We start from the raw sequence: 217,230 nt of genomic DNA, 5'->3' as shown, positions 1-217,230 counted from the left end.
TGTGTGTGTCAGAGGCTGGGGCATCCTTGGGGCTGCGTGGAGTGGGCCAGTAGGTTGGAGATCCCACTTCCAACCCTGCCTTTGGCCCACCTCCACTCCTACCTTCTGCCGGAACAGATGCCTCTGAGTCCTCGTGGTCCTGCCTTCTCAGCTCTGCCACCTCCTTCCTCTGCTTCCCATCTTCCAAAACGTCAACCTCTCTTCCCTCCATTGTTGCTGCTCCCGACCTCTTTATCCTTCCTATTTCATCAATATCTTATTTCTCTCCTGTCTTTTTAGCGGGGCTTTGAGAACAAACAGCTGAATGCATGTGCTCCATCCTCCAGGTTTAGCTGGCAGACCGGAGTCTACCGTGCAGGAGCAGAGGGCAGGGTGAAGTCAGAGTGTGGGCTCCAGAGCCAGGCACGTCTGTGACTGAGCTCTGGCTTCACGTCTCCATACCCCTGTGTGACCTTGGGCAAGATGATCAGCCTCTCTGAGCCTTGGATTGCTTATCAGTAAAATGAGCCGAAAATGACCTGTTAACTCACAGAGGTGTTGTGAGCACTAACTCTGATGAGGCTGGATTTTCATCCCAGGCCTGTTGGAGCGCAAGGCTACACTCTGAGCCATCACACTGGCCTGCTTCCCTAGAGAATGGCACAAGTCAGAGATGGACTTCTTGGCCAGCCAGGGCTCCGGGATGAAGACGCATGGAACAGAACAACCCCCAAGCTGACTGACAAAATTTTTAATTGTGAATGGCCTATATAAGAAAAAAAGTTCTTTAACAAATTGAAATGACAAAATTAATCTATTATCGCTCCAAATTGCATGTTTGTTAGAGAGTTCACAGCAATGCCAAATCCCATATAAACTTTGTGTTCACACTATGTACTTGTCATGGTAACAACTATTGGGTTAAAAATGTATTTAGTTAGCATTTTTTTAAAAAAGATATATTTATTTATTTATTTTTTTGGCTGTGGTAGGCCTTCGTGCTGACAAGGGCTTTCTCTAGTCGCAGCTGCCGGGGGCTACTCTCTAGTTGCGGTGCGCTGGCTTCTCATTGCAGTGGTTTCTCTTGTGGTGGAGCAGGGGCTCTAGGCTCGCGGACTTCCGTAGTTGCAGCATGTGGGCTCAATAGTTGTGGCAAATGGGGGCTCGAGAGCACAGGCTCAATAGTTGTGCTGCACGGGCTCACTCGCTTCAAGGCGCGAGGATAGCCGAGTGGCTGATTCCGAAGACTCGACTGGAAGAAAGGGAGGAGGGTTTCTTGGTGGAGGAACAGCAAGGGGCGTCCCTGGGTCTGTTTTGTCCACACCCTGTTGAAGCAAGAGATGGATTCTCAGGACTGTGGAGTGTGCTGCCTGAGACTGAATGTCTTACCAGTTCAGTGGGATAGTGACTTTGAGTCAGATTTAAATTGAATTAGAAAAAAAAAAAAAGAAATAGGCCAGACCACTGCTGATGGTGATTGCAGCCATGAAATTAAAAGACGCTTACTCCTTGGAAGGAAGGTTATGACCAACCTAGATAGCATATTTAAAAGCAGAGACATTACTTTGCCAGCAAAGGTCCGTCTAGTCAAGGCTATGGTTTTTCCAGTGGTCATGTATGGATGTGAGAGTTGGACGGTGAAGAAAGCTGAGCGCCGAAGAATTGATGCTTTTGCACTGTGGTGTTGGAGAAGACTCTTGAGAGTCCCTTGGACTGCAAGGAGATCCAGCCAGTCCATCCTAAAGGACGTCAGTCCTGGGTGTTCATTGGAAGGACTGACGTTGAAGCTGAAACTCCAATACTTTGGCCACCTCATGTGAAGAGTTGACTCATTGGAAAAGACCCTAATGCTGGGAAGGATTGGGGGCAGGAGGAGAAGGGGACGACAGAGGATGAGATGGTTGTATGGCATCACCGACTTGATGGACATGGGTTTGGGTAAACTCCGGGAGTTGGTGATGGACAGGGAGGCCTGGCGTGCTGCGATTCGTGGGGTCACAAAGAGTGGGACACGACTGAACGACTGAACTGAACTGAACTGAACTGCAAGTTTGCAGTCCCTAACCCTGGTGCTTGCTCTCATGCCCACCAGCAAGCCCATGGCTCCCTTGTGGCCCTCCCTGCAGGAGTATTGTATTGATTGTATGCTCCCGAGCAGGGCCCCCCAAAGCCTCCATCCTGAGGTCCTGCTAGAATGGCCTGTCAGAACACCTCCTGACCAGAGGGATGGGGGGAAGCAGGGCCCAGCTCTGGAAGCAGGGGAGAGGCCACCGAACCCAATGGTGGGCAGGGGGTGGGACACCTGTCACCTCGTGAGTGGCAGCGGGCAGGGCTAGTTCATCTTCAACACTGGCCTGCCCTGGATACCTTCCTGGGGTTCCTGCTACATCTCATCTTCTACCATCTGCCACTGCCCACCAGGCCAGTTCATGACAGCACTGACTCAGGACAAGCCGTGGACGACAGCTGAGTGGTACACAGGTAACTGGGTGGTTAAGAGGCAGGAGGTCCAGGTATCCTTTCGGGCAGTGTCAGCTCCTCATCGTGGCTCATGAAGACTGTTGTGATCCAGCTCCTGATGACCCCCGTCATTCCATCTCTAGCCACTTCCCAGCACAGTTTCATAGACGCAGCCATGCAAAGGAGTGAAGCTCTGACACGGGCTACAATGTGGATGAACTTGGACACACGATACTCAGTGAGAAGGAGGCACTGTCTTAGTCTGCTTGGGCTGCCATAGCAAAATAGAAGGCTGGGGGCTTCAGCAACAGGAATGCATTTCCTACAACTCTGGAGGCCAGACGTCTGAGATCGGCATCAGGATGGTCAGATACTGGTGAAGCTCTGTTCTTGGTGGGGGCCGGGGTCTTCACTGTGTCCTCATGTGGAGGAAGGGCTGAGGAGGCTCCTTGGGGGTCTCTTTCATAAGAGCACTAATCCCATTCATGGGGTCTCTACTCTCATGACCTCATCACCTCCTCAAGGCCCCCCCTCCTCACACCATCACCTTGGGGGTTAGGTTTCAACATGTGAATTTGCAGGGAGGACACCAACATCCAGCCCAGAATAACCACAAACTATATGGTTCCATTTATAAGAAACATCCAGAACAGGCAAATCCAGAGACAGGGAGTCAGTGAGTGGTGCCAAGCGCTGGGGGAGGGGAAGGGCAATGGAAGGACCTAAATAAACCCTGCACCTTAGGATGTTCAGGAATAAGCCAGTTCTGACTCCAGAACTGTTGGAACTGTGTCTTTGACTTGCTCTCTGTTACTTTTGTTACTATAATCACACATAACGGCCTGCCTCAGAGAATTCTGCCTCTGTGCCTGGCTGCTAAACTAAAGTGCCTTTGTTCAGAACCCTGTCAGCCTGTAGATGGCAGGAAGGGAGAAATTAACACATCCCCTGCCTGAGGCTTGCTGTTCTACAAGATATTTGCAAGATTAATGGCCTTTTTAGTTTGTTTCTTCACCTCCTCCTTCTCTAATTTATAAAAGAAACTGGCATCCAGACCCCGACAAGATGCTTCTTTGGAGACATTAATTGGCCATCTTCTTGGTCAGCCAGCCCTTAGGATACAGTCATATTCCCTGCCTCAACACCCCGTGTCATACAGGGAGCATAGCAAGCTTGGACTTCTGCATGTCCACACCTGAGGGACCCCAACCCTGCGCCTGACCTCTATCCTTGGCTGATTTTAATCTGCATCCTAAGCAGCTCTGTGCCAGCTGCAAAGAGAGGGAGCCTGTTCACACGTCCCTCTTAGGGCAGGCAGGGGGCCCCTCTGCTAACGAGGGCAGAGCCCTCCCAGGGCAGGGGGCCCGTCTGGGCAGGGCTCAGCGCACAGGAATTGTGCACAGAGCCCTCATTGCAGAGCACCTCCCAGCCCTCTTCCTGAGGTCAGGAAGAGCTAGCCCTGAGCACCTCAGAGCAGGACCTGGACTAACAAACAGCTAGCTGCTCCTGGGCAGGTCAGTAACCCTGGACTTCACTCTGTGCGCCCTCCTTCCAGCGGGTCTTAGAGGCTTCCACTGCACCCTGTCTGCACCTACCACCCCTCCTCTCCCTGACTCCTGGGTTCCTCTCCTTAGGAGAAGGTCTTCTTGAAATTTTCTCCCACTCCTGGGCCAGATACAATGATTAGAAATTAAGTCAGAGCTGCAGCGCCATGTCTATCCCAACCCTCAGACCCACACTTGTTCCTTGCACCTGGCCGGCACAACCATACCCATTTTCTGCAATTGTGAGCCCCTGATGGGTGAGGATTGGCTGCCCTGGATGAGTCGGCCAGCCCTTCCCAGCAACGCCTGGGTTGAGGTCTTTATAAACAAGCCCCGTCCAGGCAACAGGGCTTCCCTGGTGGCTCAGTTGGTAAATGAATCTACCTGCAATGCAGGAGACGCAGGCTCGACCCCTGGGTCAGGAAGATCCCTTGGAGAAGGGAATGGCAATCTACTCCAGTATTCTTGCCTGAGAAATCCCATGCACAGAGGAGCCTGGTGGGCTATAGTCCCTGGGGTCACGAGTCAGACACGACTTGGTGACTGAACCACCACCACCATTCCCTCCAGGCAGCAAGAGTGCCTTCAGCTGCACCTCACACCATCTTATCTGTCCCTTAGGAGCATAGCTGGGCTGGTGACAAGTGGTGAGAGACCTCACCTTATGAGCTGATTTCTTATTTTTGGTTTATTTTTCATTGTTCTAAGAGGTAGATCCCAAAAGAACTTGCTGCAGTGAATGTCACAGCTTCTCCTGCCTATATTTTTTCCTCAAGAAATTTCATAGTATCCAACCTTACATTTAGATCTTTATCTTGAAAGTCTGTCACTAAGTTGTGTCCGACTCTTTTGCGATCCCATGAACTGTAGCCCTCCAGGTTCCTCTGTCCATGGGATTTCCCAGGCAAGAATACTGGAGTAGACTGCCATTCCCTTCTCCAGGGAATCCTCATGACCCAAGGATCCAAACCTGAGTCTGTTGCATTGGTAGGCGGGTTCTTTACCACTGAGCCATACTAAGGTGGGATCTTTATCTTTGTTGTTCAGTCGCTCAGTCATGTCTGACTCTTTGCCATCCCATGGACTGCACGTCAGGCTTCTCTGTCCTTCACCATCTCCCAGAGTTTGCTCAAACTCATGTCCATTGAGTCAGTGATGCTGACCAACCATCTCGTCCTCTGTTGTCCCCTTCTCCTCTGCCTTCAATCTTTCCCAGCATCAAGGTCTTTTCCAGTGAGTCGGCTCTTCGCATTGAATAGCCAAAGTGTTAGAGCTTCAGCTTCAGCATCAGTCCTTCCAATGAATATTCAGGGTTGATTTCCTTTAGGATTGACTGGTTTGATCTCCTTGCAGTCCCAGGGACTCTGCAGAGTCTTCTGCAGCACCACAGTTCAAAGGCATCAATTCTTCAGTGCTCAGCCTTTTTTATTGTCCAGCTCTCACATCTATACATGACTACTAGAAAACCCATAGCTTTGACTAGGAGGACCTTTGTAGGCATAGTAATGTCTCTGCTTTTTAATACAGTGTCTAGGTTTGTCATTGCTTTTTTTCCGAGGAGCAAGTATATTTTAATTTTATGGCTTCAGTCACCATCCACAGTGATTTTGGGGCCCCAAGAAAATAAAGTCTGTCACTGTTTCCATTGTTTCCCCATCTATTTGTCTTGAAGTGATTGGACTGGAAGCCATGATCTTATTTTTTTGAAAGTTGAGTTTTAAGCCAGCTTTTTCACTCTCCTCTCACTTTCATCAAGAGGCTCTTTAGTTTCTCTTTGCTTTCTGCCATAATGAGTGGTATCATATGCTTGTCTGAGGTTATTGATATTTCTCCTGGCAGTCTTGGTTCCAATTTGTGCTTCATCCAGCCCAATATTTTGCATGATATACTCTGCATATAAGTTAAATAAGCAGGGTGACAATATACAGCCTTGACGTAATCCTTTCCCAATTTTAAACCAATCCGTGTTCCATATCCTGTTCTAACTGTTGCTTCTTGACCTGCATACAGGTTTCGCAGGAGGCAGATAAGGTGGTCTGGTATTCCCATCTCTTTAAGAATTTTCCACAGTTTGTTGTGATCGACACAGTCAAAGGCTTTAGCATATCAGTGAAGTAGAAGTAGAGGTTTTTCTGGAACTCTCTATCTTTATCTTATTTGGAGTTTATTCTTGTGTGTGGTGTTTGGGAATATTCTAATTTCATTCTCGTTTCCACTGTTGAAGGAACCAGTGAGGTAGGAGATAGATGGGCTCCAGGTTGGAAATTCTTAATCAGCCAGCCTCTTCTTTTCATTTCCTGAGGCAACATAGGTAGGTTCCAGTTGAGAAATATACAACCAACCCGTTTGTGCTTAGAAATTGAAGTAACAACAGAAAGAGGTAAACAGCCAGTCTTTGTCTCTTGTAAACACCTCAAGGGAATAATCTTGGCAAAGACAAAGAGAGGCAAAACCCTGTCTGAGTAAAGGATAAGGGAGAACGCTACATATGCGCAGAAAGGCTCCTTGGAGTCAAAAGTCAGAGGATAATTCCAGGCCATAATGAGTCTTGCTCCTCCCAGAAGCCTTCACTTTGAGATCCATCTTGGCTAAGGTTCTTGTGTGCACCCCAGGGGAGGGTCCTGAGACACAGTAACTGGATGGGTAGTGGGGGGAGACAAAGCAAGTAATTGGTCTGAGGGAAGACAAAGACCCAGAGAACTGGCCCCTGCTAAAGAATATTACCTTCCAAAGGCACGACTCTGTCTCTGAGCTCGCCCGTGCACCTTTCCGCATATCCTTTTCTTTTCAGTAAGCTTTTTACTTTACTCTTCACCTTCTGCCTCCTCACCTGAATTCGTTCTTGACTAGGCAGGCAAGACTAGGGACCTTAGCCCTGACTGGTGGCTCTGTGGTCCAGTGGTTAGGACTTGGTCTGGGAAACTAAGGCCCTGTTTCCAGGTACCCCTTGCTGCCGCTTACTGCTGGGCACATCGGAAATGACCAGCGCACTGTCCTCCAGACTGGCTGTCACCAATTTGTATTTCCAGCAGCAGAGGAGGAGGGTTCCCTTTCCTCCACAGCGTCTGCAGCATTTTACCTTTGTGGAGTGTTTAACAGGGGCCGCTCTGACCGGTGTGAAGTGATAGCTCATTGTAGAATTGACAGGACTCCCTCAGCGATGTTGACATCATGTCATGTGACTTTTTTCTTAAAGGATGTGAGTTAAAGGTGAAATCGGCTCCCTGAACATCGGCCCAGTTTTGAATTCTTTTCGTTGACCACCCCTGGGGGACTTCTGGAGAGCAGTTGTTTACCTCCAGGCCCAGGAACCTTGGGAATAAGAAGTGCCAATCAGCACAGTTGCTGTTACAAAAAATGTCCACAAGGAGGCAGGATTCCTTCGCGTCCCGCTTCCTTTTTCCTTTTTCTGGACATTCATTGAGTTGCTTTCTGATATTGTTTGTTTCAGGCATATGGGAGCTTGATTCACTTATACACAGACGTTTATCAGTTCCTTTTGGGGTTCTCTTTCCCATATAGATAATTAAAATGTATTCCATAGATTACTCTGTACTTTTCAATGTATTTATTTTGATCAACTGTCCGATATATATTAATGAGCGTGTGGTATTAGCAAAATCTTAATTTATCCCTCAATCCTAAGATCTTTTTGGATAATCATGTTTGTTTTCTAAGTTTGTGAGTCTGTTTCTATTGCATAATATCCGACACTTGCATTCATTTCAAAAATATACCTGTCCGTGATACCTTGTGATACTTGTCTTTCTCTCTCTGACTTCCTTTACTTAGTAAGGTAATCGCTCTGTCCTTCCACGCTGCTTTCAATGGCGTTATTCTGCCCTGATTCACGGCTGAGTAGTGTCCAGTGGAGAGGTACACCACTCGGTCCTCACTTTTCTGTTGATGGATATCTTGGTTGAATTTGTTGCAGTGAAAAGAGAAAAAAGAGTTTTTTCTTTCACTTTCCTGAGAACAAAGACGATAAAGAGAACAGTGAGCAGGACTGAACGTTCCTAGTTTTTAACTTTAACTGCTCTTAACTCTGCATGTATGTGACTAAGTTTGCTTTTCTGTCCCCTAACTCTGCAGGAGATACACTTTGCACCTATTTTCCTTTGACTCTATGGTAAATACATCCACTATCTGGTGTTTACTCTTAAAAACACCCTTCCCCTTGTAGTTGCACGTCAGAAAGCAGGCCGCAGAGCCACTGAACTGCCAGACTCAATTACTGGGTTACTGATGTCAGTCTATGACTGTCTTTGAAACAAGGCAAGAGGAAGAAATCAAGATCCTATCAGCTTTTCTCATGACTGATTCCCGACTGAAGCCCTCATCTTATATAAGCCCCTAAACTCCTCATATTGGGGAGGTCGTACAGTTCTCGAGGCAGGAACCTCCTGTATTCCTCTCTCCGCTGGCTAAGAATTAAAGTCACTTTCTGTTTCCTCCAACTCTGTCTCCATATATTTTATTTGGCTTCAATGGGCAGAGAAAGCCATTATTTTGTCCAGTAGCAATTCTAGTTCTTGGCCATTGTTAACCATGCTGCCCTGAAAAGAAGGGTGCATGGGTCATTGTGAATTCTGATTTTTCTCTGGGTCTAAGTCCATACATGGGATTGTCAGACCATGTGGTTTCTAGATGTTAAGTTTATAAGGAACCTCCTTGCTGGTTTTTATAGTTCCTGCACCCGTTTACATCCGCACCAAGACTGTAGTAGTTTCCCTTTTGCCTCCATGCTCTGCAGCACGGATTCTTTGTAGATGTTTTAGGTACTGGCCATTCTGACCAGTGTGAGGTGACTTTTCATAGTAGTTTTGATTTTGTTGTCATTGTTCAGTCACTCAGTTGTGTCCGACTCTTTGCAACCCCATGGCCTGCAGCACGCCAGGTTTCCCTGTCGTTCACCATCTCCTGGAGTTTGCTCAGACTCACGTCCACTGAGTCAGTGATGCCATCCAACCATCTCATCCTCTGTTGTCCTCTTCTCCTCCTGCCTTCAATCTTTCCCAGCATCAGGGTCTTTTCCAATGAGTCAGTTCTTCACATCAGGTGGTGAAAGTATTGAAGATTCAGCTTCAGCTTCAGCATCAGTCCTTCCAATGAATATTCAGGACTGATTTCCTTTAGGATTGACTGGTTTGATCTCCTCGAAGTCCAAGGGACTCTCAAGAGTCTTCTCCAATACCATAGTTCAAAAGCATCAATTCTGCAGCGCTCAGCCTTCTTTATGGTCCAACTCTCACATCCATACATGACTACTGGAAAAACCATAGCTTTGACTAGACAGTCCTTTGTTGGCAAAGTAATGTCTCTACTTTTTAATATACTATCTAGGTTTGTCATTGTTTTTCTTCCAAGGAACAAGCATCTTTTAATTTCATGGCTGCATCCACCATCCGTAGTGAATTTGGAGCCCAAGAAATTATTATATTGTCCTCATTATACTGCTGCCTGATTCATTTATGACATACACATACAGCATATCTCTTTTTTTGGATTCTTTTACCATAGAGGAATTGCGGAAGGTCTAGCAAAGTTCCCTGTGATGAACATCAGATCTTTGTGGAATATTTATTAGAGATACAGATTTCTGTGTATATGTTAAAGATACAGATTTTGGTAATATATGTTAGACATACAGATTTTTGTTTATATCTGGAGGAAGGAAGCAAGGAAGGAGATAATCTTGCAGATTATCTCTTACAGATATAGATTTCTGTGTATATGTTAGTGATACAGATTTCTGTGTATTTACAGAGATTCTGAGATTTCTCTATTTGTGGGAGGAAAGTGAAAAAAAAAAGTGAAAGTGTTAGTCACTCTGTCATGTCCAACTCTTTGCTACCCCATGGACTGTGGGATTCTCCAGGCAAAAATACTGGAGTGAGTAGCCATTTCCTTCTCCAGGGGATCTTCCCAATCCAAGGATGGAACCTGAGTCTCCTGCGGCTCCTGCATTGGCAGGAACAGCCGCAGAGCCCTTGTTAATTGGAGGTGCTGGTAAACACACGGTGGGCAAGTTACAGTCACAGAAAATGTCCACAAGGCGGCAGCACTTCTTCTTGCCAAACTCTGGTTCCACCTGCAACCAGAGCCTTAGGGCAAGTGGGCTTCCTGGTCTATGAATGGGTGAAATGTGCCTGAGCAAACATCCAAAGGCTTGTGTCTCACTGCTGCTTCCCCCTAAACCTGCACCCCTTCCCTCCAGCCTCATGTGAGGCTGGGGCACTGCTCCCTGCTGAGGCTGCACTCTTAGGCAGGAGGCTTCAGCTGGGACTCCAGCACCAGTGAACCTGGATTCTTGGTGACTTGACCCTGGTCCTCAAGGCCAGAGGGTCAGGCCCCCATCGTTAGGGGGCACTAGGGATTCTGGTTGCAGCCAGGGCAAGCCAGACAGTGCAGGTTAAACAGGGCTGTCAGTGAAGGGCGCCTCCTGGCCGGTCTCGACCCCACCCCAGTCCAGCCCTGCACTCAAATCCACTCAGGTTCCAGGAATGAGATATCACCCCGAGTTAAGGAGGTAGCAGGGTATAAACTAGTAATTCCTTTTCTTTAATCTCATGGGATGCTGTGCTGGGATGATTTTCAGTTTTGTGCTTATTGGCAGTGTACAGCCACCTGAGTCAGTTGTGACATATGCAGACAGCGTATCTGGTTTTTTTTTTTCAATTCTTTTTCCATAGAGAATATTGCACAAACTCAAGTAAAATTCAGTGAGATGATCCTCAGGTCCTTGTGGAGTGTCTGTTAGAGATAGAGATTTTCTGCACATTTGGAAAGAAGGAAGGAGATAAAGCCTTTATTTATTCATTTCTTTTGGCTTATTTCGTTTGTGTTGGAAATCTCAAAGTCTCTTTTTGTCTTGTAAGTTAGTTCCCTGTATCTGCCTTTTTAAATTTTCCAGAATGGACTCATCTGCTGTGGCCTTTCTCTGTCTGGCTGACTTCACTTAGTGTGTGATCTTCCAAGGCCCGTCCCTGGGGCTAGAGTGGTGTTATCTCAGTTTCAGTGGCAGTTTCTCTTGGGTGAGTTACAGTCAATTATCTACATGTACGGCACCTTCTATAAGTTTTAGCCTGTGGGTGACCATCTTGCTGGTTCTGTGTCTTGGCTATTGTAAGGAGAGCTGCAGTGAAGGTTGGGGTGCACATGCCTTTTTGAATGTTGGTTTCTCAGGACATCAGCCCAGGTGTGGGAAGGTCAGACCAGAGGGTCAGCCGTCTGAAGCAGCTATCTCTACCCCAGCCCAGCCCTTCTTTCCTTGTTTATCTTTTTTGGCCAGGTGTGTGTTTCAGTCCTTACCAAATTTTATTCGGGTTGTTTGGTATCATTTGAGTACAGATCCTTTACTGATATGTGGTTTGAAAATAGTCTCTTCCAGTTTGTGGTTCATTTTTTGATTTTCTGAATGAGGTGTTTTCATAGAGTAGAAGTTTTTAATTTTATAAATAATTTTATAATTTTTATTTTTCTGAGGAACTTTTTAATTTTCTGAGGAAGGTTTTAATTTTCTAAAGAAGTTTATTTTAATTGTATGAAAGTGAGTAATTGTATGGAAGTGAGTAATTCTATGAATATTATTAATGTATGAAAGTTATTTATTTTAGGAAAGTTAATAATTTTGTGAAAGTTATTCAATATGTGATAGTTATTCAATTTATGAGAGGTATTCATTTTATGGAAGTTTTAATTTTATGGAAATTTTCAATTTTATGAAGGTTATTAATTTTATGGAAGTTATTAATTTTATAGAATATCTATCTGTATAGCAATGTAAATATTTATCTACTGAGAGATATAAATATATATCTACCTAAACATGTAAACATCTATCTACAGAGAGATACAAATAATTCTCTATATATTGATATAAATTTCTATGTACATGTCTGTTTATATTCTTTGGTGAGGTATGTATTTCAATCTTTATCAAGTTTTAAGGAGCTGTTTGCTATAATGTGAGTCCAGATCCTTTCTCTGATATGTGTTTGGAAATAGTGTCTCCCAGTCTGTGGTTCCTCTTTTGGTGTTCTGAACAAGCTGTTTCATTTCATGGCTACAGTCACCATTGCAGTGGTTTTGGAGCCTGTTTCCATTTCTTCCCCATCTATTTGCCATAAAGTGATTGGACCAGATACCATGATCTTAGTTTTTGAATTTTGAATTTTATTCCAGTTTTCTCACTCTCCTCTTTCACCTTCATCAAGAGGCTCTTTAGTTCCTCTTCACTTTCTGCCATTAGGGTGGTATCATCTGCGTATCATTATGGAGTAGAAAAGATGGCAGAGTAGAAGGACGGGTGCTCATCTCCTGTGAGAACCCCAAAATCGCAACATGTTGCTGAACAACCATCAACACAGAATGTTGGATCCCACCAAAAAAAGATAGCCCATGTCCAAGGGCAAAGGAGAAGCCCCAGCAAGATGGTAGGAGGGGTGCGATCGCATTTAGAATCAAACCCCATACCTGCTAGAGACGCTCAGAGGGCTCAAACAAAACCTTGTGTGCACCTGGACCCAGAGACCCGAAAGAGACTGAGCCAGACCTGCCTTTGACCTGAGGAGACACAGGTCAGCAGTGGCCGCATGGGGACAGGAGCTCTGGCTGCACCAATCCTGGGAGGCGCGGCGTGTGGCATAAGTCCTCTTGGAGGAAGTCACCATTAGCCCCACCATAGAGCAACTGAGCAGACGACCCATAAATTGGAGAACAATTATATCAAAGAAGTTCTCGCACTGTTGCAAAAGTTCTAGGGCCCACAACAGATTTCCCAACCTGGGAATCTGGCAAAGGGACTGAGAACCCCCAGGGGATTTGACTTTGAAGGCCAGTGGGATTTGATTACAGAACTTTTACAGGACTGGGGAGACAGACTCTTGGAGGGCATAGTCCAAACCTTGTGCACACCAGGACCCTGGAGAAAGAAACAGTGACCTCACAAGAGACTGACCCAGGGTTGCCTGCGAGTGTCCAGGAGTCTCTGGTGGAGGCCTGGGTTAACAGTGACCAGGGACACTGAATACGACAGTCCTGGGAGATGCAGGGCGTGCTGGCATAAATCCTTTTGAGGGAGTTTGCCATTACCCCTACCATAGTTTGGCCTTCGGGCACAGCCCCACTCATCAACAGAAAATTGGATTAAAGATTTACTGAGCTTGGGCCCACCCATCAGAGCAAGACCCAGATTCCCCTACAGCCAGTCCCTCCCATCAGGAAGCTTCCACAAGCTCTTATCCTTATTCATCAGAGAGCAGACAGAATGAAAACCACAATCATAGATAACTAACCAAACTGATCACATGGACCACAGCCTTGTATAACTCAATGAAAGTATGAGCCATGCCCTGTAGGGCCACCCAAGACGGGGGTCATGGTGGAGAGTTCTGACAAAACATGATCCATTTGAGAAGGGAATGCAAGCCGCTTCAGTATTCTTGCCTTGAGAACCCCATGAACAGTATGAAAAGGCAAAAAGATAGGATACTGAAAGATGAACTCCCCAGGTCAGTAGGTGCCCAATATGCTACTGGAGAAGAGTGGAGAAATAGCTCCAGAAAGAATGAAGAGGCTGAGCCAAAGCGAAAACAACACCCATATGGATGTGACTGGTGATGGAAGTGAAGTCCGATGTTGTAAAGAACAACACTGTACAGGAACCTGGAATGTTAGGTCCATGAATCAAGGTAAATTGAAAGTGGTCAAACAGGAGATGTCAAGAGTGAACGTTGACATTTTAGGAATAAGTGAATTAAAACGGACTAGAATGGGAAAATTTAATTCAGATGACCATTACATCTACTACTGTGGGCAAGAATCCCTCAGAAGAAAAGCAGTAGCCCTCATAGTCAACAAAAGAGTCCTAAATGCAGTACTTGGGTGCAGTCTCAAAAATGACAAAATGGTCTCTGTTCATTTCCAAGGCAAACCATTCAGTATCACAGTAATCCAAGTCTATGCCCCAACCACTAATGCCGAAGAAGCTGAACAGTTCTGTGAAGACCTATAAGACCTTCTAGAACTAACACCAAGAAAAGATGTCCTTTTCATCATAGGGGACTGGATTGCAAAAGTAGGAAGTCAAGGGATACCTGGAGTAACAGGCAAGTTTGGCCTTGGAGTAAAAAATGAACCAGGGCAAAGGCTAACAGAGTTTTGCCAAGAGAATGCACTGGTCATAGCAAATACCCTGTTCCAACAACACAAGAGATGACTCTTCACATGGACATCACCAGATGGTCAATACTGAAATCAGATTGATTATATTCTTTGCAGCCAAAGATGGAGAAGCTCTATACAATCAGCAAAAACAAGACCGGGAGCTGACTGTGGCTCAGATCATGAACTCCTTATTGCAAAATTCAGACTTAAGTCAAAGAAAGTAGGGAAAACCACTAGACCATTCAGGTATGACCTAAATCAAATCCCTTACGATTATGCAATGGAAGTGACGGATTCAAGGGACTAGGTCTGATAGACAGAGTGCCTGAAGAACTATGGACAGAGGTTCATGACATTGTACAGAAGGCCATGATCAAAACCATCCCCAAGAAAAAGAAATGCAAAAGGGCAAAATGGTTGTCTGAGGAGGTCTTACAAATAGCTGAGAAAAGAAGCAGAAGGCAAAGGAGAAAAGGAAAGATATACCCATCTGAATGCAGAGTTCCAAAGAATAGCAAGGAGAGATAAGAAAGCCTTCCTCAGCGATCAGTGCAAAGAAACAGAGGAAAACAATAGAATGGGAAAGACTAAAGATCTCTTTAAGAAAATTAGAGATACCAAGGGAACATTTCATGCAAAGATGGGCACAATAAAGGACAGAAACAGTATGGACCTAACAGTAGCAGAAGATATTAAGAGGTGTCAAGAACACACAGAACTGTGCAAAAAAGACCTTAATGACCCAGGTAATCACAATGGTGTGATCACTCACCTAGTCAGACATCCTGGAATGCAAAGTCAAGAGGGCCTTAGGAAGTATCACAATGAACAAAGCTAGTGGAGATGATGGAATTCCAGCTGAGCTATTTCAAATCCCAAAAGATGATTCTGTTAAAGTGCTACACTCAAAATGCCAGCAAATCTGGAAAACTGAGCAGTGGCCACAGGACTGAAGAAGGTCAATTTTCATTCCAATCCCAAAGAAAGGTAATGCCAAAGAATGTTCATACTATCGCACAATTGCACTCATCTCACACACTAGCAAAGTAATCCTCAAAATTCTCCAAGCTAGGCTTCAACAGTACATGAACCAAGAACTTCCAGATGTTCAAGGTGGATTTAGAAAAGGCAGAGGAACCAGAGATCAAATTGCCAACATCCGTTGGATCATAGGAAAAGCAAGAGACTTACAGAAAAACATCTACTTCTGTTTCATTGATATGCTAAAGCCTCTGACTGTGTTGATCACAACAAACTGTGGAAAATTCTTAAAGAGATGGGAATACCAGACCACCTTACCTGCCTCCTGAGAAATCTGTATGCAGGTCAAGAAGCAATATTCAGAGCAGTACATGGGACAACGGAATGGTTCAAAATTGGGAAAGGACTACATCAAGGCTGTATATTGTCACCCTGCTTATTTAACTTATATGCAGAGTATATCATGCAAAATATTGGACCGGATGAAGCACAAACTGGAACCAAGACTGCTGGGAGAAATATCAATAACCTCAGATAAGCAGATGACACCACCCTTATGGCAGAAAGCGAAGAGGAACTAAAGAGCCTCTTGAAGGTGAAAGAGGAGAATGAAAGAGCTGGCTTAAAACTCAACGTTAAAAACATGAAGATCATGGCATCCAGTCCTATCACTTCATGGCAAATAGATGGGGAAAAAATGGAAACAGTGACAGACTTTACTTTCTTTGGCTCCAAAATCACTTCAGAAGGTGACTGCAGCCATGAAATTAAAAGACACTTGCTCCTTGGAAGAAAAGCTATGACCAACCTAGACAGCATATTAAAAAGCAGAGACATTACTTTGCCAACAAATGTCTGTCTAGTCAAAGCTATGGTTTTTCCAGTAGTCATGTATGGATGTGAGAGTTGGACTATAAAGAAAGCTGAGAGTCGAAGAACTGATGCTTTTAAACTGCGGTGTTGGAAAAGACTCCTGAGAATTCCTTGGATTGCAAGGAGATCCAACCAGTCCATCCTAAAAGAAATCAGCCCTGAATATTCATTGGAAGGACTGATGCTGAAGCTGAAGCTCCAGTACTCTGGCCACCTGATGCAAAGTGCTGACTCATTTGAAAAGACCCTGATGCTGGAAAAGATTGAAGGCAGGAGGAGAAGGGGATGACAGAGGATGAGATGGTTAGATGGCATCACCGACTTGATGGACATGAGTTTGAGCGAGCTCTGGGAGCTGGTGATGGACAGGGAAGCCTGGGTGCCGTAGTCCATGGGGTCACAAAGAGTTTGACATGACCAGGCAACTGAACTGAATAGTTACTCCACAGGAACTGATGTTTGGTACAGAGAACTTTACTCGACCTTGTTCAATAACTTCTATTGGCAAAAGAATCAATAGAAAGTAATAAAAGCTGTATGTATCTGACATAACTGAATCAGTCCATTGTATACTGAGGACAAGCACAAAACTGCAATTGACTAGACTTCAACATAGCATCAGCATGAGATGAAAGGAAAGAAAAGTAATTCCCTCCGACCTCCTTGACTTGAGATGCTATCCGATCCCTGGAGCCTGAGAAGGCATGAGACCCAGGGCTGGACTGATGTGGAGTCAAGGTGAATGGTGTCCTTCATAGAGGCCCCCCTTAGACCTGTGCTGTCTGGTCTTCTCTGGCTGGGACTAGAGTCCCCAGTGCACCCCAAAGATGGTGGCCTGACCCTCTGGCCTCGAGGACCAGGGTAAAGGCACCACCAGGTGTTGGGGTACCCAGATGCAGCCTCCTTCCTGAGAGTGAAGCTTACTAGGAACCACAGCAGGGAGCTCTGTCCCAGGTGCAGAATAGCCTAGCAGGGAGGGGTGAAACTTCAGAGGGAAGAAGTAGTGGGACTCAAGCCCTCAGGTGTTTGCTCAGGCACATGTCACTCTTAATTGACAGCCCAAGGAGCCAACTTTCCCTAAGACTCTGGTAGCAGGTGGAACCAGAGTTGGGCATGAAGAAGTGCTGCCGCCTTGTGTACATTTCCTGTAACTACAACTTGACCACCAGCACTTCAGTTCAGTTCAGTCTCAGTTGTATCGGATTCTTTGCGACCCCATGGACTGCAGCACGCCAGGGCTCCCGGTCCATCACCAACTCCCAGAGTTTACCCAAATTCATGTCCATTGAGTCGGTGATGCCATCCAACCATCTCATCCTCTGTCGTCCCCTTCTCCTCCCGCCCCCAAACTTTCCCAGCCTCAGGGTCTTTTCAAATGAGTCAGCTCTTTGCATCAGATGTTCAAAGTACTGGAGTCTCAGCTTCAACATCAGTCCTTCCAATGAACATCCAGGACTGATCTCCTTTAGGATGGACTGGTTGGATCTCCTTGCAGTCCAAGGGACTCTCAAGAGTCTTCTCCAACACCACGGTTCAAAAGCAACGATTCTTCAGCGCTCAGCTTTCTTTATAGTCCAACTCTCACATCCCTACACGACTACTGGAAAAACCATAACCTTGACTAGACAGACCTTTGTTGACAAAGTAATGTCTCTGCTTTTTAATACGCTATCTAGGTTGGTCATAACTTTCCTTCCAAGGAGTAAGCGTCTTTTAATTTCATGGCTGCAGTCACCATCCACAGTGATTTTGGAGCCCCTACTTCTATTTGCCATGAAGTGATGGGACTGGATGCCATGATCTTAGTTTTCTGAATGTTGAGTTTTAAGCCAACTTTTTCACTCTCCTCTTTCACTTTCATCAAAAGCCTCTTTAGTTCCTCTTCACTTTCTGCCATAAGGGTGGTGTCATCCGCATATCTGAGGTTATTGATATTTCTCATGGCAATCTTCATTGCAGCTTGTGCTTCGCCCAGCCCAGCATTTCTCATGATGTACTCTGCATATAAGTTAAATAAGCAGGGTGACAATATACAGCCTTGACATACTCCTTTTTCTCTTTGGAACCAGTCTGTTGTTCCATGTCCAGTTCTAACTGTTGCTTCCTGACCTGCATACAGGTTTCTCAAGAGGTAGGTCAGGTGGTCTGGTATTCCCATCTTTTTCAAAAATTTCCACAGTTTATTGTGATCCACACAGTCAAAGTCTTTGGCATAGTCAATAAAGCAGAAATAGATGTTTTTCTGGAACTCTCTTGCTTTTTCGATGATCCAGCAGATATTGGCAATTTGATCTCTGGTTCGTCTGCCTTTTCTAAAACCAGCTTGAACATCTGGAAGTTCACGGTTCACGTATTGCTGAAGCCTGGCTTGGAGAATTTTGAGCCTTACTTTACTAGCGTGTGAGACCAGTGCTCACTGGTACCTCCAATTCACAAGGCCTGTGGGCAGTTAATGACAGCTGTCCTCAGGAAAGGTCCTACGGTGGGTATTGCAGAGATAAATTCCAAACACAACCGACTTTCAAGAAGCCAATTGTAACAGGTAAATTTTCCTCACATCCTTTAAGGAAAAAAAAAAAGAGAAAAAAGGCCCAATAGGCCAGAGGACAAGATGCTCTGCATCCCTAATTATGACAGAAGGAATGCCAACTAAAATGACAAGAAATCAATTCCCAAGGAATAGCCAACCTGACTCTGCAAACAACAAATGGGGCAGAGAGCTGGGAGATGACAGAACCCCTCTTCACATTCTGTGGGAATGGTCATGGGCAACAGCTCCTAGAAAGGTTAGCCTCCACAGGCCAGGAAAAAAAAAAAAAAAAACTTCAAGAGAACTAAGCCTAGGATTTTAATACCCATGCTGCTGCTGCTGCTAAGTCACTTCAGTCGTGTCCGACTCTGAGCAACCCCATAGACAGCAGCCCATCAGGCTCCCCTGTCCCTGGGATTCTTCAGACAAGAATACTGGAGTGGGTTGCCATTTCCTTCTCCATACCTGGGTCTATATTACGAAAAATCATCCTCAAAATGACACATGCACAACTGCGTTCACTGCAGGGGTACTTCCGGTTGCCAAGACACAGACCAAAGAGTTGGGCATGGAGAAGTGCTGCCGCCTTGTGGACAGGTCCTATAACTACAACTTGACCACCAGCGCTAAGGGCACCTCCAATTCACAAGGCCTGTGGATCCGCTAACCGCAGTTGCCCTCAGGAAAGGTCCTGTGGTGGGTATTGCAGAAATAAATTCCAAACACAACCGACTTACGAGAAGTCAATTGAAACAGGCAAATTTCCCCTCATCTTTCAAGGGAAAAGAAAAGAAAAAACCCAAAAACCAAACAGCCATAAGACAAGATGCTCAACATCCCTAGTTACTACAGGAGGAATGTCAATCAAAACGACAACAAGAAACCAAATGCCGTCTGACAGAACAGCCATCCTGACTGCAAACAGTAAATGGTGGAGAGAGCAGAGAGATGATGGAAGCCCCCTACACGTTCCGTGGGAATGGACATAGGCAACAGTCCCTAGAAAGGATAGCCTTCATAGTCCAGAAAGAAAATTTCAAGAGAGCTAAGCCTAGGATTTGCATACCCACAGCTGGGCCTGTATTACAAAAAAGCCATCATTCAAAATGACACATGCAAACCAACGTTCGCTGCAGTGCAACTTCCAATAGCCAAGAAACAGACCCAAAACATTGTCCATGAAGAGGTTAAATCTTAAAGAAATGTGGTACTTATATACAATGGGCTTTACTGAGACATGAAAAACCACCAGTGAAATTATGAAATTCTGCCAATGGTCCCCACAAGGATGGAATTTGGAGGATCACACACTTAAGTAAATTCTGCAACAGATGAAGAAAATAGAAGATGATGTCTCTTCTAGGCAAAATTTAAAAAAGAAATACAGGGTAAATAATTTATAAGAAGAGACTCTGAGAATTAAAACACAAAGTTTTAAAAAAAAAAAAAAAAGGAAAAGCCAGGGATGAATTGGGAAGTTGATACTAAGATATACCCAAAAAGCTGTATCTGTAATAGGTGGTCGGTCCACAAGGATTATCTCCTTCTTTCATTCTTCCACATTTACACAGAAATCTGTATATCTAACAGACACTGCACAAACACCTGATGTTCACCACAGGGAACTTTGTTTGAAATTCTGCAAACAATCCAAAAAAGAACAGATATGATGTAAGTTAATATATGTCTTACTGAATCAGGCGGCTGTATAATGACCACAGGCACCAAATGGCAAATCAACTATTTTCCCATATAGCATCACCATTAGATTAAAGGAAAACAAAGAAAATCAAAGCGTAGTTAATTTCCTCCCACCTCCCTGACTCGGGCTGCTATCGCATCCCTGGAGTCTGGGCAGCCTTGGATTCTAAGACTGGCCTGGAGTGGGACTGGACAGCTGTGCTGGCTGTCCTGAATTGAGCCTGCTCTTTAACCTGTGCTGTCTGTCTTGCTCTGGCTGCGACCAGACATCCTAGCTCAACTAAAGGATGGTTGCCCGACCCTCTGGCCTTGAGTTTTAAAAAGTAACCTAGACTGCAGGTCTATTGGTGCTGGGGTCCCCAAATCAATCCTCTTTCCTAAGAGAGGAGCCTCTTAGCCACCTCAGTAGGGTTCTGTGGGCAAGGTAGGGATGAGTCAGGAGGTGAAGAGTGAAGTGAAACTTTAGGGGGAAGAGGTAGTGGGACACAAGCCCTTGGGTGTTTGTTGTTGTTCAGTTGCCCAGTCGTGTCTGCACTGGGATATCCCCATATCATTGGGGATCTTCCCGACCCAGGGATCGAACTCACATCTCCTGCACTGCAGGCATATCCTTTACCACCTGAGCCACTCTTTGGCTTCCTAAGGGTTTTCTGAACATTTCCTAGGAAAGCACGTCACTTCAGAGATAACGTCCAGCCATCTCCAAAGGTCTCGGCATTTCCTTTTTTCCAGGGCATACGTGACCTTCCAGAGCCCCTCTGGGGAGGAGTCAGGAAGATGTAGATAGCCTATATTTGCAGCAGTGTTGCAGGACTCTTCCTCAGGACACCAGGCCTGCCCATTCATCAAAGGCCTCTGGGTCTGGGAACTGACTGCAGTCTGGAAATGTGGCAGCTGAGCCACCTGGGAAGCCCAGTGGTGAGTTAATTTGCCTGGTCCCCGGAATGTCTAGTACAGGGGTAGGAAAGTATTTTCACTTCAGCTATCCAAGCTGAGTGCAGAGGACAACTCAGCCATACTGGAGCAAGTCAAGAGGCTTTTGGAGGGACACTTAAAAAGAAATGAAAATGACAGCATCCCTTGAGAAATACCTTAGGGATGTCTCAACTTCTTAAGAGAGGTTAAGATAGTTGAAAGTTTGGGATCCTATATAAATAAGTAAGCAAGTAGAGAGACAAAAGTCAATTATTTACTCAAGGGAAAAACAAAGCATTTTGCAAGGATGGAAATCATAGTATACTATATGACTCTGCCATGATTATGCATAACTGTAAAAATGGAGTGTAGGAAATTCCCTGGGTAAGGAATTAAGGTTTTATTTTAAGGTTTTATCAAGGCCTCAGAAAGAGGAAGAGAATCAGAGCTACTCAACTCTGAGATTCTGACCTGCAGGCAATGATTAAAAAAACAGTAATTCCGCAACATTAACACACTCAAAAGAACATCCCCCAAAGGATGGTCAGAAACAAGGTAGCTCTCACTGCTAAGGGCACAGGTTTGATTCCTGGGTGGGAATTAAATCCCACAAGCTACACAGTGTGGCCAAAAAAAAAAGGAGTGTAATAATAGTTATAATATAAATACCTAATAATGTTAAAACTAAAATTATGTTGGGGTGTGTAGGGATTGGATTATCAAGGAGAAAAGCTGAAAAATGGAAGGAACAGTGAATACGTAAGGAGGGTCAGCAGCTCACGAGACAACCCCAGCTGCCTGGTTCTAGACTCACACGTTCGGCCCTGGAGGGACCTGTGACTCTTTCCATGAGTGTTATAAGCAGACTGTCTGCTGAAACTTGAAGATGAGCATCAGCATAAAGGGTTGTGAACATGAAAACATGTGACGGAACTAAAGGCTTAGGGTTGGCTAACGTGGAGTACGTTTTTGAAACCTTGGTATTATTTATTGCATGTTGCAATGACTCAGAAGGATTTTGTTGTTTTCACTGGAGTCAACCTGTCTTCTCCAGAGACACCAGGGAATGCCTCTTGTTTATTGGCAGCCTTCTTGTTTGTTTATTGGCAGCCTCGGCCATAAACAATAGAATTGCTCTCTCCAAGCCTTGCATGTGTTGTGAGAGATGCTTTTAGAAAAACTAGTTAGCTGTCCACCAGAACTGAGGGCCGGGAGCAATATAATGCATTGTTTTCTACTTGCAGAAAAATTAGACACTATGTGTCCATTATCAGAGTGTGCAATGGCAACAATAAGGTATGTAGGGGGAGCCCTGGGGACCCTGGGGGCCCAGCAAGATTTCCGTTACTGCGTCACTAGGCACTCAGAACGAATGGCTTCTGCTATTCGTTTCTAGGCGGAGAAGATAGCCGAATGTGTTCAGACTGACAGTTACGCAGGTACGGTGCCCTGTATTCATCCCTGGGGTTCACTGAGCTTTTGAAACACTGAAACAGGCCCGGCCTCCGATGAGCTCACCTGGTGCGAAGGGGGGCTGTGTTTTCCTAGCGCCGCAGCAGCATCTCTTTTCCCGACTCCTGGGCCCTGAGCACAGGGGGCGTTCGGACAGGTGTCCTGGGCAGGTCTCACCTCCAGTGCGTGCACGTCCGTGAAGCTGTGTTGAGCGGAGTGTGGTCTGTCAGCCTGATGCCTGAAGAGGCAGTGGTGTTGGTGTCGGACCACATGTCTCCAGCGGGGACACCCCATCAGACCGGCCGCACCTCAGGGCTGTCTCAGGAGGACTTAAGTGGGGGAGACACCTTACAGACCAGGTCCCCTTTTTATAGACAAGGGGGTGAAAAGCCCCATGATTTGCTCCGGAACATCCAGCTAGGAAGCGGTCAGCTGGCACTCAAGCCCAGACGGCCAGCTCCAGGAATCTGAGGCATGTGCTGGGACAGTTCCCCTGGGTGCCCCGGGAGTGATCGGGCTTTAACCTGAAAAGAGGAGGGACAGATGGACAACAGGGGCACCCAGCACGTGATCAAGAATGAGGGGAGGGAGGCAGGGGAGCGAGGCGAGTTCCAGACAGGGAGAGGCAGACTGGAGTGAGCAGACGGGTGAGAGGAAAAGCGATCTAGATGTGAGAACAGTGACCAAAGGGGGAGAGTGCAGAGTGTGTTCCAGACAGAGCTGGGCAACATTCCGACCGGTACAGAAGGTCAGTGTGGGAAGAAGATGGCATTGTGCACGGTCCTTCGGTGTTGAGGGGAAATTAGGATCTCCATCTGGAGGCAGCAGCCTCAGTCGTCTTCACATCCCTGATGCCTGCCTTAGAGCCTGACCTGCCCCAGGCGCTCAGCGAATGTTTGCTGAGTGGCAGAAAGGGAGACGCAGGAGGGAACTGCAGGAGGTCACAGTGCAGCTTCTCAGCCCGCTGTTTGGACACCGATCTCCTTGGAGCTCAGAGCCAGGAGACTCTGCAGTCTGAGTGGTTAGAGTAGGTGTGGCTGGACAGGGTAAATGGGCGGGGCAGCGTGTCCCTGGTTGGAGGCGGAGGAGCGGAGTCAAGGCTGTTCCTGAGACAGGAAAGCTGTGCCCATGCAGCCCATGTGTGGGCAAGACTGGGAGAGATGAGCGGCCCACTCCAGTATTGTTGCCTGGAAAATCCCATGCACAGAGGAGCCTGGTGAACTACGGTTCACGGGGTCTCAAGAGTCAGACATGACTGAGCACACACATACATCTGGTCTGTCACCCTCTGTATCATTTCTGCACAGAACTATCAAATTAGATAAGGTATTTTAAATACTGTCATTTATAGAAACTCATTATGAAACATATGTGACCACAGACTGGAAGGCAGTGTATATCAGGAGCCTAAAAGTGTCACAGTTTGTCTCGGAATCTATGTTAAATAATACAGTGGAAAATTATGAGTGTGAATTTCAGTACACTCAATAAAATCTAGATCATCTAAATCAGCAACAGGTCAAAACCTTAGGGCAAAATTCCTTTGCATCTGTGAATCAGTGAAACATGACATCAACAGGGCTCTTGCTTCCAAAATGCAGCGATGGGATAGGCATATTGTCAGGCGAGTGTATGCTCCTCGGTTCTGTCTCGTCACAATAAAGATTTGGAGTGACGGACATTGAAACCCTCCGCGCGTCACAGCTCCCAGGTCTTGGACAGACCGTGTTATAGCTCTTAGGTCTCGAATGGACTGTGTTATAGCTCTCAGGTCTCGAACGGACCGTGTTATAGCTCTTAGACAAATCAGTGTTACAGCTCTATTTATTTAGAAAATAGCAGGAAAATCCATCCTCCACGCGTGAGGGCATGTCGACCCAAAGACGCGAAGAGAAGAGTGCCCTAGACCCTAGAGCGTGGGGGGGAGAGAGAGAGAGAGAGAGCGAGGGCTCACGCTCCCTTTGGGTCCTCTTTTTATGTTTTTTCTCCCCCCTGGGCCTGCCCTATGTAAATTGGGCTAGCCAGGAGTGTTGTTTGTTCTACCTGAGGTCCTCACTCCGGTCCTGGACCTTCCTTTGTTCTATTTTCGCGGGCTTTTCCCTTCCTTGTCTTTCAGCCACCACCATTCTGGACTCCTGTTTCCTATTCTAACTACCTAACATTCCCCCCTCAAGAGATGGAGGCCCAATTCTTTGGGAATAGGGGCGTCGAGGTCTTTCTGGCCACTTCCTGCTGAATTGGGATGGCGAGGGGTATTGGATCTCCCCCTCTTGCTAGTCTCAGGCCTCAGAGTCCTTATAGTGGTGTCCATCTAAGGGTGAGTGATATTTTCTGTGGTTAGCTGAAGTTTTATATCTTTGTTAAACTGGCACTGGATGTTGTAGCTTGTTGACCTGGGCAGAGACAAAACAAGTTAGACAATTGATAATACACTGAGCAATCATAAGCAGCATCAATATGGCATAACAAGGACTAGTAGGGGCATTAACCAACTCCAAATTCCCATCGCCAGGATGGCTCAAGTCCCTCCCTGTTCAGGGATCAGAATATCCATCTCCTGTCTGTTTTGGAGTACAATCCCTGCCAAGCTGCATTGGCTCTTTAGAGCTGTCCTGAGAAATCTTATCCCCAGAAACCAGATTTGGGGATGTTCACTAGAATGGCACTCATTTGTGGTTCTGAACAGGTATCTGAGATCTCCCAGTGGCTCACAGGTGTATTGAGTGTCCTCTTTTGTTTTCTTCCACAGCTTGACTCGTGAGTAGTGAATCCAGGAGTCGTGTCCTGGTACCTTGACTGCTGTGGGGGTAGAAAGTATTACAGGGTAGGGGCCTTCCATGTGGGCTGGAGTTGAGCCTTTGGGGACTCATCTTTCCAGGCTTTAATTAGGACTCGAGTCCCTGGAGCATATAGTGGTGACTCCTTAGAATCTTTTGGGTCCTGGTTCATACCCTACAAGCGTATATCCTGTTGGAATTGCCCAATGGCCATGGTATAAGACCAGAGGGTCTGAGCCTCTGGATCTAGGGAGAGGTCATTGACATAAACAAAAGGTCTCCCATATAGCATCTCATAAAGATTAAGACCAACCTGTTCCTTAGGGGCAATACGGATGTGGAGTAGAGCTATTGGTAAAGCCTCCTTCCATCCCAGGGAGGTCTCCTGGGTTATCTTTTTTATCGCTGATTTTAAGAATTGGTTGGCTCTTTCTACTTTTCCTGAAGACTGAGGCCTCCAGGCACAATGGAGATAATAAATAATGCCCAATGCTTTAGAGACCCCTTTGGTGACCTTAGAAGTAAATGATGTCCCATTGTGACTTTGTAATGACCTGGGCAGACCAAATCTTGGAATGATTTCATGGAGCAGTTTTTTTACCACCTCCTCAGCCTTCTCAGTCCGGGTGGGAAAGCCTTCAATCCATCCTGTGAATGTATCTATCATGACTAATAAGTATTTATACCCTTGAGAAACTGGTATCTGGGTGAAGTCCATCTGCCAGTCCTCTCCTGGGTAGGCCCCATGTCGTTGGACAGGCTGGGCCAGCTGGGGTCTTCGAGCTCCTTGGGGGTTGTTTAACTGGCAAGTGGGACAAGAGGAGACCACTTGCCTTATAGTTGTTTGGAGGCCTGTTCCTCTGAAGGACCTTTCTAGTAATCTTTGGAGGGCCTTTTCTCCTAAATGAGTCGTGGCATGTAAGGAGTTAACCAACTTCCATTGGAGGTTCCCAGACAGAGGTTCCTCCTTTTGGAACCACCCTCATATGATCTTCTTGAAAGCCCTCACTCTTAGCTTTAATAAGAGTCTCACCTTCAGTATATGAAGGAGTTTCTGGCAAATTAATCTGTGGAACTAAGGTGGCAGCCCCTATTAGGTCATTGTTCTGTAACGCTGCTCTCTTAGCTGCCTGATTGGCTGTTTGGTTCCCTTGTGCCACTTCCGTGATCCCTTTTTGGTGTCCTTTACAGTGGGAGACTGAAACCTCAGTGGGCAGATGGACTGCCTCCAAGAGTCTAAGAATTTGATCACTATGTTTGACTGGGGACCCTCGGGTGGTCAAGTGGCCCCTTTCTTTCCAAATAGCAGCATGTGCATGTAGCACCAGAAAGGCAAACTTGCAGTCAGTGTAAATGGCTCGTCTTTTTCCTTTTCCCAGCTCTAAAGCTTGAGTCAGGGCTATGAGCTCAGCTAATTGGGGTGAAGTACCTGGTGGCAGAGGCTTAGCCTCTATGATCTCAAAATTGGAGACTACTGCATATCCGGCTCTTCTTTTTCCATCCAAGACAAAGCTGCTTCCATCAGTGTACCAGATTTCCTCAGGATTGGTCAGAGGATCTTCCGACAGTCCCTCTCGGGGTTTTGTCCAGTGGTCCAAGGTTTCTAGACAAGAGTGAAAGGGGAGAGAGCCCTCGGGGGTAGGCAGGAGGGTGGCTGGGTTAAGAACCTCACAAGGGGATATAGTGAGGCCTGGATTTTCCATCAGCATTACTTGATATCTGAGGATTCTTTGATCAGACATCTATAAATGGCCTCTCCCATTTAGGAGTTGTTTTACTTGGTGGCTGGCAAAAACAGTTAGTTTGACCCCAAAGGAGAGTTTTAAAGCATCTTCTATCATGATTGCAATAGCTGCAAGATTTCGAAGGCAGGGGGGCCAGCCTCGGGTGGTTGGGTCAAGCCTCTTGGATAAGTAAGCTACAGGCTGGGGCTCAGATCCCAACCTGAGTTAACACTCCCAAGGCTATTCCCTCTCTTTCATGGACATAAAGTTGGAATGCTTTTTCTGGGTCTGGCAACCTCAAGGCAGGTGCCTGAGTTAAGTCTTGTTTTAGTATAGCCTCTGCCTTCTTTTGAGGAGTTCCCCATATCAGTGGGATTGAATTATCCCGTCCCTTTAAGCTTTCATATAAGGGCTGGGCAATTAGATCATAGTTGGGCATCCAGATTCTACAATACCCAGTTAGCCCCAGGAAAGCTCACAATTGTTTTTGAGTCATGGGGGAGGGCAACTGGAGGATTCCTTGTACCCGATCAGAGGACAGCCTCCTGGACCCGTGTGTTATCTGAACTCCCAGGTAAGAGACCTTTGTCTTGACCATCTGTGCCTTAGCATGGGAGACTTTATATCCCCTTTCTGCCAAAAAGTTTAGAACCTGAATTGCATGTTGTTGGGCATTTTTCTCATCTGGAGAGCAGATTAGTAGGTCACCCATTATTATGTATTATAATATTTTCCCATTAGGTCCCAGGTCCAGATCTAGGAGATCCCAGCTAAGGGCCTGTCCAAACAACTGGGGGGCTATCTCTGAACCCCTGAGGTAATACTGTCCAAGTCATCCGTTGGTGTTTTTCTCCTGGAGCCTCCCACCAAAGGCAAAAAGATATTGGGATTCTTTAGCCAGTGGTATGCAAAAAAATGCATCTTTGAGATCCAAGACTGTAAACCACTTGGCACTGGGTGGAATTTTCCCCAAGATTACATAGGGATTGGGTACTGTGGGATGGAGGGGGACTACAGCTTCATTTATGATCTGGAGATCTTGAACCATTCACCAGGTTCTGTCTTTTTTCTTTACTGAGAGGATTGGGATGTTACATGGCAAACTGGTGGGGACCAACAGCTCACAAGCAAGGAATTTATTAAAGGCTGTAGTCCCTCCCAATCCTCTCTTTTGAGGGGATATTGTTTCCGGTTAGGAAACCTGGTGGGATCTCGGAGGACAATGATGACCGGTTTAGCTTGGTGGACTCGTCCAGGAACCCCCTGGTCCCACACCTAGGGGTTAATTTTGTCCTCCCATAGTTTTTGGTCCCTCTTTATTGGAGAGGGTGTAATGCGTTCCTCAGTAGTAACTAGAAGCTGTAGGGCTCTAGGGGCTGAAAAGCTTCCCATCACAAGGGTGGTCCCCAGTTTAGTGAGTATATCTCTTCCCAATAAGGGAGTAGGACACTCAGGGACCACCAAAAATTGGTGGGAAAATATTTGTCCATCCCAGCAACAAAGAAGTGCTTGGGTGAATCTTTTAGTAGTTGCTTTTCCTGTAGCACCCAAAATGGTACAGGTTTGAGAGGAGAAGGCTCCCGAGTAGGAGATCAAGACAGAGTAGGTAGCCCCCATGTCAACCAAGAAAGTCTAGGACCTACCTGCCACATCCAGCTGCACCCTTGGCTCCAGCCCTGTGATGGTTATCTGTGACAGGCGGGCTGGCTGGAGCGGGTCGCTTCAGTCCTGTTGAACCATCGTGAGGGAAGGCTTGGCGCTTGACCTTGAGGCTCTTGGGTCCCCAGGACAGAGTGCCGCCCAATGTCCCAGTTGATGGCATTTGTAGCAAGCTATTTTAGGAGACTTGTCATGGTTTGAACACTCTTTGGTCCAATGCCCCGCCTGTCTACAGATTAGGCATTTGCCTCATGCCTTGTCCTTCAGGGACTCGGGGTTTGCCATAGGGCTTCCCTGGAGGGTGGCCAGCATCTGGGCATGCCTTGTCTCTTTCCTTCTTTCCCTCTCCTGGGCCTTGGCCTCCTTCTCCTGTTCTCTGTTATAAAAGGTATTGGTGGCTGTCTGGACCATCTCATCTAAAGAGGCAGCAGGGTCCTGCTGCTGTAGCTGTTCTAACTTAATTCTGATATCTGATGTACACTGGGACAGGAATTTGTCCTTTAAAATCACCTGTTCCTCGTAAGAGTCTAAGTCCAGATTGGTAAACTTTTGGAAGGCCTCTTTTAGGCTTTCCAGAAAGGCAGTGGGGTTCTCAATGGGCTCCTGAGTTATTGCTGAGACCCGGGCATAGCTAATTACTTTTTGTTGGGCTGCTTTCAGTCCTTCCCTCACACAGATTAGAAAATGATCCCTTTCCCAGATGTGCTCAGGGTTATTATAATTCCAGTTAGGATTGGAGGAGGGGACTGCAGTTTCCCCTACTGTGTATTTATCGCTTGACATGTGAAGCCCTGTTGCATACCTTCGGGCTTCTTTTAAGACCCTAGTATGTTCAGGGTCAGATAAAGTTTGACTAAATATGACCATGATGTCCTTCCACGCCAAGTCAAAGGCCAAGGTAATATGTTGGAATGTATCTACATATTTGCCTGGGTCATCTGTATAGCTTCCCAAGTCTTGTTTGATCTGTCTTAGTTCTAAGAGAGAGAAGGGCTTATGGACCCAGGTTGGTCTGAATTCTCCTCCAGTTTCAGCTAAGGGACATACTCGAGCTGGCTTTTGTGGAGGGGGTGCTCCCGGATATGCAGGCACTTTTGGATACAAGAAAGGAGCACCAGGCAACTCGGGAGCTATTGAAGGCTCTAGTCTCTTTGGGGGCATGGGAGGTGAGCCTTTACAGGGGGGTTCCTTCTCCTGGTTGCCTGTGCCTAACACCATTTGCCTAGTAGACTCACTTTTAGGGCAAGACAGTGGCATAAAAGAATTTTAAGCGACTTCTCCCTTAGAGTTAGAGGATTGAACAGCTTCCAGTTATCAAGGATGCATCTTAAGGGTGTCTTCCAGGAAGTGGATTGGTTATTTCCCATCTGAAAGACAGTCATGACAGGGAGGAAAAGAAAAAGAAAAAAACTAATAGGCCTCCTTCAATTTCCATGGGTGGACTTCCTTAGGGGTGAGTTTTTTTGAAGCTTATCCTACCCAGTACTGTTGCCACCTGAGAGCCTGGGAGATCCCCAGGCAGGCTGAGGTGTGACAGCCTCCTAGAGATGGAATCCCCAGGCAGGTCGAGGCAAGTCGGCCTCCCGAGAATTGGGTCCCTGGGCAGGTCGAGGCATGACGACCTTCTGGAACCCCTGGATTGGCGGATCCTCAAGCAGGTTGAGGCATGACAACCTTTCAAGGACCAGATCCCTAGGCAGGTCAAGGCGGGTTGACCACCTGGGACCCCTGGACTGGAGTTGGGCGTCCCCAAGGTCTCCAGCATGACCAGTGCTGGGTAGGATTAAGGGGTTGTAATCTTAACTCATTGCTGGTTTGTCCACCATGGATGGGAATAGATATCATGATGTAAAGCAATCCAAGCCTGTGCCCTGAGACTGGGCAACAGTGAAACAGTCATAAGCCTTGTCCTCTTACTCTAAGGGATTGTAAGTCACTGATTTCTTCCCCTAGTCCTCCTTAAGAGCAGGTTAGGATGTCTCCCCTGGTAAGCATTTGGTTCTCATAGACCCACTTTAGGTAATGACGGAAGTAGTGACAAAGGAGTGGGTTATCTGGCCTTGTTGGGGACATTAAGGTATTTTAATAATAGGCTGGGTGGAGCAATGTTGCCTACAAGGGGGTCCTGATTGTAGGAGTTAGTAATTGGCTTAAGAACAAATTTGTTAAGAGGCAACAGACCAGATGTTCCATAAAAGTGGAGTGGAGATTTGATTCAAGGGTATGTTTGTAACTTTAGGAGAAGGGTGGTAAGGGTTTGGGCCCAAATGGCCTGAGGGGCTAACTCCCAAAGTGGCAAACATTATCCCTGGAAGCCCAATCGCCTTTGAAAGGATGCCAACTGATGGACTTCTAGCAGGCATTGTGTGCCTGTCGCCCGCCCTAGGGGGTTCACTGAAGGATGCTGGTGTTGCACATGTTGTAGGAAACATGGAAGATGAAGGGCTGAATATCTAGAGGGGTTGGATATTATACAGTATTTCCCTCCCAAGAGCCAGCTATTTTCTGACTGTTCCTCCAGAAGATTGTAGAGGCGACATTGTGGGCCTGGATGGGGCTCAGGGAAAGAGCATGAAACAGGAGGGAGGGGGCAGGGCACAATCTTTGAAGGAATGACATAGCACAAGGGCATAACGTAAACCAATTAAAATCAGCTGGGTCCAAGATGACAAGTCAAATTCAAGTAAACCTTAATCCCCAATCTATAAGCCAAAAGACACACCCAGAGGTGGCAGGACAGCTCTAAGGCACCATCAAAAGACAGAGGAGTGGGTGGTTCCCCAATGGTTGGGATGATCCTCCTACTCATTAGCATATTAATTCACCGCTGGCAAAACCTAGCCCGGCCTCATTCCATGGCCTGCACCCTACAGAGTGCGCTTCTCTCTGAATCCTAACCAATCTACCTCTTACATATCGCTTTGTCTCTCACTGAATTTTTGCAATGAGACATCAGAGCCTGACCTTCATGGGTTTTGGCCTGGCTCGAGTCTCGCGAGAGAGAGCTGAAGGACAGGAGGAAAAAGCAGTGGGAAAAACGTGCCAAGGAATCCCCTTCCTAGCCTGCCGGAAAATCTGCTAAATATCTGATCGGTGCTCACCGTTTTCATTGGTCTGATCTTTGACACAAAGAAGAGTAAGGACAGAAGAACCCCCACTGGCTTGGGTAACAGCTACTGGGGCTCAGCAGATAGTGCCTTTGAAACATACCAAAGAGTAGCCTCTCCAGAGTCCCTCAGTTGCACCCACTGTAGCCCGCCTGTTCGCGGGGGTTCGAGGAAACAAGAAACGAGAGATTGTAAAGGAATTAAGATTTCGTTAGGCATATGTCCCTCCAGCCACAGGAGCGAGGACCTCCTACCTTAACCGGAGGTCTTCTGGAATCTGAGACTGAGCTGCGTGAGCTTTCTGCTGAGTTCGTTTTTCGGTGTCCCGGTTTCCAGCACGATGGGCCTCTTGTCACTTCCTTTGCGCTGGGTTTTCTTTGCGTTCCACTTCTACCGCGGGAGCTTTTGCTGAGTTGGACTCCTGCTGTGCTTGGCCTCCTCCTTGGGGGCTGTGCCGAGGTTGTTTCAGCCAGGTTAAATGCAGTCACGGCAGCATGGATGTCAGGCGAGTGTATGCTCCTCGGTTCTGTCTCCTCACAACAAAGATTTGGAGTGACGGACATTAAAGTCCTTGGCGGGTCACAGCTCTCTGATCTTGGACAGACCGTATTATAGCTCTCAGGTCTCGAACGGACCGTGTTATAGCTCTTAGACAAATCAGTGTTACAGCTCTGTGTTACAGCTCTATTTTATTTAGAAAATAGCAGGAAAATCCATCCTCGAGGCGTGAGGGCATGTCGACCCAAAGACACAAAGAGAAGAGCACCCCAGCGCGTGGGAGAGAGAGAGAGAGAGAGAGAGAGAAATAGCCCTTCGGCTCCTCTTTTCATATGTTTTTTTTCTCCCCCTGGGCCGACCCTGTGTAAATTGGGCTAGCCGGGAGTGTTGTTTTTTCTACCTGAGGTCCTCAGTCTGGTCCTCGGACCTTCCTTTGTTCTATTTTCGCGGGCTTTTCCCTTCCTTGTCTTTTAGCCACCACCATTTTGGACTCCTATTTCCTATTCTAAATACCTAACACATATGATAATAATTATAGACATTCCTATTCCAGGAAGGAAGAAAATGGAACAGACATAGAAAGGAGTTCCTTGTCCTGATGAGTTTCAGAATTTGGCCTGGCAGAATCCCTTTCCCTGGTGGCTCAGATGGTAAATGTGGGAGACCTGGGTTAGGAAGGTTGATCCCCGGTTGGGAAGATCTTCTGGAGGAGGGCATGGCAACCCACTCCAGTATTCCTGCTGGGAGAATCCCATGGACAGAGGAGCCTGGAGGGCTACAGTCCATGGGGTCACCAAGAGTTGGAAATGACTGAGCGACTAAGCACACAGCACACAATAAAATACACCACCATTAGAAATGATGATCATAGAGAATTAAATCACAGGGGAGGAGGAGCACTTTCATGATGTAATCAAATCCCACCCCTGCAGAGGTTCTCCTACAGGAGTGAGTTCTGAGCCCATGTTAGGCTCCCAGCCTGAGGGTCTGGCATTGGGGGGAGGAGCCCCCAGAGAATTTGGCTTTGATGGCCAGCTGGGCTTGAGTGCAGGACCTCCACAGGACTGGGGGAGACAGATTCCACTCTTGAGGGCATGCACAAGATTCATGAGCCCTGGGGCCCAGGCCAGAGGAGTGACTCCACCAGAGCATGAACCAGACCTACCTGTAGGTTTTGGAGGGTCTCCTGGAGGTGGCGGTCAACTGTGGCCCACTGTAGGGGCAGGAACACCAGTGGTGGAGGCCCTGTGGTATATTCCTCAGCTGAGCTCTCCTGGAGATCACCTCTTTGGCATTGAGACCTGTCCCCACCCAGCGGCCTGCAGGCTCCATATCTGGGATGCCTCTGGCCTTCTTGGATTGGAAGAATCAGTATTGTCAAAATGACTATACTGCCCAAGGCAATCAAATTCAATTCAACCTCTATCAAATTACCAACGGCATGTTTTACATGACTATAGTGTTTTTTTTTTTAATTTGTATGAAAACACAAAAGACTCCAAATAGCCAAAGCAATTCCAAGAGAGAAAAACAGAGCTGGAGGAATCAGTCTCCCTGACATCAGGCTATACTGTGAACCTATAGTCATCAAAACAGTGTAGTATTGGCACAAAAATAGAAATGCAGATCCATGGAACAAGATAGAAAGCCCAGAAATAAACCCATGTACAGTGTGCGTATGTGTGTTTGTGCGCTCAGTCATGTCTGACCCCTTGGACTGTAACCTGCCAGGCTCCTCTGTCCATGGAATTCTCCAGACAAGAATACTGGAGTAGGCTGCCATTTCCTTCTCCAGGAGATCTTCCCAACCCAGGGACCGAACCCGTGTCTCTTGTGTCTCCTCTACTGGCAAGCAGATTCTTTACCACTGCTTGTGGAAAATAATAACACTAGTGCATGGGTATTGTGAGGCTGAGATGCAAAAATTCAGTCCGAGGCCCGTCTCTGTGTGGCTAAGCTGGTGGTTCAGGCCTGGATCTCTCACGAGGTTGTGGTCAGACTGTTGGTTGGGGCTGCCGACCCTTGAAGGCCTGATGAGGCCTGGAGCGTCCACTTCCAAGATGGCACCCTCCTAGGCTGTTGGTTAGAGGCCCCAGTTCCTGTGTACGTGGGCGTCTCCTAGAGCTGCCTGAGTCTTCATCCCACCACAGGCTTCCCTGGTGGCTCAGGTGGTAAGTCTGCCTGCAATACAGGAGACTCTGGTTTGATCCTTGGGTCTGGAAGATCCCCTGGAAAAGGGAATGGCTACCCACCCCAGTATTCTTGCCTCAAGAATTCCATGGACAGTGGAGCCTGGGGGGGCTACACCCCACAGGGTCACAAAGTGCTGGACACAGCTGAATAACACTTTCACCCCACCTCAGCTGGCTTCCTCCAGAGCGAGCCATCCAAGGGACAGAGCGAGGTGGAAACCACAGTGACTTTTATCTCGTAGCTTAGAAGTCACCTGCTGGCATTTCTGCAGTGTCCTGTTGTCTTCACATCACAGCAGTACTTAACATGAGAGGAATCACACAAGGGTGCAGGTACAAGGAGGTGGGGGTCATCGGGTCATGTTGGAGGCTGGGAACCACGTGACCCCTCTGAGCCACCAAGCCAGTCCTGGAGCACCCGTTGCCTGGCTTCTTGTTATTCAACATGAGAAGTCCTGTTATTATTGTGCTATTTAGAGCCCGAAGCATCCCGATAGCCTTTCTCCCAAATTCCTTTTTTGCTTCAAACAGCCAGTGTTGGATTCTGTGACTCACAACCTAAGCCTTTGACAGATACAAGAGAGGAAGCCTAGATTACCAGCCTTGTTTGGAGAAGAGGGAGAGGTGGGCTCCTAGGCTGCAGGCCCCCATGTGGCCATCACTCCAAACCTCACAAATCTGACCTGATCATCCAGGGTCTAAGAACAAGCACTGTGAGGGGAAAGAAAACTTGGCTTTTGCATGCCTAAATAGTCACAGTTAGGTGAGAATACAAAAGAAAGGGGCTTCCTTGGCAGTCCAGCAGTTAAGGGGCTTCCCAGGTGGCTCAGTGGTAAAGAACCTGCCTGCAATGCAGGAGATGTAGATTTGATCTTTGGGTTGGAAAGATCCCCTGGAGAAGGGAATGGCAACCCACTCCAGTATTCTTGCCTGGAGAATACCTAGGACAGAGGAGCTTGGTGGGCTGCATTCCATGGGGTCGCAAAAGAGACGGCCACGACTAAGCAAGTAAGCAACAATGCCACCCAGTGGTTAAGACTCCGAGCTTCCACTGCAGGGGCCACAGGTTAGTTCCTTGGTTGGGGAATTAAGATCCCACGTGCCGTGTGGCACAGCCCCCCAAAAAAGAAAACTGCTTGCTGTAATGATATGACTTTGGTGCTGCCTGCTTCTCCAGCTAGGTCTGTGACTAAGTCTCTGTGGAGGGGTGGAATCCTTCCCCTCCTTCTCAGCTGTCTGAGATTCCCTGCTCAACTTTGGAATGGAGCTGATTCCAGCAGACTTGCAGCTTCTGTCCTTTGGATGGCCAGAAACCAAGAGGATCTCAGAATTTGTCACCAAGAGCCAGGAGAATGGTAAATTTCCACAATTCTGGTCTCCTGGGCTTCCCTGGTGGCTTAGAGGGTAAAGAATCTGCCTGCAATGCAGGAGACCAGGTTTGATCCTGGGTCAGGACGATCCCCTGGAGAAGGGAATGGCAGCCCACTCCAGTATTCTTGCCTGGAGAATTCCATGGGCTGAGGAGCCTGGCGGTCTACAGTCTACAGGGTCAAAAAGAGTCGGACACGAATGAAAGACTAACACGAGGTTCTCCTCCCAAAGGTGGGCCAGAAATCAGGATTCCCTGAGCTCTCTGTGTCATTCATGTGGGTGCTGGCAGGCTCTCACATTTCAGAAGGAAAAGAACTCTTTTTGAACTCTGATCCTCTGGATTAGCTGCAGCTGGGAGCATAGTCATCAGGTGGTCCATGGAGGCCGGCAGCACCATCACTGCCAAGGTTACTAATTAAGAGCTGGGAAAATGTCCTGGCCCCACCCAGACTTCTGTACATGTTCTTCTGGGTCTCAAGGGCACACATGCAGAGGAGCAGGCTGCAGGGCGGGAGATTATCCAGGATCATCTTTATCCAATCTTGTACTCCCCTCCCACTCAGAAAAGTTGTGAGTGACATGATGAAGCATTTCTTAGAAACAAGAACCGACCTCCATCATTGTAGTAAGGCTCAGACAAAGTGGGTAAGGTGGGGGAGGCTGCAGCCGCCTGGCGTCCGAGTTCTGTCACACACCAAGTGTGGCCTTGGACAGGTTCCCTTTTGCCAAGCCTGCTTCCTTCTTTGAAAAGAGAAGCCAAGTCACAGAATGTTAGATCTAAAAAGGACAGGGAGAACTTCCCTGGTGGTCCAGTGATTAAGAATCCCCCTGCCAGTGCAGGGTACACGGGTTCAATCCCTGGTCCAGGGAAGATCCCACATCCCCCCAGAGCACCCCAGACATCGCAGGACAACTAAGCTTGTGGGCCACAACTACTGAGTCTGCACGCCCAGAGTCTGGGGGAGAATGGATACGTGTCTGTGTACGGCTGAGTCCCTTAGCTGTTCACCTGAAACTATCCCAGCATTGTTAATTGATTATACCTCAATACAAAATAAAAAGTTTGAAAAAAGAAAGAAAGAGGGATTTCCCTGGTGCTTCAGTGGCTAAGACTCCGCGTTCCCAATGCAGGGGGCCTGGGTTTGATCCCTTCTCAGGGAATTAGATCCAACATGCTACTGCTAAGACCCAGAGCAGCCAAATAAATAAATATTTTTTTTAAAAAGCCTGCACAGCACCTCTAGAGAGTGGCCCCCACTCACTGCAACTAGAGAAAGATCGCATGCAGCAACAAAGACCCAGCGCACTCATGAATAAATAAATAAATACTTTTTAAATTAAAAAAAAAGTAAAAGGACTGGAAATTCAACTGGTGGCCTCATATGTCAGGTAGAGGGCTTTGGGCTGCAGATGAGACGAGACCTAACTAAAAGTAGCTCACACAGTGAAACTGTTTTACACCACATAACAAGGAGTTCAGATGCTGGGCAGGTCTATGATGCCCTGGGAACAGTGATGACACAGTTTTGGTCCATCTTTCCACGCTGCCCTTCTCAGGTGTTGGTGGCTCTCCCGCTCATGGTGGCCGGACCGCTGAAATGGCTCCAAGCATCCTTTTCTCACCCAGTCATTCCAGAGGCAGAAAGCGTCCAATCTCTCTTTCTCTCTCTTGTTTTTTGGATATGGATCATTTTTAAAGTCTTTATTGAATTTGTTACAGTATTGCTTCTATTTTATGTTTTGGTTTTTTGGCCTCGAGGCATGTGGGATCTTAGCTGCCTGACCAGGGACCAAACTTGTACCCCGTACATTGGAAGGTGAAGTCTTAACCACTAGACCACCCAGGAAGTTCCCATACGTCTTTTTTGTGTTCCTTTTTCAAAGTGAGCACACCTTCCAGGAGAACCCTCTCCACACCACCCCCCAGAGCACCCCAGACATCGCATGGGCCAGGAGTGTGTCACATGCTCATGACCAAACCAATCCCAGATATAGGGAAAGGCATGACCACGATTGGCTGGAACCAATCAAGCATCACCCCACGGACTGGGAAGGACCGGGAAGCAGGTGAGAGGAGGACAGCTACCTGTTGGGGAGGAAACAAACCGTGTCTGCCATGGCTGGGCTCCTCCTTTTGTAGATGGGGACCTGAGAGTGAGGGGCCCTTTCTCTAGTCAGTGGCCTTTCTCCACCAGGAGTTGGTGGCGGTCACAGGTGAATGTAATTCTGACTCTCAGACAAACTATTTCATCACAAGCTGTTGGTTCTGGCCTGGGTGATCTCAAGTCTGAAACTACAAATCTGATTCTCATGAAAATATTTTTTCTCTAGAGTCACCATAAGTCCATGGTCATCCTGGGACATAATTCTTCCACGTTAACTCAAGCCCCTGAAATGTGTCTGCCTTCAAATTCAGTAGAACCTTAATGAGAATTTGCTGTAGCACAATGTTTAAAAGCTCCTAAGGCAGACCAAGCAAGATCAAACCCTATCTTCCTCTGCCTTATCTGCTGTTTGCTAAGCCCAGCGGACTACCCTGGCAGCTGCTGGGAGTAACACCTTCTGCCAATGAGAGCATAATAGTCACCCCATCGGTGATTACATCCATCAGTGGCCAATAAGGAAATTACAGACCTCTTGAGATATCTCAGGCAAAGATAACGATTTAATGAGGGGAACTGGCCAACAGGTGTTGGAGGAGCTGGAGACACAAGCGTGACAAGGGTGTTTCCCAGGGGTCAGGAAGCTGCTTGGCTCCAGGAGGACACACACTTCGCTGCTGAGCTGCTAGAAGTCCTGCCCCCGTGCTCACCCCGCCCCCCCCACTACTGCTGCCACCAACCCAGCCACAGCCACTGCCACGATGCTGCCAGAGCCAGACCGGCTTTTCCCTTCCTCCTGCCTGCTAATCCCTTCCCTGGTGTCTCTGATGGTAAAGAATCTGCCTGCAGTGCAGGAGACCCGGGTTCGATCTCTGGGTCAGGAAGATCCCCTGGAGAAGGGAATGGCAATCCACTCCAGTATTCTTGCCTGGAGAATCCCATGGACAGACGAGCCTGGTATACTACAGTCCATGGGGTCTCAAAGCGTCGGACACGACTGAGCACCTAACACTTTCACTTGCCTTCTAACTTCTTTCATGCATCCACTGGTTGAACCCAACTATCAATACAAATCAGCTGGTCAGAGGAGTGGGATGGAAGGGGAGGGATGGAGGTCTTAATAGACCATATGTGGGACAGAAACCTGTCAGATGAAGATCAACAGTATAGATCTCAGAGTCAGAGAGATCTGGGTTTGTGTCCTTAGTCTGTGACCTTCAGCAAGTCACCTCTTGTGCATGAGTTTTAGTTTCCTCACCTGTAAAATAGAAATGATGATACTCATCTCAGTGTTGCTGTGAAGGCTTGAAAGAGAATGATCATAAAGAGCTTCAGACCAGCTGCCAGCAGCTTAGAGGGGCTCAGTTCCTAAAAGTATGCTTCTCCTTCCTTTCACTTCAGGGCCTTTGTACTCTGTGCTTTCTCTTACCTCTGTCTGGACTGTTCCTTCCTATATATTTCATATATATGCTGCTGCTACTGCTAAGTCACTGCTACTGCTAAGTCGTGTCTGACTCTGTGCGACCCCATAGACGGCAGCCCACCAGGCTCCGCCGTCCCTGGGATTCTCCAGGCAAGAATACTGGAGTGGGTTGCAATTTCCTTCTCCAGTGCATGAAAGGGAAAAGTGAAAGTGAAGTTGCTCAGTCGTGTCCGACTCTTAGCGACCCCATGGACTGTAGCCTACCAGGCTCCTCCGTCCATGGGATTTTCCAGGCAAGAGTACTGGAGTGGGATGCCATTGCCTTCTCCAATTTCATATATATAGATATATAATTAATGTTCCTTCGTATGGGTTTCCTTTGTCGCTCAGCTGGTAAAGAATCTGCCTGCAATGTGAGAGACCTGAGCTCAATCCCTGGGTTGGGAAGATCCCCTGGAGAAGGGAACAGCTACCCACTCCAGTGTTCTGGCCTGGAGAATTCCATGGACTGTATAGCCCATGGGGTTGCAAAGAGTCGGACACGACTGAGAGACTTTCACTCACTCACTCACTCCTATATATCCTATATATGACATTCTGACTCATCCTCCTAGCTGAGATAGGACATTTTTAGTTGCAAGAGACCAAAATTTTAGACCCACAAAGAGGCTTAATCAAAAGCAGAAGTTGTTAAAGCTGACAAGTCCAAACGTAGTTTTAACTTTAGGTACGGCTTGATCAGGGGTTCAACCGATAACACCGACACTCATTAACTCTGGATTGGATCATGTGCCTATTTCTAGATTAATTTCTATAGCCAGGTATGTGGTGCATTCTAAATATTCCACCCAAATAGCTTGAGGTGATACTAGGAGTGACCATGGGTTCCCAGAGGAAAATGAGGTAGCTTTAAGGACGAATGCTGGAGAAGACACTTGAGAGTCCCTTGGACTGCAAGGAGATCCAACCAGTCAATCCAAAAGGATATCAACCCTGAATATTCATTGGAAGGATTGATGCTGAAGCAAACTCCAATACTTTGGCCACCTGATATGAAGAACTGACTCATTGGAAGAGACCCTGATGCTGGGAAAGATTGAAGGCAGGAGGAGAAGGGGATGACAGAGGATGAGATGGTTGGATGGCATCACTGACTCGATGGACATGAGTTTGCTCAAGCTCTGGGAGACGGTGAAGGACAGGGAAGCCTGGCGTGCTGCAGTCCATGGGGTCGCAAAGAGTTGGACAGCTGAGCGACTGAACAACAATAAGGAGGAATGGGTGCTGGGCATGAAGAACAGCTATCTAGTTATATTTCAGCTTAGGGAAAACATCCTGGTGCTCACCCTCCTCTATCCGAGGTTAAGTCATTTCCTGCTGTGATACACACTCAGAGCTCCTTGTGCGTCACAGCACTCGTCAACTTATAATTATACTCTTATGAAGTTGAACGATGCCTGCCTTCAACCTCAGCTTATGAGCTCCATTAATAGGCAGGGGCTATGTTGCCATCACTGAGTCCCCAGTATCCAGCCCAATGCCTACACATGCTAGACGTTCAAGAGAGTCTGTGCATGAAGGGATAAATCTGGGACCCTGGTTATGACAATGAGACTCTGCCTGTCACCTTGACTTTTTCCAGTTGCACTTGCCTGTTAGGCTGGAATCTTCCCCCTCCGAAGCCTTCTCTCCCCGGCAAGCAGGCCTGGGAATGCTTACACAGTACACATCTCCCCAGAGAAGCGAATGACAATTTTCCCATGGAACCTGGGAGGCCTGAGAACCAGAACTCTGGGCCGGTGATTCAGGCCTGCAGAGGCAACTCGATGAATCAGGAGAGGAGCCAGCGGAAAAAGGAGGGTTCCTCTGGATTAAGGGCTTCAAGAGGAGTGATTCACGATCATCGCGGCTGACATTTCAAAAGCCCCAAATACTTTTGGTAAACAGTGTGCCGCTTGGCATTTCATCTCCCATTTATCCTGGGAGTGAAGCAGCCTGCATTTGCTCTGGGGTGTGTCATATTTCACTTTCTGCTTCTCGAGTATCCATGATGTTCGGCTCCTCAGTTTCCCACATGTAGCTTATTTATCAGGGCTGCCTTGGTGGCTCAGCAGTAGAGAATCTGCCTGCTAATGCAGGAGATGTGGGTTCCATCCCTGGGTCTGAAACATCCCTTGGAGAAGGAAATGTCAACCACTCCAGTATTCTTCCCTGGGAAAGCCCATGGACAGAGGAGCCTGGTGGGCTACAGTTCATGGGCCTGGACATGACTTAGCAACTAAATAACAAGAATGACAACTTATTAAAAATAAGCCAAAGCTTATTTTTGTGGAAGTTCTGACACAGTAGAGACAGGTTGGGATTTGGCATCAGCTCAGGCACAGTGTGCAGCCTGGTTCTGCTGTCAGGTGTCTGTGTGACCTAGGGTAGGTTATTTAACCTCTCTGAGCCTCCCTTTTCCCTCCAATGGATAACATTAACCTCATGGGGCTTTGGGGAGATGTAGATGGTAATGCTTCTGTGTAGGGCAGGCTCCAGGTTTAGCTGATGCTGTGGCAGGTTGCTGGAAGGGGTGGGAAGGGGCATGTTTGTCCTTGAGGGAGGAGAACAGGGAAAGTCACCAGGCTCTGGGATCTCCCTACACGACCCAGGCGTGGGTGTGAGTCTGAGTCCCCAAGAGAAAGTCTGTGGACTGACGCTGGAAGGATTGCAAAAGTAGCCATAGATATTTTGCCCAAAGTTTTCACTTTCGTCTCAGGTTGTTCAAAGGATTTGTTAACAAAAGAAGTCACTTGTTATATACAAATAAATAATACATATATTTATTAGAGAATTATCTAACACTTTCAATATACTAACATTAAAAGAAAAGAGAAATATAAAGAGCAGAGGGCACATCACCAAATTGGGTTTTGACCAACATCCAGACTTAAAGTGTTAACAAAAGAAGTCACTTGTTATATACAAATAAATAATACATATATTTATTAGAGAATTATCTAACACTTTCAATATACTAACATTAAAAGAAAAGAGAAATATAAAGAGCAGAGGGCACATCACCAAATTGGGTTTTGACCAACATCCAGACTTAAAGAGCACTGGCAAGTCCCTTGTCACAGCACATCTGGAGCCCAGGTCCCAGGCAGCACGTCTGCTCTTTGGGTAAGACTTCAAAGATTGCAGTTCTGGGTTCCTGCTTATAATCCCAGGACTCAAACTGATATCATCATCAGTGACCAAATTGCAAGCCTGGTTTCATTTTAATGCTGTTTGTTTTGTCCTATAAAACTTGGAATGTTGTTAAGCCTGGGGCTTGGTTGGCCAGGTCCCCTCCAGGGGCTCAATAATCTCAAAATGCTTCCCCCATGTCATCTAAGGTGCTGCAAGTCTTACGCTCACAGCAGGCGGTCACTCACAGTCAGGGCAGTGTCCAGGCAGGTTAGAAGCGAGGTCAGAGGCCTGCTCTGCTTTGTTTCCTAAGCCTAAACAAGATGATTTATTTAATTTCCCTAACAATAGACAATGTGTAAACAAATGGGTGTGACTGTGTGCCAATAAGACTTCATATATGGATGCAGATAGTTGAATGTCATAGAATTTTTACATGTTAATATATATGTGTGTGTATGTGTGTGTGTGTGTTTAGTCATGTCTGACTCTTTGTGACCCCATGGAGCCCACCAGGGTTCTCTGTCCATGGGATTTTCCAGGCAAGAATACTGGAGCAAGTTGCCATTTCATTCTCTAGGGGATCTTCCCCACCCAGGGATTGAACCCCAATCTCCTGCATTCCAGGCAGATTCTTTACTGCTGAGCCACCAAGGAAGCCTGGAAGAGCTCTTTGCTCAGATATAAACTCTTCAAGACACAGGGCACAAACAGCATGGCTTTAGGGCCTAGGAGACAATGTGAGATATTGTGTGTGCGTTTATATGCACATGTGTGTGAGTGCACACGTGTGTATGAAGGAGGTGTAGGATGATCAACCAGCCTGGTTTGCCTGGATTGCGGGTTTCCAGGGTGCAGGACTTTCAGTGTTAAAACCAGCAGAGTCTTGGGCAAACTGATACAGGGTTGGTGACCCTGTAAGTGTTTCCTTTTTCCACATTGTGTGCCTGGAGCCCAGAGGAGCTTCAGTGCCCTCAGGACCCCAGAGCCTCAGCTTTCACAGCATCAGGGGTCTGTGCCAGAGGCCCTGCAGTTAACATGGCACAGGGGTACCAGCAACAGAGAGAATGGGGGAGTGATCTCACTCCCTTCCCTCAGACCTCCCCTCAGACACTCCCAGGAGTAACGGGGGCGGGGAGACGTGGCTGGAGGCCTGGCTTAGCAGAGGGGAAAGAGCCAGCAACACGTGGGTTGTGACCACCATGGTGAGCCAGGTGAAGTCTGGGGAGACCTGGGTTCCATTTTGTCATTGTATTTTCTGACGGGCCATTGATAGTCTAGAGTATCACTCTGCTACTTAATTAAGTGATGTATTTATTTGTGGCTGTGCTGGTTCTTTGCTGCTTTGCTTGGGCTTTCTCTAGTTGTGGTGATGGAGGGTTACTCTTTGTTTTGGCATGTGGGCTTCTCTTGCTGCGGGCAGGCTTCAGAGGCCGCGGCACGCTGGCTCGGTAGTTGCGGCGCTAGGGCTTAGTTGCTCTGCAGCATGTGGAATCTTCCCGACCATGGATCGAGCAGGGGTCTGCTGCGCTGGCAGGTGGATTCTAATCACTGCACCACCAGGGAAGTCTTCCTGGTCCCTTTTAGATCTAACATTTTGTGATTCAGCTTCTCTTTTCAAAGAAGGGAAGTCTCACTTATTTACTTCTAATCTGGTCACTTTAATCTTTCATCTTAATAACTCTTGCATTGATTACTGAGTATCTTAGATATAAAGCTATATTCCCCACCATTAATGATCAATTTTCTCTCCAGTCCCAATATCTGTGCTGTCATTTCTAAGCCGTACCTCATTGCATTTCTCAGACCATCTAGACAACACTAGGTAACAGCAGCGAGGGTGATTGCCCTTTGTTTTATTTCTGAATCCATTAATAAAGCTCCAGTCAAGTGGTTTTTGGTCTTGGGACTTTCTTTAGAGTAGACCTGCTGTATCCCAGCCCTGGGGAGTGTTCTAGGGCTTCACTATTAAATATCTTGAAAGCTCTTAGCTGGAAATAAAGACACTTAATTGTATTAAAGAAGCATCCTTCTGTTTTTCAGAGCCCTTATAGAGGATAGGTATTGGGTTATTAAAGACCTGCATCAGCCCTCATTCTAAAAAACCTCAGTGCCTTTGGAATAAATGAGGTCACACACGTGGAGTGCTTGGCAGAAATCCTAACACTGGCTGGCTGGCTAGTATCATCAGGGTCCCATCTCAGGGCTCTCTGGACACACTGCTCTCCTCCTCTAGGCCGGGGGACCCTGTGTTGCTCCCCCACTCCTGCTCTCATGGAGGGGAAGCCAACAGTTATCCACCCCCTGTGGCCTGCTTCTTGAGGTGGCCATACCTGAGGAAACCTGAGGCCTGTCCCACCTGCCAGGGAGGTAGGGTGAGGCCAGGGGCTGAGCCGGGCTGGGGTGCTGGGTCCAGGGCAGACGGAGGCAAGGACTGTTGTTGTAAAATAACAACAGGACCTTCAGGGAAGGCCTTGTGAATTTTTCCTGAGACACCACCTTCCTTCTCTCCCTTGCACACACCTGAACAAAGCACTTCTCAGAGAGGGAGGCAGAACCAGCAGCAGAACTTGTGGGGCCCAGTGCAACCTGAAAATATGGGGCTTCTTGTTCAACACTTGTTAGGAATTTCAAGATGGTCACAGCCGAACATCAACCAAGACTGGGGCCTCTCTAAGCATGGGGTCCTGGGGGTAGGGACACTCCAAATTAGGAACCTCGGACAAAGAACTTTCTCTGCAGTGGAAACTGACAGTGTCGTTGTGGGGCTGGGAAGGTAGAGATGGGAGCTCCCAAAGGTCATGTTTTCAGCATCGCAAGAAATTATATCTGGAGAATTGAGCAGTCAGGACTGTGAGATGGTCCTAGTGGCATCTGAGGCCCTGATCTGAGCTCCCTTTCCCTTCCTGTATTCTGGGGAAATGAAGCAAGAAGTACCTGGGTTCGATCCCTGGGTTGGGAAGATCCCCTGGAGGAGGGAATGGCAGCGCACTCCAGAAGTCTGGCCTGGAGAATTCCATGGACAGAGGAGCCTGGCGGGTTACAGTCTATGGGCTCACAAAGAGTCGGACACACCTGAGCAACTAACACCGGCTGAACTGGCAGAGTGCGGCTCTGACCTTTACAACCAAATACAGCAGTGTTTGGAATCTGAGACTGTCTCTAGTAGGTGGGAGAGGGTGTGACCCCCTGACCTGGTGGGAAAGTGTGGTTGGAGTTGAGGGTAGCGGGGAGCCAGCACTGGAGGCCGAGCCCCCTTGTTGGGAGTGGAGGAGTCAAATGGCAGGAGCGAATAGGGTCATTTTGGGAAAGAGGGTGCATAGTGGGTGGTCAGTTCTAAGCTGGAGGAGAATCCTAAGTACCAAGGTCCAGAGCCAAACAGAGGAGAGAAGTGCTGGGGTGCACCTGGGTTGTGGAGTCAGAGGACAGCATCTGGGGGCTTCTCTCTGCCGTCCTCACCTGTGGGAACTGCTGCTCCTCCCTCCTTACGGTTCTGGCCTTCCGGGCGGATCATCCAGTCCCTCACCTGAGAAAGGCAGGAGTATTCAAACACTGTACTCAGGGCTTGGGAGTCCAGAGAGAAATGAAGGTAAGCCGGCCAGGGGCCTGGAAAGGATGATCAACAGAGGTTTTGTATCTGGGGTGGCTGGATCCTCCCTATCCAGGAGCAGAGGGCGTGGCTAAAGGGTTCCGCCTTTCAATTGCTCAGCTCAGCCTGGCTCTATGTTTTCATTTCCTTTCACCCCTTCTGGAGCTGGGATGGGATGAGAAGGTACATACCTTTTCACCAAACAATTCAACTTTTAGGAGTCCATCTTAAGAGAAAAAGATGCAATCAAGGATGTTCACTGCAGCCCTGCTTGTGATATTCTAATAGCTATGTGTGTGTGTGTGTGTGTGTGTGTGTGTGTGTGATTATTTAACATAGAAACAGGTCTGGTAGCATATGGTCCAAACTGTTAACAATACTTACCTCTACGGAAGGAAGGGAGTGGGGAAGGAAGAAAGGCTTTCCTTTGCCTCTGCACATTTTATATGGTTCTGCTAAGTTTAATTTTTTTTTTTTTACTATTTTTCTAGCACATATTAATGTGATTTAAAAAGATTTAAAAATTATGTTGTACAAAATCTTGCAATTTAGAGAAATGAACTGATGTCTGATGCCACAGATTTGTAGTGGTATGGATCCTCAGGGTAATTTTATTTCCTCCAGCAGTTTTTGGCAGTCTGGGGGCAGGCCTGCAGGAAGATGGTGTTGAAAGGACCCAGGAGAAGTTGGCAAGCTAAGACACAGGCGCTCAGTAATTATTCTGGGCATCTGACATCAGTTAGCCTATTTAATCCCTGAGGGGTAGATATCATTAATCCTAGATTTACAGTGAAGGAAAGTGGCTTGGAGAGAGGGCATGTGGCAGGACTGGGATTCACACCTCAGGGTGTGGGATCTCTCCCGCTTATGGCTGCTTCCAGCCCAGTTCAGTGGGGAAAACTGGGTGCCAGTAGCAGCCTTTGAATGCTGACTCCCAGGTGGAGGAGGAAAGAAAGCCAGGAGGGAGCACCAGTTGTAAAAAAAGGATTGGCTTAGGTGTAAGAGGCATGGAAACTAAGTCGGTTTGGGTTTTACATAGAATAAAGCTGTGTGGAACGCTGCATCTTCATGTCTCTCATGAACTGGGGAGGGGGTCAGAGGACTGATGAGTCTCCTGGAAATGGCCTGTGGGGGGTGGGGTGGGGAGGCCAGGCTGGCCTCTGTCCCTTGGCTGAGTCCTTTCCTAGTCCCATTGACCTTGTGCAGATTAAGAACTGAAGTTGACATTCAGTGACAAGTTTGAGCCTGGTGGAGGGTCAAGCAGTCCTGTTTGGGGGTCCCTGCTGTTGGGGGGAGAATGGATTGGGGTGGTGAGAGAGTATGTTCTCTTGCGTGCCACCAACTTCCAGGTACCCACAGGGCTGGGGTTGCCTCTCCTGCAGCAGGAGTGGTGGTGTGTGTGAGCTCTCTCCACACACATCCACGTGGAGGGATTCTTCACAGGGGCTCAGGAGTCCTGGGTGAGCCAGTGAGTGGCACATGCCAGTGAGGTTTGGGTTAGTTCTGTCACTGTGACTCCTTTTGTGTCCCTTGTCACTGAGGTCTGGGGAAACTGGTTAGAGAAGTGTTCAGGGACTTTTGAGGTTCAGATGATGGCCAGGGAAGGAGGGCTGTGGTGGAATTGGTGCTAGGCAGTCGAAGCTGAGGTGAGGGGGGGAAGCTGTGACTTCCTGGGGTGTTCCAGGCTGAGTTCCAGAGTATGGATGAAAGTGAGGGGGGGGTTACTTCTTGTGACCCCAGAAGTAGGCAAATGACTCCACCATTCCTGCCTGCTCCTACTTCATTCTTGGTTTTAGGTCTCTTAAGTTTAGTGTTCCTAAATTGCAGACCTGGAAATCAGTTAATGTGGCTGTGCAATGGTTCTCTGAGAACAGAGGGTAAGTGACCAGCTCAGGACAGCTCAGGGCAGCACAGGAGGCCAGCGAGGGGATAAGGGGATCAGGGTCAGCTGGGGGTGAGGGTCCTCACCCCTAATTAGAGCAGGGCTCAAGGATTTCCAGAGAGAGGCCAGGACAACAATGTTCTGCATTCGAAGGTGGGTCCAGGAGGCACCCTGGAGTGCCAGGAGGAGGCAAGGTCAGTGCTGGGAGTCCTCAAGGCCAGACTTCTCAGTGAGGCAGGGCAGGGAGGACAGAGGGTCTGAGACAGACTTTCAAACTCTCTGATGGCTCAAAGCATTTTCTTCACCAATTACTCTTTATTTAGAAGAGTCAAGGTTCTGCCTGGAAAAATTACCTTCTAAATCCAGCAGCACAGAGGCAGAAAACACTTAAGTTTTGGTAGAATTACTGGTGATAGTAAAAATCTTCCTTTGTGTCTTTTAAGACATCGTCATTGAGCCGTTGGTACTTTCATAAGGCAGGGAGGCGTATTATGATTATTACTAAATGTGCTTGAACTTGATCATGTAAGTCATGTGCCAGTGGCTTGGGCCAGCTAGGCTAGTAATGAGGGCCAGTAGCGCGAAGCTGCCCCCCGGTTACCGGGCCTTTCTGCTAGGCTGCCTCGGTGAACTGTCCGGTGCCCACCTCGGGCCCTAAAGATCCCTGCTGCAGGGGGCGCGGGGGCTGTGGATCTTAGGTTCCCTGGCACCCTGAAGCCTAAGCCGCCGCAGGGAACCCGGTGCTGGAGCCCCTGCGGCAGTGCCAGCACCGCAGCAGGGACTCCAGCCCGGAATACGCCTCCAGGTCTTCACAGTAGCCGGGACCAAGGCGGGAGCGGGCGGCACCACAGGGTCTTTCCAGGGCCGAGCTAGGAAAGGTGTGGAAGGCGGCAGAGGAAAGGGACCCGCCGCTCTGGGTCTCGGCTGACCGCGAGCCGCCGGGGATGGAGGGGCGGGAGTGAGGGTGGGTCCGAGGTGGGCAGCTCCAGGGTACGTGATGCACACCCAGGGGTGCCACCCTCCAGTTGATCGTGGGAGGAGACCCAGGTACAGAGAGGCTAAGTGGTTCGCCCAGGGTCACACAGCGAGCGGGTGGCGATGTGTGTGGGGTGCCCTTCTGCCCATGCGTCTGGCGTCATCACAGGCCACCCTCAGGTTAAGACGAGTAGGAGGGCATCCCTAGCCTGCCACGAAATGTGGCTTCTTGTCATCCCAGCCTCCCAGTCGCCGGTGTAGGTGGGCCTAAGGCTCCAGATCTGGACAGGGACTGAGCCCAAGTCAGTAACACCCGGCACCCTGCACCCCACCTCCTGGCTCTTGAATGGCTCAGAGACAGGGCCCTGATCGAAGTCACACAGCTGCTAAGTTCCGGAGCCGGGATTCGAACCCTGCGGTATGGGTTTTAGTGGCCACAGGCTGGAGATCAGAGACCAGTGGCTCGGGGGTGACCACGTGCGGCCTTGGGTAAGTCGTTCTCCCTGCGGCAGCCTGGCCGCGCGCCCCTCCCGTCGTGGCCGCGCATGCTCCGTGGCGGGCGGAGCCGGGAGGCGGCGGCGGGCGCCCCAGCTGCTTTGCATTGACGCCAGCACCCGCTGGAGGTCACCGCTGGGGGCTGGGCGCGGCGTGCTGCCGGCAAGACCCGGCCTGGAATACAGAGCCGGAGCCGCGCCGCCCGCATCTCCCGGGCAAGCGCCACCACTTCAGCGGTTCTCGACGGCGCGGCCTCAGGTCCGCATCCCTTCGTCCCTCCCGGGGTGGACGCGGCCTTGCTGTCCCGACGGGATTCCTCCAGCTCGCACCGCTCAACCGCCAGAGATTTATTCTAGCTTTCTCCGCCACCAGCCCTCGGACCAGGGGCATTTATCCGTGGGGCGGCCGGCGGAGCGACGTGAGAGCCGGTGCCTCTGGAGGCGGCGGCCACAGCGCCTCCGGAGCCGGAGCGGGCGTAACCGGGAGCGCACTTCCCCCCGGGGGGTCGCGCCGCCTCACGGCGAGGGCGGTGTCGCTCGCGCGGCGGGGACTTGTCGGCTCTCGGGCCGGGAGAGCGCAAATCTCCTCCCCCGAAATTCCCCGGAAGCGCGGCGCGGCCGAGGCGAGCGCGGCGATGTGAGGGGAAGCGGCCGGCGGCTCCCTCCTCAGGAAGGGCATGTTCGGAGGAGCGGCCGCGGTGCGCAGCCCGCCCCACCGCCCCCTCCCCACCGCCACCGCCGCCGCCACCGCCGCCGCCACCGCCGCCGCCGCCGCCGCCGCCGCCGCCGCCGCCGCCGCCGCGCCCGCACCGCGATAAAAGGGGCGGCCGCACTTCCTGACGGGAGACCCGCGCTCGCCGCCGCCCGCTCAGGCGGCGATGACACGGCGCCCGTGGCGGCCTCGAGGCGCCGGGCGGGCCGTTTACTGACTGGATCGCGGCTCCCCGCCAGCGTGTCCGCGGCGCTGCCGCCAGCATGGGCTGTGCCCCGAGCATCCACATTTCCGAGAGCCGGGGGGTGTACCCCGGCAGCAAGGAGGCCGAGGACGTGCCGGGCCCCGCGGCGCCGCCGCTCTCGCCCGGCGGGCCGAGCCTCCCACCCGGCCAGAAGACGGCCGCCTCGACCCGGCCTCGCGGCTCCAGCCTCGCAGAGTCCGAGCCTCGCGGAGGCAGCGGCGGCAAGGTAAAGGGGCGCTGGTAGGGCGGGCGGCTCTGGGGCTGCGGTCCGCGGTGAAACTCGGGCCCCGCGGGGCGGCAGCCTTCCCGCAGGGCCGGGCGGGGCTCCGTCCCCGGCCGCGGTGCCCTCTCGCCCGGCTTTGACGGACGCCCGCGGACCGTCGTGGCCGGGGCGGCGCCGGGAGGAGGACTGACCCTGGTCCTGCGGGCCCCGCTTAGCCGAGTTGTGAGGAGGACGCTCCCCGAACCGCGGCGTCGGTTCCCGGGGCACATCTGTCGCGCCGTCTGGGGCAGGAGGGACCGCCGTGAACTTGACTGAGGCGCTTGAATCCATTCCCTACCGGACGGCGGGTGCGGGGGACACCCTCCTCCCCCCCCGCCCCCCAGGATATTGTAGCGCGACCCTGGTCGTTCAGTGTGAACTTTGTTCTTCTGGTTCTCGTGGTGGAAAGGGAAGGGCGGTCAGCCTGTGAAGCCGGGTTACTGGACCCTACCGCCCCGTTGTGTTTTCCCTGTTTGGGCTTTGCACAAGCCTGCAGTTGCAGTTTTCCATTTTCTTTGGACTATTTAAAATGTAATCTTGAATATCAGCTTTGCTTCATTGCACATGTATTTGAGGTCCCCGTTTGTTAGCATGCATGTTGTTCTTAAAGCCTGTGTAATTAGAAAATACTATCAGACACGCAGTTTTTGAAGCATTCAGCAGAACGAAGTTAATTTATCAACCAGTCTTACTGGGACATTTTGTAAATTTTAAAAATTGCGTGTCTTCTCCAGAGCCTGTTTCCTAGGCTGTGTTTTGCCAAAGTTTCTGGGCTTCGTCTTTGTTAAGGTTTTCTAAAGGAAAGGTGTTTTTCCTTTTTTAAAAAAGGAAAAAAAAGTTCTTGAAGATAAACTGCAGACGCTTTCAGGTTCTCTGATTTGAAATTTTAGAGCTGGAATTCACGCGTTTGTTTATGTATTAATCTAGGGGGAAATATTCCTGTGTGTACGGCTATATAGATTGTTGAGGCTCATCAGTCTCTTTGCTGCTGTGTTTTAAGAGTCATTTGTAGAATTGTCTTGATTTTCTTGCTTACTGCTAGCCCTTCCAGTTAGAGGGTTAGAAATTGGTTCATTTTCTCTCTCAACTTTCCAGCAGTTATCATGCCTTTTCTACATGAAAGTGAAAAGTCTTTAAAAGTCTTTTTCAGTGTTGCATAAGGTAGATGCAGCACTCTCCCCCTCTCATACGCGCTCTGAAAATTCAGGTTCACTCTGTTCATCAGATTTGGGAGTCCTTTACGGAGTCATTGAAGAACCTTGTGATCGTTTTGAACTACTTACCTAAGCTGCTCTTAATACCGTTGTAATGCTTGTGGGTTAAGCTACCTAACTGGCTTTTTTTTTTTAAGTGTTACACAGGTGAAGTTGAATAGCGCAGCTTTAACAGCTTTCAAGTTTTTGACCCAAATCTGATATTGGTTATCTTGCATTGAGTAATATTAAGTTTTCAGTTAACATGAGTAGCTTTTCAAGAAGTCTTGTGCCTTATTGGCCCACTGGGGGCAGTTGTGGATGTCCTAAATTCACCCAGGTGTCTTGTAAGAATCCCCAGTGCAGCAGTTTGCTCTCTGCCACCTACATTGCCAGGAGGACCCCTGAGTTTCTAAGAGTCTTGTCAGACCATTGTCTTGAGTGGGGACCCAGAAAAATACGTTCATCGTTACAGTGCTTAATCCAGTGGTATGCATATAATAGGTGCTAAATAAATGTTGAGTTTGATTTTTGTTAATGGAATGATGCAACTTTTTCAGCCACTGGAATTGGATTCCATAAAACCTCTGGTGCAGGATTTAAGGTTAGTTTTTCAAGAGGAGGAGCCAAATTATAAATAACACCACAGCCACAGAATTAATAGTCCCATGCTTGTTATTCATGAACTACAACATGTTGATACTACATCTCAGTTACAGATATTTGTAATTAGGCCTGTCAAGTGAGCCACCAGGGAAGCCCATATCAAGTGATGGTGGTGGTTTAGTTACTAAGTCGTGCCCTGTCAAGTGATAGGCAGAGGTAAATATCAGTATATTTTTAATTCACTATTTTTCTCTTTAAGGGAATGAATCTTCTGAAATTAAGATACTCAGTATGTTCTGGAAATTTAAAAACCCATGTTTAGAGAAGATAAGCTTTCAGCAGTTTAGCAAAGTCAAATTATTACACAATGAATTTAAATTCCCTTATATAAACATACCAAGATCCAATTTTAGCTCATTAAAAAATACTTCTTATTAAAATATAGTAAGTCAGCTTATTGAGTGAATTCCAGTCAGAAATTCACTGGGGAAGTTTTTGTATTTCTATACCATATAGTAAACACCAGTTTATCGGAATGCTTGGGAAATTGATAATCAATTGCATTTTCAGATAAATTAAGCAGTGCATCCCCTACACCTGTAGTGTATCCCACATGTGTTCTATGAAGCAATTTGTGGACCGTTAATAAGTATTAAATGAATAAAGTGTTTGTGGTCAAGTTAGTTTGGGAAATACTGGCTCAGGCTAAATTTGTCAGATTTCTTTAATACAGGATTTGTCAGAAAACTTAATTTCCTAAAACACATTGTGAACCTCCAAGCCGTGTTTAGAATGTGCAACACTTCCCAAACGCGCTTGATTATGGAGCCCATTTGTTGAGGTATATCTTAGGCAGGCCGCATGTTAAATCATGATTCCTAACATGAGATAACCAGTATTCAAAGTGCAAGAAATATACTGAACAGTACAACTCAATAAATATAATTTGCTTCTTAATGATTCCAAAGGTACTTCAGAATCTCGTAATACACGAGGCTGGCTCATCTTTATGAACTCATTTAAGTTACTAAAAAAACGCTGGCTGTTTATTCATTTCAGGAGTTATAGTCTCTGTGGTTACAGATAATGAATGCTGTGTTCAGTTTGAACACTTCCAGTTTTGTTTTGTTTTGAATCAGGGTGCACTTTAACTGTAACATTTAATATTTTCTTGTCAGTCTTCAGATTTACTCCATTTTCCTTTTCCTTGGCTAGGACTCTGAGTTGCCCTTGAAAGGTCTGAGTGTGGGGGTGGGAGTGTCCAAGGAGACCTTCTGGCCCCCCCCCCCCCTTTTTGGAGACTCACAGGGAACAGCTGAAGGTGGGTCCACCCTCTCCCACGTGTCCCTCCTCAGCCTGTGGAGGGGCGGCCCCTCTGTTTGGTTCACTGCTGTATCCACCCCCCCCCCAACACACAGTAGGCCTTCCACAGACATTGGTTGAATTGGAGAATTGTGTGAACTAGGCTGTTAGAAGTGGAAAATCCAGCCAGCCCTAGTAAAGGAGAAATAGAAACCAGTTTTAACTAGAGTGGAGGCTGTAGAATTTAGACTTGAGTTTTTGGAAGTGTCTGGTGTTCCTCTTTCAGCGCTTTTGTACCCAGGAAATAATCCATCTTTGCTCTGGTGAGCCCAGATTTCCCCGTGAAAACTTAAGGATTAGTGTGTCTGGGTGGGCAGTACACAGAGGTGACCGGTAACAGCGTGGCCAGCGCTGACCTCTAACCAGGGGTCACTGCCGTCAGCTTTCAGGCCGACTCTCCGTTTGTCCTTCTCTAGTATTTGCTGTGTCATTTTCTTTCCCTCTACCTAGTTTTCTCTTATTTTTCTCCACCTTCCCCTTCTTCCCAGTCTTTTCTCCCTCCTTTTCCCCGCCAGCCCACCATCCTCCATAAAACTGCTGATATGAATCACCCTAGGCCATCAAAATTTGCTGGTTTCTTAGTGTTTCCTAGCTCTGGAATAAAATTTGTTGCCTATTGCTAATATACAGAGTGGATTGATCCAACTCTTATATTTCCCTAAAAGGAAGTGAAGTTTTCTTTTTGTGTGACCTGAGTGACCACTCCCCCCACCCAAGTAGGGTCACTGACCCTTGAATTATAGATTATATAAATTACTGAAAGTTTCCCTGTAAAGTGTAGTTGAGAAAATGAGACCCAACTTTCTGTTCTGAAGTGACTAGAATTTTATCTTGAGCTCATGGGCTCTGAGTTCTCTGATCCTTGTGTTCTTATGCCTTTTGGTGTATAGAATCTCATTATCTGGCCAAGTCTAGCTATAAAGGTAACTGCTTTTTAAATTTTTTTGAATGCCTATTATATACATAAAATATTTTGTATTATACACTTTTTTTTTTTTTTTTTTTTTAGTGCTTAATGTCATTACCACCATGACTGTAAGTGTGGTTCTTAAGAGTGATGTTATGAAGGTCACAGCTCTGTCAGCTCAGACCTGCCCTCGGCCGGCCTTGACCTCCTCCTTGCTGAAGTGAGTGTTCGGTCCCTTCTGGCACAAACGTTTCCTGTCAAGTGTCTTGTGATGCTGGTGACCCCTTGGACTGCTTGCCTGTTTGGTTGGATTGGGTTCCTCCGTAGGGGATGGTTTGGGATGTGAGGCCATGGGGTGAGGCAGTCATCTCAGAATTACCTAAAATGCCTTAAAGGACAGAGTATTTTTAACAATTAAAAAGAAATCAGAGAACCGAGGGAGAAGTTGACTGGTACATGGGTAAGTCCTTGGGTGTGTCCACCGTTGGTGGCTCCCGCCTGGTTTCTCTGCACACAGGGGTGAGTGGTAGGAGGCCTCAGACTCGGAGGTTCTCGGAGTGCAAGCTCTTCGTCCGAGTTGCACCTGGCTTTCGTCGATGCCTCCTGTGTTGTGAGCACTTTGCTGGATGCCTTGCGCACCTTATCTCTCTTCAACCCTGTGAGGTGGCTGGTGTCCTTTCTCTTCTGCAGATAAGGTGCCAGAGGTTAGAAACTCACCCAGGGCCAGACAGTTAAGCAGGGATGCAAATCCATTGTTCCTGGCGCTTATCTTCTGGCTGGTTGCTCTGATAACCAACCACCTGTCCCAGTGTTATATCCACCATTCTCTGGCCTACCACTCAGCTATGAGCGTTGTGGGTCCACCTGGGCTTTTAGCAGGCATCCCGAATCTATTATTAAAATTTCAAGTCTTGATTTACTGGCAAGATTGGTTCCAGCCCTAGCTTAGGTTCCCACGTCTGCGGAAGTTGTAGCTGTATTCGGCCCTGTCCCAGGTAATGCCTCCAATGAGGCATTCCGTGAGGCCCTCTAATCTCCCCTCTTAACTCTCTATAGTGAACCAGCAGGCATCCCTCAGGGCTACTTTCTCCTCCTTTTCCTGCTCAGGCTGCAGGTAGCCTTCCTTAGCTAGGACCTCCATAGGAGCTAGCCTGGAGGGCAACCCTTCACCCCTTCTTCTGCCCCCAGTTCCACACATACACATCCTCCCTTGAGGCCTCGGTTGTACTTGCACTCTCCTCTGCTCTTGGGACCTCCCCTATATCTCTTGAGGGCTCAGATTTCTCTCCCAAGTCTGCTGCTTGATTATAGGCCTCTAGAGGGCAAGGGCTGTGTCCTGGTTTCAGTACAGTTCCCAAAGCGTTTGGCACACTGAGTAGGTGTTTGGATAAATACACCAGTCTCTAAGGCTGAAAAGGCTTTTATTTCTATTCCATGGGTCTATCTCACCTGTTTAAATTTAACAGAAATTATTGGAGTGTGTTATGCTTTAACAAAAAGCCAAAATACCCCGAAGCCAGTGATTAATCCGCAGGGTGATCAGTGAAGCTTTAGCCTCTCATTTTGGCCGTGTCAGGCTTGAGCAACGTGCCTGGGTCCTGTCCCTCTGCTCTGCTTTTGTTCTGCTCTATAAGATGAGTGCTGGAGTATCTTGTGAGAGAGCTGTTTTGACAAGTCTTGTGCTGCAGTTTCTTTGCTACAGGCCTCATCTGCACAGACGGGAAGGCAAGCTCAGCTTTCCCCACACTTTCTGGATGGCCTCAAAGAACACCAGGACTTCCCTGGTGGCTAAGACAGTAAAGAGTCTGCCTGTAATGCAGGAGAACTAGGTTCAGTCTCTGGGTCGGGAAGATCCCTAGAGAAGGGCATGGCAACCCACTCCAGTATTCTTGCCTGGAGAACCCCCTTGGACAGAGCGGGGATGGCCAGCTTTTATTCTGTGTGGGTTGAAAATTCACCTTTGATCTATTGAGACTGTGCTCATCGCCTGTCAGTGCGCATCTCCTTTTCATGTCCTGCTTGTCAGTGCAGCACTGCTTCAGCCTTGTCCTTTGCTCCTGGGACAAGCAAAGGGCCGGAGGCCCATGGGCAGTTTCCACACGGTCTTCACATGTTTGAGGTTTACAGCAGCTCCCAAGTGAGGTGTGTTGAATAGAAGTGGAGGAAACACAGGTGTTTGTTTTTAAAGCCAGCACCGTGAGGTACCAGCTGTGTGATATTTAGCAAGTTCTGACCTACGTTTTCTCAAGCATAAAATGAGACTAGAATACGTGGATTTTGGTGAAGATCATTTAAAATAGTCTGTGTGCATATGTTTTGTTAATTCCAAAGTACCAGTACATGTAAGGATTGATCTTTTTCTTTCAGTTACCTTTCTCAAGGACAAACTTTGCTTAAATATATTTGCTTATATTTTAATTTTTTTTTTTGACTGTGCCGCACAGCATGGGAGATCTTAGTTCCCTGACCAGGGATCGAACCCAAGCCGCCTACGTTGGCAGTGTGGACTAGACTGCCAGGGAAACCTTCTATCTGCTTGTTTTTTAAAGCAAATCTCTTCCTTTTAAAAATATATTATCTTTCCCCAAATATTAGTTTGAAAAATTTCAAACATGTAGCAAAGCTGAAAAAATTCTCACATGTGTACCCACCATGAAGATTCTGTAGGTAACACTTGCCTTTGTTTGCTTTCTCCTTTCTGTTTATCCACCCAGAAATCTGTTTTATTTTTGGAGCCATTTCCAAGTAAGTTGCACACATCAATATACTTAACTCCTAAACACTTCAGTATGCATATCACCTAGAGTTCAAAATGTGTCTTTTTTTTTTTGACAAATGTGTATGCCTGTGTAATGCAGAATTTCTGTCAGGATACAGAATATTACCATCACCCCAGAAAGTTCTGTGTGCTCCTTCTCCATTCCTAACCCTACCCATCAACAACCACAGTTCTTATATTTTTTTCCATTATAAATTATTTTTGCCTATTCTAGGCTTCAGAGAAATAGAATCTTGAATGTATTCTTTTGTCTAAGGCTTCAGCATAGTATTTTTGAGATTCGTCTATGTCACATGAGTCAGTAGGTGGCTCTTTCTTGCTGAGTCATATTCTGTTGTGTGACTAGATCACAGTTCACTTATTCTCTTGTCAATGGATGCTAGGCATTTCATTTTCGGCTATTAAGAGTACAGCTGCTATGAATATTTTGGTAAATTATTACGTGGGCATGTACTTTCATCTTTCTTGGGTTAATACCAAGAAGTGGAATTGCTGGGTCATAGGGTAGCTATTATCTATTATGTTTAGCTTTCTAAGAAACTGCTTGACCTTTCTTCAGAGTTCCAGTTTCACCTTCCCGCCAACAGTGTATAATGAAAGTTTGGTTGGTCTGCATCCTTGCCCCAGTTTGGTGTTGCTGCTAAGTCACTTCAGTCGTGTCTGACTCTGTGCGACCCCATAGACGGCAGCCCACCAGGCTCCCCTGTCCCTGGGATTCTCCAGGCAAGAACACTGGAGTGGGTTGCCATTTCCTTCTCCAATGCATGAAAGTGAAAAGTGAAGACGCTCAGTTGTGCCCAACTTTTAGCGACCCCGTGGACTGCAGCCTACCAGGCTCCTCCGTCCATGGGATTGTCCAGGCAAGAGTTCTGGAGTGGGTTGCCATTGCCTTCTCTGCCAGTTCAGTGTTATCAATCTTTTAATTTTAGCCATTCTGGTGGGTGTGTAGTGATATGTCCTTTTGGTTTTGATTTTCATTTCCCTGATGGCTAATCATTTTGAGAATGTTTTCATGTGTTAATTGTTTATATAACTTCCTTTTTGAAGTTTTCATTTTAATAGTTTATTAAAAGGAAATATAAATGTGTCATCGTGGTCTCTGGGTTCTGTTGTTCAGTCACTAAGTCACCTCCGACTCTTTGGCCACCTCATGGACTGTAGCCCGCCAGGCTCCTCTGTCCATACGGTTTCGCAGGCAAGAATAGTAGAATGGGTTGCCATTTCCTTCTCCAAGGGATCTTCCCATCCCAGGGATTGAACCCAATGCTTCTTGCATTGGCAGGCGGATTCTTTACCGTTGAGCCACCAGGGAAACCCAAATGAAAAACAATCTCCTGTTTGTGCTAAATAAGTTACGCAAAGCATTTACCATGAAGGAAAATTGATAAATTCAACTAGGTTAAAATAAAGAACTTCTCAACAAAAGAGAGTGAAAACGAAGGAAATCATAAACTGAAAGACGATATTTGCAGCACCTAATACCAATGCTCTTCACGACCCAGATAATCACGATGGTGTGATCACTCACACTCACCTAGAGCCAGACATGGAGTGTGAAGTCAAGTGGGCCTTAGGAAGCATCACTACAAATAAAACTAGTGGAGGTGATGGAATTCCAGTTGAGCTATTTCAAGTCCTGAAAGATGATGCTGTGAAAGTGCTGCACTCAGTATGCCAGCAAATTTGGAAAACTCAGCAGTGGCCACAGGACTGGAAAAGGTCAGTTTTCATTCCAATCCCAAAGAAAGACAATGTCAAAGAGTGCTCGAACTACCGCACAATTGCACTCATCTCAATCGCTAGTAAAGTAATGCTCAAAGTTCTCCAAGCCAGGCTTCAGCAATACGTGAACCGTGAACTTCCAGATGTTCAAGCTGGTTTTAGAAAAGGCAGACGAACCAGAGATCAAATTGCCAACATCCGCTGGATCATCGAAAAAGCAATAGAGTTCCAGAAAAACATTTATTTCTTCTTTATTGACTATGCCAAAGCCTTGGACTGTTTGGATCACAATAAAGTGGAAAATTCTGAAAGAGATGGGAATACCAGACCACCTGACCTGCCTCTTGAGAAACCTATATGCAGGTCAGGAAGCAACAGTTAGAACTGTTGCAGCAATATGGAACAACAGACTGGTTCCAAATAGGAATAGGAGTACGTCAAGGCTGTATATTGTCACCCTGCTTATTTAACTTACATGCAGAATACATCATGAGAAACGCTGGGCTGGAGGAAGCACAAGCTGGAATCAAAATTGTTTGGAGAATATCAATAACCTCAGATATGCGGATGACACCACCCTTATGGCAGAAAGTGAAGAAGAACTAAAGAGCCTCTTGATGAAGGTGAAAGAGGAGAGGGAAAAAGTTGGCTTAAAGCTCAACATTCAGAAAACTAAGATCATTGCATCTGGTCCCATCACTTCATGGGAAATAGATGGGAAAACAGTGGAAACAGTGTCAGACTTTATTTTTTTGGGCTCCAGAATCACTGCTGATAGTGACTGCAGCCATGAAATTAAAAGACGCTTACTCCTTGGAAGGAAGGTTATGGCCAACCTAGATAGCATATTTAAAAGCAGAGACATTACTTTGCCAACAAAAGTCCATCTAGTCAAGGCTATGGTTTTTCCAGTGGTCATGTATGGATGTGAGAGTTGGACGGTGAAGAAAGCTGAGCACCGCAGAATTGATGCTTTTGAACTGTGGTGTTGGAGAAGACTCTTGAGAGTCCCTTGGACTGCAAGGAGATCCAATCAATCCATCCTAAAGAAGATCAGTCCTGGGTGTTCATTGGAAGGACTGATGTTGAAGCTGAGACTCCAGTACTTTGGCCACTTGATGCAAAGAGGTGACTCATTTGAAAAGACCTGATGCTGGGAAAGATTGAGGGCAGGAAGAGAAGGGGACGACAGAGGATGAGATGGCTGGATGGCATCGCCGACTCAGTGGACATGGGTTTGGGTGGACTCCGGGAGTTGGTGATGGACAGAGAGGCCTGGTGTGCTGCGATCCACGGGGTCACAAAGAGTCGGACACGACTGAGCAACTGAACTGAATACCAATGAAGGATTAGTATTCAGAATATATCTAGAACTCCTACAGTAGGTAAGAAAATGTTTAATTGAAAAATAAGCAAAGACTTGGACAAGGAGCTCATTAAAGAGGAAACCAAATGGCCAATAAATGTGTGAAATGATGTCAGCCTCATTGGAGAAATGCGAATTAAAACCACAATAAAATAACAGTTTATACCCACCAAATGGCAAATGTTCAAAAGCCTGACAGTATTTTAACTTTTTATTTTGTGTTGAGGTATAGCTGATTAACAATGTTGTGACAGTTTCAAGTGAACAGTGAAGTGACCTAGCCATACATACACATGTATTCATTCTCCGCCAAATCTCCCTCCCATCCAGGCCACCACACAACCCTGAGCAGAGTTCCATGTGCTATACAATAGGTCCTTGTTGGCTGTCCATTTCAAACATAGCAGTGTGTGTGTGTCTGTCCCAAACTCCCCAACTATCCCTTTCCCCCTTGCCTCCCCCCACCCCCGCAACCATAAGTTTGTTCTCCAAGTCTGTGGGTCTTGTGCTGTTTTTTAAGTTTATTTGTATCATTTCTTTTTAGGTTACACACGTAAGGGATGTCATAGGATATTTCTCCTTCTCTGTCTGACTTATTTCACTCAGTATGATGGTCTCTAGATGCAATCCATATTGGTACAAATGGCATTATTCCATTCTTTTTAATGGCTGAGTAATACTCCATTGTATATATGTACCACATCTTGTTTATCCATCCCTCTGATGTTTAGGTTGCTTCCATGTCTTGTAAAAGCCTGACACTATTTTTGAGGAATTCTTCAACAGTGTAAGTAAAAGTGTAAATCAGTTCAGCTGCTTGGAAAACCATTGTCATTACCAAGGAGGGCTAAACATGTGACCCTGTGACCTAGCAGTTTCAACCCTAGAAATACATGTGTACATATGTGTGCTGAAATATGTATAAGAATGTTCATAGGAGCATTGCTTTTATTGATAATAGCAACCTTTTTGACAAAACTCAAGTATCCCTCGGCAACATAATGGATGAATAAGTTGTACTATGCAAAAGAATGCTTTTCAGCTTTGAAAATGAATGGCTTAACGTGGAACTCAAGGTTATGTGCCAGCCTGGATGGCAGTGGGGTTTGGGGGAGAATGGATACATGTATATGTGTGGCTGAGTCCCTTTGCTGTTCACCTGAAACCATCACAACATTGTTAATTGGCTACACCCTAATACAAAAGAAAAAGTTTAAAGTTCAGGGAAAACAAGCAAAAAAATGAATGGCTTATAGGTGTCAACATAGATCAGTCTTAAAACAATGTTGAAAGAAAACTTAGAGAATAATTTATAAAGTGTGACCCTTTTAAAGTTTAATAGCTAAGCAATATATTATGTAGGAATGTATGTGATATACACATGCATATAGATATGAAAACTATAAAGAAAAACCAAAGAAATAATTCCTATAAAATACAGTTAGGCAGAGAAAGTTTATTTTACAGACTGAAATGATTGGCAGGTTGATTTGATCTGGAGCCAGCCGGGAGGCCCTGCCCTCAGGACAGAAGTAGTCTTCTCTGGAAAGGTGGGGCCTCTGACCTGGAAGTGAGGTGGTGCCTGAGGGGTGGAGTGGGTGTTCAGGGAACAGGCGGGATCTTGGTCTGGACCCATCATTGGTGCGGAGGGCGGAAGGCGGGAAGGGCTTGGCCTGCGCTCAGAAGACCCGAGGACTTGGGTGGGTAGAGAGTTGGCCATTCCACAGACAGTGAGGAGTTGACCAGGGGCCGGAGGGGAGGCTTGAAAGCCAGGTTGAGGCGTTCGGAGCCCATCCTCCGAACCTCAGCATTTTCATTTTCAACACTAGTTGCGGGATGAACATATTTTATGAAGTTTTAGGAGGAAGATGCACTGAGTGGAGTGAGGAGAAGCTGGAGGTGGGCCTGACTCCGGGGGCTGCGGTGGGTCAGGTGCAAGGTGTGACCAGGTGGGACTGCACGGTGCCGTGGTTTGGGAGGGGAGGGAAGGCCGGCGGACGGGCTGGGGAGTGGAGTGGATTCGGGGAGTGAGGGGTGAGGTGGGGGTGACAGAACGGCGTCTACGGCTCAGGACTGATAACATGCCTCCGTTTGTACTGTGCTGTCCAGGTGACTGGGTGCTGTTTTTTTTAAAATTGAAATATAGTTGGTTTGCACTTTGTGTTGCTTTACACTGTATTAGTTTCTGGTGTACAGCAAAGTGAATAAGTTTATATATATCCTTTTTCATTGTAGTTTATTACAAGTTAGTGGATATAGTTCCCTGTACTATACAGTAGTAGGACCTTGTTGTTTATTTTATATATAGTAGTTTTGTATCTGCTAATCCCAAACTCCTGATTTATCCCTCCCCTTTTTCCCTTTTGGTAACAAGAAGTTTGTTCTCTTTGACTGTGAGTCTCAGAATTGTTTACACGGAAATCTTCATTAAAAAGGGAAAGATTTATTTGATCTGAAGAGAAATCAGATTATACTGAGTGCAGTTTTTATCCATTCTCTCATTTGATGTTCTCCAAACTCCTGTGAAGTAGAAAGGACAGTTAATTTTCCCTGTTGAAGACCTAAAAGAAGCAGAACTTGAGAGAGATCAAATGACTTGCCCAAGTTTGTGGTAACTTCTTTCAGCAACAGGTTCACTATAATAGCATAGGGTAGAAGCCAGAGGAAAGAGAGGTTGGGGAGTTTTTTAGAAAAGCCTTTCTTGTCTCTTGATTCTGGATTTATTTCATAAAAGTAAGTTTTTACATATATATTATCATATGTAAAATAGATAGCTAATAGGAAGTTGCTATATAACACAGGGAGCTCAACCCAGTGCTCTGTGACAGCATGGAGGGGTGGGAGGGAGGTTCAAGAGGGAGGGAATGTGTGTATACTTAACGGCTGATTGACATGGCTGTACGGCAGAAACCAACACAATATTGTAAAGCAATTGCCCTCCAATTAAAAATGAAATAGAAAACAAAAAACCCCACAAACCAAAACAAAAAAAGTAAGCTTTTATTACTTTTTCTCATTACAAAAGTAATACTCTTTTTAGAAAACTTGATACAGGACAGGATCACTTAAATTGCATAATCAGGAGATAGCTACACGTGAAATGCTGGTGTATGTTTCCTTGCATTCATGTAGATTACTTTAAATAACTAATTAAAAAATATTTCTTAAAATAGTTTTATCCTTTCTTTGTTCTTTCTTTATTCTTTATTAGTTCTAGGAGAAACATTTATCTGTTATTCTTTGAATTGTCACTCTTCCATTTCCTCACTTCCCTTCCGCAGCTTGCTCCAAACGATGGGAGTTAGGCACATCTTTGTGCTGTATTTCTTTACTACTTGTACTTTCCCATCTCTGTGCTCTCATCTGTAAAAGCTTTTGAACTCTCTTAGCTCACTGATTCATCCCTCAGGGTCTACTCAGCTATCTAGCCCATTGAGTTTTTAAATGGAGCAGTTTCTGGGTTCAAGATTTATGGTGTGTGCTTTTTATAACTGCTAATTCATGGTTTTCTTTCTTTTTTGGTTAGAGCATACTCTGTTATCTTTTTGAGTATATTAATTACATATGCTTTAAAGTCCTATTCTGAATGCTGTTTATTTAAAACATTTTTTGAGGTATAAATTCAGTTAGCAAAGTATATAGAATCTTAAACAGTATAGCTTCATTGAATTGTACCCATATATGCTACATGTAATGACCACCCAGACCAGGAGAGAATATTCCAGCACTCCGGAGGACTGCCTTGTGGCTGTTGACTATTTTTTAGTATTTCTAACATTTCATTAGACAATATCTTAAAATTCTTGAAGGAATTTTGCAGTGAACACTTGTATACCCCAAACTCCTGTATTTTATGGTAGCATTTTACTCTACTTGCATATCATGTATGTTCTTTACTTTATCATATATGCTCAGCCATCTGTTTCCATGAATTCTACCTTTGGGGATTCAACCAATGAGGGTGTGAGAGGGGGTGATGGGGAAATACAGAAAGTTCCAAAAAGCAAAACTTGAATTTGCCTTGTGCTAACAATTTACATAGCCTTTACATTGTGTTTCCAGCAATTTAGGTAACACTTACATAGTATTAGGTAGTGTAAGTAATCTAGAAACCATTCAAAGTACAAGTATACAGAAGGATGTACTTAGGTTATGTGTAACTTCTGTGCCTTTCATATAAGGGACTTTTGCATCTGTGGATTTGGTATCTGAGGGAGTCTTGAAAGCAGTGCCCTGCAGAAACCAAGAGACAACTGTGTGTCAGTCTCTCTGTCATCTCTATCTCCTTTTCCTTTGATGCATTTTAAAGTAATTGCAGAGATCTGTACTTTGCCTAAAATATTGCAGCATGTATATAATTAATTAGAGTCCAGTATTTAGATTTTTCTTTTGAGATAAAATTTATATGCAGTCAAATGCATAAACATTTATTGTGCATTTGCCAAGTTTTGACCAATGCATACATGTATCTGTGTAATTCAAACCTCTGTCAAGGTTAGAATATTGTCTTTCCAAAAAGTTCACTCTTGCTCCTTCCCAGGCTCTTTTCCTGCCATCCCTGCAACCACCTTTTCATTTTTTTTCCCACCATAGGTGAGCTTTGTCTGTTTCAGAATTTCACAGTAAGTGGAATTATGTAGTATACACTCTTTTATATAATACTTCTTTCACTTAGCATTATGTTTTTGAGATTCATGTGTTTCATGTATGAGTGATTCATAGTACTGTGACTATTAACTTTTTTGTTTCTGTTTTCTTGGTTATGCTGGGTCTTCGTTGCTGCGCCTGTGCAGGGAGCCAGGGCTACTCTTGGCCGTGGTGTGTGGGCTTCTCATTGAGGAGGCTTCTCTTGTTGCGAGCACAGGCTCTAGGTGCGTGGGCTCAGTATTTGTGGCACACAGGCATTGTTGCCCTAAGGCATGTGGAATCTTTCTGGATCAGGGATGGAACCCATGTCCCCTGCATTGGCAGGCGGATTCTTATCTATTACACACCAGGGAAGTCCCATGACTGTTAAGTTTTAAAGGCTCACGATCCACATTGTTAAATTGCCCTCTAGAAAGATGTGATCAAATTTTAATATCACAGGAGCATATGATCTTTTTATGTGAATGATTATTTTTATTCCCAGTTAATTTATACTCTCACCTTTATCATAGCTTTGCACTGTTTTTGATTATCTATCCTTACTTGCCCTGTTACAGCACTGACTTCATTTTTATAGCTTTATATGTTTTAATAGTATCTGATAAGGTTAATCCTTTTTCTCATTATGCCCTATTAAAGAAAACTTCCTTAACCCATTCTTCTCTATCCTTCCATGTCAATTTTAGAATGATTTTGTTCTACTCTCAAATTTGGGGGAGATTTTGTTTGTATTGCAGTTAGTGAGTGCAAGTCACTCAGTCGTGTCTGATTCTTTGCGACACCATGGATTGTAGCTCACCAGGTTCCTCTGTCGATGGAGTTTTCCAGGCAAGAATACTGGAATTTTTTGCCATTCCCTTCTCCAGGGGATCTTCCTAACACAGGGATTGAACCCAGGTCTCCTGCATTGTAGGCAGACTCTTTTACCATCTGAGCCAATGGGGAAGCCTGTCTTGGAGTTAAATCCACTATAATTTGGGAAGAATTGGTAGCTTTATAGGATTCTTCTGTCATAAGTATGTATTTATTATCCATTTATCTTTAAGTATTTTCATATGGGTCTCATTCTTTTTTATTAATAGGAAAATTCTGTTGTAGCCAGAATTTCATTAAATCTTCTGTTTCAATTAGATGAAATATATTGATGTTATCTAATTTAGTAAACAATCATGTAGTTTCTCAGTTGATTGTCTTTTTTTGTTGTTGTGAAATATATGAATTTTAAGTGTATAGTGTCTTGGGTTTTTGAGGTAAATGTTCACGTTATTAGCTGACTGATGGTTTTGGGTTTTCCTTTCCGAAAGTAATACTTCATCTCTTGTTTTCTTATTGGCTTGGAGTTTCAGAACTTTGTTAAATAATAATGGTGTTAATGTGCATCTTTGATTTATCCTGATGCTAATAGCAACATGTCTCGTTCTTTACCCTGAGGTGTAATATTGGCTTTTGGTTTTAAGACAATATGCTTCAAGATATCTGTACATAATATATTAATAACTCCTTGCATTCTTTTTTCCTATGCATGCATAGGAAATTTTAAATTAAAAAAATTGTTTTTTGCTATTTTTTTTAAAATTGAAGTATAGTTGATCTAATCTTCCCTGGTGGCTCAGACAGTAAAGAATCCACCTGCAATGCAGGAGACTGGGTTTGATCCCTGGGTCAGGAAGCTCCCTTGGAGTAGGGAATGGCAACCCACTCCAGTGTTCTTGCCTGGAGAATTCCATGGACAGAAGAGCCTGGTGGTCTACAGTACAGTCCATGGGGTTGCAAAGAGTCAGACACAACTGAGCAACTAACACACACACACAGACAAACACACAGTTGATTTACAGAGTTTCAGGTGTACACCAAAGTGATTCAGTTATATATATGTATACATATATACATGCGTATATATTTATGTGTATATATATGTATACATATATAGCCTTTTCCAAATAGTTTTCCATAATAGGGTATTATGGGATATTGCATATAGTTCCCTATGCTATACAGTAGGTCCTCATTGTTTATAATTTTATATATAGTAGTGTGTATCCATTGAATCAAAATTTTTAAATGTTAATTTTAAGCAGGTACTTTGTACAGTTTTATATCCTGACTTTTAAATTTAAAGTTGATCCTTGGTTATCTTTTTTTTTTAAAGATCCGTGGTGTCTGCAGGAGATTGATCCCAGGACCCCAGTGGGTGCCAAACTCCGTGGACGCTCTAGCCCCTTGTATACAGTGGTGCAGTGCAGTGGGCCCTGTGTATCTGGGGGTTCTCCATCTGTGGATACAGAGAGCTAACTGTATTTTCCCATGTCATTAAAATTTATTCAAAACATAATTTACATGACAGTACTATGTTGCCATGTCCATCTTAAGTTTTTGTGCATATCTGTGATCATTTTATTAGGGTTTATTTTTAGATGGAGAATCTATTATTTTTGAGTCTTGATTTAAAAACAATTCTGGTACAGCAAGTTTTAAGACATTTTGGGCAGTCTATAATGAAAAAGCATTATGTTTTTTGTAAAATTTTTATTTATGAACTTGGCCAGATAAATTACATTTACGTATGGTTTTAGAAAAGGCAGAGGAACCAGAGATCAAATTGCCAATATCCGCTGGATCTTCGAAAAAGCAAGAGAGTTCCAGAAAAACATCTATTTCTGCTTTATTGACTATGCCAAAGCCTTTGACTGTGTGGATCACAATAAACTGTGGAAAATTCTGAAAGAGATGGGAATACCAGACCATCTGATCTGTCTCTTGAGAAACCTGTATGCAGGTCAGGAAGCAACAGTTAGAACTGGACATGGAACAACAGACTGGTTCCAAAGAGAAAAAGGAGTATGTCAAGGCTGTATATTGTCACCCTGCTTATTTAACTTCTATGCAGAGTACATCATGAGAAACGCTGGGCTGGAAGAAACACAAGCTGGAATCAAGATTGCCATGAGAAATATCAATAACCTCAGATATGCGGATGACACCACCCTTATGGCAGAAAGTGAAGAAGAACTAAAGAGCCTCTTGATGAAGGTGAAAGAGGAGAGTGAAAAAGTTGGCTTAAAGCTCAACATTCAGAAAACTAAGATCATGGCATCTGATCCCATCACTTCATGGGAAATAGATGGGGAAACAGTGGGAACAGTGTCAGACTTTATTTTTTTGGGCTCCAGAATCACTGCTGATGGTGATTACAGCCATGAAATTAAAAGACGCTTACTCCTTGGAAGGAAGGTTATGACCAACCTAGACAGCATATTAAAAAGCAGAGACATTACTTTGCCAACAAAGGTCCATCTAGTCAAGGCTATGGTTTTTCCAGTGGTCATGTATGGATGTGAGAGTTGGACGGTGAAGAAAGCTGAGCGCCGCAGAATTGATGCTTTTGAAGTGTGGTGTTGGAGAAGACTCTTGAGAGTCCCTTGGACTGCAAGGAGATCCAATCAATCCATCCTAAAAGAGATCAATCCTGGGTGTTCATTGGAAAGTCTGATGTTGAAGCTGAAACTCCAATGCTTTGGGCACCTCATGAGAAGGGTTGACTCATTGGAAAAGACCCTGATGCTGGGTAGGATTGGGGGAGGGAGGAGAAGGGGACGACAGAGGATGAGATGGTTGGATGACATCACCGACTCGATGGACATGGGTTTGGGTAGACTCCGGGAGTTGGTGATGGACAGAGAGGCCTGGCGTGCTGCAATTCATGGGGTCGCAAAGAGTCGGACACGACTGAGCGACTGAACTGAACTGATCAAAATCTTTCTTTCTGTTAGAATTTTATTATTTTGTGAGATGTTTAACTTTACCCTTCCCAAGTTTCCATTTTATGGAGGAGGAAGTGGCATAGTGTACTCTTGTCTAGCGGTTTTATTGTATCAGAAGCAAAAAAGAAATCAAACACTTGGAATTTCTGATATCATTTGGGTGTCAGAATTTGGATATTGTTAGTGGAGTTGCTTGATTATTGCGAAATGGTTCTGTTTTCATTTTAATGTCATGTACAGATATCTGTCTCTCTCTTTTTTGATTTTTAAATCGAAGGATAATTGCTTTACAGATACCTGTGTCTTTATTCTCAGTTTGTAACTCATACATTTGGACTTGGAGTTGGCATGCAGGGAACCTACAGTATTTATGTAGTCATTCACTACATACTTGACCAGCTTTCTTTACTGCCCTGACATTTGTGGATAAAAACAGGAGGTTTTGTTTCTTTTTCTTCCCGAAGCACTGAAGTCATGTCTGTTTGTTATTCTAGCTTTAAGAAATAGTCTTTAAAAGCCAGAGATTCCAAGTGAGGTGAGCTGCAGTGAAGCCTTGCCTGGGATGAAGGTGTGCATGAGGTTTGGTCAGCCTGGCAGTGAGTCGAGCAGTGTTATCAGAGGCTCAGAACACTCTTATGGGGACAGCTGGTAGGTGATAGTATGAGCCAACATACTCAGTTTTAATACTCAAAAAAATCAGTCAGTACTTCTATGAGACTCTGATCTCTACAGTGAGATTAGTTTTCAGAGGCTGATTTGGAAGTGTTTTAGAGGTCTTCTGATCTCACTTTTCCCCAGTGTAGGAATTCCTGCCTCAACTTTCCATCTCCATGGAGAACTCTGGTTTGGTGAGTTGGCATGATAGTCCCTGATTCTTCATTGGACCACAAGGTATTGAATCATAACAAAGTCTGCCTTCCTTCATTCAGGCCACATTTACGTAGAGCTCCCTGTGCGCCAGGGTCTGCAGTAGGCATTTGCAGGTAATGCGAGACGAGTGCTTGTAGCCCCCCACTTTAGGGTACACATGTCAGGGAGCGGGCTTGCCTCTGTTTGTCTTCCCAACCCTTGATTCTCCAATGCTTGTCCAGAAATCTGAACATACCCCTTGCAGTCAAAGAGGAGAGGGAACTGGCATCAGACTTGGGTTTGCATTCTGGTGTTGGTACTCAGCTGGGATAAGCCGTGTCACTTGTCCGTGAGCCACAGTTCCTCATATATGAAACAAGTGTTGGAGAGAAGACATGGAAAGATACTTGTCAGGCACCATAAATGTGACAGACTTTTCTGATGTCTGTTTGCTTATGGATCAGAGTTGCATTTTCTCACCAGTGGGTAGGAGAGTAGGAAGCTCAGTTATAGTCATTTCGGTGCTGCTGAATATACAGATAATGGAAAAATAAACAGAGATGCCCTGGTTTGCTGGCCTGTAAAACCAAAAAACAGTTTTCAGTGCCAAAACCTGTGTGTGTTTTGAGAGGCCAAGGATATTTATGCCTCAGATCCCAAATGAATCTCCCGGGTAATCACACAATTTTGGTTTGGGGTCACTTGTTTATATGGCTAGCTTTGCTACAGTGTAAAGCTTGCTTAGCTGTGCTCAGTTTCTGCTGGAGTAGAATCATGTAGGCTGGCTAGAGGGCTTTGACCTTACTCTTCTAGTGGGCAGGCACTGGCCAGTTGCAGCAGCACTCCTGACACCTGGCTAGGCTCTAGAAAGCCCTGTAGGCATGACACTCTCGTTGGGCCCCTGTTCTTCCCCACCAGGTTGCTTTGGAGTCGGGGGTTTTTGATGGGTGTCCTGAGGGCTTTCGGGGGTTTTTGATGGGTGTCCTGAGGGCTTTGCCCCCTCCCAGTGTTCTTAGCCTTCTCCACTTCTCCAAGTTTCCAGAGAAGCAGGCCCCACGTGCAGACGTCTGGAGGCCTGCTGCCCTGCAGGCAGAAGTTCAGAGGAGGTGCAGAGGGGTCGTGCCATTCCCTGCCTCAGACCCTCTGTGGCTGCCCACTCCTTTCCATGACCTCAACACCCAGGCACGTGTGCCTTCCACCCCCTCCTCTAGCTTCACCCCATGCCTTTACAGACCGAACCCTTCAAGCCCTTCCTTATATTTCCAGGGAGTTAATAAACTGTGCAGTTTCCAGAAAAGCACTCTGCTGAGAATTTCTCCCCAACTTAATCAGCAGAGAGAGCAAAAATAACTTTGAAGGCAGAGCTTTATGAAGGAAGTAGGTGATTGTCGTAGGAAGCATCTTTTGTCTGGAACAAGTACCCTCAAATTTTTGTGTTTGTGAAATTCCCTTGTGGGGAGGGGAAGATAAGCCTAAGATGGGATGAAGGGTTCAAACTGTCAAGACCACACACGCTCAGAAGATGGATGAGGTCCCTGTGGGCAGGTCTGGGGCTGCGTTTGTGTCCCTGCCGCAACCCCCCCCCCCCGCCCCGCTGTCTCACTGTGGCTCCTGGGGGCCCAGGGAGTTGAAGCAGGTCGGAGAGAACAGATACCCTAGGGGACAGCGGGGCATGCTAGTGTCTGATACAGTGCATCCTTGCTCACCTACCGGAGGGTCTGAGGTGGTTGCCATCTAGTGGGCACCTGAAGTTGTCCCTTCATTACAGATGAAAAGAGCGTCAGGATTTGATGGTGTGCTGTGACGGTCAGGTTGTGTGGGACCAGACATGTTTTCTTCTATGGTCAGTGTGGTGCCTGTTTTCACCTGGCTTGATCCACCTTGACTTGCTAAAAATGGGGGTCACTAACCCAGACATCAACTAAGGTTGATAAAATGTAACAATAAAGCACATATTGACTGTTTACTACATACCAGGTATTGTTCAAAGTACTTTATGTGTATTAACTAATTTAATCCTCAAGAAAACCCAGTGGGCTTGGTATTATGCTGAAGGCTCCCCTGTAGGAATAAGAAAACGGAGGCAAGTGGGAGGTTTAAAGCACTTTCCCCAAGGTTTCCTGGTTGGGAGCTGGCAGCACTCAGATTAAATACCAGTGCCCTGGTTTCTGAGTCCACACTTGACATTGCTGTACTTCTGTGCTTTTCATTTTACTGTAGGATATCTGTGAGATGTTGTGAAATTTTTTGCCTTTTGAGGCAGTTTTCCTGATTGTATTAGTCAGGTTGTTTTGATTGCAAATGACATCAACCTGATCTAAACTAGCTGAGGCCACAAGCGAAACGTGTGGGCCCTGAGAGCCTGGCTGACGTGACCAGGCCATGAGGACAGGGCCGCACCAGCCTCTGAACCAGATGAAACCAGGACTCTTCTCCGTCGTTCCCTCTCATGTGGTGCCATTTTCATTTTCTTGGGCTGCTTGTTTTTTTTCTTTTTAACGTTTTATTTTGTATTGCGGGATGGCCGATTAACAATGTTGTGATAGTTTCAGGTGAACAGCGAAGGGAGTGAGCCATACACATATGTGTATCCATTGTCCCCCAAACTCCCCTCCCATCCAGGCTGCCACATAACACTGAGCAGAGTTCCCTGTGCTGTACAGTAGGTCCTTGTTGGTTATCCATTTTAAATATAGCAGTCTGCACATGTCCATCCCAAACTCCCTAACTAGCCCTTTCCCCTGTCCTTCCCTCCTGGAAACAGTTAGTTTGTTCTCTAAGCCTGTGAGTCTCTTTCTGTTTTGTAAGTAAGTTCATTGTATCATATCTTTTTTAATTCCACATATAAGAGATGTCATACTATATTTCTCCTTCTCTGACTTACTTCATTCAGTATGACACTCTCTAGGTCCATCCATGTTGTTGCAAATGGCTTTATTTCATTCTTTTTAATAGCTGAGTAATAGTCCATTTATAGATGTACCATATCTTCTTTATCCCTCCTTCCGTAGATATACATTTAGGTTGCTTCCATGTCTTGGCTCTTGTAAATAGTGCTGCAGTGAACACTGGGGTGCATGCATCCTTTCAGATCATGTTTTTCTCCAGATATATGTCTTGGGCTGCTTTTTTCTGCTTAGCAAGAGGCAGTGCCCACCGTTAGCTCCTGGCTTTAAATTTCACAGCTTCGTCAGTGAAGTGGGACTGAGTCTCTTCCAGTAGAGACTAGACTCTCTACTTAAGAGTCCATAGGAAGAACCAAGACGAGCCTAGCTTGGGACACCTGCCTGCCCAGTGGCCAGCAGTGGCTTCTCTGATGAGCAGAGGCTTTCACCGAAGTAGAAAGTTGGATGGGAGCAGCTCTCACAGGAGGAGAGGGGTGTTGGTCAGACAGTAGCCGCCCCTGCACTGGGGTCCAGCCCAAATCCCCAAATGCTTTTCAGCTTGAGAATTAATCCCACTTTTATGTGTAATGAGAGTTATTGTTCCTAGTTGTGACTCAGAGGCAGTTTGCATTCTCACTTACCAGAGAAACTTTCCAGTAATTCTGTTCGGTAGGAGAAAAATGGATGACTTGTGGGGAAATTTCCGCTAGTTTTGACATAGAAAGGGCTTCCCAGTTGACCTGCTTCCTTACTTGTGCATTCTGCCTCAAAGTGATGCTGTGTTGCTCATCACTTCTCTCTTTACCCGGTGCTTTCATATCTGTCACTTGCCTTATGTTCTCTTTTTGCATTCTTGTGGCAAGATCATGGCATCCTGTGTTTTTGTGTTTGTTTTGTCAGTTAAGTGTATCTTGGGCGAGTCATTCAAACTTGCAGACCTTAATTTCTTCACCTATTAGGATAGGCTGAATGTTGTAACAAACCCCCAAATAAACAAAAGTCTTAACCTCGAAAGAAGTTGCTCAGTCACGTAAAATTTAAAATTGTTGTTGTTCAGTCACTAAGTCATGTCCAATTCTGTAACCCCATGGACTACAGTCCACCAGGCTCCTTTGTCCATGGGATTTTCCAAGCAAGAACACTGGAGTGGGTTGCCATTTCCTTCTCCAGGGTATCTTTCCAACCCAGGGATCAAACCTGTGTCTCCTGCACTGCAAGTGGATTCTTTACCACCGAGCACCAGGGAAGCCCAAAGTTTAAAATAGGTGTTCCCAATCAGTGGAGAACTCTTCTCTAAGTGGCAACTTGGAGACCAAGGCTCATTCCATCTTGTGGCTCTGCCATCTTCAACACATGGCTCCCTGAGATCACCTTGCCTGTCTGCAGACAGCTTGTAGAAGGGGAAAGAGCATGAAAGATTGTGGGTGAGAGGTTTTGAGGGACCAGACCTGGAAATAGTTCATGTCTGTCTGTTCTGTTGCCACACCTCCCTGCCCTGGAGGCTGGGGAATATGATCTGTCTACGCCTGTTTGTGCCCAGCAAGGAGAGGAACTGGCTTTCAACAGCCAGCCAGTCTCCACCACACCTCTTTGGAAACATTTGTAATTCTTCCCCTTTCCCTTCTCTTGTGCAGAGCAGTAGTAAAGTTTGGGTGGGATTGAGTCCACCCCCAGCTCTGGGGGAGTCCCTAATGTCCTTCTTGCCACAGTCATTTGTTCAGTAGTGGACGCATCACCCAGGCTGAAGTCAGGCAGGACGTGGATCCTCTGGTCCCAGTCACTAGTTCAGAGGCAGCCACGTGACATAAACTGTCTCAGTCAGACTGCAGAGGCTGGAGAATGGATGTGCCCACCTCCACCTCCCAGTGAGGACCCTGCCAGCTCGTGCAGGAACAGGCTTGGGGAATTGCAGTCACAGAGCCAGAGCCTTATGGAACTGATCCTGAGGCTCGGAAGATCTCACCCTGCCCTTCGCATTTGCATGAGTCCATAAATCCACTTTATCACAAAGTATTTGAGGTTAATTTTCTTTACCTGCAGCCAGCCGCGTCCTGACTGATAGGACTTATGAAAGATCTTATGAAAGGGAGGGGGAACAGGGAGAGAAAAAGGATCGAGTCTGGACCTCTAAGTTCTGCTTTGTTTCATTGCTACCATATCTGTGATGTTTCCCCGAATACTTGAACACCCAAGCAGAACCTCAATGGACGTTATCCTAGTTTGACTTCTCAGTTACCTGGAATTACAGCTGAAATAAGTATTTTTTAACATTCTTCTTCTTCTTTTTTTTAACCCTTTAGACAATGATTTCTCTCTGAATTGAAAGATAGTTTCATTGAAGAGTAAATTCAGATTTTTTATTTGTCTTCTACCAAAGTGAACAGAACATAGTTCATATGCTTTCTTTTCCCGTGTTTTATTTAGCAACTTCTCTAAAGTTTTCTTTTTCATCAGGAAAATATTACAGAATAAATATATTGTACACATTGCAGGATACATTTGGTTTATATAGCTGAGTATTATCTCTATAGTATATATAGGCCTTCTTTATTTCTTGAGTTGAAGTGTTTAAGCCTTTTTGAAATTTGAACAATTTGTCAAATTTGTTGATTTTATGGTAGCTCTATCTTGAAAAAAAAATTGCCACGTGGTGTTCTTTAAAGAACAATTTGGGAGAATTATGTAGTACTCACTAAGGCAATTGAAAATAATCTGGTATTTAGGAATTGTTCAAGAAGCTAATTTGCCCAGCCAGAAGCCATCAGCTCAGCCCACAGACATCTCCTGCCACTGTTGTGTCAAAATGTGAACCATGAAGGTCCCTCCTGACTCACTCAGTCTGGAGAACAGCAGAGGGCTGACAGCCCCATCATTAGAGCTGCCCTCCTGTGCTTATTTCAAAAGAGATTTGAGGTAAAGAACACTTACTGTAGGCTTAAAAAGCAAACAGATAGGGCTGGGCCGAGGGAGCACAGGGGTAGGCAGGTCAGTTGAGTCGGGAGTCAGATCGTGTGTGGCAGTGCCTGCCAGGAGCTCTTGGACGGTTACCAGGGCGTTGGGTCACACGTCTGGCACGGAGCTTCTGCAGCCTCAACAAATGGGAAAACAGCCCCAGAGTTCCTGAGAAGTCACAGGAGCTCGTGACTCAGGAGAACGTGGTTTTTGAGCTGAAGCTGGAAGAACCCCCCATCCTGGGCCTTTTCTTAGGGTCAAGGCTCTCAACAATGTTCGCGTAATAAATACAGTGGAGAGGACCCCTCAGTGCAAGCTGAGGGCATCGTGCTCCACATGGGCTCCAGGTCAGACCAGAGTCTGTGGGTCCAGGCCCCCTGCTAAGTGGATTCAGCATTAAAATTCATTCTCTGTGAGAACGATATTATCACTTTTTTTTTAACAGAAGAAATTTATTTTTAAATGAAACAAAGAAGGATATTTTTATTGATAAAAGGTACATCACTTTCTAATCTTGGCCAATTTTATTTACATTTCTTTGATTATATGGCTTTTTCCAGATATTTATAATTTCTATCTTGTATATTGTCTGTTACTTTCGCCATTTCCTATTGGAGAACCTGGAAGGAGCTCTTTTCTAATTTGCATGAAATTTCTTAAAAGTTAAGAATCTCATTGGTCCATTTGTTTTTTATGGTTAATAACTTTTTTTTTTAGTTTGCCTTTGAAATTTGCTTATGGGAAACGTTTCTAGGATTGCCTACTGGAATGAGATAAGCGATCGTGCTGGGGTGGGGAGGATGGGGTTAGGGCAGCTGGCCTGAGAAGGGGGAATGTAGGGAGCTGCCTCTCCGAGGAGGGGAGAAGGAGTGTGCAGGGATGTACAGAAAGCGCCGTGGGCAGCACGTGGCCCCCAGCCATCCCTTGATACCGTGCTGCAAGGTCACGTGACTCTAGCAGTGCTCGGCCAGTCGTGTGTGTGTGGGCCTGAGCTGGGCATTTGGGCTCATCTGGAATTAGAATTTGGCATTTCTCAGAATGTCCACTAGCTATTGACAAGGCAGACGAGAGGGCAAGAGTAAGGGCTGTGAGTTTGGGTTTAACAGGAGTAGCTGACCGAAGAAGAGGCTTGGGCATCTAGGAGAACAGGTGGGCTGAGAGCTGGTCATCGCCGTGAAGGGAACACGAGCCTAGTGCTGAGCACAGCATCTGCCATGTAGCACCCTCAGCACTGCTGACTGTCCACAGCCGCTTGCGCCGGCAGTGAACAGCGAGGACAGCAGCGAGGCTCGGAGATGGTAAACGAATCCTGCTGTTAGAGGCCACCCAGTGGCACTGGGAGGGGAGCCCGAGGGGCCTCCAGGACACTAGGAGTGTGGCTTCTTCATCTGGGTGCTGGTTGTGCAAGGGTGTTCAGTTTGTGAAAATTCATCTACTAGTGCTCTTACGGTACATGTACTTTTCTCTGTGCATGGTCAATAGAATGTAAAGAAATGAGAGAGCGAGAGCACACTTTGGTGCCAGACCACCTGTTTTCAAACCCCAGCTCTCTGTAGCCACTTACAGCTGTGAGACCTTGGGAAAGTTATTCACCTTCTGCACCTCAAGTTTCAAGTCATGTCATGTGAGAGAATACCCGCACTCATACTCCAGGAGAACTGTGAGGGTTACGTGGGTCAGTACACGTCAAGCGCTCTGAAGAGCGCCTAACACATAGTAAACACTCCTTAGTATTTCTTACTTTTGTTAACTGGTTATTGCTAGTAGAAACTGAAAGGATACCAGACAGAAGTGATGAATTGAGAGTTTGTGGTCAGAGAAAGCTGGTGGACACTCTGTCAGTTGTTGTCTTGAGTGGGGTGGGGTGGACCTGGGAGCAGTCAGAATTAAATGGAAGGAACCCTGGTGTGCTGGCATGGCCACATGGACCATGACCTTGTCTAGGACTTGCAGTGGAGAAGGCTGAGGTTGAGAGGCCAAGGCCCTTAATGAGTGTGAGTGGCCCATGGCTTCTCAGGGTGATGCAAATCTCAGACGGTCAGAGCTGGGGGCTGACTGGGCTGGTGCGGGGGGATCAAGAGTGGCCTCCCTCTGACGGCATGGTCTGGAGGAGAGCAGCTGTGGCCTTCACGGAGTTTTATTCCAGGGCTTTCCCAGCAGTCTCTCTGTCGTGTAGCTAGCTGGTGGCCCAGAGAGATGTCAGAAGCCAGGTGACGTATGCTGGGTTGTGGCAGTGAAATATAGGTTAGTGGCATCTGCTTTAGTGTTTTTTCTGAATTCCATTCCCAGTCTGCCGACACTTGTGGACCTGGTCTGCCTGGCTCCTTGTCAGTGCCTTTCTCCTTGGACCTTGGCTAGATTTGTTTGGCCCCACCTGACCCTTCCTTCTCAATGTGTAACTCCTCCCCCGCAATTTGTGTGTGTGCACGCTGTTGCTTCAGTCGTATCTGACCCTTTGCGACCCTAGATTGGGACCCACCAGGCTCTTCTGTCCATGGGATTCTCCAGGCAAGAATACTAGAGTGGAATTTAGTTGGTGGAAATTAAAGTCATCCAAGTTCCACGCTCTGGGACAGTCTCATTTCTGGCAACTGGCCCTTGTCTCCACAGACATACTCCCATCTTTAATTCCACTGCCAGGTGTGGGTCTGGCTCTGACATTCTCTCCTAGATTCCTGCCAGTGCCCTGGCTTCCCCTGAACAGCTGAGGCCTCTGTTGAATTTGGGCCCAGCCCCCTTTTCTGCCTGCAGCCACAAGGGTGAGGTCCTAGCACCCGACAGACGCCCACCCTCGCCCACCCTCTCCCTGAACCTTCTGCTGCCACCTCCACCCTGCCCCATCCTGCCCCGATGCTGAGCCATCGCCTTTCAGTGAGTCTCCTTCATGCGGGATCTGCCAGCATTGTGTGCCGGGTTTCAGTCTCTTCCTGCCTGAGGGAGCCTCCCTCTCCCAGTGTCTGAGGAGCCAGGCACCTACTCCACCTTTGTGAGCCTGTGAGGCAGGCCGCCCGCTCATCCGTCCGCCTGGCCACCTCCCAGGCCAGCCCATCCTTTGTCTTCAGGGCTCCTGTGCTGACAATGGGCACGTGGGAGGGACAGATTTTGAGTCCTGAAAAAAGAAAAAGGAAGGAAGTGCCCTTCACAGGACTTCTGCGCGTTTTTCCTCGTTCTTCCTGGGATGTTTTTTGTGTGTGTGTGTGAGAGAGAGGGAGAGGGAGAGATGTTTTGTTGTTTCAGGGCGGGGGATATTGAAAATGGAGAAGGGTAGGTGGGCAAGTGGAAGAGGAATTTTTACTTTGTGAGTAGGCAGAGGAAGTCTTGTAGAAAGTTAACCTGAGACCATCTTAGCTCCCTTCTACCTTTTGATAGAATACTGGAAGACCTTTCAGCAGTATTTACTCTCGTCCATCAGCTCCACTCCTACATATATACCCTGCAGAGATATGTGCACATGTTCACCAAAAGTCACATACTAGAATGTTCATAGACATATTATTTATAATAGCTTAAAACTAAAAATAACCCCAAGGTCTATCAAAAGGAGGATAAATTGTGATATTAGAGTACAAGGAAATACTCTGCAGCACTGGAAATGAAAGAACCATGCCACATGCGACAGCGTGGATGAATTTCACAAGCCAAGTGTTGAGTGATAGAAGCCAGACAAAGAAAGATTCCATGCCATGTGGCTTAACTTAGACAAAGTTCAAGTTCAGGCAGAGCTATGGTGTCAGGAGTCAACATGGTGCTGACCTTTGGGGAAGAAGGGGGATAGTGACTTGGAGAAGGTGTGAAGGCTTCGGAGTGTGGTGACGTTCGGTTTCTTCCCCTGAACAGTAGCTCTGAGGGCGAGTTCGTTTTATGATAATTCAGCAAGCTCCACACTTAGGATTCATATTATTTTCTGTAAATATGTTAGTCTTCAATAAAAATTTGTATTAAGAGCCTCAGCTGTGTATCATAGTTGAGTCAGAGTTTTCACGGATGTACAGCATCTGTCCGTCTGGTCTCCAGGACTTGCTTGGCATGTGCCTTTGCCCCAGTCTAAACTGTGACATAGTCTTCACCCCCCCACCCCGCCCTCCATCCCTTCTCACCCTCTGCGTCTCCCATGAGGAGCCGCTTGCCTCCCTTCCCCGGTCGCGCAGGGCCCAGTTTTCCCGTCACAGGCTCTGTTGGCGCCGTGTCCTGGAGCGCAGCTTTGACTCCACAGGTCTGTGTGAGTATTTGTGGCCTCTTCTCATCCTGGGGGCTTCCCAGATGGCTCAGAGGTAAAGAATCCGCCTGCCAGTGCAGGAGACTCGGGTTCAATCCCTGGGTCAAGAAGATCCCAAGAGGAGGAAATGGCAGCCCACTCCATATTCTTGCCTGGGAACTCTCATGGATAGAGAGGAACCTGGTGGGCTACACCCCATGGTGTTGCAAAGAGTCGGACCCAACTGAGTGACTGAACACGCACGCTCGCCTCCTGATCTTGAGCTCCAGGAGGGCAGAGGCCAGGCCTGGCTCCACCAGCCACGGTGCCTCCAGGGCCGCCCCAGTGCTCACATCCATTGCTAGTTGTCAAATGAGTAAACTGAGTGTACCGACTTTAAAGGGAGCAGCCTTTTTTCTCCACCCTTTTCTACTTTTAGGTGGGGGAAGTGCAAGATTGAAGGAGCCATGAGCTTGAACTTCCCTCATGAGATTGTGTGGAACGTTTTGAGATTATGGTGACTTTAATTGCCTTCAAGTGTAACCTGTAGAGGAGTGGAAAGAATGATGCAGAGCTGGCTAACCAGCCACTGTTCCATAACCTAGTTTTGAGCTCTGTGCCCACTAGTCATGTTATTGAGGACAAACAGTTTATATATGATGACTTCATTTGTCCTGGCTTTTCTCATGACAGTCCTAAGGTCAAGCCTATTTTAAGCCTGAGAAATATGTCCTGGAAGTTCGTTCCAGGGTCCCTATTTCCTTTTTCTTTCCTTAGTATTGAAATCTTGGCCGTCTTCCCTACCCCTCCCCTCCTAAATTGTTCTCTGAAGCAACTTTGAAAGTAACGTAAATATCTTCTATGTTGATCTTCTCTGAACTAAAGTTGTCCCTTTCAACTTGATGTGGGAAAATGGAGTGTTCTCATATACTGTTCTAACCGGCAGCATTAAGCCAAGAGCTTTGCTCTCATTGACCCAGAAAGAAGCATTTAAGACAGTGCATTTACACTTATGTTTGTTTGTTGGATGATTTTTGTAGATTTTTTTTCCTCGTGTAAAGTGGTCAGGAGCCAAGTTGCAGAGCCAGGCGGTACTTGTCTGAATCCCAGCCCTGCCTCTCCCTGCCTTTTGACCTTTAGCAAGTCACATAACCTCTCTGGGCCCAAGTGTTTTATTTTTAAAGTAAGGGTAGTCATCCCAACTTGATTACATGATGACTATAAAACAATCTGCCTAATGCCTAAAAAATTATAAACACTCAACAAACAGCAGTTGCCTAAAATGAAAGATTCAGCTTTGTCATTAGAAAAATGATAGTTTTACCATATAGTATCTATTAGAGTCTAAAAAATAGATTAGGGCCTTTTGTTTGTTCCTTCTTTTTATTGGCTTGTGGGATCTTAGTTCCCTGACCAAATATTGAGCCTGGGCTCCAGCAGTGAAAGCCCGGAGTCCTAACCGCTGGTGTGCGTGTGCGTGTGTGCTCGGTCGCGTCTGACTGTGCGGACTGTAGCCTGCCAGGCTCCTCCGTCCATGGACCACCAGAGAAGACCCTCAGGAATGCTTTTATACTTCTCTGCGTAGAGGGTCTTCTTAAGCTTAAGTTTAAATTTTTTTTTGCTTTTATAAGTAGTGTTTTCTTTTTGATTGTATTTTATAACTGAATTTCCTGTAAATGAAGCCTATTGGTTTTTGGTATGTTTATTGTATAACCTGCTAAATTTTCTGATTTATAATATTTTTTTCCATCAAGTCTTTGATAATACTGTGGTATTATGTGTACTGTTCTACCTCTTCTTTGCCAATTCTTAGATCACTAATTGCAGTCTCTTACCTGGTTACATTAGGTAGTATCTCCAGTGCAGTGAAAATAGAAAAGAGAGTGTTTTGTTTTTATTATAAAATAGTATCTTATGTCTAGTTTTTCAGGAAATTTCTAGTTTTTCCTCCATTTTCTTCCTTAAACTTTAGCAGACTTTTACATTGAGAAAAGGAACAGTGGAAGGAAATTACATGGAGAAATTTGTTTTTCCTTTCAAAGTGTGGTAAGAATATACTCAAAGATGGTTGCGATAAATGTGATCATCTCTGCTGCTCTCAACTTTATAGCATAGTATCTAATCATTTTCTCAATAGTTGATGACATTTCAATGGCTATTTTCAAGTATGTGAAAATATATACTATATTTAAGTGATTTTAAAAATAGTAGAGGCTTTCCTGGTGACTCAGTGGTAAAGAATCTGCCTGCCAGTGCAGGAGACATGGGTTCGATCCTTGATCCAGGAAGATCCCACGTGCCTTGGCACATCGAAGCCTGTGCACCACAGCTGCAGAGCCTGTGCTTTAGAGTCTGTGTTTCGCAAGAAGAGAAGCCACTGCAATGAGAAGCCTGCACACCGCAACTAGAGAATAGCCCCTGCTCGCCACAATTAGAGAAAAGCCTGAGCAGCCATGAAGACCCAGCACAGCCAAAATAAATAAAATTATTTTTAAAAAATAGTAGATACTTTTACTGTATAATTCTAATTTTAAAAACAATTGTATAGGAAAAAAGATGAATGAAGGTTTAAAAATGAAACCTCAGGGGCTCTCCCATCTTACATCATTGCCATCTCAGCAACTCGTTCAGGGCTTTCTGTGGTAGGTGCAGAAGACACTGGTGAGTTGCACACCATCCAGTACATGCCTCACTGACGTGCGTCACTTAGTGCGCAGTTTTTGGGGTAGAACTAGCTTAATGGCCTCATTGCATGGGGTGGGAAGAGTAATCCTTGTGTGTGCCAAGAGGGAGAACCAGATATGGGTGAGTGTGAGATGTCCCTGCCACACTCTAGAACCTTTGCTAGTGCTAGTTCTACAACCTTTTCAGTTTTTCCTATGGTTATTGTCCTATTCCGGTTTTGTCTACTTTTATAAATTTCCATTTGTTTCTAGAAAAAATTTTTTTTTCAAGATTTTTAAATGTATTTGCAAAAAAAAAAATGTATTTGCAGTGTATCTTGAATAAGCATGGTTTGATGGGCATTTCAAAATGATCATTTTGATTCTGTCTGAATGAAGCTGGGGAAAAAAAGCCCCAATTACTTTGCCTGCTGAGTGGAAAATGGATTATAGGGAACACATAAGTAGCAGAAGGCTAAGTCCAGTCACAGAGGTAGTTTGGGTTTGGTGGTAGCAGTAGATACGGACAGATGTGGGCAACCTTGAAATATGATTTTGGGAGGGTGAGTCTGTAGTGGTGCTGTTCAGGTAGTCACGTAGGCAGACCGTCTCTAACAGTCTCGGGACAAGATCAAGAGTTTGTGCCAGGTGTAAATCAACACTCTGATTTCTTCATTGAGAATATCCTGCTGTTAAAAATTTTTTGTGGTTGATTCACACTCTGGCTCAAAGTCTTTATTTCATTGTGAGCTAGTAGCAGCGGGTCCATGGGCCACTCTTTGAGCACCACCAATCTCTAGTGCTTTTGTTTTAATGCCACAATTTAATTAGTTAACCAGTCTCTTCCTATTGGACATTGAGATGTTTCAGCACCTCTTCCCCACGTCTTCTTTTTGGTGTTAGAAATAAGTAATACTGCTTTTTATTGATATAGTTAGGTGTACATTTCTTATGATTCCTTTTATTAAAAATGTATTGATTATTTTTGGCTGCCCTGGGTCTTTGTTGCTGCGCCTGGGCTTTCTCTAGTTGCGGTGAACGGGGGCTCCCCTTCATTCCAGTGCACAGGCTTCTCTCATTGTGGTGGCTTCTCTCGTTGTGGAGCACGGGTGGGAGGGCTTCAGTAGCTGAGGCACTTGGGCTTAGTTGCTCAGTGGCATGTGGGATCTTTCTGGACCAGGGATTGAACCTGCGTTGCAAGGTGAATTCTTACCCCCTGGACCTCCAGGGAAGTCTCCTTCTTGTGATTGCTTTAGCACAGTTCCTGGAAATCGAATAAGAGTTTTGGAACATTTGAAAAACTTGTTCTCCAGAAAGATTGTACCCACTTACAGAGCCATATTTTTGCTATCACTGAATTTTTTTTCAAGAAATTTTTGCTAATTTAGATGACACATAACAAGTCATTATTTTAATATGCATTCTTTTGATTACTATAAGACTGAATAGTTTTCATGTATCTTTTTGAGAATTGATAGTTCTTTGCTAATTTTTTACGTTCTTTGATCATTCTCATTTTGGGACATAAGCACCCTTTACATTAAGGATGTTTACTCTTTGACTCTACAGTGAAAATATTTTCCCCCGCTTAAAAACAGATTTTCATTCAGCAAATTTTTTTTTTGCCCATGCTGCACGAAAGTGGGATCTTAGTTCTGCGATCAGGGATCAAACGCAGGCCCCCTCCATTGGAAGCACAGAGACTTAACCAATGGACCGCCAGGAAAGTGCCCTCAATAATTTTTTTTAATAAATAAATAAAATTAGATTTTCATGCTTTTGTGTTACTTAGAAATTGTTCTGTTTAAGAGTCTCAGCAGCATAGTTAGTTGGGTGGGAGTGGTCCGGGCTCTGTGAGTTTTTGTCTAAAGAGGCTGTCCTCTGAAGCAGTCATTTCACTGTTGGTCCACCATTCTGGGCTGAAGGTCTTGGTGTGAGAAACTTAGGAGTTAAAAGCTCTTGTGTCAGGGACATGTGAATGGATGACAGATACTAATAGATTATTTTTAATTTTGTTAGACGTAATAATGGAATTTTGGGGTAGAAAAGTAGACACACAAATCTTTAGGGGTGAAAAATTTCAGAGATTTGCCTTAAAATACCATAACAGAAAAGGCATAGATATAGCAGGTGTGTCCAAATTATGATAATTATTGAGTCTGAGTGATGTGGAGGTTCTTTATACCATTCTTTATTTTTGTGTATGTTTGAAAGTTTTCATAATGAAAAGTTTTTAAAAGGCTCTTCTTGGATCTTTACAAGGCTGCTGGGGGGTTTTCTCTGGAGTGTCTAGAAGTCTTCCTGAGCCCCTTTCTCTTGGCACTCTGTAGGTGATGACCCACACCGCAGATGGAGCTACCGCTGAAGTCAGTTATGAGTCAAGGAAGGAGACTCATTATTGTCCCTTTATTTAAATGTCCATGGTCATTTGCGAATAATGTATGTTCTCTCTTAGGTACAAAGTTCTAAGTATGTCAGTTAAATCAAGGGGTTATTAATCTTCTGAATCCTATGTCTGTGTTTATTTTGTACGTGCCTAATCTGCCAAACAAGGGTGGCATTTTGAAGTCCTTCACTATGGTTGTGGTTTTGGCCAGTTTTTCCTATACTTCTCACACCTCGGGAGAAGTATTTTTTTTTAAGAAAAAAAAAAAAACCCAATTTTTAAAATAACAAATAATTTCAGATTTACAGAAAGGTTGTAAAAAATATAGTACAAAGAATTTCTGCATATTCTTCATTCAGATGCCCTAAATGTTGACATTTTAGCATGTGTTTTTATCCTTTATTCTCTGCACTCATATTGCTGTTATTTTCAGAACCAGTTGAAAGTAAGTTGTAGATATGACACCCTTTTACCCCAGAATACTTCAGTGTGTTTCCTAAAAGCAAAGACATTTTCTTTTTCTCCCTTAACTTTTTAAATTATATTTTTAATTGGCAGATAATTGCTTTACAGTAGCGTTAGTTTCTGTCCTAGATGAACACGAATCAGCCATAGGTGTCTGTGTGTGTGTGTGTGTGTGTGTCTGTGTGTCTGTGTATCCCCTCCCTGTTGAACCTCCCTCCAACTTCCACCCTATCCCATCCCTTTAGGTTGTCACAGAGCACCAGGTTTGAGCTCCCTGTGTCATATGCAAATTCCCACTGGCTTATCTATTTTGCATATGGTAGGGTATGTTTCAGTGTTACTCTTTCAATTAGTTCCTCCCTCTACTTTCCCTATGGTGTCCACAAGTCGGTTCTCTATGTCTGCATCTCCATTGCTGCCCTTCATATAGGTTCGTCAGTACCATTTTTCTAGATTGCATATATATGCGTTAATATGCGGCTTGTTTTTCTCTTTCTGAAAGATATTTTCTATAATCAATCCAGTTATTAAAGCCATGAGATTAATGTTGTTACAATACTGTTATCTAATCCATAGATGTTATTCAGATTTCATCAGTTTTCTCACTAATTTCCTTTGCAGCCAAAGAGAAAGTTGTTACTATATTTTCTGATCTAGGATCCAGCCCAGGATCATACATATAGTTGTCATGTCTCTTTAGCCTTCAGTCTGAGACAGTCCCTTGGTAATTGTCTATTGGGATCTAGGCATTTTTGAAGAGTACAGCAACTTATTTTGTAGAATTGTTCTTACTTTAGGTTTGTCTGATGTTTTCTCACGGTAGATCCAGATCATGCATTTTTGTTGGAGTGCCACCACAAGTGATGTGGCCTCCTCGGTGCATCGTATCAGAGGGCACATTATACTGTTGTTCCATTATGGAAGCTGCTCACTGTGCTTCCTTGATTAACATGGTGTCTGCTGGGTCCCCAACTAATTTCTGCCTTTGAAATTAACGGATAACTTCTGGGCAAGTATTTTGAAGCTATGTAAATATCCTTTTTTTTAATTGAACTTTCACAACTTTCAGTTGTATTACCAGTTAATAATTTTTGCCTGAGAGAGTTACCATGAGGATTACCAAGTGGTAAGTGTAAATGCTGGGCAGCATATTTGGATGTTTTGTTTTTCAGCCACTCCAGGTCTGTCTCATGCCTTTCCAGTTGAGATGTACAGCAGCTTTATGGAAAAAAGCAGGTAGATCTCAACAGTGGTCCAGGCACATGGGTACTTGGTGGTTCTGTTATACTTCCTTAGAGAGGACTTTGTTGTTGTTCAGTCGCTCAATTGTGGCCGACTTTTCGCAACCCTACGGACTCTAGCATGTCAGACCCCTCTGTCCTTGGAATTCTCCAGAAAGAATGCTGGAGTGGGTTGCCCTTTCCTTCTCCGGGGGATTTTCCCCACCCAGGGATTGAACCCACATCTCCTGCATTGCAGGTGGATTCTTTACTGCTGAGGCACCAGGGAAGCCCATAGAGAGGACTGGTTGGGTCTATTTCTCCCCGCTGCTGCATGGGTGGGCACTGAGCTGCCTCTGCCTGTCTGCTGTCCTCTGAGCTCTAGCACCAGTTGATGGTCCAGACAGCCATGTCTGCTTACTGGGAGCTGTGTCTAGTTGGTTTGCTCTGTGTCATGTAGATTAAGCTAGTTGAGGTTGCTTCATTCAGAAGGGTGTATGGGATGGTAGCATGTCGTGGAATTGCAGCTAAGGGCTCAAAGGAAGATTTGTTCTTTTTTTTTTTCTTTTTAAAGTGAGAGCTGTTTATGAGCATGTTAACATGCAAAAGGGAATAAGTTAGTAGAGGGGAGATTAATGATTAAGGCAGAGAATCCTCTGGTTGGGCTCTGAGCAGGAGGACGGCATTTAGGAAGGCATCGGAAGGAACAATGTGAGTGTGGAAGTGAACATCATTTTTTTGTATAGATTAGGAGTAGGCACAGATATGAAGGAGTTGTTGCCTGATTGCCTCATTTTTCTTACGAAATAGGAGCACGGTCATATCTTGAGAGTGAAGAAGACATATCCTGAGAGAGAGGGTACAGACCTTGAAGACATCCCTGAATAGGGAAAGTGTTGGGAGGAATAAGAGCTGGCTGGGCTCGCAGAAATGCTTCCAGGCATCTGGGAGTACAGATCTTGCATTTCTGGTGCTCACTCTGGAAGGCTGTGTGGTTTTCTCCAGCAGTGTCCAGCAGCCCAGGTGTAGCAGTAGAGGAAATGAGCAGTTGCACTGACTGAGGCGTGTGGCTTTGCCACGTACTGTGTTGGAAAGGCAGGAGGAGGTGGGAGACCAGAAGGTGGGTTGGCAGTGTAGAACTTTGGAGCGGTGGTCTGTGTAATGGACCCTGTGGTCTGTACAGGATGGGAGGTGGTGAACTGGGAAGGAAGAGTGACAGGAGTAGAAGTCAGAGAATTATAAGAGGAGGAATACGTGTTCCAGAGAGCTGGCAGGGTAGGCATATGTCAGAGAAAATGGATATTGGAGTTTAGCATTTCACCGTGGGACAGTCCTGGGTGATGAGAGGCCGGCGTGGAGTAGGGTGGAGGTCGAGGTCAGGGGGTTGTCAGGGAGCTTGGAGCTGCTGGAAGGGCTGTTTACCTGGGTGTTGACATCACCAGGTGACAGTAGGACATAGTTGGTGGAGGGGAGGGCTGCCTGTGTCCCAGTCCTTCAGGGAAGGAGGGCGAGTTTAGCAGGGATGAAGCCGGGCAGCAGGAGTGCATGGACAGCCTTCAGGGACGGTGACATATCGTCTGCCAAGGTTGACTGTGGATATGTGCTGGAACTGGCTGGCCACAGCTTACATAGATGCCTGGAGGCTATTGGAGAGTGGCGTTTGCTCAGGCTTCCAAAGGGTGGTCAGTAAGTCTTTGCTGACATCGTTTCTTCTTCCTGCAGCCCCCTTTCCTGCACACCGTGTATCATCATTGTGTGTTTGTCGTTCTCTCCGGGACCCTGTAACCTCCTGGATGGAGGGAGGGACAGTGTCTTTGCATCCTGGGCACAATGCCTGGCACACATTTGGTTGAACTGTATGGAATTGCCATCTCCTGAGTGAGTTTGCTCTAGTTTGTGATTTCTTCCCTAACAGATGACTTTCCTTTGTTAGCCCATGTTGAATCTTTTTCTGATGTCACAAGACCCTTTCTTAGTTTGGACTTAGCCAAGTTCCTTGGGCTGAGGAAGTGTCTCGGTAAATAACCCGCCTGCCAATGCAGGAGACATAAGAGACATGGGTTCGATCCCTGGATTGGGAAGATTTCCTGGAGGAGGGCATGGCAACCCACTCCAGTGTTCTTGCCTGGAGAATCCCATGGACAGAGGAGCATGGTGGGCTACAGTCTATGGGGTCACCAAGAGGCAGACAAGACTTAGTGACTAAGTAGCAGTAGCAGCCAAGTTCCATGCAGGTGAACGAGTTGTTTCTTAGTGACCAGCTAATGTCTGTGCAGGCCACAGTCCGTCTCCTCATCCTGCTCAGGCTTCTGTTTTTGTTTTGTTAACTTCCCTTTTGCTCCCTTCTACACGTAGTAGAAGAGGTTAAAATAAACTAGTTTGTCCTCATTCTTTCCCAGTTTCCCCAAATTTCCCAGCCTCTTTGTCCATGTATTTCATTCTCCTATGGATTCTTACTGAGTACCTACACACCAAGCAAAAAGCAGGCCTTTTTCTGTACTTTCTGTCCGTCTCATTCTGGTGCTCACTGGCTTACATGTGTGAATGGGCCTGCTGCTGCTGTTGTGGTTGATCCCTGCTCTCGTCAACAGTGGCTTCAGTTTATTTACCAGTTGCCCCAGACAGTTTTTCAGATACCTAGTGACCTGTACGCATTACACATTAAAGAATTAATCAAACAGTACATCTAGATTAAAAAAAAAAAAAAAGGACTCAAACCAGATTTATCTCAGGTAATAACAGTACAACATTTTCCTTTAGAGGTTAAGGGAGGACATGTATAAATCAGTTAAGTTAGTTTAGGTTTCTTCACTGGTTTCCAGTTTACCTCTCTGGTTGATCTTCCACTGTCTCATGCTCAGACGTGTGTGTTCTTGGTTTTGCGGTCACTGAGAATGTAATATAGATAGACTCTTCATATCCCAAGGGCACCATAAGTCCTGCATCAGACCTGGTCCCCTTGAAGTCACCTGAATTGTGACTTGAGAGCCCCTCAGCCCCTACTCCCACCATTTCTCTGATCTGGACCTTTCCTTTCAAGGAGCACTCCCTCGAGGCCAGTCCCTTGAGAGGACCTGCTTCCATGAGGAGGGTGTGCTTAACTCACTGCCCCTCCCCGGGGGGGTTTCCTCACAGTTCCCATCTCAGGCTGTCCTTCCTGGCAGTCCTATGCTACTCAGGAATTTCCTGCTTTTTTCCTCAGAGGCAGTACTGTAATATTAGTATAACATTTAAAGAAAGAAAAGCCCAATTAAAGAAAAGCCCAGTGACAGTTAAAATTTCTGGCCTCAGACCTGCTAGACACTCGCCATTCACCAGAAATGCTTTCATTCCCACCCCCTCTTTTGAAGAATCTGCTAATCCTTAACAGATTGATCTGAGTTTATATTTAGATAGAAGTTATCCATTGACAGAAGAGTCTGAAACCATAGTGCTGACAGCATTGAAAAGTGGATATAAGTAAATAGGCAGCTTTCGGACCAAACCGTTTGGTCCGAAACGGATACCCATAAGTATCCGTTCTGGCAGCTGTTAGGCAGTGGCACTGCGCCATCCCTCAGAAGCTGGGAACACCTGGAGACTCAGACGAGAACAACGTGATCCAGGTTTCAGCGTCATTCACCATGTTTCAGAGTTTGGCCTCAGTGAATCGGAAACCTTTCTGATGCTGGCACATTTATATGGGCTCAAGCACTCCACTGTCTACCTTACCCCCTACTCCATCCACCCCATTTGCCCCCAGTTGTAAAAATTTCAGCCTGTCTGGGTGTGCACAGACTCAGCGGGAACTTTGTCTGGTTGCCTGCCAGGCTTCCGGTACTGAGTCAGTGTCCTCTGAACCAGTGATCGTCAGTCTGCCCGGATGGATCGTGACATTGAGTTTGCAGATTATGCCCAGCACTGTTGTTCTAGTTATTATGGCTGTGACCAACCCAACCCAAACTTAGTGGCATTCAACGACAGTCATTTTCTTATACTTATGGATTCTGGGAACAGGTATTCAGACAGGCATGATAGGGAGTAGATTGTCTCTATTCCAGGAGGCCTGGGACCTCAGATGGCAGGGAGTGATTCAAATGACTGGAATTTAGAATGCTTTGAAGTCTCTTTCACCCGCATATCTGATCTTGGGGCTGGGATGCCGTGAAGGCCGATGGGGGCCCCACTGGGGTTGACCAGAGCACCAGAGCTCCTGCATGTAGCCTCTGCATGTGGTTGGGACTTCTCACAGCATGGTGGCTGGTTTTCCAAGCGAGAAGGTTGCTAAAGGGAGTGTCCAGAGAGCGTATATTCTCTGTTGTTTGAAACAGTCTTGACCCTGCACAGATTCAGAGGGAGAGGTCAGCATCAAAAAGTGTGTGATTGTCTTAAAAACCGTTATAGGTTATTTTATTTTTTGTTTTGTTGAAGTCTTTATTGAATTTGTTACAGCACTGCTCCTGGTTTATGTTTTGGTTTTTGGCCTCAAGGCATGTGGAATCTTAGCCTCCCGCAACCAGGGGTCGAACCTGTACCCCCTGTAGTGGAAGGCGAAATCTTAACCGCTGGACCACCAGGGAGATCCCTGGGTTATTTTTAAGTGAAATGGAATATAAAATAAAGAAGTGCCCCCTGTAGGAAGAATAAATACTGTGAAACTGGTGCTTCAGTTATGTGTTTCTGCATATTCTGGTTCATGATGTAACGTGTTTTCCTCACATTTCTACAAAATGTTTTTTTAAAACACTGCTTAACTGTAGTAACATCTAATTTGGCTTATGAACACCACATTTTATCTCTTAACACCTCGACTAATAGGTTACCATGATGTAGTTCTTAGTCACTTGTAAAGATGAAGACCTAAGGAATTGATGGTTATTTGCCTCTGAGGCCTTTCCTGTTTGGGTCTGTCATCACTCACCAGGAGAACCTTGAGGCCCCGTTGGAGAGTCAGTGCACTTCAGAATGGGCTGTGGGCTGGACTGGCAGCCTGAACTTCCCCTGAATTCATTTTGTTTCAATATTTATTTATTTGGCTGCTCTGGGTCATAGTTGCAACACGTGGGGTCCTTGTTGCGTCATGTAGGGTTGTGGGGTCTTGTGTCGTGGTGCAGAGAATCTAGTCGTGTCACATGGGCTTCAGTAGTTGCTCCTTGACCCCCGACCAGGGATCAAACCCACACCCCCTGCATTGTAAGTGTGAAGTCTTAACCCCTCGACCAACAGGGAAGTCCCCTCCTTGGAAGTTTAATCTAAGCTTTGCCTGTCAGTTTGCTAAAAGGGCAGGCAAGTGGTGTGAAATGAAGAGGGCATACTTCTCCTTGTGGATGATCAGGAAATATTTAAACATCTGTTGGCTGAAGAATGACCCCTCTGTGAGGAAAGGGGTGTTTGCAGTAAAACAGTCTCAGGAGAGGTGTCCCCCCCTCGGTGTTGAAACCACAGTGAAGTATTGATATTGGACTCTGCTAGGACAGTCTGCTTTCTTCTCTTCCTCTCTGCAGTTACTTCTGCCCTTTCAAGGAAATGTGTAAAGTTGACTGAGCAGTGACATTCACTGTCATCTCACAAAACGTATTGTACTGTATTTGAGGAGTAAAGTGAGGTGAAGTGAAAGTCACTCAGTCGTGTCCGACCCTTTTCAACCTCATGGGCTACACAGTTCATGGGATTCTCCAGGCCAGAATACCGGAGTGGGTAGCCTTTCCCTTCTCCAAGGGATCTTCCAAACCCAGGGATTGAACCCAGGTCTCCTCCATTGCAGGCGGATTCTTTACCTACTGAGCTATCAGGGATAGTACCATAAAAAAGACAACATTATGACTCAAGTATCTTAGAAAATTTACATAATTCTATGTTTTCCTCAGTGTGAAAATGATACAGGTTCACTTTAGAAAGCTAGAAAATACAAATAAGTCAAAGTAAAAATCATCTTTTATTTTACCACTCAGAGAAAATAACTGAATTTTTTTCTTGCATATTCTTCTTGTCATTTTTCTGTGGCTATATATACATTAAAAAACAAGTGATGGACTCTTATAGTACATTTTTCTGAAACCTTTTTTAAAACTTACGTTAACACATTCCATGTCAACTAATGTACTTCTCTTATTTTAAACACTTCATAGCATTACATCGTATAGAGATAGAGCTTAACTACTTGCTGACAGTATTTGACTGTTACAAACAAAGATGTGGGGACCCTCCATGTAATTAAATGTTTTTTGCCACACCATCATTATTCTTAAATTTTTTTGAGAATGTAATATATACACTTGATAGAAAATACTATGATTTCTCTTTAGGAGAAATGTATGTAACTTGAACTGCTAAATCAAAGAGTGTGAACATTTAGAGATAATTTATACTGCTAAATTGTCTTTTACCAGTTTATACTCCTACCAAAAGTGTTGTCTGTTGCTAGTATTTGACAGTTTGATAGGGAAAAAGCTCGTTTCTTGCTTGCTTGTGTGACTTGAGTTGTAGCCTCCTCTGCCCTTTTGGCGTCTGAAAATCCTGCTTGTCCTTCAAGGCTCATCTGCAGCCCCATCTCCTACTTGACCCCTCCCACACCTGCTCACCGCACAACATTCTGCTCTGCCCTGTGGGCTTGTCCGGTCCTTTTCAAACACCTGTAGTTTGCTTGAGAGCATCAGACACTGTCTTTCTTATTTGATTTTTAAAAAGATTTATTTATTTACTTATGGCTGTGTTGCGTCTTCATTGCTGCCTGGGCTCTTCTCACTGCGGCAAGTGGGGGCTGCTCTGTAGTTGCAGTGCGTGGGCTTCTTGCATTCCTTTTTCTTTGGGATGGTTTTGGTCACCGCCTCCTGTACGATGTTGTGAACCTCCATCCATGGTTCTTCAGGCACTTTGTCTACCAGATCTAATCCCTTGAATCTCTTCATCACCTCCACTGTATAATCATGTGGGATTTGATTTAGGTCATACCTGAATCATCTAGTGGTTTTCCCTAATTTCTTCAATTCAAGCCTGAATTTTGCAAAAAGGAGCTCATGATCAGAGCCACAGTCAGCTCCAGGTCTTTTTGATGACCGTATAGAGCTTCATCTTTGGCTGCAAAGAATATAATCAATCTGATTTCAATATTGACTACCTGGTGATGTCCATGTGTAGAGTCGTCTCTTATGTTGTGGGAAGTGGGTGCTTGCTATGACCAGTGTGTTCTCTTGGCTTGTAATTGCAGTGACTTTTGTTGTGGAACACAGCTCTAGGGCGTGTGGGCTTCAGTAGCTGCAGCATGTGGGCTCAGTTGCGGCTCCCAGACTCTAGAGCGCAGGCTCAGTAGTTGTGGTGCACCGGATCCGTTGCTCTGTGGCTGCTGCTGCCGCTGCTAAGTCGCTTTAGTCGTGTCCGACTCTGTGCGACCCCATAAACGGAAGCCCACGAGGCTCCCCCATCCCTGGGATTCTCCAGGCAAGAACACTGGAGTGAGGTGCCATTGCCTTCTCCAAATGCATGAAAGTGAAAAGCAAAAGTGAAGTTGCTCAGTCATTTCCAACTCTTAGCAGCTCCATGGACTGCAGCCCACCAGGCTCCTCCGTCCATGGGATTTTCCAGGCAAGAGTACTGGAGTGAGGTGCCATTGCCTTCTCCGTGCCATGTGGCATCTTCCCAGACCAGGGACGGAAGCCGTGTCCCCTGAATTGGCAGACAGATTCTTTACCGCTGAGCCACCAGAGAAGCCCTGTCTTTCTTATTTTTTAAAATCTTCTTCTGCGTGCAGCATATTTCAGTGTGGGTGTTTAGGACTTAGTAAATACAGAGTTAAATTGGAGTCCACCAAAAAACGATTGATGGCCGCAGAAAGTAGGCTCTTAGGAGAGAGAGAGATAAAGAATAAAAACGCCCATCAATTAAAGACCATGCAGAGCCCTCTGGAGAATGAATGGTATTTCATTTAGGCAGCCAGCCTTGAAATGCTTTGTTAATAATAACTGACATATTTTGTCAGTTTCTTATTTTAACCATAGGTAGTAGGGTCTCCTTAAGCCAGAATTTTCTTTTAAATGACCCAACTTTCCATTAAAAGTTCTTTCTTAATAAATTGGGGAAGGGAGCCCAGTCTGGTGCTTTTGATGACCTAGAGGAGTGGGATGGGAGAGGGAAGGGAGGTGAGCTGAAGAGGGAAGGGGTCTATATATATGATTATGACTGATTTGTGTTGTTGTACAGCAGAAAACAACACAAAATCGTAAACCAATTTCCTCCAATGTAAAAATAAATGAAATTTAAAAAATAAGTAATTTGGTGTTGGCTACAGTCAGGAAGTTAACGTTTCTTATTTTTACTGCTTTTCCCTTCCCTCCACACCTTGTATTTGCCTCGGACTCCTTCAGATCTAGTCTGTCCTCATGGGTGTTTTATTATTATTAATATTTTAATTGTAGCATAATTGCTTTACAATGTTGTGTTAGTTTCTACCATATAGCATCATGAATCAGTCATAACTATAAATATATATATCCCCTCGCTCTTGAGCCTCTCTCCCATCTCTCACTCCTCATCCTGCCCCTTTAGGTCATCACAGAGCATCCAGGCTGAGCTCCCTGTGCTTGCTATACAGCAGGTTCCTACTAGCTCTCTATTTTACACATGATAGTGTATATATGTCAATGCTACTTTCTCAATTCGTCCCACCCTCTCCTTCCCCAGCTGTGTCCACAAGTTTGTTCTCTATCTCTGTGTCTCCATTCCTTCCCTGCAATTAGTTTCATCTGTAAAATTTTTCTAGATTCCGTATATATGCTTTAATATACTAACTTTGTTTTTCTCTTTCTGACCTACTTGACTCTGTAACAGGCTCAAGGTTCATCTACCTCAGTTCACCTGACTCAAATTCGTCCCATTTTTATGGCCAAGTAATATTCCATTGTATATGTGTACCACAACTTCTTTATCCATTCATCTGTCAGTGGACATTTAGGTTGCTTCCATGTCCTGGCTGTTGTGAATAGTGCCGCAGTGAACATTGGAGTACATGTGTCTTTTTTGATTGTGGTTTTCTCAGGGCATTTATATGGCTAGTAGTGAGATTGCTGGGTCATATAGTAGTTTTATCCCTAATTTTTAAAGAAATCTCCATACTGTTCTCCACAGTGGCTGTATCAGTTTACATTGCCACCAGTAGTGCAAGAGGGTTCTCTCTTCTCTACATCCTCTCCAGCATTTATTGTTTGTAGACTTTTTAATGATGGCCATTCTGACTAGTATAAAGTAATACCTTATTGTAGTTTGGATTTGCATTTCTCTAATAATGAGAGATGTTGAACATCTTTTCATGTGCTTATTGGCCATCCATATGTCTTCTTTAGAGAACTCATGGGTCTTTTTTAAACTTTCTTTAAACTTCAGCACATCATTCACAAATTTGCAGAGATATTTTTTAAACCAAAGGCTCTTTTCTGTACTTAAAATGTCTGTTGAATTTACCTTCTATCCTACTTCTTCCCAAGTATACAGCATTCTATTTCCACTTATGTTTTTTTCCTACTGGGATATTTTTGGTGATGCCGAATAAAACTATGAGAAGGTCCAATAGTGATACCTTGGGGAAGATACATTTTCTGTGCCAGACTCTGCTTTACAGTTTTCCTTCCAGGCCTCAGCCAAGACCTTTCTTTGAAGCTGCCCCTTCTGGTCTGTCCTTCTGAGTCTTGGACTGTCTGCGCTGCAGCTAACAGCATTCACAACTACAAAGCTATTACTTTTCTTGCGTAACATCAAGTCTGGAGGAGGGGTCCTGGGATGGTTAATTCAGTATTCCTGAGGCAGTCCCTGAAGGCGTGTGCCTTCAACCTCAGGACAGCAGCTCTGTCCTCAGCACCATGCACTCACACGATATGGTCTCAGGCAGGAAAGTTCACTCTTTTCTTTTTCGTTTGTTTGGCCATGCTGAGTCTTCACTGCTGTGTGGGCTTCTCATTGCTGTGGCTTCTCTAGAAGCGTTTGGGCTTCAGTAATTGCGGCCCCCCGGGCTCTAAAGCTCAGGCTCAGTAGTTGTGGTGCATGGGCTTAGTTGCTCCACAGCAGGTGGGATCTTCCTGACCCAGGGATTGAACCCGTGTCTCCTGCAGTGGCAGGCGGATTCTTTGCCACTGAGTCACCAGTGGGAAGTCCAGAAAGCTTCATTCACTCTTTCAACAGGGAGGAAGTCGTTTCTCACCAGACTCTGTCCCATTGGGGCTTCCCACGTGGTGCTAGTGGTAAAGAACCCACCTGACAATGCAGGAGATGCAAGAAACTTGGGTTCAACCCCTGGGTCAGGAAGATCCCCTGGAGGAGGTCATGGCGACACACTCCAGTATTCTTGCCTGGAGAATCCCGTGGACAGAGGAGACTGGCGGGCCACAGTCACGCCTTCCCGATCAGCAGGCTGCCCCTCGGGTCCCGTCGGCCCGGGGCTCTGGGTGCCTGTGCTCCACAGACGGCCGCAGCATGAAGCACCCGCGGGGAGTAGGTGGGGCGGTGCTGTGGGGAAGGCGTCCTGCAGAGGCCGTCTCAGGTGTTCTCCTCTCTTACCTTCAGCTCACACCTCTCTGTCACCCTCCATGGGCTGGGCCTACTAGGCGAAGCCCCACAGCCATTTCAGCTTTTCTCTGCATGTATGAAGTCCTTGAGAAGTCGGACAGTGACTGTCACTGCTTTTCCTGAGTTGTGTCTTCCTGCCTGTGAAGTATCTTGAGTTCCCTGAACCTCAGCCTCCACTGAACCCGACCCAGTTTGCCTTGATCTCCCAGCTGCTGCCCCGACCAGTCCCCCAGCCTCACTGGTCTCCTCCTCCTGTGGGACTTAGTCACTCACTTCCAGTTCTGGCTGTGATCAGAGTCAGGGATGTGGGATCAGCTTGAACCTGCTGCTGGGGTTTGGGAGCCATTTTATTATTTTTACCTGGAATTTGTGCTTGGGCCCTTGAGTACTCACCTGACTGGGGCACTGCTAACTGCTGCGGCCTGCTAGTGAACCCGGCCGTCTGCCCTCTGACCCGACCCCCTCGGCAGCCTCACGTACCAGAGAATCTTCTGTGTCAACCACACTGAGCCACTGGCTGTTTCTGAACAGGCTCCAGCCTGCCTTGGAACATAATGTTTTCTCTTTCTAGAATGCTCCTTTCCTCCTCCTTACCTGGCACAGCCGTGCACTTCCTTGAGGATTTACCTGAGCAGGCATCACTCTCCTGAACACATTCAAGAATTCGCGTCCCCCTCCTGCTCCCCCGCTGGCAGGTTAATCAGTCACTTCTCAACCATGCTCTGTACAAGTTTTTGTTGTTAAACATTCACAAAGTGTTGTAATTATTTGTTTATCTTTTCCTGCCCTTCTGTATTTATTCTATGTTTAGCTTCTGGAAGATAAAATCCATATTTTTATTTCTATAACCTCAGTACTCAGTAAGGTTTAGCCCATAAAAAGTGGCTCTATAAATATTTGTTGGAATGAAGGAATGACAATTTCACATCCAAACCTGCTGATTAAATAGCTAATTTCATATCCTTTTTACAAAAGGAAATCTATATATCCTAGAAGATTATAAAATACATGAGATACCCTTATGTTACCTGAACGTGATTGCCCATTACGTTCCTTCTTGACTGACTAGACCGAGAACCAGAGATGTGAGTGACTAACCCAAGGCCACATAATGATGAGAGGCAGAACTGGGACCGGACTCCTATCTTTGTCTCTCACATGTCTCATCCTCCAGTTTCTAGAACTGGAGTTTGCCAGATAGATGGGATGTGGGAGGGGGCGGGGGAGGGGGAGGAGAGCGTGTAATTAGCATCACCCACATGGCTGTCAAAGACTGCCTCTGCCTTCCTTTCCTGTATGCTTTTGCTTATAAGAACTTTGCCCTTTCTCTGTCTCTCTGCTCGCCCAAGTCCAGCCTGCCTCTCCAGACCCAGCCTGATTCTTGCCTCTTCTGCCTTTTTTGATCAAAGGCACTTTTCCCCTTTTCTGAGTTCCCTTAGCTGTTCAGCTCGTGAGGCAGTGTGGTGCAAGGCAGGTGTGGGTCTCAGGGTGTTACTCAGCTCAGGTTCCAGGTTCCATTCCCCTACTTACAGGTTAACCTTGTTGAGTCTGTTTCCAGTCTGTAATCAGGAATAATGATAACAGTTCCTATTTCATAGGGTTGATGAGAGTATTGAATTAGAAATTCCTTGGTATGTAGTAAACACCCAGATGTTACAGGCTGTTATTGGTGGTGGTAGCTTGATGATAGTAAACCACTGGAGGCAGATCACTACGCTTCTTGAGCTCCAGGTCTTCTTGGGCCTGACTGCTTTACTGCTGAATCAGGTGCTGCCCAGTTTTGTAAGGGACAGGTGGCAAGAATACACAGAAGAACTGTACAAAAAAGATCTTCATGACCCAGATAATCAAGATGATGTGATCACTCACCTAGAGCCAGACATCCGGGAATGTGAAGTCCCGTGGGCCTTAGAAAGCATCACTGCGAACAAAGCTAGTGGAGGTGATGAAATTCCAGTTGAGCTATTTCAAATCCTGAAAGACGATGCTGTGAAAGTGCTGCACTCAATATGCCAGAAAATTTGGAAAACTCAGCAGTGGCCACAGAACTGGAAAAGGTCAGTTTTCATTCCAATCCCAAACAAAGGCAATGCCAAAGAATGCTCAGACTACCGCACAATTGTACTCATCTCACACGCTAGTAAAGTAATGTTCAAAATTCTCCAAGCCAGGCTTCAGCAATACGTGAACCGTGAACTTCCAGATGTTCAAGCTGGTTTTAGAAAAGGCAGAGGAACCAGAGATCAAATTGCCAATATCCACTGGATCATCGAAAAAGCAAGAAGAGAGTTCCAGAAAAACATCTATTTCTGCTTTATTGACTATGCCAAAGCCTTTGACTGTTTGGATCACAATGAATTGGAAAATTCTGAAAGAGATGGGAATACCAGACCATCTGACCTGTTTCTTGAGAAACCTGTATGCAGGTCAGGAAGCAACAGTTAGAAATGGACATGGAACAACAGACTGGTTCCAAGTAGGAAAAGGAGTACATCAACGCTGTATATTGTCACCCTGCTTATTTAACTTATATGCAGAGTACATCATGAGAAACGCTGGGCTGGATGAAGCACAAGCTGGAATCAAGATTGCTGGGAGAAATATCAATAACCTCAGATATGCAGATGACACCACCCTTATGGCAGAAAGCGAAGAAGAACTAAAGAGCCTCTTGATGAAAGTGAAAGAGGAGAGTGAAAAAGTTGGCTTAAAGCTCAGCATTCAGAAAACTAAGATCGTGGCGTCTGGTCCCATCACTTCATGGGAAATAGATGGGGAAACAGTGGCAGACTGTATTTTCTTGGGCTCCAAAATCATTGCAGATGGTGTGACTGCAGCCATGAAATTAAAAGACGCTTACTCCTTGGAAGGAAAGTTGTGACCAACCTAGATAGCATATTTAAAAGCAGAGACATTACTTTGCCAGCAAAGGTCCGTCTAGTCAAGGCTATGGTTTTTCCAGTGGTCATGTATGGATGTGAGAGTTGGACGGTGAAGAAAGCTGAGTGCCGAAAGAATTGATGCTTTTGAACTGTGGTGTTGGAGAAGACTCTTGAGAGTCCCTTGGACTGCAAGGAGATCCAACCAGTCCATCCTAAAGGAGATCAGGCCTGGGTGTTCATTGGAAGGACTGATGTTGAAGCTGAAAGTCCAATACTTTGGCCACCTCATGGGAAGAGTCAACTCATTGGAAAAGACCCTAATGCTGGGAAGGATTCGGGGCAGGAGGAGAAGGGGACGACAGAGGATGAGATGGCTGGATGGCATCACCGACTGGATGGGCATGGGCTTGGGTAGACTCCGGGAGTTGGTAATGGACAGGGAGGCCTGGTGTGCTGCGATTCATGGGGTCGCAAAGAGTCGGACATGACTGAGCGACTGAACTGAACTTAACCTAACCTCCAGGATACGCTCAAGTACTGGTTGGAGTATTTTTGTGAATAATATTCACTTACAACTGTTGTTCCTTGGTGCCTGCCAGTGCTCTGCCATTTGGAGGTTTGCTTATTTGTGTCGGGGATGTTTCATAGAAAGAAAAAAATGTCTCTGTGGTCTGCTAAGCGTAAGAACAGAATGTTTTCTCTTTATTGAACAGCTCCAACGAGCTTTGAGGGTCAGTGTTTATATAGCTCTAAGTCTCTATTATCAATAATTAAGCAAATGGATTAGAAAAGGCAATTTAATGAAAACTCAGACTGCAGGCAATTTGTACACATTCCCTGGTTTGACACCATGGTGCAGGCTCACCTCGGGTTGTGAAAGGAGCACCCTGAAATTCTCTAGACTTTCTTCTTGATTAATAACCTGTAGAGACTGTCCTTAGTATAAAACTTGGATAATTTTGTTGTTTGGATTTTCTCCCTCTTGTAAATGAGAAACCAGGGAAATACAGTGTATTTCTTATATACAGGGAACAAAGGTCATGGAGACAGTAACTTTTAAAAAGAACCCTTAGTGACCTAGCCTTTAAAGACCTAGGCCTCCTTGTTTTATTTCTAAAAGCCAGTGGAATACGTCCCTCATTTTCTCAGATTTATATGGAAACTAAAATGTGGAAAATTTGGTTTTTAAAGAAGCACAACTTCTGGTTTTATTGGATTGTTTTATTTTAAAGTTTAAACATTTCAGTGTCTCATGATACTCTCAGTTAAAAGGAAGTTCTTACGAATATCATGTAGCTATTAAAAATTGTAACTTAGATTCATATTTGCAAGAAAATTCTCAGTTTTAAGGAAAACAAAGTGTGGGAAAAGTTGATTTATGTGTGCATCAGGATATGTGCTCATTTGCTAACATGGAGTAAGTACTACTTTAGGTTAATGAGACAGATTTCAGGTCATAGCTCTTTTTCCCTTTGCATCCCTTTTGTACTGTCTGGATTTTGGAGTAACCATGCATTACTTTAGATTCAAAGAAACTATAAAAGCGTTTTCTTTTTGGAGGAAAAAAAAGGAAAACTTAAGATTTGAATGTGGTAAAGTTAGCTTTTCTTCATACTCCCCTTGAAAAATATCCCAAGCAACTAGGAGGGGGTTGGAAAAAACCCTAGAAATGAAAACTCTGTCTTTGGAGAAATTAGGAGATGTCTGCAACCCCAAACCAGAAAACAAGTGGGAAAAGTTCTTGAAAGATTGGACCAGGGATAGAGAGGAAGTAGAAAACACTCGTAGCTGCAGACCCCCAGAAAAGAAAACTCAACTAGCAAATAGCACTTTCCAAGGTGAGGGATACACCCTGGGGTTCAGAACCGAAATGTCTGGTTTGAAAGAGTGGAAGCAACTGTGCAGGCTGGTGGCAGTAGCTTTACCAGATCCAGTTTGATTCCAAGACGTAGAGGAGGGTGCACCGAACGAGGACTTACACAAGCAGTGTTTGTGGGGAGCAGGCTGAGCTGTGGGGGCAGGAAGGACAGGGCTCTGCTGTGAACAACGCCCACAGCCACCTGGGTGGAGGGCGAGAAGCTCAAGAGTATCTCCCCCCACCCTGAGTGCCCACATACACCAGAAAAAGAAAGAGCACTCCACCCCCTGGACGTGGCTCTGGCTCCTCTCTCAAGTGAGCCTTCTTCAAATAACTGATCCAAGATAGATAAAAAATGGACCAGGTCAGGATCTTGTCAAACATAATTAGTTTTTTAAAATGATGAGGAAACATGAAAACAACTGACAAGGAACAGCACTCACTAGAAAAACAGGGGCACAGAACAAGTGAAAATTTGACCAAATATTTCACAAGTTAAAGAAAAAAGTCAGCTCACTGCTGTGAAGAGTTGGAGCACAAATCAGAAATACAGGAACTCTGGGAAGAGGTGGCAAGTCAGCAGGCAAAGAAATATAAATTCAGGAATGTGAAGGAAAAAATGAAAGCCATCTAAGAAATGAAGGCAGAGTTAAAAGTGACATAAGACAATGTATATAAAATAGAAGTGAAGTAAATAAGTGAAGTGAAAATAGTTTATAAATCTGAGAGTTATGAATGAAAAGTACAGAAATTTGCTGAAGGAGGAAAAAAAATAGTAGACAAAATAAAAATTTGGAGATAAATCGTCAAAAGTGCCCAGGAGGAAAAAAAATAGTAGACAAAATAAAAATTTGGAGATAAATCATCAAAAGTGCCCAGAAAGGAGAATTTGAATCTGTAGTTTGAAAGGACACACCATACCCAGGAAAAATTAGCAATGAACTGCCAGCCTTGCAGTGCATCCCAGTAAAGGTACTGAGCTTTACATTCCAAGTCCAACTTGGGGGCTTTCCTGGTGGCTGAGTGGTAAAGAATCCACCTGCTAGTGCAGGAGACGTGGGTTCGATCCCTGCTCCGGAAAGATCCTATATACTGCAGAGCAACTAAACTCATATACCACAGATATTGAGCCTGTGCTCTAGAGCCCGGGAGCGGCAACTGTTGAGCCTGTTCACCCTAGGGCCCATGCTCGGCAACAAGAGAAGCCACTACAATGAGAAGCCCATACATCGCAATTACAGAGTAGCGCCCACTTGTCGCAACTAGAGAAAAGCCTGTGCAGCAATCAAGATCTAGCATAGTCAAAAAAAAAAAAAAAGAAAAAGTTATTTGGACAACTGGGCCAAAAGATGGACTAACGTATAAAAGGGGAAATTTTGGCTGCTCCTTATAATCAGTCAATCGGGGAGAAGACTGACAAAATCCTTAAGAAGGTAAGTTTGACTCAAGAATTTTATATTCACTGAAATTGTATTTTTTAAGAAGATGAGTTTTTAAATAGATGAAATTGAGAAAGAATATTCCCGTGAATTCTTCTTGAGGAATCTAGTCAAAGATAAACTTCAGTCCACCAAGTGGTAACTGGAAAAACTCCAGCAAAACAACTGCTACGAGCTCTGTTTACCTGTAGGTTAAAACAAATTTGAAGATCAGTGCAATAGAACAGAAAGTAAAGGTTATATGACCTGACGATATGAAATTCCCTATCTAACCAAATTTGAGAGAAGGGGAAAGAAGATAGTGGTAAGTTTAGAATCTTTTCCCCTCATCTCTAATAGCTGAGGTTCAAAGGGTATCGTTTAAAGCTAACAGACAAACTAATAAAGGTGTAGGTATATATTTGTGTACAAAGTTAAACATGCTATAGTATGATGGACTAAAATAGGACAATGGAGGGATGGTGCAAGAGAAGAAAATACCTTAATTGCATCATTCCTCATGGGGATACCCTCCAGAGAAAGACGTTTTCCAGCTATTAATAAAAGTAACTGCTGCTGCTGCTAAGTCGCTTCAGTCGTGTCCGACTCTGTGCGACCCCATAGACGGCAGCCCACCAGGCTCCGCCGTCCCTGGGATTCTCCAGGCAAGAATACTGGAGTGGGTTGCCATTTCCTTCTCCAGTGCATGAAAGGGAAAAGTGAAAGTGAAGTAGCTCAGTCATGTCCGACTCTTAGCGACCCCATGGACTGCAGCCTACCAGGCTCCTCCATCCATGGGATTTTCCAGGCAAGAGTACTGGAGTGGGGTGCCATTGCCTTCTCCGAATAAAAGTAACTACTAGATTATAAACCTAAATATCAAAATATACACACAAAGGAAAATAAACATTCTCTACAAAGTGTAATGGAACTAACTGATGAAACTAAGGCCACAGACTATCATGTCAGTAAATATAAGTGGAAACTGGAGGTCATCAGTCAAATCACATACTCCACTGATATGGATCCATAACAGCAGAGGCACTGCGGTGGGAGGGACACAGCCAGACACCCCAGAGAAACCACAAAACTCTCCCTCCTTGAGAGAAAAACCTTTAAAACTCAGCAGGCTCCTAAAGTGAGAGATGGGCGAATAGTACCAGTCAGGTGAGACCTCCTCTCTGGTCCTACGCTCCCTGCCTCAAAGCAGCAGCTGGCTGGGGGGAGAGGAGTGACACTCCTTCCCTAGAGGCATGCCCCCACCCTGGCCCAGCTGGTGGAGAGAGAATCTTCCTCAGCTGAAAACTGAAGAGCTGTTAAGCTGCTGGACTGATGGTTTTCTTGTTAAAGTACCTAAACTCTTTTTGAAAGTTAATGCAGTTAATGCATAACTCAGAAGTGTACAACCTGATTAATTTGGTAAATGTAATAACCGGCATCCCGATCAAGAGCTAGAACATTCCAGAAACCTATGAGGCTTCCTGGTATTCTCTTTCAATCACCCACTGCCTCCCCCCTCCCCCCTGCAACTACCTCCCTGCCAAAATATACTATAGATTAATTTTGCCCGATTTGAGCTTTTTGTGGATGAAGTAGACTGGCCATTTTTAATTACTAAATTGAGGCTATATGAGTGACTTAGTCAGTGTACTGGATTGAGTAGTGTCCTCAGAATGAATGTCCGCTGGAACCTCAGACTGTGGCTGACTTGAAAATCGTCTTTGCAGGTGTAATTAGTTCATTAAGGTCATACTGGATTATGTTTGCTCAGTCATTTCAGTCATGTATGGACTGTAGCCTGCCAGGCTCCTCTGTCCATGGGATTTCCCAGGCAAGAGTCCTGGACTGGATTGCCATTTCTTCCTCCAGGGGATCTTCCCCACCCAGGGATCAAACCCAGGTCTCTCATGTCTCCTGCATTGGCAGATGGGTTTTTTTAACACTAGCACCACCTGAGACGCCCCATATTGGATTTGGGTGGGCCCTAAATCCAGTGACTGTTGTCCTTACAAGAAGGCCTTGCCATGGCCAAGGCAGAGATGGGAGCGACACAGCCACAAGCGAAGGACTTCTGGCCACCACCAGAAACTAGGAGAGAGGCATGAGATGGCTTCTTCCTTAGATCCTGCAGAAGGAACCAACCCTGCCCACACCTTGATTTTGGACTTGTAGTCTCCTGAACCATGACAGACTACCTTGCTGTTGTTTTAAGCCACCTAGTTTGTGGTCATTTGTTACGGCAGCCCTAGGAAGCTAACAAAATGCAACTCGAGGATTAAGATAGAAAGGGCAGATCCGGTTCTCCCACGGCCCCCACCACAGGTCCTAGCAGGTTTGGCAGGGGGGAGGAGAGGCAGCGGTCAGGCTACTCTGCTTTGCAAAAGCTCTCGGTGAGCCGCGGCCTTCAGGCACCTGCCCTGCGCCATGATGCCCGCGAGGAAGGAGGAGCCCAAGAGGAGATCGGCGAGGTTGTCAGCTAAACCGGCTCCTGCAAAAGTGGAAACGAAGCCAAAAAAGGCGATGGGAAAAGATAACTCTTCAGACAGAAAAGTGGAAACAAAAGGAAAAAGAGAAGCAAAGGGAAAACAGGCAGAAGTGGCCAACCAAGAGACTAATTAAGAAGACTTACCTGCAGAAAATGGAGAGACCAAAAATGAGGAGAGCCCAGCCTCTGATGAAGCAGAAGAAGCCAAGTCTGACTAATAACAGACACCCGGTCCTCTCAGTGGTCCCTGTTTCCCTTCTTGTATCCAGAGGAATATTTTTATCAACTATTTTGTAGATGCAGGTTTTTTTTAGTAGCTCTAGAAACATTTTTAAAAAGGAGGGAATCCTACCTTATCCTATTTTTTAAGTGTAAATGCTTTTTTTTAGAGGTGAAATCACTTGCTGGTTGCTTATTTTTTGGTACAACCAGAAAATAGCGGGATATTGAATACGGGAGGCTTTGATTGTCTTGGGTGTTAGCTTAACATTCCATAGATGGGGGGGTAGCATTTATATCCTATAATACAAAGCATACTAAATGGCAGTTTGGAGTCAGTTGTGCATTTAATGTCGTGAACACTTTCAGTTACTTCTCTTCCCATATTGTTTTGGTAGTATTATTTCCTACAGCAAACCACTTACTCCTTGATCTTGGCTCTCCTGGTCAGAATTTTGTGCACCCTATAACATCTTTGGTCATGGTGGTCCAGTTTTCCTAGTTACTTCGTTAATGTGCTGTGAACGATTGACAGTTTGAGTATGTAGTGTATATGATATTAGAATGTGAATCAGTGGGACTTATGATGTAACAGCGTATCAATATTTGAAGGTATTGGTACTTAATATCCTGTTGAGGAAAATTTGTTCCAAATTTTAAGCTGGAAAGTCCTGGAATAGCTGTTAAGAAATACAGCTACATGATTTTTTAGATTTTTGGTACGTATGTGAAGAATTGCATACAAATTGAAATGTCTGTGTATTGATCCTCAAAACAACCAATAAAATCTCAATTATGAAAGAAAAAAAAGGGCAGAAAATTTTACAAGACTTATCTTTGTTTTGGGCTTCCCTGGTGGCTCGGTGGTAAAGAACCCGTCTGCCAATGCAGGAGACAAAAAAGATGGGAGTTCGATCCCTGGTTCGGGAAGATCCCCTGGAGGAGGACATGGCAATCCACTCCAGTATTCTCGCCTGGGAAATCCCATGGATAAAGGAGCCTGGCAGGCTACAGTCCGTAGAGTTGGAAAGAGTCGGTCACAACTGAGTGACTGAACAGCAAAATTTACAGATACAGACACAGACATTTTCGTTTCAGGAGTAGAGGAAGTACTCTTTCCATTAACAGGTTTAAAGTGGGAAAAAGATTTTAAAGTCACTTTTGGTTACCCTGCACAAGAGCCTGGGATATTCAACATACCAGTTGTAGACGCAAACTGTTGGCTCACTGGAATATCAGACTCGCCAATGTTCACCTCCAGAAGGGCCATAGAGATAAAACTTTTCCCACATTTCTTTCATGTATTTCATTCACTACCAGCTCTTTCTTCTGAATCCCCTATCCCCAAGCACATTCACCTCTGTGAGCAGATCTTCAGTAATTCCTGTGGGGCTCTGACCTCAGGCCTACCACAGTTCAGATGCCCCGAAGTGATTGCTCTGCCTGGCAGTGCGTAGAGCTAATCCAAGTTAAATGGCCATGAAAACAAAACCACATATTCAGACTTTTTGTTCTTTTCTATTGAAAGTCCTTTTTCAGACTACCTATGGTATGGTATATTAAGCTAGCCCCATGGATCACACGGTGTGTTTCTCTGAAAAAGTCTTCAGTGTGCTAGGAATCTGTGTGTTTCCCCGAATCCTTCAGCCATCTGTTTACTGAAAACTGTTTGTGAAAAATTAATGTAGAATAAATGAAAGTAGCTACTTAGAGAAGTGGTCTGCCCTCATTTATTTTCTGAGGCTGATTTATGAATATAACTTCATGTTTTAGATTTATTCCTTATCACTGCCATGTATGTTTGATATTTTAATACTTTTTCATTTTTAAAAAATATTTTCTATTTATTTGGCTGCACCAGGTCTCAGTTGTGGCATGTGGGATCTAGTGCCCTGATCAGGGATAGAACCCAGGCCCTCTGCGGTGGGAGTGCTTAGCCACTGGACCACCCAGGAAATCCCCTCTAATACTTTTTCTAATAAGTCTTTTTATTGGAAAAGTTTTCTACACTATTAAAGTAGTATGATAAAATTCAAGTTTCATTTACTTTGATATGTAAAGATAATTTGAGTGTATATAGGTACACATTCAAAATTTGTTATTAGTCTCCAAAATATTTTTGCTTTTATTTATTGATTTTTCTTACACATTTTTCTACTAAGTCATATGGTCATATCCTAACATTTTTATATGAAAATTGTGCCTTTGAAGTAGAGAAGGCTTACTTCCTATTTTTTTATATCATGCTTTCTTTTGAGATTCCATTATGCATGCTCAAAACCAATGCTATTTTTCACTTAGTATATGTTATAATTTAATGGAAAACAATTTTTCAAAAGAAGGTCAGCCCCTTTCTATGATACCTAAACAAAATGTGGTTGACAACAGTTCAACTGGAGAGCCAAAATGCCCAGAGCAGCCACAAGACAAGAATCTAATCAAGCAGAAGTTAGTTTGACTATTTGACTAATTGAGAATATACTCACCAGTAACAAAACTAAAGGTTGGATCATTGCTTTGGAGACCTTTGAGAATGAGATGGAATATACATTCAGCTGGAAAGATCTCACAGTGAAATTAGAAAAAGAGCAGAGTGACTTATCAGGAAGCCTATCAGGAAACCTAGTCCATCTTGGTTTTACTCTTAACACCTGGGATTATTGTTCATCCTTTATTTTTTTAGGTATTTCCTTTAGGAACATTTATTATGGAAACGTGGGGAAATATTGGAGATTTCAGTCATTTAGTAATTGAGTTCAGAATTCATTAGTTCATTCAGCAGTTATCAAGTGCTCTACTTTCTTAGGTTCCAGTTTTTTTGAAAGTGAATAGAACCCAGAAGCCAGTTTGGTAGGAAAAACAGGTGCACATAATCCCACTATGATGAAGATAAACCCAGGATGCCTTGGAAACATATCGATGTGACACCTCATCCAGATGAAGTTTGGGGCCAGAGGTGTAGGTAGGGTTTCCCCTTGACAGAGTTTAGAAAGATGGGGAGGAATTAGGAAGAACTAGGAGAAGAGGAAGAAGTCAGGAATGTGCCACACCAAATGAGTGACGTGGTTACAGCAAGAGACATGGACTTTCAGGAGTTTTGAGAGGTTGGGGCAGTTGAAATTTAGGCTTTAAGCACTGCAGGAGCCTTGAATGCCATAACAGAGAGTCCAGGCTTTACCTCTGGCAGTGTGGAGCCATTGACGGATTTTACACATACTGTATTTATGGCTCATACGATGTTTCATTCCTTTTGAAACTTAACATTCTGGTGTTTTTGTGCTTTGGATTAATATGCATTCCTCACCCCTCCCAGCTCCCACAGTATAGTTTATCTGTTATATTCAGGTAGTGATGACAGAAGGGAGACAGAATTGACATTTTTGGTCTTGCTGTTTACAAGACTGTTTAAATGTAATAGATGTGAAATGAGCAGGAAGACATCTTGAAATGTTTTATGTTAGTTCTTTATGTATTTTCTTACATCCTGTAGAAATGTGTCATTCTCTGTATATTTTCAGGCGCTTGTGAAACTTTAGGGGTATGAATTCATTGTTAGGACTTGTGTGGATGTATTCTCATTATTAATTATTACTGAAGTGCAGAGGAAATGATATCAGCAGATGTGCAGAGCTTTTATTCGCACTGAATACACTATTCATTTAGACAAAAAGATCATTTCTCAATTCAAATCGGAATATTCTAATTTAAGGCCTAAATCAGTTGTGTCATAATCTCTATGGAAACAAAGCTTTCTACTGTGTAGTAACTCATTTCCCCTTGTAGATACACAAATTGTCAATGCAGATGCTTTTTCCATTTTTTCTCAAGAACTCTCTTAAAATAGAAGAGATTTTAGCCGATGACATTCGTTTATGTTTTATGAGGTTTAAAATATCTGTTCAAATTTCCTGCTTACATACATTCTTATAAAATTGTTAAAACTTAAAAAAATTCTTGATGAGCTCACTTTCTTTTCCTGGTTGGAATTCCGACACAGAGGACTGAATTATCCTTCCCAGTTCCTAGCGTATTAACATTATCCCCTTGTGCAAGACTCTCTGCAGTCGGGTTGTCTAGTTTTGTCTCGCTGATCTCAAGCATTCTTTATATGTTATGGGTATGCATCCTTTCTCAGTTATATGTTTTGCAAATACATTCTGTTACTTAATCTTTTCAGTCCCAGACTAGGGTCTTTTGATGAACAAAACTTCCTAATTTAAAAATCTAATTTATTAATATTTTTCTTTATGGTTATTACTTTTTTAAAAATAATTTTTATTATTTATTTATTTATTTGGTCTGTGCTGGATCTATTGCTGCCTGGGCTTTTCTGTAGTTGCAGTGAGCAGGGGCTACTATCTAGTTGCGGTGCGTGGGCTTCTCATTGTGGTAGCTTCTCTTGTTGTGGAGCACAGGCTCTAGGCACGTGGTCTTCAGCAGTTGAGGCACGTGGGCTCAGTTGTGGATCCCGGGCTCTAGAGCACATGCTCAGTAGTTGTGGTGCTTGGGCTTAGTTGCTCCACGACTTGGGGGATCTTCCCAGATCGGGGATCTAACCTGTGTCTCCTGCATTGGCAGACAGATTCCTTACCACTGAACCACCAGGGAAACCTGGTTATTGCTTTTCGTGTTTAAAAATCCTTGCGTATTTCCCAAGGTTCCTCTCTTTTTCTGTTGTCTGGTTTGTCTTTATCTGATTCTCCACTCCCTCCCTGCCTACCACAGGTGACTGTTCTAATGTATTTACTGTATATCATTTTGTTTTTATGTATTCTTAGAAAATATGTTTTGTTATATACTTCAGTTCAGTCGCTCAGTCGTGTCTGACTCTTTGCAACCCCATGAACCGCAGCACGCCAGGCCTCCCTGTCCATCACCAACTCCCTGAGTCCACCTAAACCCATATCCATTGAGTCGGTGATGCCATCCAGCCGTCTCATCCTCTGTCGTCCCCTTCTCCTCCTGCCCCCAATCCTTCTCAGCATTAGGGTCTTTTCCAGTGAGTCAACTCTTCGCATGAGGTGGCCAAAGTATTGGAGTTTCAGCTTCAACATCAGTCCTTCCAATGAACACCCAGGACTGATCTCCTTTAGGATGGACCTGTTGGATTTCCTTGTAGTCCAAGGGACTCTCAAGAGTCTTCTCCAACACCACAGTTCAAAAGCATCAATTCTTCGGCGCTCAGCTTTCTTCACTGTCCAACTCTCACATCCATACATGACCACTGGAAAAACCATAGCCTTGACTAGACGGACCTTTGTTGGCAAAGTAATGTCTCTGCTTTTTAATATGCTGTCTAGGTTGGTCATAACTTTCCTTCCAAGGAGTAAGTGTCTTTTAATTTCATTGCTGCAATCATAATCACCATCTGCAGTGATTTTGAAACCCAGAAAAATAAATAGTAATATATTCCTGATCTCATTCTGTTTTCTTTTTTCACTTAGCATATGCTTCTAAGATCTGTGACATTGAACTTCCTGGTGGTCCAGTGGTTGGGACTCTGTGCTTCCACTGCAGGGGGAATGGGTTCAATCCCTGGCTAGGGAACTAAGACCCTAGTGCAGCAAAACAAAAATGGGTCTATCATATTACTGTCCCTTAGTTGGATATATCCATATCACTTGTAACTCCTTGCCATTGTGTATAACCCTGGACAAACATCTTTGCACATGTCCCCTAAAGATCTTTGTGAATAGACCCAAAATTCTCACCTCTGGAACGCAGGGTATGCATAGGCAGTTTTAGCTTAACCTTAATAGTTGTTTCCTGAACATCACATGCTCTCAGTGAAAATTTTAAGTAGGAGTCATTTCTTACTATTTTGAATGGGAAGGATTACAATTCATTATAAGTGAACTCAAAACTCTGAACTTATTTCCTAAAGCATAACTGAAACCGACTAAACTACCACACATAAATAACAGTCTAGCATATTAAAGTGTAAAATGCTTAAAATAACATCTTCAAATCACCACTGGTTATTAACCAGTGATTGCTTTGAAGGCACTAATAAGGACCATTTGCCTGCTCCCTGCGACCCCATCACCTGTCAGAGGAAGCAGAGAGTGGGCTCAGGGATGATGGTTCTGGGTTGCCCTCTCTGTAGCATTTCAGAGATGCACATCTCCTTAGACACTTCCTACTTTCCAAAATGCTTATACTGTTATGACTACTATCATCTAACAAGTATATTTGGATTGTAATTTGAGACTTCCTGCACGTAATTTTATTCAAAATATATTGGACTTCTGGTTTCCAGTTCTGTACATAAGGTGTTTGGAAGTCAATGCTCTGACCTAACAACTAAAGCTGTGTGTTAGTCACTCAACAGTTGTGTCCAACTCTTTGCAACCCCTAGCCTGCCAGGCCCCTCTGTCCATGGAATTCTCCAGGCAAGAACACTGGAGTGGGTTGGCATTCCATTCTTCAGGAGATATTCCTGACCAGGGATCAAATCTGGGTCTCCTGCATTGCAGGCAGATTCTTCACCATTTGAGCCACCCAGGGAAGCTTTCAATGATTAAAGCTGGACAGAGGTACTACATATGACAGATCAACTCCCCTAGGAGACATAACATAACAGTTCTTAATATATATGCTGCCAACAACAGAGCATCAGACTGCGTCGGACAAAAACCAGTAGAACTGCAAGGAGAGATAGTGGATTAACAGAGTAGGGAACTTTCGCACCAATCTTTCAGAAATGGACAAATATAGCAGGCAAAAATCTATGTAAGGACATAGTTGAACTCAATAGTGTGTGCTCAGTTATGTCCAACTCTTTGCAACCCCATGAACTACACATAGCCTGCCAGCCTCCTCTGTCCATGGGATTTTTCCAGGCAAGAATTCTGGAGTGGGTTGCCATTTCCTTCTCCAGAGGATCTTCCTGACCCAGGGATTGAACCCGTGTCTCCTTCATTAACAGGCAGATTCTTTACCACTGTGCCACCCGAGAAGCCCTGAGCTCAATAGGACCATCAGTCAATTGGATAAAATTGACATCTATTGACTACTTCATCCAGCAGTATCAGAATATACATTTTTCTTAAGCTCATATGGAACACTTACTAGGACCACATTCTGAGCCACAACATCTTAACAGATTTAAAAGACTAGAAATCAAACAATGTCTGGCCTCAGACCATGGTGGAATTAAACTAGAAATGAATAACGTAAAGGTAGCTGGAAAATCCCCAAATAATTGGAGATTAAATAATATACTTCTAAGTATACATGGGTCAAACAAGAAATTTCAAGAGAAATTTTAAAATATTTTGAGCTGAATGAGAATGATAATGTAACTTATCAAAATCTGTGGGCTGCAGCAAAAGCAGTGCATGGAGAAAAATTTGTGGCAATGAATGCACATGTTGGAAAAGAAGAAAGATCTAAAATCGGTAATCTAAACTTAGAGGAAAAGAAGAGCAAATTAAATCCAAAGTAAGCCAAAGAAAAACAATAAGAATTAATATATTCTTTGCAGCTGAAGGTGGAGAAGCTCTTTACAGTCAGCAAAAACAAGACCTGGAGCTGACTGTGGCTCAGATCATCAGCTCCTTATTACAAAATGCAGGCTTAAATTGAAGAAAGTAGGGAAAACCCCTGACCATTCAGGTATGACCTAAATGAAATCCCTAATGATTATATAGTGGAGGTGACAAATAGATTCAAGTGATTAGATATGGTAGACAGAGTGCCTGAAGAACTATAAGCAGAGGTTTGTAACATTGTACAGGAGGTGATGACCAAAAACCATCCCCAAGAAAAAGAAATACAAGAAGGCAAAGTGGTTGTCTCAGGAGGCCCTACAAATAGGTGAGGAAAGGAGAGAAGCTAAAGGCAGAAGAGAAAGGGAAAGATACACCTAAATGAATGCAGAGTTCCAGAGAACAGCAGGGAGCAATAAGAAAGCCTTCTTAAGTGAACAGTGCAATGAAATAGAGGAAAACAATAGAGTGGGAAAGACTAGCGATCTCTTCAAGAAAATTGGCGATAGCCAGGGAACATTCACACAAAGATGGGCACAATAAAGGACAGAAATAGCAAGGACCTAACAGAAGCAGAAGATATTAAGAAGAGGTGGCAAGAACGCACAGAATAACTATACAAAAAAGGTCTTAATGACCCAGATAACCACGGTGATGTGGTCACTCACCTAGAGCCAGACATCCTGGAGTGTGAAGTCAAGTGGGCCTTAGGAAGCATTACTACAAACAAGGCTAGTGGAGGTGATGGAATTCCAATTGAGCTATTCCAAATCTTAAAAGATGATGCTGTGAAAGTACTGCACTCAATATGCTAGCAAATTGGAGAACTCAGTAGTGGCCACAGGGCTGGAAGAGCCCAGTTTTCATTCTAGTCCCAAAGAAAGGCAATGCCAAAGAATGTTCAAACTACCATACAATTGCATTCATTTCACATCCTAGCAAGGTAATGCTCAAAATCCTTTAATCTAGGCTTCAAAAGTACGTGAACTGAGAACTTCCAGATGTACAGGCTGGGTTTAGAAAGACAGAGGAACCAGAGATCAAATTGCCAACATACATTGAATTGTAGAAAAAGCAAGGGAATTCCAAAAATACATCTACTTCTGCTTCATTCACCACGCTAAAGCCTTTGACTATGTGGATCACAACAAACTGTGGAAAATTCTTAAAGAGATGGGAATAGCAGACCACCTTACCTGCCTCCTGAGAAACCTCTATGCTGGTCAAGAGCAACAGATAGAACTGGACATAGAACAACGGACTGGTTCCAAATTGGGAAAAGAGTACATCAAGGCTGTATATTGTCACCCTGCTTATTTAACTTATATGCAGAGTACATGATGCTAAATGCCAGGCTGGAAGACTCACAAGCTGGAATCAAGATTGCTGGGAGAAATATCAACATCCTCAGATAGGCAGATAATACCACTGTAATGGCAGAAAGCCAAAAGGAACTGAAGAGCCTCTTGATGAGGGTGAAAGAGGAGAGTGAAAAAGCTGGCTTAAAGCTCAACATTCAGAAAACTAAGATCATGGCATCCAGCCCCATCACTTCACGGCAAATCAGTGGGGAAATAATGGAAACAGTGACACATTTTATTTTCTGGGGCTCCAAAATCACTGCGGACGGTGACTGCAGCCACGGAATTAAAAGCCGCTTGCTCCTTGGAAGAAAATCTGTGACAAACTTGGACAGCATATTATAAAGCAGAGAAATCACTTTGTCAACAAAGGTCCCTATGGTCAAAGCTTTGGGTTTTCCAGTAGTCATGTACAGGTGTGAGAGCTGGACCATAAAGAAAGCTGAGCGCTGAAGAATTGACGCCTTCAAACTGTGATGCTGGAGAAGACTCTTGAGAGTCCCTTGGACGGCAAGGAGATCCAACCAGTTAATCCTAAAGGAGATCAGTCCTGAATATTCGTTGGAAAGACTGATGTTGAAGCTGACGCTCCAGTACTTTGATGCAATACCTTACGTGGTCAATACAATACCTGATGTGAAGAGCTGACTCGTTGGAAAAAACCCTGATGCTGGGAAAGACTGAGGGCAAGAGGGGAAGAGGACAACAGAGGATGAGATGGTTGGATGGTATCACTGACTCAATGGACATGAATTTGAGCAAACTCCGGGAGATAGTGACGGACAGGGAAGCCTGGTGTGCAGCAGTTCATGGGGTTGCAAAGAGTTAGACACAGCTGAGCACCTGAACAACAAGAACTGAAATCAGTGAAATTGAAAACAAGACATCAGTAGAGAAAATCCTTGAAACCAAAAGCTGATTCTTTGAAAAGATCAGTAAAATGTATTAGCCTCTGTGGAAGGCTAACTATAAAAGAGAGAAGATACAAATTACTAACTTCAGAAATGAAAGAGGAGACTTCACTACAGATCTCGTGGGAATTGAAAGGATCGTAAAAGAATACTTTCACAGCTCTGTGCCCACAACTTTGATTACCTGGATGATGGACCAATTCCTTGAGAAGACATTATCTGCCAAAGCTCACATGGGAAGAAATAGGTCTATTCAGATCTATCTACTGAAGAAATTGGGTCAGTAGCCAGTAACCTTCCAAAACAGAAAGCTCCGGGCCCATATTGTTTTATTGGTGAATTCTACCAAACATTTTTAAAATTTGTATTTTATATTAGAGTATAGTTAATTAAGAATGTTGTGTTTTTTTTTCAGGTGTACAGCAAAGTGATTCATTTGTACATATACATAAACATGTATCTATTTTTCAAATTCTTTTCCCATTTAGGTTATGACAGAATGTTGACCAAAGTTCTCTGTGCCATACCATAGTTCCTTATTGGTTATCTATTTTAAATATAGCAGTGTGTACATTTCAGTCCCAAACTCCCAACCTGTCCCTCCTCTGCCCCCTTCCTCACTGGTAACCATAAGTTTTTTCTGTAAATCTGTCAGTCTGTTTTGTAAATAAGTTTATTTTAATTTTGTTTTTGTTTTTTTTTAGATTCTACATCTACATGTAAGCAATATCGTATGATATTTGTCTGTCTGACTTACTTAGTATGCTAATTTCCTGATCCATCTGTGTTCCATCTATGTTGCTGCAAATGGCATTATTTTCATTCTTTTTTCAATGGCTGAGTAATATTCTGTTGTATATATGTACCACATCTTTATCCATTCATCTGTCAGTGGACATTTAGGTTGCCTCTGTGTCTTGGCTATTGTAGACAATGCTGCAATGAACATTAGGGTACATGTATCCTTTCAAATAATGTTTTTCTCTGGATATATGCCCAGGAGTGGGATTGTTGGATCAGTATGGTAGCTCTATTTTTAGTTTTTAAAGATACCTCCATACTGTTCTGCATAGAGAGTGTACCAATACACATTCCCACTAACATTCTAGGAGGGTTCCCTTTTCTCCACATCTTCTCCAGCATTTATTGTTTGTAGATTTTTTGATCATGGCCATTCTGAGTGGTATGAGCTGCTATCTCATTGTAGTTTTGATTTGCATTTCTCTAATAATTAGTGATATTGAGTATATTTTCATGTGCCTCTTGCCCATCTGTCTTCTGTGGAGATGTCTATTCAGATCTTCTGCCCATTTTTAAATTTTTTATTTATTTTTTTAATATTAAGCCCCATGACCTGTTTGTAAATTTTGGAGACTAATCCCATGTCGGTTGCACTGTTTGCAGATATTTTCTCCTGTTCTGTGGATTGTCTTTTCATTTTGTTCATGGTTTCCTTTGCTGTGCGAAAGTTTTTGAGTTTAATTAGATCCCATTTGTTTTTATTTCCATTACTCTAGGAGATGGATTGAAAAAAGATATTGCTGCAATTTATGTCAGTGTCTGATGTCCAAAATATATAAAGAAGTCTTAAAAACTCAATAATTAAAAGTGAACAATCTGGGGTTGACATGTATACACTACTATGTATAGAATAGATAACTAATGAGAACCTACTGCACAGCACAGGGAGCTCTACTCAGTGCTCTGTGGTGACCTGAGTGGGAAGAAAGTCCAAGGAAGAGGGGAGATATGTGTATGTACAGCTGATTCACTTTGCTCTACAGCAGGACCTAACACAACATTGTGAAACAACTATACTCCAATTAAAAAAAAGGAAGAAAATGAATAATCAGATTAAAAAATGAGCCAAAGACCCTGACAGACTCGTCACCAAAGATATACAGATAGCAGATAAGCATATGAAAAGATGCGCCCGTCAGGTGTAGTCAGGGGAAATGTAGATTACAACAGTAAGATACTGTTCCACACCTATTTAAATGGCCAAAATCTGGAACACTGACAACACCAAATGCTGACAAGGATATGGTGCAACGGGCCTGGGTGGGCTGGGAAATGTAAACAGTGCTGGGGGGCATGTAGAGTGGCATGCCACTTTGGAAGACAGATTGGCAGCTTCTTACAAAACTAAACATACTCCTATCATAGATCTAGCATTTGCTCTCCTTGTATTTACCCAAAGGAGTTGAAAACTTACACTATGCAAACACCTGACAAGGATGTTTATAGCAGCTTTATTCATAATTGTCAAAACTTAGAAGCAACCAAGATTTCCTTGAGTAGGGGAAAGGGTAAATTGTGGTACATCCAGACAGTGGAATATTAGTACTGAAAAGAAATGAGTTATCAAGCCGCAAAATAGTCACGGAAGAACCTTAAATACATATTACTAAGTCAAAGAAGCCAATCTGGAAAAGCTACATACTTGTGTGATTCCAGCTGCTTGGTAGTCTAGAAAAGGCAAAGAACCATTGAGCCTGTGCTCTAGAGCCCAGGAGCTGCAGCTATTGAAGCCCGTGTGCCTAGAGCCGGTGCTCTGCAAGAGAAACCACAGCAATGAGAAGCCTGTGGACCACAACTGGAGAGTAGCCCCCACTCAACTAGAGAAAAGCCCGTGCAGCAATGAAGACCCAGCACAGTCAAAAATAAATAAAATTATTTTAAAAATATATATATATTTAGTTTGGAGGCTATAAATATGCATTTTAAAAATACAAATAACAGACAACTTCTGGTTAAGATTTTACCTTAAAACCATTAGGAAGAAGCAGCCCTGGGAGAAGACAACCTCCCCAGGGAACCTCTCGCCTGGGCTGTTTGCTGCTGTCTGCACTGAAGGGGGAAGCAGGGATTTTCCATGACTTAGGGCCAAGACTCTAGCCATTCTCCCCTCAACCCCCATACTGAATGCCATACTGGATCCAAGGCCTTCATCTGCCCCACGGGTTCCTCATCTCTGTTGATAGTGTTACTGTCTTCACTGTTTAATGTATACCTCCCTCTTTTCCCAGTGGTTTCTCTTCTGAAACTCAGAGTTCAGTTTTCTAAACCAAAAATGACTTCCTCCTGGATTCTTCTGAGCTGGTTATTTGAAATTTGGAATTAGACATAATTAGTAGTGAAAAACGTTCCAAAAGGAAGTGTTAAAGAAACCAGTGTTATTTGTTAAACAAAACCATGTAGACCCATTACTGAGACTCTCTGGATAGCCCTCGTAAAAGAGGACTGGGAGATGGTTTCAACAGTAGACCCTCAGGTTGAGGACTGCTGTGTTCAGGGCGTCTGATGATTTAACACAGAAAGGAGGTGGGGATGACCAGTGTTAACTCGGTGTCTTTTTCAAATAGCTTTCAGTTTGGAAGCCCAGTTTCTGCCAACACCTTCGTGTTTAGCTTCCACAACTGGTAAGGATTTTGTCCTTGCTCTGGAAGCAGAAGAGGGGCAGTGCGAATGTGTATGTAACCCCTTTCACTAGAGATAATGGCTTCTGCCATGGAGCACTTACCTCTCTGCTGGCACCATGCAGAGAGCTGTGAATCTGTTACTCATTTCTGCTTCACAGCCACTGCTTTTTCCAGTCAAGACTTAGCAAAACAAAGAAACTTACCTAAAGTTACCATTTTTTTAGGGGAGAGAGGTCAGAGTTCAAACCCCTATCTCTTCCACCTCAGGAATACTGGTGAAGGGAAGCTTGGGTGATAGTGGAGAATTCATTTTGTTGTGTGGGTTGTCACTCTCAGTGTAACCCAGTTCAGATAGCATTGAGGTTTATGAAGCTAACCTGGTAAAACCTGGGCTGGTGTTTGCTTCGGGATGGCTGGTGTAGTCAGCTGGCGGGCAGCCTTCTGAACAAGGTGGACTGCTGTCTGAGTGTGCAGGGTGTGTGATAAACATGAGCTGTGCATGAAAATATGCCTGAAATAGACTTGTCCCAGACAGAGGCAGAATGCTAACTTATTAATCTTTGGTCAGGAATATTCCTCTTGTCTCCAGGTTATCCATGCCTGTTAGATTCAGGTTTTCTCTGGGAGGGAGCTGAGTCAATAATACTGAGTTCTCAGCGTCTCTCTTCTCACTCCCCGGCAGCCTGTATACCCTTCTTCTCATTCTGACCAGTTCATACAAGTGGTCATTCTCCTCTCTTAGGAGGATCTGGGAGAGAAGTGGGCTTCCCCAATGGCTCAGCAGGTAAAGAATCCGCCTGCAGTGAAGGAGACACGGGAGACACAGGTTTGGTCCCTGGGTCGGGAAGATTCCCTAGAGAAGGAAATGGCAACCCACTCCCGTATTTTTGCCTGAAAAATCCCATGGACAGAGGAGCCTGACAAGCTACAGTCTAGAGGGTTGCAAAGAGTCAGACACAGTTGAGCGACTAAGCAGGCATGCACGGGTGAGAAATAGACTCTCATCTGGCCTCTGTGATGTCACATCTCGGATTTCTGCTGTTGGATTTGAGGGATTCTTAAATTTCAGTGACACAGTTAAAGAGAGGCACATGGGTTGGGTTATCTTTCAGTTGGCTAGCCTCATTTTTTCCTGGGTTGGTTCTTTCTGTTTTTACCTTCAGAGGCAGTCAGTCCTCTTCAAGGGTTTCAAGAAAACCTTTATTTGTCCCCTGTACCAACTGCATTAGTATTTAAAAAGTGGGTCCTGTTTTGTACAGTATTTCAAGGTATCATGATGTTCATGGTTCTTATTAGAGATTACCTGAGTGCTCTGCAAGAAATAGCTGTTTGGAAAAATATAGTTTTAAAAATGCCTGTGTGTGTGTGTGTGTGTGTCAGTAAAAGTACAGTTTCATAGCAAAAACTTCTTGGAAAACCTTTTCTGTAGATATTTAGAATTTACTGTGCATTACTCACTGTCAGGAATTGTGTTAAGTTCTTTAAATAGCTCATTTAATCCAGACACCATTTTTTGCCCAACACTATGGGGTTTGGGGAAAAAAGAGCCTGAACAGTTTCACAGTAGCCTGTGACTTGATTTTGGAATCCAATTGAGGTAACACATAAAAGGCTTCTTGTAAATATGTGCTGTGTAAATTGACTGGAGGGCAGATTAAGAGTAGGTAAGGGGAGAGAAGAGACTAAGACATTGAAAGTGGATACTGGGTTTCCCAGGTGGCGGTAAAGAACCCCCCTGCCAGTGTAGGAGACAAAATAGATTCGAGTTTGATCCCTGGGTGGGAGAGATCCCCTGGAGGAGGAAATGCCAACACACTCAGGTATGCTTGCCTGGAGAATCCCATGGACAGAGGAGCCTGGTGGGCTACAGTCCAGGGGGTCGCAAAAAGTCGGACATGACTGAAGCAACAGTACGCACACATGGAATGTCTAGATAGCCCTGAGAGAAGGACCAGGGGAAGAAGCTAGGAGGGAACTTTGCTTCAGGGTAGCTCTTGGTGCCATCTTGTGGGTGGATCTGGAAAAGACCAAGCAGATGCACACTGCTTCTATCAGGATGCCCTGCTTCAGAACCCCAGATTTCTACACAATAGAAAACTTCTAGTCAGATATGACAGCTGTGATCTGGGAATCAGTGGATTTGGTTGTATTCTGTTCATCAACAAGTCCTGATCAGTCCATCTCCAAAACATATTCCAGATTCATCTACCCATCTCCATGGCAACTACCAGGCCAAGGAAGATCTTCTCTTACCTACCTGGACTACTACTCCAAGAGCTTTCTTCCTGTCTCTCTGCCTCTCCTCTCACCCTCTCACCCTCTCACCCTCTCACTGACTCTTCTCCACAGGTAGCTGAAGGGATCTTTTTAGAAAACAAGAATCGGATCATATCATTCCCTCGTGTAAAACTCTGGTGGCTTTTCATGAAATTTAGAGTAAAGCCCCAGTTTCTTGTCCCGGCTTAGAAAGCTCTGCATCTTACAGCTCCTGCCTAGCCTTAAGCTCATCTCCCTCTCTCCCCCTTCTTTCCTCAGAGGTCCCCCCGGTCCCACCCCCAGTCCTGTGCTCTGCCTGGCGCCCCCCTCCTCCATTCCCGGCATGGCTGACTCCTCGTCCAAATCTCGCCTTCCACAGTGCCACCCTGTGCCACCTCAGAGAGACTTCCTTGACTGATTCCAAATAGCAGCCCACTTACTCGCCATCAGATCCCTCCCTGCTATGTAGAGATGTTATCGGGTCTCTGTTGAATGCCCAGTGCCTGGGAAACCGTTTGATACCTTGTGGGTGCTTGACGGAGGTTTGTGGAGTGGACGGATGCTGCTTTCCAGGTTCTTGTCTTGTTTCAGTTAGATACAGGTTACGGTTAGGTGTCTTCCCTAGTAGATCATGAAAAGACCACGAGAATTAAGGTCCCAAGAATTGGACCCATTTGCTACCATTGCCTGTTACCAGCACTTTAACCATACTGCTCTAAGCTTCAGTTTGGTGGTGGTGGTGGTGGTGGTGGTAGCTCAGTTTTGTCTGACTCTTTGCTACCCCATGGACTGTAGCCCGCCAGGCTCCTCTGTCCATGGGATTTTCCAGGCAAGAATACTGGAGTGGTTTGCCATTTCCTCCTCCAGGGAAGCTTTAGTTTGGTCATCAATAAAATGGAGTTAATGAGCTTATCTTAATCATAGGGTAGGGACTAAGTTGGATTTAAATATGATTGGAAATGAAGTATTTAGGACACAGTACACACCTTCTTTCTCTGTTAAACCTGTACCACATTGTCATCATTTATGTGTTCCCCTGCTGCCACTCAAGGACAGGGTGAGCATTTGGTCTTTGCACTCCTAGTAACTGGCTCTGTGCATGGCTTGTGGTCTACAAATGTCGGAACTGATTTTGACTCTTCCCACCTAAGAACGCACCTGACTCTTTCCCAGGCTGTGCCCCTTTGATGAAGTTACCACTCTGCCAGGAGAGGCAGAGATAAGATGGCCACTGGCTGCACAGGGAAGCCTGGAGGGGACAGTTAGGCTGAAGACAAAATCTGGTTTACATCTTTACTGTAGTTCTTGGGTTTGTAAACAGTCAATATAAATTGATCCCAGCATAACTTTCTGTTTCTTATTAGATGTAGGGGATGTAGGAAGAAGATAGATCACATGTTTCTTCTGTGGTTCCTGGTGTTCAGGCTTTTCTGAAAATCCCTCCTGATTAACTCCATTTTATTGATGACCAAACTAAAGCTTCCCTTTCTTTGTGTTCCTTTAATAAGTGAAAATACTCTGAAACCTGGAAGTGCTGCGTTACACACCTGTGTTATGTATAAACTTGTATGAGTATGATTTTTAGATAAATGGTTAAAAAAGATTAGCTGTTGAGTAAACATTGATTCAGAAATATTTTTTGACTGCCTACCATGTGCCAGGGACTGTTTTGGGTATTGGAAATTTAGCAATGAATAAGGCAGATAAATCCTGAGACACTCTTTTAATAAGACGATAACAAAATATGTAGTGTGGGAAATGGGGACTAAAGCTACAGGAAAAAAAAAAAAGCAGGCAAGGGACAGGGAAGGTCAGGGGAGTAGAATATTTAGACAGGATGGGATTATATATCTCTTTCCTGTCCTCCCACAGTGTGATCAAGATTCATAACATGGTAACTTTGCCCTGCAGTGTCATGATGTTAGGTCAGTTAGGCAAACAAAAGAAAACTGATAGGTGGTTCATCAAGGTGTCTAATAATAATTTATTTTAGACTTCCATGAGCCATATGAACAAAAAATTACTTTAAAATATTAAAGTACAAACATCATCCTAATCTAACATCCCAATTTAACAGTAAGTCTTAACAAACATATAAACACTAAAAAAACCCAAAAGGCTAACTCAGCCCCTTGTATAATTACTAATATAAGCCCACAAATATACTGTTGTCTTTACATTACCTAAAAGTATCAGTTGCTTTTGAAGCTGATAGTTGTGTTATTAAAATTGAAAATGACTATTCCCTTCTAAAATTAATGTGAAAAATAAATAATTATTAAGAGGGCCGTGGCCTGAAGTATTAGGTCAGTTTGATTCTGATTTTGATACACAAAGAAAGAATGGATCCACCAATTCTAGTCATTCCGATCCTCTTATCCAGAGCTCTTAGGAAGTTGTTTACTCTCTGAGGACCAGCTGCTGACGTCTGCTCACTGAGTAATGTCATCAGATTTCCTGGTGGTGGTTATTTTGGGGGGGCAGTGGTAAGTAGCTGTCTGGCCCTGCCGGGACACCGCTCAACAGAGGTCCTGAGAGCCGGACATACCCCGTAGACAGGATGTAAGGTTAGAATGCAGTCAAGTTAAGTAAATACAGTCAGTGTTCATGACAAAATAGAATTGCTGAGACATTAATGTTTGAAATGACACTGCTAAAATTATATTGAGGCAGAATCCAAGATCTTTAAAGACAATCTAGAGCTTCTTTTCTTTCTTAGAATTAATGCAGTGGTGAGTTATTTTTATAAGTTGAGATCATAAAGTTACATTGTCCTTTGTAAAAGTTGCTTCATCCCCTTTTGGTGAAGACCATGTCCTAAGAATTGTTTTCCCAGGAGGGGTGGGACCTTTGCCCTTAGCTGTCCATATTTTTATCTCGTCCTTCAGCTTGTGACCAACACTATATACACATATATATGTATTTTTTTAATCAAGCTAGTCATTACCATTTTAAAATTTTACTAATTATTGCCTTTAACTTATTTTTCCTTCCCCGGTTTCTTTAAGTTTAAATTGTTGATTTTCTCTAATTTAGTGAATTGGAAGCTTAGTGTATTTACTTAATTCTTGATTCATGACAGAAAGATCTAAGTTTTGCCTCTGAGTAAAATTTTCTAGTATCTTGTAGCCCTCGTTACATTATATTCTCAGTTTTATTATTTTCCAAGTAATCTATAGGTAGAGTTTGCATTCCCCTCTCTGATCCAGCAATTACATGAGCTAATATTTTTAAAATTTCCAGGGAGGGGCTATTTCTTATGTTTTTAATTTTGGTTTGATTGCTTTATGGTTGGAAATAAAAACTGTACAAGTTTTGCTTTTAGGAATATGTTTTAAGGTTTTCTTTGTGACCTGGTGCACATTTTTATGCTATTCATAAGTACTTTTTCTTCCCCGTTCAGACTTTACTTTTTTATCTCCTTGATCCTTCACAGCAAATGTCATGAGCATCCTTTGTAAGAGGCTGCGGCCCGTGGTTCACATAGAGGACCCAAATGCTGCAGCTGCTTTATCCTGGGTGGTGGCACAGCCCTCCTGTTGACTGTTTTCACTTTTCTTTCATGAAACTCCACCTCTCAACTCTGTAGAAAATTAGCAAAATGAATTTTCCTTCTTTTTCCTGTCATTTTCTTCCTTCTCTTTCTTTTTCCTCAGTGGTTCACTGTCGTCTTCAAGCAGTAGGCTTCTATCATTTCTTGTTCTTTGATTTCATTCATTTCTTTGAACTTTGTTCATAAAAAACAACAGAAACCTCATTGTTCTTTGGGCCTCTCTCGGTGCCTCTTGCCTTCCTTCCTGTTGCATTGTGAGAGTGATTGTACAGAGTGCCTCTCTCTCTCGAGACTCTCTTGGGGCCTCCTGGATCATCATCATCTCAGGAATTCTGGCTTCAGCATCCATCTGTGGCTCCCGATGAGGCTGGCCTGTGGCTACCCAGAGACGGTGCTATGGGATGTCCATGCTCACCCTTCTTTCACACTGCAGAGATCCATCCTCAGTGTTGGGTCTAGAGGAGCAGCGACCCTCATCCTTACACCTTCTGAGAGATGAGGTCCCTACAAAGCGAGGAAACTGAGCCCTTGTCCCATAATTAGTAGATATCAGCTTCTCACAGTTAGAAATAGACATGGATGTCCTCTGTCACTCCGCAGGTTTTGTTACATAGATTTACTGTAGGATAGATCACTGCTTGAGGGGAGAGATGGGACCTGGGCAGGCAGATAGGAAGTATCTTGTGAGAAGGTTTCCAGATCTAGTTCTACTGCTGCTGTGGTTTTGGGTTGAAATTGTACCATCACCCAGAGGCCTCAAGTAGTGTAGGAGTCCCGCCAACACACACAGTGTTTCTGGAGAAACTGCAAAAATGTGTCTCTTCTTCCGGGTAGCAGCCCAGGGCCGGGGTTCATGGCTTGGGGCTGGATTTCAGCCTCCATCCCCGCTCCCTTGTGCTCATTTTGTAGTGCACAGACTTTCCAGCCTTTCCAGTGGCCCTGGGCTTGCAGCACAGTTTATAGAACTAAACAGACTGGTTGGCGCAGTCCCAGCTACTGTGTGGCCTTAAACAAAGTACTTGGAACCTCCGTTTCCCAGTGTGAACTCTCAGCGTGTTGCAGAGATGCAGTGAGATATAACGTTGCAGAGATGTAGTGAGATATAATGTATGTTCAGTCCTTAGCGCAGCGCCCAGTGTCTGCAGAGCTCTTCATTGGCGCTGTGATTCTTATTACTTGTTGGGGTTTGGTTATGACATTGGGTTTTTAAAAATTATTAATTTACTTATTTATTTGGCTGTGCTGTGTCTAAGTTGCAGCATATGGGATCTTTTTTATGTTTGTGGCATGCAAATTCTTAGTTGCGGCATGTGGAATCTGATTCTCTGACCAGGGATCCAACCTGGGCCCCCTGCATTGGCCATGTGGAGTCTTAGCCACCAGACCACCGGAGAAGTCCCCAATGATACTGTATTTATCTTTGTGTGTTGGTTTTAAGTTCTCAAGTAGATAAGCTTTTTTTTTTTTCCTCTATGTGGCTCGTGGGATCATAGTTTCCCTACAAGAGATCGAACCCGGGCTCTAGCAGTGAGAGTGCAGAATCCTAACCACTGGACCGCCAGAGAATTTCCAACAAGCATTTATTGATAACCATTGTGTATAGAGAAGGTGTCTTTGGCTCTGATGTCCTGTGGTTCTGCTTGCTGGATTTCATTATTTTTGTGGCATTTTAGATGTAAGGGTTCATTGTCCGTCAGGGGAAAAATGGGAATAGACATGGAAGGACCCAGTGTTCATTCAGTGTCTAATCTGTGGGTCTCTTTATGTTATATGCCTCTTGATCTCTGTAACAAGTGAGGAATTGAGGCTGAAGGTGGGCAGTTCATTTACAGTCACATGCAGCTAGAAAAAGAAAAGCCGAGATCAGACACATTTTATTTGTCCTTCTCTGCACTCCACCTTTCCTAGGGCTTATAAGGAGAAACCTGGGCTCCCTCCATCTAATAAATATTTATGTAATTTTCCTCTAGAGTAGAAATTTCACTTTCATCTGTGGCACTGATTAGAGAGAGCAAAATTTAAGCAAGTTTATCTTTTTTTTTTTTTCCTTTTCAATTTTAAGCAGATCTTTTTCTTTCAGGTAGCAGTAGCTGATGTGCAATTCGGCCCCATGAGATTTCATCCAGATCAACTCCAGGTAATAACACACAGTGCTATAATCCTCACCTTAATTGTTTCTAAAGATGGGGAGGGAAAGGGTCTAAAGGTATGCACTGAAAATAATCTTCTTTTTTAGATAAAATATTGGATCCACGTTAAATTCCCTGAACTTGATAGCAGTACTACAGTTATATCAGGGAATGTATTTTTTCTTAGAAATATAGATGAATTTATTCTGTATGAATCGTCTGTATTTACAGATGAAGAAATGTCTGCAACCTACTTTAAAAGTTAAAAGGTTCAGAAAAAAAGTATAATTGTGTGTGGAGAGAGAGAGCAAAGGTGTAAAAATGTTACCAATTCATGAAATTAGAAGAGGGGGTCACTAGCATTCATTGTCATTCATAATTTCCTATAGGTTTGAAATTTTCTAAAACAGAGTAAAAGCGTAGTCTGTGCAAGGGTACTGAATCAGCTCCAGCAGAGAGAAACGATCTGGAAATTTTCTAGTCCAAAATCTTAAACAAAATAACCAACTGAAATTAAGCTCCAAAGTGACCTGATGCCTCACGTACACAAACTATTAGAATTTTTAATGTGTGAAAAGCACTGGCGGAAATGTGCTGTTTGCTTTTGTTGTATTTGTGCACCCGAGTAAGCTTAGAGGGACCGAGTCCTCAGGAACAGGGTTTCTGTCGCTTTGCAGTCTCTTCCCCTCAGGCCGGTCAGCCTGGGTGCGAAGGGGGATGGGGCGGCGCTCCTGCACCAGGTTGGCACAGGGATCTGGCCTCACAGGGGAGAAGCAGCTGCAGGCCTCACCTGCCTGGGCCGGGCACAGGGCCAGCCAGCTGGCTCTTTTACCTGGAGCTATTCCTGTATCACTAAATGAGCAGGTTTGAAAGTGTCACATTTTGGTCTGCTTTGAATCTCCTCTCTTAAAATCAAAGTAATTTTTTTTTTTAAGCTTGGAGGAATTATGAAGTCTTAAGTCAGAATATTTAACACATTAAATATTAAAGTATAAAGTATTCTAAGAGCTTGACTGAAATATTGGCATTTGTCATCTAAGGACTGACTTAGTTAACTTCCTGTTAACTAAAATTTGTGTTTTGATTGATTTGGTTTTAAGATGAAATACTTAAGTCTTTGTAGAATTTTCCATTGGGCTTGTTAGCAAAAGAAATAAACATTTGACCCATGCTCTGACTTCCAGACTCAGAACAGCTAGACTAGCACTTGTTTCAGGGAGCTGAGCAGTAACGTTGCTGAGTTACATGGAGGAAAAGGATTTACTCAACAGATTGTAATGCTCACATCTGTATACTTGCCTTGAAAACACTTGGGAGTTTTCTATGGGCTTCTAAGTAAGACACGACAGTTCTAACAGCATCTTTTTTTTTTTTTAAAGAAGTGTTCATGCTCTTTTGATTCAGGTACTTTTAGTGTTTACCAAAGAAGATAACCAGTGTAATGGATTCTGTAGGGCGTGTGAAAAAGCAGGGTTTATGTGTACAGTTACCAAGGAGGCTCAGACTGCCCTCGCCTGTTTCCTGGACAAACACCATGACATCATCATCATAGACCACAGAAATTCCCGACATCTGGATGCTGAGGCACTGTGCAGGTGAGCCTGAGAAGTGGGCCTCAAGAGTCCTGTGACATTTGTGACAATAAATGCAGTTCTGAAATACATTCAGTTAAATTCACTGTCTTTTAAGTTGCCTTCCATGCATGTAAAATGAACAAGATGTTAAGACCACATTATTGGGCTTCCCTGGTGGCTGATACGGTAAGAATCCATCTGCAATGCGGGAGACCTGTGTTTGATTCCTGGGGTGGGAAGAGCCCCTGGAGAAGGAAATGGCAACCCACTCCAGTATTCTTGCCTGGGAAATCCCATGGTCAGAGAAGCCTGGTGGGCTACAGTCCATGGGGTCACAAACAATCGGACATGACTGAAGCAGCTAATACTTTCACTTTAGAATATTATTACTTCTAGGAGTGATCTTTATCTCTTTTGTTTCATTTTGCTTTGCTTAAAGCAGTAAGAAAAGATGAATGTGAACTGTTAAGGGTTAAGATGAAATCCCATATGTCATTAACCACAACTGTCACCTGCATGGGACTGCAACAAGAGTTAATTGTCATTTTCTAGATGTTTTTAAAGTTACAACACATTTGAAAATTGTCTTCTCATCTTAGGCAAATGTGCTTTGTTTTTAATACTTGCAGAAAATCAATATCATGAGAGAATTTGTGTAGCAGACATAAATCTAGGAAAGGTGCTTTCTCAAGAAAAGTCATTTGTTGCTGATGGAAGCAAAGCAAAAGTGAAATATCAGTTTTATTTAAAAGGAAGCTTTACTTGGGGGAAGACAGATCATAATTTGAATATAATGTAAAATTTTGTAATGTGTTAATTTTCCAGTTCCAGTTTAGTTGCTCAGTTGTGTCCAACTCTTTGCGACCCCATGAACTGCAGCACGCCAGGCCTCCCCGTCCATTACCAACTCCCGGAGCCTACCCAAACTCATGTCCCTTGAGTCAGTGATGCCATCCAACCATCTCATCCTCTGTCGTCCCCTTCTCCTCCTGCCCTCAATCTTTCCCAGCATCAGGTCTTTTCAAATGAGTCAGCTCTTTGCATCAGGTGGCCAAAGTATTGCAGTTTCAGCTTCAACATCAGTCCTTCCAATGAACACCCAGGACTGATCTCCTTTAGGATGGACTGGTTAGATCTCCTTGCAGTCCAAGGGACTCTCAAGAGTCTTCACCAATACCACAGTTCAAAAGCATCAATTTTGTGGCGCTCAGCTCTCTTTATAGTCCAACTCTCACATCCATACATGACTACTGGAAAAACCATAGCCTTGACTAGACAGACCTTTATTGGCAAAGTAATGTCTCTGCTTTTTAATATGCTGTCTAGTTTGGTCATAACTTTCCTTCCAAGGAGTAAGCATCTTTTAATTTCATGGCTGCAGTCACCATCTGCAGTGATTTTGGAGACCCCCAAAATAAAGTCTGCCACTGTTTCCCCATCTACTTGCCATGTAGTGATGGGGCTGGGTGTTAATTTTAGGGATGTTTAAATCTTGGCTTTTAGGAGCTAGAAAAGTTTAAAAGCTAAATATTAATGTAATGGTTTAAAAACTGAGCTGACAAGAAATTGACATCCCATCAGAAGGCTGTTTACAGGTACATGGTGACTTCTGTGTACTTGAGAATTCAGCTGTCAGGTGGTCGGACAAGGTGGCTTTCGCCTTGGTGTGATCCACGTCTGTTAAAGCTTGCCCCCGGCCTAGGTCTCAGGCCTGCTGTGCTGCCTGTGTCCCTTTCCTGTTACTGTCAGGTTGACGATAGTTAGCCATTGTCCCTGGAGCCAGATCTGTCGGACGTGACATCTGGCAGTGCACCCGTGAGGGCTGCAAAGGTGTGGAGGGAGTCCTGTCCCTGGGGCCTAGCCTCTGGCCTTCAGGTCACTTTACATCTCTGAGGATGTGTTTTCTCAGCTGTAAATCTGGAACATTTGGTTCCAAGATCCTTTCTCTCTCTAACATTTGATGGATGGCATTCACAGGAAGGGAAGAAAATATCTCAGTTACGTGGTGCTTATAGTCTTGATGGACTGCTGTGAGGCAGGAGAGGTATCTGAAGAGGGCCAGAGAGCCCAGATAGAAGAGTTGAGAGGGGTGAGGCGCTGAGGAAAACCTGGCTTCCTTCATAGTCTTATCCAAGTCCAGACCTGGCCACAGATATGTGCAGAACAGTGACCTTCACACTCATAAACATGGCCTTGCTAGACCGTCCAGTGCTCTAAGGGAAAGATTAAATTGTGGTAGTTATGTTCTGCTTTTTTTTTTTTAACTTTTTATTTTATATGGGAGTCTAGCTGATTAACAGTATTGTGATAGTTTCAGGTGCATAGCAGAGCAACTCAACCACACGTATACATGTATCCATTCTCCCTGAAGCTCCCCTCCCGTCCAGGCTGCCACCTCACATTGAACAGAGTCCCTGTGCTGTACGGTAGGACCTCATTGGTTATCCACTTTATTTATTTATTTATTTTGGCTATCCACTTTAAATATATGCTATACTTTTTTTTTTTTTTTACTGTGTAATGCAAAAGTAGGAAGTCAAGAAACACCTGGAGTAACTGGCAAATTTGGCCTTGGGGTACAGAATGAAGCGGGGCAAAGGCTAACAGAGTTTTGCCAAGAGAACGCACTGGTCATAGCAAACACCCTCTTCCAACAGCACAAGAGAAGACTCTACACATGGACATCACCAGATAGTCAACACCAAAATCAGAGAGACTACATTCTTTGCAGCTGAAGATGGAGAAGCTCTATAGGTCAGCAAAAACAAGACCAGGAGCTGACTGTGGCTCAGATCATGAACTCCTTATTGCCAAATTCAGACTGAAATGGAAGAAAGTAGGGAAAACCACTAGACCATTCAGGTATGACCTAAATCAAATCCCTTATGATTATACAGTGAAAGTGACAAATAGATTCAAGGGATTAGATCTGATAGACAGAGTGCCTGATGAACTATGGATGGAGGTTCATGACACTGTACAGGAGACAGGGATCAAGACCATCCCCAAGAAAAAGAATTGCAAAAAAGCAAAATCGTTGTCTGAGGAGGCCTTACAAATAGCTGTGAAAAGAAGAGAAGCAAAAAGGAAAGATATAACCCATCTGAATGCAGTTCCAAAGAAGAGCAAGGAGAGATAAGAAAGCCTTCTTCAGTGATCAGTGGAAAGAAATAGAGGAAAACAATAGAATGGGAAAGACTAGAGCTCTCTTCAAGAAAATTAGAGATGCCAAGGGAACATTTCATGCAAAGATGGCACAATAAAGGACAGAAATGGTATGGACCTAACAGAAGCAGAATATATTAAGAAGAGGTGGCAAGAATACACAGAACTATATAAAAAAGGTTTTCATGACCAGATAATCACAATGGTATGATCGTTCACCTAGAGCCAGCCAGTACTCTTGCCTGGAAAATCCCATGGACGGAGAAGCCTGGTAGGCTACAGTCCATGGGGTCGCTAAGAGTCGGACACGACTGAGCGACTTCACTTTCACTTTTCCCTTTCATGCACTGGAGAAGGAAATGGCAACCCACTCCAGTATTCTTGCCTGGAGAATCCCAGGGACGGCGGAGCCTGGTGGGCTGCCGTCTATGGGGTCGCACAGAGTCGGACACGATTGAAGTGACTTAGCAGCAGCAGCAGCAGCAGCAGAGCCAGACATCCTAGAATGCGAAGTCAAGGAGGCCTTAGGAAGCATCACTACAAACAAAGCTAACGGAGGTGATGGAATTCCAGTTTAGCTCTTTCAAATCCTGAAAGATGATGCTGTGAAAGTGCTGCGCTCAATATGCCAGCAAATTTGGAAAACTCAGCAATGGCCACAGGACTGGAAAAGGTCAGTTTTCATTCCAATCCCAAACAAAGGCAATGCCAAAGAATGCTCAAACTACCACACAATTGCACTCATCTCACACGCTAGTAATGCTCAAAATTCTCCAAGCCAGGCTTCAACAGTACATGAACCGTGAACTTCCAGATGTTCAAGCTGGATTTAGATAAGGCAGAGGAACCAAAGATCAAATTGCCAACATCCATTAGATTATCGAAAAAGCAAGAGAGTTCCAGAAAAACACCTGTTTCTACTTTATTGACTATGCCAAAGCCTTTGACTGGATCACAACAAACTGCAAAATTCTGAAACAGATGGGAATACCAGACCACCTGACCTGCCTCCTGAGAAACCTGTATGCAGGTCAGGAAGCAACAGTTAGAACTGGACATGGAACAACAGACTGATTCCAAATAGGAAAAGGAGTACGTCAAGGCTGTATATTGTCACCCTGCTTATTTAACTTCTATGCAGAGTACGTCATGAGAAACGCTGGGCTGGATGAAGCACAAGCTGGAATAAAGATTGCCAGGAGAAATATCAGTAACCTCAGATATGCAGATGATACCACCCTTAGGGCAGAAAGTGATGAACTAAAGAGCCTCTTGATGAAAGTGAAAGAGGAGAGTGAAAATGTTGGATTAAAACTCAACATGCAGAAAACTAAGATCATGGTCTCTGGTCCCATCACTTCATGGTAAATAAATGGGGAAACAGTGACACACTTTATCTTGGGGGGCTCCAAAATCACTGCAGATGGTGACTGCAGCCATAAAATTAAAAAACGCTTGCTTCTGGGAAGAAAAGTTATAACCGATTTGATAACATATTAAAAAGTAGAAACATTACTTTGCCAACAAAGGTCCATCTAGTCAAGGCTTTGGTTTATCCAGTAGTCATGTATGGATGTGAGAGTTGGACTATAAAGAGAGCTGAGCACCGAAAAATTGATGCTTTTGAACTGTGGTGTTGGAGAAGACTCTTGAGAGTCCCTTGGACTGCAAGGAGATCCAACCAGTCCATCCCAAAGGAAATCAGTCCTGAATATTCATTGGAAGGACTGATGTTGAATCTGAAACTCCAATACTTTGGCCACCTGATGCGAAGAGCTGACTCAGTTGAAAAGACCCTGATGCTGGGAAAGATTGAAGACAGGAGGAGAAGGGGATGACAGAGGATGAGATGGTTGGATGGCATCACCGACTCAATGGACATGAGTTTGAGTAAACTCCGGGAGTTGGTGATGGACAGGGAGGCCTGGCATGCTGCAGTCCATGGGGTCACAAAGAGTCGGACACGACTGAGCGACTGAACTGAACTGAAAAATACATATAAGGCTTCCCTGGTAAAGAATCTGCCTGCCAGTGGAGGAGACACAGGTTCCAAATCCCTGGGAGTCAGTAATATCACCTGGCGGAGATGACAACCCACTTCAGTTTCTTGCCTGGGAAATCCCATGGACAGAGTAGCCTAGTGGGCTACAGTCCATGGGGTCACAAAAGAGTCGGACACAACTTGGCGAATAAACAACAACAAATACATACAACGTGCAATTTTGCTCCACTTTTTGAGGTGGGAAAATGTCCTAATTTTACACATTTTGCAAATGGAATCTTCCTGACCCAAGGATCAAACCCAGGTCTCTCACTTTGCAGGCAGATTCTTTACCATCTGAGCCACCAGGGAAGCCCTCTAAACAGAGTAACTTATTCAGCAAATTTTTATTGTTATGTAAATGTACGGTTTTACAGTTTGAAAATAGAGAATGTGACTTGGGTTGCTTCCTGTGTGGTTTTAGAGAAGTACAGACTGTCATGTGTGCATGTCCTCTCCAAGTCCCCACCATCCTCTGTCCAGCCTCTCCTAGGGGTTAGGGGTCCCAAGGGGCAGTCCTGAGTTTCAGAAGTTCTCCTCCATGTTGAGTCCAGCTTTGTCCATATTTGGCCCAAGGGTCACTAGAACAGTTCTAATCCCTTTCCCCCACTTTCCAACATTTGAAGTCAGGAATGGTCTTTTTGGGGTGGACACATCCTCACTGCTGTCACAAAGTGTGGTCTCATATTCCAGCCCCGAGAAGAGGGTCTCAATACCTTCCTCCAATCCGGAGCTCTTGTCAGCCTGGCTCCAGAACTGAAAAGCCCACAGGTTTGGGAGGACGAGTGTGGAGCAAGCAGAGCAGTGTTCCCCCCTGTGTTGGCTGGAGAGCTGACCACTACACACACACCCCAGTCACGTTCCCTTCCTGATGGCTGTGTCACAGCCCTGTCGAGAAGCTGGAATCTCTCTCGCTAGCTGTTTTCTACCACATCATATTTGTCTTGTTGGCTGAGGATTTGCAGAGGGGAGGGACCCTTGTGCCATTTGTAAGGAGTTTTCTAGAGGCAAGAGTGGGCCTTGATTTATCTTGCTGGTCAGTTTCATCTCCATTCTGGCCCTTACCTGGTTTATGTCCCTTGAGATCATCCCTTTAAGGGGGCCTGCCCACTTTGGATTGTCTCTTCAAGGACTCCCTCCAGGATCTCCCTCCTGAACTTGCTCTCCACTTACACATCTCCTGAAACCTTAGCCCTGGCGGAGCTCTGTTTGTCCCTTCATCTTCCTTTTGGGACACCTGATCAACACCCCTGAGTAGGGTTTTTCGTCAGTTGCTGACTTCTCTCAGCAGTCGTGGCTGCCACCTGGAGAGTGAAGTAGGAGATGGACAGGGCCGAGGCTAGCCAGCCAGCTGAGGCCAGGGCCCCTTCCCAACTTCTCATGGCGACAAGAGCTGACCACGGCCAGTAGCAAACCAAGATAAGATGACAGATGTGTCAGAAGTCGGGAGACGGAGAAGGACCGGTTCCCTGCCAAGTGTCTTGTGCTGTGGGGACTAGTACAGGAGCCTGTTCCGGGAATGTCCTCTGCAGCTGAAATCCCAGGCCCTAGAGGAAGGAAGAGGGAAGAAGCTAGCTTCACTCCAACTGCGTACCTCTGAGCCTGCTGCTGGAGCCACACCGACTAGAGCCGAGCACCACCACTTCTGTGACTCACTTTCTACGTCCACTGGAAACACAGGACAGGGAGCAGAGGGAGGCAGACAAAGATATGGTTTCTCTTGCCGTGTTTAAGAAGGGTGGAGACATGAGGAGCCTGGCATCAGTCCTTCACCTATTGCAGTATCAGAACAGCAAACTGCATTAATTCTCAGTTTAGAGAAGAAGAGAGAGAGCAGGCCAGGAGGCCCCTCTGCGTAGCAGACCCGTGCATACCTGCTGGCGGCGTGCTCTGAGTGTGAACTTGCTCCTGTTGACTGCTCTGCAGGCCCAGACCTAAGAGAAGGATGGCTGCTAACGCCCAGGGAGACTCCTCTGACCCTCCCTGCTACAGACATGCTGCTTGGTTGATGATGCTCCAGTTCAAGAACAAAGATGGGGCCCTGTAAAAAGCTGCCAAGTAATGGAAGGGGAAAGAACAGCCTTAAAGACTAAGAAAATTATTTTCTGTAAGCAACTGAAGGGTGGTCCAGTGGCTAAGACTTTGTGCTCCTAATGCAGGGGGCCCGGGTTCCATCCCTGGTCAGGGTGCTAGATCCCACATGCTGCAACTAAGAGTTTTCAGGCAACAACTAGAGATCTGGCATGCCACAACTGAGACCTAGCACAGCCAAATAAATAAATATATATTTTTAGAAGCTGCTACAAAACCTCCCCGAAGAACCTTGTGGAAGACATATACTTAGTGTCCTCAGAAGAAATGAAGAAATACTCCTCTGTGCAACAGGAGCAGGACACCGTAATGAAAGGGGAGATTTTTATAAAAGGAGATGGGGGAAATAAAGCACCACACAGCAACCCCACATACATGAACAGAATGTTCTGTGTTGAGTGTAGAAGCGAGACTGCACTCCAAGAGTGCTGGATGCTTTCATAACCATCTCTGGATTTACCATGGTCTGAAGATCATCCTTTATTTACTACTGTAAATTCCATTCTTGTCCATGTGAACATCATTCCCCATGGCAGAGGGAACAGTGTCAAAGTACACATGATGGAGTTGTGCTTTTGTAAAATTTAACTTATAGAAGGGCTTTGCTAAATAAACAAATGGGACCTAATTAAAATTAAAAGCTTTTGCACAACAAAGGAAACTATAAGCAAGGTGAAAAGACAGCCTTCGGAATGGGAGAAAATAATAGCAAACGAAACAATGGACAAACAATTAATCTCAAAAATATACAAGCAACTCCTGCAGCTCAATTCCAGAAAAATAAACGACCCAGTCAAAAAGTGGGCCAAAGAACTACACAGACACTTCTCCAAAGAAGACATATACAGATGGCTAACAAACACATGAAAAGATGCTCAACATCACTCATTATCAGAGAAATGCAAATCAAAACCACAATGAGGTACCATTTCACGCCCGTCAGAATGGCTGCTATCCAAAAGACTACAAGCAATAAATGCTGGAGAGGGTATGGAGAAAAGGGAACGCTCTTACACTGTTGGTGGGAATCCAAAGTGGTACAGCTACTATGGAGAACCGTGTGGAGATTCCTCAAAGAACTGAAAATAGAACTGCCATATGACCCAGCAATCCCACTGCTGGGCATACACACTGAGGAAACCAGACTTGAAAGAGACACGTGTACCCCAATGTTCATCGCAGTACTGTTTATAATAGCCAGGACATGGAAGCAGCCTAGATGCCCATCAGCAGATGAATGGATAAGGAAGCTGTGGTACATATACACAATGGAATATTACTCAGCCATTAAAAAGAATACATTCAAATCAGTTCTAATGAGGTGGATGAAACTGGAGCCTATTATACAGAGTGAAGTAAGCCAGACAGAAAAACACCAATACAGTATACTAACACATATATATGGTATTTAGTCAGTCAGTAAAGATAACCCTGTATGCGAGACATCAAAAGAGACACAGATAAATAGAACAGTATTATGGACTCTATGGGAGAGGGCGAGTGCAGGATGATATGGGAGAATGGCATGGAAGCATGTAAATTATCATATGTGAAACGAATCGCCAGTCCAGGTTCAATGCATGGTACAGGGTGCTCGGGGCTGGTGCACTGGGATGACCCGAAGGGATGGGATGGGGAGGGAGGTGGAAGGGGGGTTCTGGAAGGGGAAAACATGTACAGCCATGGTGGATTCATGTCAATTTATGGCAAAACAAATACAATATTGTAAAGTTAAAAAAACAGAAAATAAACTAATTAAAAAAAAAAAGACGTGGTAAAAAAAAATAGGGCTTTGCTGTGTTCTTACTGTAAGCCTCCAGCTTGTGGCCTTTCTCTAGTTTCGTGTCAAGACCATCATCAAAATTATTTGTAGTTTCCTGGTGCATCTAGACACTGGTAGTTGCCCACCCCACTCCCACCCCTCCATACCCATTTCTACTCTTTTCTTTTCTTCTTTTGGCTGTCCAATGGGGCATGTGAGATCTTAGTTCCCTGACCAGGGATTGAACCCATTCCCCTGCTGTGAAAGTGCAGAGTCTTAATCACTGGACCACCAGTGAAGTCCCTACTCTTTTCTTAATAGTAGAATTTCTAATGTTTCAGTGGGAAGACAACCACCTAGAACATACACTGCACCCCCTAGCTTTTCTTGCTGCTGGTCAGTGGGCATGTCACGTGCATTTTCTGAAAAGTGTCCGTGAAGGGAGAAGGCATGCCCTTCTTCCTGTTCTCTAGATTATGGCTAGAGCTCGGCATCTGTCTTGGATTAAGGGAAGAAACCAAGACAGGAGAAGCCAGGTTCCTGATGTTGCAAAGTGCCATAGCAGCTTGGATTCCCTGCCTCTGCACACCTTTCATGTGGGAGCTGAGTCTTGTTGAAGCCACTCTCTCTAGAGTTTTCTGTTGTGCACAGCCAAGTCAGACACAAGTGTCACACCAGGGAGCCTGGTTCTGGGCGCTTCCCAGTGTGCTTGCGCAGCCTTCAGAATGTCATGCTGTGGACTCACGCCTCATCGTTTCTCCTGACTTCTTGAAGTCTTCCTTCCTAACATCTAGGGGTACATCTTGATGGCGCCATGTCATTTCTTTCTTGGTTTTCATGAATTCTAAGGTAAAGAGTCTTAGTTTTCAATCTGGTTCCTGACATTTCTATTTCCTGGCCAGTTCTTCTTTCTTTTGGACCAGAAAAAGCCTAGAATACACTCCTACCTTTTTTTTTAAATTTATTTTTTAATTGAAAGATAATTGTCTTACAGAATTTTGTTGTTTTCTGTCAAACATCAGCATGAGTCAGCCATAAGTATACATATGTCCCTTCCCTCTTGAGCCTCCCTCCCATCTCCCTCTCCATCCCACTGCTCTAGGTTGATACAGAGCCCCTGTTTGAGTTCTCTGAGACATACAGCAAATTCTCATTGGATATCTATTTTACATATGGTAATATAGGTTTTCATGTTACTCTCTCCATACATCTCATCCTCTCCTCCCCTCTCCCCGTATTCATAAGTCTGTTCTCTGTTTCTCCACTGCTGCCTTGCAAATAAATTCATCAGTACCATCTTTCTAGATTGCATATATATGCGTTAGTATACAATATTTCTCTTTCTCTTTCTGACTTACTTCACTCTGTATATTAGGCTCTAGGTTCATCCACCTGATTAGAATTGACTCAAATGTGTTCCTTTTTATGGCTGAGTAATATTCCATATTCCATTGTATATATGTTCTACGACTTCTTTATCCATTCATCTGTCGATGGATATCTAGGTTGCTTCCATGTTCTAGCTATTGGAAATAGTGCTGCAGTGAACATTGGGGTACGTGTGTCTTTTTCGATTTTGGTTTCCTCAGGGTATATGCCTAGGAGTGGGAGTGCTGGGTCATATGGTGGTTTTATCCTCAGTTTTCTAAGGAATATCCATACTGTCTTACATAGTGGCTGTATCCATTTATATTCCCACCAACAGTGCAAGAGGTTTCCCTTTTCTCCACACCCTCTCCAGCATTTATTGTTTGTAGACTTTTTGATGATGACGATTCTGACCAGTTTGAGGTGAAACCTCATTGTAGTTTTGATGTGCATCTCTCTGATAATGAGCGATGCTGAGCATCGTTTCATGTGTTTGTTAGCCATCTGTATGTCTTCTTTGGAGAAGTGTCTGTTTAGGTCTTTTTCCCACTTTTTGATTGTTTTTTTTTTTTTCTTTCTGATACTGAGTTGTATGAGCTGCTTGTATATTGTGGAAATTAATCCTTTATCAATTATTTCATTTGCTATTATTTTCTCCCATTCTGAGGGCTGTCTTTTCACTTTGTTTATCATTTCCTTTTCTGTGCAAAGGCTTTTAAGTTTAACTAGGTCCCACTTGTTTTGTTTTTATTTCCATTACTCCAGGAGCTGGGGTAAAGAATCTACCTGCAATGCAGGAGACCTGGGTTTGATCCCTGGTTTGGGAAGATACCCTGGAGAAGGATAGGCTACACACACTCCAGTATTCTTGGGCTTCCCTTGTGGCTCAGCTGGTAAAGAATCTGCCTGCAATGCAGGAGACCTGGGTTTAATCCTTGGTTTGGGAAGATACTCTGGAGAAGGGAAAGGCTACCCACTCCAGTATTCTGGCCTGGAGACTTCCATGAACTGTATAGTCCATGGAGTTGCAAAGAGTCGGACATGACTGAGCGACTTTCACTCTTTCAGGAGGTGGGTCATAGAGGATCTTGCTTTGATTTATGTCATCGAGTGTTCTGCCTATGTTTTCCTCTATGAGTTTTTTTTTTTTTTTTTTTTTTTTTATAAATTTATTTATTTTACTTGGGGGCTAATTACTTTACAATATTGTAATAGTTTTTGCCATACATTGACAAGAATCAGCCATGGGTTTACATGTGTTCCCCTTCCCGAACCCCCCACCCCCCTCCCTCCCCCTCCCATCCCTCTGGATCATCCCACTGCCCCGGCCCCGAGCCCTTGTCACATGCATCGAACATGGAATGGTGCTCTGTTTCACATATGACAATACACATGTCTCAATGCCATTCTCCCAGAACGTCCCACCCTCACCTTCTCCCTCAGAGTCCATAAAATTGTTCCATGCATCTGTGTCTCTCATTCTGTCCCGCATATAGGGTTATCGTTACCATCTTTCAGATTCCATATATATGCATTAGTATACTGTATTGTTGTTTTTCTTTCTGGCTTACTTCACTCTGTATAATGGGCTCCAGTTTCATCCATCTCAGTAGAACCGGTTCAAATGTATTTTTTTTAATGGCTGAGTAATATTCCATTGTGTATATGTACCACAGCTTCCTTATCCATTCATCTGCTGATGGACATCTAGGTTGCTTCCATGTCCTGGCTATTGTAAACAGTGCTGCGATGAACATTGGGGTACACGCGTCTCTTTCAATTCTGGTTTCCTCGGTGTATATGCCCAGCAGTGGGATTGCTGGGTCATATGGCAGTTCTATTCCCAGTTTTTTAAGGAATCTCCACACTGTTCTCCATAGTGGCTGTACTAGTTTGCATTCCCACCAACAGTGTAAGAGGGTTCCCTTTTCTCCACACCCTCTCCAGCATTTATTGCTTGTAGACTTTTGGATAGCAGCCATTCTGACTGGTGTGAAATGATACCTCATTGTGGTTTTGATTTGCATTTCTCTAATAATGAGTGATGTTGAGCATCTTTTCATGTGTTTGTTAGCCATCTGTATGTCTTCTTTGGAGAAATGTCTGTTTAGTTCTTTGGCCCATTTTTTGATTGGGTCATTTATTTTTCGGGAATTCAGCTGCAGAAGTTGCTTGTATATTTTTGAGATTAATTGTTTGTCTGTTGCTTCATTTGCTATTATCTTCTCCCATTCTGAAGGCTGTCTTTTCACCTTGTTTATAGTTTCCTTTGTTGTGCAAAAGCTTTTAATTTTAATTAGGTCCCATTTGTTTATTTTTGCTTTTATTTCCAATATTCTGGGAGGTGGGTCATGGAGGATCCTGCTGTGATTTATGTCGGAGAGTGTTTTGCCTATGTTTTCCTCTAGGAGTTTTATTGTTTCTGGTCTTACGTTTAGATCTTTAATCCATTTTGAGTTTATTTTTGTGTACGGTGTTAGGAAGTGTTCTAGTTTCATTCTTTTACAAGTGGTTGACCAGTTTTCCCAGCACCACTTGTTAAAGAGGTTGTCTTTTCTCCATTGTATATTCTTGCCTCCTTTGTCGAAGATAAGGTGTCCATATGTGCGTGGGTTTATCTCTGGGCTTTCTATTTTGTTCCATTGATCTATATTTCTATCTTTGTGCCAGTACCATACTGTCTTGATGACTGTGGCTTTGTAGTAGAGTCTGAAGTCAGGCAGGTTGATTCCTGCAGTTCCATTCTTCTTCCTCAAGATTGCTTTGGCTATTCGAGGTTTCTTATATTTCCATACAAATTGTGAGATGATTTGTTCTAGTTCTGTGAAAAATACCATTGGTAGCTTGATAGGGATTGCATTGAATCTGTAGATTGCTTTGGGTAGAATACTCATTTTCACTATATTAATTCTTCCAATCCATGAACACGGTATATTTCTCCATCTGTTTGTGTCCTCTTTGATTTCTTTCATCAGTGTTTTATAGTTTTCTATATATAAGTCTTTTGTTTCTTTAGGTAGATATATTCCTAAGTATTTTATTCTTTTTGATGCAATGGTGAATGGTATTGTTTCCTTAATTTCTCTTTCTGTTTTCTCATTATTGGAGTATAGGAATGCAAGGGATTTCTGTGTGTTAATTTTATATCCTGCAACTTTACTATATTCATTGATCAACTCTAGTAATTTTCTAGTAGAGTCTTTAGGGTTTTCTATGTAGAGGATCATGTCATCTGCAAACAGTGAGAGTTTTACTTCTTCTTTTCCTATCTGTATTCCTTTTATTTCTTTTTCAGCTCTGATTGCTGTGGCCAAAACTTCCAAAACTATGTTGAATAGTAGTGGTGAAAGTGGGCATCCTTGCCTTGTTCCTGACTTTAGGGGAAATGCTTTCAATTTTTCACCATTGAGGATAATGTTTGCTGTGGGTTTGTCATATATAGCTTTTATTATGTTGAGATATGTTCCTTCTATTCCTGCTTTCTGGAGGGTTTTAATCATAAATGGATGCTGAATTTTGTCAAAGGCTTTTTCTGCATCTATTGAGATAACCATATGGTTTTTTTCTTTCAATTTGTTAATGTGGTGTATTACATTGATTGATTTGCGGATGTTAAAAAAACCTTGCATTCCTGGGATAAAGCCCACTTGGTCATGATGTATGATCCTTTTAATATGATGTTGGATTCTGTTTGCTAGAATTTTATTAAGGATTTTTGCATCTATGTTCATCAGTGATATTGGCCTGTAGTTTTCCTTTTTTGTGACATCTTTGTCTAGTTTTGGAATTAGGGTGATGGTGGCCTCATAGAATGAGTTTGGAAGTTTACCATCTTCTGCAATTTTCTGGAAGAGTTTGAGCAGGATAGGTGTTAGCTCTTCTCTAAATTTTTGGTAGAATTCCGCTGTGAAGCCGTCTGGTCCTGGGCTTTTGTTTGCTGGAAGATTTCTGATTACACTTTCGATTTCCGTGCTTGTGATGGGTCTGTTAAGATCTTCTATTTCTTCCTGGTTCAGTTTTGGAAAGTTATACTTTTCTAAGAATTTGTCCATTTCTTCCAAGTTGTCCATCCTCTATGAGTTTTATAGTTTCTTACATTTAGGTCTTTAATTTGTTTTGAGTTTATCTTTGTGTATGGTGTTAGAAAGTGTTCTAATTTCATTCTTTTACATGTAGCTGTCCAGTTTTCCCAGCACCACTTATTGAAGACGCTATCTTTGCTCCATTGTATATTCTTGCCTTTTTTGTCAAAAATAAGGTACCTCTAGGTGTGTGGGTTTATTTCTGGGTTTTCTATCTTGTTCCGTTGGTCTATATTTCTGTCTTGTGCCAGTACCATACTGTCTTGATGACTGTAGCTTTGTAGTATAATCTGAAATCAGGAAGGTTGATTCCTCCAGCTCCATTGTTCTTTCTCAGGATTGGTTTGGCTATTCAGGGTCTTTTGTGTTTCCAGGTGAATTGTGAAATTTTTTGTTCTAGTTCTGTGAAAAATGAAATTGGTAATTGGATAGGGATTACATTGAATCTGTAGATTGCATTTGGTAGTATAGTCATTTTCACAATATTGATTCTTCCTACCCAGGAACATGGAGTATCTCTCCATCTGTTTATGTCATCTTTGATTTCTTTCATTAGTGTCTTATAATTTTCTGTATACAGTTCTTTTGTTTCCTTAGGTAGGTTTATTCCTAGATATTTTATTCTTTTTGCTGCATTGGTGAATGGGATTGATACCTTAATTTCTCTCTCTGATTTTTCATTGTTAGTATATAAGAATGCAAGTGATTTCTGTGTATTGATTTTGTATTCTGCAACTTTGCTATATTCACTGATTAGCTCTAGTAGTTTTCTGATAGTATCTTCAGGGTTTTCTATGTATAATATCATGTCATCTGCAAACAGTGAGAGGTTTACTTCTTCTTTTCCAATCTAGATTCCTTTTATTTCTTTTTCTTCTCTGATTGCTGTAGCTAGGACTTCCAAAACTATGTTGAATAATAGTGGTGAGAGTGGACACCACCCCTGCCTTTTCATACAGTGTTAGGCCTCTTTTGGAGGGATGGGCTTGTCTCTGGGAAACTTGGTCTTTCCTTCCACTTTGTCCTCAGCCCCATGTCCCTTATCCCTGTGTCCCGAACTGCTTACTGAGGTCATCTGTGTGGTTGCCTACCTGCTCTGTTACCACTCAGATCTCTGTTTCTCCTGTAAAAAGACATGAGCTGATTTGAGGTGGCTGGTGGCATACTTCAAAGTTGCCACTTCTCCCTCTCAATCTTCATGATACATTATAGAAATATAAACAGATAAACAACTAGAAATGTCCTAAGAAGCCACGGAACTCCTATTTGCGAGTCCATGTCTTTCATTCCCTGTTTAAGGTTAGTGCCGGGGTGAGTATCAGCCAGCAGGTTTGAAAAGTGGCTGGGGTCCATCTGTGTGAGTATCTGCCATACCAGTTATGCTTCTGAGTTCACACAGCCCTTCCCATGGCTCCTGCTCCAGGAAGGTAAGCTCGGCTGTGTTCCAGGCAGGCAACCACGGTGGGACTGGAGCCTGGTCAGCAGGCCCTGCAGTGACCTCCCTGATAGAGCCATGCAAGGAGTGCCCTTTAAGTTGGTTCCCTCTGGAGATGCTAGGCAGAAATGGAAGCTATAGGACTAGAGTGGACACTGGGAAAAGCAAAAGTGTTGACAGAGAGAGTGTGTGTTATGAGGCGTGTGGCCCATGAGAGAGACTGGCTGTTCCCCGGAGATGGAGAAGCATCTCCATCCCTGAGCAGCTTCCCAACCCCAGAGTTACTCTGCATATACTATTGGACTCTTAAGCCTTTCTCTGCCTGAGCTCCATGAGAAAACTTAGCCTCAGTACCCTGAGGCAGGGGTAGGCACAGGGGAGCACAGGCAGGCCTGTTCATTTATGTATTATGTATTATGCCTGCTCTCATGCTTCAGGGGCAGGATTGAGTACTTGTGACAGAGTCCATATGACATGAAAAGCCTAAAATACTTACTGTCTGGCCCTCTGCAGAAAAATTTTGCCCAAACTGAGACATCCTTTGCATATGATGACTTGACTTTTCCCTTACACATCTGAAATGGTTATGTTATATGTCATCCTCGGGACAGTAGAGAAATAGTCATGCCAATCATTTTCTGTATTCTGTGATTCAGAAGTGACACAAGTGATTCTTGAACCAGCAGAACTGAAGTCAGGCAGTGAGTCTTGGCTCTCATCTGTCCCACTGTGGACACATCCTCCAGGGGCCAGCTTGCTTCTGTCTTGACAGGGGGAGTCCAAATCCAGCCCTCTGCATACCCCTCCTTTTGCAGTCACCTTCTTATGTGCGTCTCTTCCTTCCAGGACAAGGGCCAAGTTCCTCCCCCTTTCTGTGGCCTGGCTCTGCTTCTCCAGAGAGTCCTGCTCTTGCCTGCAGTGTAGGGTGGGTCAAAGCCATTGCACATCTCAGTGGGCAGTTTATATTGCTTCTACTCTTCTCTGTCATGTTTATCTCTGCCCTCTCTCATCTCTTGGCTGAATTTTCATTCCCTGTGGCTTCCTTGGGAGCTGCTTCTCCAGAAGGGTTAAATTCAGTCCCTTTGGCAGCCTCGTTGTTGTTTAGTTGTTAAGTCGTGTCCGACTCTTTGGAACCCCGTGGACTGCAGCACAGTCTTCCCCATGGACCCCATGAACAGCCAGGCTTTCCTGTCCTTCACTGTCTCCCAGAGTTTACTCAAACTCATGTCCATTGTGTCAGTGATGCCTTGCAACCACCTCATCCTCTGTCACCCTCTTCTGCCCTCAATCTTTCCCAGCATCAAGGTCCTTACCAGTGAGTTGGCTGTTCGCATCAGGTGGCCAAAGCATTGGAACTTCAGCTTCATCATCAGTCCTTCCAGTGAATATTCAGAGTTGATTTCCTTCAGGAGTGACTGGTTTGATCTCCATGCCATCCAAGGGTGGCCTCATACTCCTTGGGTAACTTCAGTAGAGCAGTGTCTTCTACTTTTCTCTGTCAGTCTTCTGTTCTTAATATTTCCTGTGAGGTTTGAGTCTCCTCTTTCTGATGGATAAGAATATTTTGCATTTCTGAGTTTTAACTATTTATTGATACTGTTTCGCCTGCATCCTGCTCGGGAACCCTTCTCTGCACTGCTCAGAATGCAGTGGAGAGCTGACCCTCGGCTGCTTGACCCACACTGTAATGGTCGCCATCCACTGACTGTGATACAGGTAGACCTGTGTCTTGCTTTAATAGGAAGAGACAAGTGACCCTTCTCGTGTAAGGGAGATTCCCCAGGTAGGGAAAATTCTCCACCTGAAACAGCTCAGACCAGAACAAGAACAAATAGAAGGCATGTCATCAGAGCTCGCTGCTGTCTTCATGCTCCATAATTACGAGGGTCACCACAGGCCACTGGTCAGCAGTTTGTCCCCTGAAGAAAGAAAGGTCAGGTTAGCTAAGAAGGTGACTCCAGAGTGTGGAGGAATCTTTCGCTCTCCCCCAACTTTAACTGTTGTACCAAAATTTAGGTTTACGTGTATTTAGTTTTTAAAGAATTGCTTTAAATTTATTTTAAAACCTTTTTTTAAAGGTCTATCAGATCATCAAAACTCTCAGAAAACACAGTTATTATTGGTGTAGTACGCAGGTAAGATATTTTTCTTTTTTTGGTGTTGAAATTCAGTTGTCAATGTAATGTGTGTTCTTAACAGAGGCCTGAAAAACAGCTTGTGGCCTGTGACAGGTATCACCCTTTCTAGCCTTTTCCTCTTTCTTATTTTCTTTCACTTTTGCAGTTAAATTCGTGGCTGGAGTTTGTTCTTTAACACTAGGTTTTGTGATTTTGGACTGTCTTTCACTTTAGAAAAGGGCCAACCAAGGGAGAATGCCATTCCTGAAGTATGAATGTTTTCTGGATATATTTCTTAGGGACTTCTAACTCCAAATATCTATGAGAATTTACATTATACATAATTGGGGGAAACCTTATATTTCATTTTAAAATAGGAGGTAAGAAAAGCATAAAGTTTAGTTTAAATCAAAATTAAATTTTTACATATCACATAGCTACGTGCTCACTCCTGTGTTCTGGCTCTTAGTGTAATCTCTGTATTTCAAGCATTAATATCTATTGCCAAAAAGCCAGTGTGAAACTGAAACAGAAAATTGTTTTAACTTTGTACATTTGATTTGTATGTTAATCTAATTCATCTAAAAGTATTCATTATATGCCAATGATAATATTATATATATTAGTAAATAAAGATGTGAGATGTAACTGATTAGGAAAAAACTGTCTCTAACCATTTACTTGTTCTTTTAAAGGGTGGATAGAGAAGAGTCATGTGTAATGTCCCTCATTGCTGCTGGCTTCACAAGGGTATGTACTCACGTCTTTGTTATGCAAGTATAATTAAGCGTGACAAATTATTTTATCTCAGATTTAGAGCCTGGCAATAGTTTTGAATTAATTTTTAAAAGAAAAATCGTCCTTGTGCTGTGTTACAGTTTGATTTAATTTTATAATCTGGTAATCTGATAATCCACAATACTTTGCTTTCTCAGTTGCCCAAAACTATGCCTGATAAATGCATCTAAACATTAAAAAAATCTCCTTTAATGGCTTACTCATTAGTTAAAAGTTGTACCATAGGATGTGTTGTCATAATGCTGACAGGCATACATGCAACTTTAAAGCCAATTCAAGGATTCTGGAAGTAGGACCTCCCCAACGTGGCTCCATTTCTTTCTACCCCTGACTCTAATCTCTTGGTTTCTCTTAAGCCCAAAAAGCTGATGAAGGCTTTGGTCAGCTAGTTGCTAGTAGCCTTGGGAATAATGGTGGAGAGAGCTCACATAAGGCTGATCATTGGGCAGACTTGTAGCCCAAATATCAAGGAGGTCATGGAGAAACCTCACCCCTTAATTCTGGCTGATAGCACTCCCAAGTATCTGGAAGAAGCAAATACGCATCCTCCCAGAGGGAGATTCCTTCTTCTTCAGCCTCAGAGAGTCTCTACAAATAATCATTCAAGGGCAGCAGGCAGCCCTCAGTCAGCATTAACCCGTCCACAAGGAAACATGGCATTCCAAGTGGGAACTAGCAGGGGAGAGAGGCAGCGGGAGCAGGCCCTCACAGTCCTCAGAAATTATAATTGTGAGATAAAATCGTGAAACGATTATGCTTATTATATGTAAAGAGACAGACACGACAAGCTTGGAAATATCTTCAAGGAATAGGAAGCTATAAAAAGTGATGTAGCAAATTTTAAACAGAACATAACTGAATTTTGACAAATGCACACATATTAACTGAAAATTTTAAAACTTAGTAGGTCAGAAGAAATTATCCAGCATGTGGCACAAAGATCCAAAAACAGAAAATAAGTTAGAGAAGTTTAGAAAAGTGGAGGATAGAGGGGATGGTTTAGCATCTGTATAATTGGAGGTCTGGAAGAATAGGAGAGAGAATGGGGCATTATATTTGAAGAGAATTTTCCAGAATGGATGGAAAACTATAATCCACAGATTCCAAAATTCAAAAGTAGAATAAATAAAAAGAGGACATATCATAGTGAAAAACAAACAAAATAAAGAGACAATAGTAAAATCAGCCAGAGGAAAAAAAATTAGAACAGCAGACTAACAGCTGGCTTCGTGGCAGCAGTAGGTTGAAGTTAGAAAACAGTGGAGTAGTGTTTTCAATGTGATAAAAGAAAATAACTGCCTTGCTATAGCGTTATACCTAGCATGTGCTCAGTTGCTCAGTCATATCTGACTGTTTGCGACCCCATGGCCTGTAGCCTGCCAGGCTCCTCTGTGCATGGGATTTCCTAGGTGAGAATAACTAGAATGGATTGTGTCTCCTGCATTGGCAGGCAAATTCTTTGCCACCGCGCCCCCTGGGATCCCTTACCTAGCATAAATACTTTGAAAAATGAAGGTGAAATCAAGACTTTCAGAAATATGAAAATTGAGGCAATTTGTAACTAGCAGATTCTCAAAGGACAATTCTGAAGGATATACTTAAAGCAGAAGCAAGATGAGTCCTAAGTCCCAAGTAGGAGGCCTGAAAGGCAAGAAAGAGTGAGGAGCAAGAAACTGTGAATGTGGGGTGAACACAAACACATTTGTTGTTGTTGTTCAGTTGCTCAGTCGTATCCAACTCTTCGTGACCCCATGGACTGCAGCACACCAGGCTTCCCTGTCCTTCACTATCTCCTGGAGTTTGCTCAAACTCATGTTCATTGAGTCGGTTATGCCATCCGACCACCTCATCCTCTGCCGCCTCCTTCTCTTTTTGCCGTCAATGTTTCCCAGCATCAGCGTCTTTTCCTACTGTGTAAAGCAGTGATAACAGTGTCTTATGTGATTAGAGATCACAGATGGTAAAGGACCATAACCTGAGAGTCCCACACCAACCAAGTGATTGTTCACCCTTCACGGCACAAGAGGTATTCCTCTGGGTATTATATTAATACATAAAACTCAGAGATGTATTTCCCTAGAAGCCCTGTCTGAAGAAAATAATTGAATAAGAACTTCAACCATTCAACAAATGAAGTAGAACAGAACTGGAAGATGAGGGAGAAAGTAGTGGAGAGAAGTGGTGTGTGTAGTGTAGAATATGTATCTTTATATGTAATTATATAACATCCAATAATACCTCAGTCTTTAAATTCTAGGGTTTCTAAGCACACCCTGCCCTAGGTGTCCTCAAAGTTTCAGGGGAGAAAGTGGAAGTAAACGCATTCCTGTGGCTCATCTAGCAGACAGGGAAGTGGGTGGGCAGTGAAAGTATTCTGAAGTTTTCTTCTTTGTGGGAAATGTGCAGACTAGAGCACTGCTCATGGGAAAGACTGTTCTGGAACTAATTGGTACCTTGTTTTCAAACAATAGTAAAGAAATCTATGTCTGCTTTTGAGATCAATGAAAAGGAAAGTAACCAATAATAGAAAAGTTTAAGAAAACTTCTGGGGACTTTTCTGGTGGCTCAGTGGTAAAGAATCCACCTGTCTAAATAAAATAAATTAATTTATTATTAAATAAATTAGATTTAATAATCTAAATAAAGTATTTAGGTTATTAAAATAGTCTAATAAATTTTAGACTATTATTACATAGTTTTGTGGTTCAAACCCAGGAGACATTGGTTTGATCCCTGGTCCCTGAAGATTCCACATGCCCCGGAGCAGCTAAGCCTATGAGCCACCAGTGCTGAGCCTGTGCTGTAGAGCCCAGGAGCCGCAACTACTGAAGCCCACATACCCTAGAGCCCGTGCTCCATGAGAAGCCACCACAATGAGAAGCCTGCTCACTGCAACTAGAGAGTAGCCCCTGCTTGTTACAGCTAGAGAAAAACCCTCACAGCAATGAAGATCCAGCATAGCCCAAAATAAATTTTTTTAAAAAGAATTGAATTAATAAAATATGGAGTTTGTGGGAATTACTTGGTGGTCCAGTGGTTAGGACTCCACACTTCACTGCTGAGGGCCCAAAGTTCAATCCCTGGTCAAGGAACCAAGATCCCTCAAGCCTTGTAGCAACGCCTGCCCAAGAAGTATGGAATTTTTAGCAACTGGATCACATTGGCAAGTCCAAGGAAGAGGAAATAACAGTGTGAAATCAGTGATAAACACAGAGTAAGATGGGAGCAAAGTCAAGTGCATGAAAATGGGCTGGATTCTCCCATTAAAGGATAAGCCATTAGACTGGCTTACGAAAGTACAATTACATGTTGTTTATAAGATAGTGATAAAAGGAACTTAATAATAAAGAAAAAGGTAACAAGTAAATGCAGACAAAAGAAACACAGGAATTCCAGTATCAACATCAGATATGGTGGAACTTAAGACTTTGTTTTAAATACACATTTTATATACAAATTTTACATTGTTGTTATTATTACATAGTTTTGTGGTTCTCCTTTTTTAACACCACCCTCCCCAACATTCACACATGTCAGCACCTGTCTGCATTCCCTGACTTCCAGTTGAACTTGTATGAGAACAGCTATGCTAGCCAGCATGCAGGTGAGCATCATAAGGATCCCAGGTTGGAAGTTGTGGGTCACCTGTTCCAGCAGATCCTTAGGTCACCCCTCCTTAAACTGCCTAGGGAAGCATTCATATGAGGAAGAAACTTCCCCTGAGAACTCTGAAATTCCTTGTGTTAGTACTCTTAGGCTGCAGAACTGGCCATTCTTAACAAGGACCTTCAATGTTTCTGACTTTCCAATGAAGCTAGTGAAACTGGGAGGACAGATTATTCATCTTGCCTCGAGTTGTTTGCTTACCTATATCTGCCATAAACAGTGACAGACTTTATTTTCTTGGGCTTCAGAATCACTGCAGATGGTGACTGCAGCTATGAAATTAAAAGATGCTTGCTCCTTGGAAGAAATGCTATGACCAACCTAGACAGCGTATTAAAAAGCAGAGACATTCCTTTGCCAACAAATGTCTGTCTAGTCAAAGCTATAGTTTTTTCAGTAGTCATGTATGGATGTAAGAGTTGGATTATAAAGAAAGCTGAGTGCTGAAGAATTAATCCTTTTGTACTGTGGTGTTGGAGAAGACTCTTGAGAGTCCCTTGGACTGCAAGGAGATCAAACCAGTCCATCCTAAAGGAAATCAGTTCTGAATGTTCATTGGAAGGACTGATGCTGAAGCTGAAACTCCAATACTTTGGCCACCTGATATGAAGAACTGACTCACTGGAAAAGACCCTGATGCTGGGAAAGATTGAAGGCAGGAGGAGAATGGGATGACAGAGGATGAGATGGTTGGATGGCATCACCGACTCCATGGACATGAGTTTGAGCAAGCTCCGGGAGTTGTTGATGGACAGGGAAGCCTGGCATGCTGCAGTCCATGGAGTCACAAAGAGTTGGACAGCTGAGCAACTGAACTGAACTGATAGCTTTTTATTTGTATGAGATTGTACAAGCAGTATTGGAAATATGTGTTTGAAATTCTGTACAAGGAAGTCCATCAGCACAGCTTCACAGGCTGCAAAGTATATTCCCAGTAGAAAGTCTAGTTAACCAGGGGCCTCGTGTTTTCGTAGTACAATTGAGTTATCATTAAACTAATTGTAAAATTCAAAGGTAACTGACACACACTCTCTCCCTGCCCTCTCACCTGCACTGCTTAATCAAGGCATTCCCTGCAGCCTGTGCCAGAATTGTGGTTAAGTGCATGTCTCTGTGAAAAACACTTCCATGCAAAAAGCACAGAAAGTTTGAAATAGTCATTTTAGAGGTCTGTAACTTAGGAAATATGGAGCAGCAGTCTCACCACTTAGTAAGTGATGAATCCAACTAGGTGACCAGTCCTCCGAGACCGCACGAGGTAACCTGTCTTCTCACACAGAGTCCCGTACCCTCAGGTATCAGAAGGATACTGAAGTGACAAGAGGGCACAGAGAGCAGAGCACTCGTGCCTGGAGGCCTCATGGCTGGGAGGCAGTGTGGCCCAGGCTTGAGCCCAACCCCAGACCTGAGAGCCATCACTGCAGTGAGATCTCTGGATTCACAGGGCAGACAGCTTTTCTGTAGATTGGCCATAGTTCAGGATTCCACAGTGGGTGCACACTTGCTTACCTCTTAAGTTGGACTTGGCAGTTGAGCTTTCTGACTAAAATCTCAGAGGTTAGGGAATTTTTTCCCCCTCTTTTTTATTTTTTCAGTTATGAAAACACAACACATTTACAGGAGACTTGGAAAATATAGAACAAAGTTACATATAGTTTCACTATATATTACAATTGTTTTAAGTAGATAAATTAAGATTTTTAGTTGTAGTTTCAATATCAAACTCTTAAATTAATAGAATGCATATACAGAAAAGTAGGCTCTTACATAAACCTGAAAAGCACCATGAACCAATTTGAAATAATTATGATTTATTATACAGTTTTCACACAGCAGTAGGATACAAATTCTATTCAAGCTCCCATAGATTATAAACTAGGAGTCACTGAAAGATATCCAGGGACATAAGACCGGGTGCAAAAATTTGGTGGTCTAAAGGTATTAAAATCATACAGAGTCTGTTTTCTTATCACTGTGGAATTATGTTAGAGATCAATATCAAAAGATATTTGAGAATAACCCAATCCACATATTTTCAAGTGCAATGTGACTTTACCAAGAGAGATCTTTGACTTAGACATTCAAAGCCTCAATAAAGTTAAAAGACTGAAAAAACACAGTGATTCAAGACAAGAAAGCATTTAAATATGAAATTAGTATCAAAATTAGAAATTAATATCAAAGGTACTTTAAAAATCCCATATATTTGGAAATTAAATGCCCACTTTTACATGATGGATGTATCTTAAGAAGCCATAACAAGGAAAATTAGAAAAATATTAGTACTGGAATAAAAATGAAAAGAGAATTTACCAGAATTTGTTGCATGCACCTGAAGCTACTCAATGTAATTAAATACAGTGTGGAGTCTTGAATAAGGTATGAAAACAAATAATGAACACTAACATAAAATTTTGTGAAATTTAACAAAATCTGTACTTTAGTTAATAATACTGTATCACATGTTAATTTCTTGTTTGTTGGTTTTTTACAATATTGTATTTCTTTATATTCTCAGAATTGGATTAGAAGTTTGAAGCCTCATTCAAAAAAATTGTTTTCATGTGACTAAGATAAACTTTCTAGACTTTTAGCAATGCAGTAATACTAGATGCCAAAATACATGGAACTATGTCAAAGTTTTGAGTGAATATAAATTAGAAATCTAACATTCTGTTCATACTAAGTCAAATATGTGGAATCAAAATGTCATAAATGTTTTAGATAGGCAAAAATTCATAAGTTTTCTAAAATATATATAATACATACTATTTATATTTACAAAAGCTTTTTGACTGCACTTAGTAAAGGCTTGAGAAAGAACATTAAAAAAAAAGAGATGAGAAATTGGAAAACATAAATGAAATATGAGCACTGAATATGAAATAGAAAAAGTGAAACCATCCAGATAAAAGTAAAAGATCATCATATAATCCAGTTGTTTTTAAATATAGCTGCTCATCAGAAACACATCTGGAGCTTTGGAGAGAAAAAGCAATACCTGGGCATTTGTATTTTTCAAAAAATTCCAAGATAATTCTAATACACATCTGGATTTTAAAAAGTGATTACAGATTTTCCTATTAAATAGTGGTTTTAGTGATACAGAATTCTTTTATTTTCTGTTGACCAATCATGGTACAATGGTATTAAGCAAATAATAGTTACATAATCCCAGCAGTAAAAGATATTTATCAGTTTTCACAATCAATAGTCTGACAAAAAATAAAAGATCATTACAATTGCAAGCCATAATGAAAACATGATTAGCCTAACAATATAAAATAATTTCATACAGTTTGGGGGGCGTTGAATAGAGTGATGTGGTAAGTGGAAGTGCATACATGCACATGTCTGCTCAGCCAGTCTATGTCTTTTTGTTGGTGCATTTAATCCATTTACATTTGAAGTAATTATCAATATTTATGATCCTATTACCATTTTAATTGTTTTGGGTTTATTTTGTGTAGGTCTTTTCCTTATCTTGTGTTTCCCCGCCTAGAGAAGTTCCTTTAGCATTTGTTGTAAAGCTGATTTGGTGGTGCTAAATTCTCTTAACTTTGGCTTGTCTGTAAAGCTTCTGATTTCTCCATCAAATCTGAATTAGAGTCTTGCTGGGTAGAATATTCTTGGTTGTAGGTTCTTCTCTCATCACTTTCAATATAGCATGCCATTCCCTTCTGGCTTGTAGAGTTTCTGTTGCATAATCAGCTGATAACCTTATGGGAATTCCCTTTTTTTGCTATTTGTTGTTTTTCTCTTGCTGTTTTAATATTTTATATTTTTCTTTGATTTTGTCAGTTTGATCACGGTGTGTCTTGGTGTGCTTGCTCCTCCTCGGGTTTCCCTGCCTGAGACTCGCCGTGTTTCCTGGGCTTGGCTGACTGTTTGCTTTCCCACGTTAGGGGAGTTTTCAGCTATTATCTCTTCAAATATTCTCTCGAGTCCTTTCTCTCGTCTCCTTCTGGGACCCCTATGATGCAAGTGTTGGTGCATTTAATGTTGTCCCAGAGGTCCCTTAGGCTGTCTTCATTTTTTTTTTTTCATTCTTATTTCTATATTCTGTTCTGCAGCAGTGATTTCCACCATTCTGTCTCCAGGTCACTTAGCTGTTCTGCCTCAGTTATTCTGCTATTGATTCCTTCCAGTGTATTGTTCATCTCTGTTTGTTCTTTAGTTCTTCTAGGTCTTTGGTAAATGTTTCTTGCTTCTTCTCCATTATTTTTCCAAGATCCTGAATCATCTTTACTATCATCATTCTGAATTTTTTTTTTCTGAAAAGTTGCCTGTCTTCACTGCATTTAGTTGTTTTTGTGGGGTTTTATCTTATCCCTTCATCTGGGACATAACCTTCTGCTTTTTCATCCTGATTAACTTTCTGTAATACAGTTTTCATTCTAGCCACTATGGGATTGTGGTTCTTCTTACTTCTTATGTCTGCTCTCTGGTGGATGAGGCTAAGAGGCTTGTGTAAGCTTCCTGATGGGAGGGACTGGCATAGGAAAACTGGGTCTTGCTCTGGTGGGCAGGGCTCAGTAAAGCTTTAATCCAATTATCTGCTGATGGGCAGGGTTTTGATCCCTCCCTGTTAGTTTTCTGGCTTGAGGCAACCCAGCCCTGGGGGCTACAGGCTCTGTGATAGGGTTAATGTTGCCCTCCAAGAGGATTTACGCCAAGGGGCCCCTTCCAGGACCGCTGCTGCCAGTGCCCCTGTCCCCTCAGCGAGCCACTGCCAACCCACGCCTCTGCAGGAGACCCTCCCAACAGTAACAGGTAGGTCTGATTTGGTCCCCTGTGAGGTCACTGCTTCTTCCCCCCTGGGTCTTGGTGTACACCAGATTTTGTGTCCTCCGAGAGTGGAGTCTCTGTTTCCCCTTGTCCTGTGATCAAATCCAGCAGGCCTTCAAAGTCAGATTCTCAGGATTCCCAGTCCCTTTGCCAGACCCCCAGTCTGGGAAGGCTGATGTGGGGCTCAGAGCCTTCACAACAGCAGAAGAACTTCTTTGATATTATTGTTCTCCAGTTTGTGGGTCATCCACTTGGCAGGTATGGGATTTGATTTTATCCTGATTGCACCCCTCCTACCGTCTGATTGGAGCTTCTTCTTTGTCTTTGGACATGGGGTATCTTTTCTTTGGTGGGTTCCAGCATTCTCCTATTGATTGTTGTTCAGCAGCTAGTTGCAATTTTGGTACTCTTGCAGGAGGAGGTGAGTGCACGTCCTTCTACTTTGCCATCTTGCACCGGAACCTTGAGGTTCGGGTTTGGTGTCTCTCGGCTCTAGTTGTGCGTTAGAACTCCCTGAGAAGCGTCCCTGAGGAGGCCCTGGTTCTGTTGGTTTGGGGAGGGGCCTGCACGCTGGTGTTGTTTTTTCGATTGCAGGGAGTTCTAATGTGCAGCCAGGGACAGAGATGCACTGGAGGTGTGGGGGGGGGTCCGGTGGGGGTGATATGCTCTGGGGAGAGACAGGTTGAGTTGGCTTGGGAGCCAGTGGCCTCACCCCTCTCGTGGGCTGGGCTGGGGTGAAGAGACCGGCTGCTGCTCAAGCTGAAGGAACAGCAGCCTGATTCCTGAAGCTCCTTGGGCCTGACACCCTTTTCTACCCTCCACAACCCCATGGAATCCTCAGGACATGAATGAAACCTAGAGAAGGGCAGGAAAGACAGGATGTTTAGACACAGAGCCAAGCAGAGGTAGCAAGGTGGGGAGTAGATGGTAGGAGAAAGATGCAGTCCTATTCACATGCGCTGGTTTTCTAACCTGAACATCCACCTTTGGGATAAAGATGTTTGGATGTACACATTCACACCCAGTGAAAACTCTGGCCACATGCACAGGAGGCCGTGACACGCGATACACTTGGCTCCCTGTCCCAGGATTTTGCCTGCAGAACAGGCGAGGCCAGGCAAGTGAGGGGACAGCTGGGGACCCCTGTCCATCTCAGGTCCCCCACCTGCTGTCTACTGGTGTGGCACACGCTCTGTGCCCAGAAATCTCGCCGCTGTTCTGCCCTGTCAGCAGTGGGCGCCTGTGCAGATGCGCAGTGTTCTTGGGTGTTCCTGTGGGGTTGTGACTCACTGAGGAGAGAGCTGCAAGGCCAGCACTCTTTTTTTTTTATTCATTTTATTTATTTATGGCCTTACTGGGTCTTCATTGCTACACAGGCTTTTTCTCTAGTCCCGGCAAATGGAGGCTCCTTTCTAGTTGTGGTTCACAGGTTTCTCATTGCAGTGGCTTTTGTTGCGGAGCACCCGCTCTAGGGCTCATGGCTTCAGTAGTTGTGGTGCGAGGCTTAGTTGCTCTGTGACATGTGTGATCTTCCTGGACCAAGGATCGAGCCTGTGTCCCCTGCACTGGAAGGTGGGTTCTTAACAACTGAGCTGCCAGGACGTCCCAAGGCCAGCACTCTTACCCCTCCCAGTTGGTGGGAGCTGGCGGGCATGTCCCCTCTCTGACTTGTGTGGTTAGGAATGGCTGTGTTTGGCCTGCAGGCCTGGGGACCATCATGCCCATGGCCAGCGGGCGTGGCTCTCCCTCCCAGGGGACAGCAGTGACTGCCATGTGTTCATGCTGCAGTCTGCAGGTGCAGTGCTTTCTCATGGTCATTGTCAGAGATGCAGGGTGGTCTTGTTTGGCGGGTAAGGAAGCAGGCTCTGGAAGCTTCAGGGCCTTGTAGAGGATCATACAGCTTTAAGACATGAACCAGGGGCTGGGCTCTTAGGTTACTTGCCACACAGACAAGATCACGGTTCCAACAGGGGGATGTCTGCCTTCACTGGTGGTAGAAGGAGCACCACAAGAGGACCCATGCCCCAGGCTGGTCTGGCTTTGGCTTGTGGATAGTGGCCTGCATATACCCTGCCTCTGACACCTCAGCTTCCTCCTCATCAGATAGAATATTATCCATGTGTTGAGCAGGTGAAATCAAGAGTGTGCTACAGATACAGGGGCAAGTAAATACAAATATTATAGCAGAGTGGAATTACGTGATAGTACATAGTGACGTGTAAGATGTCTTCATAAAATTCATAATCTGGTAGTAGAATGGGCTCAGGCTTCCCATTTCCATGTGGTCTGCTTTGTTGAGACGTTTTCATCATGTAGAGAATAGTTAGTGTCTGCAGGAGTAGGAGCGCCTGGGCGAAGCCATGGTTCTGCAAGTCCCTCTGCTGTGGAGGATGATCCTTTGTCAGCTTAGCTGAGCTGCTGTTTGACGTTAGTACAGGGAAATGTTGCCTAGTGGTAGTGACCTCTGTGACACAGCTGCGAAGAGGTGTGCGAGTGTATTTTTGCTTACCGTGAGCTTGTGCAGCTTGAAAGAGGACAACATACTGCTCATCTAAGTGACGAGACTCCGAAAGTTAATATAAATGGGACTTGCGTTAATAAGTTTCTTCCTTCTGCATATTCTAGCCTCTACCAGTGACATGTAGACATCAAAAAAGCCTCATATCTGAAGGCACTGAAAGAAAAGTATTCTTAAGCCCTAGTTTTTTTCCCTTGAGCTTTTTTTTAGTGGAAGAATAGTTGATTTACACTGTTGTGTTAGAACAACACAGAAAAGTGTACGTAAAAGTGATTTATGGTGTTGCTGTTCTTCAGTTGCTCAGTCACGTCTGACTCTTTGTGACTCCATGGACTGTGGCACGTCACACTTCCCCGTCCTTCACCATCTCCCAGTTTGCTCAGATCTGTGTCCATTAAGCTGGTGATACCATCTAACCATCTCATCCTCTGCTGCCCCCTTCTCCTTTTGCCTTTAATCTTTCCCAGAATCAAGGTGTTTTCCAATGAGTTGGCTCTTTGCATCAGGTGGCCAAAGTATATACATACATATATATACTTTTTCAGATTTTCTTCCATTAAAGGTTATTACAAGATACTGAAATGTAGTTTCCTATGATACATAGTAGGACCTTGTTTACCTATCTTCCATACAGTAGGGTGTATCTGTTAATCTCAAACTCCTAATTTATCCATCCCCACATCCCTTCCCCTGTGGTAACTGTAAGTTTGTTTTCTATGTCTGAGTTTGTTTCTGTTTTGTAAATAAATTCATTTGTATATTTTTAGATCCCACATATAGGTGGTATCATATGATATTTGTCTTTTTCTTTCTTACTACACTTAGTATGCTGATCTCTAGGTTTATCCATGTTGCTGCAAATGGCATTGTTTCATTTTTTATGGCCGAGTAATATTCCGTTATACACCCACCCACACCTTCTTTATCCATTCCTCTGTCAGTGGACACTTACGAGGTTGCTTCCATCACACACACACACACACACACACACACACACGTACGAGGTTGCTTCCATCACACACACACACACACACACACACCCCTTCTTTATCCATTCCTCTGTCAGTGGACACTTAGGAGGTTGCTTCCATCACACACACACACACACACACAAACACACCCCTTCTTTATCCATTCCTCTGTCAGTGGACACTTAGGAGGTTGCTTCCATCACACACACACACACACACACACACACACACACACACACACACACACCCCTTCTTTATCCATTCCTCTGTCAGTGGACACTTAGGAGGTTGCTTCCATGTTTCAGCTATTGTAGATCGTGCTGCTGTGAACTTGGGGTACACACACACACCTTTAACACACATACCTTTAACACACACACACACTCCTTTATCCATCCCTCCGTCAGTGGACACTTAGGAGGTTGCTTTCATGTCTCAGCTATTGTAGATCGTGCTGCTATGAACTTGGGGTACACACACACACCTTCTTTAACACACACACCCCTTTAACACACACACACACCCCTTTATCCATCCCTCTGTCAGTGGACACACAGGAGGTTGCTTCCATGTCTCGGCTATTGTAGATAGTGATGCTGTGAACTTGGGGGTACACACACACACCTTCTTTAACACACACACACACACACACACACACCCCTTTATCCATCCCTCTGTCAGTGGACACATAGGAGGTTGCTTCCATGTCTCGGCTATTGTAGATAGTGCTGCTATGAACTTGGGGGTACACACACACACCTTCTTTAACATACACATACACACCTTTAACACATACACACACCCCTTTATCCATCCTTCTGTCTGTGGACACTTACGAGGTTGCGTCCATGTCTCGGCTATTGTAGATCGTGCTGCTATGAACTTGGCGGTGCATGTGTCTTTTTGAATTATCGGTTTCTCTGGATATGCCCAAGAATGGATGCTGTTTTTCCTAATTTCATTTATTGACTACTTAATTGAGATACCATTCATTTTCCATGTAATTCAGCTATTTAAAGTTGATATAACATTTTTACAGAAGAAATACATAAATAATTATAACATGATTTTCCATTTCCTCATTTCACTTGACAGTGTATCTAGTGCATTAGTCCATATAAGTTCACATCCGCACCATTGCGTGCTGTTCCATTAAATGGTTATACTAGCTTTTAAAAATTATTTTGAAGATTTTTAATTTTATCTTTTTCTCTTTCCAGCAAACACCTTCCCTTTTCTTTCTTTCTTCCTTTCTGCCTTTTTTATTGAGGTACAGTTGATCAATTCAGCCACTTAAAGTATACAATTCAGTGGTTTCTTAATATGTTCTCAGATATGTGCAAGCACTATTTTTTAAATGCTGACTTGGTATTGTAAGTTTTCATCTCATTTCCTGTTTATCATTGAAGATAAATTATTTTTTAGATTTCAGGTACCAAATTGAGAAGTCTGTTGGAAAGCATTAGTTTGTATATATGTGTATAATAATTTAAAGGTACACATGGGTTGATTCACACCATCACCTTTCTGTTTGTAGAGGTATATAGAAAACCCCAGCCCCATGGCCTGTTACAATGAACTGCTCCAGCTGGAGTTTGGAGAGGTGCGCTCACAGCTGAAACTCAGGTAATTCTGCTGCTTCGGGAAAGCCCAGCATACCAGCCAGGGTGTGGCTGCAACTGAGGACTTGAGTGTGGGCAGCTGGCTCCATTCTGGCTGTTACTGACTTCCTGCTAAAATAGGATGGGGTGGTGGGAAGTCAGCTTTCCTTGCATAAGACTTTTGGAGTCTGCATGGATGTCTAACAGATAGGCATGTTAGTGATATGAGACTTAACATTTAAAGACGGGGCTCCAGTGGGGACTTCCCTGGTGATCCAGTGTTTAAAATTCAGTACTCTCATTGCCAGGACCCCAGGTTTGATCCCTGGTGGGGGAACTAAGATCCCACAAGCTGCATGGCACAGCCAAATAAAAGATGAGGCACCAAAATAATAGCAAATGAAAAAGCAGGATGCGAAAGTATATATACTGAATTACCTGTTTTGTTTTTTAATTAAAAATTCTTTTTGATATGTACATATTTCCGGTAGGTGACATGTTTTTTTCTCTACAATAAACATTTTGTAATTTGCCCTTGCTAAACAGTTTCTTTTTTTACCTGAAAAGAATATAAACCTAGTTCTTTGTAGAGTGAGAAAAGCAGCAAAATTAGTAAAATTATCTGAGGTTGACAGAAGTGAAAAAAAATGTTAGTAGCTCTTTCTCATCCTCAGTCTCTTCCTTGGGTTCTGTTTGACATTTCCTTTACCAGGATCCAAGAGAGAATGGAATCACTCTGTACACGTTCAGGGGGAGATAATGGGATTAGAACTTGGAGTATAAAGATTGGCGGGGACCAGCACAGGGTACCACATGCGGAGAAGAAAATACTTCATAGACGAAATGAAGCTTGAGGTAGCAGAGAAGTGCTGTGAGCAGAGATGTTTCAGGGCTGGTGAGGTCTACAAAAGAGCTCCTTTTTGTTGCCAAACTCTTCAGGGTAGCTTGAGATGGATGGCTGGCCTTGGGCCTGCCCCTTTCCTTACTCCTGGGTCTTCCACAGCCTGGCTGCCACACTCCCGCTGTGAGCCATGGAGCTTATTGTTGGCGAATTACAAATCACGATGCAGAAACTGATACCCAGGGAGGTTAACTGACGTTCATCCAAGCTCTCACACATGGCACAGGACAAAGGTAGTCCTCTAGGCTATAACCCACATCTTCAGAGCTGCGCTCACCGTCTCTCCTCACACTGTGCTTCGTCTTTGGTGTGCCGGTTGACAGCCAGAGGGAGATGCCCACTGTCCAGGGAGACAAGATAACGGGACAGGGAAGGGACGAGTGTGGGGCTGAGAACTGAGGGCCACAGAGAGAAACTCCTTCCGAGATACTCAAATGCACTGAAAAGCTATGTGTGACAAGCGTCTCTGTGTTACTGCTAGAGCAGTAGCCTAGAATGTAAAGTCTAGAAATAAGCATGAGTATATTTAAGGATTGAGAACGTAAGTATATATGTTCACCAAGGCAGTTTAAATCCACACAGGAAAGGGTAGATTTTTCAGTGAACAGGATTGTGACAACTTATTAACTATGTGGAAAGAAAATTAAGTTATATCCCAATCTCACACCCAGTTCCAAAATAAACTCCACTGTGCATCATGTTCAAAAGTAGGGCCACAAAAGTACTAAAAATATAAGTGAACATATGTCATTGGATAATGAAGCCTTGAAGCCTCTGGCGTCAAAACCAGATTTCATAAAGGAAGAGAAGCAGATTAGGCACGATGAAAACGTTAAGTTTGTCCCAATGAAAACACCTTGTGTGTTAAGTTGCTTCTTTCATGTCTGACACTTTGTAATCGTATGGACTGTGGCCTTCCAGGCTTGTCTGTCCATGGGATTCTCCAGGCAAGAAAACTGGAGTGGATTGCCATTTCCTCCTCCAAGGGATCTTCCTGACCCAGGGATCGAACCCACATCTCTTGAATCTCCTGCATTGGCAGCTGGATTCTTTACCATTGGCACCACCTGGGAAGCCCACATAACGTTAAAAACTTAGACAAATAGCAAACTGGGAAAAAATACATTCATAACATTCAGGACAGACAGATTAATATCCTAAATATGTAAAGAGCTTTGATGAATCAGTTTAAAGATGGAAACACCCAGTATAAAAAAATTACAAAGAACATGTCATAAACAAGCAGTTTATAGAAGATATTAATGGCCAGTGAACATGAAAAAAAAGTTCAGCTTCAGTAGTAACCAAAGAAATTAAAATGATTCACCATTTTTAATTTACCAGATCTGCAGAAATTTAAAAACCCATGATAAAACCCAGTAGGGCTTCTCACAAATCCATCTCCTCCTAGCTTGCTATATCAGAGGTGGAAACTATTTATTTTTTCATTCTTTTTTTTTTAAATAACAGTTTATTGGGCTAATTCACATACTGTTTCTTGAGTTTTATATGCCAAGAAAGGAGGACTAGTTTTTATTGGCTAAGCTGCTTTGTCTTATTTACCTAGACAGCTTAGTAATACCAGGAATAATATAACATCATTGTATGAACAATTATGAATTTTATGAAGAAGTAGACAGTTGCATTCGTTTTTTCATCATCTGAGGCATATGCAAAAAAAAAAAAGCTGAAAGCAACCTAAATGTGTAGTCATGGGAAATTTGTTTGAATGAATTATTGTATAACTTTAGAATATTACATATGTTGTTAAAAGTGATGATAAGGAACAAATTAATGATATGGAAAGATATTAATATAATTTTTCAGTGGGACAAGATTTAAAACGGTAAGGTATGATTATATTTTTATAAATATATATATATATATTGCATGTATATTTATATAAGAAATTGCCTAGAACACCAGTTGATTTGTGTAGGTGTTGGGATTTCAGATGATTTAATCTCATTTATTTTTAAACAGATTTATTGAGATATAATTCACATTCTATACAATTCACCCATTTAAAGTACCCAGTTCAGTGGCTTTGAGTATAATCACAGAGTTGTGCAACCACTGCCAGAATTTTAGATCATTTTCATGACCTCCAGCCCTTGATAACCACTAATCTAATTTCTCTGTATATATAGATTTGCCTGTTCTGGACATTTCATTAAAACAGAATCATACAATATGTGGTCCTTTTGTGACTGGCTTCTTGTAACTTAGCATAATGTTTTTTAAGATTCATCCATATTATGGCACACATGAGGACTGTTTCCTTTTATATCTGCATAGTATTCCATTGTATGGATATATCACATTTTATTCATCCGTTCATCAGTTGATGGACATTAGGGTTGTTTCCACTTGTGGATGTATGTTTTCGTTTCTGTAGGGTACCTACCTAGGAGTAAAATTGGTAACTGTGCTTAACAGCTTGAGGAACTGCCAGACTGTTTTCCAAAGCAGCTGTATCATTTTATACACCTACCAGCAGTGTATGAGGGTTCCTTACCAACACGGTCTTTGATTATAGCCATCCTAGTGGGTATGATGTAGTATTTCATTTATTTTCATTTTCTAATAAAAAAAAAAAACGTTGTTACCTATGTAACTCAAAAATGTTTTCAACCATCAAGGACAGGGAGAATGCTCACAATATAAGGCTAAGTAGAAGCAGGGAACAAAGCCAGTGATCCCGATGATCTCAGTTTTGTGAAAAGAATTTGTTGAAGGTGGTAGCTGCAAACGATGGGCTGCCTCTTTTCTGCCAGGTTTTGTGCGGGGTGCTTGAGTCTGCTTTCTCTCAGAGTCCTCATGAGGACTCTGCACATGGTGAGAAGGGAGAGACCCAGGGGTTCAGTCACATCCCACAGCCAGTGAAGGGCTGTGCTCTGACCCTTGTGTGGGTTCCCCCTGGTCCACTTGTCCTTAAAATGGAAAGAAAAGCACCAAGTTGTGCAGAGTCATGATCCCTAGTGGTGGGGTTGCAGGAGGCATTTATTTCTTCCTTCTGCTTTTTAATCTTTCCCCCTTCTTTTTCTCAAGTTAGCATCAGTTGCCTTTATAATCAAAGAACTCATTTAAGTAAGTAATGTAATATCCCCAGACTATAATTCATTTTATAATATTTATATTAATCAGTCCTTTTTCTTTTCTACCCATAAAGGGCTTGTAACTCAATGTTCGCTGCATTAGAGAAAAGTCAAGAAGCAATTGAAATTACAAGTGAAGACCACGTTATCCAGGTTTGTTATTTTGGAAGTTTGTCCTGCATTTCTGGTCTGTTTGCATTTTTAGGATTGAACCCCTTCAGTTTTTTTTTTTTTTTCTTTCTCTCTTTGAAGTTCAAGGGACCAGTTTTTCCTTAGAGGTTTATCAGAACAAAATATGTAAAATATAAAGTCTAAGATAAGTTTCCTCTGGGGTAAGAAAAGTTTCTAATAATTAATGTGCTAGAAAGTATTCTGTAGACATATGGCACTGGCATTTATTTTTTCTCTCCTTTTTGCTTGTTTGTTTATTATGCAAGGAGGGGCTTTTATCCAGGATTTTGGAGCCAGGTGGGGAGAGACTATTGCAACAAGGAGAGGCCCTGTCCATAAGGGCTGCATGCTCTTTCCTTTCTTAACTGTTTTTGACGGTAGTTTACTATAGAAACTATAGAAATTTACTGGACACTACTCAAAATTTCAAAAATAAGCTAGTAGTTACTTAACAAATTATTAGCAAAGTGGCTTCACAAAAGTGACTTAAGATAATATAGCTTTCATTTAAAAATGGTCCACAGTAAAAGAAAATAACCTTTAAAAAAATAGATAACCAACAAGGACCCATAGTATAGCATAGGGAACTCTACCCGGTATTCTGTAATGACCTATATGGGAAAAGAATCTAAAAAAGAATGGATATATGCATAACTGATTTCCTTTGCTGTACAGTGAAAACTAACACAGTATTGTGAATCAACTAGACTTCAATAAAATTAAAAAGTGAAAAAGGGTCACATGGCTTTCAGATAACAACAAACAGATAACATGTGTTCTCAGATAACAGCAAAAGAGGGAGTTGTGCCAGGGGAATGTTCCTTGTGTCTGAGAATGAGCCCCGCTTTGATTTTAGTAATGAGCACTCCAGTTCTTCACTTTAATTGTGAGTTTCTTGGTAAAGAGTTGATGATGTCCACATTCAGGAGTCGGCACCCTGGGACGTGACACTGGCCGGTGGTTGAGAGCACAGGCTTGGTATCAGTCACACCTGGGTTCCATTATTCTTGGCCTCTACTGAGCTGAAAATCTTCGGGCAGGTTACTCAGTCTGTCTGAATCTGCTCTCTCATCTGTACAAATGGGAATAATATTAACGCTGACAACCACCTGCCTTTCATAAGGGTGTTCTGAGGACTGAAATGAGTTAATGTGTGTAACTTGCTTTCTGTGGTGCCTAGCAAGGAAAACAAACCTTAAACAGCATGACTGTTGTTTATCGTCGTCATTATTTGTTATTTTTATTAGCACACACACAGCTTTCCCAGGCATTTTCTTGTACTCTTATAGTCCTATTTGAAACGTAACTGTAAAGCCTTATATTTGTAAACACTTCCTCTGTCACAGCCTGCTTTCCAAACTCATTTTTCATTTGCATCACGTGAGAGAGCCTAAATAAATGTTTCATCCCCATTAAACAGATCGGCAGACTGAAACCTGGGAGAAGCGAAGTGACTTTTGGAAGTAGGGGCTGGGTGGGTCAGACTCCCAGACAGTGCTTTCTTTCAGTATCATAATCCCAACAGCCTGTGTGCAGCAGCCCCAGGTGTCTCCATGCCTCTTTCCTCCAAGGGTGTTTCAGTGGGAGCTAGCCTGCCGCCCTCCCTGGATCTCAGGAGAACATGGCAGCAAGCCCAGCCCAGCATCACCAGAGCAGAGGCTTTTCCAGACTCCAGGGTCTTCCTGGGGTTGTGCTCTTGTGACTTTAGTACCGTCATAGTGAGCGCCAGGCTCCTGGGCTTTCTGGGGGGAAAACATGATGGATTAGGTTGAACACCTTTGACTGTCCTCTTTTCAACATTTCTTTCAATTCACTTGATGTTTTCTCTTTTGTCTCTGCCCTCTCCAGTATGCAAATCCAGCGTTTGAAACAACGATGGGCTATCAGTCAGGTGAATTAATAGGGAAGGAGATAGCAGAAGTGCCTATAAATGAAAAAAAGGCTGACTTGCTCGATACTATAAATTCATGCAAGGTAAGAGGGTGGCACCCTGGTCCCTTCCACAGAACAGAGAGGGGTGGAAGGAGGTTGAGCACTCACTGAGTACTGCCAGAGCTGGGGAACCTCAGGCCCTCTCATCCCAGAAGCCTGGGGAACTGTAGGTGGTGGTATCCCTCTTGTGCCCACTTTGCAGATAAGGGAACTGAGGCTAGGAAAGTACATATAACCTGACCAGCCAGGAAGAGTAACTGATACATGAAGTCATTTTCATTTTTGTAATAAGTTGTTCTTTCTAATAATTAATCTTCTCAGTGATGAATGTTGGCAATGGTCAGGGTAAAGGATGGCCAGTGAATCCACATGTGCTCAGAACACAGCTGAGCCCATCAGTTCTCTGGGCCTGTTCACTGGGTCAGAATTTTTTGAATGCCAGGCACTGTGTGAAATTCCGGTATAGAAAGACGAGCAAAGAAAAACTGCTCAGAGAATACATTCCAGGACACAGAACAGACAGATAAACTATGACGTGAGAAGTTGCAGTACCGTGGTACTAAGGGCAGATATAGAGGCGGGCTCCGGCTGGAGGTTGTTTCTCTCTCTGAACCGTGGCTTCCGTCAGCACCTCACTGGTATTAGCTTTTAAAATATGCCAGGAAGGAAAAGGCCACTGCTTTCCATAGTCATTCTCAGGCTTTTCTGCTGGGCTCTTTTTAACTTTTAGGAGTTGGGACAGTGAATATGATTTTTTAAAACATTTGAGAAGTTGGTGAGCTGCTGTCCTGCTGGCCATTGGAGGCCCATGGAAGCACTGTCCCTGGGGCACGTGGCCCCATGCCTGTCTGGTCACCCACGAGGACAGGCTACCAGAGGGAGCAGAAGGGCTGTGCAGAGCTCATAGCCCCACTTGGCTTGGGCCCCCCGAGGACCCTGTGAGTGGGTGGGTGTCCTGTGCACACAGGGGTGGCTTTACAGTGAGAACGGGGAAGGGACTGGCCAGCTGCGGGGCTGGGTGACGCACCGTCGGGGAGTAGCCGATGTGGGTCAGCTCTTCCTTCTGTCAAGGATGAAGATTTTCTTACCAGAGAGAGCGGCAGGTTCTCTGGAAGGAGAAACAGAGGCGGTAATGAACGAAGAGAATGTAGAAACTCAGGCCCACCGATGTTCCCTTGCTGGGCCGAGGGGGACATCCTCCAAAGGCAGCCACAGAAGAGCAGCCATGCAGACTCACAGTGGCCTCCCCAGTCCTGGCGGCAGGTCCAGGGCAGGCACGGGGTCAGCCTGCGGTTCTGTCGCGAGGCTCTGTGGCGTGTCAAACAGAGACGAGGGCTCTCGCACCCCTCTATCTGGCAGCAGCAGGGTCAGTGAGGCACTCTTCTCCCTCTCAGGGGAGCAAGTGGAGATGAGGTGGGATGAGGGAATCCAGTGGTTTAGCCGCAGGCCCTGGGATCCCCCCAGACCCGTGTAGGCAGCGTCTCGCCTCCTGAGTCATGCATGCCATGGGGCACCAGGTATGAAGGGCCTCAAACGCCAGCAGTGGGACACGTGTTCACTAACATCTGTGTTTGCTGTGAGCAGAGAATATGACATACTATCCTATTATCAACCTCTATACTCACTGCTTTATTTCAGAACAGAACCAGGGTGTTGGTTCTGCATGATCTTGAGTTTCTGGGGAGAGTGTGAAAGCTGCCCCGTGTCCGTTGTTGGTCATTCCTGGTTGGCCGGCCACACTGCAGCAGGACAGACCACTTAGCTGGGCAGTTTTTTGTTTGTTTGTTTTTGAGGAGAAAGACACATGGCCTTTCTAATGGAGTCTTCCCAGGGAGAAGAAGGGCTTGTTGAGAAGCTGCCAGCCTGGACAAACAGTGGGCTGTCGTCCTTGGAGAGGGTTCAGACCTGTGCTGGGGACCAGGCTGGAGCCTTCACAGGAGGTCAGATGACAGGTGGGGGCTTTGGAGTGTCAGGTTCTAGGTATCCAACCAGCCAGATATTCTTGGGGGCACAGGAGAAATTCCAGTGATGTTCAAATGGAAAGATTGCAAACAGGGAGCCCTTCAGCTTTTTATAATTTTTTTTTCTTTTGGCTGCGCCATGCAAATTCTACCCTGAGCAGTGGAAGTGCAGAGTCCTAAACCACTGGGCCGCCAGGGAGCCCCAGCTTTTCACCCCTTGTACCCTCTGCAGCCCCCGGGACTCTCCCACTTACCCCTCTCTCCAGCTCCCCTCTCCCCATCCTTTCCTCTCAGGTTTACAGGGTGCTTTGTCCCCCACTGGTTCCTCAAAAGCTCTTGTGTCATTGAGCATCCTTCCTCCTCTGCATACATGGCTCCCATTCCCCAGTTTTCATCTGAAGGTCTTTTCCAAGGTTTCTCTCAACACCTGCTGTCATCTTGGAACCAACCTGTAGAGCGATGATTCTCTCTCATCCCCCACTGACAGAAAACCCAGTCTCTCTCAGTCCTCAGCTGTCTCTGCTTGTTGCCTGTCTTCACACCTGCTTGGACTTTGAATCCTGGAGTGGTTTTGGATTCTCCCTCCCACTTCGTCCCCTTTTTATCAAATCCATCAGCAGAGCTGGATCCACGGCCTGGGCCTGACCGCGTTCAGGGCCTCCTCCCCACTCTGAGACGGTGGTAGCTGAACATAGTCAGCTGGTCCTCCTGGCCCAGGACCCTCACTTGCATCAGTCCCCCTGCACTGCTGTAGATGCGTCTCACCAGGTCATCACGCCGATGACATCACCCCTCATGGAGCGCTCAGGTCCCTTAGCCTGGTCACCGGGATTGTGGTCTGACCTTGGTCTAGCTTTTCCATTCAGTAAACTAAGGCCCCAAGTGGTCCTTGACTGTTTACCACGTGCCAGCTCTGTGCTCACCCCCAGATAGGACAGCTGGATGGCGATGATGGAATTGTTAAGGCCGCGGACCCCACCACGAAGGGCCTGTCCAGTAGTCAGAGAAGTCCCGCTCGCTGCTGGCTGGCCCTCGAGTAGAGGGAGGTACAGGCCTTGTGTCATTCTGAGAGGAGCACAGACAAACAGACACATGTGCAAAACCAAACAGACCACTTTCTGGACGTCTGTGTGTGTCAGCACTTGGCGAGGAGTTTGTGAGTTCACCAGATTTTCTCTTCATAATAGCTTTCTAGGTAGGACTTTGTTATTTTCAGGATCTGAAACTTTGACTTCTGTTGTATTTTTGCTTAGAAATAGGATCTGTGTTGAGTAAATACTTTTTGTTTCCATTTGACTGGAAAACTTACAGGCAACTCTATTATCTAAGCAGAGTCACTGGCTGAATTGTCCTCCTTTAGCTGGATCTCATTCTCCTGATTGCTCTAGTGGCCACTGGGAGTGAATGGGAGCCCAAGGTGGAGGATGTTCTCAGGTTCATGTTTGGAACACAGTGTGTAATGATGCTCACATTCCATTTACAGGAATGGCAAGGAATTTACTCTGTCAGGAAAAAAAATGGAGATAACATACAACAAAATGTGAAGATAATACCTGTCATTGGACAGGGAGGGTAAGTAGAAAAAACGCATACTTCAGTCAGTATACCATGTTTGGCTTATTGCAGCATATGCTTTCAATACTTAAGTGAGTTAAGAACTGCACATGGAAACTTATAAGAAGGACTGGTAACCAGGTCAGTTACCACCAAAGTGTGACCTTCCAGGGTGGCTTCCTCATGGGCACAGCCTGACCCTCCCGCTGGCGACCCAGAGCCATCAGACTCTGACAGTCCTGCTTATTAAGCTGTGTGAGCACATAAAAGATGAAAGCACTTAAATCCGATGCCACCTCACTGTGCCAAGAACACTCACTGGTGGACTCTATATTTAAAAGATTACTGTCTGGCTTAGCAGGTAAAGAATCTGCCTGCAGTGCAGGAGACTTGGATTTGATCCCTAGGTTGGGAAGATCCTCTGGAGAAGGAAATGGCAACCCACTCCAGTATTCTTGCCTGGAAAATCCCATGCACAGAGGAGCCTGGAGAACTACACAGTTCATGGGGTCTCAAAAGAGTCAGATATGACTGAGCACACACACACATCTGGTTTTGGTAGCTTCTGTATCATTTCTGCACAGAACTATCAAATTAGATAAAGTACTTTAAATACTGTCATTTATAGAAACTCATATGAAACAGGTGTGACCACAGACTGGAAGGCAGTGTATATCAGGAGCCTAAAAGTGTCATAGCTTGTCTCGGAATCTATGTTAAATAATACAAACAGTGGAAAATTGAGTGTGAATTGCAGAACACTCAACAATAAAATACACCACCATTAGAAATGATAATCATAGAAAATTAAATTATAGGGGGAAATGTTTATGATAAATACAAAAGTCAAAATGTAAAATCATACCTAGTGTATGTTCTTGGTCATGAAGATGATGAGGAGGAGGAGGTGTGGTGACAGTGTTGTAACCACGCTGCTGTCTGGGAGCCCTTCCCTCCCTGGGCAGGTGCTCAGAGCCTGCTGGGCATCCCTTCACCTCCTCCTCACCACAGCCCTGTGATGGCAGCACTGTGACCATCTCTGGTTGCCCGATGAGGAAGCTGAGGCTAAAAGAGCTGAGCCCAGGGCCTGGTTACAGAGCCCACGTTGCCCGTGAGGCTCACGTGTTGGTCACCAGGCCTGGTTGCCAGCTGGCGACTGCCTCAGGGAGACGTCTCTGTGTGGGCTCTCTGTTCTGACTCTGCCTTTTTATGTCCTTCCCTCATTGGGCTGGGCTAACTGTGTAGGGATTGGATTATCAAGGGGAAAAGCTGGAAAATGAAAAGAACAGTAAGTAACTGAGGAGAGTCAGCAACTCGCAAGAGAACCCCAGCTGCCTGGTTCTAGACCCGCACGTTCGGCCCCAGAGGGGCCTGTTACTGTTTCCATGAGTGTTGTGAGCAGACTCTGCTGAAACTCGAAGACGAGCAGCAGTGTAAAGACTTGTGAACATGAAAACATGTGACAGAACTGAAGGCTTTTGGTTAGCTAACGTGGAGTACATTTTTGAAACCTGGGTATTTTTTATTGTATGTTGCGATGACTCGGAAGGATTTTGTTTTTTTTACTGAAGAGTCAACCTCTCTTCTCCAGAGACACCAGGGAATGCCTGTGGACTCTTGTTTGTTTATTGGCAACCTTGACCACAAGCAATAGAAATGCTCTCTCCAAGCCTTGTATGTGTTCTGAAAGAGAGATGCTCTTTTCATAACGGAAAAACTAGTTAGCTGTCCACCAGAATTGAGGGCCGGGAGCAATATAATGCATTGTTTTCTACTTGCAGAAAAATTAGACACTATGTGTCCATTATCAGAGTGTGCAATGGCAACAATAAGGTATGTAGGGGGAGCCCTGGGGACCCTGGGGGCCCAGCAAGATTTCCGTTACTGCGTCACTAGGCACTCAGAACTAATGGCTTCTGCTATTCGTTTCTAGGCGGAGAAGATAGCCGAATGTGTTCAGACTGACAGTTACGCAGGTACGGTGCCCTGTATTCATCCCTGGGGTTCACTGAGCTTTTGAAACACTGAAACAGGCCCGGCCTCCGATGAGCTCACCTGGTGCGAAGGGGGGCTGTGTTTTCCTAGCACCGCAGCAGCATCTCTTTTCCCGACTCCTGGGCCCTGAGCACAGGGGGCGTTCGGACAGGTGTCCTGGGCAGGTCTCACCTCCAGTGCGTGCACGTCCGTGAAGCTGTGTTGAGCGGAGTGTGGTCTGTCAGCCTGATGCCTGAAGAGGCAGTGGTGTTGGTGTCGGACCACATGTCTCCAGCGGGGACACCCCATCAGACCGGCCGCACCTCAGGGCTGTCTCAGGAGGACTTAAGTGGGGGAGACACCTTACAGACCAGGTCCCCTTTTTATAGACAAGGAGGTGAAAAGCCCCATGATTTGCTCCGGAACATCCAGCTAGGAAGCGGTCAGCTGGCGCTCAAGCCCAGCGGCCAGCTCCAGGAGTCTGAGGCATGTGCTGGGACAGTTCCCCTGGGTGCCCCAGGAGTGATCGGGCTTTAACCTGAAAAGAGGAGGGACAGATGGACAGCAGGGGCACCCAGCACGTGATCAAGAATGAGGGGAGGGAGGCAGGGGAGCGAGGCGAGTTCCAGACAGGGAGAGGTGGACTGGAGTGAGCAGACGGGTGAGAGGAAAAGCGATCTAGACGTGAGAACAGTGACCAAAGGGGGAGAGTGCAGAGTGTGTTCCAGACAGAGCTGGGCAACATTCCGACCGGTACAGAAGGTCAGTGTGGGAAGGAGGTGGCATCGTGCAGGGTCCTTCGGTGTTGGGGGGAAATTAGGATCTCCATCTGGTGGCAGCAGCCTCAGTCGTCTTCACATCCCTGATGCCTGCCTTAGAGCCTGACCTGCCCGAGGCGCTCAGCGAATGTTTGCTGAGTGGCAGAAAGGGAGACGAAGGAGGGAACTGCAGGAGGTCACAGTGCAGCTTCTCAGCCCGCTGTTTGGACACCGATCTCCTTGGAGCTCAGAGCCAGGAGACTCTGCAGTCTGAGTGGTTAGAGTAGGTGTGGCTGGACGGGGTGAGCATTTGGGGAGGGCAGCGTGTCCCTGGTTGGTGGCGGAGGAGCGGAGTCAAGGCTGTTCCTGAGACAGACAAGCTGTGCCCATGCAGCCCACGTGTGGTCAAGACTGCGAAAGATGAATGGCTGGCTGTGGCCAGCACACTGCTCCTGTCCTTGACCTCCAGGGAGTTCCTCTTTACCTCCAAGGTGCTGAGGGTGTTGAGCAGGCGAGCCATGGACTCGGAGTGGTTTATTAGTGGTTCTCTGGTTTGTGTGTGTGCAGATGTGTGTCTGTTGAGCATCTGCAACGTGCTGGCAGTGCAGGTCACCCAGCAAGGGCGAGGAAGGTCATTTCACGTCATTCACAACTAGTGAGGGAGCTGCACAGTAAAGCCGGTGGTTCCTGGCGGGGCGGGGGTCGGGGTGGGGCTGAGGCATTAGGGGAAGGCTCCCCAGAGGGGAGGGTACCTGAACCATATCTGACCTGCGTTTCCAAGAGGACAGAGTGTTAACCAGGCGGAGAAGGCAGCCAGGGAGGGGCGCCTTCCTAAGAGGGGGTGAGCAGTTAGTTGCACGGCAGAGAGGTCTGGGAGGTGGCCTAGCACATCATAGGTAACTCATGGTAGCTGGTGAGACGAAGTTCAGACACAAGGGACCCTGGCCACACTGGGGAATTTACATCTGATCCTGAAAACAGTGAAGCACCATTAAAATGTTTTAATCAGAAGAGTGAGCACTGTCTGGAGAGAATGGGTCAGAGAGGACAAGGTTGTGGCTGGTAGGACTGGTGAGGCAGGCTGTCCTTATAACCCAGAGGACAATGACAGGTGTCTGGGCCTGAACAGGGACAGAGCGGGGAGAGACGTTTAGGAGGTGGAATCTAGACATTTATCACACCCGAACACTTGAGGGAGAGCAGCAGGGAGTCATCATGGATGACTGGTCTCCAGCTAAGTGGAAAGGCAGATGTTGCCCAGTGACTGGGATGAGGAGCGGCTTGGGAGAAGATGACGAGCTTGTCTGAAGTGCTGAGGAGTGTCCCCATGGAAGTGACGAGTGACCAGGGAGGATGGAAGTCGGGCTCGGGAGGAAGGCCCAGGATACAACAGCAGCATGGGACTGAGTAAAGGCTGTAGGGAAGAATGAGGAGACTCTGCCGTCTGAGAAGAGAAGGGGGTGCAGAGGGTGAACCTATGGGAACACCGGGGTGCTGAGGAACAGGATACATGGTGATGGAGACCAGGAACGAACAGCAAGAGATGCAGGGAAAGCCAGGGTGGACGTGTGCAGAGCAGAGTTTTCAGAAAGCAAGCTCAGTCTAGCACTGACTAGTGTCTAGTACACAAGTCAGAAGAGTCAGGGAACAACTGACTCGAGTCCTTCAGAGGTAGCAACAGGGAGGTCATTGGCGACCTTGACAAGGTCCTTGCCAGTGCCCACATAGAAGAGAACGTACCAGAGAGCAAGTGGAGAAGGTTCTGGATGGTGGAGAGGAGTAACAAGGGCCTGCTTTTGAATCCTGTATGCAAGCAAGAGTCCAGGGAGGAAGCCAGGAGAAGGCAGAGACGATTGGAGCTGCCAGTGGGAGAGCCGAGCTCATCTCGCGGCGGCTCCCAATGTCCTCATCTGTGAAATGAGAACAGGCTGGAGAGGCTTGGCACCACATGTGACACCCAGGAGGGCGCAGGAAGGAAGGTTAACTTGGCCTTGTCATTGATCAGCGTGGGGTCAGGGGGAGAAAGGAGTCAGATACCTCCTGTTTGGGCTGGAGGGTCAGTGGTGCCATCCACAGGAATGGGGCTCAGAGAAGTAGACCCCAGACCAGCACTCCCTGTCCTGCCTCCAGAAGAGAGGCACAGTCTCCCCCGGGACATTTTAGGGCTTGTGTTGTAGAAAAAACATAGAAAAGATTTTTTCACTTTGGGACAAGGGTGGATGGAGATCAAAATTTTCCCACCACTTGTTCAACTATGTAGAAGTAGGTGAAATTCTCCTGAGTTCATTTCTACCAGTTTTTGTGGCCTGAGACTCTAATTACACAATCTAGAAACTGAAGAGCCCTCGTTTATGGTGAGTGGAAATTTTTTTGAGAAAGTTGGTCTCCCTTAAACTCAGTTGTTCAGAGTCTTCATCTTGGTGTACTGTGTTGATTTTTGCAGCATCCTAAATGGTATTCTGAATCTTAAAATTTGTCTTTTAAAGCTTTCTTATTGGAAATTTTACTAATATGTTAAAATCTCTTCACGGAGGTAATTTATAATTTAATTATTTCCACAGATAATCAGTCAGGCAAACATAAAGACAGGAGAAAAAGCTCCCTAGATGTCAAAACTGTTGCTTCTAGAACAAGTGAAGGTAGGTGACAAAGACAAGAGGGAAAAAACGTGGTCCTCCCAGTGGTGGGCACGCGGAAACATGAGGCTCCCTTCCTCATGTTGTCTGGGTCACTGCCCCCACCCTCAAGCTCAGCAGACAGGAGGGGCCCCTTAGAAGTCTGCGTGCATTTCTCCCTCGCCCCTGACTCCTTTGCCAGTAGGTTCATCTGACCCTTCTGATGGAGTCAGGGAATAAAGAATAGATTCCCCCCCTCTGCTGCAGGGGCAGGGGGCAGAGGTGGTACAGGGAAGTGTATGGACTCAGGCCTTAGCTTGACCTTGGTTCAGGTCCCAGCTTCATCTACTTTCTGTGCAGCCTTGGGGGTGGACTTGAGTGCTTCCATTTCCACATCATCAGATGGGGATAATTCTGCTGTCCACAGGGGACAATGTAAAGGATTAACTGAGTGTGTGTGGTGCCTGGCAGGGGTCATGGCAGCTGCTGGCACCATCTTCACCATGGTCCTCACTGTCATGGCCCTTGAGCAGAGCAGAGGTCACTCAGATGCCCCAGACCGTCTTTGCTGCCACATTCCGACTCCTCTTCATCTTTTGCATTACTTTGTCCATTTCTCTATTTTGAAGATTTAAACATTTTTCTTTCAGTGTTTTTGGGTTTTAACCTCTGTTCTTTTTGATTGACTTATAATTTACATATAATTCATATTAAGTGTTGAGTTCAATAAGTTTTGACAGTTCTATACCGTTGACCTGTATAGACTGTAACCACCCACCCCAAAATAGATACAGAAAATACACACATGCAGGCCTGCACTCGCCTACACGTCTCACCACACAGAGGCATCCACTGATTTCTTGCCCATGAGTTAATTTGGCCTCTTCTTGTGCCTCGTAGAAGTGGAATCGTACAGTGTGCACGCTGTATGGCTCCTTTCATTTGCCTTAGTGTTCTGGAGGTTCATCCACGTTGCTGGGGTTGTTAGCAGTTCGTTCTTTTCTATTGCTTGGTAGTACTTCATTGTTTGTATATGCCACAATTTGTTATCCATTCTCTTAGGAATGGTCCTTTTGTGTTTATCTCTCCATTTGAGGGCTGTTGAGGGCAAGGCTGCTGTGATTGCTTTTATGCAGGTCTTTCTTTTGTGGGCATGTGTGTCCATCCCCTAGGATTAGAACTGTGGGACCTCTGGGCCCTTGTGCACAGTTCTCCGACATGGGTTGTACCTCGTGCCATCTCTCATCTTTGAGTGTTCCAGTTGCTCCTCATTCTCTCATACTGGGTTACACTAGGTTCTAAACTATAGTTACTCTACCAGATGTGGTTTTAGTTTTAATTTTCCATACGACATCCCTTTCATATGTTTATTGGCCATTTGGATATCCTCTTCTGTGAAGTGACATTCATAAATTTTGCCCATTTTTATCATTGGGTTATCTCTTGCTTGTTGGTTGTAGAAATTCTTTTCATATTCTAGATGTGGATATAAGTATTCCAGACATACTGTTCTTAGTTTGTGGATTGCATTTTCACTCTTAATAGTCTTTTAATGAACAGAGGTTCTTAATGAATCTTAAAGTTCATTTAATCAGTGTTTTCTATTACAGCTGGTGCTTTTTTGTGTCCTGTTTAAGAAATCTTTCTCTATCCCAAGGTCATGAAGACTATTCTCCCACATTTTCTTCTGTGAGCCTTACTGTTTTATCTTTCACTTTGGCTCTATGATTCATTCCAAATCAATTTTTATATTGAGTGAGGGTAGGGATCAAGGATGAATTTTCTCCCTACAGGGAAACCCAACTGGCCCATCACCATATTGAAAAACCATCTTTTGCTATAGTATCATTCTTGTAAACCAGTTGACTATAAATATATGGTCTGTTTCTGGACTCATGTATTCTGTTTCATTGTTCCGTTAGTCCTTGCTTGCACCAATACCATGATCAGTTACTACAGTTATATGGTAAGTCTTGATATCTGGTAAAGTTCTTCAAGATTATCCTGACTATTCTAGGTCCTTTGCATTTTAGTACACACACACACACACACACACACCCTCACACACCCTCACACACACACACACCCTCACACACACCCTCACACACACACACACACCCTCACACACACACACACACACCCTCCTGGGATTTTATTTGGGAGTGTCTTAAATCTATAGATCAAGTTGGAGAAACTTGAAATCTTGATAATACCGAGTGTTTCAAAACATGAACATGCTCTTTGTCTTTATTTAGGTTGTCTTTTTTCTCAGCAGTGTTTCACATTTTCAGTGTGTAAGTGCTACACTTAGATTTCCATTAGATTTATTCCTGAATACTGATTTTTTTGATGCTGTCAAAATGGTTTATTTTATTTTAGTTTCCAGTTGTTTGTTGCTAATATATAGAAATATAATAGACTTTTGTGTATTGACCTTCCACCCAGTAACCTTGATAAACTTACTGATTGTAAGAGTAGCATTTGTAGAGTCTTTCAGATTTTCTGCACACATAGTCACAACAATCTTTATTCTTTTTCTTTTTCACCTTATTGTATTCACTGTATTGTTTGGTTTTTATGTCACCTTCACTATATTTTTTAATGAGAACAAGTCCTATTATGACATAATGATAGAATAGTGGTTTCTATTTTTGGTTTAATGACCTTGTTGGGTAAAATGGAAAGATGGCATCCATGTGCCAGTCACCAACATTAGATTTAGGGAGTTTTTGTTGGTCTCTGCAATTTAAAGCATGTGAGAGCCCCTGAGTACGTTAGTCCTGGTTGTTTCTCCTCAGGCCCTGGTTTGGTAAAATAAGGCTGACATCTCAAGGGGTAGAGATGTCATCTCTCTGGCCTTTGGTAAACAGCATGTGGCTGGACAGTGGGGCTTTCAGGGAGAGAAAGAACACCATGTGAGTGTCTTTTCCTGCCCTTTCACTGTCCAGGCTTCTCCCCACCCCAGAAGAACTGGGTCTTGACAGGAGCAACAAAAAATTAACAAACATTAGAGCATAAGACCTGCCGCCTACCTCAGCTAATCTAGATGGTTTAGGCAACAATCTCAAGCAGAACAGTGGAAAGCACCAAAGGATGCCTTGAAAAACTGAACCAGAAATACTCACGGATTTCAGTTAATTGAGTTGTATTTATTGTTCCCTCCATATACGAAACAAAGGGCCTGTGTGGCATTGTCCTTCTGAACGTCTCTCTCCTGGGTAGCAGCAAGCTGAGTTATAAAATGCCATTGTTACAGACACAGAGAGGCTAATGTGTGGCCTCGACGTGCTAGATTGCTTCCTCTGTTCTCTCGCTGGCTTGTGACCTCTGAGGTCCAGTCTAGGGGGTCCTGTGCCTCCCAGTGCCTTGAACTGAAGGAGGCAGAGTTGGTTTGCCAGGAGCCCTGGCTTGGTAGGATGGGGAGGGAGCTGAGCTGCCAGTAGCTCTGGTCCTGCCCCTTCACTCGGGCCTGGAGGAGGCGGGTGGGAGACAGTGCTTGAGGCCACGCTCACCCTGATCCCTGCACCACCTGGTCTCTCCACAGTTTCCAGCCAGAGACGACACTCTTCCATGGCCCGGATTCATTCCATGACGATTGAGGCACCCATCACCAAGGTGACACAGGGACCCACAACAGTGATGAGGCTCCCCTAGTTGTTATGGAGCTGCTGCCTCTGCAGAGAGAGGAGGGCGACAGGAGTACTTTGACTGTCTTAAGCTAACAATGAGCCCTACTGCCAGCCCGACTATTTGGATTGCTCTCTCATTGCCTTTAAGGTGATGAGAGTCAGGACTTTTCTTTCCGTATTATTATAGGTCATCAATATCATCAATGCTGCCCAGGAAAGCAGTCCCATGCCTGTGACAGAAGCCTTAGACCGTGTGCTGGAAATTCTAAGAACCACTGAATTATATTCACCACAGTTCGGTGCTAAGGACGATGATCCTCATGCCAACGACCTCGTCGGGGGCCTGGTGTCTGTGAGTGTCCTGCCAGGCTGTGGCCTCGGTCCCGCGGCTCTTGCTTGTTCTCTCAGAGGTTACTTGTTGACATGCTGCCCTCACAGTGCTCTTTGTGTGTGGGGTCAGCCAAGGCCTAGATCATCCATTGCCCAGGCTCAGCTGCCCTCTGGCTGAGCCGTCACCCACCTGCTGCCTATCCAGGGGGTGGGGGGTACGGGGGGACCTCAGCTTGGAACAGAGGGAGGAGCGTGTTCAGGACAGCCAGCTTGTCTGCTGCATTGGGTCTCCATTTTTACTTAAGGGCTCTACAAGTAGTTTATTTAAATAAAATTTGAAGAATTTGAAAACTGGGGCAGAAAAAAACTAAGTGTTTCGTACCATATTACAGAACAGAACGACTGGCTCCCTCCAGAGCGTCCTGTACAGACTAGGTGACGTCATGGGAGGAGGCTGGGGGATTGTTTTGTTAGCGGGAGGCTTTAGACCGTGGGCTCTAGGTGCCGCCTCCAGCTCTGTGGAAAACAGACCATTCCATTACCATCTGTCACCTTCTCTCTTGGTGACAAAATTCAGAAATGAAAATTCACCTCCCTGCCTAATTCCTGCTTGCTAAAGCCACTAGGTTTCATACCAGTAAGGCTGTCAGCAGTCATCAGACGGCTGATCACAGGGGAGCTTCGGTGTGTGCATGTGGATGGAGACAGCTGCCTGCAGCTGTCCTCTGTGACCGGCTGACCGGGGGTTTTCAAGGAGTGAGGAATCCTTGTGATTTCCCTGTTTCTTATTTCCTTGATTTTTATCAGGATGGTTTGCGAAGATTATCCGGGAATGAGTATGTTCTTTCAACAAAAAGTAAGTTTTTCCTTTTTAATTTTTTGGATTGCTATTAGTATTTTACTAATACTATTGGGGCTTCCCTGGTGGCTCAGACAGTAAATAATCTGCTTGCAATTCAGGAGACCTGGGTTCGATCCCTGGGTTGGGAAGATCCCCTGGAGAAGGGAAAGGTTACCCACTCCAGTGTTCTTGCCCAGAGAATCCATGGACAGAGGGGCCTGGCAGGCTACAGTCCGTGGGGTTGCAGAGTTGGACACGACTAAGCGACTAATACTTTCATTAGTATTATAGCCACACTAAAGTGATGAAGATAAATTTTCAGATGAAAATTTTGAGTTTTTTTTTTTTTTATCAGTAAGAAGTTTTTGGTTTATCATAAACCCTAAGAAACAAAGCATCCGCCCCTGAAGCTCTGCTGCTCCCCCTGAGGGACAGCAAACGCCGTCAAGCCTATTGATCCCATTCTGTTCACCCTGCAGACCTTCAGCAGGTTCCCAGCAGCATCATCGTCCCCATCTCCCTTCACGATGTCCCATCACAGATAACTCGGGCCATGGAAAAGGAGGAATACTGGGACTTCAATATTTTTGAACTGGAGGCTGCCACTCATAAAAGGTGAGCCCACAGAAGCTCAGCAGACAGGGAGTTTGATTCCAAGGGCCAGTGTGGAGAAAGCCTCCCCGGGAGTGTAGGCTCTGCCCAGAGCCCGTCCCTGGTCAGGGAGGAGGCCCCAGGGAAAGAGCAGCAGGTACCTTGAGTCTCCAGGGCCTCAGTGTCAGCAAGGGATCAGGGAGAAGCCAAGGGGAGTTCACCTGGCCATGACTGCTGCAGAGAGAGCAAGTGACTTACTCGGAGTCTCCAAGTAGCAGAGGTTTTCTTTTTGTAAGATAGGGTTATTAATTTCTCCTGTAGGTATTAAGTAGTGATATGTTGACATAGCAGCAAACAGCCTCACTTCAGAGCTCAGAACATTGGCAGTCCAGTGGTTAAGACTCCACGCTTCCAATGCAGGGATCTTGGGTTTGATTCCTGGTCAGGGAACTAAGATCCCACATGCCACTCAGCGCAGCCAAAAAAATAATACAGGATATACATGCTGATAAGAGCTGTCCTCAGATCTTGGTTGCTGTGTTGGTGACAGGCATAGGGACACCCCACACTCCAGCATCCTGACCTGAGTGTGGTCCCCAAGAGCAGGGTGGGATTGGGTTTCCTCTCCCATTTTATACCTTGCTGGAGAACACTCAGCCAGAGGAACGTGGTTGGCTTGGCACACGGGAAGGATGTTCAGACCTGATGCCAGCCAGTGCTGCTCTTCAGGAGGGTGAGACGTGGACTCCAGCAGACAGGCAGAGAGAGGGAGAGGCCGTTACAGGAGACTCGTTGGGTCTCATCCCAGGTGGTTGATAGTCCCCATGACAGCCCCTGCCCTTTGCTCACACTCAGAGCGAGTCAAGCTTCTGAGACATTCTGCATCCATGTTCCCCACAGGGCCAGTGACAGTGGCAAACAAAGCTGTGGGCACTGGTTTACATCCTAATGTGAGCTGGGACAGAGCAAGTCTGTCCAAGTCCTGGGAGCCCAACCAGTTTGGACACTCCCTCAACAGAGCCAAAAGCAAAGGCCAGAGGCTGGATGACGGTGACTCTCAAGGACGGGCCTCATTTGGCACCAGCTGGTCACCTGTCTGGGGAAACCCCCACATCCAGAGTGGTGAGACCATCACATGATGTGTGCCAGCATCTGGCTTGTGTGCTGCCGTGGGGAACTGGTATCTTCTTCCAGCAAGACATCTGGACAGTGACACACGTCCAGCAAGGCCACAGGGGAGGACGAGACTAGCCTGGCAGCACATTGACCGGGAGACCCTCCTGGTGCCGGGAGGACTCAGCAGCAGCTAGGGCAGTGGGGAGCACCAGGTGGGTGCCCCCAGAATTGCAGCTGGGCTCTGCCCAGGGCTGGTGCTGGCCACCAGGAGAGAGGGTGACAGGGCGCCCCCTGCAGGCCACCCTCACAGGCTCCACACTTTGCTGCCCCACTCGCTCCCTGAAGTCTGGCTCAGGTTTGCTTGTTGGATCTGAACAGATCAGACACTGCCGGTTTCTCTGCTTTGTTTTAATGCTGTGGATGTTTTTCTCTATAGGCCTTTGATTTACCTTGGTCTCAAAGTGTTTGCTCGCTTCGGAGTCTGTGAATTCTTAAAATGCCCCGAGGCGACGCTGAGATCCTGGTTACAGATGATCGAAGCCAATTATCACGCTTCCAACCCCTACCACAACTCCACACACTCTGCTGATGTGCTGCATGCCACTGCGTACTTTCTGTGCAAAGAGAGGATCAAGGTGAGCTGTGTTGGTGCCCCGTGCTTCACAGCAGGGGTGAGGGTGCAGGGTGTAGGATGCAATCTGGCCCGGGAAGGGTGCAGCCTCCTGAGAAGCAGGATCACACCCTGGCTCTTGGGAGTGGATAACTAATTCCCAGCGTGGCCCTGGGCATTCCACGTTAGAATAGGAGCCACTTTAGCTCCAGCTTTGAGGGCTCAGGAGCAAAGGGAATGTGAGTGTGGCTCCAGCTTTGAGGGCTCAGGAGCAAAGGGAATGTGAGTGTGTCATAAGAGCGTCACAGAGGAAAGTGCCATCCAAGGCACTGCTGACTGCCCACTTCCAAACCAAGCTTCCTAAGAAAGCTTTTCACATTGTAAATTATTTCATTAGGGAAATGTTCAAAGCAGCAACTAGACCTGCACTGCTTTGCCAGAGTATTTGTGTTATTAGTATTTCCGTCAGCATCCACCATAAACTGGCACAGAAGGCCCAGGGAGCGCTAGTGCACGGCAATTTCACCTTTGGAAGTACTTTAGCGTGGAAGAATCAGTGAGAAATCAGGGCCTCGTGAGGAATGAGACAGGCCAGCCTCCCGGCGTGAGTGCAGGGCAGGCAAGTCCAGCCTCCCTCTAGTTGTGTTCTTTGGTGGTTTTTTGTTGTTGTTTTACTAAAGATCATGACTAAGACCATAGGTAGAACAAGAGTCCAGGGAGAGGTCTGTTTTTATAAAGTCTGAGCACAAAGGGCAGAGAAGAGACATCTATGTCAGTGTGGTTCAGCATAAAGGCAACCTAATTTTTGCTGTAATTTACTGCTTTTGAAACTGCTTGATCGATAACATACAAATATACATTCAGAAAGCTGTTACTAACTTAATCTTTAACATAACTTATTGATGTAATTCACATCATAAAATTCACCCATTTAAAGTTAAAACTACCTGGGGACTTCCCTGGTGGTCAGTGGTTAAACCCCATGCTTCCAATGCAGGTGGTGCAGGTCCAGTCCCTGGCTGGGAAACTAAGATCCCACATACCATGCAGCATGGCCAAAAAAACCTTTTTTTAAGTTAAAACTATTGAATTTCAATTTAAATAAATTTACAACACTGGTTTATTAGATATACACTTTTTCTTCAAGTGTTTGTAGGATATTTCCAAAAATGATCCTGATACTAAGACACAGTCTTGATCGACTTCAAAAAACTTAAATAAAAAAATGTCAGCCACTACAAATGAGAAAATATTTCGAACAAATTGGGGTTAAACAAAGAAATAAAACCAAAAATAACAGAAAACAACAAAATGAGAAACCTATGTATCAAAACCTATAGAATGAGAAGAGCAAAGTGATCGTCTGGGATTGTTCTTTGAAACAACCAAGAGAATTCACTGCAAGCCAGACTAATCAAAAATACGGAAAACGGGAATATACACGTTAGAAATGGAGAATACTAGAAGAAAGTACTATGCACTTCTGTACTTAAAGTTTTAAATGAAAACTTTTGGCCATGTTGCATGGCATGTGGGATCTTGGTTTCCCAATTGATAAAGTTTTAAATCAAAGTAACGTTCGAAGTAGAAAGTCAATACCTCAGACTAAGGACCTTTTTCTCTGAGGGATCTAGAGACAGACTGGCTGAGGAAGTGATTCCTATCTGATGAGGACACCCTGTGTCTTGGTAAATCTCTAACTTGTGCGAGACTGAGAATCAGATAATGTTTCCTCTGAAACATGCAAAGATGAAACTATTTCTGAGTAGAGTTAGGAAAACTGGATTTGCTCAACACTATGCTTTTCTCAGAAGTTTGGAATATTCTTACCTTAAAGTCAGAAGGGCAGAAAGAGAACTACACAGAAGGCTACCTTGCTTTCCGTGCCATGCCCCAAGTTTTAAAAGAACTCTTGTTTTCAGCAAACTTTAGACCCACTTGATGAGGTCGCTGCCCTCATCGCAGCCACTATCCACGATGTGGACCACCCCGGGAGGACCAACTCCTTCCTGTGCAATGCCGGGAGCGAGCTGGCCGTTCTGTACAATGACATGGCTGTGCTGGAGAGCCACCATGCGGCCTTGGCCTTCCAGCTGACCACCGGTGACGACAAATGCAACATCTTTAAAAACATGGAGCGGTAAGAACAGCGAGCGGAAAGTGTGTTCCTTTTGCTCTTTAAAAAACAATTTTGTTGAGATATAATTCAGGTACTATACAGTTCACCCATTTAAAGCATGCGGGGTCTTTGGTAAATTCCGAGTTGTGCAGCCATCTGAATAGTCGACATTTACAACATTTCCATCACCCCTAAAGGAACCTCAAGCTCATGAGCAGTCACTCTCCTGCCCCCCGGTAGGCAGTCGCTGATCTACCTTCTGCCCCTGTAGATTTGTGAGTTCTGGGCATTTCATACAAATGGAAGCACCCCAGGATGTGGTCTTCTGTGTCTGGCTTCTTTCACAAGCATGATGTTTTCAAGGTTCAGTTCCTTTGTGTCCTGAACATTTCAAGACAACAAAGCGAAAGGCTGACACCTTGACAGATTCAGAAGCTGTCATCTTAACATCTCTGCCTGGCAGACTCCCAACAAACTCTGCCCAGCAGACTTCTCACCATTGTCTCTGTTCACATGCCACTGCCCTGACCCTCAAGTGAACTATCCAGTCCCAGGTTCCTTCATTTGTCTCATGTCAGATTCGGGACGCTGTGAGATTACAGTGTCTTCTCTTCTTCATGGTGCCCTCTGTCTAGGGTGGGGCTATTAGACAGAAGTGATCTGTCATGAGGAATACTTACTAATTGGGATTTTTAAGGGAAGTTATTAAACCTAAGGGATTTAAAAAAAAAAAAAACTCCATTTTTTTGTTTTAGAATTTCATATGTGGACTTAAAGTTGGTTTTTTTCATAGTTGCTTATGTATACATCAGTTATCTCTGGAAAAATGCACAAGACCCTGACAACTATGACTGTCTCCAGGGAAAAGAATAGCATAGCTGCATAGAGAGTTCAGCTTATACTCTTTGTACCTTTTACGTTTTAATTAAATGGTTTCCATCCTCAAAAAATAAAATTTTAAAATAATTAAATATAAAGGGCTAGAGGAAGAGGCATCAGGTATGCACCATTGATTCTCTTAGCTTTCAGATGGTCCACACTCTGCATTTCTGGGCACTACAATTGTTGGGTCTCAAGGTTCCTCTGTGTGAGGTATGTTCTTCATAACCCCAGCTGGCTATGTTCTAGGTTTTCTTTAATCTTAAGAACTATATGCCTTTTGCTTATGACAACTGTGAACACTGTATTTATAGTCTTACCCCTGTGCTGTGCTTAGTCACTCAGTCATGTCCCGACTTTTTGCAGCCCCATGGACTGTAGCCCGCCAGGCTCCTCTGTCCATGGGGATTCTCCAGGCAAGAATACTAGAGTGAGTTGTCAATGTGCTTCCCCAGGGGATCTTCCCAACCCAGGGATCGAACTCAGGTCTCCCGCAATCTGGGCAGATTCTTTACCATCTGAGCCACCAGGGAATCCCAAGAATACTAGAGTGGGCAGCCTATCCCTTTTCCAGGGGATCTTCCCAACCCAGGAATAGAACCAGGGTCTCCTGCATTGCAGGCAGATTCTTTACCAGCTGAGCTACCAGGGAACCCCTTAGTTTTGCCCCAAAGATTCTCATTTTAACTTCTGTTCAGGTTCTCCTTGCTACCAGCAGTCTACGCAGCAACCTTTAACCTCCACATTCTTTAAAGCATGCCACTGCTGTCCAGTTGGTTAAAATTTCAGCCACAGTGGACACAGATCCTAGATCACAGCTGGTTTTCAGAAGCACCTATCTGGTCTGGATCAGTAATCAGCAGCAGCCTCTCCTTTTTTGTCTGAAACAGGAACGACTACCAGACGCTGCGCCAGGGTATCATCGACATGGTCTTAGCCACAGAAATGACAAAGCACTTCGAGCACGTCAACAAATTTGTCAACATCATCAACAAGCCCTTGGTAGCATTAGAAGACGACAAGGTAAGCGAGCTGACTTCGAACAGAGTCTGTGTTTAGGGCCCTTCCTCCTATGTGTTGTGGGGAAACCTGGGCTTAAGAGATCAGGAGTGTTATCATCCCCACATGGGCTCACTGCATTTAAATAATCTTTTAACCAATGGAAATTAAACTACAAAGACTTGGCAAGACATACAAGAACAGACATGACAATTCTGAAGGGAGTTGATAGACAGGTGGGCCATTCCTGCACCCTCTTTCAGCAGTTGCCCGGTTCCCCTCCTCTGAGCATTTTGGAGTCACTTGGAGACCATGAGGTCTCTCACCCGCCACTGCCCGCTATGCAGCCACACCTGTCCTCTGCTGATTTGTGTCACAGGAGGGTGGGGGTTGGGGAGGCTCCTGGATTTGGACCACAGGGTGCTGGTGTTGTTGGATTTGAGGCATGGAGTCCAGAAGAACATTAACTGCTTCCCCAGGCAGGAGCCCACAGCTGAGAAAGCAGCCAGTCTGAGTTCTCAGCTCTCCTTCACCACTCCCTTGTCTTGAATGGGCACAATAGCCCTCGAGGCACAACACTGAGGACCCAGAGAACCTGCTCTCCCACGAACCCTCTTCCTGAGGCCCACATCTGCCCGACCACCAGCCCTGCGTTCCTCCTCCTCAACTCCTATCAACCCCCTGCCAGTCTTCACTGAGCACAGAGGTGACTTATCCTAAGAAGACAGCCCCTTGAATTCCAACTCTACTGCTGCAGCTCAGTTTGGCCATGGCTTTTGTCTGTCCCTGGCTTTCTAGCTTATCACCTTTCACACTTGTCCCCGTCTCACCTGATCTGAAACCTGCTGAGAACTCTGCTCTCCTCACCCTTGCCCGTTCTCCAGTCTGAGACTTTACGCCCTTTCCAAGGACTCAGTCATTCTCCTATGCACAGACACCCCAGCTGACCCCACCCCACAGAAAGAAGCCACGTACCTCACAGACTTGGCTTCCTCCGTCCATTCTGGGAAGTTGCCAGACTCAGCGGAGTCTTCATTCATCTTGACGGTCATGTTCCTCCCCTCTGCTGTCAGTACTTGGATTTTTACTGAGAGACTGGAAACCAGGATCCAGTGGGTCATAGCAGGTGGAAGAAAATAGTTCGCAGCGGGCAGTACTGAACAGTAGTCACACATCTGCAGGGAGAAGGGTCAGCACAAAGCTGGTGGGCAGTGGGAGATGAGAATCACTGAGGACACGGTCTCTGTCACTTTCTAGGAGACCAGGCAGCCTGGGCTCAGGGTCCCCCCAACCCATCTTGTCCCCACTGAGAGGGGATGACTGTGACTGCTCACAGAAACCATGTTACTGACTCCTCTGGAAAGCTGCCTGATGGGCCCAGAATCAGAAAGAGGAGATGCTTGCTCATGTCTTTGACCCAGTACTCCCTCTTCCAACCTGAATTTGCTTCAGGGGTCCAGTAAGCAGAGGGTCCCTCACACCATCGGCTGAGGCTCCATATCCAGAGGGGCTCCCTGTGAGTCAGACAGCAGGTACTACTTTGGAGAGACAGAGTCCAAGACTAGAGGCAGGGCTCACACTCTTATCCTGGCTCAGCTCAGTACCTCTGGGTGAGTCTCGTCACCTCTCGGAGTCCCGGCATCCTCATCTGTAAAATATAATGGTAAATTATACTGATTTTCATGCCTACCACAAGATGTCTTTGTGAGTGCAGATCACAAGACCGTGACTAAGTCCTCTGTCCACCATAAAATTTGAGGGCAGAGTTTAGGGAACATCAGTGTATCCAACACACTGTGGTACACTGATGGCAGTGTGGGGAGAAGCAGAGCCCCTGGTGGACCACAAGGCTGCCAGGTGTAAGGGCAGAGAAAGGTTTCACTTTTCAGTTCACATTGTTTTTTAATGAATATAAATAATAAAAGATAAAGCCAGTCTGAGTACTTACCGAGTGAGTGACAGAACGGAAAGAAAAGGCACCTGTGAGAAACAGAGGAAGAGCCAAGATGGGGAAAGGCAGACACGCCAGCCTCCAGTGCTGCGCTCTGCTTCCGGGTTCTGCTGGAATCTCACCGGGCCTTGGTTTTCCCTGCTGTAGAGTGACGGCCAACCTCAGAGCATCCCCGGCACTATTTTGAGAGACCCTAAGCGTAGATCCCAGACAGAGCCTCACCGTGGTTACGGTGGGGCCACAACAGTAAAACAGGGCTTGGTACCTGGGGTCGCGTTTTGATTGCTTTGAATTCCACTCATGCTTTAGGAAACTGATAAAGATCAAGAAGCCATAAACACCATGCTCAGGACTCCAGAGAACCGGACTCTGATCAAACGGATGCTGATCAAGTGTGCTGACGTGTCCAACCCCTGCCGGCCCCTGGAGCAGTGCATCGAGTGGGCCGCACGCATCTCAGAAGAGTATTTCTCTCAGGTAAGATGCAGCTTCTGAAGCCTCAAGTAAAGGAGAGAAACACCATAAAGACCAGAGGAAGTAATGGACTTAAAAGTAGAAGTGGAGTTCTAAGTGAAATTCTGTCCTTGAAGAACATTGCTTATATTACAGGCTTACTTGGCAGTGAATTCTATTAGTTTTCCCATATTTGAAAATGTTTTTATTTTGCCTTTGCCTTCATTCTTGCAGGATATTTTCAATGGATATTTGACATTTTCTCCTAATAGCACTTTAAAGATATTATTACACTGTTGGCTGCCCCTCCTAGTTTCTCTAGGTAGAAAAAAATTCTCACAGGGGAAAAATAAATATATATGTGTGTGTGTAATACACACACACACACAGGCTAAAATTTTTCCAAATTTCATGAAAGATATATACATACAGATTTAAGAAACTCAACAAATCTAACCCATGCCCAGGTATGTCATACTCAAGCAGCTACTAGCCAAAGATACAGAAACAAAATTGAAATCACTCAGAGAAAAATGACATATTACTTACAGTAACTTCATGTCAGAAACTATGGAGGCCAGAAGACATTGGAACAACATCTTTAAAATGATGTGAGGAGAAAACTGTCACCCTAAAATTTTGTATCCAGTGAAAATATCCTTCAAGAATGAAGGCAAAATAAACACGGTCACACTGTGGAGAACAGTATGGAGGTTTCTTAAACTATTACTTGGAGTAAAACTACCCTATGACCCAGCAATTCCACTGCTGGGCATATACCCGGATAAAACCATAACTCAAAAGCTACATGTACCCCAGTATTCACTGCAGCACTGTTTATGATAGCCAGGACATGGAAGCAACCCAGATGTCCACTGACAGATGAGTGAATAAAAGAAGTTGTGGTGTGTGTGTGCTCAGTCGCTTCACTAATGTTCCATTATATGTAAAAGGAAAGAATTTGTCAGTTCTAATGAGGTGGATAAACCTCGAGACTGGCATACAGAGTGAAGTAAGACAGAAAGAGAAAAATATCGTATATTAATGCATATATGTGGAATCTAGAAAAACAATACTATCTGCAAGGCAGAAATAGAGATGCAGATATAGAGAACAGACTGTGGACACAGAGAGGGGAAGGAGAGGGTGGGACAGAGTAGCACTGAAAATGGTAAATAACAAAACCACAATGAGATGGCACTTCACATCTGTTAGAATGGCTATTATCAAAAAGATAAGAAATAAGTATTGTCAAGGATGTGGAGAAAAGAGAGCCCTTGTGCACTGTTGGTGGGAATGTAAATTGGTGCAGCCACTATGGAGATGCCTCAAAAAATTAAAATCCAGTAATTCTACTTCTGGGTATTGATCCAAAGAAAACAAAAGCACTAAGCACCCCACAAGACACATGCATCCCCATGTTCACCTCAGGACTGCTTACAGGAGCCACACTGGAAGCAACCTAAACACCCATCATGGGTCAGTGAGCAAGATGATGTGGGGGTGTGTGTACACATAATGAGATATTATGTAGCCATGAAAAAGAACGAACTCTTGCCATTTGGGACAACATGGATGGACCTTAAGTGGTTTATGGTAAGTGAAGTAGAAAAAGACAACTATTATATCATCTAACTTATATGTGGAATCTTACAGAGAACAAATTTGTGGTTGCTAGCTGAGTGGATGCAAGATGGTTAAAGGAAGTCAAAAGGTACAAACTCCCAGTTATAAAATAAAGAAGTCATGGGGTTGTAATGTACAGCATGGGAACTGTAGTTAGTAATACAGTACTGCATATTTGAAAGTTGCTGAGAGAGTAGATGTTCAAAGTTGTAATTATAGGAAAAATTCTGTAATTATATATGGTGACAGATGTTAAGTAGATTTATGGTGGTAATCATCTTGCAATATATGAAAATTTGAATCATGTTGTACATCTGAAACTAATATAATGCTGTGTATCAAATTCCTCAGTAAAATAAAAAGATCAAAACACTTTAAAAAGTGATAAACAGCTGGGTAACTATAAAAGCTTTTTTCCTTCTTGGAATTTCTCTAAATACATAGGACTATTTTAAGCACAAGTTATAACACTGAATTGTAAAGGATATATTTTATGTAACCATAAACTATATGGCAACTATAGCATAAAGGATGGCAGAAAGTAAGATGGACCTACCTGAATCCAAGGTTTCTACATGTTACATTGTTATAATATAGCTCAGTAGCCTGAGAAGTGAAGGATATATTTAGTAATCCCTAGAGCAATCAGTGTACTTTAAAAGCTAATAGATAAATTATATTAATTCCATTATAATATATTAAATTATACAAAGGCAACAGGAGAAAACAAAAAAGAATAATAGAAAAAACAGTCAAACGGTAGCTCCAACTCTAGTCATATCAATACTTACTTAAATTTAGTGGACTAAACACTCCAAGACAGATCATCAGGATAGATCTTGAAAAAATAATCCCAACTACAGGCAATCTACAAAAGACACTTAAAATATATAAAGAAAGAATAGAGAGGTGTAAAGTGAAAGGATGGAAAGAGATATACCATGGAAACTGTAAAGATTAGAATGGCTATATTAATCTCAGACAAAATAGACATCAAGACAAAAAAAAGTACCAGAGATAAAGTGAGACACTTCATAATGATAAAAAGTCCTATAGGAAGACATAAGCATAAGTGTGTGTGTGTATCTAATAACAGAGCTTCAAAATAAATGAGACAAAGTACAACATGGCTGGAGATTTTAATACCCCCTTTCAGCAATTGATAGAACAACCAGATTAAAATATCAGTAAAAACACATAATCCCAACAACACTGTCAACCACCTTACCTTAGTTAATGTTTATAACACACTGTATCACACGTCTACAGAATATTTATTAAGGACACTGATATGTTCACCAGTATGCATCATGCTGGGTCACAGAAAAGACTCAGTAAATTTAAAATAATTGAAATCATACAGAATCTATTCTCCAGGCACCATGGAATTAAATCAGAAATTAGTAACAATAAAGTACCTAGGTAAACACCAAATATTCACAAACTGACTACATTTCTAAATAGTCCATGGTTCAGATAAAGGAAATTAATCAAAGAATATTAAAATTGTGGGATGCAAGCAAAACAGTGATCAGAGGGTCATTTATAATTATTAGAGGAAAAGCCCTAAAGTTAACATCTTAGGTTTCAGTTTAAGAAACTAGAAAGAGACAAAGTAAACCCAAAGTAAGTAGGAAAGAAGTAACGTAAGAGCAAAAATATGAAGTAACAGAAAAGAAACACTAGAAAAAATTAAAGGGGACAAAATGGTGGAGTAGAAGGACTTGAGCTCATCTCCTCTCATGAAAACACCAAAATCACAACTAACTGTTGAACAACCTCATCAAAGAAAGACAAGACTGGCACCTACCTAGAAAGATTGTCTACACCCAAAGACCAAGAAGAACCACAAGACAGGAGGAAGAGCACTTTCATGATGTAATCAAATCGCACACCTGCAGAGGTTCTCCCACAGGAGTGAGTTCTGAGCCCACGTTAGGCTCCCAGCCTGAGGGTCTGGCATCGGGGGGAGGAGCCCCCAGAGCATTTGGCTTTGATGGCCAGCTGGGCTTGAGTGCAGGACCTCCACAGGACTGGGGGAGACAGATTCCACTCTTGAGGGCACTCAAAAGGTTTCATGAGCACTGGGGCCCAGGGCAGAGCAGTGACTCCATTAGAGCACAAACCAGACCTACCTGCAGGTTTTGGAGGGTCTCCTGGAGGCAGGGGTTGGCTGTGGCCCACTGTAGCGGCAGAAACACCAGTGGTGGAGGCCCTGTGGTATATTCCTCAGCTGAGCTCTCCTGGAGGTCACCGCTTTGGCACTGAGACCTGTCGCCACCCAGCAGCCTGCAGGCTCTACTGCTGGGATGCTTCTGGCTTTCTTGGATTGGAAGAATCAATATTGTCAAAATGACTATACTGCCCAAGGCAATCAAATTCAGTTCAATCTCTCCCAAATTACCAGTGGCATTTTTCACAGAACTAGAACAAATTTTTTAATTTGTATGAAAACACAAAAGACCCCAAATAGCCAAAACAATTCCAAGAAAGAAAACCAGAGCTGGAGGAATCAGTCTCCCTGGCATCAGGCTATATTGCAAACCTGTAGTCATCCAAGCAGTGTGGTATTGGCACAAAAATAGAAATACAGATCATGGAACAAGATAGAAAGCCCAGAAATAAACCCATACACCTATGGTCCTTAATCTATGACAAAGGAGGTGAGAAGATACAATGGAGAGACAGTCTCTTCAATAAGTGGTGCTGGGAAAACTCTGAGTTACATGTAAAAAATGAAATAAGAACATTCTCTAACACCATACACAAAAACAAAACTCAATGGATTAAAGACCTAAGTGTAAGACCAGATACTATAAAACTCTTAAAGGAAAGCATAGGCAGAACACTCTAACATAAATCACAGCAATATCTTTTTGGATCCGCTTCTAGATTAATGAAAATAAATGGGACCTAATTAGAAGCTTTTAGCACACCAAAGGAATTCATAAACAAAATGAAAAGACAACCCAAAGAATGGGAGAAAATATTTGCAAATGAAGAGATTGACAGGGATTAATCTCCAAAATATACAAATGGTTAATGTAGCACAATATCAAAAAACTAAATAACCCAATAAAAAGATGGCCAGATCTAAATAGACATTTCTTCAAAGAAGACATACAGATGGCCACAAAGCACATGAAAAGATGCTCATCATCACTAATTATTAGAGAAATACAAATCAGAACTATAATGATTTATCACCTCACACTAGTCAGGGATGTTCATCAAAAAGTCTTCAAACAGTACATTCTGGAGAGGGTTTGGAGAAAGGGAATGCTCCTACACTGTTAGTGGAATGTAAATTGGTACAGCCATTATGGAGGTATAGAGGTTCCTTAAAAAGCTAAAAACAGCTACTATATAATCCAGCAATCCCATTCCTAGGAGTATATCCTAGGAAAATCATAAAGTATACATGCACCCCAGTGTTCATTGCATCACTTTTATAATAGCCAGGACATGGATGCAATCTAAATGTCCATCGACAGAGGAATGGAAAAGAAAATGGAATATTATTTAGCCATAAAAATGAAACAATGCCATTTACAGCAACATGGATGGACCTAGAGACTGTCATACTCAGTGAAGTAAATCTGATAGGCAAATATTAATATCATATCAGCGTCTATGTGAAATCTAAAAAGATGATACAAAGGAACTTATTTATAAAACATAAGCAGACTTGCAGACTTCAAGGGAGAGGGATAAATTAGACGAGTTTGGGATTAACAGATACACACTACTGTATATAAAATAGATAATCAACAAGCTCCTACGGTATAACACAGGGAACACCACTCCATATTCTCTAATAACCTATATGGGAAAAGAAGCTAATAATGAGTGGATATATATATATATAACTGATCCATTTTGCTATACACCTGAAACTAATACATTGAAAATGAACCATACTCCAATAAACTTTTTTAAAAAGATATGTATAACTGAATTACTCTGCTGTATACCTGAGACTGACACAGCACTGTAAATCAACTATACTCCAGTATAAAATAAAAATTAAGAAATATTTGAAAGAATAATAAAAATTTTCAAAACCAAAAGTTGATTTTTTGGCAAAATTAACAAAATTGGTAAATACACACCTAAATTAATCAAGAAGAATGCAAATCACCAATATCAGGAATGTCACAGTAAATTCGACCACTTAGATGAAGTGGATGAATTCCTTAAAAACTGTCAATACAATTTACCCTAACTGACATGATTAAGTAATAACCTTAGAAAGTCCATAGTAAAGAAATTTTTTGTCAAAATGTTTTCATGATTTTTTTTTAATAAAACTCTAAATGATTTCATTGAGGAATTCTGTCAAACATTTAAGAAATAAATAATGCTAGTCTTACAAATTAAACCAGAAAACAGAGGTGAGACATTTTCCAACTCATTTTCTGAAGCTGTTATCCTGGTACATAAACCTGACAAAGGCATACCAGGAGAAAATTACAGCTCATTACCCTCAGGAACACAGATGCAGAGATTCTTAACTGAACAGCTGACCAGGGAAGGCGTGTCAGGAGAGCACCCACCGCAGGGCCCTGCTCTCTGAGCAGTCAGGCCGGTGGGCTGTGAACCCGAGACTGTTCTGTACCCTCCACCCTTTGCCACGCACGCACCAGGGCAGAGACTCACACGGAGCTGACCCTGCTGAGCCAGCACTGGCCTGACAGCCCAGGCTCCGCCACAGCAGAAGCCCAGACTTGTTAGTATTCCCCACTCATCCTCTGCCCAGAGCCCCCCGACCCTGCCTCCCACACCTCCTGGGGTGTGCTCCTGGCCTGACAGCTGGTGTAGATGGTCTCTGCCCTGCCTCTCAGGAAAGCCTGGCCTAAGCAGTCTCAGCCAAGCTTGTGTGCCTCAGCTCCCAGGCCTGGCACAGCAGCGGCTCCTCCTGCTGGCTTCTGCCCTGGCCCAGGGTCTAGCACTGACCACCTGCACAAGGGAGCCCAGGCCTCTTCCTTGGCACTGTCCCCAGCACTGTCAGCACCTCCTAGCATAAGCGCGTCTCTGCAGCACGGTGCTACGTGCGGAACGGTCCCTCCTGGGAAAACTCCCAGAGGTTACCTGTTGTCCTGCAGTGGAGATTTCATGTTGAGAGCTATAGTGAATCACTGTCACTCCCAGGGAGAGTCACCTGCCTTGAGCTGTGGAGCCCAGTTCTTCCAGTGTCTCTGGCCTCGGACCCACCGACGTGTAGGGTGAGGTGGCCGTAACTTCTCACCAGTCCCTGCTGCCCTGCTGGTGATTGCCAGGCCTGGGAAAAGACAGAATAGAAGCAGAATGGACCCAGGGAGGCAGCTCCCAGCCAGCTGTCCAGAACAGCCCTGGGCTGGGGGGATGAGGGGGACTGGCCCAGTTTGCCCTGTGGGAACAGTTCCAGGTATAAGAGTTGGAGGGACAGGCTTCCAGCCCCAAGTGTAGGTCTTCTTTTGCTCCCGTGGAACACCTGAATTCTGGTCCCCGTAGTAGATGCTTATCAAAGGTCCTTCACTCTCCCACATGGCCCACAGAGCTCAGCCACCAGAGCCAGGCTCTGGCTGATGGCCGAATGCACTGCATACCTCCTGTCTTCAGCCTTTGCTCTCACTGAACACCCTCCAGAGAAGCCAGGCCTGGTCAGCAGGTCCACTCGTCCCAGGATCTCCACCCCGCCGCTGGATGCCCCTAGAGAACCAACTCCTGCACCCACACCAGGCTTCCTGAGTGTTAACTCCCCGCCTGTCTTCCGTGTTGAGCTGCCCCTTCTGTCACCTTCTCACTAGCTGCCCACAGGGGCTGCCTGCCCAGATCAACAGAACAAAGACCCAGGACCCCTGAGGACAGCTGTGCCTCCAGAGCCAGGGGATGGCTCCAGTCCTCTCGCCAGGCTCACCCCAACCTTACTTGGTCCTGCACTCAAGACCCCTCATCCTGCCCCTTGGGTAACCATCTACTTAACTCAGCCCTGGCTGCCTAGCTCCCCAGGGACCTCTCATTGATTCCACTGGCTCCCTCAAACCCTCTGAGTTCACACCTCATTCCAGGAAGGACCCCCTGCTTCATCATCACCCTCTGGGCATCACTTCATCCTTTCTCCTGGATCCTTTGGTGAAAGCAACGTGATGAAAAAAAAAAAAAGAAATTCCCTTATATCTTTTAAGATAAACTTGCTTCCCACCCGCCACCAGGATCTTCATTATATTTCCAATTTTGTACACATAATATTGGAATACTGAAGATGTTCTGGAAGGGTCTGACTATCAAAGTACATAAAATCTTCATCCTAGAGCTTTTTTGCCTCAAAGGTGTTCAGAACTTTTTAAAATAAAATAATCTGGCCTGAGGTGAGAAGCAGGCACTTGTCCCTTCTCTGCGAAGGGGGCTGTTTCTCACTCCGCACTGTGGCGCTGGGTCAGGCCCCTGACATGCCCAGAGGTGGGAGATGGCTGGGCAGACTGGTGTGCTCATGCACTGCAGGAACCCCGCTCAGCAGCCCCAGGAGCTTTGGCAGGACGCTTGAGGTGCCGAAGATATGTGGGTTGGGTGGTCCCATCAGGGATGACGTGACATGTCATGGAGGGTCCAGGGGCTGGCGCTGTGACCGGCTTCTCCCACGAGCTCCCTGGGCTGCCAGGAGAGGCTCCAGTGGAGGGAATGGTCCTGGTGGGCATGGAGCCTGGTCCTGGGTCTCGTAATTCTGGCATTTTCTGCCTTGCAGACAGACGAAGAGAAGCAACGGGACTTGCCTGTGGTGATGCCGGTTTTTGACAGAAATACCTGCAGCATCCCTAAATCCCAGATCTCTTTCATCGACTACTTCATCACAGACATGTTTGATGCCTGGGACGGTAAGAACACGCGGACTGTATCTCCCTCAGTAACAGGGAGCCCACATTAAGTAGCGCATAGTGCGGTTCTGACTGTAGAGTATGTTCGGGGGCTCAGAGTGTGCAGAGGCCGAGGAGAAGCCAGGCGCTGTCAAGGAGGTCCCGGAGGACGGGGCGCTCTCTGCTCTTTTTCCTCAGCTGCCCCTGGCTCTAGGGCTACCTGTTGTCCCAGTCGCAAAATGAGAGCATTGAACATGGGGCTGAAGAGGCTGCCAGTCAAAAGCCCAGGATTCAGAACCACTTACCTTCTGAGGGAGCTCTTCCACTGTCCGCTCCCCCAGCTTCTCCGCCGGCCTCCCCGGTAGCCGACCTGAGGGCAGGCTGGTCTCTGACGTGGGCACAACCCTCCTCGTAGCCCTCAGCGCGGGTGGAGCCCCCTGGCAGGTAGAGGGCTTTTAGGGAAGGGTCCCTGCCGGGAGGCGGACCCACGTCCAGTCTGGATTCGGCAGCAGGAGACGAGCCCGTGTCTCGGTGCTGAGAGGCGGGGGACGGAGGACTGAGGTGGCAAAGGCACTGGGGCCGCGGGCTGGGCCGCAGGCTCTGCTCACTGCTTCTGGGCCGAGACCTGACGTGGCCACTCCCGGCCCAAGTTCTCTTCACTAGCTCGCTGCTCGCGCCACGTGCTGCAGGCGGAAGGGGATGTGATCAAGGAAGGGGGATGGGACGCCCAGGAGAGCCGGTCAGGGCCGGGATCAGGCAGCCCAGGCCCCAGGGTGCTGATTAATGGTGCTAAAACCGGCGAGCCCCCTTCGCTCCATCCGCCAGAGCTGTCAGCTGGTGACAGAGGCACGGCGGGCACTGAGCACAGGTGGGGTTTCAGCTTCTCCAGGCTGTGGGCCGTGCCACGCCTGCCGAGCACAGAGCACTGTCCCCTCCTGTCCGTCCCTCTCCTTAGAAAGCCTCCATGTGCACCCCGGGAAGGTGCAATCTTATCACACTCCCATCTTTCTTGCAGCCTTTGTAGACCTGCCTGAGTTAATGCAGCATCTCGACAACAACTTTAAATACTGGAAAGGACTGGACGACATGAAGCTGCGGAGCCTGCGCCCGCCTCCCGAATAGCACGGTACCCCTGTGGTCACCGGGGATTCCTGAGGGCGGCAGAGCACCTCTCCGTATTAGCCGATCAGCCCCCCGATGCACAGAGCCTGCGAGAGCACCCAGGGACGCAGTCACCGTCCCTAACCACCACCTGATGCCATTGCTGTAGAGTGAGGCTTCGTCCACTCACTGAGCCAGCCTGCTGCCGGGGCTCCGCAGAGAGTCTCAGAGAACACGGCTTGCATCAGCGTCTGTCTGTCCAAACCCGAGCTCGGGAGTCCCAGCCAAGGACGCTGACGGAGTTTCTGCCGGCGACAGAGAATGTCTTGTTGAGGTTTCTCTAGATTATGTTCAGCACTCAAGAACAGCTAATGGCAATCGGATCTTTTCCACATCATAGAAGGTGCAATCACTCACTCTGGAACACTACTCAAAGTGACTTCTCTTTTAAAATTGAACAGCAAATGAAAAAGACAAATTCTGAAGTTGATTATTAATATCAATTATTAAAATGTTTTATTTATTTTATTAGAAGTTCACTATTTTCTATGAATTGAAAAATACTTCAAAGCCAAAGCCAACTTTAGATGCCATGACCAAATTTACATGATTCATAGTCATTAAATAGACATCACTTGGTGTATAGACTTATTTTCATAATGCAAATTTAAAATAAATGATACATTTTTACTGCACTATAGAAATATTTGTGTATGTTAGACTTTTCTGATTGATGTTAATTGGGAAAATTGTTTTGAAATCCAAAAAGGCACAATGGTTGTCTGAGGAGGCCTTACAAATAGTTGAGAAAAGAAGAGAAGCAAAAGGCAAAGGAGGAAAGGAAAGATATACCCATCTGAATGCAGAGTTCCAAAGAGTAGCAAGGAGAGATAAGAAAGCCTTCCTAAGTGAACAATGCAAAGAAGTAGAGAAAAACAATAAAATGGGAAAGACTAGAGATCTCTTCAAGAAAATTAGAGTTAACAAGGGAACATTTCATGCAAAGATCAGCATAATAAAGGACAGAGATGGAATGGACCTAACAGATATCTAAACAGATATCTAAACAGAAGACATTATGAAGAGGTGGCAAGTAACAAAAGAACTATACAAGAAAGATCTTAATAACCCATATAACCATGATGGTGTGATCACTCACCTAGAGCCAGCCATCCTGGAATGCGAAATCAAGTGAGCCTTAGGAAGCATCACTACAAACAAAGCTAGTGGGTGTGATGGAATTCCAGCTGAGCTATTTCAAATCCTAAAAGATGGTGCTGTGAAAGTGCTGCACTCAATATGCCAGCAAATTTGGAAAGCTCAGCAGTGGCCACAGAACTGGAAAAGGTATATTATCATTGCAATCCCAAAGAAAGACAATGCCAAAGAATGTTCAGACTACCACACAATTGTACTCATTTCACATGGTAGCAAAGTAATGCTCAAAATTCTCCAAGCTAGGCTTCAACAGTACGTGAACCAAGAACTTCCAAGCTGGATTTAGAAAAGGCAGAGGAACAAGAGATCAAATTGCCAATGTCCATTGGATCATAGAAAAAGCAAGAGAATTCCAGAAAAACATCTACTTCTGCTGTGTTGACTACACTAAAGCCTTTGACTATGTGGATCACAGCAAACTGTAGAAAATTCTTAAAGAGATGGGAATACCAGACCACCTGACCTGCCTCCTGAGAAACCTGTATGCAGGTCAAGAAGCAACAGGTAGAACCAGACATGGAACAACAGACTCTTTCAAAATTGGGAAAGGAATATGTTAAGGGCTGTATATTGTCACCCTGCTTATTTAGCTTATATGCAGAGTACATCATGTGAAATGCCAGGCTGGATGAAGCACAAGCTGGAATCAAGACTGCTGGGAGAAATATTGATAACCTCAGATGTGCAGATGATGCCATCCTTATGGCAGAAAGTGAAGAGGAACTAAAGAGCCTCTTGATGAAAGTGGAAGGGGAGAGTGAAAAAGCTGGCTTAAAACTTAACATTCAAAAAACAAAGATCATGGCATCCAGTCCTGTCACTTCATGGCAAAGTGATGGGAAAATGTAGAAACAGTGACAAACTTTATTTTCTTGGGCTCCAAAATCACTGCAGATGGTGATAGCAGCCATGAAATTAAAAGACGCTTGCTCCTCGGAAGAAAAGCTATGACAAACCTATGCAGTGTATTAAAAAGCAGAGACATTACTTTGCCAACAAAGGTCTGTATAGTCAAAGCTACAGTTTTCCCAGTGGTCATGTATGGATGTGAGAACTGGACCAGAAAGAAAGCAGAGTGCTGAAGAACTGATGCTTTTGAACTGTGGTGTTGGAGAAGACTCTTGAGAGTCCCTTGGACTGCAAGGAGATCAAACCAGTCAACCCTAAAGGAAATCAGTCCGGAATAGTCACTGGAAGGACTGATGCTGAAGCTGAAGCTCCAATACTTTGGCCACCTGATGCGAAGAGCAGACTCATTAGAAAAGACCCTGATGCTGGGAAAGATTGAAGGCAGGAGGAGAAGAGGACGACAGAGGACGAGATGGTTGGATGGCATCACCGACCTGATGGACACGAGTTTGAGCAAACTCTGGGAGATAGTGAAGGACAGGGAAGCCTGGCGTGCTGCACTCCATAGGGTCGCAGAGAGTCAGACACAGCTGAGTGACTGAACAACAACTAGTGACCCCAGAAGAGCTCGAAAGGGCTCTTCTGTGCAGCAGCCAGAGCTCCAACACTGGCTCTGCAGGCGACTCCCCAAAGTGAAAGAAACTGGACTTCACACTTATTTTTCCTAAAAATTTTATACTTGAATTTCCAAAAGTCTGCCTTATTTTGTATACAGTGTTTCTACAGAATATTCCCCATAAAAACAGAGAAAATGGAATATTTCGTGAATTGACATTTTATACTAATCTGTTTTCATCTGGATTTGGAGTCTTTGATTCCAGAAATTTATAACGGTTCTGTATCTTCACATTTTGAACAAGTTCTAGTACCGTTTAGAAAAAAATGACACGATGACGTGTCAAAGTTCTTGCTGTTTCCTTTTAAACTTGTATGCTTTTTTCCAGATAAAAATGAAATTAAACTATTTGTTTTAAAGAAAACATGTGTCACCTTTTCTTTGAAGTCTTATACTTAAAATACTTCATCTTTTTCTCCATATAAATAAAGAAAATACCTTTTTTTTTTTTTAAACAGAAGAAATAAATAGTTAAGTTACCTTTTCGGGTCACAAAGGGCCGGAATATGTTGAAGAATTCTCAGAGATACCTTTAATTCACCACTAGCTGCCCATTGAGAGAGATCATGTGCCCTGAAGGGCTGGCAGAGGGGCTCTCAGAGATGGTCCCGGGTTCATGATGCCCATTCAAGATGTCTGGGCACTCTGGAGGTCTGACAAGGCCAGCCCCTCAGGGGTCTCTCTAAGGAAACAAACCCCCCCTTTTCCTGTGTGGACACAGGCGACCCAAGTTGGTAACTGTTGACTGACATGGGAAGAAAGCCCTCTCCCCTCCAGGAAAGAAAAGAGAGTGATCCCACGAGGAACTCAACCATCATGAGGCAGAGATGGAATAATCATCAAGAGACTTGAGGATGAAAGCACTTAACATGTTTGAAGCAATGGAAGAAGCAATGGAAACCATAAGGTAAACCAAGGTAGTTTTGAAAAAAAAAAAATCTGAAAAAGAACCAAAGAGATATTCTAGGCATGAAGAACATAGTCATCAAAACAAATGGAAAACTTCTGGGTAGGTTTAACAGAAAACCAGACATAACTAAAGAGAGAAGTAGCCAATTGGAAGATTTAAGGAAATGACTCAATGTGTAGCACAGAGATTAAAAATGGAAAATGTGAAAGCAATGTTAAAATATGGAGGGTAGAATGAGATGCTCCAAACTGTGTCTATATTAGGTGATCTGGCGGGAGGAGAATCGGGGAGAAGCACTATCCAGAGAACGCCTGGGAGTCCCTCCAGACCTGACAAGCCAACTCCTCATATTACAGGGCACATCAAATCTCAGATAGGATGACACAACACCATGAAAATGCAGAGTGTTCAGCTTCAAGAGAAAAACCTAAAAGCTGTGAGAAAAGACAGATCACTTACAAAGGAACGAGCATCAGACTGCCATCAGAATTCTCATTTGCAACAATGAGAAGACAAGGGAATAGTATTTCAAAACACTGAAGGAAACTGTCAGCCTAGAATTACATACCAAGCTATGGTTCAAGAGTGAAGGTAAACAAAGATTATTCCAGACATGTACATATGTTAATCATAAACAGAACACTATGGGAAAAAAACTGCTGAAAGATGTACTTCTTTAACAAGTTCAGAAAGAGGAGGTGGGGTATCTATAGAAAGCAGTAGTAAGCACAGATTGGTAAACATCCAGACAAAATTAAGTAGGTATAGTGGGGGTGGGGTGGGGCGGGGAATAACAGCAAGAAACAGGTCACATTCTGAGGTTTCAGGCTATTTGAATTTGGAGGCAGATTATTCAACCTGCTGGGCTTCCCAGGAGGCTCAGTGGTAAAGAATCTGCCTGCCAAGCAGGAGATGCGGGTTCATTCCCTGAGTCGGGAAGATCTCCTGGAGGAGGAAATGGCAACCCACTCCGGTATTCTTGCCTGGGAAATCCCATGGACAGAGAGTCTGGTGGGCTATAGTTCATGAGGTCACAAAAGAGCCGGACACAACTGGGTGACTAAACCACAATTCACCACAGGTGGTGATACCCACCCTGCACACTCTCATGTTCTTATGTGCTTGCTCTGATGAGGCAGCTGCCATGTTGTGAGCTGCCCTATGGAGAGGCCTACATGGCAAAGAAGTGCGGGCAGCCTTGAGCCCACAGCCACCACGGAGGCATGCTGCCAGCCACCAGACGAGTGTGCTGGAAGCAGATTCTGCCACAGCTGGGTCTTCGGATGAGACCACAGCTGCAGCAGACACCTGAGACCCTGGGCCAGAGGACCCACCTCAGCCACACCCAGGTTCCTACCCACAGAAACGGGGACATGGTAAATGCTGTTCCTTGCCAGTAAATTTTAGGATAATTAGTTACACAATAACAAATAACTAATACACATACAATATACAGCAGTTAAAAAGAATGAAGTAGAGCTGCAGATGTCCACAGGGAAAGGCTTAAGAATATTGAAAGAAAAGGCTAAGTTGCAGTATGATACCATTTGCGTCAATTTTTTGAATACTCGAAACAATACTCTATTGCTTATGGAAAAATTAATAGTAGGAGCATTAAAACATTCAGGAAGTTTACCAATGCTGTGAACTGGCTTGTGTGACACCAAGCTCCTGGTGTAGACACAAACTAGAAAAGCAAGTGCTTTTCCCTCCACACTCCCTTAGGTTCCCCTGTCAGACTCAAGGGCTTCCCAGTAAAGAACCCACCTGCCAATGGAGGAGACGTAAGAGATGTGTGTTGGATCCCTGGGTCGGGAAGAGCCCCTGGAGGACGGGATGGCAACCCACTCCAGCATTCTTGCCTGGGGAATCCCACTGACAGAGGAGCGTGGCGGGCGACTATCCATAGTGTTGCAAAGAGTTGGACCATGAGTGAAGCAACGTAGCACGTACATGCGCATCAGATGCAAATGTGCAAGGCTCTACGTAGAAATGTTTCACAGGGACTCCTCTGCAGTCCAGCGGTTAGGACTCTCTGCTTCCATTGCAAGGGGTGCAGGTTCAATCCCTGATCAGGGAACTAAGATCCCTCATGCTGTGCTGTGCAACCAAAATTAAAAGAATCATGTCATAAATGGAGAACACGTGTAGAGGTATTGACTTTGCATTCTCCCCACTGGCAGCGCTGACTACAGTGGAAGCAGGAGGCTCTGGGGCACAGCAGCTGACTCAGCCCAAGCTGTGATCTGTATTTTAGGAAATGGCAACCCACCCCAGTACTCTTGCCTGGAAAATTCCATGGACTGAGGAGCCTGGTAGGCTACAGTCCATGGGGTAGCAAAGAGTCGGACACGACTGAGCAACTTCACTCCAGGAAACTCAGTTAAGAGTTCTGATAAACCCCTTCCATTGCGGCTAACCTGAGGGGGTTCTCCAGTCCCAAATGAAGGCCCCCGACTATGACCAGGAGGGCACACTGCAACTTCACAAAGGCGGTGACCTCAGGGGCAGGGGAGGCACTGGTACTGGAGAGACATTCAAAGGAAAGAAATCTAAAGCAGACATGGCAAAATATTAACATTAATTCTGGTGATGGGTGTGTGCTGCATGCTAAATTGCTTCAGTTTTGTCCGACTTTGTGACCCATGGACTGTAGCCCACCAGGCTCCTCTGTCCATGGGATTCTTCAGGCAAGAATACTGGAGCGGGTTGCCATGCCCTCCTCCAGATCTTCCTGACCCAGAGATCCAACTCTCATCTCTTACATCCCCTGCATTGGCAGGAGGGTTCTTTACCACTAGCACCGCTCGGGAACCCCTGGTGATGGGTATATCTGTCTTTTAAAAATGTATCACTATACTCTTCTAAATGTTGAAATATTTCATCTTTTTTTTTTAATGTGGTCACTATGCCTGGTGATTAGATGACTAGGAGAATATTTTAAGTAGAGAAAGTCTAAGTGGTATATATACAACACAGGGAAGCCATATGAAAAAACAGTAATGAACTCAACTGTAAAAATATTCTAGATACCAACCACAATAAATCAAAACAAACAATGAAATGTTTCTAATTCATTTTACAAAAAGTGTACTTCCCAAAATACTGATTTTCGTGAACTTAATACGTAAACAGTAGGAAAAAATAGGAAAATGATATGAACAGAAAGTTCACAGAAAAAAGTATAAAAAGATTCCAGTTTATGCTAAGTCTCACTGATAGTGACTGAAATGCAAAGTAGAACCAATTTGAGATATTTCTCACTTTTAAGATTAGTAAACAAAACAGACAGTGTTGGTAGAGTGTGTTGAGAAACGTGTGGACACAGGCACTCTTACACATTGGCAGGTGAGTGTAAACCAGTACACCCTCTGTGGAGGGCAGCACTGCCGAGTGTGCCCCGATCACAACTATAGGTGTGTCGTGGCCGAGCAGTTCCACTTCCAGAGACACCTTCCTAAAGACATGCTCAGTCATATCCGACTCTGTGACCCCACAAACGGTAGCCCGCCAGGCTCCTCTGTCCATGGGATTCTTTCTCCAGGCAAGAATACTGGAGTGGGTAGACATTCCCTCCTCCAGGGGATCTTTCTGACCCAGGGATCGAACCCAGGTCTCCTGCATTGCAGGCAGATTCTTTACCATCTGAGCCACCAGGGAAGCCCCAAAGATAGGCTCATATGTGGGAAATGATGCCTATACGGAATGGTTTATGACAGCCCTGCTCGTGATAGTGAAAGATGGAAAACACCTTAAATGTCTATGATTTAAGAAGGGTGAGTAAATAAATGATGGTTTGTCCCTACAATAGAATCCTATGCTTTTTTTTAGGTAAAAAAGGAATGAGAAGGTTCCTCATGTGCTAATACGGAGAGATTGCCAAGATATATTAAAATGTGGGAAAAGGACATAACACAGAACAATATACATACACGCTAGCATTTGTTTAAATACTACATAAACAAAATCTCTGGTTATGCACACGCAGAACAAGTAACATGAATTGCCTGTGGGGACCAGGGATCATTCTGTGTCCATATGTGAATTTTGAACAGTGCTCCTGAGGAATATAAAAGATCTGAATAAATGAAAAGGCAAACCCTACTTTCAGGATGAGTTGATTTTGTAAAACTGTCAATTTCTCCCTAATGTATTCTATGAGTTCAAAATCTTTTGAATGTAGTTGTCATTCTCATGTTAATCTGTTGAATGAAGGAAAATCAGGAACATTCTGAAAATGATGAGTGAAGAGAGAGGACTAGCCTAAGACATGAAAACATAAAAAGCTGCCATGATTAAAACACTGAGACACTGACCCCTATTTAGATGAATAAATAAAACTGAATAGAGCCAGGAATATATCAGAACAGACAAAGGAGTTTAGTAGAATAGTACAGGTGCTGCTTCACACCATTGGAGGGAAGATGGATTTATTCCAAAATGTTGTGAGGATGACTACGTAGCTATCTGAGAAAGTGATTCTTAGTGCGCCAATGCTTTAGAAGTGAAAATGAGATGGTTGGATGGCATCACCGACTCAGTGGACATGAGTCTGAGCAAGTTCCAGGAGATGGTGAAGGACAGGAAAGCCTGGCATGCTACAGTCCATGAAGTCGCAAAGAGTCAGAACAACTTACCACCCGAACCACAATGGTGGTCCAGTGGCTAAGACTCCACGCACCCAATGCAGGGGCCCACGTTTAATCCCCAGTCTGGGATCTAGATCCCACATGCCACAACTAAGAGTTCGCATGCCACAACTAAAGATCAAAGATCCTGCATGCCACAACTAAGACCCCGTGCAGCCAAAAATTTTTTTAAATTATAGAAGTGAAAATTAAACATAAAAACATTAGGAAAAAAATGAAGAAAATATCCTTATCATCTCACAGTGGAAAAGATGATATAAAATACAGAGTTTATTTCAAAACAGAACAACGAAACCCTGCTAATTTCACCCAAGTTTAAGAGACAAGACAATGTGCCCCTGGGCCAAAGCCACGAGGGGCTAGAGAGGGACGGGGAAGCTGGAACACAGCACCAACTCAAGCAACAACCAGCGAGATGGGGACCACAAGGAAACCTCAGCGGTGTGCACCACAGCTGTTTATAAGTTAGAAACTCAGGACAATCAAAATGCCCAGCAAAGGGGACTGTTGAGAAGAAAAGTTTGGTGTGATTCCAAAACAGAGTTGTTTGCAGTCACTAAAAATAATGATTTAGTAAATAAGGGAAACGGGACGACCTCAAGGCTGTGTGATTAAATGAAAATTCATTGAAGAATATGGAATGACCCATTTTGGAGGGAGAGGAAAAGATACATGAGATTAGAAAAAAAACTAGAAGGAAGGAAGTGGCACTTTTGTGGGGGTTGTCTCTGGAGGCAGGGGCTGTCTGTGGAGGCGGGGGCTGATTTAGGGGGCAGGGGTCACTAGGGCTTCACTACCAGCCTTGTGCTTTTCTGGGTTTCTCTAAATGTAATACTTGTGATTATTTCTATAACTCCAAGGTTTGAAATCTGAATGACGGAGGAGGTGGTGCAAGTCCATAACCAGGATTCGAGAGGGGAACCACCAGTCCAGACGGGGATGTGACCGCTGAGGGGGATGTGACACCAGAGGAGGGAGGCAGCTGGAGGTGGACTCCGGACTCTGCAGTGAAGCCTACCTCATGCTGAATTCTGTGGACATGACACAAGCTTGAAGCAGTCAGGGGCAAGGCGGGGAGGGGCAGACGGAGGACACAGCTCTAATCCCTGCTGCTGGGGTCCCTGGGGCGGCCGCTGGCGAGGCCGGAGCCCCCAGGCACTCCAAGGCGGGGGAGAAGCAGAGCAATTACCGTGTTCCACACCTTCCACCTCCTGCCTGAGCCTCACAGAGGACTCGGCGGGAACGGACAGTGGCTAGTGGGCGCTGCCTGTGTGTCCTCGGGAGCAGAGAGAGGCCCAGCAGCAGACAAAAAGGTCAAAGGAAAGTAGGAAGCAGTCTTGCTCCCCCATTTTCTTCAAAGAAATAACTGGATGTGGAAGAACAGGCTTCTGAGTCACAAGGAAACCTTGTCCCCAAGGATCGGGATCAGAAACAATGGGGAAAGGAGTTATTAAAACCATCGGCTCCCAACAAGCTCAGGAAGAAGCTGAATAAACTTTGAACAATTTGTCTCATCCTGCTATAAAAAGAGGAAATTTCAGAAAGTCAGGAACCATCACGTGTGTACATTTAGAAGCCCTTTCACTCCACTGACACAGTCACAGACATGCTGAAAAGCATGTCTTCGCTCCTCCCGCAAGGCCTGTGCACCAGAAAACGAAACCTCTCACAGCAGGGACAGCGTACCAGCAGCATGGGCACTGCCAGCAGCTGGCTGGACACGCCACCTCCCGGCCCCCTGACCTGCTGCCCAGAGCCTGCCCTTCAGCAGTCTGGGGCCAGCACGCTGATGTTGAAAAGGTTTAACAGATACTGTCTTTGTAGAATGAAGGGCCCTGCAACATGGTGTTCTCACAAGCCACCCTTCCCATTTCCTGTCACCCCCCACTTCACCAACGTCTCAGACCCCAGCTGAAAGGCCCCATTCTTGTCCCGTGGAAAAGATCCTATTTAAAACCGAGAAAAGGAGGAAACACACTCAGCCGTCAGGAAGCAATAGCATTAACTCAGGGGCCAAAAACAACACTGCAGGCCGAGAACAATGCAGGAGGCGGCGTGGGGAGGATCAAGGCAGCTTCGCTGGGTGTTTCTGGTCCCCGAGACTGAGAGGGGGCCCAAGTGCGAGTCACTCACTGAGGGTGGAATAGGCAGTGTTTCTAATAGTAGAAATAAGAATTTATCTGAGCATTTTCAGATATTAAAAATATGTTTCCTTCTGGACAGAGACTGGCTTCACATGAGGCACCGGTCTCTTACTCCACTGCTCAGCTCAAAATATCCCCAGGTACCTAGTGATGTGGCCACAGACGTGCAGGTGTAGTGGAGCTCTTGAAAATGATTTCAGAAGAAAAAAAATATATATATATATTTACCTTCCAAATGATTTTACGAAAAGTAAAGACTCAGGTTTCCCTTAGGATTAACTTTTAAAAACTGAAAATTAAAAATACTATTTTCAATATGCTCCACTCCAAGAATGTATAGTTTCCAGAAATTTCACACACGATTAAAAAATGAAGATTAAACAAGCTAATGGGAGGATAAAACATGCCATGATGTCCCATAATTGCTCCAAGTAGCAGCAAGTTTAGCTTAGAATTTCCTAGCAGTCAAAGGGAAAACAGAACAAGATTGATGTGGATTCTTAAAGAGATGGGAACACCAGACCACCTTACCTGCCTCCCGAGAAACCTGTATGCCGATCAAGAAGCAACAGGTAGAACCAGACATGGAACAATGGACTGGTTCCAAATTGGGAAAGGAGTACATCAAGGCTGTAAGTCACCTTGCTTATTTAACTTATATGCAGAGTACATCATGCAAAATGCCAGGCTGGGTGAAGCACAAGCTGGAATCAAGATTGCCGGGAGAAATATCAATAACCTCAGATAGGCAGATGACACCACCTTTATGACATAAAGCAAAGAGGAACAAAAGAGTCTCTTGATGAAAGTGGAAGAGGAAAGTGAAAAAGCTGGCTTAAAATTCAACATTCAAAAAACAAAGATCATGACATCCCGTCCCATCACTTTATGGCAAATAGATGGGGAAACAATGGAAACAGTGACAGACTTTATTTTCTTGGGCTCCAAAATCACTGGATGGTGACAGCAGCCATGAAATTAAAAGATGCTTGTTCCTTGGAAGGAAAGCAATGACAAACCTAGACAGCATATTAAAAAAAAGAGACATTACTCTGCCAACAAAGGTCCATATAGTCAAGAAAGAAAGAAAAGAAAGAAAGTGTAGTTGCTCAGTCGTGTCTGACTCTTTGCAACCCCATGGATTGTAGCCTACTAAGCTCCTCCGTCCATGGGATTTTCCAGGCAAGAGTACTGCAGTGGGTTGCCATTTAGTCTAAGCTATGGTTTTTCCTGTAGTCACGTATGGATGGATGTGAGAGTTGGACCATAACAAAGGCTGAGCACCAAAGAATTGATGCTTTTGAACTGTGGTGTTGGAGAAGACTCTTGAGAGTCCCTTGGACAGCAAGGAGATCAAACCAGTCCATCCTAAAGGAAATCAGTCCTGAATGTTCATTGGAAGGACTGATGCTGAAGCTGAAGCTCCAATACTTTGGCCACCTGATGGGAAGGGCCAACTTATTGGAAAAGACCCTGATGCTGAGAAAGACTGAGGGCAGGAGAAGGGGACGACAGAGGATGAGACGGTTGGATGGCATCACCGACTCAATGGACATGAGTTTGAGAAAGCTCCAGGAATAGTGAAGGACAGGGAAGCCTGGCGTGCTACAGTCCATTGGGTTGCAAAGAGTTGGACACAACTAAGTGAGTGAACAACAACTGTGACATAAAGACCTTAGAACAAAGCTCCAAGTTCAGGTTTAATGCTAACTCTCACTGCCTACAGGAAGGTCACCATCTCTGCTTCACTGATACTGGGAGGGCTGCCTCGTGCACTGCGTGCTTACCCTGTATCTATCGGTGACGGTTTCAGCAATGGACAGGTGACCCTGTCCTGCCCAGTAAGCCATAAAGAGAAATCTGCAAGAATGACTGTGAATCAAGTTCTCACTCTCCCCGGAGAGCCACAGAAAGAGTCTCTCTCTCTCTCTCTCTCTAGGTGGGTTGGGTCTAGATGTGACACCCAGCACTGTTGTAGCCATATTGTTCCTAGTTCAAGGATGAAGCCACCTCCAACAGAGAGAATGCTGAAGGATGGAAGAAACCTGGGTTTTCAGTGTTATCAACCAGCCCTGGAACCCTCAAAACTCTAGACTTCCTGTTCAGTGAGATAACTGCCTGTCCTGTGGTAGAATACTAGATTCATTCAGGTTTTTTGTTTTTATGGAAACAAAACGTAAAAGCTCAGGTTTTAGAGGGCAAACACAAAACTAGAAATGGGAATTTTCTACACGTAACAGAAATCTTGAGTAAATAAGACTATTCATCCCAGCATTATGTTTCTTTTTTTTTTTTTTTCTTGAAATCCATCACAGGAATGGAGGAACACCCCTCAGCAGACATTGTCCTCAGGCCAGACAGGTCTATGTCAGCCTGTCTGTAAGGATGTCAACTTATGACATACCCTGCCACATGTGGGAGTACATCTCTGGTGCAGGAAAGGCTAGAAAGAGATCTCTTTGTCATCAAGCCTTTGCCAGCTCCTAAATAACACATGTGGCAGAATCAGGCCCATTTGAAAACTTAACACATGTGCCAGAAAGAAAACTACCACAATCCAGCATTATTTAAAAGAGCAGAAGACTGGATACAGTCTTAATATACATCATTGAGTAAGTAGAGACAGATATCCATCATAAGTTACTAGTCAAATGCATGCACAGTAGAACCTCAGAAAGCCATAAAAAAGAAATGGGGAGACTTCCCTGGTGGTCCAGTGATTAAGAATCCACCTTGCAATGCAGGAGTCACTGGTTCGATCCCTAGTCGGGGAGCTAAGATGCCACATGCCACAGGGCAGCTGAGTCATCATGCCATAACTACCAAAGCACATGCGCCACAAATAGAGTCCGTGTGCCACAGCAAAAGATCCTGCATGATGCAACTAAGACTCGATGCAACCAAATAAATAAAAAAAGAAAAAAAAAAAGAAACCACTATTCACTAAGTAAAAAACAGGTAGAGCACTGTGTTGAGTGTGCTTCAACATGTATTTAAGAGGAGAGAAATCTATGTATTTTCTTGCAAATGGTATCACTACCTAAAAAATTACTCACTTAGCAACTTAAAAGAACAGACATTTATTATCTCAGTGTCTGTGGGTCAGGAATTCGGGGGTGCCTTTGTAGGATGGTTCTGGTTTAGTCTCTCTCTCAGAGTTACAGTCAAGATGTTACCCGGGGAGTGGTATCAGTAAAAGTGGATTAAGGACCTTCAAAAACTCCAACGAACCTCCAGAAAGGCAGTAAGAAAACTGACAAAAATGGTCAGAACCAACTTTTCAGAATCTGGAAATTAACCAGAAGATCGCAGCAATCTGGGAAGTTTCAATCAAGAAAAGTGACTGAAGCTCAGTAACAACAGTGAGCTTTGGGGCAATTTAACTTGTCTTATTTCCACCTCCCTCTCTCTGGCTCCTTGATAGCCTTGAAAATCAACAACCACAATCACAGTGGAAAACAGCAGCCTGGCAGACAGCAGGAGAGGCAAGCTGGGGTCAGAGCTTCTTGAAAGCCTCATTCCCACAGAACTGCCATCATGTGACTTTCTGGTAGCTCCCGGAAGCCTCTATTGCAAGGCTGTCCTTATTGATTAGACTTGGAGCTTGTCCAATGGGAAAAGCCCTTTCCCTGAGGGTGTTGGTAAAAACATTTCAAGATAATTTTTTTGATGCTATGACTACTGCAGGCAGTAAGTAACAATTGAGGCAAACAACAGGCTACCTCAAACAGTTTAAAATCTAGGGCAGGAGATGTCCGTAAGGGCTTTGACAATCTGAAATGCTCCTCAGAATCCAGAGGCTGAGGCACAGGGAGGACTGTGCACGTGCTCAGAAAAGAACTGGTACGGCCCTCTCCCCGCACGCTGACACCGAGGGCCTGAACAAGCAGGGAGCGACGTGTGAGGCAGAGGTATTACTGTCACACGCTGACACCGAGGCCCTGAACAAGCAGGGAGCGACGTGTGAGGCAGAGGTATTACTGTCTCTGGCCGAGTGTGGAAGGCATACCACGACACGCATACAGAACCCCTTGGCAATGACCAGGTGATTTATCGTTCCAGGCATCAAAGGAAATCTTCAACCAGTTGTTGGCTGGCCACTAATCTAACCAAGCAGAGACTTCAGTGGACACACACCAAAAAGCATACAGATCTTACACAAATAGTTCAGAGAAGTCACCCAACAAGTAACTTCAGCAACTACAAAAACCTCTGAGGATGAGGGAAGAACCTGATTTCCAAAGCTGCCACATTATATTAATTGAAATGGCCAATTTTCATGAAAATATTACAAGACATGCAAAGAAACAAAAAAATGTGATCCAGATACAGGGGGGGACTCAAAACCATATCAATCAGAAATAGTTTCAAAGACCAGACCAGAGACTTTAAATCAACTACTTAAAATTTATTCAAAGAACTAAAGGAAATACTATTTGAACTAAAGGAAAGTATGAACACAATGTATTACTGAAGACAGTATCAATAGAGAGAGAGAAATTATAAATAAATAGAGTCTAGAGTTAAAAAGTACAATGACTGAAATGATAAATCCACTACAGCTATTCAACAGGAGATTTCAGCAGATGGAAGAAGGAATTGGTAATCTTAAAGACAGGTAAATTGGGTTTACCAGTCTTGAGAAGTAGAAAGAAAAATAAGAAAACTGAACAAAGCCTCAGAGACCTCTAGGACAGCATCAAGTGCACCAGCATAGCACAATGAGAACTCGAGGAGGAGAGGAACAGGGGCAAAAAGGATGTTTGAAGAAATAATGGCAGAAAATTACCCAAATTTGATGAAAAACATTTGCCTATAGACCCAAGAAGCTCAATGAACTCCAAGTATGATAAACGCAAAGAAAACCATACCAAGACACATCATAATCAAACTATTGAAAGCCGGAGAAAGACAATCTTAAAAGCCAGAAGAGAGAAGTGACTTAGCACATATCATGTGTAAGAAATCCTCAATAAGAGTAGCAGCTGATTTCTCATCATAAAACTATGGAGGCCAGAAGGCAGTGACATGCCATGGCACTGGGATGTGGGTGGGCATCAGATATATAAAGATTTAATGTGGATGATGACAACACAAAGCAAGAGAGAAATAGAACTGCATATGAGCAAAATTTTGCATATTATTGAAATAAAGTTGGTATTAATCTGAACTAGATGATTAGATTATTATAAATGAAGATATCCACAACAACCACTAAGAAAATAATTCAAAAGACACATAACAAAAGAAATGACAAGGTAATTTAAATGGTGCACTAGGGACTATCTATTTAACAGAAAGAAGGCAGTTGTGGAAAAATAGAGGAACAGAAAAGATGTGAGACACAGGGAAACAAATAGCCAAAAGGAAGGCATAAATTTTACCTTATCAGCAAGGACACTCAAGTGGATCAAACACTACAACTCAAGGTGGAGACTGTCATAAGGGATTTTTTTAAACAATCAAACTCTATGCTATCCAATCAATACAAGAGACACACCTTAGATTCAGATACAAAATAGGTTGAAACTAAAAGGATACAAATCATCCATCCCTCAGTAACTGAAAGAGAACTGACGTGGCTACACTAACATCAGACAAAATACACTTTAAAACAACAACAACAAATTGTTACTGGGGACAGAGAAGCACATTTTATCATGCTAAAAGAAGCAATCTATCAAGAAGATATAACAATTATAAACATATATACCTAATAAGAGAGCACTAAATACATGAAGCAAAAACCAAAGGAACTGAAGGGAGAATTAGACAATTTAACAATAATCATTGGAGGAGTCCTCAACACCCCGCTTTCAATTATGGGTAGACAGAGGATCAACAAGGAAATAGATTTGAACAACACTATAATGCAGCTGGGCTTCGAAGGTGGCACTAGTGGTAAAGAACCTGCCTGCCAATGCAGGAGACATGAGACACGGGTTCAATCCCTGGGTCAGGAAGATCCCCTGGAGGAGAGCATGGCAACCCACTTCAGTATTCTTGCCTGGAGAATATGACAGGCCATGATACAAGGCTCAATAAGTTTAAAAGGACTCAACTCATACAAAGTATTGTTCTCTACTCAAAATGGAATAAAACTAGAAATAAATAACAGGAAAAATTGAATATTCACAAATATGTGGAAGTTGAACAACATAATCCTTAATCACTAAAAGATCAATGAATAAGTAACAAGATAAATTAGAAAATACTTTGAGATGAATGAAAATGAAAATATAAGGGGCTAAAATTTATGGAATGTAGTGAAAGCGTGCTTGCAGAAAAATTTACAGCTGTAAATTATACATGAAAAAGATGACAACTCAAATCAACAGCTTTCTACCTGAATAAGTTAGTAAAAGAAATGCAAACTAAATCAAAGCAAACCTTAGGAAAGAAATAATCAAGATTATAGCAGAAGTAATTGCAACAAAGATAGGAAAACAATAGAGAAATAGCAACAAGACCAGAAGTTGATACTTTGAAAGATGAACAAATTGAAAAACTTTGGGCTAGATAGAAAATAAAAAAGAGAAAATTATGAATGAAAGATGGGGTCACATCGCTACCAACCTTAAGGATTAAGGTTTATAAGAAAGATTAAGAAGGAGGATATAAAAAATAAGAAGGATTATAAAAGAATACTATGAATAACTATGTAACAACACTTGAGATAACTAGGTGAAATGTACAAATTCCTAGAAAGACACAAATGAACGAAACTGACTAGTAAGAAATTGAAAAGCTGAATAGATCTATAATAAGCAGAGGTAGAATTAGTGATCAAAAAATTTCCCACAAAGAAAATCTTCAAGACCAGATGGCTTCACCACTGTATTCTACCAACATCTAAAAAAGGATTAACACCAATTCCTGTCAAATTCTTCCTAGAAACAGAAGGGGAAGGAACACTTCCCAGCTCATTTTGTGAGGTCAGTTATTACCCTTCTGGTACCAAAACTAGACAAATATATAACAAGAAAACTATCAATCACTGTCATTTATAAATATAGATGCAAAAATCCTCTACAAAACGCTAGCAAACTGAATGCAGCTACACATAAAAAAGATTTATCTCAGGAATGCAAGATTGGTCCAATGTTGGAAAATCACTATAACACATTTTACTCAAAGAATAAAACTACATGATTATCTCAAGCAGCATTTGATAAAATTCAACACTTTCATGATAAAGAAAAAAAAAAACTAATAAACTAGAAATAGAAAAACCCACAGCTGACTTCTTGCTTAACGGTGAAAAACTGGAAACTTTCTGCCCAAGATCAGGAATGAAACAAAGATACAGGCTCTCAATACTACTCAACATTGTACTGAGGCAAAGTACCAGGAAAGCTGGGGAGGAGAAAAGAAGGAAAAGTCTCCAGATCAGAAAGGAAAAATTAAAATTCTGTCTATTTGCAGATATTATGATCTTGTGTATAGAAAACCCCAAGGAATACACACACACACAAAAACCCATTAGACCTAATGTTGGGGATCAGAGGG

The 217,230-nt window shown here is 44.6% G+C and overlaps 1 protein-coding gene, 4 long non-coding RNA genes and 1 other non-coding gene across 13 annotated transcripts; 3 read left to right on the top strand and 3 right to left on the bottom strand.

The window, feature by feature from the left end:
* Positions 1-24,408: 24,408 nt before the first annotated feature.
* Positions 24,409-27,540, bottom strand: LOC145528484 (uncharacterized). The gene is made up of 2 exons (XR_014070459.1): positions 26,809-27,540; positions 24,409-24,995 (listed from the first exon to the last, which is right to left on the bottom strand). It is a non-coding gene; the product is annotated as an uncharacterized LOC145528484 (long non-coding RNA).
* A 21,368-nt stretch (positions 27,541-48,908) lies between these two features.
* Positions 48,909-202,382, top strand: PDE8A (phosphodiesterase 8A). Of its 8 annotated transcripts, XM_081546916.1 has the most exons (23): positions 50,085-50,748; positions 54,955-55,072; positions 127,208-127,264; positions 128,661-128,851; positions 146,853-146,909; positions 147,587-147,641; positions 161,170-161,258; positions 165,307-165,385; positions 167,252-167,377; positions 170,780-170,868; positions 172,632-172,683; positions 172,784-172,826; positions 176,144-176,221; positions 179,742-179,812; positions 180,014-180,178; positions 180,964-181,012; positions 181,477-181,612; positions 183,141-183,339; positions 185,237-185,454; positions 187,203-187,335; positions 189,572-189,739; positions 198,066-198,195; positions 199,190-202,382. In XM_081546916.1, the coding sequence occupies exons 3-23, from the start codon at positions 127,238-127,240 to the stop codon at positions 199,294-199,296; spliced, it is 2,262 nt and encodes a 753-aa protein (XP_081403042.1). In that variant the 5' UTR covers positions 50,085-50,748; positions 54,955-55,072; positions 127,208-127,237; the 3' UTR covers positions 199,297-202,382. The 8 variants fall into 8 exon arrangements, with proteins under 8 accessions (XP_081403039.1, XP_081403043.1, XP_081403042.1 ...); XM_081546913.1 differs by lacking the exons at positions 50,085-50,748; positions 54,955-55,072 and adding an exon at positions 48,909-49,561; XM_081546917.1 differs by lacking the exons at positions 50,085-50,748; positions 54,955-55,072 and adding an exon at positions 48,958-49,144.
* Positions 100,066-103,337, bottom strand: LOC145528483 (uncharacterized). Its single transcript, XR_014070458.1, has 2 exons — positions 100,644-103,337; positions 100,066-100,402 (listed from the first exon to the last, which is right to left on the bottom strand). It is a non-coding gene; the product is annotated as an uncharacterized LOC145528483 (long non-coding RNA).
* LOC145528481 (uncharacterized) lies at positions 138,341-146,851 on the top strand. Its single transcript, XR_014070456.1, has 2 exons — positions 138,341-140,394; positions 143,338-146,851. It is a non-coding gene; the product is annotated as an uncharacterized LOC145528481 (long non-coding RNA).
* A 158-nt stretch (positions 202,383-202,540) lies between the features above and the next one.
* Positions 202,541-207,030, top strand: LOC145528482 (uncharacterized). Its single transcript, XR_014070457.1, has 3 exons — positions 202,541-202,925; positions 203,285-203,519; positions 206,760-207,030. It is a non-coding gene; the product is annotated as an uncharacterized LOC145528482 (long non-coding RNA).
* A 5,101-nt stretch (positions 207,031-212,131) lies between these two features.
* On the bottom strand, positions 212,132-212,279 carry LOC145530739 (small nucleolar RNA SNORA12). Its single transcript, XR_014072040.1, has one exon. It is a non-coding gene; the product is annotated as a small nucleolar RNA SNORA12 (small nucleolar RNA).
* Positions 212,280-217,230: the final 4,951 nt, after the last annotated feature.

This window comes from Giraffa tippelskirchi, chromosome 12, assembly GCF_054371585.1.
Source record: "Giraffa tippelskirchi isolate mGirTip1 chromosome 12, T2T-mGirTip1v1.2.pri, whole genome shotgun sequence".
NCBI lineage: Eukaryota > Metazoa > Chordata > Mammalia > Artiodactyla > Giraffidae > Giraffa > Giraffa tippelskirchi.
Note: the sequence above shows the minus strand (reverse complement) of the source record. Positions and strands in the feature narration are given on the sequence as shown.

Bases quoted from the DNA above. Each gene is read 5' to 3' on its own strand.
- PDE8A (XM_081546909.1), top strand. From the start codon at position 50,542: ATGGGCTGTGCCCCGAGCATCCACATTTCCGAGAGCCGGGGGGTGTAC. The intron at 176,222-179,741 runs GTAGGTGACAAA...GTCTCTCCACAG, and splicing joins TGCTTCTAGAACAAGTGAAG to TTTCCAGCCAGAGACGACAC. The intron at 181,613-183,140 runs GTGAGCCCACAG...TTTTCTCTATAG, and splicing joins GAGGCTGCCACTCATAAAAG to GCCTTTGATTTACCTTGGTC.